Source organism: Microtus pennsylvanicus, chromosome 6 (assembly GCF_037038515.1).
Source record: "Microtus pennsylvanicus isolate mMicPen1 chromosome 6, mMicPen1.hap1, whole genome shotgun sequence".
NCBI classification, from domain to species: Eukaryota; Metazoa; Chordata; class Mammalia; order Rodentia; family Cricetidae; genus Microtus; species Microtus pennsylvanicus.
Window position 1 is genome coordinate 96181665 of NC_134584.1, and position 288358 is coordinate 96470022.

The 288358-nt window shown below is 41.8% G+C and overlaps 5 protein-coding genes and 11 pseudogenes across 6 annotated transcripts in view; 5 read left to right on the forward strand and 11 right to left on the reverse strand.

The window, feature by feature from the left end:
* The first annotated feature begins 983 nt into the window (after positions 1-983).
* Positions 984-26943, forward strand: LOC142852287 (liver carboxylesterase 1). 2 transcript variants are annotated; one of them, XM_075976918.1, is made up of 14 exons: positions 984-1316; positions 4075-4279; positions 5557-5701; positions 7362-7495; positions 8774-8927; positions 10619-10723; positions 11413-11517; positions 14149-14187; positions 15641-15781; positions 17418-17498; positions 18404-18551; positions 21568-21699; positions 22687-22759; positions 25117-26943. In XM_075976918.1, exons 1-14 carry the CDS (start codon positions 1262-1264, stop codon positions 25298-25300), a joined length of 1701 nt encoding a protein of 566 aa, XP_075833033.1. In that variant the 5' UTR covers positions 984-1261; the 3' UTR covers positions 25301-26943. The 2 variants fall into 2 exon arrangements, with proteins under 2 accessions (XP_075833033.1, XP_075833031.1); XM_075976916.1 differs by having other exon boundaries at positions 1019-1316; positions 4072-4279.
* Positions 26944-29103: 2160 nt separating this feature from the next.
* LOC142852293 (liver carboxylesterase 1-like) lies at positions 29104-60899 on the forward strand. The gene is made up of 15 exons (XM_075976925.1): positions 29104-29161; positions 29247-29402; positions 31965-32169; positions 34855-34999; positions 36602-36732; positions 38436-38589; positions 39166-39270; positions 39893-39997; positions 42329-42367; positions 44066-44206; positions 44924-45004; positions 45498-45645; positions 55497-55628; positions 57006-57078; positions 58587-60899. Exons 2-15 carry the CDS (start codon positions 29348-29350, stop codon positions 58768-58770), a joined length of 1698 nt encoding a protein of 565 aa, XP_075833040.1. The 5' UTR covers positions 29104-29161; positions 29247-29347; the 3' UTR covers positions 58771-60899.
* A 9116-nt stretch (positions 60900-70015) lies between these two features.
* Positions 70016-74243, forward strand: LOC142852292 (splicing factor 3B subunit 1 pseudogene; annotated as a pseudogene).
* Positions 74244-75796: 1553 nt separating this feature from the next.
* Positions 75797-143040, forward strand: LOC142853092 (ubiquitin carboxyl-terminal hydrolase CYLD-like). Its single transcript, XM_075978006.1, has 16 exons — positions 75797-75836; positions 77392-77891; positions 79015-79299; positions 81463-81568; positions 124650-124766; positions 126118-126497; positions 127293-127458; positions 128279-128420; positions 129715-129837; positions 131638-131729; positions 132563-132629; positions 137419-137551; positions 138357-138465; positions 139210-139328; positions 139554-139770; positions 141126-143040. Exons 1-16 carry the CDS (start codon positions 75797-75799, stop codon positions 141308-141310), a joined length of 2781 nt encoding a protein of 926 aa, XP_075834121.1. The 3' UTR covers positions 141311-143040.
* LOC142852709 (small ribosomal subunit protein eS7-like) lies at positions 88023-89025 on the reverse strand (annotated as a pseudogene).
* LOC142852710 (small ribosomal subunit protein eS7-like) lies at positions 92269-95195 on the reverse strand (annotated as a pseudogene).
* LOC142852711 (small ribosomal subunit protein eS7-like) lies at positions 96057-98985 on the reverse strand (annotated as a pseudogene).
* Positions 99846-102725, reverse strand: LOC142852712 (small ribosomal subunit protein eS7-like; annotated as a pseudogene).
* LOC142852713 (small ribosomal subunit protein eS7-like) lies at positions 102761-104075 on the reverse strand (annotated as a pseudogene).
* Positions 104143-107954, reverse strand: LOC142852714 (small ribosomal subunit protein eS7-like; annotated as a pseudogene).
* Positions 107988-111729, reverse strand: LOC142852715 (small ribosomal subunit protein eS7-like; annotated as a pseudogene).
* Positions 114733-115504, reverse strand: LOC142852716 (small ribosomal subunit protein eS7-like; annotated as a pseudogene).
* On the reverse strand, positions 117724-119274 carry LOC142852718 (small ribosomal subunit protein eS7-like; annotated as a pseudogene).
* Positions 119308-122945, reverse strand: LOC142852719 (small ribosomal subunit protein eS7-like; annotated as a pseudogene).
* A 3553-nt stretch (positions 143041-146593) lies between the features above and the next one.
* LOC142853093 (liver carboxylesterase 1-like) lies at positions 146594-160626 on the reverse strand. The gene is made up of 6 exons (XM_075978007.1): positions 160582-160626; positions 158947-159027; positions 158302-158449; positions 149874-150005; positions 148458-148530; positions 146594-146963 (listed from the first exon to the last, which is right to left on the reverse strand). Exons 1-6 carry the CDS (start codon positions 160624-160626, stop codon positions 146780-146782), a joined length of 663 nt encoding a protein of 220 aa, XP_075834122.1. The 3' UTR covers positions 146594-146779.
* Positions 160627-193283: 32657 nt separating this feature from the next.
* Positions 193284-288358, forward strand: part of Nup93 (nucleoporin 93) — a 103875-nt gene continuing 8800 nt past the window's right edge. The window contains exons 1-19 of the mRNA XM_075976940.1: positions 193284-193362; positions 209368-209560; positions 220705-220822; positions 259622-259684; positions 264624-264752; positions 272952-273026; positions 275278-275367; positions 276564-276703; positions 280022-280154; positions 280818-280975; positions 281605-281770; positions 282162-282255; positions 283507-283698; positions 284303-284429; positions 284548-284620; positions 284871-284915; positions 286457-286573; positions 287394-287512; positions 288129-288246. Of these exons, the coding sequence (XP_075833055.1) occupies positions 209382-209560; positions 220705-220822; positions 259622-259684; positions 264624-264752; positions 272952-273026; positions 275278-275367; positions 276564-276703; positions 280022-280154; positions 280818-280975; positions 281605-281770; positions 282162-282255; positions 283507-283698; positions 284303-284429; positions 284548-284620; positions 284871-284915; positions 286457-286573; positions 287394-287512; positions 288129-288246 (2136 nt within the window). The 5' untranslated portion in view covers positions 193284-193362; positions 209368-209381. The remainder of the gene's footprint in view (positions 193363-209367; positions 209561-220704; positions 220823-259621; positions 259685-264623; positions 264753-272951; positions 273027-275277; positions 275368-276563; positions 276704-280021; positions 280155-280817; positions 280976-281604; positions 281771-282161; positions 282256-283506; positions 283699-284302; positions 284430-284547; positions 284621-284870; positions 284916-286456; positions 286574-287393; positions 287513-288128; positions 288247-288358) is intronic.

A 288358-nucleotide genomic window follows, 5' to 3' on the forward strand; every position in this document is an offset into this window, starting at 1 on the left:
CATGGACTTGACCCCTTTTACTCATATTATCACCCCTTCTCTCTACAACTGAACTCTGGAAGCTCAGCCCAGAGCTTAGCTGTGGATCTGTGCACCGGCTCCCATCAGTTACTGGATGAAGGTTCTATGATGACAATTAAGGTGGTCATCAATCTGATTACAGGGGAAGGCCAGTTCAGGCATCCTCTCCACTATTGCTTAGGGTCTTCGCTGGAGTTATTGTTGGAGATTCTTGGGAATTTCTCTGGTGCCAAGTTTCACAACGGCACCACAACGGCTCCCACAATCAAGGTCTCTCTTTCCTTGCTCTCCCTCTCTATCCTTCCCCATCCTGAGCATTCCATTCCCTCACGTTCTCTACTTTCTACAGATGATTTTTAAAAAGATATTGCAGACATTTAGGCAAAACAGAAGCCTTAACAAATAGCTAAATTGGGAAGCATTGCCACCTATGTTACCTTTGTTACACGTCAGTAGTGGGGAAGAGTTCAGCCTCTCATCCCAGAAGACTAATCTCACAGGCACCTTGGGGCTCTAGGCCTTCGGGTTTTCTTTCCCAGTTTCTTTCCTGTAGAAGGAAATCCCAGACATTTTGGTAAATGTTTGAGGAATGAATGGATAATGGGTAGATGGGTAGGCAGGATTAGACTATGGAGGGATATTTACGGTGGGAAGAGCCTGTCCCCTCAAGCAGAAGAAGGCTGGCTACTTGGCAGGAATCCTGCAAAGGCAGCATTTAGATATTAGGGGGCACTGGATGAAATGTAAGTAAGGTTGTTTCCAAATAGGGACCTAGAACTTTAGGAAGCAAAAATTCAGGGATGCTGAGAAATATGTCCGAATCTTGGAGCTGAGATGCTCAGAGGCCTTGAGTTGCTCTAAAAATCTCCCATCCCTCTCTGGGGATGCAAAACCAAAGCTTCCCCTGCCTGCTAAGCTAGTCTCTGCCTCTGGAGGGCTCACAACACTAAGGTTTGGCTGTCACAGGGAAAAAGCTTATGTAAGAAGTCCTTGGGTTAGTTTATGGACCTCTGTTATCTGAGAGTTGGGCAACGATTGTGCCAATAAGAGAGAGTGAACTCTGGGTGGGTGTGGCTAAGAGGTCCCACTAGATACCCAGAGAGGGATTTTCAACTGGTTTTCTTATGTAAATTGGCAGAGTGGGCAGAACTTCAGGGGCTGGTCTATAGCTGTGGGCAGGATCAGTGATTTCCTTCCAAGCACCAGACACCTCACTGGGCTCCTGAGGTACTGTCCTTCCATGATGTGGCTCTGTGCGTTGGTCCTGATCTCTCTCACTGCTTGCCTGACTCAGGGTGAGTACTTCTGGGTGCATATTTGAAATCCTTTGTCCTGAGCCTTGGTGAGCGCAGGCTCATTCAGGGAAAAACAAAAACAAAAACAGGTCCTGTATCTTAGAGGTGTTTGCCCTCTGGATGTGGACAGAAAGAGTGAGTGAATCTAAGTTCAGTGATCTTGAACTTTGTGTCCTTGAGTGAGGAACTTAGCTTTGCAGTGCCGGCTCCTTCCCCTTTGGGCTGCAGTGGCGGTGAAATGAGGGACTGTGTCTGTGGACTCCCAGTGGTGGTCGGTCTAGAAGAGGTAGGTCTAGAAAAGCGGGGATTTAAAATAGAGTATGTCCATGGAAAGTTTCACATGTAAAATCATCCAAGAGCTGCATTTGAAAAGACGATTTTTTTTCCCTCTGAGAGTTCCCTGAAAAGGGGGTGTATGTATCAAGGAATTAGGACAGAGGGGGAATTCTTGGCTGAGATATCGGGCGCTTAAAAGAAAGCTCACACTGGCTCAGAACTGAGAGATAGACAGTTATTTATTTTAGGGGAAAACTTACAAATCCGGATTCTCTGCTTTGGATCTTGATGGAGATCAGATCCAAAAAAGCTGAAGAAGCGAACCAGGACCAGGGGGTGGGGTGTGGGGGGCGGGGGGGGGGGGGTCGGGGACGGAGAGCAGAAGGGGCCGGACGCGCTTAGGCATCCGGGTAAATAGTCAATGAGGCCACGCCCCAGTAGGCGGGTAAACCTTCCTGCAGCCAAAATCACTGGTATCAATCAGACGTCTGAGACAGAACAGAAGCTGTTAGCAAGGGTCTTTGTCATGGTTTACATGGTTTACATGGCAGAGAAGGGAGGAGTCAGGGGACAGAGGTGTAACCTTAACTAGTTTGGGCAGTTCCAGGGGACACGGGGATGAAGAGACTGTGTTTATTTTAAGTGTACTAACTCTGTGTGATCAAGATGGAGGAACAGGCTAAAGGACCCAGATAAGTAGGTGGCTAGGGGTATGGTTTTGGGGTTGTTAGACCCTTGGGGTGAAGTTTATCCCAGATGAGCAGGGCATCAGAGGTCAAAGCAACAGGTATAGAAAGCAGATCTGTGGTCAGTACAGTAGTAAAGGGACCTCAGGACCCATTTGCACCACTGAGGCTTCCTGGGGAATGTGCTCATCCAAGGCTTCCTAGAATCATCCCTCACTCTCTCTCCAGCTCCAGAATCTACAGCAGTGCTTCCCCGTTAAGGGTCATGGCCTTGTTGAAATTTCCAGACTTTCCTTCTGTTTAGCTGTGTGACACTGTGAGAGGCTGGGATAGAGTAGGAGACAGAGTGAGAAAGGGTTCGAATTCGGAGAGGATCAGATCTACGCTGCTTGTTGCCCATACACCTCGAAATGACCACCTAAATTCTCTCTTCAGGAAGTTCATCCAGTCTGCTTGCAACTCCTGCCCCTTCATCTTTGCTATGGCTTTGGTAACTCCTACTTAGCAGTGTGGTTTTTTTTGGGGGGGGGCATCTGTATGTACTTGTAGCACACCGTAGGTGATCAATATGTGCACATCCCACATTATTTAAGCAACATCTATATTTTTGTTTGAGCTTCCATCCCATCCATTCTATCTTCTACCCAGAGCCATTTAGATTCTTCCCACTTCATTTGGGTAGAAAATACTCATTGAGTTAGCATAAGCCACACCTAGCGGTTTCTTCTGCCTTCTCCCTCTCCTCAGGACTCTTACTGGTCCCTACCTCCCTTCCCCTTGGCCTTCCATCTGCCACCACCCTGGTAGGTGTTCTCACTCAGCTCCAGTTGTCCCTGGGCTTCACACTTGGTTGCTACAGTATACAAATGCACAGTGTCACCCTCATTTTCATGCAGTGAACTTGACCTATCCCTCACTGACCTCCTTCCAGCACTGCAATTCCCGTGTCTGGGGGCATCTTCCTGCTCAGAGATCCTCCAGCTGCTCCTGTCTTCCAGGAAGACAGCAGCATGCCCTAGTTCTTCTCTCTTCTTTCTCTTTAGGCCCCATATCTATTCAGGAAGTAAGTCTACCTTAAAGTTCCCTATATACATCTGCATATCTCTGCAGATCTCTTTCCCTAATTATAGAAGAACTTATTCTGGTAGAGACCTCTGGGTCATCACGCTTAAAGCTATGAAATGGATGTCCTAGAACTCTGTTGTGTTCTCGATCCCATAGCTATTTTATTTATTTTTTATTTATTTGTCTACTAAATAAAGCCCTCTGGTCAGGAATTCAGAGTCCTTCATGATATGTATCCGATAATACAAGATTACTGTCTACTCCCCTTGGATTGCACCTGGTGGTATTCATGCACCATCTTCTCTTCCCAGAAGTGGCCAGTGTTATGCTGTATCTAGGCTGCTGCACCTAATGCTCATTTGTGTTAATACCTGTCCCTTTCCATCTTCCCACCTCTGCTGCAGGGCTGAGGCTCTCTATGATAAAACCAATAAGAAGGCCTCATTCCTTCTAATCTCTCCCTCCTATCCCTCTCCCAAGTTACCACCTTTTTCTTATGTGAGTTGTCTGTGGCCCATCCTATGAGGTCAGCATCCTGAGGATATGCTCACCTTCCTCATTGCCTCATTCAGCATACAGCTCATGTCTTCTTTATTTTACATGAAGCAAAGCTGTAGCCAAGAGGATTGAGTGACTTACTCAAGGTCACATACCTAGAAAGTAACAAAGCCTACCTGGAGTCTAGGTCTGGCTTTTCTCTCCTGATGTGTCCTCTTTCTCTTGTCCAGCAGGGCACCCATCCTCACCACCCGTAGTGAACACTGTTCATGGCAAAGTCCTGGGGAAGTACATCAGCTTAGAAGGATTCTCACAGCCTGTGGCCGTCTTCTTGGGAGTCCCCTTTGCCAAGCCTCCTCTTGGATCCCTGAGGTTTGCTCCACCACAGCCTGCAGAGCCTTGGAGCTTCGTGAAGAATGCCACCTCCTACCCTCCTATGTAAGCCACTGGGGCCCTAATAGGGGACATTGTCCTTGTAAATATAAGCAATATCTTTCCAACTGTCTTAGCTCCCTCTCTATTTGCCGTGTAGACACCATGACCAAGGCAAGTATGGGAGAAAAGGTATATTGGGGGCTTACAGTTTCAGCGGATGAGTCCATGACTGTCATGGCAGGGAATATGGTATCACTCCGGCAGGAATGGTGTTGGAGCAATAGCTGAATGCTCTTATCTTAAAACAACAGTCAAGAGGCAGAGTTGGCAGAGCTAACTGGGAATGGTTTCGGCTTTTGAAACCTCAAGCCCAGCCCCAGAGATACACCTCCTCCAGCAAGGATACATCTCCTAATCCTTCCCAGCAGTTTTGCCAACTGGGTACCAAGTATTCAAATGTGTGAACCTATGGGGCCATTCTCATCTAAGCAACCATACTGGCTAATTGTCCTTGGGGTAGTTGTCTAACATCTGTGCCTTAAATTTCTATTCTATAAATGGAAATCATAACAGATGTCTGGGGTTGGTGTAGGCCTTAAATGATTTCTATTAACAAAGAGTAAGTGTTTACACGCTTGAAGGACCCATAATTACCATCAGTTCAACTCTGGATTGGACCTTTGAGCTCTCTTACCAGGGCAGCCACAGTGATTTCTGGGCTATGAAAAAAGTAGAATATTAGCAGGCCAGGGCAGCAGGACCCTTAGTGTCAATACTTTTCCATAGACCCAGAATTTTGAGTGTCTTTACCCAAGGGCACCCAGCATATTAGTGGTTGAAGCAGAACAAAGGTATAGTTTTCCTAAGCTGCTGTGTTATTCATAAAACACAGTTCCTGGCCTATACAGAGTATGCTTGTCATTAGAAATCGTACCATTGGTTGATGAAAGTGTCCCAGGGATTAGAAGATGTTTACCTGATGGAGTACTATGTCACCCTGTAGCCCACTGTATAAATCCCAGTAGGGACTTAAACATGGCATCAGTCCAGGCCATGCAGGAGATGTCATGATCATGGACAGGCCAGCATGTGAGCTCTTCTCTCCTGGGCTTAGGATATAGCCAAAGGCTCTGGGAAGGGAACAGATGTCAAGTCCTTTTTACTCTGCAGAGTTGGAAGGTGCTAGAGAATCCAGAGTTTCCTCCGGAAGCATGTAGACCTTCTTACACACTCATACTATCTTCGTTAACAAACTCAAACCTCCCGGTGCAAAGGTTGGGCCTCAGACAGCCTGCCCACCTTCCATCTGGTGTAACATGGGTGTCCTCTATCTTTCCTAGGTGCTCCCAAGACCCAGAGGCAGGGAAGATGCTCGCCAAGCTCTTCACCAACAGAAAGGAGACCATTCCTCATGAGTTTTCTGAAGACTGTCTCTACCTGAACATTTACACCCCTGCTGACTTGACAAAGAGCAGCCGGCTGCCTGTGAGCATGGGGCCACTGGTCCAGCATTGGACTCTTCTGTGCCCCTGGGAGGGAATAAGGGCATCTGGGGGCAAGGACATTACAGTCCAGGCCTGAATCCAAACCTTCTGTTTACCTCCAAAAAGACAAAGGTTTCTTTCCTGTCTGTTTGAGTGCATCAGACTCTGCAGGAGGTTGCCCTACATCCGAGAGTCCCATCTTACTCTTCCAAGCTCTCTCACCCTAACAAGGACAGTGATATCAAGTCTTACTTACAATGGAGGGAGAACATGATCCCAGAGTAGCTAAGACATAATTTCAATAAATTGAAGCTGAAAACAAAACTTTAATTTTTAAAAAAAATTCTATGTGATAGTTCACATGAAAGAAACTGATATTCTGGTGGAGGAAGCTCGAGCACACAGTTGGCAGGCAGGGCTATAGCATGGGCCTTTGGACCTTTAAAACAAAAAAACAAACAAACAAATCTGTGCTGTTTGATAAGGAGTAGGTAGCAAAGGTAGCTGGAATGTCACCTTTTGACTCACAGTACCTGTGATAACTTACATTGGCCTGTGACAGAGGTGTGAGGGGAGGAGCTGCGGGCAGCCTCTTTCGCCTTTTGTCAGTAATCCTGGGCTTTATTGCAGGTCTCTGTTATCAGTTACTGCCTTTGGCACAGGCAGAGGATGCCATGAGTCAGCGTTTCCCACAGAAATGAAGGGCCTGAGATGGGGCAGGCTGCCATTTGCTGGCCAGTGGTTGGGAAAGGGGCTTTGGGAAGAGGCAATCTCTGGGGTGTAACAAGCCAAATGCCAATGCCCTGCCAGTCTCCACGGACAGGAGTAGGCAGAAGAGACTTTGAAATTCTGGCAGACAAAGCACTTTCTTTTCTTAGCCGATGCATGGGGAATTAGTCTCTATTTCATATAGAAGCAACATATTTCATATAGAAGCAACTTAGTGCAACTAAGTCCGCTTAGTGCAACTCTGGGTTCATAGTACACATTATGAGTTCTTTTAAACAAATAGGATTTTGTACTTCTCTGCTCTGTAGGTTAAATCACACACACACAAATTGCAAACTTTTGCATCCTTTTAACTTCAAGTGTTATCGGTCTTTGGTACACAGTAGTTTCTTAAGTAATATTAGCCAGAGGAAGCAGCAGTGAGCTGGACTAAGCAAGGTGGGAGGATTCGGGCATATGGAGGAGACACTGTAGAAGCAGGACCACTAGGCTAGTGTGTTTCTCATCGTGCAATCAGTTCCCTGCAGAGAAGTTAAATTTACCACTGAAAGGTTAGTGACATTAAATGAAGTGGCAGTCCAAGCGCTGCTTCTTGCTTACGTTCAGTTGGTTGAACACCCCAGGCATGAGGTCATGGGGTTGTGGGGAGAACATGATATCCTTGGTCCGTGCTCTTTGCATGATGGTTTTCTCAACTTAAATCACTAAAGGATGGAAATGAGGAGAAAGATGGGGACATTGAGTGTCAAGGCATTTTAGGCTGAGAGGTGGAAAGGAGAGTGACTGCTTATTGCAGCCTTTCTGGACACTAGTGTGTTTGGGGTGACATCCTTGAGTCACAGCCTAGATGCAGGCGATCAAACCAGATGACTTCTGCAGTCTCTGCAGTTCTGCCAGCAATGACCAGTGTAACCGATTATGTTATTGTCTAGGTGATGGTGTGGATCCATGGAGGTGGACTGGTGATCGATGGAGCATCAACCTATGATGGACTGCCCCTTGCTGTCCACGAAAATGTGGTTGTTGTCGTTATTCAGTTTCGCCTGGGCATCTGGGGATTCTTCAGGTGATATATTTCCACAAGTCCTATTATTGCCAAATGTTAACACAGCATAGACCAGGACCCCCACACTGAACCCTTGGTGGGCAAACCATGTACAAACCCTAGGGATCAGTACAAGGCCTTCTTACAACCTTAGTCCCTTGTGTCAAGCCTGATATTGTTACGACCATCAACTGTTATAAATAGCTATTATAATGCTATCGCTGTCCTGCACAGGGCCAGAGTGTTCTGGAACACTGATTAAGTAATTGTTTCTCTCCAGCATGCTTCTGTGTCACACAGATGTCCTTGTCAAGGCCCACAGCCCCCATTCTGACTGCATCTCACACCAGCTACGTTTGCACTTTTTTCCTCCCGTGACCCTGAGGCCTTTGTATCCACTGTGCCTCCTAACTGCTGTTCTCTTCTTCAGAGGCACAAACACATGCCCTCATTTGCTCTCTGTTGCTGTGTTAGAACACTGACCAGAAGCAGCTTGGGGGAAGAAAGGACTTATTTAGTTTATGCTTTCAGGTCCTAGCTTATCCCTGAGGGAAGTCAGAGCAGGAAATGAAGCAGAAACTGAAGCAGAAGCCAGGAGGGATGCTGATTCCCGACTTTCTACATCCTCATCCTCAGCCATCTTTCTTAAGTAACCCAGACCTACCTGACTAGGGATGGTGCCATCCATTGTGGGCGGGGCTCTCCTACATTCGTCGTTTGTCACAACAACCTCACAGACATAGCCACAGGCCGATCTGATCTGGGATATTCTCATTCTTCCGTTAAGGTTTCCTCTTCCCAGGTGGTTCTGGACTGTGTTAAGTTGGCAGCAAGAACCAGTGCAACTCATTTACATGATTTATTCAGGTTTCCCATAAGTGATGCTGCCTCAATGACACCTTTCCTCGTTGTGCAATCTAAAGCGCCACCCTTTAGCCCGACTGCTATATTCTCTTTACCCGATGATGTTTTTCCACTGTCTGTCGTCATATTCTGTTTCCATCTGTTGGCCTGTGGTGTACAGTGAGAGTCGGTGTAGTCAGAGGTTTCATGGGTTTTGATCTCAGGTGAGCTGCACATTTTAAACCCTGGTTGTATGCATGGTGGCTCCTGACCACCTGGTTTCTGGACAGTGAGTGTAGATCCCCACTCTGAACGTTGCTGTAGGGATGAACAGCAGGTGAATACCCTTGTCATGATGTGGGACTGGCTTTTTCTCAGAAGCCTCACATAGAGTCCCAATCTCTCTCCTAGAGCACAACCATGACATTTCTAAATCTACCCACTATTGTCTTACAGCACAGGCGATGAACACAGTCGGGGGAACTGGGGTCACTTAGACCAGGTAGCTGCACTGCGCTGGATCCAGGATAACATTGCCAACTTTGGGGGCAACCCAGGCTCTGTGACCATCTTTGGAGAGTCAGCAGGAGGTGCGAGTGTCTCTGTTCTTGTAAGTGTCCCTGATACCAGGCCTCGTGTCCAGGCTTGATGTCTGCTGAGGAGATCTCTTACGGACCAGTCAGTCCGGCCTTGGCACTTTTGCTCTCATAACCTGGATTCAGGTTGACTCCGCTTATCAGTCAGCATCAGATAGTGGCTGGCTAAAGATTAAACTTTCCTCAGCTCCTAGGGAACTCAGAGTTCAGCTCTGTGTCATGGGCCACAAAAAGCACCAGTTGTACACTGCACCATGCCACATCTCCACTTCTGACTTATTTCGATTCTCTTTGTTAATTAGACTAACATTGGGGCTGGTTTCTCTCAAGAAGTGTTGGATGTAAACTCCAAATAGGAAAGGGGAGGGCATGAGTGTAATTATTTGGTTAAAGCCTGGGTCTGCACAGTGAAAGGACTCAGGCACCCAGCAGCCTTTGTCTACACAGTGAAGGGACCCAGGCACCTAGCAGCCTGGGTCCGCACAGTGAAGGGACCCAGGCACCCAGCAGCCTGGGTCCGCACAGTGAAGGGACCTGGGCACCCAGCAGCCTGGGTCCGCACAGTGAAGGGACCTGGGCACCCAGCAGCCTGGGTCCGCACAGTGAAGGGACCTGGGCACCCAGCAGCCTGGGTCTGCACAGTGAGGGACTCGGGAACCCAGCAGCCTTTGTCTACACAGTGAAGGGACCCAGGCATCTAGCAGCCTGGGTCCGCACAGTGAAGAGACTTGGGCACCCAGTAGCCTGGGTCTACACAGTGAAGGGACCTGGGCACCCAGCAGCATGGATCTGCACAGTGAAGGGACTCTGGCCCTCAGAAGAAGCAGGCCTGTCTTCAGATGGTCTTTCCATGCTCAGGAGGAAAGGTGGCAGTCTCTGGGACTGAATTATATGGTAGAAAGTGAGACATAAAACTGGAGGGCATTGAGGAGAGCAATGGAAAGCACTGGTGACTTCTAAGACCATCCTAGCTCACTCTGAGTTGAACAGAGAACCACCCCATCACTGCATCTTCAAATACACTAATTTCATATTTTGATTGTCAAATGATGCTGGGTGATGGTGCATATCTATAATCCTGTCACTCAGAAAGCTGAGGATTAAAGGCCACGAGATAAAGGTCAACTTTGACTAAAGAACTAATTCTTGCCCATTCTGGGCTATTTGGCAACAAGTGTTTTCTTAAGTGGGAAGCAGTCTTCTGTAGTATTATCTCTCTCTCTCTCTCTCTCTCTCTTTTTTTTAAAGAAATGTATAGTATTCCAAAGTGAATATAAAACATTATTTACCCAATCACATTATACCGTTGGACTGTTTCTAATTTTAATATTACAAATAATAGGAGCACACTTATTTTTCATGAGCCTCTGTGATCACTTTTCTTGGGATAAATTCTGAGTAATATAATTCTGAAGCAGAATTTGTGACTAAGAATTGTCCAATTGTCTTTCCAGTGGTTTGATTGTAGAGAAAGGCTCTTGCCATGTTCTTTTTGTTTGGTTCTTGTTTTGGACTCTGTCTCCACCGTGTTGTGTGTCTTTTTGGAGGAGACGGTGGTTCCAGGGTGACCCTAGGAACAGGATACTTTTATGCCTACAGAGCACCAGGGTCCCTAGATGAATGGCCATGGCAGCAGAGCCCTAAAGAGTAAGCAAATCTCAGATCACTCCTTTGTGTGCAAACCTTCTTCTCTTCTCCCTGCTAGGTGGTGTCCCCGCTGGCCAAGAACCTCTTCCACAGGGCCATCTCTCAGAGCAGTGTTGTCTTCAATCCTTGCCTGTATGGGAGGGATGCCAGGCCCATGGCTAAGGTAGGAGCTGCCTGGGACAGCTACTGCACCCTTTAGTCTATCGCCTTGGGTCATCAACAGTCTTTCTTGTTGCAAGATTCAGCTGAGGCACTCAAGGGCTGCCTGAATAAGAATGAATGAACAGGAAGGGCTGGTTTATTACCCACATCTTAAGCCACAGTCTCCACTTATTAAAAGTTCCATGTTGAGTATGTTATCCAGGCCTCCAGCAATTCTGCACACTTTTTAGTGTATTGGAGACATGATCACGTCCTGTGCATGTCACATCTAATCACCATCCTGATCTGATGGAAAGTGAAACACAGGGAGATTGAATGAACGGTCTGGCAAGTGATAGAGGTGAGGCTAAAATCAGGCAGTGAAACTCTTGATTTTAAACCTTTAACTTCCAACAGATGCTTAAGAGGCTTTTTATTCTTACAATATCCCTCATCCTTTAGTGGTCCTGGCAATAGACATTGGGCCCATTTTTGTCAGAACAAGGTAACAGAGACATAGATATTGTGTAACCAGCTCTAACCATGTCTAGTCAGCAATAGAGGTTACTCTGGTACCCAGCCCCTACACTTGTTCCTTTAGACTACTTTCAGCAACCCTCTATACCATCTTCAGAAGTCAGGCACGGGCTGAAGCCACAGTCTACATGGAGGGAGCCAAAGGATGTGCTCTTGACCCCTGTTCTCTTATAGAAAGTGGCTGCTCTTGCTGGCTGTAAAACCACCACCTCCGCTGCCATGGTTCACTGCCTGCGCCAGAAGACAGAGGATGAGCTCTTGGAAGTCACACTGAAAATGGTGGGTGTGCCCATCCTTGTGTCCCTACCCTGTGAGCTTGGCCAAAGGCTTGATTCATTCAGCTGTCTTCTGAAATAGCTTTTCCCTTCTCAGGACAGTGTCAATATTGTGATGTAAATTAGTTCTCACTGCTCCCTTAACAGAAAATAAATGTAAATAATAAATAAATAAATACATTTAAAAGTGCTCAGTAAGAACATTATAGGAAATTCCATGATCATCCTTCAGCTTATCAAAGCTTAATATCATGGTATTCTTATTTTCAGGTATATTTTAAATTATACTTCTACACCTAATTACCAAAGTGAATTAGGGGTGGTGAGGGCATGAAATACCAGGTTTCTAAGGCAAATGTCACATACAATCTAGGACTACCTGTCCTGGAAGGTATCACGCACAGTGGGCTGGTGGGCTGGGCCCTCCCACATCAATCATTAATCAAGAAAATCTCCCAAAGACATGTCCATAGGCCAATGTAACAAAGGCCATTCTATAATTGAGATTCCCCCATCTTAGATAACTCTAGTTTGTGTCAAGCTGACAAAAATTTGCCAGCACAAGATTTTCCCAGCTTTCTATTGTCTATTCATTCATCCTTTAACCAATTTTATTAATTATTTTTCATTAATCTAGTAGAGATCCATCTAAAATATTTAATTCTTTTATTTTCAATCTATCTCATCTCTATTACTCATCTGGCCAAATTGTATCTATGTGCCTTCATGCAGACCTTCAAAACCATGGTCTGTAGGATTCCTCTCGAGGCCACAGAAGCTCTCTGGCCCTGTGTTGTTTCTGCTTGTCCACGAACTGAGCCAATGCGAACATAGGGCTTTCACTGTCAGGCTTAGGTTAGGTGTTACAAGAATTAAGAGAAGGCTATTGTCTAATACTCAGAGAAAAGGCAACTATTTTAGCCACTCTCCATATGACACAGGGGACTCAGCTTGCACAGGAATGGCTGGTGATTTTGAAGAAGCCAAGAGAACCCCATATCCAAGAACACGCTACAAGTTTTAGGATCTTATAGGAGTACTTCCATGATTATCTATTGGTACCAGCATGCATACACACATACTTGTATGCATGAGCATGCACATACATACATCATACTCGTGGACTGTGGGACTCCAATGCACAATGGAGGCATTGTAGTGATTGTTTCCCCCATGCAGGTGAACCCAGTTAGCTAGAGTGTAGTGATGCAATCACTTTCAATCTTACAATAAAGAAAAACATGGGTTACAATGAGTTCCAGTAATCTTGGAAGTGTACGTTTTCTGATCCCAGATGAGAATGTTCTTCAATGTCCCTTGAACAGGAAAATGAATGCTTTGTAAGAGACTCCTTCAGCAATTGAAATGTTCTGGGACAAATGGTCTAGCCCGGGCTATGTCTAGATGTTCTGAAAATACTTAGGAATGCACCACGTCTATTACTCAGTTTTCTGTTCTTTTCTTTTCCCCAGCATTTCGGAGTCATACCCTATCTGTTTAGAAGGCATTTTTCCTTAATTTAAACAACAGACGTACTGTAAACTCTGGTGGACTGACATGGTTTATCCAAGATTTCTGACTTACATGGAAGGAAACTGTCACGGAGGGGCAGGCTAGGTACCCAGACACCTGGGAAGACATGGCGCTGCTTTAAACCACGCAAGGGACCTTGTGGATTGTACTTGAGAAATGAAGGGTTAAGATGGGGTTGTAATCTGGAATCTTCTTTACCTGTCCCTCATACTTGAGATCTTGTATAGTTGCCTGAATTTATGAAGCAGGAATGAGGAAAGGTGGACAGTGGTGGAGGGGCTTCAAGTCTATCCCAACTGTAGCCTTATCTCCACAACTCTATATGCCTCCTACCACCACCTTGACCTAATTCCACTACTCTGCAGAGGAGACATTGGAGTATTGTTGCCAGTGAGAGGAATTGAGGTGAGGAGCACAGCAATTGGAAGCAGACATCCTTTCCAGAGTTCCTAAGACCCTGAGTGGGTCCCAAAGTCTGTCCCTTTGCTGCCACTACTCCATCATTTGGATCCTCCCTGTGACCATGCCCTGAGGACCCTGACCTTGTTTCAAATCTATTTCTATGATAAAATAGCATGAGAAAGCATTTCCCCTAGGGAGAAAGGGTTTATTTTAGCTCACAATTCCTGGTTATAGTCTATCATTGCGGGGAAATCACCATGGCAGTTGATTGTAGGAGCTAGTCACATCCCATCCTCAGTCGGGAGCCGAGGTGAATGAATGCATACATGCTCTCTTGCTTGCTTGTGCTAAGTTATACAATCTTATACCCGGCTAGCTGCCTAGGAAATGGTGCCCCCTACAGTAGTCTGGATCTTCTACACCAATTAAATTTCTTAGGACAATTTCCTAAAGACAAACCCACATTCCAAGTCAATGTAGAGTCTATCCCATTGAAACTCTCCCCACGAGTGGTTTTAGGTGGTACCAAGTTGGCAATTAGAGCTGACCATTTAGAGACTTAGGATGAGGTTCTCTTGATCTTGGGCCTAGCCAAGGAAAACTCTAAAGAAAGAACCTAATACTTCTAAGGCCAAGCTCTAAATATCAGCTTTGGACAAGGAAGTTTTCTCACCCAATTTCTCTGCCTTTGTTTCCACAGAAGTTTGCTACTGTTGACTTGGTTGGAGACCCCAGAGAGGTAAGGGCCTTTGCTTTCTGAATTACAGGTACTGAATCTTATAATTAAGGACGAATACTCATTTGTAGAACAGTACTATTATCTGTGTGTGCAAGGCTGAGGCCCAGAGACTTGTGATGATAACATGATCAGGAGGACCAGGGGCAGGATCAGGATGACCTGTTTCCCAGTGCAATGTTCCCACTCAGCAACTCAGTGTCCACCAGAGTCACCTGCGCCCCTCTAAGTGACATTTCCTGCTTTTATAATGATCCTATAGAGTACGATGCACAAGAACCTTTCATGTTCCAGAGACAGATGGCTGAGGAGCTCTGGAGCCATCAATAGGGAGTACGGGTCCCCTGAAAGGACACAGGGATGATACACTGTGAAGGAGGAGACTTTAATCTCAGTGCTGAGGATCCCATACTCTTTCCACCAGCCTGGAAAATCCAACTTTGCCCTTCTTCTCATCCTTCATACTCTCCTAACCTCTAGCACTGGCCAGGAGACTAGTTCTGCAGTATCTCCAATCATGGGTAGTTGACTAGGTTTACAACTGACCTCTACAGCCATGGGTAGTTGACTAGGTACAGCTATGACCTCTAAAGCCATGGGTAGTTGACTAGGCTTACAGCTATGACCTCTATAGCCATGAGTAGTTTACTAGATTTATATCTATGACCTCTACAGCCATAGGTAGTTGACTAGGTTTACAGCTATGACTTCTACAGCTATGGGTAGTTGACCAGGTTTACAGCTATGACTTCTACAGCCATGGGTAGTTGACTAGATTTGCAGTACTAAGCGCGGTTTCCTCAAGCCATATCCAGGCTTGTGGGGTATGGAGAGATAAGATGCTGTGGTGGGGCAGTTAAAATTTTCTTAAACTAGCATACAAAACATTAAGTTTAATTATGGTATTTTCAAACAAAATAATTAATTAATATGAATTAAATTTGCTCTTAAACAATTTTGAATTCTGTACATGCGTGCAATACATACTAACCACTTTTACCTCCAACCTCTCTAAAACCTACTATCTCTCTTTGTTCCCACACATCTCTCTCTTACATTCATAAGTATTTGCTTCATTTTGCAACCCAGTTAGATTATCCAGGGCTGTCTGTGTGATCATGGGTTTGGTGGGTTCAGCAGGTTGCATACAAGACACTGGCTCCTCATCACTAGAGTCTATTAATAGTCAATAATGCAGAGCTAAAGGACAGAACCCTTCTTCCTTGACTTATTGTTGATAGGGCCTACCTCGTACAGGTCCAGTGCAGGTTATAGATTATTAATAGAAAGTGCTGTCTAGAGAAGGTGGTTTCACAGGCCTTCACTCTGTCTTCCAATATTACACACTTCCTGCCACATCTTCCAGAATGTTCCCCAAGCCTTAGCAAATGTGGTATACATATCTCACTCAGGCCTAGGAAGGACAGTCACAGACACTATATTTCCATTTTCCCAGAGCTATCCCTTCCTGCCCACCGTGATTGATGGAGTATTGCTGCCAAAGTCACCAGAAGAGATCCTGGCCGAGAAGAGTTTCAACACTGTCCCCTACATGGTGGGCATCACCAAGCATGAGTTTGGCTGGCTCATTCCAATGGTGAGAACAAATGGCCTCTTATACAGGTGTGCTCACAATCGCAGCCATGAACCCCCTGCTGCTCCAATGCCTTCTTCTTTCTTACTTCAGTGTTCTTTGAAACCAGAACATATGTCCCCATTGCCATGAGTGGGTATTTCCATGGCAGTATCACCCAGAAAGCCCAACTATCCTATGGGAACCTTAGTCCTGGAAACCCCTCTCCCCAAACACTACCTTTCCTTGACAAGTCCTGAAATTCATAAGCTGGAAGGGTCAGAAATAATACCCATGCTGATGGAGCAGCAGAGGACATCTTTGAAGGAGAAGACACTCGTGGGCAGGGGTCAGGCTGGGGCTCAACAGCTTCCACCTTAGAGTTGAACTCTCAGCCCTGGGAGATCTCCACAGGGGCTCTGAAGGGCCTCAATCGCCTAGAGTCAGAGAGAAGTCATTGAGTTAGTTCTGAAGTCCAAGCAGGATCGACTCTTTAATATGTCAAAGAAAAGGTCAGACTCAAAGAAATCCAGCTGGGTACTTTCAGCTTACTTTTGGTAGAATGACTGAAATATGAAAAAGAGAAGGTGTGGCCTGAGCAGGTCCCTGACTCTGATATCTAGAGAGGTTTCAAGGTTGGGAGCTCAAGGAGTGACGTGAGCATTGAGTCTGGCACAAGACTATTGAGTTCGGTTCATGCTCTCTCCTCAGGACTGGAAGTTGAAGTAAAACTCTCACCACAGTGAGTTCCTGTCCTCCACAGTAGCCATAAAAGAAATTGAGTATCATCTCCCCCAGATGTTTACATTTCCAAAACTTTTCAAATGTCAAGCAAATTTTTTTCTCAACTCTCAAGAAAGTAATTCTGGAAGAAATTATTAGCTTGCAGAACAGAGAAAGGACTGGTAACCACAAGAGTTTTAACTCTCCAAGAGAGGGCTCAGGGGTGAATCTGCCTATCACCAAGTGCAGGCTGAAACATAGAGTAACTTCCACTGACTGTCCTGAGCTGGTGTCATGATAGGGCACAGCTGTTAGCTGCTAGAATAGAGTCGAGTCTCTGATCGCAGATGTTTGAACAAGGTATGGACACACCACTGGTGCTATAACTGCTCTGGAGAAGAGCTTCAGGGATAATAAAAAGTGTACAGTCACAGGGCTGGCTTTGGCTTCTTCAGTCACTTGAACTGTGGGCAAACACACACACAGACAGTATTTATAAACAGACAAATATAAAATATGTTCCTTACAAAGAAGATATTCTAAATTAATATAGACATTATATAATAAATACACATAGAACATATATCATATATACAATATGTGGATATATAATATATTTAATATAAATACAAATAAAATGTTATATAATATGCATTCATGTTTATATGCATACTGTATATGATACATATTATATTTTACACAGTATATACACACAGCCACATACACCTATGCGCACACACACACACACACACACACACACAACAACACACACCTTTTCATTTCATTTGTTTCATTGGTTACTTATTCAAACATGAACTCTAATACCAATTAAGATTCAGGAGAGAAGTTTCCTTCTGTATTGATTTGACTGTTTGGCTGTTTTGATTCTTGTCATTTCCCCATAATTCATGACTGTTCATAAACATTTCTTTAACAGTTTCAGGGCTTTCCACTCTCCGAAGACAAACTGGATCAGAAGACAGCCGCTTTCCTCCTGTGGCAGGCTTACTCCATTCTAGTAAGTGTTGAGGGAATCATGGAAACTGGCTGAGAAACAAAGAAGTCTGTATATTTTCCCTGAAATGCACACTTATTCAGTGTCCGGAAAGGCCTAGGTGCGGGGCTCAGTTCCAGCTTGCTGCTTTTCCCATGTTAAAGTGAAGAAACTCACACTTGTGAGTTGCAGCTCAACCCCCCCCCCCCAAATTAAAGATAGTAAACCAAATAAGGTGAAGGCAGGGATTGGTGGCATAAGACTTACATAGGTGCTATGAGGCTCATAGAGAAGGGGACACCACTGGTGGTTGCTGAGTTTGTGTTCTCTGCACATCTGACTCATAGGGTGCTGTTATCTGCAGGCCCCTGGGTGCCCGTGAAGCTAAAGAGAAGCTATAGCTGCAAGACTTATGACTTGTATCTTTTCTATTCCATTTCCCAGGAATATTATACTTTGAAGTTAATTTATTGGATACCAAAAGTGTCTTTCTTCAGAGAACAAGGGAAGACAACAAAACTTGCAGTTGCTTAAGGACGCAGGGTGGTATACTGTGTGTAGAGAAAGGCACCCTTCATTCAGGATAGAGCTTGAGAAATCACCCACTGGATAGCAGCCCTCAAGCCATTGGGTGGCTTCAGTCACATGGACTTTACCCACTGAAGCCAGTGGGACAATGATGATATATTGCTGAGATGCCTAACCTCCAAAGTTAAAATCTATTAAAACCAAATGACTCACCTAGAGAATTCCTATTAGTCTTCTCTGGGCCACACCCCCCTCCAAAAGTTGCCTTCTTATCCACTCACCACCCAAACTAGGAGAATTTGGCCCTCAACTCAAGTGGCATAGGAGCAATGAATCCATGGCAACCACCTCCAGAGGCCCCATTGCAGCAGGTTAGGTGGTCACTTTCTGTTCCATTTCAGAACGTCTCTGAGAATCTGATTCCTGCTGCCACTGAGATGTATCTAGGAAGGACAGATGACCTGGTGGAAAAGAAGAGCCTGTTCCTGGACTTGATGGCAGATGTCATGTTTGGTGTTCCGTCTGTAATTGTGGCCCGTAGTCACAGAGGTGAGTCTGGAGAAAGGAGTAGGACCATGAACTCACCAACAGATCTCTAGCCTTTGCCTTTCATCATAAAAAGATATGATGTCTGCTGAGGGTCAGGTCTTGAAGGCCAGTTCCCTATGTGAGTTTTAGTATTGTTTCTGCCTGTAAGTGCCTGGGAGAAAAAGGTTCACATGTAATTTAATCTAAGAGATGATGCCAGCAAACACTCCAGAGAGATGAGAAAGTGACCTGGAGACCAACCGGATGAATGGGTCCCTGAGCCATCGTTATAGCCCCACGGATTATTCTTTTAATATGTTGTTGAATTATATTTGGTTAAATATCATTGGAGATTTTGAGCTCTATGATCATGAAGGATATTGAACTGTAATTTTATTTACCTGTAGTGTCTCTGCCCTATGTGAGCATCAAGCTAATGATACTCTCAGTAAAAGAATTTTACAGATATTTGGGAAGAATCTAAGGATTAGTACCACAAGCTCTTCCCTTTAATTTTGTTGTTCCGTTTATCAGTGAAATTGTAATAATATGATTTTTTTCATTGATGGGAGACTTCTAATTACAGATACGGTCTCCTTATTCCACACTGATCTGTTCAGATTGACCATTTCTTCTTGTTTCTGTCCCCATTTTGGCTTATTAGGGCAGTTGTTTACCTGTTTTAGTCATCGGTCAGCTGGTCAGGGGTGCTTTGGTCTGTCCAGATATTAATCCAGGAGAGATTCTTCAAGCACCGGTCTCTAGCAGCTCTGGTGTTTGGCAGCCTTGACTGTGGGTGTAGGCAGGTGGGGTCAAGCAGTGGGCAGCCTCTCATGTTACAGCCATGCCTGCTGGGAAACAACACAACACACATGCCGTCCTTAGTCCTGCAAGTGGTTCAGCTCCTGTTTAGGCCCAGGAAGCCCGGTCTCCCCAGTCCTTTGCTGCTGTCATTGAAGCTTCTGCAAAAGAAGAAAGCTGGTGGGTATAGGCATCTAAATTCCTCAGGTTTTAGCAGGAACCAGTGTTGCAGCTCTTGTGTGGGCCCATGAGTGTAAAGTTCCTTATCCCATAATACTGGTCAATGTCACAGCTCTGGCTCTGGACCCAGGGTCTGAAACCCTTGGCCTACAGGACTTGATGTCTTTTGTAAAAATCATCTGTCAGCCAGGGTCTGCAGTCTTCCTTTTCTAGCCCCTTACTGTCTATATCCCCCCTTGACCTAGGTTCCCTACCATCTCCTGCTAACTCTCCTTCCACTGTCTTCCTGGCCTGGCTATTCTCAAGATGCGCAGCTGCTTCCACTTCAGCAGCTCAGCCTGTCAACACCTCTACTGCTGGTGCCTTTGCTGTGGCTCTCCATTGTCACTTTCTTTGTGCTACAGCACTGCCTACATGACCGAATTAGGCAAGAGAAGAGCTCTTCAAAGTCTCACACTAGAGCTGATGTTTGAGTACTGGAGGAGGGAGTATATGCGAGCATTTCTCAGCCATATCACTAAGTAAGCATGCTAGCGTCCAGAGAAGGTATATTTGTGTCAAGAGGTCTTAGGTCTTCTCCACTAGTCACAGTGACCATCTGCTATATGGCCAAGAGAACTGCTGCTCCTCTGACCTGGGTGGACATGGCCTTAGGATCATCTAGAGTTCACTAGTGGTGTGACAGCAAAATGTCTGGGACAAGCTATTTCAAACTGCCTTGGTGATGCTGAACCCTCAGTAGCCCCTGCTCTCAGTTTTCTTCACTGTTTGTTCGTCTCAAGGAATCTGTGGAGTATTTACGTAGGTTGATGATGACTTAAGTGTTGTTTAGCTGGCCAAGTGACAGTCCTTTAGCCTAAGGACGCCAGTACCACAAAAGGGACCCCAACCGTTATATTAGAGAGTCAAGAGGTTCCCCCTTCACCATATTTGCTTATTGGCAGGAAAACTGACAGGAGGAGGGCTCACAATAGCCAACAGAACATATCATTGACACTAATGATGGTTGTAACCATCTTAAACACTTCCCCACCACACTAGTTCATGGAAGTCCCCTTAAATGACACAATTCTTTCCGTTATCCAATTCTTGTGCATCTATTTGTCTGTAGTGGTCTCTTTTGATGCTGGGATGGTTCAACAAACATATTCTACCACATCTGTTGAACATGGTTCAACAAATTAACAAACTTAATCCACCACTTAAATAGACTAAAGAATAGAAACCACATGATCATCTCATTAGACGCAAAAAAATTTTACAAAATTCACCATCCATTCATGATTCCCGGAAAGAATAGGGATACCAGGGAACATTCATCAAAATGATAAAGGCAGTTTTCAGGAAGCCCACAGCCAATATCATTCTAAATAGTGAGAAATTCAAAGCATTCCCATTATAGGCTTATATAGGGATCCTTAACTGAGAGCCACACCCTAGCTCCTGGGATTTTCAGCTGTAAAACCCACCAGAGACCACTCTCCTGACATCAGGAACTCCACGAGGGTCTCATGCTCAGAGCAGCTGCAGGCACAGGAAAACAAGTTGTTTACTCCATTCACTCCAGCAGGCAAAGGGTCAAGTCAAGGGGCCAGGGGTCTGCAGCCCCCAACAATGGTGATCTTACACTTGGGCCAAGCACACAGATGGATATGAAGCATGAAACCTCCAGTTTTTGCATAGATTTTGAAAATCTAATTATCCTAATTTTCAGAGAGGCAGCTTGGGTTTTCTTCATCCTGCTCTACAGGGCTAAGAAAACCCTAAGGATGCTCAAAGGCATCTGGAGAAAAGACAGCTGTGTGGTTCTAGACTGTCCTTGAACCAAGGCACAGCTACATTATCATTAACACACATTTGTGTATTTATTGCATTCATTGTTCATTCAATAAACACCCGTTCAAATTCTAATTCCACATCAACCAGCTGTGGGGCTCTAAACAAGTCACTCTTAAAACTATGTTTATCTCCTCTGTAGATGAGGCATGTATGCAACTGCAGAGCCTGAGAAGTGTGTCTGGAAATGTGACCTGTCCATGAATCCATGTCTCCACAGATGCTGGAGCCCCTACCTACATGTACGAGTTTCAGTATCGGCCAAGCTTTGTATCAGACACGAGACCCAAGTCTTTGATAGGAGACCACGGTGACGATCTCTTCTCAGTATGGGGGGCCCCGTTTTTAAAAGGTATCTTTGTTGGCTATGACGTTGGTGGTGTGAATTCTGGGTTTGGGTCCTGGTTTGATGGCCTTGAGTGAGTTTCTCCTTTTAAACTGACTTGCATGATACTCTGAAGCAGGGCTCAGCTATAAGACAGTTTCCACTTAACACACATGAATGATTGTGTTTGCACATCCCCATCCATAGTCATCCTCAGAATCCTGACTTGTGACACCAGAAAAGATCTGATGGTCCATATACGCCCTGCTTAGGGCAAAAATGGCGTGGTTTGATTTTCCTCCTGTGAGAACATTGGATCAGGTCAGGAAATTTGAAATTTTGCTAACCTTAACAAGGCCTATTTAGTTTCTTTCTATCTGGCTATCTATATATCTAAAACACATCGTATATTTATATAACTCATATTATATGATAAGGGACGCTTTTGCAAAGGTCTCCAATACCTTTTTCTCAGTAGCTGTGTATAACTAGTGATCTCTTACAATACACCACTGTCTCTGGGAGTGTCCAAGCTGTATGGACCCTTAGGCCCTTGGCAATTCTGATCATTTCAGAATATGTGAACAAGAGAATAAGAGTGATAACATATCTAAAGGCCACCAACCTGGCTAAGCCAGAGGTAACCAACTATCATTGACATTGTACACCAAGAGGAAAGCGCCAGGCAGCTGAACATGGAAGATAAAGGTAGATAGCTTACAGAATAAAGATATCTGAACTTTAAAAGTGTGGGCCTGCTCAAGCAAGATTGTCATAAAAGTTAGATTTGGACTCCATAAGTATGTGATAAGGGCCAAGGCTCCTCATCTCTCCCATCCAAGTACTAACCAGACTCGACCACACTTCGTTTCTCAGATCAGAAGAGATCAGATGCACTGAGGGCAGTGTGGCCAGACAAAAGATTGTATTTCTTACAGTCTCCCTGTGCTGCGCTTGCTCTGTCTTGTAATCCAAGTCTTAAATAGTTAAAGCATCTTCCTTTTTCCTCCACAGGGGGCTCCTCAGAAGAGGAGATCAACTTCAGCAAGATGGTGATGAAATTCTGGGCCAACTTTGCTCGGAATGGGTGAGTTTGGAGATACAGTGTGAAGACTCATAGCTTTTGGGAATGAGAGTTTTCTAATGCTTGAGTGATCAACCCCCTTTCAATAATCTCTTATGGATTATGAGACTGGGGTTAGTCAGTTTTGTAGGTGTGACGATATCTGTGAGATAGTTCAGTTTGAAAGATGAATTGTGAAATTTGGCTCACAGACCAGAGGTTCCAATTCTTGGGCACTTGGCTGTTCCCTCTGGTCCTGTGTCAATACAGATATTATGCTGGTAAATAGGGTAGATCAAAGATTCATACGTCCTGTTGATTAGAAAGTAAACAAAAAGGATAGAGCCAAGGTTCCAATATACTCCTCACTGCTTCCCAGTGACCAACTTCCTCCAGCTTGGGGATGCTCTTAAATTTTCCATCAACTCCCAATAGCACCATTAGATGGAAATTGAGACCCATATGTTTTTAGAGGAATATTTAAGCTCTAAATACCTAATATCATAACCTGTGACCTGCAGAGGCTCATGCCCATCACACAATCTCAATATTTCCAACACAAATTAGAAGTTCAAGTCAATGACTTCCTCAGGCTCACAGGAACTCTTAGTTTTGAGTCTCCGTTGCAATAAAGCAGTAACATTTCCAAGATCCAGTGACAATGTCCACACATTCCTGTCACATGGAAGAACAGGAACGTGCCACCGAGGGATTGTACCAAAGCAAGTCCAAACTACAAGAGGCAAATCGTAACTGCTGTAGCGTCTAGGGGTCTGTTGGTAGGTGTAGGCTCTTGCTAGGGAAACTTCTCTGTGGTCTTGCTGTCTGCACCTCCAGCACCTCTTTGGGACTGGCTGATCTTATGGTCTGAACATTTCCTAGGCAAATGTTTCTGGCCCTGCCAGTTCTAATTTGCTGGGGTCTCCATAGCAAATCAGCTTCACCCTTGAAATGTCCTGTAACATTCTCTCAGCGTTGCTAGCAGGGGCTGAAAGCCTTCCACACATTTGCTGGCCTCCCAAACCTTCATTTGAGAGCAGGTAGAAAGAAGCCTTGATTACTCTATTAGCCTCGTATTCTGCATGCTTCCAGAACAAGCACCACATAGACAATGCCGAAATGCAATTCTGAGATTTGTCAGGGATCAATGAAACAGAGCTGTAGCAGCTTCCAAGTCTCTGGATGTGGGAAAATAAATTCAGGAGAATCAGTTCCTTAGGTCACTTTGTGAGGCAGGAGGTGGGAGCAGGGATCCCTAGTGCTGTCTTCTCAAAGCAAATTCTTCAAAACTATTTTATATTGAAAGCCTGCAATGGGCTGATTTGTGGCTTCCTAAGTCATCCTTAAAGTAACTTCCCTTTCTTCTTATACAAAACAGACTTGATTCTAGAGCACGAATCCACTGAGCAACAGAACTGTCCTTGTGCACAACTTTAAGCATGCTCCTTGTTTGGAAAAAGTCAGGATTTCAAACCTTTATGCTGTGATTTCTGACCCTAAATCTTAGTGTAAACAAATTGCAATCAGCAGAAAGTACCATTGCTGCTGCCTGCAGGCTGTGCTCCCTAAAGTTCCTCCTGCTAGTTAAATAGTGCATGAACTTTGAACACAGGCCTCATAAAATTTCAGGGAGTGAACAAAATATAGATAATTTCATTTTGACAAAGGAACATGGGTGGCTTCTAATATGGTTCCTTACAAAGACCTTATTCCCACGTGAGTGATCAGAATATTGACTTCTCTGTTCTTTCTCCCATTAGCTCCCTCTGGACCACACTGTAAGCCTCACTAACTGTATTCTGGGCATTTTGCAGTACATTCACCAAACATTTCCAAACTCTTTACAAACCAACTAAAATGTCTTCTAAACTGTATCATCGGATTAATTAGATAATGTCCCACATCTCAGTAACAATTTCATGTATTAGCTTTGGACCAACTCCAAGGATGAAAGTTTATTTTGGATTCTGAGTTATGCTTGGACTTTTTATTTGGAGTCAGTGATGAGGCAGAATATCATAGTAGGGACAAGTTTGTGTAAAAAGCTCCTGTCTCTAAACAGAAAGGAAGCAGAGGGATAAAGGAATAGAGTCTGAGAACTCCTGAAGACATGGTCTTCAGGGACCTGATTCTTCCAACCAGGTTCCACTTCTTAATATTTCCACTTATGCCCAGCTTGGTGTCAGCTTGTATCACACAATGAAAATTTAGTATCCAAACCACAGTGTGAATTAAAATGAACAGGCTCTCCCAGATGGGATATAGAGACCTGTCTATCTGTGGAAGGCTACTGCTTTCTTGGCAGAGGTAAGCCATGGCAGCCTTGCACATGGGGAGAGCACAGTTGATTTGGTGACTTTCTCTTTTAATTCTGTTCACAGGAACCCCAATGGGGAAGGGCTGCCCCATTGGCCACAATATGACCAGAAGGAAGGGTACCTGCAGATTGGAGTCCCAACACAGGCAGCTCATGGGCTGAAAGACAAGGAAGTGGCCTTTTGGACTGAGCTCAGGGCCAAGGAGGCTGCAGAGAGGTCGACCCAGAGGAAGCATGTTGAGCTCTGATCAGGAGGCCCAGCCCGGTGGAGAACCTGGAGCTCAAAAAAGGGGGTATTCTAATAGACACTGCTTGTCCGTTTGTTGTTTGCTCTACAAAGCAAGGCATCTGACTGTTGAGTGTGTAAACTCTTTGATATATTGTACAAACAAAAAGAGGGAGGTGGTGGTGGTTGTGCTCTCGTTTACTTTTTTTTACAACAGTGAAAATCATAACTTTGTAAATCAAACAGAGTCTGTGTCCTTGACTCAAGATGAACGTGTGTGTCTGAGAGGGAAGGTGAAGAAGAGATCCAACGTCCTGCGATGTCATCTCCACAGGCGGTGGGTAGGGGACTGACTGTCCTGCATCACACTGAGGCACAGATGAGATGTTACTGGGCCACTTGTTCCTGGGGAAACATGAACAAAGGCCCACTCACTCCAGAGTTGGGAGGAATGGCAGGTCAAAAGAATAATTCCGCACAAGTCTAGCCTGGAGAACTAATGAGTTTATCAGCCTTCCTTGTGTGAGTGAGGGGGTCTCATACCAGTGTACTGAGAAAGTAGCTGCATCATGAAAATCCTCCCTGAGCATGGTGGACAACTACCCGGAGCTGCTGAGATGGAATCCCACCCTCAGCTAACAGTCCACTCTGTATTTCCTCTAGCACACTGGGAGATGACACAGCTGGAGCAGAATAATATGCAACAGGGATGGGATGGCAAAGGGAGTGAGCAGACTCTGCTGAGGATCACCTGTGCTGAAGCATCTCCAGCTGGATTCCATACTGGTTGTGGGGCAATTCACAGGAATATAGTCAACCTATCAGTGGCCACACACCCTAAGGGAACAGACACTCCCCACCCTAGCAATCAGAAACTTTCCAAAGGGTCTAAGCTAGTGGTGAGGGCTTGTGGCTCCTCCCCTCCATGCTGGAATGTTGATTGGCTTGATCTCCTGCAGGCAGCCACAGCTGCTGTGGTGTCTGGAATGCATTGGTCCTGTCATGGCAAGAAGACATGATTTTGCAATTCCTCCTAACCCTAGCTCTACAATCCCTCCTCCCCTCTTCCACAATGACTCCTGAGTTTTGGAAGGGGGCGGCACAGATGCCCCATTTGTGCCTGAGTACCTCACTGATGCATGCTCTCTTTACATTGCACTTGTTGCTGGGACCTGGAATTAGTTCCCAGCAGCCACACAGGGACAAGAACCTGTAACTTCAGTTCCAGAGAATCCAAGTCCTCTTCTGGCCTCCACAGGCACTGCAGACACATGATGCACAGAACAGCATTCAGACAGAAACCTTACAGACACAAAATAAAATTGAACAACACTCAAAGAAAAGATACACATTTAGAAGGCAGTTTGATATTATTTCCATTTATCAGGTATTAGTAATAGGATCACCCTCAGTGCCTATGAGCTCCTCAATCATGGGTTCTTGGTCAGATTTAGAGTAGCAGGTATGAGTTTCCTCCTGTGCAGCAGACATTAAATCTGATTAGAAGGTAGTTGGTAACTCCCATAACATTCATGCCACTGTTGACTCTATGGGTCATTATTGTAGGTCACAAGGTTCATTGATAGGTAAGACTGTCCAATACCATCAAAGCAAGCCAGTAGAGTGGCAGCTTCCTGCTTAGTACCAACTTGATTTCTCCTGCCATGTGACCAATGGATGTGTGTGGTGTTTTTAGTAACAGGGTCTTGCTGTCAATTTTTGTTGGGCTACCAGAGCAGTGGCAAGAACCTGTACTCTTTTGGGGTTCTCCCAGACACTCTTGGCTTACAACTTTAGTGGAGGAATCCTATAACTGGAATTGGATTTTTGTTTAGTAAATTATTGCTTCTAAGAGGAGTGCTAGTCTCTATGTAGGGTAAATTCAATTAATATATTTTATATGAATATAGATATATATCATAAAATATTTACTTGTCAAAAATCTTTGTTATTAATCACCACTACTGCCAATTCTTCCTTTACCCTCTCCTTTATCCTTCTCCTCACTTACTCCCCTCCCATTATCCCCCTTCCTCAACCCATATTACTTGTATTTTACTATCTCCTCTCCTACTAAGATCTTCCTTCTCTCTCCCACAAATGGTACTTTTCTGAATTCTATAGCTAGTCAAAATTAAACAAAGAAATCTAAAACATTGACACTAAGATATGTAATAAATGTAATAAGTGATAACATATGACCTTTATCTTTCTGGGTCTGGGTTACCCCACTCAGAATGATTATTTTCTGCTCCATTCACTTACCTGAATATTTCATAATTTTATTTTTATAGCTGAATAAAATTCTATCATACATAGGTATCACATTTTATTATCTATTTATCAACTGATGGACATACAATCTCTTTCCTTATCCTAGCTATTGGGAATAAAGCAGCTACAAATATAAATGAGGTTATGTCTCTATAGTAGAAAATAAAATGCTTGGGCTATTTATCAAGGAGTTGTACATTTCCAAGGGTCACGTGATAAATCTGTTGCTAATTTGGGGGAAAGTGGCACACTGATTAAGGAAGAGAACGTGGGGAGGCAGGCTGGTGGAATACATGTGGTCTGAAAGAACAAGGACGAGGTGGGGAAAATAAGAGAACTAGCAGAGATAGGGTGGAGCAAGAAGTGCAGAGTGGACAGTGGAAATAAGAGAACCTCTAATGTCACATCTAAGAAAAAGCTGTAATGAAACCCGTCATGAAGCATGATTAATAAAAACCCACAGAAGAAGCTGGGGTTCAACCAGAAGACCAGAAAAACAAAGCAGCCAGCCACTGGCCCTTACATCAACCTCAGTTCGAAAATGGTGATCCCTGCCTCCAGGAATCTCAGAACGATACTATGACTGAGAGCTGTCTCCTCCCGTTTTATAATCCTCTCTATTGCTGGGATTTAAGGCATGCACCACTGGGATAAAAGTCATGCACCGCCCGGTATTTATGGCAAACTAGTGTGGCTACTGGGATTAAAGATGTGTGTTACTATTGCCTGGTCTGTAAGGCTGATCATTGGGGCTGGTGTGCTCTCTGATCTTCAGGCAAGATTTATTTATTAAAATACAAATGAAATGCTGCAACACTGTCTCTTGAAAATAATCTTTCAAAAGACATTGAATTCTTAGTAAGAAGTTTCAAAGCTCAGAATTCTTAGTGAGAAGTTTCTATTTAAGAGCTTAGGAATTAGAAATAATGCTGTGTTTCTTGATTTATTTTAACTGCTATGTGTAGGAAGTGGAAAAGGTTCAATCTTCCACCCAAGAAGACTAAGCTCACAACCTCCTCAGCAGCTAGATGTGGCTTTTACTTCCCCAGTTTCTTTCCTGTGGAAGGAAATGTCAGACATTTTAGCAAATACTTAAGAATGAGCGAACAGAGAATTGAATGCAGTGATTAGAACAGGGAGGGATGGATCGGTTCAATGTGGGAGTAGTCCACCCTCAGATGCCTGCTCTACAAGGTAGTGTGTTCCCGCACAAGACGGTGGGCACTACCGCATAGGATCTCTTGACAGAAACACTAAAGGCAACTCAGACAGTAAAGGAGGTAGACAAGAGTTTAAGGTTGCTTCAAGCACGAGATTTTAGAACTCTAGGAAATGCACATGCAAGAATGTTAAACTGCGAATCCAAATCTTGGAGTTGAATTGTTGAGAGGCCTTGAGTTGCTCTAAAATCTCCCATCCCTCTCTGGGGATGCAAAACCAAAGCATCTTCTGCCTGCTAGGCTAGTCTCTGCCTCTGGGTGGCTCACAACACTGAGGTTTGACTGCCACAGGGAGAAAGCTTATGTAAGAAGTCCTTGGGTTAGTTTATGGACCTCTGTTATCTGAGAGTTGGGCAATGACTTTGCAAAAAAGAGAGAGTGAAATCCAGGTGGGTGTGGCTTAGAGGTCCCACTAGAGGCTCAGAGAGCTCTGGGTCAGGGATTTTCATTTGGTTGTTTTATGTAAATTGGCAGAGTGGGCAGGACTTCAGGGGCTGATATAAAGCTGTGGGCAGGACCAGTGCTTTCCCTCCAAGAACCAGGCACCTCACTGGACCCTGAGGTACTGTCCTTCCATGATGTGGCTCTGTGCTTTGGTCCTGATCTCTCTCACTGCTTGCCTGACTCAGGGTGAGTACTGTTGGATAAAAGCCCAAGGCACACATTTGAAATTCTCTTGGGCACTCGTTCATGGAGCTGCATGTGGGAAATGTGGGGAAAACAGGCCTAGTTTCTAGGAGGTGTTGCTAATTCAAACCCTCTAGATACAGAGGGGACACATATTCTAAGCCTCTTCATTCTAGATCAGGGGCAGAGGAGGTCCTGGATAACCTCCTGCCTCTGTAGCAGGAGTTAATAATTTACCTCCTATTCTTTGTCTAGGTCTCATGGGGCATGGAGAAAAAGCTAACCAAAATATTGAAAGCATAAACAACAGTAACAGAAAGCAGGGGTGCATCCTAGCTTGTGTCTGGACTCTGTGTTCTTGAGTAAGGTAATACGCTTTACAGCCCAGACTACTGTGTTTCTAACACAGGGACAACAACATCTCCTCATTTAACTGCATGAAGCCGAAATGAGCGGCTGTGCCCATAGCAGTCCAGGATGCAGCCTGCTCTAGCCGGGCGATGGTGGCGCACGCCTTTAATCCCAGCACTCGGAGAGGCAGGTGGATCTCTGTGAGTTCGAGACCAGCCTGCTCTACAAGAGTTAGTTCCAGGACAGGCTCCAAAGCCACAGAGAAACCCTGTCTCGAAAAACCATAAAAAAAAGAAAAGAAAAAAAAAGAAAAGAGAAGATGTAGAAATGCAGCAGACTCACAGAAAACTTGACATGTAAACCATCATACCAAGAGCAGCTGGCCATTGAAGAGATGATTATTACTGAGAAAAGCATACACCAATGTGGTGGAGCAGGAGGGAAACACTGGGGTCAGAAGGCCAGGGCAGAGTGGAAACTGGTGGAAAAGATCTTTGTCGTGGTTTATCCTGGAAAGAAGGAAGGAAGCAGAGGACAGTGGTGTAGCCTTGGCTGGTTAGGGCTGTTTCAAGGGGTTCAGGGATGTAAAGGCTGGACTTGTTTTTTTGGTATCTAGTTTTAAATTATCAAGTCAGGTTTGATAGCCCAGGGCAGTAGACCCAGTATGTCTCTGCAGTGGTTGGACCCCAAGAGTGACAGTTCACCCCAATAAACAGAGCTTCAAATGTCAAAGCAACAGGTATAAAGATCAGATCCATGGTCAGTGCAGGGGTCTAATGTGGGGCTTTGGCAACCAACTGTGTCACCCTGTGGAAGGGGCATGAGGTTCCCAGGGGAAAGTGCTCAACCAAGGTCTTCCGGAATCATACCCAGCTCTCTCTGGCTGTAGAATCTACTACCCATTAAGGGCAGTGGTAATACTGGCACTTCAAGACTTTGTCTTCTCCCTGGCTGTGTGGCATTTTGAGAGTCTGGGAGCAGAGTGTGAAGCACTCAGTTTTGGAGTTAAACATTCCTGCGCTGCTGTTTTCCATGGCAATGACCTCCTCATTTCCATCTTCAGGAAGGTCAGCCAGGCTGCTTGTGATTCCTCATTTCTAACAATGGCCTTGAGAGCTGCCACCATCAGGGGTTTGGTGAAAAAAAAAAACTGTGAAAAATTGTCAAGTGCATGTGCCATACGCTAGGTAGTCAAATAATCACACATTCCATACTCCATAGCTGCCAGTGTCTGTAGCCCCATTCATGCCTCTGTCTCTATGTCCACTTTTCTACTCGGAGCAATCTTACTTTCTACACACCTCAGTTGGGTGGCTAACGATCTTGAGTTGACACAGGCCACACCTAGTAATTGCAGCCCAGACTTTACCCAGCTTTTCTGAACTCTTGACAACCTCTCTCCCCTTCTCACTTGGGTCCCTAGTACTGTGTGCTTCCTTCTCCTGCTATGGTTCTCAGTCTCACATTAGCTCTTTTCAGTGTATAAACTTTTGATCTTTCTGACTCTTTCACATTGTTCTGCTCAGATGCATAAGTCATGATGTGTCATTTTCAAACAGATAACTAGCTGCCCACCACTGCCACCTTCTAGCATTGAAATGTCTCCAGATCTCTTCTTAATTCTTTCCCCTAATTATAAAATGGCATTCTAGTACAGATACAGATGTCTTGATTTCACACAAAATAGCAATGCTGATACCCATGGACATTTCAACACACACACTTGGTAAGAAAGTCATCTCAGTGGGACGGTGACCTGAAAGCAAAGGGAACAAACATGAGATTTGTCATTAGTAAATCAAGACATGGACACATTCCATTTTATTTCATTTAAAAATATTTATTTTATTTATTTTAAAAATAAATAAAAATATCCATTATATTTTCTGAGATTAAAACTATTACAAAGTTTCTCCTTTCTCTTTCCTTCCTGAAACCATACTACATAACTCTCTGTTTTTTTCAAATTCATAGTCTCTTTTTTGTTACTTGTTGCTATACATACACATACACTCCCATATACATAAATACAATGAGATCAGTCTGTATAATATTACTTGTGTGTATGTTTCCAGAGCTGGCCATTTGGTATTTGATAACAAACTGGTGTGCCCATCCTTTGGAAAGACCATTTCTCTCCCTCTGAGCGTTTCTTAGTTTCTTGTCATTCTTTGTGTGGGATTGAGGTCTCCTGGTCCTCTCTTTATCCACCAGGACACCCATCCTCACCACCCGTGGTAAACACCATACATGGCAAAGTCCTGGGGAAATATGTCCGCTTAGAAGGATTCAAACAGCCTGTGGCCGTCTTCCTGGGAGTCCCCTTTGCCAAGCCCCCTCTTGGCTCCCTGAGGTTTGCTCCACCACAGCCTGCAGATCCCTGGAATTTCGTGAAGAATGCCACCTCCTACCCTCCTATGTAAGTTACTGGGGTGAGCCTGGGTCTCTTTAAGTGGAGATGTCTGTCTCAGTGTGGTGCAGGAATGAGTCAAAGGAATCTTATGATTGGCTATACTTTCTTTTAAATTTTGATCACTTTTTTCTATTATTGAAAATAGATTTTTATATAACATATCCTGATTATGGTTTCCCTTCTTCTAACTCCTCCCAGCTCCTCCACACCTCCTTTTCCTTTGGATGCATAATCTTTCTGTCTCTTGTTAGAAAACAAACAAGCATCTAAGAAATAAATGATAAAATGCAGTAAGATAAAACAGAAACAACAAATTGGAATAGGACCAAACAAACAGAAGAAAAGGAGCAAAGAAAAAGTATGAGTAACACCTGTAGGTACAGAGAAACACATGCTCACAAACATGGGAACTCCACAAAAACAAAGCTGGAAACCCTTTTATGGCTCCATTTTAGGAGCAGTATGGAAACCTAACAGAGTAGAAGCTTCTTCATGTACATACCTATAAGGCAATCTGAGTGAAATTGCCAAATAACAGGAGAGACAGAGCCCCGACTAGACACCTCTCATAACCAAATACAGACTCCTGTTCCAGAAATGGGTTCCATCTATTCTAGCTGTTGTCTAAGGGGGTCCCTAGTGAACTGTAAAACAACCCAGGCTGGTTTTCTCTCCACACACTGACAGTAGAGCCCAGTTGCTGAAGACAACACCAGCATAACTCACTGAACGTGGAGAAGTTGAACTGGAGCCTACACAGAGCCCTCACGCCGTCAGAGTAGTGTTCCTGGGATGGAAGGTCCTCTGCATGCTCTCAAAGGAAAAAAGTAGACACCAGCCCAGCTACAAACCACCCACCTTACAATGGTAATCTGCCTGCGGGATATTTTGTTGCAGAAGTAACACAAAGCTTATGAAAGTGACGAACCAAGATCTGGTTTGATTTAAGACACACTCCATGAGGTGAAACCCATAACCAACACTGATTGGGTGGCCAAGAACCAGAGACTAGATAGCGCAGGGACTTAGGGTAAAGCCAAATAAAATAAAATAAAAGTAAAAGAAATTCCCATATTGCCACGGACCGGCTCAGGGGAGCCACTTGGACCGTGGGAGAAGCAGGGTCTTGGTAACAGGAAGGCACAAGTTCGGCGAATGACAGACAGACACAACACACAAGAGAGTGGTTGGAATCTGCTGTGATTTTACTGAATTCATGTTTTCATTATATAGTATTCAAACAAAGAACAAATCAGAAGGTCATGTGTCATTAGTTGGCACAGTATGAGAGCTTCTTTTAGTCACATCAGCAATATTTAAGAAAAGTACATTATCAGGAACAGGTGTTAGACATAAAACATCCTTAGAAGAGGAAATCTTGTCCTTCGGAATGTAAACCTCAGGCAAGTGGTTTCATCTTATGAATAGAAAGTTTCTGTCTCATTATCGCTATCATGGCCCTTCCTCTTCCTAACCCTTTATTTCATCTAGTGACCAAATATACCTAATCAGTTCTCTGCACCTGTTGAACTATACTTTTTAGTACCTTCTTATGCAACAGACATCATGGGGGTTGGGATCTAGCAAGCCTATCCATAAATTTCAAAGTATATAACAGTCTTTGTCCATCAACATTAACCCATCTATTCTTTTGCTCATCATACACCCTGTGTATGACAAAGGTTCTGCTGTAGTCTTATACATTCCCATACTGCGCTTCCCTATCTCAGAGCTATTCCTGAAGAGAATGATCTTTGTCTTGTGTGTGTGTGTGTGTGTGTGTGTGTATTACCATTATTATAAAAGAGATTGTGGGGGGGCCTGGAGAGATGGCTCAGAGGTTAAGAGCACTGGCTGCTCTTCCAGAGGTCCTGAGTTCAATTCCCAGCAACCACATGGTGGCTCACAACCATCTGTACTGAGATCTGGCGCCCTCCTCTGGCGTGCGGGCATACATGGAGGTGGAATGTTATATACATAATAAATAAATAAATCTTTAAAAAAAAGAGATTGTGCAAAGCCCATATCCCACATAGCCAGCTAATCGAGAAACCCGTCTATGCCTCAGCTGTGGCTAATACCAGGCTGTCTGCCATTGACCTCCAGGAAGCCTAGTCCCATGGGACATGTAGCTACTGTCCGGCATAATGACAAATGTTATGTCACACAGATGACACTGGAGTTGGTGTGGCACCATATATATAAAAATTTCTCTTTCCAAAAAAAATATAAAAAAGTCATCTAGCAAACCATTCCCAAATAATAAATTTACTGAAAGAATGATTTTGTCTGTTGGGCAAACAGTAACAATCACAACAATAAAAAATGCGATGTTTCAGGTCTCTAAATACCAGTGAAGCTGATGTCTTCACCCATTTTGAACTATTAATTTCTCTTCCTATTCTGAAGAATATTATGTTCCTGTTCTTGGTGGTCTTGGGAAACGTCCCAGGATGGAGATGTGGAAGTTATCCAAAGCTCTGAAACAGGAAGAAGTGCCACCTCATTCTCCCTGTTGAGAGTTAGGAGGCATTTATAGATCCATGGGATTCCCTTCAGAAGCCACAGACATGGCCTTAGTCACTGATGCTCCATCAGCAAGATCAAACCACCAACACAAGGAAGGTTGGGCCTCAGACAACATGACCAGTGTCAACCAGGTACAACTTGGGTGTCCTCTTTCCTTCCCAGGTGCTCCCAAGACCCAGCAGCAGGGAAGCTCCTCTCAACACTCTTCACCAACAGAAAGGAGAGCATCCCTCTCCAGTTTTCTGAAGACTGTCTCTACCTAAACATTTATACTCCTGCCGACCTGACAAAAAACACAAGGCTGCCGGTAAGCCCGTTCATCACTGGTCCTGACCTGTGGATTCCAGCATCGGTCTCTTCCGTGCACTGGAAGGGGGATAGGAGAAGCTGCAGGCAGGAGTACTATAGACAAGAACTGAGTCGCAAATCCAGTGACGTCAGACCTTGGTTGAGGTTGCCCTGCCTCTGAGATGCACACCTTAATCTTCCAAGTTCTCTCACACTAAAAGTAATGTGACCAGTAATAATGTCTAGCCGGAATTATTCTGGTGAGAATTTGATCCCCACAGTAGGTATAGGCTAATTTTCATGAAACTCAATATTGAATATAAGAGAAAAATGAGCGATCCAGGTGATCAACCTTTTAAGATTTGAATAGATTTGATTTAATGTAACCAGTATAGTCCCAACATATAGAACTTCAGTAAATACTGCTAGTGTGCAAATAAATTTCTTTGATTTTTAAGAATTTGCAATTTGTCAAATACGACTATTAAAAAATTATTCATAGTGACAGTCAGACTAACACAAATGTTATATTAGAAACAAAACACATTTTCTCATTAGATTTGAAGTTCTCATCGAAAGTTTCTTTAATTGGCTTATAAAATAACATCCATTTTAATATGCACAAATGATTCCTAGAAGGACCATGAGAATGAGTTGTTTTGGAGTTTGCGGTCCAAGAAAGTAGTGCAGTCTGAGAAGTACTTCAGGACCTGAGTTTGGTTCCCAGAACCCAAGAGAAAGCAGGATCTGTAATCTCTGGGCAGGGAAAAGAGATGGGTGGTTCTCTAGAGCCCAGTGGTCATTAGCTCAGCAGAGGTACCAAGTCCTAGATCCTGCCTCAAATAACATTGAGCAGGGTGCCTAAGACCGGACCTAAGGCTGACCACTGGCCTCCACATGTCCACATTTGACATGGACATACACTTGAATGTGTACATTTGCACAGAGCCGTACCCCTGCTGCAGAATGCCCTGCCTCCCTCTTCTGACTAGAGGGAGAGCACAGTGATACCACCACAAGTTCAGCTCTGAAGGAGAAAACAGGGTTCCAGACCCTCAGTTCTTTTAAGTCTCTCAGGCTTTGCTCAGGATTTTCTTTGTATGTAAATCCAAAAGTCCAGCCACGCCAGCCTGTGAGAAACATGGAAACTCTATTGCTCTTAGAAACCCACGAATTCATACATTCTCACGCTTTAAGGTCCACAGTGACATCCCAAAGCAAACTCCAGTGCAAGGTTCATGCATCCTAAGACCCCATGGATCATCTTTTTGGTGTTTTCATAAACGATCATGTAGTTCCACTCAGGATAAATCCTCAGCCCCTACAAAGCCTTAGCAGTTCATTTCCTTTTCAAACAAGTCAAATACAAGAGACCAAGTGATGATGAATTCCTCAAGGATCCAAGGTAAACTGGAGCATCCATCCTATCAGGCCCTGTCTAGATATGTCCTGAAAACCCCATAGGGCTCTTTGCTAATCAGAAGACTTACAGTTGTGTAGCACCATTGCCCATTCGCAGAGGAGCCATAGAAACGCCTTGTGCAACTCTTTCCCAGAACTCCCGAGACTGGGGCTGTAGCTTATGTAGCGATGCATGTGTAGCTATTCTCTCCTTGTCCAGGTGATGGTGTGGATCCATGGAGGTGGAGTGGTGGATGGGGCGTCCACCTACGATGGACTGCCCCTCTCGGCTCATGAAAATGTGGTTGTAGTGACCATTCAGTACCGCCTGGGCATCTGGGGTTTGTTCAGGTAAGATACCCGACATTCTTTTTTTTTTTCATTCTTTTTTTTTATTGATAAAAGAAGAATAAAGAAAAAAAACAAATTTCCACCTCCTCCCAGCCTCCCCTTTCCCTCCCCCTCCTCCCACTCTTCTCCCCCTCCTCCCACTTTTCTCCCCCTCCTCCCACCCCTCTCCCCTTCCCCCCACTCCTCTCCCCCTCTCTCTCCAGTCCAAAGAGCAGTCAGGGTTCCCTGCCCTGTGGTAAGTCCTAGGTCCTCCCCCCTCCGTCCATATCTAGGAAGGTGAACATCCAAACTGGCTAGGCTCCCACCAAGCCAGCTTCCTTAGCAATCAGGGAAATGCAAATCAAAACAACTTTGAGATACCATCTTACACCTGTCAGAATGGCTAAAGTCAAAAACACCAAGGATAGCCTTTGCTGGAGAGGCTGTGGAGGAAGGGGTACCGACATTCTTTCTTACACATTATACCCTAGGTCCATGTGCTTTCTGTTACTGCAGCAAATGGCACGGGATATGTGACTACAGAGATTCCCAACTTACTTACCTTTGAACTAGAGCTAAAAGGCCAAGATTGTGTGGTTTCATCAAATGAGTCATTGTTGGGAGACTCTGGTTGTGTCACTACATGTTATATAAATAAAAATAGAAGCTGATGGTGCAGACAGATGATATGGTGGGAGAAGTATCCCAAAGAAGGGAGTAATGTTGCTTTAAAAGATTAACTAGTTCTCTGGGGAGCAACCGGGTCACAGAGAACTGGATTCATTTCTTTCCAGGGCAGTGTCTGCAGAGATCAAAAGAACCTTCCTCTGAGTCTCAGCTTTCACAGATCCCTTCACTGCCTGATAATGCCACAAGACAGACTAGGGCATGGAACTGGACCTTTGGTGGGCAAACCTTCTGCAAACCCTAATGAACAATACAAGTCCTTGCTCCAACCCTGATCAAAGTCCCATGTGTCTAGACTGATACCGTCATAACCATCTACTGTTATAGGTCTATTACTTTAATACTACAACTTTTCTGTACGGGGATGAGCCTGCTCGGTAAGACACATTAAGTCCTGTCATTCCTCTGTACAATGGTTCTGTTTTACTTACAATGATACAGAAGTCTTTGGCAAGGCCACAGCACCCATTCCTCCTGCATCTCACACCAGCATCTCTCACGCTTCTGTTCCTGCGGTCCTTGTAACCTTGCTTCTCCTGCTGCAGCTCCCTCTTCCAATGCTTGCAAGAATCACTCGTTCATTTTATTCAGACCTCTGCTAACTGCCACTGCCTAACGAGGTCTTTTCTGGCTACGCAGTCTAAACTACCATGCTACCATGGTATTTTATGTCCCATCCTAACACCCCATTTCCTTTAGGCCCAATTTTATTTTTCCACTAGCTTTTTCTATATTCATTTCTTCTCTTGGTCTATGTACTTCATCAAGAGACAACTGTAGTTAGAGATTTTCTCTGTTTGTCTTCAGATGAGCCCTAGCATTTAGACCCTGTTGTGTGCATGCTGGGAGGTCCCTGAGTACATAGTACCTGGAGGGTGACTGTAGGGACCACAAAGACCATCACTGTAGCGATGAGTGGATAAACGAGTATTACTCTTGATAATATGGAGCCCAGCCTTAGTTCAGAGAGCACACTAAGAGCCCTAGGTCAGAACACAGCCATGGCATCTCTGTTCCAACTCACCATTGTCTTACAGCACAGGCGATGAACACAGCCGGGGGAACTGGGGTCATTTGGACCAGATAGCTGCACTGCACTGGGTCCAGGACAACATTGCCAACTTTGGAGGAGATCCAAGCTCTGTGACCATCTTTGGAGAGTCAGCAGGAGGTTTCAGTGTCTCTGTTCTTGTAAGTGTTTCTCACTCCACAGAGCACCAGATAATCCAGGTGAATGGCTGGGTTAAAAAAGAGCACCTGACAGGGGAACCCACAGAGACAGCTCACCTGAGCACATCGGAGTTCATGGACTCTGGATCAGGACCTAGGGAGCCTGTATGGGATTGACCTAGGCCCTCTGCATGTGTGTGACAGTTGTGTAGCTTGGTCTATTTTTAAGGCTCTTAAAAGTGGGATTAAACCCGTTCCTGATGCTCAGCTGGCTTCTGTGAACCTGTTCCCCATACTGGATTACATCACCTTTCTTTGGTGCAGGGGAAAGGGCATCAAGTGCTCATCAACCTTATGCGCAATGCTTTGTTCAAGCCCATGGGAGGCCTGCTCCTTTCATAATGGAGACAGGAGGAGTGGATGGGGAGGCGGTAGATGGGAATGGAGAGGGGAGGGGAGGAGAGGAGGGAGGGAAAACTGTGGTTGGTATTCAAAATAAACAAAGAAAAAATAATTTAAAAAAGAGCATGTGAACAGAGTCCTAAAGATGAGTGAGTTACTGACTTCTCCTATGAGCATAAACTTGCTTCCTTCCAGGTGTTGTCTCCCCTGGCCAAGAACCTCTTCCACAGGGCCATTTCCCAGAGCAGTGTGGCCCTTAATCCTTGCCTGTATGGGAGAGATGCCAGGCCCCTAGCAAAGGTATGTGTCACCTTGGACTGCTCCTGTGCCTCTTCCTGTGCTCTCCAGGAACCCCAAGTGTCTTTCTTGCTGTAGGATTCAGCTGAGGTGCTCCAGGGATCCCTGAGGGAGAATGGGTATGCAGAAAAGGCTACTGCTTTAAGGGCACACTACACTTCATGTGTAACCTCCAGCCATTCTGCCCACATTTCAGTGTCTCTAAGACACCATCATCTCCTGCGCATACCATCTGCGCATCACCCTTGTTTGTGAGGGGAGAAGAGAAAGAAAGACACGGAAAGAATGCCAACAGTGTGTCAGAGGTGGGATCTGAAACCAGATAGTGAAAACAGTTTCTGTAGCCACACTTGACTTTGAGAACATTAAGTTCTTCTTGTGTTTCTGGGGAAAGAAATTACATCCATTTGATCAGGCACCAGAGGCATAAGATTGTATAATAAGACCCTGTCAGTGTTCTACTCAGTAACAGGAGTTACACTCCAGGACTCGGTTGCTGGATTTGCTGGTCTAGAATTCTGTCCACAGTGATCTGTTGATTTAGAAATTAGGAAATGGTAGAATCAATCCACTCTCTTCATCGAGGAAGGGAAAGGATATACTCTTGGCCCCCAATCTCTTACAGAAAGTGGCTGCTGTTGCTGGCTGTAAAACCACCACCTCAGCCGTCATGGTTCACTGCCTGCGCCAGAAGACAGAGGATGAGCTCTTGGAGGTCGCTCAGAAAATGGTGGGTGTGTCCATCCTAGAGCCCCACCCTGTATACCTGACCCAAGGTGTCATGTGTTCAGCTATGCTCTGGCTTCATATTTCATTGAACAGTTTCCTGTCTCTCAGAACTGTCAACCTTCCATCTAAATTGAGAAATTTTTAATTTCTTTCTTGTTATGAAATACTTCAAATATCAGAAAGCCAATAATAACACGATGAAAAATTACATGACAGACCCCCACACACTTTATCGAAACACAGTATTTTAAGAAATGGCATACTGTGTAAGGAGTTCAGCAGTGAGGAAGCCCAGACTCAGGGATCCTGGAGCTGGGTTCTGTAAGGGTTGCAGTTTACAATAAAACCAGTGAGAAGTCAGGGCTCTGGAAGGTGGCAATAGTCAAATGATGAGTCTGCCCATGGGGACTGTCTGGAGCCAAGAGCACTTTTCACCAGAGAATAACTGACTCCTTGACTAAGTGTGGTCTTCAAGTCTCCCACACATAAGAAAGGAAAGTTTGAAGCACCTATTACCTGGTGATCCTTATTCTTAGCCACGCGTGTCAATGTTTGGAGATAGAGCTTGAGAATTCACTGCAGTTAAACAGAAAGCACCATAATCATTTGTTTGTGTGTGGATTTTACACTTAGAAAACCCTGCAGTAATTTAATTTAGGATCTTGCTGTACAAAGAGTTAGACCTGAAATAGTTGTAGATGAAGAATATGAATTGTACAATATTTTAACATTATCATTTTCATATTTTTAAGATATAAAATGATCCCTATTCCCACATATAACTATCAACCTGAGTTTTGGGGATGAGACATACAGCAGAAGACATTTGAGGAAAATGTCACAATTTATGCCAGTCGGTGTAGAAAACAAACACACAGCATACTGGTAGCATCGTTTTCTAGATTTCAAAGATACTCAATTAAAGTACTAGGATTGTCATCAGACTCCCTTCCAAATTATCTCTGAACTATCAATTCATTTTCATAACCAAATCCTGTTCATCACTTTTTTTCATCAGTCTAGTAGAGATGCATCTAAAACTTTGAATTAATCCTTTTCCAGTCTAATCAATCATTATCCAGGAATTATTCAGTCAATCTCAACCAACATATCTTTGTCAGACCTCCAAAACAATAGTTTGTTAAATATCTACCTCTTCCTTTTCATCTGCATTTTTAATAAATTCACATACATAAGCAATACTTGTATTGACCAGCTACATCTATACATCCATGTGATGTCTCTGTGTCTGTCCATTTATGATCCATACAGAGGGGAGCTAAAAGGGAAACCATGAGAACATACACTGAATGATTTCCTGATCACAGCCGAGAAAAGGCCAGGATGCAATGTGTTTCAGTGTGAGTGCAGGATTTGGGGTTTTCTCATCTCAGATGAGAACAATCTTCAAGATACCTTGAACGGAAAAAGAAGTGTGTTATACAGAATTTCCAACCAAATATCCTGGAACAAATAGCTTAGGATGTGGCTAGATCTAGACACTTTGTTGGGAATGTGTCTATCTCCATTCCTTTCCATTTGTACTTGAAGAAAGGTGTGGGAGTCTTCTCTCTAAACTAGTTTGCTTTCTAAGCAGGTTAAAGACCTTAGAATTCTAGACTAACACTCTCCATGCATGGAAGACAACTATACTAAAAAAAAATTGTAGCAGTAATGTTAAGGGTATACTCAGCTTCCCTGGCAGAGTTTTACCAAGATCTCTGACTTGCATGAAGCAGATTGTAGAGAAGGAAGACGTTAGGAGCAGAAAAACCAACTGGGAAGTTCCATCACTGCATTAATCCAGGCAGGACACCTGCTGGACACTGTGCTTTGGGTCACATGCAGTTGTCTGCATTCCTGCAGCAGGAGGAAAGAAGGCAAAAGGCAAGGGTGTGGTGGAGGGAAATTGGGGTTCTGTTGCCCATCCTGGCTTTAGACTTATCCTCGCTTTAGATACTGTGCACCCGTACCACTACCTTGACGTAATAACTATACTCTCCATGGGAGCCAACAGGGTGTTGTGCTGGAGAGAGCAGATGATGGTGAGAGATGAAAAAATAGAGATCACAGTCAGAGGCCCGAGACATCCTCTGCATGCCCTGGAGACCCTGCATGGGCCCCAGGCCCTGTTTCTTCACTGCTGCTGCCCCTGAACCATCCTGCTGCAGCTTATGCCCAGACCCTAAGGACACAGCATAGGGTCCTCTAATTCTGGTCCCACCAAGGAATAATCAGGAGAAAGAACCTAACATTTTAGGCTGAAACTCAAAGGATCTGCTTCTGTCTAAGGGAAGTTCCTCACCCACCTTCTCTGATGTTTTCTCCACAGAAGTTTGGTTCTCTTGATTTTGTTGGAGACCCCAGAGAGGTAAGGACCTTTGCTTTCTGTAGATGAAGGTTGAATCTTATGAATTAAATCCCAAAGAAAGGACTTTCCTTTGTAGAACTGTACTGTTCCTTATGTGTTTTCTGCTCAGACCCAGTGAGGGAAAGTCACTAGCTTGGGTAATACAGCCATGGCAACCAGGAGCAGGGTAGCCTGATTCCTGATTCAGTGCCTGTCCTTAGCAACTGTGTCCCCTAGAGTCACCTATCCCCTCCTGTGCACGTTTGCTGCCTCTAAAATGACACTGTAGGGGAAGGACGAACCAGTCCTTTTAAATGGCTGAGATGGCTCGCTAAGAGTCCATGAGCCCTCACCGAGGAGCCCAGTTCTCAAGGGACGACAAAGGGTAGATGTATGAGAGGGGCCTGACTGAGATCTCGGTGATGAGGATACTGCCCTGCTCCAGCATCCAGAACACATGAAGTGGGGGCTCTCCTCTCCCTGTCCTTCCCCCTCCTAGCTCTGACCAGGACCTGGTGATGTCAGGCATGTAGCATCTCCAGTCTTGTCCCTTCTGTTCCCTCCCTGTGGAACCCCCATTCTTACTATGTGCAAGGAAGAGTTTAGGACCTGGGGCATTAAACAGACAAGATTTCCTACGTTCTTAGAAACTGCTCTTCTGGTGGGGCGTAGTATCAGGAAAATAAATTGGTAAATTATGTTGTGATTCTGGCAGTGGCAGAGGAGAAAGCTGGTGAGGTGAGTGGTTTGTGTGAATAGCAGATTTAAGTCATGGCTAAAAGAGCCAAGTCATGCTAGAGGGAAATGAAGTCAGCTAACTAAAACCTAGCAATTTTCCCCTATAGCTGAAGAGGCCTTTTACAGGGGGACAGTGTGTTTGAAGTAGAAACAGTCAGGAGAGAAACAGGCTTGAGTCTGGGGAGCTGGAGAGTTTAAGATGGGTTAGCTATTGAAAGACAAGGGCAGTGACTCAGGATGAGAGACGGGTACCCAGGAGGGTCTGAATGGAGCACTGACACCTGTTGAATTTATAAACATCTCTTTGATGTGAAAATAGGTTATAGAGAAGGGGCAGGGGCTGTGCAGAGACTACTGCGTGACCACAGCATAAGCAAGGCATTCTGGTGCAATGTGATGGGTCATGGCAGGGTAGAAGGAACGACCAGTAGGTGTGGCATCAGGAGCCTGAAGCTGAGCATTCTTACATTGAAGTTCAAGCATGAAGTAGACAGTGTAAACTAGAAGTGATGAATTGTTAAGCTCTCCTGTGGTTGACATCCTCCCTACAGCAAGTCCACACCTTTTAAATCTCACCAAAAAGTATCACCAACTGGGGTCAAAGTGTTCAGATGAGGCCACTTAAACCACACACATGTAACTATATAAAATTTATAAATTATAATCTATTTATAATTTCAAATTATGTACAAATTTATATATGTATGTAAAATTGCATATGATCTGTTACACACATACATATATATACTTTGCTCAAGACCAATTCCCACAATACCCATTCCCTGCCAGTATTCTTTCTGGCTCCCCTGGCACAGTTCTGTTTTTAACAACTCATAGACGTTGCCCCATTTAGGACCCCGACTTCCTGTGGCACAGCCGCATGAGTCCGTGTGCTGGCTAAGCACTGAGATGGGCAGAAAGTGGAGTCTGATGGTAGCTGGGGAAGGGTAATCACAGATGTTGCATTGTTCTCCTCCCTAGAGCTACTTTTTGCTTCCCACTGTGATTGATGGAGTGGTGCTGCCAAAGGCACCAGAAGAGATCCTGGCTGAGAAGAGTTTCAACACTGTGCCCTACATGGTGGGCATCACCAAGAAAGAGTTTGGCTGGAGCATGCCTATGGTGAGAACATATAGGACTCTTCGTGGTACCCATAGAGCCTCAGTCCACACACCCCACCTCTTTGATCCTACGTGCTCTCTCTGGTCACAGTCTCCAACCAGACCGGAGAAACTGTCACCACTGTTATACTTCCATGGGAAGATTCTCCAGCATGGCCCAACTGCCCTCTGGGAAATACAGCCCTTAAAACCCTCTCCCTAGATGCTGTCCTTCCTTACAGAATCTAAAATCCCAGGCTGGGAGGGTCCATGGAGAGGACAGTGGTGCAGATGGAGTGATAAGGGGCATCTAAGGAACAGTAGTTGGAGTTCTGCAGGTCTACCTGCAAAAGGAGTGCACAGGTCATCAATGAAATTTAGTCATATGGTTGACTGGACTCTGGCTTCCATAGACACCTGAGCTGTAGGTCAGGGCTTGTATCCTCCCTGTAGTCCTAACACTGTCCTAACCTAAATACCACTCATTCTCTGAAGGATTAGTGTGTTTGTATTATGTAAACTATATCTATAATATATATGCAATATATGTGGTATGTGTATTCTCTTGTACTGCATATATTTCTAGATATAATCTCATTTTTTCATAGGTTATTTCTTCAAACATGAAATTTCACACCTAACAAGGCCTGGTAAAGGAACTTCCTTCTGTATTCGACCTTTTTTGTTTCTTCCTGTTAATTCCACACAATTCACAAACATTAATCATTGTGTTTAACAGATGATAGGCTTTCCACTTTCCGAAGACAAAATGGACGAGAAGAGGATCGCTTCCCTTCTTTGGCAGTCTTACCCGATCCTTGTAAGTGAACTGTGGGACTCAGCGCTGAGAAGCGAAGAAGTGGGGGTGCTTGTGTCCAAACACACACTAACTCCGTGGCTAAAAGTACTCATGTCTGTGTTTCAGCCCGCGTTTTCTAGTTTGCATACTTTAGTATAATGCAAAAAACTCATGTGTTGCTTGTTGTTTAAAAATTCCAGTATTTCCAGGATATATTTTTGGAAAAGCTGGCAAAAGATGGAAGCTATATTCAGCAAAACCCAGTTATCTAGGGCTTAGAGACCCATGACTTCTGTAGGTAATTTTGGGGAGCCAAAGCAGACAGGTGGGCACCACAACATTTACCAAGTTTGAGTGCTTTGTCCTTCTGACACATGGGCCCCTACTATCTGTAGGTTCCTGAATGGTCTCAGCTCTGATAAAGAAAAGGTTATAACCAGCAAGTCTCATGAGCCATGTCTTTCTCATTCCCTTTCTCAGAAATGCTTTTCTGATCACTTTCTGTTCCTTTTAGAACATCTCTGAGAGTCTGATTCCAGCTGTCATTGAGAAGTATATATCAGGGACAGACAACCCTATTAGAAAGAAAGACCTTCTCCAGGACTTAATGGGAGATGTGATGTTTGGTGCCCCATCTGTGATTGTGTCCCGCGGCCACAGAGGTGAGTCTCCATCTCATGTGTTGCATGGGAGAAGGATATAGGCTCACCACCTAGGCCTCCAACTCACCCACGTCTTGAAAGAGTCAGTTATGAAATCTGCTGAGGACCAGGTCTCAAAAGCAGGTTCCCTATGACCTGTATCTTCAGTTTCATTTTGGCCAGTAGGAGTCCATGAGAAAGTTGATCACAGGCAGTTTAGTCTAGGAGATAGTCCCACAGAACTCTGTAGAAAGGTGTAGAAGGTGTAGTGAGCTGGCTAGCATGTGACCACCTTAGATACATGCATCTTAGTGTTTTTCTTAAGACTTTTCTCTCTCAGCAGCTAAAGAGCGGTATGTATTCACCTCTCATTGGTTAAGAGAACTCCCACAGGGATTGTTAGATCTGTGCTGCCTTTATTTGCCGCAAACATAAACACAGTTGTTTCTAGTGGCCAGAAAATGGTACAGGCAAGTCCTGTTGATGTTTCATGTGCATATCAGGCTGCCCAGAAATAGGCAATTAGTAAGAAGGTGTAATTGTTACTTCTCAGTACATAACAAAAAAAATATGGCATATCAAAACTCAAGGGGAGGAGGCTTTACTAAAGTTCGGAGCCTCCGATTGTTTAGCCTGTGATGTTGGGAGAGTTGGATCAGCTCGCATCATGGGGGCATGTGAGTATTGAAGCGGTGTGGAACAGCAACAGGCATAGTCCCGGGTCATTATTGAGTATGGCCCCAGTGACCTACTTCCTACCAACAGGCCACACCTTCCCAGCCAATAGTGTGTTAGAGATTGAATGCAACACTAGATAACAACATTAGCCATAGTGACCTATTGTCTCTGGAAACATTCCCACAAATACACAAGTGTGATTTGCAAGTTTTCTAAGTGTTTCTTAATTTAACTAAGATCCTAGAACCAAGTATCAAAGGTATCAATTACATCTGCCCAAACTGTTCCTTCTGGGAGGCTAAGATGATTTCCCAGCATTCCTTTCTGAAGTTGCAGTTACCAGTGAGAAACTGTAGGCATGAAGAAAGAATGGAGAGGGGGCTGGAGAGATGGCTCAGAGGTTAAGAGCATTGCCTGCTCTTCTGAAGGTCCTGAGTTCAATTTCCAGCAACCACATGGTGGCTCACAGCCATCTGTAATGGGGTCTGGTGCCCTCTGCTGGCCTGCAGGCATACACACAGACAGAATATTGTATACATAATAAATAAATAAATATTTAAAAAAATAAAAATAAAAAGAAGAAAGAATGGAGAATAGAACACAATGACACATTTTGAAAGACAAAAACTTTCTATCATTTATTAAATTGCAAATTGATAAATTTCACCTGCCAACTATGGTGCACACATTTTCTACTTGATTATGCCATGTTTAATAAATATATCAGCATATTAACACACACATTTCTTCAAATACTTACCATTTTCTACAGTGAGAAGACTTGAAATTTTCTCTCAGCTATTCTTAAATGCATGATTTTATCATTCGTATATATGACACTGTGGGTTGGGAAAGTAAAAAGACAAAGAATTCCTTCCTGCCTGAAACTTTTATTCCTTTCTTCATTCATCTTCCTCATTCATTGACCTCCAACCTCTTTACCCCAAGTTCTGTCTGTGTGCTTGCTAGTAATCTCTATTCTACAATGAGCAGCAGCACATGAAATTTATCTTTCTATGTTCAGCTATTTAACATGGCACGATGCTCTCTGATCCACCCCACACTGTAAAAGTAGCAGTTTCTTTCTTAACGTTAAAGGGCACTCCATTGTGGTGCTATTTTGTTTGCAATCTAACAAATAAAGCTTTCCTGAGGATCAGAGTGCAGAATTAATCCACTAGTTAGCCATAGAGACCAGGCCAAGGTGACACACACCTTTAATCCCAGCACTTAGGAGACAGAGGCAGACGGATATCTGTGAGTTCAAGGCTACCCTGGTCTGCACAAGATCGAGTCAGTCTAAAAGAGAAACAGATTCAGGAGGTGATGGATCACACATTTAAACCCAAGAGTCACATACCTTTAATCCCAGCACTAGGGAGGTGGAGATGGGAAGGGATACAGCTGGACAGAGAGAGGAATATAAGGTGGGAGGAGACAGGAGCTCAGTTGCAGTCTGGAGATTCAGTCTGAGCATGCAGTCTGGAGATTCAGTTTGAGCATGTAGTCTGGAGATTCAGTCTGAGCATGCAGTCTGGGGATTCATAGAGTCAGGATTGTCCCTTCAGTCTGAGCACTGGTAGAAGTAAGAACACTATAGGAATGTTGCTCTGATTCTCTGGTCTCTCAGCTTTCACCTAATAATTGACTTCACATTTTTAGTATTAAGACCAATCAGAATTCATGCTACACTCCACTATCTACACAGCGGCATTTACCTTCTCCTCTGATGTTGATGGACGGAGTTAACTCTATAACTTGATTGTAGTGTGTGGTGCTACAGTGAGCATAGGACCCAGACATCTCAGAAAACTGTCCCCAAATATTTAAAGTAAACACCCAGTATGACACTGCTGGGCCATATTGTGACTCTGCTCTCAGTCTCTTAGGCACCCCCAAATAGTGATATTTTATTTGTGTTTAATAAATAAAGCTTGCCTGAATACCAGAGTGCAGAGCTAAGCCACTAGAGACCAGGGAGTAGTAGCACACACCTTTAGTCCCAGGACTCAAGACCACTCTGGGCTACATGAGATTGAATCTGTCTAGAAAGAGAAATAGCACTCACACAAAGGTGCTCCCTGGCCTCAGGAGTCACATGCCTTTAATCCCAGGAGACAGGAGTGGTATGACTGGATGGAGAGTGAGATATAAGGCAGGAGGAGACAGGAGCTCATTGAACTCCGAGGTTTGGTAGAGAGCATTACAGTCTACAGTCACGCTGAGGACAAATCACCCCTTTGTAGAGGTAAAAGCTCTCCAGTGGCTTGGTTGTTTGCTTTTCTGATTTTAAGCTTGAACCCCTATATCTGTTCCTTGGTTTTTATTATTTGTGCTACAGTACCACATCGCTGTTCCTTCTCCCCCAGCAGTATTTAAAGGATTCCCCTTTCTAAACATATTTACTATAATTTTCTACTTTCACTTCTCAATAAAACCGATTTGGATCATGGGGAAAGACTTTCATTATGATTTTAATTTGGATATTTTCAAATATTCAATAAGATAATAACAACTTTTCACCTATCCATGTCCCTTTTCTCTTTAGTATTTTTAATGTTTTAAATTGAAAAAGGATTGCATCACTTTCCCCCTCCCTTTTCTCCCTCTGTCTCTTCCCAGATACTCTGTCTCTAACCACCTAAGAATCATGAAAACTACCAGTATTGCATGGTACACATAAAAGTGCCCAAGGCACTCACTTATCAATGGCAGCCAACAGCCAATGGCAGCTGTCTAATTGGACTTAAAGCCCACTCATCAGGAGTGAAATCATACTTGGTACTGGAAACCTAGCCAGCTCCTAGGGTCTACTGATGTCCTGCACCTTAGAAAAACAATCTGTTATCTATTTTCATATATATATCTATATATCTATATATCTCTCTCTATATATAGTCTCCTATTGAAAGATACTACTTCAGGCCTCTGGCCTCTTTTGTTCATTTTGAATTTATTTATTTGTTTCTTGCTATTACATGTTTGAATTGTTCATATGGTCTTTGAATAGACACATATCATATAGAAGAATCATAAATATATTTCTCTTCCAATGGTTGCCTCTGCATCCTGCTATTGGTTTCTTTCTGTGAAGAATTGTTTGATTTACTATTAATCCATTTGTCTGTTTCACTTGGTGTTCAGGGTGCTGGTGCTCAGTCTAAGCTACTGTTTTCCGTGGACAGAATTATTGTTTTTCCTTTTTGACTTCTACTTGTGATTGGGGTTTCTGAACTGACATTTGTCTTCTCTCCATTTTAGTTTCATGAATGTAGAAATTTGATTTTTCTCAACAAAATTGAGTGAAGAGACCGCTTTATCTTATTTTATATTCTTGATGCCTTTGTAAAACAGCAGCCAGTACCTGCTTGTGTTGGGGTCTTTGCTATATCTCATTGTTCAATGTATGCACACGGGTAAAGCAACTACCACGCAAACTGCACACTGTTTAGTGGATACAGAACAGAATTAAAGTCAGGCTCCAGCTTTGTTCTGACTTCTCACAATCATCTTGCTGACAAATTTTTTTTAGGTAATTTTTCCTTCTATAAGGACAAATGGCATTGGAATTTGAGGACATATTTAATTAAATCAATAGATCACTGTGAGTACAATAGATATTTTTAAATTGATCCTTTCACTCCATGATCAGGAGATGTCTTTGTCTTTATTTGTGTTTTCATTTTCTTTAGCCTATGAGCTAGTTTTCAGCATTCAGTGGTAGTTCCACCTGGATTAAATTTAGGTTTATATTTCCACTGCCATCATTGTGTAGGTTTCTCAAGGCATCTGTGGAGTGTTCCAGATGTCTGTTGCTGGCACACAGGAGTCCAGCTGGCTGACTGACAGTCCTTCAGGTCAAGGAGGCCAGAGCATTAAGAGAGAATTAAGTCCACAACTGCTAAGGATGGGTAAAATCGTCCCACCAATCCCCATCTTTGCAATTTGAAAATTAACATCAGAGAAAATGTGTACAAAGGAGCTAAACAGAATGTGCCCTCAGCAGGGGCAGCGATTTTAAAGATTTAACTATTTGTCACTTGCCCAGTCGCCAAGGGAATACTGGGTCCCCTTAACTGCCTCTATTCCTTCTCAGGTCTCCTATTCTTGTGCATATACTTGTTCATAGTAGTTTCTTATGACAGGCTCTATAGCTGTGGTCTCTGTTATAGTGTTTCTTCTTTTGTTTCTGGTTGTGAGTCTTTAAATTGATTTAAATTGATAAAAATTCTTTTGTGGCTAATAGGTTTATCAATTTAGGGTATTTTTACTTTTGTTCTTTCTGAAAAAAAAAAACAAAACAAAACCGCAGTGATGTTCACCTTTCTTATTTTTTAAATTCTTAAACTTCTGACTTTATCTTTACGATTTCTTTCCTCCTTTGAGTTTTCTTAGAACTTTGGTATGTAATCTTAGGTTGTTTGAAACTTTTGCTCTCTTAATGCAGTTGTTTATTGCTATAAGCTTCCCTTATAGTTGCCCTCACTTTAACACAAAAGTGTTGGCAGGCTGCACTGTTTTCCTAATTAAATTGTCCACTTTTCATACATGTATATAATGTATTCTGATCTCTCTGCCACTTTTCTTTCCTTCTGCCTCCTGCGACTCCCCCTTAGCTATATCCATTTCTTTACTGTTTTGCTTTGTGAGCCACTGAATTTAACCGGAGCCACCTGTGTGACCATGGGTATGGAACTACCCAGTGGAGCCTGGTGGACTCACCTGAGGGTAAACTTCAGATGGTAATGGCTCCCTCTCGTCAGGAATCCATCAGTAGTCAGTGGTCCACCAGGGAGGAGTAAAGGCCTCATGAAACTCTTCCCTTCCAGGATCAGGTATCCTCTGGAGTCCTAGGCCAGGCAAGTGCAGCTGCTGTGTAACTGTGAGTTCACAATTACAATGGTTGTGTCATGCCCAGAAGACAGGATTTCACAGCCATTCTCCCTGTATCCGGGCTCTTGAGTTCTTTCTGTCACTTCGTATACTGTGCTCCTGAAACCTTAGAGGGAAAGGCACTTTATTCCCATTTGTTCCAATGGATCATCCATTTAATTTCTTCTTTGGGATAGCTGTGCTAAGGAGCATGTTTCTTATTCCTTTAATTTGAATTTTTCAAAATTATTCTTGTAGTTGATTTTTTAAATTTATTTTTAGTGTGTAAGATTAGGTACTTGGTACAATTTCAGTCTTCTCAAATTAAATGATTTTGTTGTTCTTTTTTTGTGCGACACAAGCAGTCTATGCCGAAGAATGGTCTGTGGGTGTTTTGGAAGAATTGCATTCTGTCTGCATTGGATAGAATATTTTTGTTATAGTTTGCTTCTATTATTGTGATTCTAATACCATGACCAAAAGCCCTTGAGAGGTGATTTCATTTTACATTTTCACATCATAGTTTTTTGGGGGTTGTGTTTAGAGACAGGATGTCCCCATAGCTTTGGTGCCTGTCCTGGAACTCCCTCTGTAGACCAGGCTGGCCTCAAACTCATGGAGATCCACCTGTCTCTGCCTCACAAGTGCTGAGATTAAAGGCGTGCACCACCAGCACCTGAGTCTTAGTTCATTATTCAAAGAAATCAGGGCAAACACTCAAGCAGAAACCTGGAGGCAAAAACTGAAGCAGAGACCATAGTGGGGTACTGCTTGCTTTCAATAGCTTGTTTACTTTTCTTATACAGCTCAGGATCACCAGCCAAAGTGACTATGGTTTGTGTTAAGTTGACAAACTCTTAGCTGCACAAGTCTGTATATTTCTTCTTAGTCTCATTGTCCCAATATGTTAGCAAGTCCAATGTTGCTTATGAGTTTTCTTCATGAATGATCTGTCCATTATTGTAAATATGTGCACTGCAGACACCTTATTGCTGTGGCATTCATCACATCCTGTCTTTCCCTTCATAGCCTCCACTATTCATTTTTTGTATATATTTAGGATCCCAGATGTTGGGTCTGTATTTGCCATGGCTAGGTTCTATGGGTGATTTGACGCTGTCATCAACATGATGTCTTTATCTGTTTCTTCTGAGATAAGGTCTCACACTGTAGCTCAGAATGGACTAGAAATGACTGTATATCTCTGAAAGGTCTCAGATTCACAGCAATTCTCCTGTCTCAGCTCCCAGAGTTCTGTGAGTATGGGTATGAGCCACCAGGTCCAGCTCTTTTGTCTCTTATCTCAGACGGTGTGTTCTAATACAACCATTGCTTCAATTCCTCTTATTTAGTTTTCCTTCAAATTGCATTCATTTTCATTCTTTTTCTTCCAACCTTCTTCATTTTATTTATGGTAAACCTGCTGGTAAGGCATGTTCAAACATCCATTCAATCCATCTCCTTTATTTCAGAATTCACATTAAAGATAATTTTGGTTCTTAAAGACTCAACTACTGCTCTTTTGGTGGTTCCATTATGGCTGTTGTATAATTTTTTCTTCTTCTTTTGGTGTTCTTCGTTGTGGTTTTATGCTGTTCTGAAGGAGTGTGCCTTTGGTTTTTTTCTAATTTGGGGCTATGGCTCTACTGAAGACTTCTGCTTTGTGTCTACTATAAATCCTACATCTACCATTCTGCTTTTACAGATATTTTATGTCTATTTGTACTTGTGTGTTTGCCATGTACCCACGCCATCACGTCAATGTGAAGGTCAGAGTGGGACTCAGCTCTCTTGTTCCAACACAGAAGTTCTAGGAGCTGGACGCAGGAATCCAGCTGTGAGTCATCTTGCTGACCCCTAGTGTAATTCTAATAGCACACAGTAAGCTGGTGAAAGTGTAACTTTGATAACATATAAGGGTTTATGGCCATGTGATCCTACATTCTTCCGGTCTCTTCTGATAACATTGTTACTTTATGACTCTACCCCTTAATGAATACACACTTTATGTCTCTTATGTAAAAAATCATATCATTGGATGGCAGTTTACTTTAAGTCAACTTGAGGAGTAATCTCAGATACAGTCATTAGCATAACTTTCTGTTAAAACCTTGCACTATGTAGGATAAATCTGTGTCCATATCTTCACAAAGGCGAGGTTTATTATCTTTCCAGGAAGTTCTACTTGACCATGGAGAACTGTTTCCTAAGAGCGTGGCAGAGTCAAAGGATTGCCTAAAGCTATGGTGACAGAGTTGTGAATTAATTAAAATATTCCCTATCCTGTGTTGTGATGACATGTGTTGTCCTCATCACTTCTTGCGATGGACATCTCATGGCACAAAGTAATGAGATGTAGCTGGGAGGTGGTGGCACTCAGGAGGCAGAGGCCAGGGGATCTTGTGAGTTCAAGGCCAGCCTGGTCTACAAGTGCTAGTTCCAGGACAGGCTCTGAAGCTACAGAAAAACCCTGTCTCAAAAAAATAAAAAAAATGTATTTAATGTAATATACAAAAAATTACCTCAAATACATGCATGAAGTGTATGGATGATAAAAAATTACAAATTATAAAGGTGTATATATGTATATGTATTTATAATTATAAAATATATGTGTGTGTGCATATATAATATATGACTTGTAATAGAGTAGGAATGTTTTCAGGTAAATTTATACTTTTTTAACATTTTGAATTTCCCTACTTTATCTAATATGTGAGTATCTGCTCTGATGTTAAACCATTGTCTTGAAGCTCCCAGGCTGGAGGTTTATGGGCTCATACATGAGGAGCAAAGATTGGTGCCTCCATTGACCCTATAAGAGAAATAGTGACATCTTGACCCTTGAACAGGTCTTCTTTGTGGGTAAGAGAGGAGTCAGTGGAGAGGGGGAAGAGTTTGGAGGAAACACAAGTTTGCTTGTACAGGCACTTCGATTTTACCATCACTTATAGGCCGTGGGCCTAGGGGAAACCAAATACTACTGTTCTGCTAAAGGAACGTAGCAATAAAATGACCCTTGATGACATTCTGCTGTACTCAGAGATAAGCGCCTTCCCTAGCCATCACCAGAGACACTCTCTCCTGCAGTACATGGGAGCAAATACAGAGAGCACAACAGACGATATGCAGCGAGTGAGAGCCCCTGGAACACGCAGCCCTAAATGGGATGTCTCCATCAAATTCCTCATCTCAAGGATCAGAGAAAACTGATCCTTACGGAGGAGGCAGAAAGACCATAAGAGCCAGAAGGGATGTGGGACGCCAAGGAAACAAGGCCTGCAGGACACAACAGCCTTGATGCACATGTGAACTCACGGACACTGTGGCAGCACAGGGGCTGCACAGGCCTAAGTCAGACGGGGTTCCAGTGTTGAGAGAGGATGTGGACACAGTCATGCTTCGCTAGCCCATGAGCTGTCTCTAATTCATAACCACCCACAAAAAAAAATATTAGTTTTCTCCAACAGTCTCAAAAGGTATGGAATCAACTCTTAAGAGCAGTCCCATGGCCAGCTGTAGATGAGAGAGACAAAACTAACTCAATGGTATTTGGGGAGATATTTTTCCCTCATAATGTTTTGTCTGGATATTTTTGCTGTTTCCAATTTTGTGTTTATATAGAATTTCTTTATGTGTGGAGTGTCTCTGTGTCTGTATCTGTTTCTTGTGCTTTTTCTTTTGGTTCTTCTTCTTTCCTGCTCGTTTATTTGTCCTATTCTGTTTGGGTTTGTTTATCTGATTGTTTCCTTGTTTGTTTGCTTTCTAAAGAGGTGCTGTGAATTTGGTTTGGTGGTGAGCATCAGGAAGGGGATGGAGGAGGGGAAACTGTCATCAGAATATATAGTCTAAAAAAAAAACCTTTAAAAAGAAAAAGACCTTACCCTTGGGCTACCAATGAAGTTGCAGGTATCATGAAACACAAGAGACAAATCATTCCATCTCAGCATAGAATCTTAATTATGTGTCTTCATTTCCTTATGCCTCTGAAGACCTGAGAATCTCTTCGAATGCCCAGAGCTAGGCAAGATGCAACTATGAGGTTCTAGATCTTCTAGAATTAATACACAGGTGTCATGACTGACACTCATCCCATTCAGTCGCTGCATGTGTGGATCCATTCACTGTTCATTCAGTAAGCATCTTCTTCAAATCCTAGGACTACATCAACCAGCTATGTAAACCCAAACAAATCACTGGGACTTCCTAAAGCCATTTCCTATGAAGCCAAAGAGTGATGATAACTGAAGGGCCTAAGACCTTGACACCATCCAGGTGTATATCTGGAAATGTGAACTGTGCATGAATCCATGTCTCCCCAGATGCTGGAGCCCCTACCTACATGTATGAGTTTCAATATCGGCCAAGCTTTGTATCAGAAATGAGACCCAAGACAGTGAAAGGAGACCATGGTGATGATCTCTTCTCTGTATTGGGAGCCCCCTTTTTAAAAGGTAAGATCTGTTTGCTGGTTGTGGCCTTGGTGATCTGAGAACTGGGTCTGGATTTTTGCTTGATGGCCTTGATAAAGTGTCTCCTTTTAAAATGGTGTTTCTGATGCTCTGTAATGGGGCTCAGCTATAGGACAGTCCCCAGCCTTTCTGCTTTTTTAATACACACAATGGGATTGTGTTAATGTGTCCCCAGCCACAGTCATTCTCAGAATCCTGCTGTGACACCAATATGAGAAATAGAAGGTCACTGTCTTAGTTGCTGTGGAGAGACACCATCACCACAGAAACTCTTACAAGGAAAAAAATGTATTGGGGTGGCTCACTTACTGTTTCAGAGGTTCAGTCCATTATCATCATGACCCAGAGCATGGCGGCTGGTGGGCTGGTTTGCAGGCAGACGTGGTGCTGGAGCTGAGAATGCTACGTCTTGCAGGCAACAGGAAGTCAACCTGCAGTCACACTGAGGGAAGCTTGAACCACAGAGACCTCAACGCCCATCCCCACAGAAACACACCTCCTCAAACAAGGCCACACTTCCTAGTAGTGCTTTTCTCTTTGGGGACCACTTTTATTCAGACCACCTTAGTCACCCACTGGTCCTTTAGGACAAGAATGTCAGTATTTGATTTGCCTCCCATAAGTACTAGAATATGAGTAAGGGAAGAGTTAGAAATTTTTCTAACATTGAATAAGGCTTATCATGTTCCTACCTGTCTAGCTATCTAATATATACTGTAAACTTAAATATGCTTAAAGATATGATATTTAGTGAACTTTTCACAAAGGTCTTTAATACCTTACTTTTCAACAATTGCATATAACATGTTCCCTCATGGCACACCAGTGTCTCTGGGCATCTCCCAGTTGTGATTATTTTCAGAGTCTATGAGAAAGATTATATGTAGGAGGTTGAGAACAGACCTAAGGGGCAGCAACTTATGGTGGTAAAACTGGGGAAACTGAGTCCTGTTGCCATTAGACTCCAAGGGAGATGGATGCCAGACAGGTCAGTATGAAAGAGAAAGGCATAGGGCATCTGAAACATTCCTCTTAACTTTAAATAGAAGGCGCACTCACAAAGATCTTCTTAAAAGGCAGATTTTTGGTTAATGAGTATGTGATAAAGGTCAAGAGTGCATTTCTCCCCTTCAAATATTAACCAGGCCTGACCCCATGTATCTTCAGGGATTAGGATCATAGGATCGATCGGACACATTCAGCCCGATGTGTTCATAGTCAAGATTACATTTATTAATGGGGCTCAGATTGTGATGTTGTCGCAGCTCATCAACCACATCTTAGGTTATGTAGGTTAATTTTTAGCTCATTAACTACACCTTAAGTTAAGTAGGTTAATTTTATGTCTTTTTCTCATAGATGGTGCCTCTGAAGAGGAGATCAATCTCAGCAGGATGGTGATGAAATTCTGGGCCAACTTTGCTCGGAATGGGTGAGGCTGGGGGCAATATTGCTGGATCTGAAGGTGTAGTGCCCTGTCCTACCTAAGAGGAAGGAGTAGTTTTCTAGAGTTTCAATGATCATCTTTCTGACCCTGGGACCAAAGCAGTCCAGTGAGAGCTGGGCTAACCTGCTGTGCAGGTGGATGATTTGTGTACTTCAAGATGAGGTGAGAATGTGAACTTGGGCTCAGAAGGAGAGGTTTCAAGCTTTGTTTCTTGTGCCTATGAGCTCTAGTGTCAGAAGAGAACACCCTGTGGGGATCATATGTAGGGCAAAGCACCTTTACCTCCTGATGCTTGTGAAGGGTAGCAAAAGGCCAGGATCCTAAACTGTCCTCCGGCAAGTCACCCATGATCATCCTCCTCCAGCAAGTCCCTCTTTATTACCTTTCTGTCATGTCCCAATGGCACCATCGGGTGAGGATAAAGGCTTCAATCCATGAGCTTATGGGTAGTATTGAGCTCTAAATTATAACCTGCCTATAATCCCCAGAAATTCATGTACTTCAAATAACTCATCCCCACAAATTCCTAACTTAACACTTTTAACATTGCTTTGATATCCAAGTTCAAAGACTTCCTAGGCTCAGGTAAACCTTTGCTATGAGAAACAACACAAATAAAAAAGTAACAAATTTTCAAGATACAAGGACAATAGCCAAATGTTCCTATTCTCAAAAGAGGAACGGGAAAATTCCAACCAAAGCAAGTCCAGAATCTAAGAGAGAAGCATTTAAATCCTAAATTTCCGTTTCAAACATCCAGAAATCGGTTGACAGACATGGGCTCTGAAAAGCTTGGAAATGTATTCTCTTCCTAAGGTCTTGCTAGCGGCAGACTCTGTGTCATCTCTTGTGGTCTGGGTATAAATTAATAAAATAATACCTATATTAATATATTGGTAGAAAAATGTACCCCCATAAGCTCATATAGTGGAATGCTCAGTCACCATGTGCTTAGATTAGAAGGATTTGGAGGTGTGGTCTTGTTGTAAGAAGTATGTCACTCCTCCAACAAAATCGTTGACGTTTCAAAAGTCAGATGCAGTCTCTTTGTCTGCGCATAAGGATGTATCTTTTCAGCTACCACTCTAGTGCTGTGCATGCCGACATGCTACTGCCACGATGTATTGAAGGCCCCAGTTAAATGCTTGGCCATCAGGAAGCTGTGATGTGAAGAACGGAACCCCAGCACTGTTCAAAGCCTTTTGATCTGGTTTTCCCAACTATTCCCCACCCTCTATTCCACTAGCTCCCAGATAGTATCAATCTGTAACACAGGAGGATTTACAGAAAATGTAAGATTTAAATCATAACAAGAGAGAGAGAGAGAGAGAGACAGAGAGAGAGAGAACTGTCCCAGGAGCTAGAGATCTGTCCATCTGTGGAAGGTTACTGGTTTCTTGGCAAAGATAAGCTAGCACATTCTTGCACATCTCTGAGCACCATGGGGACAGCGTAGCTGATTTGGTGACTTTCTCTTTTTATTCTATTCACAGGAACCCCAATGGGGATGGGCTGCCCCATTGGCCACAATATGACCAGAAGGAAGGGTACCTGCAGATTGGAGTCCCCACACAGGCAGCTCATGGGCTGAAAGTCAAGGAAGAGGCCTTTTGGACTGAGCTCAGGGCCAATGAGGCAGCAGAGAAGTCAACCCAGAGAAAGCACGTTGAGCTCTGATCAAGAGGCCCAACCAGATCTGAGAACCTGGAGCCAGATAAAGAAGTATTCTACAGAAGTTGTTTCCAAATAAAAGCATCCTATTTTTGAGGACATAGACACATGTGGGATGCTATATCAACACAATGGAAAAAGACAGAGAGTTGTATAGCATACTGTACAAATATAATAATGAGAAACATTTGATTTTATGTTCTCAAATTTTAATATTACAAAACCATTCCCTTGAAAATGAAACGTGAGTCTTTGGCTCAAGATGAATCTATGGGCCTTAGAGAGGGAAGTATGGAGAGAGATCCAACACCATAAGATGTGACCTCTGCAAGGTGTGGATAAATGATTGACTGCCCTACTGTCTAAAGGAAACAGGTGCACTGTGGGAGACGTGAGATTTCTCTGGTGCCACTTTGTCCAGGGTCCACACAAAGACCCACGCATCCCAGACAGGGCAGGAATGACAGAACTGAGAAATGATCCCACCCAAGAGAGCACTTATAAAACAATTTACACACAATTTAAGAATAATGAACACACCCGAAAGACAGTGTAATAAAATATATACTGCCATTCCAAAATGGTAGATTTGGGTCGCATAAAGCAGTAATGGGGATAAAAGAAGACTGAAAGATAGCAGGGCAATCATCAGGCCCTTTATATTCATGCCTACACCCATGGCATATTGCACCAGAAGGACAGAATCTACTCTACAGGCCTGGCAGTTGTGATGCATATAGCCTTTTTTAACATGTTTGAACTAGCCCTGCTTACTGTCTGTAGCTGTGCTCTGTTTTGGTGAAATATTCCTTTCCTTTCTGACCATCTCCTAGGTTCTCTGTCCCCTCTCTGGCTTCATGCTCATAGCTTCATCTCAGGCTTTCATATAGACGGCTGATGGTTATTCAGATCTTGGCACACAATGTCTGCTTTTCCTTTAAATGCATGTCAAGGCTTCCACGAACCAACAATCTGCATTCTGTGTGCCTGCAGAAGCAGCATCACGGATAATGGCAAAGTCTAACCCCAAGTGGTGGAGCAGGCAGGCTCTGAGAAGACAGTTGTAGGAGCCCCTGAGGGCCTAGGTGTCAGAATGCAGGCAAACTCTCTTGTGGCTTGTGTGATTAGAACACCATGGAGAATTCTCTTCCCAAAATGAATTTTTACATTCTTAAGAGCAATAGGTAGGAACTAATAATAATATAGTAATAACTATTATTATATAATTATTATATATTATATGTAATTTAATAATAATAATTCCTATGATGCCCTAGAAATATTTTTCCTTCCAGATGAAAATGTATGGCTTATTTTTAAAATCTTAATCCTGTCATCCACTACAATTTCCTTGTCTCCAACATCAAATGGATTTTTGCCAGTAAACTGCATGATTTCTTATTGCTGTTTGATGCTGAGTTCACTGCAGATCAAGTTACCAGCATCTACCAAAACTTAGCCAGGCATGAATACCTTTCTGTTGGTAGTTTCCACCAACAACTTTATTAAAACCCCTTTAAACTCAGTCACAAACAAGTCACAGGCTGTGAACAGTGTAGACAAGTTCCTTACTGCCCACTGTCCAATAGTCTCTCCTAGACATTTCCAATGTGTTAACACTAAAACATGGCATTATTTACGGAGGTCACACTCTAGAACTAGCCTATAGGGTTACCAAAAACCAACTTAACAAACAAACAGAAAACACCCAAAATCTCGTAATGCTTTAAATAAGTTTACACTTTTCCTGGGCCAGACTCTGACAGTTTTTCTGCCTCTCCTTCCTGATGCTCCCTGAGTCTTAGGTGTGGGAGTTGTTTTGTTATCTGTTGATTGTACATCTTGTTTTACACAGCTTCTTAGTCTCATTGTCCCAATATGTTAGCAAGTCCACTGTTGTTTATGAGTTTTCTTCCTGAACGATCTGTCCATTATTGTAAATGTGTGTATTGAAGATCCATTATTGTTATGGCATCTCCCTTTGTTTCTGTTGAAAGGCTGATCCCAGTGAACACACCATCTGGACTACTAGTCTTTTTATTGTTAACACGTGACTTTAATAAGGAGCTTTAATACAATTTCCATAAATGGAAGGGATATATTAATTACAATAAATTAGAGGTTGGCATGGAAAATGTGTTGCTGTTTCTATAACCAAAATTCTGGTATAAACAAATAAAATCATAATATAAAAATTAATGTCTTGTTCACAAAAGGGCATATCAAAAAATAATTCATTCAGTATAGGAATTGAATCAGTGATAGTCATTTATAATAGTAAAACTAGAGTGTGCCCACCCACCTTGTCTGTCACTGTGACCACCAGTTAGGTAACAAGGGACATCATCAGTGCAGTCAGCTCCATGGATTCAGAGAAAGACTGCTGCTGACATTCAGCTCTTTAGTTGGAGTTTGTGTTATGTTTATACCTCTTAGGCTTTTTGTTTTCTTTCTTTTTTTCTTTTAGATTTTTTAGTTCATTTTACATCCCAGCCACAGTTTCCCCTCTCTCCCCTCTTCCCACTGCCCTCCACATCCCCCTCAACCAACTCCCATCCACTCTTACTTAATAGTAAGATCTCACGTGAGGAGTCAACCAAACCTGATACATGAAGCTGAGTCAGGACCAAGCCCCTCCCTCCTGCATCAAGGCTGGGCAAGGCATCCATCCCACTATAGGGAAGGGACTCCAAAAAGCACCTCCTGCACCAGGGATAGACCCTGGACCTACTGCCAGGGTCTCTCAAACAGATCAAATTACACAAGTGTCACCCACAAGCAGAGGGCCTAGTTAGCTCCCTTGTTGGCTCCCCAAGCTGTGAGTCTAGAGACCTCCAAGATTGTCCATGAGCTCCAGTCAACTGTCTCTGTGGATTTTTCTTGGTTTCTGTTATAGATAGGGGGTCAGTTTCCCTGGAGTCAACCTGATCTGAAGGCTGAGTGACAGAGTCCTGTACACATGGATGAGACCCTAGGGAGAGCTGTTCGCCTCTCTGTATATGCGCTCATCTCCAGGGGCACAAAGCACTAAAACTCTGACCCAGCACACCAAGACCTCCCAAAGGATGCTCAGAAAGACACTGTTGAGGTGGATCTCTGTGAGTTCAAGACCAGCCTGGTCTACAAGAGAAAGACACTGTTGGTGGGAAGGGTACCAACAGTGCAAGGAGACCAACCCAAAGTTCCTGAAGTTTTCTAAATTCTCCAGACACAGACTGATGTACAAAGATCAGCATATTCCCTGAGAGAAACCTGGAAACAAGCTCGGTTGTGGAGTTAATAGAGAAAATCATAAACCACTCCAGAAGGGTAAGGACATGTCAGAAGTTGCAAAGACCTCCAATGCTCACAGGTAGAAAGGATTTATATTGTTTTCATGGCCACCCAATACAGAAAGAACAGCGCAGATTCAGCATACTCTCTCAAAACATCCATATGACATTATTCATGAATCTACAGAGAGAAATTCTGAAATTCATACAGAAACAGAAGAGACGCTGAATGGACAAAGTAGCGTTGGGAGGAAACAAGAATGTTAGAGACATGGCAAAGCCCGATTTTAAAACTCACCAGTGTCTTAGTAACCAAATGAGCATGACACTGATATTACATTAGATGCTAGACCCATGAAATAAAATGGGAGGATCCCGAAGCAAATCCATGCTGTTAGAGACCATCGATTCTTTTTATTTATTTTTTAAAACAATCTTTTTAAATTTTACATTCCAATCCCAGCTGCCTCTCTGACCCCTTCCTCAATTCTTCTCATATTCCCCTACCCCAACCCCATCCATTCCTCAGAGAGGGTGAGGCCTCTCATGGGGGTCAACAAAGTCTATCATATCACTTGAGGCAGAACCAGGTCCCTTCCCCTGTATCTAGGCTGAGCACAGGTAATGGGTTCCAAAACGCATGTTCATGCACTAGGGATAAGTATTGGTTCCAAGGCCCCACAAACTGCCCAAACCACATAACTGTCACTCACATTCAGTGGGTCTAGTCCATTCCTATGCAGTTTCCCTAAAAGAAGACAATCGATTTTTGACCAAGCACAAAAATAAATAAAAAAATTAAAAAAAATATTTCAAGTGGTGCTGGGATAATGACTATCTACATTAAGAAAGTAGAAACGAGTTACCTATTTCTGTCCTGAACAAACTCAACTTAAAAGGAAACATAGTCTGCTAAAATGTATAAAACAATACAATTATTTCTTAAGTAAAACTCAAGAAATAAAAGCTAGAATTGGCACCCAAGCTTGTACCAAATAGAAAAGCTGTGTAAAAGAACATGTACAATCAGCAGATAAAGAAACAACTCCCACACTTAAGGCTCAGGAAGCATCAGGAGGAGGAGGCAGAAAGACTGTCAGAGTCAGAGGACCAGAAATTACACCTATGATGCCTCAACAATATGGCTGCTAAAATAAGGCCTGAACAATGATACTAGCAAGAGATGTGCTAACTTGGAAGGGAGGAACTTTCATGGGGTTCCACCCCAGACAAAGAAATGCAGGCAACTGATGACTGCTCAAAGAGAGAGACCCAGCCTTTCCCGGGGATGAACCCCTAAGTGCTTATCCAAAGAAAGTAGTCAGCCTCGAATCGTATACACAAAAGGCACACTAAATAAACGTGTGTGTGTGTGTGTATGTGTGTGTGTGTGTGTGTGTGTGAGAGAGAGAGAGAGAGAGAGAGAGAGAGAGAGAGAGAGAGAGAGAGAGAATGAGAATGATTCAAAAAAAGGAATTCACCAATATGAAAAGGATTTGGGGAGCGAAGAGAGGTTTCAGGGGAGGGATATGGTAGGGTTTGATGGATGAAAGGAAAGAGGGAAGTGATGTAATTATATTTTAATTTAAAATTTTTTAACTAAAAAAACTTAAGAAAGATCATGAACAGAAGGGTAGAAAATGATTGCCAGTCATTCATCTGAAGGAAGACAAATAATCAAACTTGTGACAGCTGATATTGGTTATCAACTTGTTTAGCTTGAGAAGACATCAGATGAGCAAAGCGCATTTCTGGCAGTATCTGCACAGGAGATGACTCTCCCTAAATGTGCTTGGGATCATCCTGTAGGCTGGTGCCCAGGTGGAGTAAATGGGAGGAAGAAAGAGCCAGCCTGCATAGGCATCCCCTGGGGTCCTGACCACCATAGTGCTTGCTGCTTAGCAGGGCTATGCCCTCCCCACATGACGGGGTGAGAAGGCCATGCTCATCAAAATAAAAGCTCTTACTCCTAGTATCTTTATTTTATGTATTTGTCATGGTGACAGAACGTCTGGTTAAAAGCATTCATACCAGGCATAGAGTCGCTGATAGGACTATTGCATAAGGTCTGCAAGGACTTTCGACAGTTGGAGATATGGAGAAGAGGCTGTTGTAAGCAGAACCAGAAGGCAGACACGAGTGTTGAGCCTTAGGCTTTATGTGGCAAGGAGACTCTACTGGGAACTGAGCTGCCAGGCCTCTAGTAGAGGATGATATGAATGTGTCACAGGAAAAGTGTAAACTGACTTAAAGCATTACGAGATTTTTGGTGTTTTTTTTTCTTTGTTTGTTAGGTTGGTTTTTGGTAATATGGTAGGCCAGTTCTAGAGTATTAACTCTGTAAATAATGCTATTTACATCTCTGCTGAGCGGCAGAGATGGCCAGGAGTAGTGAATAGTGGTAATACTGGGGATAAACCCTTGCTGGTGGGTGGCCTTAAATGGCATTACTTTATCCTCAAGAGCACCGCAGGGTCCTGGCCACTGTCCTGGCAGTGCTGACAGTTTAGTGTCATCAGATTTTGGTCCTCATTTTCTTCCTAACGGATTTGAGGGAGAAGGGCTGTTGATGTAGGGCTGGTTCTTCCAGGCACCGTAGGCCTCTGCACAGTTCTCTTGTGCTTTTCAATACTGTCGATGTTCAATAATTATTCATTCTAAAGGGATTATGCACGAGACACAGCTGTCTTTGGTTTTATATTATGAAATAGCCTTGTATTGTGGGGTGTTAACTCTGGAGAGTCGCCCTCATACTCAAAGTATTCATTAAAAAAAAATCTCCTGAGGTGGGGGTTCCTTGGACCTCCCACAGGACAGGGAACCCTGATTGCTTTTTGGGCTGGGGGGGACTTAATTGGGGGAGGGGGGAAATTGCATTATAAAGATATATAATTAAAATCTCAACATTATAGATTCAAAGAGAACTTACATTAAAGAACATCAAATTGCTAATGATTTCAATGTTAGAGATAATTAAACTGATAAAGAAAAAAAATAAAAAAATAAAAAAAATAAAAATATCACAAGAGGGACAGATTGCAATTCTCAAAAAAAAAAAATCTCCTGATACTCCCTAGGGGTGTGTGGCTATTATCAGGCTGACCCAAAGGAACACATTTTGTATTCCATTTCCTTTACTGGTATCTTGTTAAAATTTTTTTGCCTGAAGAATATTCTTTTGTTTATGAAAACATGAATAACATTGTATAAAACAGTCCCTTTCTGTCAGAATGCTCCAATGTAGCCTTAATTTTGTTAAACGAGACGATTGAAGTGCTAATATGGAAAGAGATGTCCCATGTACTATTTCTGTATCATTAAAACACAGTTTTTATGGTTCTTTCTCTTTGATTTCTTTAGGGGAAGGGTCTTGGGTTGGGGGAACATAGAAGTTGGTTCTTCATCAAGCTTCCAGGCACACATTGTGTCTAGGGCATGTTTTAGGGTGTCGCCATTTGACTCTGGGTCATGGCATGGCCTCTACCCACTCTGGATATGTGCTGGCTATGGCTCATCACCACCATCTCTAAGCCTCCAAACACAGCTTAATCCTCCCAAGTTGCTATTTCACCTGCAGGTATGTGGCCAGAGCTGTGTGTTTCACAGGGTGCATGCTGGGCGTAAGAACTGCCAAGGACATGGCTGCTTCTCTGTAATGCCCAGGGAATGATCCCATGACATTTTCGGAACTGAATTTTTACTCCAGGCTTCTTTTAGATAATAAAATGCATGAGAAGTCCGGCTTCCTTGGAGACTAAGCCCCTCACTGCTTACAGGAAGGGACACTAGACTGATCTGAGTTTTATTGCTGCTGTAGTATGTCAAGGTTTCTGTTTAGAAAACCCACAGCTTACAACATGACCGTGCTGGTAACAGCATGCCGCAGCTCTACTTTTTCCTGCTGAATTCAGAGGTTGGCAAACACTTTCAGAGATTTTCCTCTTGCATTTGGGCCTAGTGATGTGACTGGCATTGCGCTGCCCACCTGTGTATACGAACAGTCAAGTGAAGATCCAGTCTTTGCTGAGGAAAGCTGACCTAGCCAGAGGAACTCCGATCCTACCCTTGACCCCTGGCCAGGCTCCCTGACACAGTCTGAAGGATGGGACGCACTGTCAGTAAGGGTTTTCCATCCTGGCTAGAGGCCGGGTCTGCACAAGGATGTTTTCCCATGGTGCTCACGGCTGGACGTAGGCCCATGGGAATATCCGAAGGTGACTCAGAGGTATTTGTCTCTTGTGCAGCCAAGTAGGAACCACTTATGGACAGAGTTTTTTAAGGGAAGCAATCCTCACATCATCCCTTCTGGGAACCTTCTGCTCCAGTGGAAGATAGGCTGTGGGTGAAAGTTCCAGAGGGGAAGTAGAAAAGTATGGGAAAGCTGCTGACTCAGCCTTTGAAGAAAGGTAGGGGACGTGTGTGTTGGATGTAGGAGATTGAGTTTAGATGCAAGGTGGGAGAAGGTTTGAATAAAGAATACTGATGAGGCAGGAGAGATGGTTCAGTGGTTAAGAGCACTGGCTGCTCTTCCCCAAGACCTGAGTTCAAACCCCCTACACCCACATGGTGGCTCACAGCCATTGGAAGTTCCAGTCCCAGAGGAATTTTCTGGACTCTGAAGGCCACATCGGTGCACAGAAATACATGCAGGCAAACACCTATGCACATAAAAGCAAAGATTAAAAAATTTAGAAAGAATACTAATATAGGCACTGTGAGGATGCTATGTGTTTTGTTTGGGAAACACTCCAAAGTGTGTGTGAATTCCACGTGTTGTTTCTGATGTCATTCAAAAGAACAACCCACCAGTTATGGGGAACAACAGTTGGGGACAGTTTCATGCCTGTCTTCACCTTTGGTGAACAGCAGGTCTCGGTGGCCTGCCAGCCATGGTGGGGAACAGCTTTACAGTGTTCAGTTTTGATGGTAGGGGTTGTTTCTGGGATCTGATTACAGCCGGGAGGTGATTGAAGACTGACCTGCAAATTATGGAAACTGGGTGATTTCTCTTAGCAAGGAGCTCTTGTTACAAAGAGCGACTAAAATCTGCAAGGATTTTATCATTCGACACTACCGCTTTTCAAGACTGTATGTCAGTGTGGTGGGCTCTGCTTGGTGGCCGGTTGGTCTCACCAGCCTGTGGAATAAACGCTTCCCAGCTCTGTGCTCCACTAGCCACAGAGGACCAAGGCTGCTAGGGGTTGTCATGAGGTGTGACACAGCAGGCAGACCTGCTAAGTCAGAGGTTCCCCCAGAGAAGCATTAGGGGAGGTCTTGAAGACAGCGACTGCAGGCCTGGAGGATGGGAAGCTGAGCGCAGAGTGTGGGGGACATGGGAGCAACCCTGATGGTTTCCTCTGCTTGTTTTGTGGCAGACTCCTTACCATGGCCATTGCAAGCTATCAGAGCTCAGCAGCTGGAACTGGAAAGGGGCACAGAAGTGTTCTTCAGAAAAGTGCAGAGCATGTCCACTCCAAATGCTAGAATCCAGACCAAGTCTCTGCGCACTGCCTGGGAACCTGGCCTAGCCCAATACCGTTTTCCCAAGTGGCAGTGTGGTGGGGCACAGTCATACCCACTCACCTATTCTGCGTCGGTCTGGCAACAGCCGAATTGTGGAACTGTGACAGAAAACTTGAGGCCTGCACAGCCTAAAGTATTTACTCTCTGGCTAGTTCCAGAAAAGTCTACCCGCTACTGTTATGGCTTTATAAGACAGATACGTAAAGGAAGGGTTGAGTCTCTAAAGGTTGGTCTTCTTGTACATGTAATTAATTATGTATCTCTCTCCTCTGTTCTTCCTCCTCCCTCTCTTCCTCGCTCTCTCTCTCTCTCTCTCTCTCTCTCTCTCTCTCTCTCTCTCTCTCTCTCTCGGTGAACTGGAATTTGCCATAATCCTCCTGCCTCGGTTTTCTGAGTACTGGGACTACAGGTTTGAATCAACTCTCCTGCCTCGGTTTAACTTCCATAACGGATGTGTTTAAGACGTAGCCCACTGCTGTCAATCCCTGAAGATTTAACTCTTGCTTCTCAGGGGCCCCTTGCGTGCATGCTTGTTTACCACGGACTCCTCCAATGCCCTGCACGGACCGTTCTCCCTGCCCTCTTCACCCTCCTAGAACATTTGCTCTGACCTGTTGTTTGCTGCAGTCTCAGAACTGGCAGCAGGGCCTTCTCTGGTTCTGTGGTCCCTGTCCTGCGAGCCTGACACATAGCAGGCGCTCAGAGGCTTGACTTGGGGCATGGAGCTGTTAGCCCCTTATCCAGATAAGCCGTTCTATTCACTACTGTGGACACAGTCAGAACCGGATCACTTTCAGTCCTTTTGAGAAAGTACAAGAGGCTCCCATCGCCAGCTGCCCCGTGACACATGTTCTTGGAGACATCGCAGATCTTCCCCATAATGCTTTCCGCAGATGTCGAATGAAGCCATGTTTATAAAGTTCTTGATCGCGATGCCTGGTGCTGAAGAAACTCCTCACGAGTAGCAGCCGAAGCGGCAACATAGTGGAAATACAATTCCGAACTTAGCCTTGCAAGACTATTTACCCCCCCCCCCCTTCAGCCTCCACTGCCTCAGCAAGTCTTCATGCTGCTTGGTAAAATTCGGATTCCCCAAGCATCTTGTCCGGCGGCAGCAGCACCGTCTTGTGGTTACATTAGGTTATGACAAAATACATGACCGCTCCCAAGTAGTCAGCCCCCGTCAGACTGTATGTGTGGAGGGAGCAGGTGATGTTGGAAGCAAACCTGGCCTTGGGGGCTATGTGACACATCCTAAATGACACGCAGGAGGTCTTAAGCTTCCCCCGTGTGACTTAAAGACAGATGGTGGTTCTGGCCGTTTCTGCTGCCACTGTCCTCTTTCCTAATTGGCTCTGCCCTAGTTCTGACTCCAGCTTGAGTTTTCTGGCGCCTCTAAAGCCGCACTTGAAATGAGTTAGCGCCATCTACTGGGAGAACACAGGAAGACAGGTTGGGGAGTCCCAGCCCAGGTCTGAAGAATGAATCTTGTAAAGAGATTCACGCGTGTTTCTTATATTTGGATAATACCTTAAAAAGTATTTTGTTATGTTTGCTTTGACTATTCTAGTTGTGACCTATCCCATTACTGAGTATAAACTCAGGTTCACTTGTGCAACAATTTGGCTGACTTCATCACTCTCTGCTAGTTCACTTTAAAAATGGTGTTTTAATACTTCTGTTTCCAGGAACCTTTTTACTAACCAAGAAGCTATCTTTTTCCTTTTTTTTTAAACTGTGGACTACCTCCATTAATGAGTTGCAAAAGGCAATTTTGTAAACAAATTCATTTAAAATATAATATCGTAAAACAAATAAAATGATTTGTTTTGATTTGATAATGCTTCATTTACACTTATATTTTTTATTTGAAGTTGCAGCATTAGTTGTTAAGTTAGAGAATCAATAGAACAGGCAGTTTCCAGCTTGCTATTTAAACATACCTGGTTTTAGAAAAAATTATTTTAAAAATAAAATAGCTGTGAAATGGTTTTGGCCAAAAATTTTGCATTTTAAAGAGGTCCTCAAACAATAAGTCACTGCTTTTTGACTGCCTCAACCTCTGGGACCAGTCTCAAGAATATCTTTGTAATAAGGCTTTATGCACCTTATTTTTCAAGACCCTTCTAGAATTTGTCTGTTCCTTTTGTTTTTGTTGCTTTGCTTTTTCAGACACAGAAACATACATCATCACCTCACTTCTTAGAACTGATTGGAAATAGTAAATTGGAAAGCAAGGAGGCCACAAAAAGAGTCAAAGACAGACTGCAGGAAACCACAGAAAATGGCTGATTGCGAGAGGGACAGCATAGGCCAGAGTGCGGCGCGCGCATTCTGGAGCGCGCACGTAAAGCACGCAGCTCCTCCCTCGGTGGGCAGGCCGCAGCGGCAGCGAGCGGAAGTGCCTGGGAGCGCCCGTGTGTGTGTGTGTGTGTGTGTGTGTGTGTGTGTGTGTGTGTGTTCGAGTGGACAAGATGGCGAAGATCGCCAAGACTCACGAAGATATTGAAGCACAGATTCGAGAAATTCAAGGCAAGAAGGCAGCTCTTGATGAAGCCCAAGGAGTGGGCCTTGATTCCACAGGTTATTATGACCAAGAAATTTATGGCGGAAGTGATAGCAGATTTGCTGGATATGTGACATCAATTGCTGCAACTGAACTTGAAGATGATGACGATGACTACTCATCCTCGACCAATCTGCTCGGTCAGAAGAAGCCTGGGTACCATGCCCCCGTGGCACTGCTTAACGACATACCGCAGTCGACAGAGCAGTCCGATCCATTTGCTGAGCACCGTCCTCCGAAGATCGCAGACCGGGAGGATGAGTACAAGAAGCACAGGCGGACCATGATAATCTCCCCAGAGCGTCTTGATCCCTTTGCAGATGGAGGGAAGACCCCTGACCCTAAAATGAATGCAAGAACTTACATGGATGTTATGCGGGAACAGCATTTGACTAAGGAAGAGAGAGAAATTAGGCAACAACTAGCAGAAAAAGCTAAAGCTGGGGAGCTTAAAGTCGTGAACGGAGCAGCAGCATCCCAGCCCCCCTCAAAACGAAAACGGCGCTGGCATCAAACCGCTGACCAGACTCCTGGTGCCACTCCCAAAAAGCTGTCAAGTTGGGATCAGGCAGAGACCCCTGGACATACCCCTTCTTTAAGACGGGATGAGACACCAGGTCATGCAAAAGGAAGTGGAACTCCTGGAGCAACCCCAGGCTCAAAAATATGAGATCCTACACCTAGTCACACACCTGCGGGAGCTGCTACTCCTGGACGAGGCGATACCCCAGGCCATGCAACCCCAGGCCACGGTGGTGCAACTTCTAGTGCTCGTAAGAACAGATGGGATGTGACCCCCAAAACAGAAAGAGATACTCCTGGGCATGGAAGTGGATGGGCTGAGACACCTCGAACAGATTGAGGTGGAGACTCTATCGGTGAGACACCAACTCCTGGAGCAAGCAAAAGAAAGTCTCGTTGGGATGAAACGCCAGCTAGTCAGATGGGTGGAAGCACTCCTGTTCTGCCTCCAGGAAAGACACCAATTGGCACGCCAGCCATGAACATGGCTACCCCCACGCCAGGTCACATAATGAGCATGACTCCTGAGCAGCTTCAGGCATGGCGGTGGGAGAGAGAAATTGATGAGCGGAACCGCCCACTTTCTGATGAAGAATTAGATGCTATGTTTCCAGAACGATACAAGGTCCTTCCCCCTCCAGCCGGTTATGTCCCTATCCGGACCCCAGCTCGGAAACTGACCGCAACCCCCACGCCTTTGGGCGGCATGACTGGGTTCCACATGCAGAAGGAGGATAGAACTATGAAGAGTGTGAGCGACCAGCCGTCTGGGAACCTTCCGTTTCTGAAACCCGATGACATCCAGTACTTTGATAAGCTGTTGGTTGATGTCGACGAATCAACACTTAGTCCAGAGGAGCAAAAGGAGAGAAAAATAATGAAGTTGCTTTTAAAAATTAAGAATGGTACACCTCCAATGAGAAAGGCTGCCTTACGTCAGATTACTGATAAAGCTCGAGAATTTGGGGCTGGACCTTTGTTTAACCAGATTCTTCCTTTGTTGATGTCTCCTACACTTGAGGATCAAGAGCGTCATTTACTTGTGAAAGTTATTGATAGAATATTGTATAAACTTGATGACTTAGTGTGGCCGTATGTGCACAAGATTCTTGTGGTTATTGAACCACTGCTGATTGATGAAGATTACTATGCTAGAGTGGAAGGCAGAGAAATTATTTCTAATTTGGCAAAGGCCGCTGGTCTGGCTACTATGATTTCCACCATGAGACCTGACATAGATAACATGGATGAATATGTCCGAAACACAACGGCTAGAGCTTTTTCTGTTGTAGCCTCTGCCCTGGGCATTCCTTCTCTATTGCCCTTCTTAAAAGCTGTGTGCAAAAGCAAGAAGTCTTGGCAAGCGAGGCACACTGGCATTAAGATTGTACAGCAGATAGCTATTCTTATGGGCTGTGCTATCTTGCCGCATCTCAGAAGCTTAGTTGAAATCATCGAACATGGGCTTGTGGATGAGCAGCAGAAAGTCCGGACCATCAGTGCTTTGGCCATTGCTGCTTTGGCTGAAGCAGCAACTCCTTACGGTATCGAATCTTTTGATTCTGTGCTCAAACCTCTATGGAAGGGCATCTGCCAACACAGAGGAAAGGGTTTGGCCGCTTTCTTAAAGGCTATTGGGTATCTTATTCCTCTTATGGATGCAGAATATGCCAACTACTATACTAGAGAAGTGATGTTGATCCTTATGCGAGAGTTCCAGTCTCCAGATGAAGAAATGAAGAAAATTGTATTGAAGGTGGTGAAGCAGTGCTGCGGAACGGATGGTGTGGAAGCGAACTACATTAAGACAGAGATCCTCCCTCCTTTCTTCAAACACTTCTGGCAGCACAGAATGGCTTTGGATAGAAGAAATTACCGACAGTTAGTTGATACAACTGTGGAGTTGGCAAACAAAGTAGGAGCAGCAGAGATAATATCTAGGATTGTGGATGATCTGAAAGATGAAGCTGAGCAGTACAGGAAGATGGTGATGGAAACAATTGAGAAAATTATGGGCAACCTGGGTGCAGCAGATATTGATCACAAACTCGAAGAGCAGCTGATTGATGGCATTCTCTATGCGTTCCAGGAACAGACCACAGAGGATTCGGTAATGTTGAACGGCTTTGGCACAGTAGTTAATGCTCTTGGCAAAAGAGTCAAACCGTACTTGCCTCAGATCTGTGGTACTGTTTTGTGGCGGTTAAATAACAAATCAGCAAAGGTTCGGCAACAGGCAGCTGACTTGATTTCCAGCACTGCTGTTGTAATGAAGACTTGTCAAGAGGAAAAACTGATGGGGCACTTGGGTGTGGTGCTGTATGAATACTTGGGTGAAGAATACCCTGAAGTATTGGGGTGCATTTTCGGAGCACCGAAGGCTATTGTTAACGTTATAGGTATGCACAAGATGACACCACCAATTAAAGATCTGCTGCCTAGACTCACCCCCATCTTAAAGAACAGGCATGAAAAAGTACAGGAGAATTGTATCCATCTCGTTGGACGCATTGCTGACAGGGGAGCAGAATATGTATCTGCAAGAGAGTGGATGAGGATTTGCTTTGAACATTTAGAGCTCCTAAAAGCACACAAAAAGGCCATTCGAAGAGCTACTGTCAACACTTTCGGGTACATTGCGAAGGCCATCGGCCCTCATGACGTATTGGCTACGCTTTTAAACAACCTCAAAGTTCAGGAAAGGCAGAACAGAGTTTGCACCACTGTGGCCATCGCCATTGTTGCTGAGACATGCTCCCCCTTCACAGTGCTCCCCGCCTTAATGAATGAGTACAGAGTTCCTGAACTTAACGTCCAAAACGGAGTGCTGAAATCCCTGTCCTTCTTGTTTGAGTACATCAGCGAAATGGGGAAAGACTACATGTACGCGGTAACGCCTTTACTCGAGGATGCGTTAATGGACAGGGACCTGGTGCACAGGCAGACAGCTAGCGCAGTGGTACAACACATGTCACTTGATGTCTATGGCTTTGGCTGTGAAGACTCTCTGAATCACTTACTGAACTATGTATGGCCGAATGTGTTTGAGACATCGCCCCCCGTGATCCAGGCCGTCATGGGAGCTCTGGAGGGCCTGAGAGTTGCTATTGGACCCTGCAGAATGTTGCAGTACTGCTTACAGGGTCTGTTTCACCCAGCTCGGAAAGTCAGAGATGTGTACTGGAAGATTTACAACTCCATCTACATCGGCTCCCAGGACGCTCTCATAGCACATTACCCGAGGATCTACAACGACGATAAGAACACCTATATTCGTTACGAACTTGACTTGTAATTTTATCTTGTGTCTAATGCACAGCTGTTTCACACCTTAAACTTGCTTCTGTCTGATATAAACTTGTAAAACATTGCAGATCCGTGTAGAGCTGGTCATAGAGGTAGGTAGAAATCCAGTAGCATGATTTTGAAATAACTTTTGTTTTTGATGTTAAACAGTAAACGCCAGTAGTGACCAAGGACGCAGTGATTACACACTATACTGGAGGGATTGTCATTTTTTATTCATCTTTATGAAGATTTAGAATTCATTCCTTGTGTTTAAAGGGAATGTTAAATTGAGAAATAAACATTCGTGTACAAAAAAAAGAGAGACAGTATAGTATAGAGTATGATTTGTAGAACACAGGAAAGGGACTCAGAGGCTAGGATGGAAAGCTTTTTAATGAAATAATAAACAGACATATATTTTGAGGCTCACTAATAATAATTTATATTCCTAATGATTCTTAGCGATTGAGAAAAAAGTAATTTCCTTTCTTGAAAAATGCTGACATATTAATAGCATTTTAGTCAAAAAAAAACAAAACAAAACAACAACAAAAGACCAAACACTTTATCTTGGTTCCTCAGAGGCACACAGCCACATTAAAGGGTTGTGTAGCTTCTTTGGTGCTTTTTTTGAGGGATTTTGTTTATGTGGGGCTAAGGTTGAGGTGTCCACAGGTGTGTTATGTAAGTGCCAGCTCTAGATTGATTCCGTTTCTGTTGACGTAGACAGTGCCCTCAAGTGGAGTTAAAGACACATTACAAAAGGAAGCAGAAAGAGGAGCTGCTCAAGCTGCCATGGCCTTCATCCATCTTTACCAAATATCGCACAGAGGCTTTAAGTGATGGTGGATTGGAGGAGTGCTGACTTTAGCCTGTCTCGGGTGATTTGTGTCTCTCATTTGGGCTTACAGAGGGACAGACTTGTGAAAATGTTACCATGATGGGACACTTCATCACCTAAAAGTGTTTTCTAAGAGAACTGTTACTGTGTGTTGAATTGCCAGGTTGCTTAATCATTGAGTCAAATAATACAGTTTGATGCTTTAGTTTTAAGATTATTTGATTTGAATTACAAGAATAAAATGCTTACATAGTATAATGTTATTAATTTCTGCCTATAAGCACAGGGCTGGAGAAGGATTTCTCTGTCTCCAAAGAAGGATGAAACAAACATGAACTGTATTTGGGAATCAAGTAGCTATATTCTTATGGCAGAGATACATGGAAACCATTCTTTTCATGGAGATAATTAAATAAGTCCTTAATTTTAAGGAATGAAATTGAGTTTTTAAAATTTTTCTTTGGCAGTTAGCCTCTATGCCATGGGTTTCTGAACTGGTTTATAGTACCTGGCATGGATTCCCTCTACCAGAGCAGGCCTCACACTCAATAGAGCATGGTTGACTGAGTCCATCACAGTCTTGCCTGCTTGGTTAGTATTGTAGTCCATAGGATTCCCAGCTGGCCAAGACCACTGATGTCCCACTCTGCCTACGCAGCCTGCGTAGTTAGCACCCTTCAGCACTGTGAAAGCTAGCCAGAGGAGGACGTGTCTATCCCAGCTCTAGCTTCGTTTCTTGGTTTCTCTGTATCTTACAGCTAAGGAATGTGGTGTCTTAAGTAACAGAATCTCATCATCTAGTTCTGGTGGGCAACCAAGAGGACTGTCAAGAGTCTGGACTGTCTTGGGGGCATTTGGAAGCTCCCTGCCTAACAATTCCTAAGGAGGTATTCCTACATCTGGCACTGGGTGGGATTTTCGTTTAATAACCATGACTTCCAGGGGTAGCATTATTTACTCAAGCAGGATATCTCCCTTATAAAGCTAATTTTCTTTTAACTTATATTTCTAAATTGGCTTATGAAAGAGGATATATTTGACTGGAAAAGTGGCGTAGCTGGTAAAGGTGCTTGCTGCCAAGCCTGATGACCTGAATTCAATTCCTGGAGCTTACATGGTGGACAGAGAGAACCAATCCCTCTGTTGTCCTTGTACCTTTACATATGAACTGTGGTATTTGTGTGTAACAAGAGTGGACAACTTTGCCTTGCTCCTGATTTAGTGGATAGCTTCAAACTTTTCTCCATTTAGCCTGGTGTTGACAATGGGCATGTCATTTACAGCACTTGAAGTTATGTTGTTTTAAGTCATTAGTTAAAGTTGTCTTTAAAAATGAGGCTACAAATTGTAAAATTATTTTTCTAACAGTTTTAAATGCATGTTAGAGCTGGAAAATAATCACTTGTGTGTTCAACCCTTTATACATAATTAAAATTGTGGTATAAAGCCCACAATTTATAGATAAAAGCATCTATAATTCAGTATAATTTATAGACATAAACATCAAAATCAGATTGGACTAAATATCTTAGAGCAATGTAATAGAGTCATATGTCATTATTGCATTGTCCAACCTTTGATGCTACAAATCATTTCCTAACATATATATGTGTATATATATACTCAAGATTATATTTAATGCTTGTGATGGTAAGAAATTAAATAGTAGTTATAATTAGTATAGTTAATATCTCCTTGTCTAAGCACCAAAGTTATATGAAAATGAAATTGAGGGGCTAAAGAGATTGGTCAGCAGTTAAAAGTGTGTACTGCTCTTCCAGAGGACCTGAATTCAGTTCTCTTCACCCATGGTGGGTGGCTCACAACTGCCTATAACTCCAGTTGCAGAGGATCTAACAGCCCCCTTTTGGCCTCTGGGAGTACACACATGTGCCATACAGTCACAGAGATACAACACATATATGTAAATAAAAATAAAATGTATAAAAAATAAAATTGAGGAGATAATGTTCCATTACCAGAATGAAGCATATAGATAAATGAATTGTGGATAAAGTTTCAGAATGTAATATTGTCGTATTTTTAAGTTAGAAAAGGTATTCGATACTGTAATGTGTTACTTTCTAAGTTACATGTTTAGAAATAGCCTTTTTAATTTATAAGATTATGTGCATTTTTTCAAATATTGTATCTTATTCATTCATGTTAGACAGAAATGCTACTTTGTAAAGTTTAAAAAGTCTCAGAGTCTGTATATTAGGGTAATCTTAAAGTTTTTGTTGGATTCTATCTAATTTTATAATTTTGGAAAAGTTGTTACTGTTTTTAAGGATGCCTTGTAGCTGGAGTTCTTTAAAAATGCAGTTACAGTGGACACAAGTCATATGGGTCGTTTAGCTCATTGAGATATTTATATAGTCAAATGAGATTTTAAAACATCTTTAGTTTTATTTTAAGATTGTATTGAGTAGAGTCTAAAGTTTGTTTTGCTTGTTTGCCAGGCACTTTGAATTGCTGTCTTTTTACAGCATAGACACCAGGTTGTTAACAACTTGCTTTAGGATTCCAGTAACTTCATTTTTGGGGATTTTATGACAGATTTGCTAGTGGCTCCTTTTTGTGAGTTGATGTTCTGAAGTTACTGTCACAATGAGTCCAGGCCTATGGAGCCAAAAGAAAGTTACTTCACCTTACTGGGAAGAACGGATTTTTTTATCTGCTTCTTCAAGAATGCAGTGTAACAGACAAACAGACACAGAAACTCCTAAAAGTACCCAAAGGAAGTATAGGACAGTACATCCAAGACCGTTCTGTGGGGCATTCAAGAGTTCCTTCTGCAAAAGGCAAGAAAAATCAGATTGGATTAAAAATCTTAGAGCAACCTCACGCAGTTCTATTTGTTGATGAAAAGGATGTTGTAGAAACCACTGAGAAATTTAGAGAGTTGCTGTTGGCAATTACCAACTGTGAGGAGAGGCTCAGCCTATTTAGAAACAGAATTCGACTAACTAAAGGCCTCCAGGTAGATGTGGGCAGCCCTGTGAAAGTACAGCTGCGATCTGGGGAAGAGAAATTTCCAGGAGTTGTGCGCTTCAGAGGACCATTATTAGCGGACAGGACAGTGTCGGGGATTTTCTTTGGAGTAGAATTGCTGGTAAGTTTGCTAGGCCATTTGAGAGAGAGAAGGAGAGAGAGCGAGCGTATGAGAAAGCGAGTGTGCGCGTGAGCGAGAGACCACGAGCACATATTTTCCCCTTTATAAGATTTGTGTTTTATGTTTGTTTGTTTTTAGTACAGTTCTCAGGATGGACCTCAGGACCCTCTGCCTCTGAGCTATAGTTCAGCCCCCAAATTTATTTAATGATAAATTGAGAGGATATAAAGACAATTCTTGAAAACTTTAAAAAATTATCTCTTACGGTAGAAACTTACAAGTCATTATTCTGGACGTCATATCTTAGAAGATTTTAAGCTTCCCATATTAAAAGTTAACACGGCCAATTGTAATTATAAACACTTAAAAAATTGTCAACTATCTTGTGATAGTACCCACAAGATTCCCAGTTCTTAGTGTATGCTACTAAGTATTACAGTTTAGAGGTAAAATTTTTGAAGTGTGTTGCAGCAATTTCAGTTTGCTCATGCTTATCCCGGAATGTATAAACTGCCTTGGAACTTATGTGCCGTGGCAACATAGCTAAGAATTCTATATTCCAAACTGACTATTGGTTCACATTTGGACACTCTCAGGAGTAGAGAGAGGTTGTGCTTTAGGTGCTTCTTGATTTGGCTTTTCAAGCAGTGAAATAATTAGGCTGTGACTGCCAGCTATGGTATGTACTAGCAGGGTTGCCAGCTACTTAACCTACATCAAGTTCTCCTAACGTGTTCCTCATCTGTGACGTGCTTAGAGCACACATGACTTATAGTAGTTGTACGGTGGATGGCTGTAGATGGTTACAGTTTGTTCTCAGTAAATGGAGCTGATGCTGCTGTTTGGTTAAAGTTGAATGCCTGTTCATGACAAAAGTCGTGGTAGAAGTATGTTGTAAATTTAATCCTCACTCTTTCTCAAAAGAATTATGATCTGAAATTATGAGTTAGTTTGATCATCAGATACAGCTTCTTTATTCTTTAAACACCCTAAACCCAACAGCAGCTGCTAGTCATATTTCATATTATGGATATAATTTAGAGTTTTTCCAAAGTAATTTCCTCAAATCCCTTTAATGGATAATCTTTTTTATATCTCTTTTTTAAAAAACTTTGAAAACTAGGAAGAGCGTCGTGGCCAAGGTTTCACTGATGATATAGATCAATGTGATGAAGATTGTGGCGTGTTTGTGGCATTGGACAAGCTGGAGCCCATAGACAATGATGACAACGGCTTGGGAAGTGATTTTGCAGCCCTGGGGGATATGATGGTGGCTGAACCTTCCCCTTTCGAAATAAACTCCAGAGTATCTCTGAAGGTCGGAGAAAGTATAGAATCTGGAACAGTAATATTCTGTGATGTTTTGCCAGAAATAGAGAATCTAGGATATTTTGTTGGTGTGGACATGGTAAGGATTTTTTGAGTTTTATTATTGTGAATATATATATTAATTTTATTATCAATTTAGGAATAAATTGAACACTTTGTATTCTAAATGGACTAATTTACAGTATTTTAAAGAAGATATTCCAGTTTGTCTTTGGTACAGGAACATTACAGTAGGAATATGAGCAGAAACAATACGTTTCCCACATTTTTTTGTGTTTTAATAAACTGGGATAATACTCTCAGTCTTTAAATTCTGCTTATTTTAACTGACCAGTAGACAAAAACAAAAACCAAACCAAAACAATAAAACAAACTGACATTTCTCTGCTAAGTCCAAATATATTGTATGATACTGTGTTTTCCTTTAATTTAAAAATACTTTTGATACTTTTTTGTATATTTGCTAAAGTTTAATTAATTTTCTCATAATAATGAATGTAGAAAGTTATTCATAGAAAATACTCAGGAAAAGAACCATACTGCTTTTTGAGTTGACAGAGTATTCCCACAGGATTTTCACCGTCTAAAAACTGTTTTCTTATTGCGGCAAACTGTGTATAAGAAAGGTTCCAGTGTAACCATGGTTACACTAACAGTTCAAATCATTTGGCATATTCTAATCATGGCCTCTCCACTGTCTGTCTACAGAACTTTTTCATCATCCTGTGCTGTGCTCTGTTTCTATTAAATAAATTCTGCCCAGTTTGCCCATGCCTGGTAACTACAGACTGGGTGTTTGCCTGCTGTAGGTACCTCAGAAGTGAGGTCATATGGTATAATATGACTCCTTTTGTTTGTGTCACTCATTTTATTACTGAATAACCATACTCGCTAACAATGGATGCCTTCCAGTGCACATAGTGAATTAACGTGGCCCTAAGAGAATGAGGAGAAAGAAGTTGAGAACATTTTTATCTTAGACTGAAAGTATAGGCAAAAGTTCATTATGGATAAAGGAGATTCCTTCATAATTGTTCTTACCAGGGTGTGTTGGGAGAGGATTATGAGCAGCAGACTCACACAGCGAATATTTTTAATAATCATTTTTATTTATTCATAAATGCTCTACAGAGATGGTTGGGTATGAATGTTCCAGTGTTGCCTTGTACTTAGAAATTGTGTAAGATGGCTCATTAGTTAGGTACAAAATAAGAATTTGCCAGACTCTCGCTATGTGAAATTAGAGCCAGAGTAAGACCCGTGGGTCTCTCAGAATCGTTAATAATTAAGAACAAGAATTCTCTAAATGAGAGTCTAGTGTTTCAGAGGAGTTGTAGACTGGGTAGAGAGAATGTTGGAGAAAGAAGGCCATTAGTTTTTGGACTTAGTCTCCCCTTGCTATAGGTTTCTTGGGCCAGGCTTTAGATGTTACAGGAACTGTTTGGGTCCTCTCCCTTCTTAATGGTGACCTAGGAGGTCATCTTATTTAGCCCAGGCAGGCTGTCTTGAGACTTGCCTGCCAGCTCCACACAAGTTCTGTCCATTGTTTGATTTATGTGAGCATCAGTTCCAAACAGTCCGGTTAGACTTCTTGATAAGAAAGTTCGTCGATCCCAACTTTTCTCATGGCTGTCTGTTTCCAGAGACACACTAGCATTCCACACTCGTTCTCAGGGCAGTTGTTTCATGGCCATCTGCTTGTGCCTCACGAATAACTCCTGTGGCTGGTGACACAGTAGAGAATAACTTAGAAAATCAAGACTTTCCCCATTTTTTTGAGGAAAGTCTTGTATACCCACAGATAACAAGAGAATTCTGAAGTAACTGCTCTTCTGTTTATAAAAAGACACACAATAATACAGTGAGCAAAGTGCCCAGGGGATGCAGATGTGTGATTAACTTTAAGGGTAGGTTTCTGGGTAAAATAATGCAATCCTAGTAAGTTTTCTTTTGCAGACAATGTCTCTTTAAACCTCAGCTGGTGTTATTACTGCAGACTAAAGTATGAAAAACGCTTTTGATTCATTATTTTGTGTGTTTGCTGTAAGTTGATTGTTATTATTTTTATTGTAAAATGTTGTTACTTTTGCAGATATTTCTAATATAGCCTTTCTTTTGGGCGAAATAGTTAACATTTTTCTATGAAAGATATCTTAGGTAATACTTTCGAAAGAAATGTTGGTGTTCACATTTATATTTATTGACAACGGTATATAAAGGTTTACTTTTTTGGCATTTCAAGGATAACCCTATTGGCAACTGGGATGGAAGGTTTGATGGAGTACAACTTTGTAGCCTTGCAAGTGTTGAAAGTACAATTCTTCTGCACATCAATGATATCATTCCAGGTATGTCTCCTTTATGTATTCAGAAGATAGTTTCTAACATTTATTTTGTTATGAGAATGCAAATATATACTAAAGATGGATCTTTTGAAGTTGGCTTTATATTGTAGAATTGTCGTTATATAGACTAACCTTTCTTTTCTCCTGAACCAAGGCAATAAAGGTTATTTCTAAAAGTATGTAAGTATAGTGAAGTTTATACATTATCTCTTACATTGTCTTCTCCTAGACATTCTAATAGAGAAAGAAATCCTGTCTTGTAATTGGAAGGTTCAAAAATACAAAAAATGCTGTCTCTTGGAGTAAGAGATGAAGCTAGAAGCTTTAAAAAAATTGTTTATCTCATCTAAACTCCACAGAGGATTCAGGATTCTTATTAAATAATGGCTGAAGTTCCTTTTTTGTTGTTTTTAATTATTTTTTTATTTATTTTACATCCTGATCTCAGTTTTCCCTCCCTCCTCTCCTCTTGTTCCCTCCCCCGCCCCTGGCCCTGGTTGCCTCCCCTTTGTTTCTGTTCAGAGAGGGGCAGGCCTGCCATGGGTATTAAAGGATGGCATATCCAGTTGAGGTAGGACTAAGCTCCTCCCTTTCTATTAAGACTGGGCAAGGCAACCCAATATGATGAATAGGTTCCCAAAACTTAGCTTTAGAGTTAAGGATCCCAGTGTTAGGAGTCCCACAAGTAGATCAAGCTACACAACTGTCACACATATGAAGAGGGTTTAGGTCAGTCCCATGCAGGATCCTTCACTATAGGTCCAGAGTCTTGAGCTCCTATGAGCCCAGGTTAGTTGTTTCTGTGGGTTACTCCCTTTCTTCAACAGGATACTTGGAGTTTGGCCCAGTGCTTGGGTATGGTTCTCTGCCTCTGTTTCCATCAGTTACTGGATGAAGATGCTCTAATGACAATTAAGGTAGTCATCAATCTGAATATAATAGATGTCCAGTTCAGGGACCCTCTCTACTATTGCTAGGAGTCTTCACTGGGACCATCCTTGTGAATTCTTTAATTTCCCTGACATGAGGTTTCTTCCTGACCCTGAAGTGCAACCTCATCGGGACAACTGTTTCATCATTCTCCCCCTCCAAGTTCTTTTTGTTTTAAGATGGTATTATGATTATGCTTCATAACTGTAGCCAGAAACTATTACATAGTTTTATTATATATGTTATTCTTAGTATTTTACTACATATATTATTTATTACAAAATAATAATTAGGGCCAACAAGATGGCTCAGTGGGTAAAGGCACTTGCGCGCACACACACACACACACACACACACACACACACACACTGCTGGGTATGTAACACAGAGTGTTTTACATTGTTATAATTGGTACAGTGGTAAAACACTTAACCTTTGAACTACAGCACAGCCCCTGAACTTAAAAAATAAATGAAAATAAAAACACCACCCAAAAATGAAAAACAAAAAACAACCCCCCCCCAAACTTAAGAACCTTTTGTTTTGCCTCAAATAAGTATCTTCTTTGGCTGCTATGAGGTGATTGACAATGGTAGTAACACCAGCCACTGCTGTTAAATTCCCAGTGATAGGCTAGTGCATTGAAGCCAATAGAGGAATTCAGAAATAGGGATGTCCACAAGCCATAACCAGGGATGTGCCAGGCTTGGAATGAGATGGTTTATGCTATCTCTATGTCCTGAACAGATTTATAAGATATATATATATATATATATATATATATATATATATATATATATATCTGATTAAAAATACAAAACAGGGAGGTTGGAGAGATTGCTCAGTAGTTATGACACTGACTGCTTTTCCAGAGGTCCTAAGTCCAATTCTCATGGTAACTTACAGCCATCTGTAGGGGGATCTGATGCCCTCTTTTGGCACAAAGTCATACATGCAGATAGAACACTCACATACATAAAATAAATAAATAAATAAATAAATATTAAAAATATATAAAGCAGAATAAACAGCAAAAGCAACAAAAGCAAAACAAAATAAAAAACTTGGGGCTCAAATCAGACTTAAATTATCTATGATGAAAGTGAGTGGCAGAACCAAAGTCCAAAACTCATCTGATTATGAACCTGTGTTCTCTTTAGTCCCCAACAAATCTCATATCCTACGAGTACTCTTGCATTGTGAACATCTGCATAAAAACCTGTATTTCTTAGTGTCACATACTAGGGGATATTATTTTCATGGAGATGGAGATGTATTTCATTTCTGGTTCTATAAAAGATGATTTTACTGTAACAAGAATTATAAGTGAGCAACACACTGTACTTTTTCTTCTAGTGTTTTCCCATTATTGGTAATGTTGACAACAAAATGCTTTTGAATTTATTTTTATAGCTTATTTTAGGCCCTGAATTCCTTATTTCATAGAAATGGAAGCTGAAGGCTCCTAACCTGCATTCTACCCTTCCTGTCTGCCTGTTGGTGTCAAGTCATAAATTGTTCTACAATTTGAAAATGCTTCCCACGCAGCTTTTAGTTTTGTAGCAGGAGGCATGAGGTTCATATGACAGATCTACTCTGAAAAAGTCTGACATACTTTACTTTTGATTTCTTTTAAGATATATTTGTTATTGAAAATTTTCATACATGCATATAATGTATTTTGATTATAATACCCCCCAACTCCTCCTGGGTCTCCCACTCCTAATTCCCTTTCTTACTTTTTGGAAACAAATGGTTTATATTCAGGGAAAACATATGTGTCCTTATTTTATGTAGTTGTGTTTACTTTTTATCCATGCTTTGTAGACAGCACAGTTTGGGATGTTTGTGAACTAAAATTCTTTTGTTTAATGTTACAACGAGTGCTTATTGTTTAAAATACAGCAGTGTAAAAGCACCATTCATTCAGATAGTAGAAGGCCCTCACGTAGACTTCTTTAGATGTGGATATTTAGGAGGCAAAGCACATAAGCATTCTTGGGGTTGAGACTGTAGCTCCATGGTTAGAGTACTTCAATGAAGCTGTAAGTTCCAGTCTCCACACTGAACAAAAGTAATAATTAGGGGTAGCAAGATGGCTCAGGGGTAAGGGCACTTGCCCTCAAGACTGATTCCTGGAACTCACGGGGTAGGAGGAGACAATAACTCCTGCAGATTGTCATCTGATATATGCATGCATGCTGTGGCACATGGGTGCATGTGAGGACACACACACAGAGTGATAAATTAACTAAAAATTTTTAAAATAAAGTAATTCCTATGTAGAACGTTCATTTAATAAGTTGAGATAGATAGGAAATGAACAGAATCTGTGGCCAGTAAGATGGTGATGAGGCTGGAGAATGGTCAAACAAGGGGTAAAGAGGATGGGGAGCTGTCCTGTCACATTCGTGTGCTCCCACAGACCTCTGCAGGAGACATTTGAGCAGCACACACAAGAAATTATTTGGGAGCTGAATTAAGAAGGCCTGTTCTAAAAGTTGGAGAGTTATGCTGACTTTATAATGCTAACTTGCTGAATGGCTGGGAAGAAGCCCTTGTAATTCTTTCTTTTATTTATGAGTTTTTTTTTCACAGGAGCCAATTCAGAGTAAACTGCTTCTCTATAGTCATGTCTCACTGATTTCACAATATCCCACAAATTCCACTTTAGTTAGCAAACAAGTATATTTGGGCATTTTTTTAAGGATTTTTTTCCAGGGAACTGTCCAATGGTGCTTTTGAAACCTGAAAACCTGCGACAATTTTTTTAAACATTTATTTACTTTATTATGTATACAATATTCTGTCTGTGTGTATTCCTGCAGGCCAGAAGAGGGCACCAGACCTCATTACAGATGGTTGTGAGCCACCATGTGGTTTCTGGGAATTGAACTCAGGACCTTTGGAAGAGCAGTATGTGCTCTTAACTGCTGAGCCATCTCTCCAGCCCAACCTGTGAAATTTTTTGTGTGAATGTAATTGTCAATTTTTAGCTATCTTAATTGCATTGTCTTGGGTTTTACATTTTATAGCTGAATGAAGTATGTTTTGGGATTGGGAATATCATTGTTAGTATAACCATTCAAGAAGGAAGAAGAGGGGCTGGAGAGATGGCTCAGTGATTAAGAGCACTGCCTACTGTTCTAAAGGTCCTGAGTTCAATTCCCAACAACCACATGGTGGCTCACAACCATCTGAAATGAGATCTGATGCTCTCTTCTGGCCTACAGGCAGACACACAGACAGAATATTTATACATAATAAATAAATAAAATATTAAAAAAAAGAAGGAATAAGATTCCTGAGCTGTGAAGCTCAGGGATGCAGAGTTGATTGTGTGTTTTCAGTCTTCTGTAAATTAAAGATTGATGTGTTCCCAGCTTTCTTTCTTTATATATGTATGTATATGACTAATATATGTTTATATTGCAACTCTAAATTTGTTTGAACTGTAAATTGTCTTAGATTCTGCAGTAGCACATAATAAATAGAAAAAAGAAAAGTAAAACTGTTTTGGAATTGGACTGTAACCTTACAAGGAAATTTTTTTAGCAGTACCCACCATAAAAACATTTTAATCATCTTCTATTTCAACACTGGTATAGAATTAAAATAACCAAAAACAAAACAAAACATGAGATTCATGACTTGGGAGTCCCTTGTCAAGATCTTCAAGATTCCTGCTTGTCATTGATGTTATTGCTGGTTTAGAGCAGTTGTAAGAAAGGAAGAGAATGCTTTTTCTCTTTCATAGCTATTGATATTCATAAACCTTGAATAGTATATAATTAAGAACGATACTGCTTTTATACACATAAATTACACGTAGTTGCCAACAAAATAAAACTTGCAAATAGACTTTTAAAAAGTAAAATTATTTAAATGAAAATTAATTTGGTATATTTGAATAAGCCTTCATCTATATTATGTATCATTAACATTCTTTTCTTGAGAGGAAAAAGCGTGACAGTGTCTCCTTTAGTTCCTTAGTTTATTTATTTTTTCTTGCCCAATTACATCCATTTGTGGGACAGAATTAAAATTTCTAGCACGTAGGAAAGATTGTTTTTGGAGCAGCTGAACAGTTGGTGAGATTTGGGAAGAATTCTCCCCAGTGAAATATTTCTTCCTGTTGGTATCTGAAAACCTTTGCTTCACCCTGCTGTAAAAGTGCCCCTCTTTGCACTGCTGTTTCTGATGGTCCACAGGATCAAAGCTGCTGGGACAGCACATCCAGGTTTGTAAAGTTGTAATGAAGTATGCCAATTTGTGACACTCCCAAAGTATGCATTTCTTTGAGTATCAAAGTAATGCATTGAGCTGTGTCTGTCATTGTGAAGCTTAAGAGTATAATGCAACTATCAACAACAACTCAGACTACACAGTATGTGCACATCCACAGAAATTTGAAAAGGAAGTCATTTAGTGGGACCCTTTCCTCCTGAGGCTGATCCCAAACTCATAATTTCTTTTTGTATCCTTCCCGATCAGTTTTTTGTTTGTGTTGCATGTCTTCATAGTTTATAACCTTTTAAAAAGGTAAGAGTTTTGTAGCAATATAATTGATATAATTGATAATATAGCCATAGACCAGTACATCTCAACCCTAAGAAAAGCTTCTTCCTGCAGAAGATGTCAACACATAGACCTTCAACTGGTTCAGGTGCAAGAATAAGAGACTGTGGAGTCTGCAGCCTTAAGTGGGCACGTACATTTGCACTCCTCCCACCAAGGCTCAGGGACTTTGCAGGAGAGAGGGCAGAAAGTTCTTAAGAGGCAGAGGTAGAGGTCAACTTCAAGAAAACAGAATTTTCTGGATGCAGCAGGGTAGTTGTATATATAATCTTACAGGAATTGTGATGATGTGTTCACGAGCTGTGCAGCTTCAGTCAAGACAAAATCCCAGCCTATAGGGAGTGGGGAGTAGGTATGAAACACCACCACCAGCTGAGTCTAAAAAAAAAATAAATCATTTCTTTTGTAATTTTGGGAACAAAGTCAACAGAACCCTATAAGCTAGGTAAGTACTTTTTTACTCAGATATTGTTCCAGACACTGAGATTACTTTTTTATTTTATTTTTTGGTGCTTGCATCAAATCTGGCATCTTACACAAACTAATATGGGATTCTACTCCTGAGACATATAACAAAAATTATGAATAAGGTTTTCTTTAAAGCTTCTTAAAACTTCAAATAAAATCGACTGCATCTGACTAACTTTTCAAAAATTAAAGCATTTTAATAACTGATAATTATATTTTCTTACAGGAATTATATTTTTAAGTACAGTGTTGATTTTTTCACCTGAGGAATTACCTTTCAGTACTGTGGAGTCTTTAACCTAATCTGTAAGACTATAAAGATTGTGCTTTTTTTGTTGGAAAGGATCTCTTTGTTTTTTATGCTAAACTATGTTTCTTCCATATATAGTTAAAAAGTATGTTTACTATTTCAGAGAGCATGACACCGGAAAGGAGGCCTCCGGAACTTGCCTTTATGTCAAGAGGTGTTGGTGACAACGCTTTATCTAGTCATAATGAACCGAAGGTTACAAGTATGGAGGCCATTCTTGATAGTTTACATGATAATATGATTCTCCAAGATGTTAAATAAGCTATATGTTATTGTGTGTGTGTATATATATATGTATATATATGTATACATATAATTTGTTCCTACACTTTATGTAAACTGAAATTTTATGTACATGATTTTAAGTGAGGATGTAGTAAAGAAACCACGGAAATGGCCAGCCTATGAGCGGTGGAGGGAGCTTTTTATTTGGATAAGAGAGAGAACAGCTGGCGGTGTTACATGCCTTCAATCCCAGCTCTCAGGAGGCAAAGGCAGGTGGATCTCTGTGTTTGAGGCCAGCCTTGTTGACAGAGCAAGTTCCAGCAAAAAACCCTAGAGGGGGAGAGAGAGAGGGAGGGAGGGAGCTTCTAATACACACCAGAAAAAGTTTCGACCTGTGTTCTGCTTGTTCTACTGAGCGTTGTCTAAATGAACCTTTAGGAGCTGACTGCCATGCATTCACACGGAGTATCCACAGTTTCACTTGGGAAGAACAAGTCCCCGAGGATGGTGTCATGTACAGCTGCCAGGGTGCAGCTGTTGGGTGCTTTTGCTTATTTTTTTGTACAGCTTTTCTGAGTTGGCTTGGGCAGAATCTTCTTTGAGCAGTGAAGACTGCATGGTTGCCACTAAACTTTTTCTCTAATTCATGAACCAGCCAGACTTGGATTTTCTGGAAAGATTTCTGCTGAGAAACTGGTGCTAAAATAAGGATTGCTTTCTGACCATCACCAGCTTCCTTGGCTGTGGTGGGTAATACTAAGTTTCCAAGCTGTGCCTTGAGATCTGAGTTCATCTCCAGCTCAAGCAGTGCATGAGAGATGCTAGACTCGAAGTCATGTCTTCTTGTCATCAGGCTTCCTAGTCTTGTTGCTTGAGCTGATGCTGGCCTTCTCCTGAAAGGAGGAAAGTACCACTGGTCATATGGGTCGTGGACTACATTGTCCGCCATTGACAGGCACAGGCCGAATATTCCACCACATCCCTAACGAGGGCACAGAGCCTCGGAGGTCCATCCTCCTAAACTACAAAGTGCAAAAAATTGTGTTAATAAAATTCTAAGATGTTTATATTGTAAATGTAAAAAAAATAAATTATTTCTTTTGTAATTTTGGGATCAAAGTCAACAGAACCTTATAAGCTAGGTAAGTACTTTTTTACTCAGGTATTGTTCCAGACACTGAGATTACTTTTTTATTTTTATTTCTTTTTTGGTGCTTGCATCAAGTCTGGCATCTTACACAAACTAATATAAGACTCCACTCCTGAGCCACATATCCACCCAAAACCTGAATGTTTTTTAACTTAATTAGTTCATCAGCTTGTATGATCACATTTGAAGTTTATGAAGGGAAATTATAATGATGAGCCACTTATTCCTGGGATGAGTTCTGAGAAGTGCATCATTCGGCAGTTTGTTTTTGTGTGTGACTTTTTTTTATGAGACCTTTGTTTGTTCCCAGCTGCTCAGCCCCAAAATAATCACACAGAAACCCTATTATTTGCAATACTCTTTGGCCAATAGCTTAAGCATATTTCTGGCTAACTCATCTTAAATTTACCCATCTCCATTAATCTGTGTATTGCCATGAGGCTGTGGCTTACCAGGTAAAGTTCTGGCATCTCCTGTGGGGCTATATGGCTTCTCACTGACTCTGCCCTTCTTCCTCCCAGCATTCAGTTTTCCCCACCTAGCTCTGTTCAACTCTATCAGGCCAAACCAATTTCTTTATTAACCAATGGTATTCACAGCATGCGGAGGGGAATCCCACATCATGTGACCATCATAGAATGCACTTCACAAACCTTGGTGAAAGAACTTTGTGTATGTCTAGGCTCTATAACACTGCTGGATGTTCTTTTGTTGACTGCAACGGGGTTTCATCCTGTGGATCGTGACCCCTTTGGGCTTTGAATGACCCTTTTATTGGGGTCGTTTAAGACCATTGGAAAAGAAAGATATTTATATTACAATTCATAAAGGTGGTAAAATTGCAGTTATAAAGTAACAATGAAAATAATTTTCTGGTTGGGGTTTGCCACAGTTTGAGGTATTGTATTAAAGGGTGGCAGAATTAGGAAGGTGGAAAACCACTGTTATATGGCATGAATGATAGAGGTGAAATTCGTGAGCCAGTAATTTCATCAAAGTAGAGGTGACATTGAAAAATAGACTACATGGAATGATTTTTTTTTTGTCCAGATTTCTTTAGATAGTCTGTAGTGTCCTGGAACTTGCTCAATAGACCAGGATGGCCTCAAACTCAGATGTGCCTGCCTCTACTAAGTGCTGGGATTAAAGGCTCTTGTCACCACTGACCACCAGAATGGTTTCTTAGAGCTTTAATATAAACGGCTAACTTTTATATTAATTTTGTACTCCTACTCTCTTCTGTGTTGACTAATTACCAAACTTTTAAAGCCAAAGCCAATACAATATTATGTATATGTATATTAGTTGTGTGAGCAGTTGTTATACCATACACATGTTAATTTATTTATAAAAGTCCTTTTTATAACATATTGGCTTTTTAAAAAGGAACTTTTCTTGTTCCATAGGATCTACCTCAGACCCTGGAAGTAGAAGCAGTTCTGGATTATTTCATACCTCACGTGCGTCATCTGTTGACTCAAAACAACCATCCAAATCCAAAAATTCATGGTATATCGATGAAGGTAATCTATAATTTTAGTCCTCTTTATAATGGTACCCTCTGTTTAATGTGTACGGGGAAATGACTTTTTCATCAATATTTGTTAAGTTTGGAAACAGTGAATAGATCAAAGCTCATATGACAATATTGCTTAACTAAAATATTAAACATAGTTTGATCTACACTGTTATTAGGGTTGAGGATACATTTGAAATATGTTAGTAGTCTGGGTTTTGTTTTGCTTTGTTTTTTTTTCCCAAGACAGAGTTTCTCTGTATAAAAAGTCCTTGCTGTCCTAGAACTTGGATTATTGATTTGTGTGTAATTCTCTGCTTTTCCTGTTTGCATTTGTTTGTATACATATTTGTTATTTTTAATGCATGTTATGTTTAAAGGTGGAAACATACTTAGTAGTGAGTGCATTCCTAACTCTGATTTGTCTCCTACCCAGGTTTTTATCAAGCTGTGTTCTGTGAAATACACTGATCCAGCATACTTGGGTGGCTGAGAAAGTTTTATCAAGTCAGTTTAGTGCAGCACATTGGTTAGAGGTTGTCCAGGCACGTGGGCATGTAAAGGCTCCGGTTTTTACAGTAAACAGATTGTCCATGTTTATCTTGGCGCACTCCATAAACGCTTGAGTGTAAAACGCTGTAATGTGTAGGGTTATGCTGGGCATGCTGATCTGGAAAATGGAACAAAAATTATGAATAAGGTTTTTTTTAAAGCTTTTTAAAACTTCAAATAAAATCGACTGCATCTGACTAACTTTTCAAAAATTAAAGCATTTTGATAACTGATGATTATATTTTCTTACAGAAATTATATTTTTAAGTACAGTGTTGATTTTTTTTCACCTGAGGAATTACCTTTCAGTACTGTGGAGTCTTTAAAGAGAATCTGTAAGACTATAAAGATTGTGCTTTTTTTGTTGGAAAGGATCTCTTTGTTTTTTATGCTAAACTATGTTTCTTCCATATATAGTTAAAAAGTATGTTTACTATTTCAGAGAGCATGACACCGGAAAGGAGGCCTCCGGAACTTGCCTTTATGTCAAGAGGTGTTGGTGACAACGCTTTATCTAGTCATAATGAACCGAAGGTTACAAGTATGGAGGCCATTCTTGATAGTTTACATGATAATATGATTCTCCAAGATGTTAAATAAGCTATATGTTATTGTGTGTGTGTATATATATATATGTATATATATGTATACATATAATTTGTTCCTACACTTTATGTAAACTAAAATTTTATGTACATGATTTTAAGTGAGGATGTAGTAAAGAAACCACCGAAATGGCCAGCCTATGAGCGGTGGAGGGAGCTTTTTATTTGGATAAGAGAGAGAACAGCTGGCGGTGTTACATGCCTTCAATCCCAGCTCTCAGGAGGCAAAGGCAGGTGGATCTCTGTGTTTGAGGCCAGCCTTGTTGACAGAGCAAGTTCCAGCAAAAAACCCTAGAGGGGGAGAGAGAGAGGGACAGAAGGAGCTTCTAATACACACCAGAAAAAATTTCGACCTGTGTTCTGCTTGTTCTACTGAGCTTTGTCTAAATGAACCTTTAGGAGCTGACTGCCATGCATTCACACGGAGTATCCACAGTTTCACTTGGGAAGAACAAGTCCCCGAGGATGGTGTCATGTACAGCTGCCAGGGTGCAGCTGTTGGGTGCTTTTGCTTATTTTTTTGTACAGCTTTTCTGAGTTGGCTTGGGCAGAATCTTCTTTGAGCAGTGAAGACTGCATGGTTGCCACTAAACTTTTTCTCTAATTCATGAACCAGCCAGACTTGGATTTTCTGGAAAGATTTCTGCTGAGAAACTGGTGCTAAAATAAGGATTGCTTTCTGACCATCACCAGCTTCCTTGGCTGTGGTGGGTGATACTAAGCTTCCAAGCTGTGCCTTGAGATCTGAGTTCATCTCCAGCTCAAGCAGTGCATGAGAGATGCTAGACTCGAAGTCATGTCTTCTTGTCATCAGGCTTCCTAGTCTTGTTGCTTGAGCTGATGCTGGCCTTCTCCTGAAAGGAGGAAAGTACCACTGGTCATATGGGTCGTGGACTACATTGTCCGCCATTGACAGGCACAGGCCGAATATTCCACCACATCCCTAACGAGGGCACAGAGCCTCGGAGGTCCATCCTCCTAAACTACAAAGTGCAAAAAATTGTGTTAATAAAATTCTAAGATGTTTATATTGTAAATGTAAAAAAAATAAATTATTTCTTTTGTAATTTTGGGATCAAAGTCAACAGAACCTTATAAGCTAGGTAAGTACTTTTTACTCAGGTATTGTTCCAGACACTGAGATTACTTTTTTATTTTTATTTCTTTTTTGGTGCTTGCATCAAGTCTGGCATCTTACACAAACTAATATAAGACTCTACTCCTGAGCCATATATGCACCCAAAACCTGAATGTTTTTTAACTTAAATTGTTCATCAGCTTGTATGATCACATTTGAAGTTTATGAAGGGAAATTATAATGATGAGCCACTTATTCCTGGGATGAGTTCTGAGAAGTGCATCATTCGGCAGTTTGTTTTTGTGTGTGACTTTTTTTATGAGACCTCTTGCTTGTTCCCAGCTGCTCAGCCCCAAAATAATCACACAGAAACCCTATTATTTGCAATACTCTTTGGCCAATAGCTTAAGCATATTTCTGGCTAACTCATCTTAAATTAACCCATCTCCATTAATCTGTGTATTGCCACGAGGCTGTGGCTTACCAGGTAAAGTTCTGGCATCTCCTGTGGGGCTATATGGCTTCTCACTGACTCTGCCCTTCTTCCTCCCAGCATTCAGTTTTCCCCACCTAGCTCTGTTCAACTCTATCAGGCCAAACCAATTTCTTTATTAACCAATGGTATTCACAGCATGCGGAGGGGAATCCCACATCATGTGACCATCATAGAATGCACTTCACAGTCCTTGGTGAAAGAACTTTGTGTATGTCTAGGCTTTATAACACTGCTGAATGTTCTTTTGTTGACTGCAACGGGGTTTCATCCTGTGGATCGTGACCCCTTTGGGCTTTGAATGACCCTTTTATTGGGGTCGTTTAAGACCATTGGAAAAGAAAGATATTTATATTACAATTCATAAAGGTGGTAAAATTGCAGTTATAAAGTAACAATGAAAATAATTTTCTGGTTGGGTTTGCCACAGTTTGAGGTATTGTATTAAAGGGTGGCAGAATTAGGAAGGTGGAAAACCACTGTTATATGGTATGAATGATAGAGGTGAAATTCGTGAGCCAGTAATTTCATCAAAGTAGAGGTGACGTTGAAAAATAGACTACATGGAATGATTTTTTTTGTCCAGATTTCTTTAGATAGTCTGTAGTGTCCTGGAACTTGCTCAATAGACCAGGATGGCCTCAAACTCAGATGTGCCTGCCTCTACTAAGTGCTGGGATTAAAGGCTCGTGTCACCACTGACCACCAGAATGGTTTCTTAGAGCTTTAATATAAACGGCTAACTTTTATATTAATTTTATAACTCCTACTCTCTTCTGTGTTGACTAATTACCAAACTTTTAAAGCCAAAGCCAATACAATATTATGTATATGTATATTAGTTGTGTGAGCAGTTGTTATACCATACGCATGTTAATTTATTTATAAAAGTTCTTTTTATAACATATTGGCTTTTTAAAAAGGAACTTTTCTTGTTCCATAGGATCTACCTCAGACCCCGGAAGTAGAAGCAGTTCTGGATTATTTCATACCTTACGTGCGTCATCTGTTGACTCAAAACAACCATCCAAATCCAAAAATTCATGGTATATCGATGAAGGTAATCTATAATTTTAGTCCTCTTTATAATGGTTCCCTCTGTTTAATGTGTAAGGGGAAATGACTTTTTCATCAATATTTGTTAAGTTTGGAAACAGTGAATAGATCATAGCTCATATGACAATATTGCTGAACTATAATATTAAACATCGTTTGAACTACACTCTTATTAGGGTTGAGGATACATTTGAAATATGTTAGTAGTCTGGGTTTTGTTTTGCTTTGTTTTTTTTTTCCCGAGACAGAGTTTCGAGTTTCTCTGTATAAAACGTCCTTGCTGTCCTAGAACTTGGATTATTGATTTGTGTGTAATTCTCTGCTTTTCCTGTTTGCATTTGTTTGTATACATATTTGTTATTCTTAATGCATGTTATCTTTAAAGGTGGAAACATACTTAGTAGTGAGTGCATTCCTAACTCTGATTTGTCTCCTACCCAGGTTTTTATCAAGCTGTGTTCTGTGAAATACACTGATCCAGCATACTTGGGTGGCTGAGAAAGTTTTATCAAGTCAGTTTAGTGCAGCACATTGGTTAGAGGTTGTCCAGGCACGTGGGCATGTAAAGGCTCCGGTTTTTACAGTAAACAGATTGTCCATGTTTATCTTGGCGCACTCCATAAACGCTTGAGTGTAAAACGCTGTAATGTGTAGGGTTATGCTGGGCATGCTGATCTGGAAAATGGAACAAAAATTATGAATAAGGTTTTTTTTTAAAGCTTTTTAAAACTTCAAATAAAATTGACTGCATCTGACTAACTTTTCAAAAATTAAAGCATTTTGATAACTGATGATTATATTTTCTTACAGAAATTATATTTTTAAGTACAGTGTTGATTTTTTTCACCTGAGGAATTACCTTTCAGTACTGTGGAGTCTTTAAAGAGAATCTGTAAGACTATAAAGATTGTGCTTTTTTTGTTGGAAAGGATCTCTTTGTTTTTTATGCTAAACTATGTTTCTTCCATATATAGTTAAAAAGTATGTTTACTATTTCAGAGAGCATGACACCGGAAAGGAGGCCTCCGGAACTTGCCTTTATGTCAAGAGGTGTTGGTGACAACGCTTTATCTAGTCATAATGAACCGAAGGTTACAAGTATGGAGGCCATTCTTGATAGTTTACATGATAATATGATTCTCCAAGATGTTAAATAAGCTATATGTTATTGTGTGTGTGTATATATATATGTATATATATGTATACATATAATTTGTTCCTACACTTTATGTAAACTAAAATTTTATGTACATGATTTTAAGTGAGGATGTAGTAAAGAAACCACCGAAATGGCCAGCCTATGAGCGGTGGAGGGAGCTTTTTATTTGGATAAGAGAGAGAACAGCTGGCGGTGTTACATGCCTTCAATCCCAGCTCTCAGGAGGCAAAGGCAGGTGGATCTCTGTGTTTGAGGCCAGCCTTGTTGACAGAGCAAGTTCCAGCAAAAAACCCTAGAGGGGGAGAGAGAGAGGGACAGAAGGAGCTTCTAATACACACCAGAAAAAAGTTTCGACCTGTGTTCTGCTTGTTCTACTGAGCTTTGTCTAAATGAACCTTTAGGAGCTGACTGCCATGCATTCACACGGAGTATCCACAGTTTCACTTGGGAAGAACAAGTCCCCGAGGATGGTGTCATGTACAGCTGCCAGGGTGCAGCTGTTGGGTGCTTTTGCTTATTTTTTTGTACAGCTTTTCTGAGTTGGCTTGGGCAGAATCTTCTTTGAGCAGTGAAGACTGCATGGTTGCCACTAAACTTTTTCTCTAATTCATGAACCAGCCAGACTTGGATTTTCTGGAAAGATTTCTGCTGAGAAACTGGTGCTAAAATAAGGATTGCTTTCTGACCATCACCAGCTTCCTTGGCTGTGGTGGGTGATACTAAGCTTCCAAGCTGTGCCTTGAGATCTGAGTTCATCTCCAGCTCAAGCAGTGCATGAGAGATGCTAGACTCGAAGTCATGTCTTCTTGTCATCAGGCTTCCTAGTCTTGTTGCTTGAGCTGATGCTGGCCTTCTCCTGAAAGGAGGAAAGTACCACTGGTCATATGGGTCGTGGACTACATTGTCCGCCATTGACAGGCACAGGCCGAATATTCCACCACATCCCTAACGAGGGCACAGAGCCTCGGAGGTCCATCCTCCTAAACTACAAAGTGCAAAAAATTGTGTTAATAAAATTCTAAGATGTTTATATTGTAAATGTAAAAAAAATAAATTATTTCTTTTGTAATTTTGGGATCAAAGTCAACAGAATCTTATAAGCTAGGTAAGTACTTTTTTACTCAGGTATTGTTCCAGACACTGAGATTACTTTTTTATTTTTATTTCTTTTTTGGTGCTTGCATCAAGTCTGGCATCTTACACAAACTAATATAAGACTCTACTCCTGAGCCATATATGCACCCAAAACCTGAATGTTTTTTAACTTAAATTGTTCATCAGCTTGTATGATCACATTTGAAGTTTATGAAGGGAAATTATAATGATGAGCCACTTATTCCTGGGATGAGTTCTGAGAAGTGCATCATTCGGCAGTTTGTTTTTGTGTGTGACTTTTTTTATGAGACCTCTTGTTTGTTCCCAGCTGCTCAGCCCCAAAATAATCACACAGAAACCCTATTATTTGCAATACTCTTTGGCCAATAGCTTAAGCATATTTCTGGCTAACTCATCTTAAATTAACCCATCTCCATTAATCTGTGTATTGCCACGAGGCTGTGGCTTACCAGGTAAAGTTCTGGCATCTCCTGTGGGGCTATATGGCTTCTCACTGACTCTGCCCTTCTTCCTCCCAGCATTCAGTTTTCCCCACCTAGCTCTGTTCAACTCTATCAGGCCAAACCAATTTCTTTATTAACCAATGGTATTCACAGCATGCGGAGGGGAATCCCACATCATGTGACCATCATAGAATGCACTTCACAGTCCTTGGTGAAAGAACTTTGTGTATGTCTAGGCTCTATAACACTGCTGAATGTTCTTTTGTTGACTGCAACGGGGTTTCATCCTGTGGATCGTGACCCCTTTGGGGTTTGAATGACCCTTTTATTGGGGTCGTTTAAGACCATTGGAAAAGAAAGATATTTATATTACAATTCATAAAGGTGGTAAAATTGCAGTTATAAAGTAACAATGAAAATAATTTTCTGGTTGGGTTTGCCACAGTTTGAGGTATTGTATTAAAGGGTGGCAGAATTAGGAAGGTGGAAAACCACTGTTATATGGTATGAATGATAGAGGTGAAATTCGTGAGCCAGTAATTTCATCAAAGTAGAGGTGACATTGAAAAATAGACTACATGGAATGATTTTTTTTGTCCAGATTTCTTTAGATAGTCTGTAGTGTCCTGGAACTTGCTCAATAGACCAGGATGGCCTCAAACTCAGATGTGCCTGCCTCTACTAAGTGCTGGGATTAAAGGCTCGTGTCACCACTGACCACCAGAATGGTTTCTTAGAGCTTTAATATAAACGGCTAACTTTTATATTAATTTTATAACTCCTACTCTCTTCTGTGTTGACTAATTACCAAACTTTTAAAGCCAAAGCCAATACAATATTATGTATATGTATATTAGTTGTGTGAGCAGTTGTTATACCATACGCATGTTAATTTATTTATAAAAGTTCTTTTTATAACATATTGGCTTTTTAAAAAGGAACTTTTCTTGTTCCATAGGATCTACCTCAGACCCCGGAAGTAGAAGCAGTTCTGGATTATTTCATACCTTACGTGCGTCATCTGTTGACTCAAAACAACCATCCAAATCCAAAAATTCATGGTATATCGATGAAGGTAATCTATAATTTTAGTCCTCTTTATAATGGTTCCCTCTGTTTAATGTGTAAGGGGAAATGACTTTTTCATCAATATTTGTTAAGTTTGGAAACAGTGAATAGATCATAGCTCATATGACAATATTGCTGAACTATAATATTAAACATCGTTTGAACTACACTGTTATTAGGGTTGAGGATACATTTGAAATATGTTAGTAGTCTGGGTTTTGTTTTGCTTTGTTTTTTTTTTTCCCGAGACAGAGTTTCAAGTTTCTCTGTATAAAACGTCCTTGCTGTCCTAGAACTTGGATTATTGATTTGTGTGTAATTCTCTGCTTTTCCTGTTTGCATTTGTTTGTATACATATTTGTTATTCTTAATGCATGTTATCTTTAAAGGTGGAAACATACTTAGTAGTGAGTGCATTCCTAACTCTGATTTGTCTCCTACCCAGGTTTTTATCAAGCTGTGTTCTGTGAAATACACTGATCCAGCATACTTGGGTGGCTGAGAAAGTTTTATCAAGTCAGTTTAGTGCAGCACATTGGTTAGAGGTTGTCCAGGCACGTGGGCATGTAAAGGCTCCGGTTTTTACAGTAAACAGATTGTCCATGTTTATCTTGGCGCACTCCATAAACGCTTGAGTGTAAAACGCTGTAATGTGTAGGGTTATGCTGGGCATGCTGATCTGGAAAATGGAACAAAAATTATGAATAAGGTTTTTTTTAAAGCTTTTTAAAACTTCAAATAAAATTGACTGCATCTGACTAACTTTTCAAAAATTAAAGCATTTTGATAACTGATGATTATATTTTCTTACAGAAATTATATTTTTAAGTACAGTGTTGATTTTTTTCACCTGAGGAATTACCTTTCAGTACTGTGGAGTCTTTAAAGAGAATCTGTAAGACTATAAAGATTGTGCTTTTTTTGTTGGAAAGGATCTCTTTGTTTTTTATGCTAAACTATGTTTCTTCCATATATAGTTAAAAAGTATGTTTACTATTTCAGAGAGCATGACACCGGAAAGGAGGCCTCCGGAACTTGCCTTTATGTCAAGAGGTGTTGGTGACAACGCTTTATCTAGTCATAATGAACCGAAGGTTACAAGTATGGAGGCCATTCTTGATAGTTTACATGATAATATGATTCTCCAAGATGTTAAATAAGCTATATGTTATTGTGTGTGTGTATATATATATGTATATATATGTATACATATAATTTGTTCCTACACTTTATGTAAACTAAAATTTTATGTACATGATTTTAAGTGAGGATGTAGTAAAGAAACCACCGAAATGGCCAGCCTATGAGCGGTGGAGGGAGCTTTTTATTTGGATAAGAGAGAGAACAGCTGGCGGTGTTACATGCCTTCAATCCCAGCTCTCAGGAGGCAAAGGCAGGTGGATCTCTGTGTTTGAGGCCAGCCTTGTTGACAGAGCAAGTTCCAGCAAAAAACCCTAGAGGGGGAGAGAGAGAGGGACAGAAGGAGCTTCTAATACACACCAGAAAAAAGTTTCGACCTGTGTTCTGCTTGTTCTACTGAGCTTTGTCTAAATGAACCTTTAGGAGCTGACTGCAAGGCATTCACACGGAGTATCCACAGTTTCACTTGGGAAGAATAAGTCCCCGAGGATGGTGTCATGTACAGCTGCCAGGGTGCAGCTTTTGGGTGCTTTTGCTTATTTTTTTGTACAGCTTTTCTGAGTTGGCTTGGGCAGAATCTTCTTTGAGCAGTGAAGACTGCATGGTTGCCACTAAACTTTTTCTCTAATTCATGAACCAGCCAGACTTGGATTTTCTGGAAAGATTTCTGCTGAGAAACTGGTGCTAAAATAAGGATTGCTTTCTGACCATCACCAGCTTCCTTGGCTGTGGTGGGTGATACTAAGTTTCCAAGCTGTGCCTTGAGATCTGAGTTCATCTCCAGCTCAAGCAGTGCATGAGAGATGCTAGACTCGAAGTCATGTCTTCTTGTCATCAGGCTTCCTAGTCTTGTTGCTTGAGCTGATGCTGGCCTTCTCCTGAAAGGAGGAAAGTACCACTGGTCATATGGGTCGTGGACTACATTGTCCGCCATTGACAGGCACAGGCCGAATATTCCACCACATCCCTAACGAGGGCACAGAGCCTCGGAGGTCCATCCTCCTAAACTACAAAGTGCAAAAAATTGTGTTAATAAAATTCTAAGATGTTTATATTGTAAATGTAAAAAAAATAAATTATTTCTTTTGTAATTTTGGGATCAAAGTCAACAGAACCTTATAAGCTAGGTAAGTACTTTTTACTCAGGTATTGTTCCAGACACTGAGATTACTTTTTTATTTTTATTTCTTTTTTGGTGCTTGCATCAAGTCTGGCATCTTACACAAACTAATATAAGACTCTACTCCTGAGCCATATATGCACCCAAAACCTGAATGTTTTTTAACTTAAATTGTTCATCAGCTTGTATGATCACATTTGAAGTTTATGAAGGGAAATTATAATGATGAGCCACTTATTACTGGGATGAGTTCTGAGAAGTGCATCATTCAGCAGTTTGTTTTTGTGTGTGACTTTTTTTATGAGACCTCTTGTTTGTTCCCAGCTGCTCAGCCCCAAAATAATCACACAGAAACCCTATTATTTGCAATACTCTTTGGCCAATAGCTTAAGCATATTTCTGGCTAACTCATCTTAAATTAACCCATCTCCATTAATCTGTGTATTGCCACGAGGCTGTGGCTTACCAGGTAAAGTTCTGGCATCTCCTGTGGGGCTATATGGCTTCTCACTGACTCTGCCCTTCTTCCTCCCAGCATTCAGTTTTCCCCACCTAGCTCTGTTCAACTCTATCAGGCCAAACCAATTTCTTTATTAACCAATGGTATTCACAGCATGCGGAGGGGAATCCCACATCATGTGACCATCATAGAATGCACTTCACAGTCCTTGGTGAAAGAACTTTGTGTATGTCTAGGCTCTATAACACTGCTGAATGTTCTTTTGTTGACTGCAACGGGGTTTCATCCTGTGGATCGTGACCCCTTTGGGCTTTGAATGACCCTTTTATTGGGGTCGTTTAAGACCATTGGAAAAGAAAGATATTTATATTACAATTCATAAAGGTGGTAAAATTGCAGTTATAAAGTAACAATGAAAATAATTTTCTGGTTGGGTTTGCCACAGTTTGAGGTATTGTATTAAAGGGTGGCAGAATTAGGAAGGTGGAAAACCACTGTTATATGGTATGAATGATAGAGGTGAAATTCGTGAGCCAGTAATTTCATCAAAGTAGAGGTGACATTGAAAAATAGACTACATGGAATGATTTTTTTTGTCCAGATTTCTTTAGATAGTCTGTAGTGTCCTGGAACTTGCTCAATAGACCAGGATGGCCTCAAACTCAGATGTGCCTGCCTCTACTAAGTGCTGGGATTAAAGGCTCGTGTCACCACTGACCACCAGAATGGTTTCTTAGAGCTTTAATATAAACGGCTAACTTTTATATTAATTTTATAACTCCTACTCTCTTCTGTGTTGACTAATTACCAAACTTTTAAAGCCAAAGCCAATACAATATTATGTATATGTATATTAGTTGTGTGAGCAGTTGTTATACCATACGCATGTTAATTTATTTATAAAAGTTCTTTTTATAACATATTGGCTTTTTAAAAAGGAACTTTTCTTGTTCCATAGGATCTACCTCAGACCCCGGAAGTAGAAGCAGTTCTGGATTATTTCATACCTTACGTGCGTCATCTGTTGACTCAAAACAACCATCCAAATCCAAAAATTCATGGTATATCGATGAAGGTAATCTATAATTTTAGTCCTCTTTATAATGGTTCCCTTTGTTTAATGTGTAAGGGGAAATGACTTTTTCATCAATATTTGTTAAGTTTGGAAACAGTGAATAGATCATAGCTCATATGACAATATTGCTGAACTATAATATTAAACATCGTTTGAACTACACTCTTATTAGGGTTGAGGATACATTTGAAATATGTTAGTAGTCTGGGTTTTGTTTTGCTTTGTTTTTTTTTTTCCCGAGACAGAGTTTCGAGTTTCTCTGTATAAAACGTCCTTGCTGTCCTAGAACTTGGATTATTGATTTGTGTGTAATTCTCTGCTTTTCCTGTTTGCATTTGTTTGTATACATATTTGTTATTCTTAATGCATGTTATCTTTAAAGGTGGAAACATACTTAGTAGTGAGTGCATTCCTAACTCTGATTTGTCTCCTACCCAGGTTTTTATCAAGCTGTGTTCTGTGAAATACACTGATCCAGCATACTTGGGTGGCTGAGAAAGTTTTATCAAGTCAGTTTAGTGCAGCACATTGGTTAGAGGTTGTCCAGGCACGTGGGCATGTAAAGGCTCCGGTTTTTACAGTAAACAGATTGTCCATGTTTATCTTGGCGCACTCCATAAACGCTTGAGTGTAAAACGCTGTAATGTGTAGGGTTATGCTGGGCATGCTGATCTGGAAAATGGAACAAAAATTATGAATAAGGTTTTTTTTAAAGCTTTTTAAAACTTCAAATAAAATTGACTGCATCTGACTAACTTTTCAAAAATTAAAGCATTTTGATAACTGATGATTATATTTTCTTACAGAAATTATATTTTTAAGTACAGTGTTGATTTTTTTCACCTGAGGAATTACCTTTCAGTACTGTGGAGTCTTTAAAGAGAATCTGTAAGACTATAAAGATTGTGCTTTTTTTGTTGGAAAGGATCTCTTTGTTTTTTATGCTAAACTATGTTTCTTCCATATATAGTTAAAAAGTATGTTTACTATTTCAGAGAGCATGACACCGGAAAGGAGGCCTCCGGAACTTGCCTTTATGTCAAGAGGTGTTGGTGACAACGCTTTATCTAGTCATAATGAACCGAAGGTTACAGGTATGGAGGCCATTCTTGATAGTTTACATGATAATATGATTCTCCAAGATGTTAAATAAGCTATATGTTATTGTGTGTGTGTATATATATATGTATATATATGTATACATATAATTTGTTCCTACACTTTATGTAAACTAAAATTTTATGTACATGATTTTAAGTGAGGATGTAGTAAAGAAACCACCGAAATGGCCAGCCTATGAGCGGTGGAGGGAGCTTTTTATTTGGATAAGAGAGAGAACAGCTGGCGGTGTTACATGCCTTCAATCCCAGCTCTCAGGAGGCAAAGGCAGGTGGATCTCTGTGTTTGAGGCCAGCCTTGTTGACAGAGCAAGTTCCAGCAAAAAACCCTAGAGGGGGAGAGAGAGAGGGACAGAAGGAGCTTCTAATACACACCAGAAAAAAGTTTCGACCTGTGTTCTGCTTGTTCTACTGAGCTTTGTCTAAATGAACCTTTAGGAGCTGACTGCAAGGCATTCACACGGAGTATCCACAGTTTCACTTGGGAAGAATAAGTCCCCGAGGATGGTGTCATGTACAGCTGCCAGGGTGCAGCTTTTGGGTGCTTTTGCTTATTTTTTTGTACAGCTTTTCTGAGTTGGCTTGGGCAGAATCTTCTTTGAGCAGTGAAGACTGCATGGTTGCCACTAAACTTTTTCTCTAATTCATGAACCAGCCAGACTTGGATTTTCTGGAAAGATTTCTGCTGAGAAACTGGTGCTAAAATAAGGATTGCTTTCTGACCATCACCAGCTTCCTTGGCTGTGGTGGGTGATACTAAGTTTCCAAGCTGTGCCTTGAGATCTGAGTTCATCTCCAGCTCAAGCAGTGCATGAGAGATGCTAGACTCGAAGTCATGTCTTCTTGTCATCAGGCTTCCTAGTCTTGTTGCTTGAGCTGATGCTGGCCTTCTCCTGAAAGGAGGAAAGTACCACTGGTCATATGGGTCGTGGACTACATTGTCCGCCATTGACAGGCACAGGCCGAATATTCCACCACATCCCTAACGAGGGCACAGAGCCTCGGAGGTCCATCCTCCTAAACTACAAAGTGCAAAAAATTGTGTTAATAAAATTCTAAGATGTTTATATTGTAAATGTAAAAAAAATAAATTATTTCTTTTGTAATTTTGGGATCAAAGTCAACAGAACCTTATAAGCTAGGTAAGTACTTTTTACTCAGGTATTGTTCCAGACACTGAGATTACTTTTTTATTTTTATTTCTTTTTTGGTGCTTGCATCAAGTCTGGCATCTTACACAAACTAATATAAGACTCTACTCCTGAGCCATATATGCACCCAAAACCTGAATGTTTTTTAACTTAAATTGTTCATCAGCTTGTATGATCACATTTGAAGTTTATGAAGGGAAATTATAATGATGAGCCACTTATTACTGGGATGAGTTCTGAGAAGTGCATCATTCGGCAGTTTGTTTTTGTGTGTGACTTTTTTTATGAGACCTCTTGTTTGTTCCCAGCTGCTCAGCCCCAAAATAATCACACAGAAACCCTATTATTTGCAATACTCTTTGGTCAATAGCTTAAGCATATTTCTGGCTAACTCATCTTAAATTAACCCATCTCCATTAATCTGTGTATTGCCACGAGGCTGTGGCTTACCAGGTAAAGTTCTGGCATCTCCTGTGGGGCTATATGGCTTCTCACTGACTCTGCCCTTCTTCCTCCCAGCATTCAGTTTTCCCCACCTAGCTCTGTTCAACTCTATCAGGCCAAACCAATTTCTTTATTAACCAATGGTATTCACAGCATGCGGAGGGGAATCCCACATCATGTGACCATCATAGAATGCACTTCACAGTCCTTGGTGAAAGAACTTTGTGTATGTCTAGGCTCTATAACACTGCTGAATGTTCTTTTGTTGACTGCAACGGGGTTTCATCCTGTGGATCGTGACCCCTTTGGGCTTTGAATGACCCTTTTATTGGGGTCGTTTAAGACCATTGGAAAAGAAAGATATTTATATTACAATTCATAAAGGTGGTAAAATTGCAGTTATAAAGTAACAATGAAAATAATTTTCTGGTTGGGTTTGCCACAGTTTGAGGTATTGTATTAAAGGGTGGCAGAATTAGGAAGGTGGAAAACCACTGTTATATGGTATGAATGATAGAGGTGAAATTCGTGAGCCAGTAATTTCATCAAAGTAGAGGTGACATTGAAAAATAGACTACATGGAATGATTTTTTTTTTGCCCAGATTTCTTTAGATAGTCTGTAGTGTCCTGGAACTTGCTCAATAGACCAGGATGGCCTCAAACTCAGATGTGCCTGCCTCTACTAAGTGCTGGGATTAAAGGCTCGTGTCACCACTGACCACCAGAATGGTTTCTTAGAGCTTTAATATAAACGGCTAACTTTTATATTAATTTTATAACTCCTACTCTCTTCTGTGTTGACTAATTACCAAACTTTTAAAGCCAAAGCCAATACAATATTATGTATATGTATATTAGTTGTGTGAGCAGTTGTTATACCATACGCATGTTAATTTATTTATAAAAGTTCTTTTTATAACATATTGGCTTTTTAAAAAGGAACTTTTCTTGTTCCATAGGATCTACCTCAGACCCCGGAAGTAGAAGCAGTTCTGGATTATTTCATACCTTACGTGCGTCATCTGTTGACTCAAAACAACCATCCAAATCCAAAAATTCATGGTATATCGATGAAGGTAATCTATAATTTTAGTCCTCTTTATAATGGTTCCCTCTGTTTAATGTGTAAGGGGAAATGACTTTTTCATCAATATTTGTTAAGTTTGGAAACAGTGAATAGATCATAGCTCATATGACAATATTGCTGAACTATAATATTAAACATCGTTTGAACTACACTCTTATTAGGGTTGAGGATACATTTGAAATATGTTAGTAGTCTGGGTTTTGTTTTGCTTTGTTTTTTTTTCCCGAGACAGAGTTTCCCTGTATAAAACGTCCTTGCTGTCCTAGAACTTGGATTATTGATTTGTGTGTAATTCTCTGCTTTTCCTGTTTGCATTTGTTTGTATACATATTTGTTATTCTTAATGCATGTTATGTTTAAAGGTGGAAACATACTTAGTAGTGAGTGCATTCCTAACTCTGATTTGTCTCCTACCCAGGTTTTTATCAAGCTGTGTTCTGTGAAATACACTGATCCGGCATACTTGGGTGGCTGAGAAAGTTTTATCAAGTCAGTTTAGTGCAGCACATTGGTTAGAGGTTGTCCAGGCACGTGGGCATGTAAAGGCTCCGGTTTTTACAGTAAACAGATTGTCCATGTTTATCTTGGCGCACTCCATAAACGCTTGAGTGTAAAACGCTGTAATGTGTAGGGTTATGCTGGGCATGCTGATCTGGAAAATGGAACAAAAATTATGAATAAGGTTTTTTTTTAAAGCTTTTTAAAACTTCAAATAAAATCGACTGCATCTGACTAACTTTTCAAAAATTAAAGCATTTTGATAACTGATGATTATATTTTCTTACAGAAATTATATTTTTAAGTACAGTGTTGATTTTTTTCACCTGAGGAATTACCTTTCAGTACTGTGGAGTCCTTAAAGAGAATCTGTAAGACTATAAAGAATGTGCTTTTTTTGTTGGAAAGGATCTCTTTGTTTTTCATGCTAAACTATGTTTCTTCCATATATAGTTAAAAAGTATGTTTACTATTTCAGAGAGCATGACACCGGAAAGGATGCCTCCGGAACTTGCCTTTATGTCAAGAGGTGTTGGTGACAACGCTTTATCTGGTCATAATGAACCGAAGGTTACAAGTATGGAGGCCATTCTTGATAGTTTACATGATAATATGATTCTCCAAGATGTTAAATAAGCTATATGTTATTGTGTGTGTGTATATATATATGTATATATATGTATACATATAATTTGTTCCTACAGTTTATGTAAACTAAAATTTTATGTACATGATTTTAAGTGAGGATGTAGTAAAGAAACCACCGAAATGGCCAGCCTATGAGCGGTGGAGGGAGCTTTTTATTTGGATAAGAGAGAGAACAGCTGGCGGTGTTACATGCCTTCAATCCCAGCTCTCAGGAGGCAAAGGCAGGTGGATCTCTGTGTTTGAGGCCAGCCTGGTTGACAGAGCAAGTTCCAGCAAAAACCCTAGAGGGGGAGAGAGAGAGGGAGGGAAAGAGCTTCTTATACACACCAGAAAAAGTTTCGACCTGTGTTCTGCTTGTTCTGCTGAGCTTTGTCTAAATGAACCTTTAGGAGCTGACTGCCATGCATTCACACGGAGTATCCACAGTTTCACTTGGGAAGAACAAGTCCCCAAGGATGGTGTCATGTACAGCTGCCAGGGTGCAGCTGTTGGGTGCTTTTGCTTATTTTTTTGTACAGCTTTTCTGAGTTGGCTTGGGCAGAATCTTCTTTGAGCAGTGAAGACTGCATGGTTGCCACTAAACTTTTTCTCTAATTCATGAACCAGCCAGACTTGGATTTTCTGGAAAGATTTCTGCTGAGAAACTGGTGCTAAAATAAGGATTGCTTTCTGACCATCACCAGCTTCCTTGGCTGTGGTGGGTGATACTAAGTTTCCAAGCTGTGCCTTGAGATCTGAGTTCATCTCCAGCTCAAGCAGTGCATGAGAGATGCTAGACTCGAAGTCATGTCTTCTTGTCATCAGGCTTCCTAGTCTTGTTGCTTGAGCTGATGCTGGCCTTCTCCTGAAAGGAGGAAAGTACCACTGGTCATATGGGTCGTGGACTACATTGTCCGCCATTGACAGGCACAGGCCGAATATTCCACCACATCCCTAACGAGGGCACAGAGCCTCGGAGGTCCATCCTCCTAAACTACAAAGTGCAAAAAATTGTGTTAATAAAATTCTAAGATGTTTATATTGTAAATGTAAAAAAAATAAATTATTTCTTTTGTAATTTTGGGATCAAAGTCAACAGAACCTTATAAGCTAGGTAAGTACTTTTTTACTCAGGTATTGTTCCAGACACTGAGATTACTTTTTTATTTTTATTTCTTTTTTGGTGCTTGCATCAAGTCTGGCATCTTACACAAACTAATATAAGACTCTACTCCTGAGCCATATATGCACCCAAAACCTGAATGTTTTTTAACTTAAATTGTTCATCAGCTTGTATGATCACATTTGAAGTTTATGAAGGGAAATTATAATGATGAGCCACTTATTACTGGGATGAGTTCTGAGAAGTGCATCATTCGGCAGTTTGTTTTTGTGTGTGACTTTTTTTATGAGACCTCTTGTTTGTTCCCAGCTGCTCAGCCCCAAAATAATCACACAGAAACCCTATTATTTGCAATACTCTTTGGCCAATAGCTTAAGCATATTTCTGGCTAACTCATCTTAAATTAACCCATCTCCATTAATCTGTGTATTGCCACGAGGCTGTGGCTTACCAGGTAAAGTTCTGGCATCTCCTGTGGGGCTATATGGCTTCTCACTGACTCTGCCCTTCTTCCTCCCAGCATTCAGTTTTCCCCACCTAGCTCTGTTCAACTCTATCAGGCCAAACCAATTTCTTTATTAACCAATGGTATTCACAGCATGCGGAGGGGAATCCCACATCATGTGACCATCATAGAATGCACTTCACAGCCCTTGGTGAAAGAACTTTGTGTATGTCTAGGCTCTATAACACTGCTGCATGTTCTTTTGTTGACTGCAATGGGGTGTCATCCTGTGGATCGTGACCCCTTTAGGGTTTGAATGACCCTTTTATTGGGGTCGTTTAAGACCATTGGAAAAGAAAGATATTTATATTACAACTCATAAAGGTGTTAAAATTGCAGTTATAAAGTAACAATGAAAATAATTTTCTGGTTGGGGTTTGCCACAGTTTGAGGTATTGTATTAAAGGGTGGCAGAATTAGGAAGGTGGAAAACCACTGTTATATGGTATGAATGATAGAGGTGAAATTCTTGAGCCAGTAATTTCATCAAAGTAGAGGTGACATTGAAAAATAGACTACATGGAATGATTTTTTTTTTGTCCAGATTTCTTTAGATAGTCTGTAGTGTCCTGGAACTTGCTCAATAGACCAGGATGGCCTCAAACTCAGATGTGCCTGCCTCTACTAAGTGCTGGGATTAAAGGCTCGTGTCACCACTGACCACCAGAATGGTTTCTTAGAGCTTTAATATAAAAGGCTCACTTTTATATTAATTTTATAACTCCTACTCTCTTCTGTGTTGACTAATTACCAAACTTTTAAAGCCGAAGAAAATACAATACTATGTATATTAGTTGTGTGAGCGGTTGTTATACCATACGCATGTTAATTTATTTATAAAATTTCTTTTTATAACATATTGGCTTTTTAAAAAGGAACTTTTCTTGTTCCATAGGATCTACCTCAGACCCAGGAAGTATAAGCAGTTCTGAATTATATTATACCTTAAGTGAGTCATCTGTTGACTCACAACAACAATCCAAATCCAAAAATTCATGGTATATTGATGAAGGTAATCTATAATTTTAGTCCTTTTTATAATGGTACCCTCTGTTTAATATGTAAGGGGAAATGACTTTTTCGTCAATATTTGTTAATTTTGGAAACAGTGAATAGATCATAGCTAATATGACAATATTGCTGAACTAAAATATTAAACATAGTTTGAACTACACTGTTATTAGGGTTGAGGATACATTTGAAATATGTTAGTAGTCTGGGTTTTGTTTTGCTTTTTTTTTTTTCTCGAGACAGAGTTTCTCTGTATAAAAAGTCCTTGCTGTCCTAGAACTTGCATTATTGATTTGTGTGTAATTCTCTGCTTTTCCTGTTTGCATTTGTTTGTATACATATTTGTTATTCTTAATGCATGTTATGTTTAAAGGTGGAAACATACCTAGTAGTGAGTGCATTCTTAACTCTGATTTGTCTCCTACCCAGGTTTTTATCAAGCTGTGTTCTGTGAAATACACTGATCCAGCATACTTGGGTGGCTGAGAAAGTTTTATCAAGTCAGTTTAGTGCAGCACATTGGTTAGAGGTTGTCCAGGCACGTGGGCATGCAAAGGCTCCGGTTTTTACAGTAAACAGATTGTCCATGTTTATCTTGGCACACTCCATAAACGCTTGAGTGTAAAACGCAGTAATGTGTAGGGTTGTGCTGGGCATGCTGATCTGGAAAATGTAACAAAAATTATGAATAAGGTTTTTTTTAAAGCTTTTTAAAACTTCAAATAAAATTGACTGCATCTGATTAACTTTTCAAAAATTAAAGCATTTTGATAACTGATGATTACATTTTCTTACAGAAATTATATTTTTAAGTACAGTGTTGATTTTTTTCACCTGAGGAATTACCTTTCAGTACTGTGGAGTCTTTAACGTGAATCTGTAAGACTATAAAGATTGTGCTTTTTTTGTTGGAAAGGATTTCTTTGATTTTTATGCTAAACTATGTTTCTTCCATATATAGTTAAAAAGCATGTTTACTATTTCAGAGAGCATGACACCGGAAAGGAGGTCTCCCGAACTTGCCTTTTTGTCAAGAGGTGTTGGTGACAACGCTTTATCTAGTCATAATGAACCAAACGTTACAGGTAGGGAGGCCATTCTTGATAGTTTACATGATAATATGATTCTCCAAGATGTTAAATAAGCTATATGTTATTGTGTGTGTGTATATATATATGTATATATATATACACATATAATTTGTTCCTACAGTTTATGTAAACTAAAATTTTATGTACATGATTTTAAGTGAGGATGTAGTAAAGAAACCACCGAAATGGCCAGCCTATGAGCTGTGGAGGGAGCTTTTTATCTGGATAAGAGAGAGAACAGCTGGCCGTGTTACATGCCTTTAATCCCAGCTCTCAGGAGGCAAAGGCAGGTGGATCTCTGTGTTTGAGGCCAGCCTGGTTGACAGAGCAAGTTCCAGCGAAAAACCCTAGAGGGGGAGAGAGAGAGGGAGGGAGGGAGCTTCTAATACACACCAGAAAAAGTTTCGACCTGTGTTCTGCTTGTTCTGCTGAGCTTTGTCTAAATGAACCTTTAGGAGCTGACTGCCATGCATTCACACGGAGTATCCACAGTTTCACTTGGGAAGAACAAGTCCCCGAGGATGGTGTCATGTACAGCTGCCAGGGTGCAGCTGTTGGGTGCTTTTGCTTATTTTTTTGTACAGCTTTTCTGAGTTGGCTTGGGCAGAATCTTCTTTGAGCAGTGAAGACTGCATGGTTGCCACTAAACTTTTTCTCTAATTCATGAACCAGCCAGACTTGGATTTTCTGGAAAGATTTCTGCTGAGAAACTGGTGCTAAAATAAGGATTGCTTTCTGACCATCACCAGCTTCCTTGGCTGTGGTGGGTGATACTAAGCTTCCAAGCTGTGCCTTGAGATCTGAGTTCATCTCCAGCTCAAGCAGTGCATGAGAGATGCTAGACTCGAAGTCATGTCTTCTTGTCATCAGGCTTCCTAGTCTTGTTGCTTGAGCTGATGCTGGCCTTCTCCTGAAAGGAGGAACGTACCACTGGTCATATGGGTCGTGGACTACATTGTCCGCCATTGACAGGCACAGGCCGAATATTCCACCACATCCCTAACGAGGGCACAGAGCCTCGGAGGTCCATCCTCCTAAACTACAAAGTGCAAAAAATTGTGTTAATAAAATTCTAAGATGTTTATATTGTAAATGTAAAAAAAATAAATTATTTCTTTTGTAATTTTGGGATCAAAGTCAACAGAACCTTATAAGCTAGGTAAGTACTTTTTTACTCAGGTATTGTTCCAGACACTGAGATTACTTTTTTATTTTTATTTCTTTTTTGGTGCTTGCATCAAGTCTGGCATCTTACACAAACTAATATAAGACTCTACTCCTGAGCCATATATGCACCCAAAACCTGAATGTTTTTTAACTTAAATTGTTCATCAGCTTGTATGATCACATTTGAAGTTTATGAAGGGAAATTATAATGATGAGCCACTTATTCCTGGGATGAGTTCTGAGAAGTGCATCATTCGGCAGTTTGTTTTTGTGTGTGACTTTTTTTATGAGACCTCTTGTTTGTTCCCAGCTGCTCAGCCCCAAAATAATCACACAGAAACCCTATTATTTGCAATACTCTTTGGCCAATAGCTTAAGCATATTTCTGGCTAACTCATCTTAAATTAACCCATCTCCATTAATCTGTGTATTGCCACGAGGCTGTGGCTTACCAGGTAAAGTTCTGGCATCTCCTGTGGGGCTATATGGCTTCTCACTGACTCTGCCCTTCTTCCTCCCAGCATTCAGTTTTCCCCACCTAGCTCTGTTCAACTCTATCAGGCCAAACCAATTTCTTTATTAACCAATGGTATTCACAGCATGCGGAGGGGAATCCCACATCATGTGACCATCATAGAATGCACTTCACAGCCCTTGGTGAAAGAACTTTGTGTATGTCTAGGCTCTATAACACTGCTGCATGTTCTTTTGTTGACTGCAATGGGGTGTCATCCTGTGGATCGTGACCCCTTTAGGGTTTGAATGACCCTTTTATTGGGGTCGTTTAAGACCATTGGAAAAGAAAGATATTTATATTACAACTCATAAAGGTGATAAAATTGCAGTTATAAAGTAACAATGAAAATAATTTTCTGGTTGGGGTTTGCCACAGTTTGAGGTATTGTATTAAAGGGTGGCAGAATTAGGAAGGTGGAAAACCACTGTTATATGGTATGAATGATAGAGGTGAAATTCTTGAGCCAGTAATTTCATCAAAGTAGAGGTGACATTGAAAAATAGACTACATGGAATGATTTTTTTTTTGTCCAGATTTCTTTAGATAGTCTGTAGTGTCCTGGAACTTGCTCAATAGACCAGGATGGCCTCAAACTCAGATGTGCCTGCCTCTACTAAGTGCTGGGATTAAAGGCTCGTGTCACCACTGACCACCAGAATGGTTTCTTAGAGCTTTAATATAAAAGGCTCACTTTTATATTGATTTTATAACTCCTACTCTCTTCTGTGTTGACTAATTACCAAACTTTTAAAGCCGAAGAAAATACAATACTATGTATATTAGTTGTGTGAGCAGTTGTTATACCATACGCATGTCACTTTATTTATAAAATTTCTTTTTATAACATATTGGCTTTTTAAAAAGGAACTTTTCTTGTTCCATAGGATCTACCTCAGACCCAGGAAGTATAAGCAGTTCTGAATTATATTATACCTTAAGTGAGTCATCTGTTGACTCACAACAACAATCCAAATCCAAAAATTCATGGTATATTGATGAAGGTAATCTATAATTTTAGTCCTTTTTATAATGGTACCCTCTGTTTAATATGTAAGGGGAAATGACTTTTTCGTCAATATTTGTTAAGTTTGGAAACAGTGAATAGATCATAGCTCATATGACAATATTGCTGAACTATAATATTAAACATCGTTTGAACTACACTGTTATTAGGGTTGAGGATACATTTGAAATATGTTAGTAGTCTGGGTTTTGTTTTGCTTTTTTTTTTTTCTCGAGACAGAGTTTCTCTGTATAAAAAGTCCTTGCTGTCCTAGAACTTGCATTATTGATTTGTGTGTAATTCTCTGCTTTTCCTGTTTGCATTTGTTTGTATACATATTTGTTATTCTTAATGCATGTTATGTTTAAAGGTGGAAACATACCTAGTAGTGAGTGCATTCTTAACTCTGATTTGTCTCCTACCCAGGTTTTTATCAAGCTGTGTTCTGTGAAATACACTGATCCAGCATACTTGGGTGGCTGAGAAAGTTTTATCAAGTCAGTTTAGTGCAGCACATTGGTTAGAGGTTGTCCAGGCACGTGGGCATGCAAAGGCTCCGGTTTTTACAGTAAACAGATTGTCCATGTTTATCTTGGCACACTCCATAAACGCTTGAGTGTAAAACGCAGTAATGTGTAGGGTTGTGCTGGGCATGCTGATCTGGAAAATGTAACAAAAATTATGAATAAGGTTTTCTTTAAAGCTTTTTAAAACTTCAAATAAAATTGACTGCATCTGATTAACTTTTCAAAAATTAAAGCATTTTGATAACTGATGATTACATTTTCTTACAGAAATTATATTTTTAAGTACAGTGTTGATTTTTTTCACCTGAGGAATTACCTTTCAGTACTGTGGAGTCTTTAACGTGAATCTGTAAGACTATAAAGATTGTGCTTTTTTTGTTGGAAAGGATTTCTTTGATTTTTATGCTAAACTATGTTTCTTCCATATATAGTTAAAAAGCATGTTTACTATTTCAGAGAGCATGACACCGGAAAGGAGGTCTCCCGAACTTGCCTTTTTGTCAAGAGGTGTTGGTGACAACGCTTTATCTAGTCATAATGAACCAAACGTTACAGGTATGGAGGCCATTCTTGATAGTTTACATGATAATATGATTCTCCAAGATGTTAAATAAGCTATATGTTATTGTGTGTGTGTATATATATATGTATATATATATACACATATAATTTGTTCCTACAGTTTATGTAAACTAAAATTTTATGTACATGATTTTAAGTGAGGATGTAGTAAAGAAACCACCGAAATGGCCAGCCTATGAGCGGTGGAGGGAGCTTTTTATTTGGATAAGAGAGAGAACAGCTGGCCGTGTTACATGCCTTTAATCCCAGCTCTCAGGAGGCAAAGGCAGGTGGATCTCTGTGTTTGAGGCCAGCCTGGTTGACAGAGCAAGTTCCAGCGAAAAACCCTAGAGGGGGAGAGAGAGAGGGAGGGAGGGAGCTTCTAATACACACCAGAAAAAGTTTCGACCTGTGTTCTGCTTGTTCTGCTGAGCTTTGTCTAAATGAACCTTTAGGAGCTGACTGCCATGCATTCACACGGAGTATCCACAGTTTCACTTGGGAAGAACAAGTCCCCAAGGATGGTGTCATGTACAGCTGCCAGGGTGCAGCTGTTGGGTGCTTTTGCTTATTTTTTTGTACAGCTTTTCTGAGTTGGCTTGGGCAGAATCTTCTTTGAGCAGTGAAGACTGCATGGTTGCCACTAAACTTTTTCTCTAATTCATGAACCAGCCAGACTTGGATTTTCTGGAAAGATTTCTGCTGAGAAACTGGTGCTAAAATAAGGATTGCTTTCTGACCATCACCAGCTTCCTTGGCTGTGGTGGGTGATACTAAGTTTCCAAGCTGTGCCTTGAGATCTGAGTTCATCTCCAGCTCAAGCAGTGCATGAGAGATGCTAGACTCGAAGTCATGTCTTCTTGTCATCAGGCTTCCTAGTCTTGTTGCTTGAGCTGATGCTGGCCTTCTCCTGAAAGGAGGAACGTACCACTGGTCATATGGGTCGTGGACTACATTGTCCGCCATTGACAGGCACAGGCCGAATATTCCACCACATCCCTAACGAGGGCACAGAGCCTCGGAGGTCCATCCTCCTAAACTACAAAGTGCAAAAAATTGTGTTAATAAAATTCTAAGATGTTTATATTGTAAATGTAAAAAAAATAAATTATTTCTTTTGTAATTTTGGGATCAAAGTCAACAGAACCTTATAAGCTAGGTAAGTACTTTTTTATTCAGGTATTGTTCCAGACACTGAGATTACTTTTTTATTTTTATTTCTTTTTTGGTGCTTGCATCAAGTCTGGCATCTTACACAAACTAATATAAGACTCCACACCTGAGCCACATATCCACCCAAAACCTGAATGTTTTTTAACTTAATTAGTTCATCAGCTTGTATGATCACATTTGAAGTTTATGAAGGAAAATTATAATGTTGAGCCACTTATTTTTGGGATGAGTTCTGAGAAGTGCATCATTCGGCAGTTTGTTTTTGTGTGTGACTTTTTTTATGAGACCTCTTGTTTGTTCCCAGCTGCTCAGCCCCAAAATAATCACACAGAAACCCTATTATTTGCAATACTCTTTGGCCAATAGCTTAAGCATATTTCTGGCTAACTCATCTTAAATTAACCCATCTCCATTAATCTGTGTATTGCCACGAGGCTGTGGCTTACCAGGTAAAGTTCTGGCATCTCCTGTGGGGCTATATGGCTTCTCACTGACTCTGCCCTTCTTCCTCCCAGCATTCAGTTTTCCCCACCTAGCTCTGTTCAACTCTATCAGGCCAAACCAATTTCTTTATTAACCAATGGTATTCACAGCATGCGGAGGGGAATCCCACATCATGTGACCATCATAGAATGCACTTCACAGCCCTTGGTGAAAGAACTTTGTGTATGTCTAGGCTCTATAACACTGCTGCATGTTCTTTCGTTGACTGCAATGGGGTGTCATCCTGTGGATCGGGACCCCTTTAGGGTTTGAATGACCCTTTTATTGGGGTCGTTTAAGACCATTGGAAAAGAAAGATATTTATATTACAACTCATAAAGGTGGTAAAATTGCAGTTATAAAGTAACAATGAAAATAATTTTCTGGTTGGGGTTTGCCACAGTTTGAGGTATTGTATTAAAGGGTGGCAGAATTAGGAAGGTGGAAAACCACTGTTATATGGTATGAATGATAGAGGTGAAATTCGTGAGCCAGTAATTTCATCAAAGTAGAGGTGACATTGAAAAATAGACTACATGGAATGATTTTTTTTTTGCCCAGATTTCTTTAGATAGTCTGTAGTGTCCTGGAACTTGCTCAATAGACCAGGATGGCCTCAAACTCAGATGTGCCTGCCTCTACTAAGTGCTGGGATTAAAGGCTCGTGTCACCACTGACCACCAGAATGGTTTCTTAGAGCTTTAATATAAAAGGCTCACTTTTATATTGATTTTATAACTCCTACTCTCTTCTGTGTTGACTAATTACCAAACTTTTAAAGCCGAAGAAAATACAATACTATGTATATTAGTTGTGTGAGCAGTTGTTATACCATACGCATGTCAATTTATTTATAAAATTTCTTTTTATAACATATTGGCTTTTTAAAAAGGAACTTTTCTTGTTCCATAGGATCTACCTCAGACCCAGGAAGTATAAGCAGTTCTGAATTATATTATACCTTAAGTGAGTCATCTGTTGACTCACAACAACAATCCAAATCCAAAAATTCATGGTATATTGATGAAGGTAATCTATAATTTTAGTCCTTTTTATAATGGTACCCTCTGTTTAATATGTAAGGGGAAATGACTTTTTCGTCAATATTTGTTAAGTTTGGAAACAGTGAATAGATCATAGCTCATATGACAATATTGCTGAACTATAATATTAAACATCGTTTGAACTACACTGTTATTAGGGTTGAGGATACATTTGAAATATGTTAGTAGTCTGGGTTTTGTTTTGCTTTTTTTTTTTTCTCGAGACAGAGTTTCTCTGTATAAAAAGTCCTTGCTGTCCTAGAACTTGCATTATTGATTTGTGTGTAATTCTCTGCTTTTCCTATTTGCATTTGTTTGTATACATATTTGTTATTCTTAATGCATGTTATGTTTAAAGGTGGAAACATACCTAGTAGTGAGTGCATTCTTAACTCTGATTTGTCTCCTACCCAGGTTTTTATCAAGCTGTGTTCTGTGAAATACACTGATCCAGCATACTTGGGTGGCTGAGAAAGTTTTATCAAGTCAGTTTAGTGCAGCACATTGGTTAGAGGTTGTCCAGGCACGTGGGCATGCAAAGGCTCCGGTTTTTACAGTAAACAGATTGTCCATGTTTATCTTGGCACACTCCATAAACGCTTGTGTAAAACGCAGTAATGTGTAGGGTTGTGCTTGGCATGCTGATCTGGAAAATGTAACAAAAATTATGAATAAGGTTTTCTTTAAAGCTTTTTAAAACTTCAAATAAAATTGACTGCATCTGATTAACTTTTCAAAAATTAAAGCATTTTGATAACTGATGATTACATTTTCTTACAGAAATTATATTTTTAAGTACAGTGTTGATTTTTTTCACCTGAGGAATTACCTTTCAGTACTGTGGAGTCTTTAAAGAGAATCTGTAAGACTATAAAGATTGTGCTTTTTTTGTTGGAAAGGATTTCTTTGATTTTTATGCTAAACTATGTTTCTTCCATATATAGTTAAAAAGCATGTTTACTATTTCAGAGAGCATGACACCGGAAAGGAGGTCTCCCGAACTGGCCTTTTTGTCAAGAGGTGTTGGTGACAACGCTTTATCTAGTCATAATGAACCAAACGTTACAGGTATGGAGGCCATTCTTGATAGTTTACATGATAATATGATTCTCCAAGATGTTAAATAAGCTATATGTTATTGTGTGTGTGTATATATATATGTATATATATACACATATAATTTGTTCCTACAGTTTATGTAAACTAAAATTTTATGTACATGATTTTAAGTGAGGATGTAGTAAAGAAACCACCGAAATGGCCAGCCTATGAGCGGTGGAGGGAGCTTTTTATTTGGATAAGAGAGAGAACAGCTGGCCGTGTTACATGCCTTTAATCCCAGCTCTCAGGAGGCAAAGGCAGGTGGATCTCTGTGTTTGAGGCCAGCCTGGTTGACAGAGCAAGTTCCAGCGAAAAACCCTAGAGGGGGAGAGAGAGAGGGAGGGAGGGAGCTTCTAATACACACCAGAAAAAGTTTCGACCTGTGTTCTGCTTGTTCTGCTGAGCTTTGTCTAAATGAACCTTTAGGAGCTGACTGCCATGCATTCACACGGAGTATCCACAGTTTCACTTGGGAAGAACAAGTCCCCAAGGATGGTGTCATGTACAGCTGCCAGGGTGCAGCTGTTGGGTGCTTTTGCTTATTTTTTGTACAGCTTTTCTGAGTTGGCTTGGGCAGAATCTTCTTTGAGCAGTGAAGACTGCATGGTTGCCACTAAACTTTTTCTCTAATTCATGAACCAGCCAGACTTGGATTTTCTGGAAAGATTTCTGCTGAGAAACTGGTGCTAAAATAAGGATTGCTTTCTGACCATCACCAGCTTCCTTGGCTGTGGTGGGTGATACTAAGTTTCCAAGCTGTGCCTTGAGATCTGAGTTCATCTCCAGCTCAAGCAGTGCATGAGAGATGCTAGACTCGAAGTCATGTCTTCTTGTCATCAGGCTTCCTAGTCTTGTTGCTTGAGCTGATGCTGGCCTTCTCCTGAAAGGAGGAACGTACCACTGGTCATATGGGTCGTGGACTACATTGTCCGCCATTGACAGGCACAGGCCGAATATTCCACCACATCCCTAACGAGGGCACAGAGCCTCGGAGGTCCATCCTCCTAAACTACAAAGTGCAAAAAATTGTGTTAATAAAATTCTAAGATGTTTATATTGTAAATGTAAAAAAAATAAATTATTTCTTTTGTAATTTTGGGATCAAAGTCAACAGAACCTTATAAGCTAGGTAAGTACTTTTTTATTCAGGTATTGTTCCAGACACTGAGATTACTTTTTTATTTTTATTTCTTTTTTGGTGCTTGCATCAAGTCTGGCATCTTACACAAACTAATATAAGACTCCACACCTGAGCCACATATCCACCCAAAACCTGAATGTTTTTTAACTTAATTAGTTCATCAGCTTGTATGATCACATTTGAAGTTTATGAAGGAAAATTATAATGTTGAGCCACTTATTTTTGGGATGAGTTCTGAGAAGTGCATCATTCGGCAGTTTGTTTTTGTGTGTGACTTTTTTTATGAGACCTCTTGTTTGTTCCCAGCTGCTCAGCCCCAAAATAATCACACAGAAACCCTATTATTTGCAATACTCTTTGGCCAATAGCTTAAGCATATTTCTGGCTAACTCATCTTAAATTAACCCATCTCCATTAATCTGTGTATTGCCACGAGGCTGTGGCTTACCAGGTAAAGTTCTGGCATCTCCTGTGGGGCTATATGGCTTCTCACTGACTCTGCCCTTCTTCCTCCCAGCATTCAGTTTTCCCCACCTAGCTCTGTTCAACTCTATCAGGCCAAACCAATTTCTTTATTAACCAATGGTATTCACAGCATGCGGAGGGGAATCCCACATCATGTGACCATCATAGAATGCACTTCACAGCCCTTGGTGAAAGAACTTTGTGTATGTCTAGGCTCTATAACACTGCTGCATGTTCTTTCGTTGACTGCAATGGGGTGTCATCCTGTGGATCGGGACCCCTTTAGGGTTTGAATGACCCTTTTATTGGGGTCGTTTAAGACCATTGGAAAAGAAAGATATTTATATTACAACTCATAAAGGTGGTAAAATTGCAGTTATAAAGTAACAATGAAAATAATTTTCTGGTTGGGGTTTGCCACAGTTTGAGGTATTGTATTAAAGGGTGGCAGAATTAGGAAGGTGGAAAACCACTGTTATATGGTATGAATGATAGAGGTGAAATTCGTGAGCCAGTAATTTCATCAAAGTAGAGGTGACATTGAAAAATAGACTACATGGAATGATTTTTTTTTTGCCCAGATTTCTTTAGATAGTCTGTAGTGTCCTGGAACTTGCTCAATAGACCAGGATGGCCTCAAACTCAGATGTGCCTGCCTCTACTAAGTGCTGGGATTAAAGGCTCGTGTCACCACTGACCACCAGAATGGTTTCTTAGAGCTTTAATATAAAAGGCTCACTTTTATATTAATTTTATAACTCCTACTCTCTTCTGTGTTGACAAATTACCAAATTTTAACGCCGACGATAATACAATACTATGTATATTAGTTGTGTGAGCAGTTGTTATACCATACACATGTTAATTTATTTATAAAAGTTCTTTTTATAACATATTGGCTTTTTAAAAAGGAACTTTTCTTGTTCCACAGGATCTACCTCAGACCCGGGAAGTATAAGCAGTTCTGGATTATTTCATACCTTAAATGGGTCATCTGTTGACTCACAACAACAATCCAAATCCAGAAATTCATGGTATATTGATGAAGGTAATCTATAATTTTAGTCCTTTTTATAATGGTACCCTCTGTTTGATATGTAAGGGGAAATGACTTTTTCGTCAATATTTGTTAATTTTGGAAACAGTGAATAGATCATAGCTAATATGACAATATTGCTGAACTAAAATATTAAACATAGTTTGAACTACACTGTTATTAGGGTTGAGGATACATTTGAAATATGTTAGTAGTCTGGGTTTTGTTTTGCTTTTTTTTTTTCTCGAGACAGAGTTTCTCTGTATAAAAAGTCCTTACTGTCCTAGAACTTGCATTATTGATTTGTGTGTAATTCTCTGCTTTTCCTGTTTGCATTTGTTTGTATACATATTTGTTATTCTTAATGCATGTTATGTTTAAAGGTGGAAACATACTTAGTAATGAGTGCATTCTTAACTCTGATTTGTCTCCTACCCAGGTTTTTATCAAGCTGTGTTCTGTGAAATACACTGATCCAGCATACTTGGGTGGCTGAGAATGTTTTATCAAGTCAGTTTAGTGCAGCACATTGGTTAGAGGTTGTCCATGCACGTGGGCATGCAAAGGCTCCGGTTTTTACAGTAAACAGATTGTCCATGTTTATCTTGGCACACTCCATAAACGATAGAGTGTAAAACGCAGTAATGTGTAGGGTTGTGCTGGGCATGCTGATCTGGAAAATGTAACAAAAATTATGAATAAGGTTTTCTTTAAAGCTTTTTAAAACTTCAAATAAAATTGACTGCATCTGATTAACTTTTCAGAAATTAAAGCATTTTGATAACTGATGATTACATTTTCTTACAGAAATTATATTTTTAAGTACAGTGTTGATTTTTTTCACCTGAGGAATTACCTTTCAGTACTGTGGAGTCATTAACTTGAATCTGTAAGACTATAAAGATTGTGCTTTTTTTGTTGGAAAGGATTTCTTTGTTTTTTATGCTAAACTATGTTTCTTCCATATATAGTTAAAAAGCATGTTTACTATTTCAGAGAGCATGACACCGGAAAGGAGGTCTCCCGAACTTGCCTTTTTGTCAAGAGGTGTTGGTGACAACGCTTTATCTAGTCATAATGAACCAAACGTTACATGTATGGAGGCCATTCTTGATAGTTTACATGATAATATGATTCTCCAAGATGTTAAATAAGCTATATGTTATTGTGTGTGTATATATATATGTATATATATGTATACATATAATTTGTTCCTACACTTTATGTAAACTAAAATTTTATGTACATGATTTTAAGTGAGGATGTAGTAAAGAAACCACTGAAATGGCCAGCCTATGAGCTGTGGAGGGAGCTTTTTATTTGGATAAGAGAGAGAACAGCTGGCGGTTTTACATGCCTTCAATCCCAGCTCTCAGGAGGCAAAGGCAGGTGGATCTCTGTGTTTGAGGCCAGCCTGGTTGACAGAGCAAGTTCCAGCGAAAAACCCTAGAGTGGGAGAGAGAGAGGGAGGGAGGGAGCTTCTAATACACACCAGAAAAAGTTTCGACTTGTGTTCTGCTTGTTCTACTGAGCTTTGTCTAAATGAACCTTTAGGAGCTGACTGCCATGCATTCACACGGAGTATCCACAGTTTCACTTGGGAAGAACAAGTCCCCAAGGATGGTGTTATGTACAGCTGCCAGGGTGCAGCTTTTGGGTGCTTTTGTTTATTTTTTGTACTGCTTTACTGAGTTGGCATTGGCAGAATCTTCTTTTAGCAGTGAAGACTGCATGGTTGCCACTAAACTTTTTCTCTAATTCATGAACCAGCCAGACTTGGATTTTCTGGAAAGATTTCTGCTGAGAAACTGGTGCTAAAATAAGGATTGCTTTCTGACCATCACCAGCTTCCTTGGCTGTGGTGGGTGATACTGAGTTTCCAAGCTGTGCCTTGAGATCTGAGTTCATCTCCAGCTCAAGCAGTGCATGAGAGATGCTAGACTCGAAGTCATGTCTTCTTGTCATCAGGCTTCCTAGTCTTGTTGCTTGAGCTGATGCTGGCCTTCTCCTGAAAGGAGGAAAGTACCACTGGTCATATGGGTCGTGGACTACATTGTCCGCCAATGACAGGCACAGGCCGAATATTCCACCACATCCCTAATGAGGGCACAGAGCCTCGGAGGTCCATCCTCCTAAACTACAAAGTGCAAAAAATTGTGTTAATAAAATTCTAAGATGTTTATATTGTAAATGAAAAAAAAATAAATTATTTCTTTTGTAATTTTGGGATCAAAGTCAACAGAACCTTATAAGCTAGGTAAGTACTTTTTTACTCAGGTATTGTTCCAGACACTGAGATTACTTTTTTATTTTTTATTTTTTGGTGCTTGCATCAAGTCTGGCATCTTACACAAAGTAATATAAGACTCCACTCCTGAGCGAAGTATCCACCCAAAACCTGAATGTTTTTTAACTTAATTAGTTCATCAGCTTGTATGATCACATTTGAAGTTTATGAAGGGAAATTATAATGATGAGCCACTTATTCCTGGGATGAGTTCTGAGAAGTGCATCATTCGGCAGTTTGTTTTTGTGTGTGACTTTTTTTATGAGACCTCTTGCTTGTTCCCAGCTGCTCAGCCCCAAAATAATCACACAGAAACCCTATTATTTGCAATACTCTTTGGCCAATAGCTTAAGCATATTTCTGGCTAACTCATCTTAAATTAACCCATCTCCATTAATCTGTGTATTGCCACGAGGCTGTGGCTTACCAGGTAAAGTTCTGGCATCTCCTGTGGGGCTATATGGCTTCTCACTGACTCTGCCCTTCTTCCTCCCAGCATTCAGTTTTCCCCACCTAGCTCTGTTCAACTCTATCAGGCCAAACCAATTTCTTTATTAACCAATGGTATTCACAGCATGCGGAGGGGAATCCCACATCATGTGACCATCATAGAATGCACTTCACAGCCCTTGGTGAAAGAACTTTGTGTATGTCTAGGCTCTATAACACTGCTGCATGTTCTTTTGTTGACTGCAATGGGGTGTCATCCTGTGGATCGGGACCCCTTTAGGGTTTGAATGACCCTTTTATTGGGGTCGTTTAAGACCATTGGAAAAGAAAGATATTTATATTACAACTCATAAAGGTGGTAAAATTGCAGTTATAAAGCAACAATGAAAATAATTTTCTGGTTGGGGTTTTCCACAGTTTGAGGTATTGTATTAAAGGGTGGCAGAATTAGAAAGGTGGAAAACCACTGTTATATGGTATGAATGATAGAGGTGAAATTCTTGAGCCAGTAATTTCATCAAAGTAGAGGTGACATTGAAAAATAGACTACATGGAATGATTTTTTTTTGTCCAGATTTCTTTAGATAGTCTGTAGTGTCCTGGAACTTGCTCAATAGACCAGGATGGCCTCAAACTCAGATGTGCCTGCCTCTACTAAGTGCTGGGATTAAAGGCTCGTGTCACCACTGACCACCAGAATGGTTTCTTAGAGCTTTAATATAAACGGCTAACTTTTATATTAATTTTATAACTCCTACTCTCTTCTGTGTTGACTAATTACCAAACTTTTAAAGCCAAAGCCAATACAATATTATGTATATGTATATTAGTTGTGGGAGCAGTTGTTATACCATACGCATGTTAACTTATTTATAAAATTTCTTTTTGTAACTATTGGTTTTTTTTAAAAAGGAACTTTTCTTGTTCTGTAGGATCTACCTCAGACCCTGGAAGTAGAAACAGATCTGAATTATTTTATACCTTAAATGGGTCATCTGTTGACTCACAACAACAATCCAAATCCAAAAATTCATGGTATATTGATGAAGGTAATCTATAATTTTAGTCCTCTTTATAATGGTACCCTCTGTTTAATATGTAAGGGGAAATGACTTTTTCATCAATATTTGTTAATTTTGGAAACAGTGAATAGATCATAGCTAATATGACAATATTGCTGAACTAAAATATTAAACATAGTTTGAACTACACTGTTATTAGGGTTGAGGATACATTTGAAATATGTTAGTAGTCTGGGTTTTGTTTTGCTTTGTTTTTTTTTTTTACCCGAGACTCGGTTTCTCTGTATAAAATGTCCTGGCTGTCCTAGAACTTGCTCTGTTGAGCAGACTGGCCTCGAACTCACCGAGACTCACCTGCTTCTGGTTTCTGAGTGTTGAGATTAAAAGTGTACACTACTATGCCCAGCACTTTGTTCTGATCTCTTAAAACATCTGCTTAGAATCAACTGTTTCTAGAAATGAAGTGACTCATTTAAAGACTTGCCTATCTTACTTTCTTTAAAACACACTACCTTTCCTTGTTTCCTAGATATCATTCTCCTTTCTTGTATTTATTTCCTTCATCTGTGCAGGTTAATTACCTGGAAATCCTTCTAGTTCCTCCAGTTCAATGGTCTGGCTGACTGTTCTTCACCTCTTAAACTGAAACCTTTCCTTGTGCTGTACTCACTCACTCTCTTAGGTTAGGTTAAGTGTCCCCGAAGTGGTTTTGGTTATTTGCCTGTATTTTCTGTAAGTTCCTAGTGCTTCTACACTACTTTGTATTCAGTAGATTCAGTAAACTAAATGAAAATATAGTGTTCTAAGTCTCTATGATGACTGCTTATGACATGGATTCAGTTATAAGCTAAAACACACAGTAAAATCTACAGTTGCATACTCTAGGTTACATATATACTTACACAGAAAGTGACCTGAGTGGATATTTGCGACATCTGATTCTCGCCCTGAGTGGGGTTTTGTGAGCATAGGCAGCATGACCTGCCTCTCTCTAGAATTCATTCATCCTGGGCCGGAGAGATGGCTCAGAGATTAAGAGCACTGACTGTTCTTCCAGAGGTTATTTAGAATTACTATTTAATTTTTATATCTCTTCATACTAATTTCTAATTTAATCATATTATGGGAAAGAATATAATCTATGTGATACTGACTAGACTTAGATGACCAATGCCAGATTACTGAGACAGGAAACTGTGGAGGTCAAGAAGAGGAGCAAGAACCTTTTTTCAGAGCCTATGAGTTTACAGTGCTTTCAAGCAGACTTGGAAAGGGATCATGTGATCAGTTAGACTAGAACTTTGTATTGTTTTTAGAAGATGCAGTTATATTTAATGTTCTTGAACAGCCTTTTCTAATTAAGGACAATTTTTCATAGTTGCAGAAGACCCTGCAAAGTCACTTACAGAGCTGTCTCCAGACTTTGGACATTCATCACCTCCACCACAACCTCCTTCCATGAACTCCTTATCCAGCGAGAACAGATTCCACTCTCTACCGTTCAGCCTGACCAAGATGCCCAATACTAACGGCAGCATTGCTCACAGCCCACTGTCACTGTCAGTGCAGTCTGTGACGGGCGAGCTGAACAGCACGCCTGTCCAGGAGAGTCCACCTGTGCCCATCTCTTCTGCTAATGCATATGGCCTAGAGGTGGGCTCACTGGCTGAAGTGAAAGAGAATCCCCCGTTCTATGGGGTTATCCGTTGGATTGGCCAGCCGCCTGGGCTCAGTGACGTGCTAGCTGGGCTGGAACTGGTAATTTATTTTGGCTTGAAATCTACAACTTTTCTTCATGGGTTTTAAAACTAGGTTTTCCTCTATTAGATAATTTCTTGGGAAGTTATTTTTTGTCAAAAAAAAATCCAGTAGTAGAGGAAATATAGTATTGCTTACCTTCACCCTTTGCATTGCTAAGGCTTCTCGCCCACTTATTCCTCATGTTTGTTTGTGATCAAGGAATAGATTGATTTTTAGGCTAGAACATGTAGTCTCCACATACAAACAGAATGCAGCAAAGAAAGCAGTTCAGTGACCAGTTTTCCTTCTTATTCTTTAGCCTCCTCCCATTGCAGTCAGTTCAGGGATATGACTGACTTTAAAATTAATCATGTTTGGAGTCTTTGGGAGAGGGGAAGGTTTTATTTTTGGCTCTAAAAAGTATATTGTGTGATATTTCATAACCAGGAGGGAGAACTTGAATAAATTTATCCATTACCTAAATATAGTTTTTAACTTTTTTTCACTTGTCTTCTTTCTGGTGAGGAACTAGGTAATTTATCTACTCCTGCCCATTGTTAATACTTTTGAAATGGCTCAGGGAAACTCAAGGAAGCTCTAAGCATGTATTTTGAAAGGAAATGCATCAAATACTTCCCGGAGGGCTAAAGAATTATTTTCTTAAACCACCAGCTGAGGGCCAAAGCACCAGTTAGTCAGTCCCTTTTCCTTCGTGCTGATCTGTTCAGAAAAGATTTGAAAAAGAAATTCAGAAAAAGTGAAAACTCCACAGCTCTTCCCGGTATAACACATACCAAAACCTTTCTTTTTCAGGAGGATGAATGTGCGGGCTGTACAGATGGCACGTTCAGGGGCACGCGCTATTTCACCTGCGACTTGAAGAAGGCCCTGTTCGTGAAACTTAAGAGCTGCAAACCCGACTCTAGGTTTGAGTTCCTGGAGCCTGTTTACAATCAGATTGAAAGGTGTAATTCTTTAGGTAATTGGATAGTTTTAATTTATTTACCCATCTGGAATGACTGTTTCTTGCTACTTTTTAGCATCTGAGGGTGACAGTGTTTAAATGTTTTATTTACTTGCCAGTGTTCATCAAGTTTCGAAGTTGGTAAAGATTCTTACTTGGTGCATAAGAGAGTTGTCCTAAGAGGAGATATGTTGAAAGAAGAGTTAGGAAAAGTGTTTAGGGTCTAAAGACTGAAAGACGGTGTTTTTTCTTCTCTTTTTTTGATTATAGACATTAAATTTTTGGCAGTGTGGGTGGTAGAAATGAAAATGTGGTCCCTTTAGCAATAACTTGCCCCTCCGCATCTATTTAAGTACCTCATTTCGGATGTCCTTATGAAGAAATCTGATACAGTCTGGGGATGCAGTTGGCTTGACAGATGGAGGACAATTCTTTTCATGGTCACTAGCTTGCTGATGCTGGCCTTTCCCTTAACAATAGTGAGAGTCAAGCAGGGGAAAATAGGGAAAACATCTTCATGAAAAACATTTTTCTTAATGTTGAAGAATATTTTGGAAACTTGTTTTCTTTTTATACTTGAAAATGAAACATTTTGGACAAGTAACAAAATATGCTTTGACAGATGCTTAATTGACTTAATTTTCTAAACTCTATATGACAGGAATGATGTTGAAAGTGAATAATCACATTTTTATAAGTCCAGGTAAACATCAGTTAACTAAAGTAAAAAAATGCAGAGGATGCCAAAATATACTTTAAATGATATATATGTACATGCATATGAATATATACTGTCATGATTTAAAAGAATTATTTTTATTTTTTATCTTTTCAGCATTTGGAGGCTACTTAAGTGAAGTAGTAGGCGAAAATACTCCACCAAAGATGGAAAAAGAAGGTTTAAAGATAATGATTGGAAAGAAGAAAGGCATCCAGGGCCATTACAATTCTTGTTACTTGGACTCAACTCTATTCTGGTAAGTTCCTATTTTCTGCAGTAAGTGTAAATAGTGCTGTGTGGGGGAGAGGGGAGACAGGTATGTGTGTGTGTATATGAAAGAAGGTGCCAGATGCCTTTGATGTAGAGAAACTGACAGTTAGGAAAGATCATGAGATTTGGTCCTTAGTGACTAAAGAATTTCATATCCTACTCCTAGAACCAAAGCACTAATATAAAAATACTGCAGTGAATAATGAGTGAACAGATACTTTGAGGACATCTGCCTCCAGTGTAGATGATGGCACGTGTGCCAAGTAACCTGCAGCAAGCTATTGGCATTGAGTGCTGCGTGTGTTCTGGAATATCGAGATGATCATAAAAATTCTTAATATTAAAAATTACTTTCCATGGGATCACTGTTGCCCTCCTTTGTGTAGTTTTCCCTAAAGTGGATCAAGTTGAACAGCAAGGATCATTAGGCTATGAAGATTGAATCTGGAGCCGTAAGGGTTGTGCACTGCCAGTTAAGTGGATCTGCCACTCCGTAGGCTGTGCCACAAGAGTTAGGAAGTTAGGATGGAAGTTAGAATTTTAAAGGAGAGAGCAGAATAAAGGTGGGTCTTTTCATTGGTGGAATACTTGTGATTAAACAAGCAAGCAAGCATTACTATAATATTCCTTAGATTTGCTGATAAAAATTTATTTTAACTAAATTGATTTTCTTTGATACCAGCAAATTTTTATTGCTAATCACTCACAAGTTATTATAAGGAAATGCCTGTCTTATGATAATGAGATAAATTTGTCCTGACTAGTCTGATCTGGTCTTGACCAGTCTCTGACTTTCTCCCTATGTTGTCTGTGTGTGTGTGACCAATTTCCAGGCCTCTCTTCATTTATGTAAACCAGCTTCTTTCATAATGTTCTCTGGCGTGTTTTCAACCTTCACGTGTATGGTGCAGTCTTGGTGTTTCTGGTCCTGATCTGCAGGGTCTCCGGGTACTGAGCACAGGGCCTGTGTGGTCTGTCCATGAGTTCTTAGACCAGTGGTTCCCTACACTTTATCCCTTTGCCTCTTCCTACTCCTTTGAGAATCTTTCTCAGCCGGGCGGTGGTGGTGCACGCCTTTAATCCCAGCACTAGGGAGGCAGAGGCAGGCAGATCTCTGTGAGTTCGAGGCCAGCCTGGTCTACAAGAGCTAGTTCTAGGACAGGAACCAAAAGCTACAGAGAAACCCTGTCTCTAAAAATAAATAAAAATGAAAAAAATAAGTATCTTTCTCAAATATTATTGTTTTTATAACATGAGGAAAATATTCTTTTATTTTGCAGCTTATTTGCTTTTAGTTCTGTCCTGGATACTGTGTTGCTCAGACCAAAAGAAAAAACTGATATAGAGTATTATAGTGAGACCCAGGAGCTACTGAGGACAGCAATAGTTAATCCTCTGAGAATGTAAGTAGAAGACATGTGTTTTGTCTTTAGTTGGTGTTCTGTTTACTGTTTTCTTGTATAGTAATTAATTTATGCTCTGGACTCATGTAGTAAAAAAAAAAGAAGTTAGTTCTCATGGAATACTGACTTTTTAAAACCTTTATTTTTCGTCCTCTGTTTATGTGTTGTTTATTCTGGGCAGTGCATTCTGTAAAATGATGGGACTCATTTGGAGTCATGCACTACAAGGTAGCAATGACATTGCACTAGAATCAAGTGAGGTATATTAAAGTGACATGGTATTTTGTTTGTTTAAAAGAATTTATTTGGGTCTTCTTTTACTCCTTTCCTAAGGTAGTTGTAAATGTGCAGAAGACCATGTAGGAAGACTTTGATACATGATGGTGGTGTGTGATGACTTCACAAGGCGTTTATGTGATGAAGAGTTAGGTTAGCCAGTGATCAGGAAACAGATAGCTCAGGGACATAGAGAACAAACTATGCAATTTAAAGTCCAACTGTGATCAATTTAAACTTTGTGATACACTTTTCTTAACAGTGAAAATAAAGATTAACATAATATATTTAAAAATAACAAAATATGAAACTATAAGGAGTATTCCAAATGGCGTACTGTGTCACATAGCTAAGAAAGTAAATTAAAAGTGAAACAAATTTCTCTAGATACTTGTTTGCCTTACTTTTCTAATCATCTTATCCTTTAATTATGTGCTTTGATTTTAATATTCATTATTTAGTCTTACACAAATTTTAAACTCTCTGATTTTTCTTTCCCTATGTAAATGATACTAGAACAGCACAGGTCAAATCTTAACTACAAGGCATATTATCACAACCTTCCTTCTTTTGAAAATACTGTCAATCCATCAGGAAACGTTTTTTTGCATACGATTGCCCAACTAGTCCAGAATCATAGTTATTCAAATTTTGTCACCAGTCTATAGAAAACACTTGCCGCATGGCCTATGAGACCAAGGTGCATCTTTTCAGGCATGGTGGGATATACCTGTAATCCCAGCACTTGATAGCTCAGGAGGCTAAGGCAAGATCAGTAACTCAGAAATTTGAGATATATTTCTTGTGTCTGCAAATGTCATATCTGTTGTTGGGACAGAGGTTTTGCTTTCTGTATTGGAAGCGCCCACAGGCAGAGATCCTGTTTTGTTTATTTGTTTTTTTGTTGTTGTTAGGTTTCTTTAATCTCTTTTTGTATTTTTGGTGCCCTACATATAGCATTACACAAGTGGTAGGTGTTTAGTGTTTGCTGATTGCAAAGAGCTACCAAGTAAGTGGATAGTCGCTCTAAAAAGCAGGTACACAGTATGATTAGCTGGCTCTGACTTGTTCTTGTAAGCCCATGGTCTCCTATAGTCAAACAAAGAGAATGTCATAATTATGTTGACTGTTTGATTTCAGACTCTAGATTTTTAGTATCTCATCAGTTCCCTTTTCCATGTCTCTTATCCTGTGTATAAGAAGGACTTTCTCAAATTTGGATATCCTATTTTATAAAATAAGTGTTTTAATATAATAAGCAAATGCCACTTAGAAATTGCTTTACCCAGGCTTCATAAAAAGTTCAGAATTGTATTAGTACATGGTAGTTATTTTTAAGGTGTTTACTAGTATCTGGAAATAATTCTGATTCTCAGACTTTCACTTTTCAAACTTCTGTAGAAGCCTACAGCTGTTTCTTAAAAATAAATGCCTTGTCTATTGTTTTTGTAACATGTTAGAATTGATGAAAAGTACTTGATTATTAAGATGTGCCAGTGTCAGTTAATTCATTTTTATCAACAGATATGGATATGTGTGTGCCACAAAAACTATGAAACTGAGGAAAATACTTGAAAAAGTTGATGCTTTATCAGGATTTACATGTGAAGAAAAAGGTGACTCTTTTAATTTATAATATATGCATTGAAAATAACTTGAAAGTTTATCTTCTAGTAATATGCTAAATTATTTCCTGAAATATACCTATTTAGTTTAGATGATTAAATTTAAGTTAGAATTATTTGAGAGGGCTAGGAGTATACTCAGTGGTGGAGTATGTAAGAGGCCTTGGGTTTGATTCCCAGCACTGTAAAAATATGAAAAGTTTCTTTTCTATGTGACATGCATATTTCTCCTGATTTTGTGATTCTTCTGAAGTGATGTGATGTGGAAGAAGTCTTTAAGAGGCCAGCCGGCTGGCTCTACAGAAGATGACCAAGTAAAGAGCTGTCCTTGTCCCCAGCAGTGCTGTTCGGAGCTGCTTCTCTTCCTGTGATAGGGAGCGTCCCCAGCACTCAGTTTCTCACTGTGCTCCCTGTTGAAAGGGGCTGTGGAGCAGTTGGCCAGCACTTCTGTCTGCTCACAACTGAAGAATTTGCTCAGATTCAACTCCTGAATTAGTTTGTTAACTATATATTATAACCAGCTGTGGCATTTATACACATGGCTATTACTAAAATAGAAGAAAAAATAGGGCATATACCAGGTATATTATACTGAACCTCCCAAAAGACATAAAAATGATTTCACTGTGTGTGAATGAGTATATTCTGTTAAATAGGGCATCATGACAACAAATGAAAAAGTAATGTTTTATTATAAGTTTTCCCTTGTCAGGAGAACCTGAAAGAGCTAAACTTTTAATTAATATGTCTCTCTTAAAGAATAGAATGGTTTTTAAATTTTCTCTGTGATTCACTTAGGTTTTTTTTGTTTTGTTTTCTCCTAGATCCTGAAGAATTTCTAACTATCCTGTTTCATGATATTTTAAGGGTTGAGCCATTGTTAAAAATAAGGTAGGTTTCAAGCTGTCTAGAAGCATTTCAGAAGTAGACCTTCTTTTACACTGCCATTGCCCAGTAGCTAAATGTTGCTAGCATAGATGTGGGTTTCACTAGCTGCTGTCCTCTCTCTGAGCTACACTTAACTTCCAGGGCACAAGTGAACCTGTCCTTTTAATTAGCCGTAGTGACAGATGTGCCCACAATTCAATTACTTATGAAATTGCATGTTAATATTTTTGAAAGTTCAGTTAGTGAACTTTAGAAAGGAATCTTATTCTAACTGAATTTTTAAAAAAAGAAAGAAAAAACAGGGAGAGCATTGTTTGTGGCTTCCCATAACTTATAGTTAGCCTTAAGTTAGCTCTTTCATTCTCAGTTTAGATCTTCCTTCTCCCCATGTTGAAAGAATACCTGAGTTTACTGCGATATAGTTCTTAGTGGGATGTTTGAAATGTCTGTGCTTCCCAGGTCATTTGAATGGTGGGTCCCTCTTGATTTCAGTCTTGGTTTCTCTGGTGAAAATCTTAGGATTGTGCTGCCTACTTCCTTAAGAACCCACACTGATGAGTTCTCTTTCCTCTTGTGTCTAAGCAATGCAGTTTGAACCAGGGTTAAACTGATTGTGGGAGCAAGGAAAGTATCACAGTTAAAGTTTGGTTCTCTTCAGAAATCTCTAACTAGTGAACTGGCATGATGCTTAAGCATTGGGTGTACATACTTATTAGCAAGTCCAAGTTGGGAATCGCTTTCTATGGACCTAGAAAATCCTAGAGAATTATTTACAAAGATTTAAGAAAAGAATTTATTATAGTCTAGCCATGTAAAAATTAATCATGGAAAATCAACAACATTTTTTTATTACTTCAAGCATATAGAAAAAGGAATATTTTATGTTTAAGAAAGAAAAATAAGCAATCATTGTTTTCAAAGATAGAGTTAAAAAAGATTTATGCTGAGCTACAAGGCAGATTTGATTAATTAGTGAGAAAGAGTAAATAATTAAATATGTTAATATTTTAGTTTGTTTTATTCTTTTGATGATTTTTACATTCCAACTCCAGTTTCCCCTCCTTCCTCTCTTCCTAGTCCTTTCCTCCCACCTACTCCCTCTTCCCTCATCCTCTCCTCCTTCATTTCTATTCAGAAGAGGGCAGGTTTCCCATCTCCATAAAGCAAACATGGAACATCAAGTTGCATATCAAGACTAGACACCTCCCTTGTATTAAGGCTGGAAAAGGCAATCCAATAGAGTTCCCAAAACTGGCAGAAGAGTTAGAGACAGCCCCTACTCCCACTGATAAGAATGTATATTGACAGAATCTTAATCTATTGTCTTTACTTTTTCTAAAAACTCAAAACAATGATTTTAGAGTTTTCTACAAAATGAAGTGCGTAAAAATGTTGGCGGGTTCTTTTATTTAAAAAAAGAATTCTACTGTAACTTGTAAAGGCAAAGCAATAAACATTAAAACAGTATATAATTAGAAGTATTTATCAGTAGACTTGAGTAGAAAACTCAATAGCATTGAAAGAAAAAATAGCATGATATAGGATATATGGTAGTTAGTTTGGGAAGAAAAGGTCGGGTTTTTTTGAGGTTGGTTTCTTTTTCTTTTCTTTTTTTTTCTTCTTAGTTTTGTTGTGAGATAAACCTCTAAACATATCTGTAAAAAGTTTTCTGATTGGGTTGAGGCTGAGAGTGTGAGGTGCAGTTGTAGTGGGACTGTACCTCAGCCGGTGTCCCTGCCTCTGCAAGGGAAGCAGATGGAGATGAATGCAGGTGCTCAGCTCACTTTCTCCTTCTCATTCTGGGGCCCAAACTTGTGAAATTGTGCTGCCCACATTTAGGGTGGATCTTCTCACCTCAACCCAATCAGAAAACTTTTTTACAGTTATGTTTAGAGGTTTATCTCATAGATGATCCCAGATCCTGTCAAGTTAACAATGTTAACATCACAAGACCACTTATTGTCAACTTGATACCCAAATATGTCATTTAAAAATACATTTAATTTTATTTTTAATTGTGTGTATGAGTTCAGTGCCAAAAGAGGCCAGAAGAGGATGTCAGATTTCCTTAAGCTGGAGTTACAGGCAGTTGCGAACTACCTGTTGTGGGTTCTGGGGACTGAGCTTTGGTCCTCTGTAAGGGCAGTGTCCTGTCTTAACCTCTTGATAGCTGAGACATTTCCTACCACTTTTGGTTATGAGCCTTAGTTTTTTATTTTTTTTTTAATGGCTGAACTCTCTCTCTCTCTTAGGCCCCAAGTTTTTTTAGACAGGATTTCTTTGTGTAACAGTCTTGGCTACTGGCTGTCCTGGAATTCACTTTGTAGACCAGACTGACCTCAAACTCATAGAGATCCACTTGCCTCTGTCTCCTGAGTGCTCAAATTAAGTGCATGATTCACCACACCCGAATTAAACATATGATTTTAAAGCTATTACTTTCTACTCTTTGTCCCGATAGGTTCTTGGTCATCTTTAATGCAGAATACATTCATTCTAACTTCAGAAGTTTACATAATTTTTAATGTTCCAACACTGTTCAAAAATAGTCTTTTTAACCATGAGTTCCTGAAAAACCAATAAACAAGTTTTATACTTCCAGCTTACAGTGGCACAGGGTTGGTTCTCATCCCAAAAGAAAGGAGTTGGGGGCAAAGCAAGCAAAGAATGGTCAGACCAAAGCAAGAGTAACAAGAGCATCAAGGCAGAAGTCACAAGCTTCACAAGCTCATCATGGAGCTGCAGGATTTTGGAATGAGTATAGGACCTCAGGACTCACCTATTATGGTCCAAACCACACCAATCCATGAATGTTTTTATATTCATGTTTGTAAAATGTCAATATCCACTTTTTAAAATTTATCAAATTTGTATTCTTGTGCCCTTGGATTGTCCGTGGTGGAAAATACAACCCAACTAGCATGGCTTGGTACAGTTTCATAACTTGGTTATGATTCTGTAGGTTTCCAAACTTCTAAAACACTAGCCGTGGGGGTATTTAATTATTTTTATCATTTTTTAAAATTTTTATAAACCCCATATTGTATATTGAGTATGTTTCCCCTGTACCTCCATACTTTCTATCCCTTTCCATGTCTCCCTCCTCATAGTTCCTTTGTTCCTTAGGCAGCATCATGTCTACTTTCATGTCATATACAAATTAATGCTTTTTGTCTATCTGTAGAAGATCGAGGAGCCATAAATGGGAGAAAACATACATTGTTTCTCTTTATGGAACTGGTTGAATTTGTTTAGTATGTTTATTTCCAATTGTATCCATTTTTTATACTGACATACTTTGTTCTTTATGGTTAAAAGGACTCACCTGTGCATATGATTTGAGGAGTGATTTTTGTTGTTTTGTTTTTCGTTTTAGGTTTGGTTTGATTTTTTGAGACAGGTTTCTCTATATAGCCGTGACTGTCCTGAAACTTGCTTTGTAGATCAGGCTGGCCTCGAACTTACAGAGATCCACCTGCCTCTGTCTCCTGAGTGTTGGGATTAAAAGTGTGCACCACCATGCCTGGACCTGGAAGTGAGTTTTGAGTGGCTGTTGTTCCTCCCAGTTTTCTGCTACAGTGTTAGGACACTATGTATCTCTTCCTCCATTAACTAGCTGCCATGCCTCCTCCTGGCCATCCTTGATTTTTCTGGGTGTGATTTTTTTTTTACCTCTGTTATTTTTGTTTTCCCTTCTATGCTATTTTTAACTATGAATGTTTTCTATGACTTTTTTCTATGAGTTTTTCTATGATTTTTTGTAGTCATCAACAACCAATTAAGATGTTATTCTAAAATAACTGCTAGTTTCTTGAATTATAATCTGTTCTTATTAGCTTTGAGTTCTCAAGAGCGCTGTAGCTAGTTACCAGATTTTATGTTTTGTAAATTCAGGACATAATTTGCTTGGGGCACCTGAAGATCACAATAGGCTGCTCCCTGAATTACAGAAGTTTTGTGATAAGAACTGCTGATAGTTTTTTTCTTCTAAAACTCTTGAAATCTAGACATACATTTAAATAATCTGATTCTAAACCCAGACACTTGGCTAAAAAAGATAAGCGGTAAGTTGAAAGATGAAAAACAATTTCCTCAGTAGAGTTAGTTTTAATGGTTACTAGTAAGCTGGTAAGGGAAGGGAGATGTTGGACACCTCATGTTTCACCGTGACCATTTACCTGGTGTTTGTCAAGATGGTGGGTGAGCATCTAAAGAGCTGCTGGTAGCTGAAAGCCTAGAGGATAGTTGTTAGGGTTCCTGGGAGTCACACCTTGCCCTGCTTTGACTTGCTAGAAAATTATCCCTCCCTCCCTCCCAGGGCTTTTATATTAGGAAGTAAAGAAGTTTGATTTAGAAGGTCTAAGAGTCCGTCACTGAGGCATTGTAGCATTTGCTCTAGTCAGTAAAAGCAGTGCTCACATCTGTCTGTAAGTTCAGTTCCTGGGGACCTGACATCCGTGGTAAAACACCAATGTACATAAAATAAAAATTAATTTTTTTAAAAAAGTAGCTGCTACTTTCTAGATTTGGAGGGTGAAGAACTGATTATTGTTCATATAGTGTTTCTTGTCTGGAATATTATTCTTCATTTTTCTTGTGATGGCAAGAGAACTTTCGAATAATTTATAAAGAAGGCAGGAGAAATAATTTATGAGATCTTATGCATAAGCACATTTAATTATCTCTCTGAATCATTGTCTTTCACCTGGTGTGTGGACAATCTAAAGCTGGACATACTCGATTCAGGCATTTGGTAGATGGCTTATATGCATTTCTTCCTGTGTGCTCCTAGATCAGCAGGTCAGAAAGTCCAAGACTGCAACTTCTATCAGATCTTTGTGGAAAAAAATGAGAAAATTGGTGTTCCTACAGTTCAACAGTTACTAGAATGGTCTTTTATCAACAGTAACCTTAAATTTGCAGAGGTTAGTGATTCTAACTGGACTTGTACTACTACTTTATTTTGTTTCTAATCAATGCTAGATATTAAACTCAGGCCTTTTGTACACACTACCCCAAGTGATGCCCCACTGAACCACACCTAACTGTCACTGTGCTTTAACCAAGAATAGTTTGAAGAAATAGTTAAGAAGACACTTTTTTTTTTTAAAAAAAAGAAGGTATTCTAACTTTGTTCTTTTTAAAGATAGCCGCTTAGCTGAAGTTGGAATGTTTTGGATTTGGGTTGCAAGGGGAACAAAAGCTAATTTTTAAGTTTATAGTAGCTTAATGCAAAGATATGTGTGCATACATGTTTATGTTTTCAGTTGTCATTTTTCCCATGCATAGTATCTAAACATGTCAAAGGTAATGTTATTTTTTCTCCCTCTGTTAAGAGATAAAATACCAATAAATTCTTGTGTATGGGTTTGCTAATGAATGCAATAGAAATGTCTCTTTGACTGTCAGAATGTGTGATCTCTGCAGTGCATGCCGTGGTCTGTTTTATCATGTTCGTCTCTGGGGGAGTCTGGAAAATCTGTAGCTTATTGCTGCTCTGCATCCACACTGCACATTCACAAGTGGGCTCTGCTTCATGGGCCAACAGCCCTGCTGAAACCACTACTGGGTTTGACAGCTATGACTATTGCAGTTTCACAGGGAACCTCGTTAGTACAGGGGTTAGGACTTAAGGCTTTGGACATGCTAAGTAAGCACTATATTGAGTAAGTCCCCAGCTCCTTAGGACTTTGGTTTCTAAAACGATGTGTTTTTTTTTTCTTTTTTTAGGCACCATCATGCTTGCTTATTCAGATGCCTCGTTTTGGAAGAGACTTCAAAATGTTCAAAAAAATTTTCCCTTCTCTAGAATTAAATATAACGGATTTGCTTGAAGACAGTAAGTATATAGTCCTTTCTTTGTTTTTTGTTTTGTTTTGTTTTAGAAATAGTTGGCTTGGACTTTTCATTAGTTATGGGTAATGGGTATAGTACTTCTGACAGGTAATTCAGTATTTGAAGAGCTTAGACATACTAACTCAATAATTTGACTGCTAGAATTTATTCTAAAAAAAGAGGTAAAAATAAATAATTTAAATGCAAATTTATTTACTATCTGACAAGAAATTAGAGACAAGAAATGTTAATAAGAGGGAAGTGGTTAACTGGATTATATGTCTAAACAATAGACCTATGTGAAAACAGTGTGTGGTAGTTATAGTGGAAGGGAAAGCATCGAGAGGCTAGATGAGAGAAGCTTGAGATACACATGTACCTGGGTGCACATACTTATATAAATATTCAGACATAAAATTGTTACTGAAAGTTCATAATGGCAGTGATTGTTACTCACTGACTTAAGATCATATGTGCTATTAGTCTTCAATACTTACTTTATATCTTTGAACATTTCATGACCAGAAGAACAATTCTAGAATAGGTTAACAAAAATGGCTATATGAAAAAAAAAGTCCTTAAAAATACTACAGATACAAAAAAAATCCAAATGAAATTTTAAGAGGGTCAGAAAGGACAAGGCCTTTCTTCTCCCCAACCCCTAAGCATTCTTGTTTTCAAAGTATAGCTTTTACTTTTATCGACAGAATGTCTTTTAAAAAGGCTTCTTCCTTCCCTCTTTGCGTAGCTCCCAGGGAGTGTCGCATCTGTGGAGGACTCGCAATGTTCGAGTGCAGAGACTGCTATGAAGACCCCGACATCATAGTAGGGAAGATCAAGCAGTTCTGTAAGACCTGCTGCACTCAGGTAATCCACACTCACTGCACCAGTCAGAGTCAAAGGGCATTTTAAACATTCACAGTAAATGTTATTGCTCATGTCTCTTCTGCCTGTGTGTGTGTGTGTGTGTGTGTGTGTGTGTGTGTGTGTGTGTGTGTAGAACTTGGCTGTGGTGGTCAATGAAAGTGATTAGAGTCTGCCCTTGAAACATGGCATTTCGCTCACTTGTATTTTCTTCATGGTCCATTTTAGGTTCACCTCCATCCGAAAAGAATGAATCATACCTATCACCCAGTATCACTTCCCAAAGACTTGCCTGACTGGGACTGGAGACACGGCCGCATCCCCTGCCAGAAGATGGAGTTATTTGCTGTTCTCTGCATAGAAACGAGCCACTATGTTGCTTTTGTGAAGTATGGGAAGGATGATTCAGCCTGGCTCTTCTTTGACAGCATGGCTGATCGAGATGGTATTTAAAACTTGTCTTTTGGAGGGAGATGCTTCCTAGTGAGAGCACGTGTTTGTGGTAATAGGGTATTTTGTGAGCAGATTCTTGAAAGGATACCACAGTGTGATGGACTTTATTCTTCAAAGGGTATTACTAATTCTGCTCCTCAAACTAAGGAGCGATAATGTTGTGCCATCTTGGTCCTTACGTGGGTTTGTTAAAGAATCCTAGCCATAATCCCAGACTTGGGAAGTAGAGGATTGTGAATCAGAGGTCAGTTTGTATTGCATAGTGAGAACCTGTTTCAATTTGTCCCACCTCAAAAGAAAAAAAATCCTAAAATTTATTTAGAGCTGATTTTACCTTCTTCTTCTTTGCATTTTTATATACAGTAGAGTAGCCATTTATTGAGGACATAAATGCCAAACTCTGTGGAAATCCTTTGGTCATGGAAATCATGCCTGTTTTTCTATTGTCTAAGCTAACATTAAAGGTGGTGAAGGTTGCATGGTTTGTATTTAACTCAGTCTTCCTGATCTCATGCATTTTATTTCAGAAAGAAACCTTTACTCATTGGGATGTTTTTAGGAAGCTTAGTCATTACTTAGTACACACTTGAGTGACAGGGGTCTTGGTAGTAAGGTACTTGTCACAGTACCTGCCCATACCCCATTTACTCTACAGCTCTTCTTCCAAGCCCTAGTTCCCCAGGTCTTCAGGTGTGACAGTTTAATAACCAGAGGCACCGAGTGATGGCTTCTTGACCAGAGGCCCAAGCTGTAGACCAACAGTTCTTCATTTCTGCATATCTCTGATGCCTGAGGGCACAGACCACCCCTGTGTGTGCTTCACTCAGCATTAGCAGCATGACTTTTGGGAACGCACCTGGGAGAGCAAATCTGATCATCAGAGCACATGTGTGTTCTGATGATTAGTATCTAAATCAGCCGCGCTAGAGGTATGCAAGTATGTTCTTAAAACATAGGGAAACAGTAGCGCTCACAATTGGCTTCTTGTGGAAAAGAGTCAGGCTGCTAGTGTCTGGGAAGGACAGAAAAGTCTGAGGGGCCTAGAGTAGCAGCCTGCAAATCGGGACTGCAGCTTTTCCTAAGTGTGTGTCCTTTTACCAGGTTGTTTCTTTTTTTTTTTTTCACTTTTCTCTGCTTGAGCCCTCTCAGAAGCCAATAAAAGGAGACCATAAATCTAGAAACTGAAAGTCAAACAAAGTTTTGTTTGTTTGTTTGTTTTGTTTTGTTTTTGATTCTGGGAGTCAGTCTTCACTAAATTCTAGGATAGTAAAATTGTTCTGGTGGGACAGGCTGCCAAGAGGACTTAGAAATTTGCTGCCCTAATGAGAGCTCTCTCTCTCTCCCTAGGGGGTCAGAATGGCTTCAACATTCCACAAGTGACACCCTGCCCCGAAGTGGGAGAGTACTTGAAGATGTCTCTTGAAGAGCTGCACTCTTTGGATTCCAGAAAGATTCAAGGCCGTGCACGCAGACTTCTTTGTGATGCGTACATGTGCATGTACCAGAGTCCAACCATGAGCTTGTACAAATAACATGTCATCTGAAAGGGGCAGAGGCCAAGCACAAAGCTTAATACCATGTTTGTTCCAGCTGGCACCCATTGCCGGCAATGGGTGTCTTTTGTGTTGATGGCCCTTTAGCAAAGGATTCCTGTGTTTTTAAACAAATTACTTTTATGTTCTTGAAGTATTTAATAAGCATTTTGCACTCTAGGAAGCATGTTTTGTTGGTTTTTTAAAAGTTTAAATGAAGTTTAGTTTAAATGAAGTTAAGTTTTGTTTTCTTTAAGTTTATTGAGTTTATTGCATTGATAATATAATATTTTTGGAAAGATACAATTTTAATTGTGACGTCTAAAATCTTGAAGTCCATTGAGGATGTAAGTAAATATTTCTTCTTATGGACCAATGATATCCTTCTCAGAGTAGATAGGTCATGAGACCTCTGTTTAAAAACAAGACTGCCCTCCTTGGGCTTGGTGATTCCGGCACCACTCCCAGTGCTTCACCAGGGAGATGGTTGTTTAGTTCCCTAATGCAGCTGGGATAGGCGGAGAAGATGCAATGGTGGAAACTGGTGAGCAGAAAGGGGCCGGAGGAGGCAGTGAGCCACCCATCACAGCAGAGGGCAGGACTTGTGGAGGCAAATTTCTGTGGCTTTGGGCCTTGGCCCTCTTATCAAGATGTCAAAGTGTGACTTCCTGGTAAGGAATTAGGCTCCTGTGTGAGCTGTTGTCAGTTGTGTCAGGTGGGGGACTGGCTGCAGTTGTTGAGGGTCTGTGCTTTGTCTTATTCTAGATCCTAAAGGGTTTCTCTTGGGCCCAAGCTGAGTGGCAGAGATGGCCAGGAGTAATGAATAGTGGGAATACGGGGGATAAACCCTTGCTGGTGGGTGGCCTTAAATGGCATTACTTTATCCTCAAGAGCACCGCAGGGTCCTGGCCACTGTCCTGGCAGTGCTGACAGTTTAGTGTCATCAGATTTTGGTCCTCATTTTCTTCCTAACGGATTTGAGGGAGAAGGGCTGTTGATGTAGGGCTGGTCCTTCCAGGCACCATAGGCCTCTGCACAGTTCTCTTGTGCTTTTCAATACTGTCGATGTTCAATAATTATTCATTCTAAAGGGATTATGCACGAGACGCAGCTGTCTTTGGTTTTATATTATGAAATAGCCTTGTATTGTGGGGTGTTAACTCTGGAGAGTCGCCCTCATACTCAAAGTATTCATTAAAAAAAATATCCTGAGGTGGGGGTTCCTTGGACCTCCCACAGGACAGGGAACCCTGACTGCTTTTTGGGCTGGGGGGGACTTAATTGGGGGAGGGGGAAAATTGCATTATAAAGATATATAATTAAAATCTCAACATTATAGATTCAAAGAGAACTTACATTAAAGAACATCAAATTGCTAATGATTTCAATGTTAGAGATAATTAAACTGATAAAGAAAAAAATAAAAAAAAATAAAAATATCACAAGAGGGACAGATTGCAATTCTCAAAAAAAAAAAAATCTCCTGATACTCCCTAGGGGTGTGTGGCTATTATCAGGCTGACCCAAAGGAACACATTTTGTATTCCATTTCCTTTACTGGTATCTTGTTAAAAATTTTTTGCCTGAAGAATATTCTTTAGTTTATGAAAACATGAATAACATTGTATAAAACAGTCCCTTTCTGTCAGAATGCTCCAATGTAGCCTTAATTTTGTTAAACGAGACAATTGAAGTGCTAATATGGAAAGAGATGTCCCATGTACCATTTCTGTATCATTAAAACACAGTTTTTATGGTTCTTTCTCTTTGATTTCTTTAGGGGAAGGGTCTTGGGTTGGGCGAACATAGAAGTTGGTTCTTCATCAAGTTTCCAGGCACACATTGTGTCTAGGGCATGTTTTAGGGTGTCGCCATTTGACTCTGGGTCATGGCATGGCCTCTACCCACTCTGGATATGTGCTGGCTATGGCTCATCACCACCATCTCTAAGCCTCCAAACACAGCTTAATCCTCCCAAGTTGCTATTTCACCTGCAGGTATGTGGCCAGAGCTGTGTGTTTCACAGGGTGCGTGCTGGGCCTAAGAACTGCCAAGGACGTGGCTGCTTCTCTGTAATGCCCAGGGAATGATCCCATGACATTTTAGGAACTGAATTTTTACTCCAGGCTTCTTTTAGATAATAAAATGCATGAGAAGTCCGGCTTCCTTGGAGACTAAGCCCCTCACTGCTTACAGGAAGGGACACTAGACTGATCTGAGTTTTATTGCTGCTGTAGTATGTCAAGGTTTCTGTTTAGAAAACCCACAGCTTACAACATGACCGTGCTGGTAACAGCATGCCGCAGCTCTACTTTTTCCTGCTGAATTCAGAGGTTGGCAAACACTTTCAGAGATTTTCCTCTTGCATTTGGGCCTAGTGATGTGACTGGCATTGCGCTGCCCACCTGTGTATACGAACAGTCAAGTGAAGATCCAGTCTTTGCTGAGGAAAGCTGACCTAGCCAGAGGAACTCCGATCCTACCCTTGACCCCTGGCCAGGCTCCCTGACACAGTCTGAAGGATGGGACGCACTGTCAGTAAGGGTTTTCCATCCTGGCTAGAGGTCGGGTCTGCACAAGGATGTTTTCCCATGGTGCTCACGGCTGGACGTAGGCCCATGGGAATATCCAAAGGTGACTCAGAGGTATTTGTCTCTTGGGCAGCCAAGTAGGAACCACTTATGGACAGAGTTTTTTAAGGGAAGCAATCTTCACATCATCCCTTCTGGGAACCTTCTGCTCCAGTGGAAGATAGGCTGTGGGTGAAAGTTCCAGAGGGGAAGTAGAAAAGTATGGGAAAGCTGCTGACTCAGCCTTTGAAGAAAGGTAGGGGATGTGTGTGTTGGATGTAGGAGATTGAGTTTAGATGCAAGGTGGGAGAAGGTTTGAATAAAGAATACTGATGAGGCAGGAGAGATGGTTCAGTGGTTAAGAGCACTGGCTGCTCTTCCCCAAGACCTGAGTTCAAACCCCCTACACCCACATGGTGGCTCACAGCCATTGGAAGTTCCAGTCCCAGAGGAATTTTCTGGACTCTGAAGGCCACATCGGTGCACAGAAATACATGCAGGCAAACACCTATGCACATAAAAGCAAAGATTAAAAAATTTAGAAAAATACTAATATAGGCACTGTGAGGATGCTATGTGTTTTGTTTGGGAAACACTCCAAAGTGTGTGTGAATTCCACGTGTTGTTTCTGATGTCATTCAAAAGAACAACCCACCAGTTATGGGGAACAACAGTTGGGGACAGTTTCATGCCTGTCTTCACCTTTGGTGAACAGCAGGTCTCGGTGGCCTGCCAGCCATGGTGGGGAACAGCTTTACAGTGTTCAGTTTTGATGGTAGGGGTTGTTTTTGGGATCTGATTACAGCCGGGAGGTGATTGAAGACTGACCTGCAAATTATGGAAACTGGGTGATTTCTCTTAGCAAGGAGCTCTTGTTACAAAGAGCGACTAAAATCTGCAAGGATTTTATCATTCGACACTACCGCTTCTCAAGACTGTATGTCAGTGTGGTGGGCTCTGCTTGGTGGCCGGTTGGTCTCACCAGCCTGTGGAATAAACGCTTCCCAGCTCTGTGCTCCACTAGCCACAGAAGACCAAGGCTGCTAGGGGTTGTCATGAGGGGTGACACAGCAGGCAGACCTGCTAAGTCAGAGGTTCCCCCAGAGAAGCATTACGGGAGGTCTTGAAGACAGCGACTGCAGGCCTGGAGGATGGGAAGCTGAGCGCAGAGTGTGGGGGACATGGGAGCAACCCTGATGGTTTCCTCTGCTTGTTTTGTGGCAGACTCCTTACCATGGCCATTGCAAGCTATCAGAGCTCAGCAGCTGGAACTGGAAAGGGGCACAGAAGTGTTCTTCAGAAAAGTGCAGAGCATGTCCACTCCAAATGCTAGAGTCCAGACCAAGTCTCTGCGCACTGCCTGGGAACCTGGCCTAGCCCAATACCGTTTTCCCAAGTGGCAGTGTGGTGGGGCACAGTCATACCCACTCACCTATTCTGCGTCGGTCTGGCAACAGCCGAATTGTGGAACTGTGACAGAAAACTTGAGGCCTGCACAGCCTAAAGTATTTACTCTCTGGCTAGTTCCAGAAAAGTCTACCCGCTACTGTTATGGCTTTATAAGACAGATACGTAAAGGAAGGGTTGAGTCTCTAAAGGTTGGTCTTCTTGTACATGTAATTAATTATGTATCTCTCTCCTCTGTTCTTCCTCCTCCCTCTCTTCCTTGCTCTCTCTCTCTCTCTCTCTCTCTCTCTCTCTCTCTCTCTCTCTCTCTCGGTGAACTGGAATTTGCCATAATCCTCCTGCCTCGGTTTTCTGAGTACTGGGACTACAGGTGTCAATCAACTCTTCTGCTCGGTTTAACTTCCATAACGGATGTGTTAAAGACATAGTCCACTGCTGTCCATCCCTGAAGATTTAACTCTCGCTTCTCAGGGGCCCCTTGCGTGCATGCTTGTTTACCACGGACTCCTCCAATGCCCTGCACGGACCGTTCTCCCTGCCCTCTTCACCCTCCTAGAACATTTGCTCTGACCTGTTGTTTGCTGCGGTCTCAGAACTGGCAGCAGGGCCTTCTCTGGTTCTGTGGTCCCTGTCCTGCGAGCCTGACACATAGCAGGTGCTCAGAGGCTTGACTGGGGGCACGGAGCTGTTAGCCCCTTATCCAGATAAGCCGTTCTATTCACTACTGTGGACACAGTCAGAACCGGATCACTTTCAGTCCATTCGAGAAAGTACAAGCAAAGCCCGTAGAGTAGATTCTGTCCTTCTGGTGCAATATGCCATGGGTGTAGGCATGAATATAAAGGGCCTGATGATTGCCCTGCTATCTTTCAGTCTTCTTTTATCCCCATTACTGCTTTATGTGACCCAAATCTACCATCTTGGAATGGCAGTATATATTTTATTACACTGTCTTACAGGAGTGTAAATTATTCTTAAATTGTGTGTAAATTGTTTTATAAGTGCTCTCTTGGGTGGGATCATTTCTCAGTTCTGTCATTCCTGCCCTGTCTGGGATGCGTGGGTCTTTGTGTGGACCCTGGACAAAGTGGCACCAGAGAAATTCACGTCTCCCACAGTGCACCTGTTTCCTTTAGACAGTAGGGCAGTCAATCATTTATCCACACCTTGCAGAGGTCACATCTTTTGGTGTTGGATCTCTCTCCATACTTCCCTCTCTAAGGCCCATAGATTCATCTTGAGCCAAAGACTCACGTTTCGTTTTCAAGGGAATGGTTTTGTAATCTTAAAATTTGAGAACATAAAATCAAATGTTTCTCCTTATTATATTTGTACAGTATGCTACACAACTCTCTGTCTTTTTCCATTGTGTTGATATAGCATCCCACATGTGTCTATGTCCTCAAAAATAGGATGCTTTTATTTGGAAACAACTTCTGTGGAATATCTCTTTAGCTGGCTCCAGGTTCTCAGATCTGGCTGGGCCTCCTGATCAGAGCTCAATGTGCTTCCTCTGGGTTGACCTCTCTGCTGCCTCCTTGGCTCTGAGCTCAGTCCAAAAGGCCACTTCCTTGACTTTCAGCCCATGAGCTGCCTGTGTGGGGACTCCAATCTGCAGGTACCCTTCCTTCTGGTCATATTGTGGCCAATGGGGCAGCCCTTCCCCATTGGGGTTCCTGTGAATAGAATAAAAAGAGAAAGTCACCAAATCAGCTACGCTGTCCCTATGGTGCTCAGAGATGTGCAAGAATGTCCTATGGTTTGCCAAGAAACCAATAACCTTCCACAGATAGACAGATCTCTAGCTCCTGGGACAGTTCTCTCTCTCTCTGTCTCTTTCTCTCTCCCCCACATCTCTCAAATCTTGTTATGATTTAAATCTTACATTTTCTGTAAATCCTCCTGTGTTACAGATTGATACTATCTGGGAGCTAGTGGAATAGAGGGTGGGGAATAGTTGGGAAAACCAGATCACGAAGGCTTTGAACAGTGCTGGGGTTCCATTCTTCATGTCACAGCTTCCTGATGACTAAGCATTTAACTGGTGCCCTCCTTACATTGTGGCAGTAGCATGTCAGCATGCACAGCACCAGAGTGGTAGCTGAAAAGATACATCCTGAACTGCGGAAAGAGAGACTGCATTTGACATGGACTTTTGAAACCTCAAAGATTTTGTTGAAGGAGTGACATTCTTCTTACAGCAAGACCACACCTCCAAATCCTTCTAATCTAAGCACATGGTGACTGAGCATTCAACTATATGAGCCTATGGGGGTATGTTTTTATACCCATATATTAATATGGTATTAGTTTATCCATTTATACCCAGAACCCAAGAGAAGAAACAGAGTCTGCAGGAAAAGAATGCATTTCCAAGCTTTTCATAGCCCATGTCTGTCAACAGACTTTTGGATGTTTGAAAAGGAGATTTAGGATTTAAATGCTTCTCTCTTAGATTCTGGACTTGCTTTTTGGTTTGATTTTTCCCATTCCTTCCTTTAAAATAGGAATGTGTGGTCATTGTCCTTACATCTTGGAAATTTGTTACTTTTTATTTGTGTTGTTTCTCATAGCAAAGGTTTACCTGAGCCTGGAAAGTCTTTGAACATGGATATCAAAGCAATGTTAAAAGTATTAAGTTAGGAATTTGTGGAAATGAGTTTTGTGATGGACATGAACTTCTGAGGATTGTGAGCTGGTTATAATTTAGAGCTCAATACTACCCATAAGCTCGTGGATTGAAGCCTTTATCCTCACCCGATGGTGCCATTGGGACATGACAGAAAGGTAATAAAGAGGGACTTGCTGGAGGAGGATGATCATGGGTGACTTGCCCAAGGACAGTGTTAGGATCCTGGCCTTTTGTTCCCCTTCACAAGCATCAGGAGGTAAGGTGCTATGCCCTACATATGATCCCCACACGGTGTTCTCTTCTGACACTAGAGCTCATAGGCACAAGAAACAAAGCTTGAAACCTCTCCTTCTGAGCCCAAGTTCACATTCTCACCTCATCTTGAAGTACACAAATCATCCAACTGCACAGCAGGTTAGCCCAGCTCTCACTGGACTGCTTTGGTCCCAGGGTAAGAAGGATGATCACTCAAACTCTAGAAAACTACTCCTTCCTCTTAGGTAGGATTCAGGTCTGGCAATATTGCCCCCAGCCTCACCCATTCCGAGCAAAGTTGGCCCAGAATTTCATCACCATCTTGCTGAGACTGATCTCCTCCTCTGAGGCACCATCTGTGCGGAAAAAGATAAAAAATTAACCTACTTAATTTAAGGTGTGGTTAATGAGCTGTAGTAGCAGTGCAATCTGAGCCCCTTTAATAAATGCAGTGTTGTGTACGAACACATCGGGCTGAATGTGTCCGATCGATCCTATGATCCTAATCCCTGAAGATAAATGGGGTCAGGCCTGGTTAATATTTGAAGGGGAGAAATGCACTCTTGACCTTTATCAAATACTCACTAAGCCAAAAATCTGCCTTTTAAGAAGATCTTTGTGAGTGTACCTTCTATTTAAAGTTAAGAGGAATGTTTCAGATGCCCTATGCCTTTCTCTTTCATACTGACCTGCCTGGTGTCCATCTCCATCGAAGTCCAATGGCAACAAGACTCAGTTTCCCCAGTTTTACCCCCAGAGTTGCTGCCCCTTAGGTTTGTTCTCAACCTCTTACATATATACCTCTTCATAGACTCTGAAAATATCATAACTGGGAGATGCTTTGGGACACTGGTGTGCCATGTGGGACATACCATAGGTCACACATTATATACAATTGTTGAAAAGTAAATTATTAAAGATTTTTCTAAAAGGTTCCTTAAATATCATATCTTTAAATATATTTAAATGTATGGTATATATTAGATAGCTAGACAGGTAGGAACATGATAATCCTTATTCAAATTAGAAATTTTCTAATATTTCCCTTACTCATATTCTAGTATTTATGGGAGGAAAATGAAATACTGGCATTCTTGCCCTAAAGGGCCTGTGGGTGACTATGGTGGTCTGAATAAAAGTGGTCCCCAAGGGGAATGGCACTATATGGAGGTGTGGCCTTGTGGAGGAAGTGTGTCATTGTGGGGATGGTCTTTTTACGTCTCTTTTGTTCAAACTTCCCTCAGTGAGACTGCAGGTTGACTTCCTGTTGCCTAGAAGATGTAGCACTCTCAGCTCCAGCACCACGTCTACTTGCACACCAGCCGCCATGCCTGGGTCATGATGATAATGGACTGACTGAACCTCTGTTACTGTAAGTAGGCCATTGCAATTAAATGTTTTCCTTCTACGAGTTTCTGTGGTAATGGTGTCTCTCCACAACAACTAATTCAGTGGTCTTCTATTTCTCTTATTGGTGTCTCAGCAGGATTCTGAGAATGACTGTGGTTGGGGACACATTAACACAATCCCATTGTGTGTATTAAAAAAGGAGAAAGGCTGGGGACTGTTCTATAGCTGAGCCCCATTACAGAGCATCAGAAACACCACTTTAAAAGGAGACACTTTATCAAGGCCATCAGGAAAAAATCCAAACCCAGTTCTCAGATCACCAAGGCCACAAAGAGGAAACAGACTTTACCTTTTAAAAAGGGGGCTCCCCATACAGAGAAGAGATCATCACCATGGTCTCCTTTCACTGTCTTGGGTCTCATTTCTGATACAAAGCTTGGCCCATGTTGAAACTCATACATGTAGGTAGGGGCTCCAGCATCTGGGGAGACATGGATTCATGCACAGTTCACATTTCCAGATATACACCTGGATGGTGTCAAGGTCTTAGGCCCTGCAGTTATTATCACTCTTTGGCTTCATAGGAAATGGCTTTAGGAAGTCCCAGTGATTTGTTTGGGTTTACATAGCTGGTTGATGTAGTCCTAGGATTTGAAGAAGATGCTTACTGAATGAACAGTGAATGGATCCTCACATGCAGCGACTGAATGGGATGAGTGTCAGTCATGACGCATGTGTATTGATTCCTATAAGATCTAGAACCTCATAATTGCATCTAGTCTAGCTCTGGGCTTTGAATAGATTCTCAGGTCTTCAGAGGCATAAGGAAATGAAGACACATAAATAAGATGCTGAGATAGAATGATCTGTCTCTTGTGTTTCATGAAACCACAAAACTGGAGGCTCATGTTTTATCTCCAACTTCATTAGTAGCCCAAGGATAAGGTCATTTTTTTAAGTTTTTTCAGACTATATATTCTGATGAAATTTTTCCTTCCTCCAACCCCTCCCTGTTGCTCCCCTCCAAGCCAAATGTACAGCCTCTCTTTCTGCCTCTCATTAGAAAGCAAACAATCAGACAAACAAACCAGAAACGAACAGTACAAATAAATGAGCCAGAAAAAAGAAGAGCCAAAGAAAAAGCACAAGAAACGCATACAGACACAAAGACCCTCCACGCATATAGAAATTCCATAAAAACACAAAATTGGAAACAGCAAAAATATCCAGACAAAACATTATCAGGAAAAAATATGCTCAAAAATATCATTGAGTTAGTTTTGTCTTTGTCATCTACAGCAGGCCATGGGACTGCTCTTAAGATTTGATTGTATATCCAGTGAGACTCTTTTGGAGAAACTTCAGTTTTTTTATAGGGTGGTTATGAATTAGAGACAGCTCATGGGCTAGAGAAGCGTGACTGTATCCACATCCTCTCTCAACACTGGAATCCCGTCTGACTAAGGCCTGTGTAGCCCCTGTGCTACCACAGTCTCCGTGAGTTCACATGTGCATCAAGGCTGTTGTGTCCTGCAGGCCTTGTTTCCTTGGCGTCCTCCATCCCTTCTGGCTCTTATGGTCTTTCTGCCTCCTCTGTAACAGTTTTCTCTGATCCTTGAGATGAGGAATTTGATGGAGACATCCCATTTAGGGCTGCGTGTTCCAGGGGCTCTCACTCGCTGCATATCGTCTGTTGTGCTCTCTGTATTTGCTCCCATGTACTGCAGGAGAGAGCGTCTCTGGTGATGGCTAGGGAAGGCGCTTATCTCTGAGTACAGCAGAATGTCATCAAGGGTCATTTTATTGCTACGTTCCTTTAGCAGAACAGTGGTATTTGGTTTTCCCCTAGGCCCACGGCCTTTAAGTGGAGGTAAAATTGAAGTGCCTGTGCAATCAAACTTGTGTTTCCTCCAAACTCTTTCCTCCTCTCCACTGACTCCTCTCTTACCCACAAAGAAGACCTGTTCAAGGGTCAAGATGTCACTATTTTGCTTTTAGGATCAATGGAGCCACCAATCTTTGCTCCTCGTGTATGAGCCCATAAACCTCCAGCCTGGGAGCTTCAAGACAATGGTTTAATATCAGAACAGATACCCACACATTAGATAAAGTAGGGAAATTCAAAATGTTAAAAAAAAGTATAAATTTACCTGAAAACATTTCTACTCTATTACAAGTCATATATTATATATGCACACACATATATATTTTATAATTATAAATACATATACACATATACACCTTTATAATTTGTAATTCTGTTTTATCATCCATATACTTCATAAATGTATTTGAGATAATTTTGTGTATATTACATTAAATACTATTTTGTTATCTTTTGACACAGGGTTTCTCTGGAGCTTCAGAGCCCGTCCTGGAACTAGCTCTTGTAGACCAGGCTGTTGGCCTCTGCCTCCTGAGTGCTGAGATTAAAGGCATGTGCCTTTACCACCTGGCTACATCTCATTACTTTATGCCATGAAATGTCCTTCACAAGAAGTGATGGTGACAACACATGTCTTCACAACACAGGTTGGGGACTACTTTAATTAACTCACAACGCTGTCACCATAGCTTTAGGCAATCCTGTGACTCTGCCATCCCCTTAGGAAACAGTTCTCCAAGGTCAAGTAGAACTCCCTGAAAGACAGCTAAACCTGATCTTAGTTGCGCATTCATTTTAGAAAGGGGACCCAGGCTGCAAATATGCAGAGGACTTTTTGAATGAGAACATATTTTAGACAGCATATAGCATGAGGTACTTTTGTAACTTTTTGTTTGAAACAAATACTTTTGTCTTTATTTTTATAAGTTCTCCAAAAAATTATGCAACATTTTTTCATATTCACTTCCTATTCTGAGTCCTCCTAGACCCACCCTTCCTATCCACCCAATGTCCGCATTTTTATAAACCAGTCAAATCCAATTTGTGATTCCCAAATGTTCTTAGCTGTGTGGCTGTCCACTGAAGCATGGTTGACTACCAGTGTGCTGAAGGAAATGAATGGCTAGCCTGGAGCCCTGCATTTAGGAAAGGAGTCTTTAAAATGAAGGGAGAAATAGCAGTTTTCCATGCTGAGAGAAGCTATGGGCCTTGCCACTTCTGGTCCTGCCTTACAGTAATGGCTAAAAAGAGGTCTTTAAATCGAAACTAGGAAAGCATGCCGAACATAAGACGTGACAGTCAGTATGCGGCACATGCTAGGACTGTGGTGAAGATATGGGCACAGGTTTATCCTGTGTGGTGCAAGGAGTCAACAGAAAGTTGTGCTAATAATTATAGCTGAGATTACTCCTCAACTAGAGTTAAAATAAACTGTCATCCAATGATATAATTTTTTACATAAAAGGCATAAAATGTGTGTTCATGAAGGGGTAGATTCATAAAGTAACAATGTTATCAGAAGAGACAGGGACCAAGTAGGATCACATGGCCATAAAACCTTACATGTTATCAAAGTTACACTTTTACCAGCTTACTGTGTGCTATTAGAATTAGACTAGGGGTCAGTGAGATGACTCACAGCTGGATTCCTGAGTCTAATTCCTAGGGTTTCTACGATGGAACAAGAGAACTAAGAGTGGTCTGACCTTCACATTGACGTGGTGGCATGGGTACGTGGTAATGTACAGAAAGAAAGAAATTATCTGTAAAAGTACAATGGTAGATGTAGAATTTATAGTAGACACAAAACAGAAGTCTTCAGTAGAGCCATAGCCCCAAAATAGAAAAAGAAAAAAAAAACCAAAGGCACACTCCTTCAGAACAGCAGAATTGTAAAACAACCATAATGGAACCACCAAAGAGCACTAGTGAGTCTTTAAGGACCAAAATTATATTTAATATAAATTCCGAGCTAAAGGAGAAGGATTGAATGGATTTTTAAACATGCCTTACCAACAGGTTACCTTAAATGAAATGAGGGTTGGAGAGAAAGAATAAAAATGGATACAATTTGAAAGGAAAACTAAATAAGAGGAATGGATGCAATGGTTGTATTAGAACACACAGTCTGAGATAAAAAAAAAAAATGAGCTGGACCTGGTAGCTCATAACCATACTCACAGAACTCTGGGAGCTGAGACAGGAGAATTGCTGTGAATCTGAGACCTGTCAGAGATATACAGTCATTTCTAGTCCATTCTGTGCTACAGTGTGAGACCTTATCTCAGAAGAAACAGATAAAGACATCATGTTGATGACAGTGTCAAATCACCCATAGAACCTAGCAATGGCAAATACAGACCCAACATCTGGGATCCTAAATATATACAAAAAATAAATAGTGGAGGCTATGAAGGGAGAGACAGGATGCAAAGAATGCCACAACATTAAGGGGTCTGCAATACACATATTTACAATAATGGACAGATCATTCAGGAAGAAAACTCATAAGCAACATTGGACTTGCTAACATATTGTGACAAAGAGATTAAGCAGAAATATACAGACATGGGCAGGCTAAGGGTCTTTCAACTTGACACAAACTATAGTCACTTCGGCTGGCAATAAAGAATTGAACAAGCTATTGAAAGCAAACAGTACCCCACTATGGTCTCTGCTTCGGTTTCTGCCTCAGGTTTCTACTTGAGTTTCTGCCCTGATTTCTTTGAATAATGAACTATGAGTCAACTGGTGGCGGCGTGTGCCTTTAATCCCAGCAATGAAGAGGCAGAGTCAGGTGGACCTCCATGACTTTGAGGCCACCCTGTTCTACAGAGGGAGTTCCAGGACAGGCACCAAAGCTACAGGGAAACCATGTTTCTAAAACCAAAAAAAAAAAAAAAAAAAAAAGACTATGATGTGGAAATGTAAGATGAAATCACCTCCCAAGGGCTTTTGGTCATGGTATTAGAATCACAATAATAGAGGCAAACTATGACAAGAATATCCTATCCAATGCAGACAGAATGCAATTCTTCCAAAACACTCACAGAACATTCTTTAGCATAGACTGCCTGTGTCGCACAAAAAAAGAACAACAAAATCATTTAATTTGAGAAGACTGAAATTGTACCAAGTACCTAATCTTACACACTAAAAATAAATTAAAAAATCAACTACAAGAATAATTGTGAAAATTTCAAATTAAAGGAATAAGAAAATTGCTCCTTAGCACAGATATCCCAAAGAAGAAATTAAATCGATGATCCATTGGAACAAATGGGAATAAAGTGCCTTTCCCTCTATGGTTCGGGAATACAGTATAAGAAGTGACAGAAAGAACTCAAGAGCCCGGATACAGGGAGAATGGCTGTGAAATCCTGTCTTCTGGGCATGACACAACCATTGTAATTGTGAACTCACAGTTACACAGCAGCTGCACTTGCCTGCCCTAGCACTCCAGAGGATACCTGATCCTGGAAGGAAAGAGTTTCATGAGGCCTTTACTCCTCCCTGGTGGACCACTGACTACTGATGGATTCCTGACGAGAGGGAGCCATTACCATCTGAAGTTTATCCTCAGGTGAGTCCACCAGGCTCCACTGGGTAGTTCCATACCCATGCTCACACAGGTGACTCCGGTTAAACTCAGTGGCTCACAAAGCAAAACAGAAAAGAAATGGATTTAGCTAAGGTGGGGAATGGTAGGAGTCAGAAGGAGATAAAAGGGCAGGGAGTGAGAGAGATCAGAATACATTATATACATGTATGAAAAGTGGACAATTTAATTAGGAAAACAGTGCAGCCTGCCAACACTTTTGTGTTAAAGTGAGGGCAACTATAAGGGAAGCTTATAGCAATAAACACCTTCATTAAGAGAGTAAAAGTTTCAAACAACCTAAGATTAAATACCAAAGTTCTCAGAAAACTTAAAGAAGAAAAGAAATCGTAAAGATAAAGTCAGAAGTTTGAGAATTTAAAAAATAAGAAAGGTTAACAAAACTGAGGTTTTTTCCCTCAGAAAAAAAGAAAGTAAAAACACCCTAAATTGAGCCTTCTAGTACAAAAGAATTTTTATCAATTTAAGTCAATTTAAAGACTCACAACCAGAAACTAAAGAAGAAACACTATAACAGACACCACAGCTATAGAGCCTGTCATAAGAAAGTACCGTGAACAAGTATATGCACAAGAATAGGAGAGCCGAGAAGGAACAGAGGCAGTTAAGGGGACCCAGTATTCCCTGGACCACTGCAAAAGTGACAAATAGTTAAATCTTTAAGATTGCTGCCCCTGCTGAGGGCACATTCTGTTTAGCTCCTTTGTATGCACTCTTTCTGATGTTAATTTTCAAATTGCAAAGATGGGGATTGGTGGGACCATTTTACCCCATCCTTAGCAGTTGTTGGATGCTTAATGCTCTCTTAATGCTCTGGCTTCCCTGACCTGAAGGATTGTCAGTCAGCCAGCTGGACTCCTGTGTACCAGTAACAGACATCTGGAACACTCCACAGATGCCTTGAGAAACCTACACAATGATGGCAGTGGAAATATAAACCTAAATTTAATCCAGGTGGTACTACCACTGAATGCTGAAAACTAGCTCGTACCTTAAAGAAAATGAACACACAAATAAAAACAAGGATCATGGATCCTGATCATGGAGTGAAAGGATCGGTTTAAAAATATCCATTGTACTCAGAGTGATCTATTGATTTGATTAAATATGTCCTCAAATTCCAATACCATTTGTCCTTATAGAAAGAAAAATTACCTAAAAAAGTTTGTCACCAAGATGATCGTCAGCACTCAGAACAAAGCTGGAGCTATGACACGACCTGACTTTACTCTGTTCTGTATCCACAGTTACTAAACGGTGTGGCAGCTAGTGTGGTAGTTGCTTTACCCGTGTGCATACATTGAACAATGGGATATAACAAAGACCCGAACACAGGCAGGTACTGGCTGCTGTTTTACAAAGGAATCAAGAATATAAAATAAGATAAAGCAGTCTCTTCAGTCAATTTGTTGAGAAAATCAGATTTCTACATTCTTGAGACTAAAATGGAGAGAAGACAAATATAAGTTCAAAAGCCCCCAAATCATAAGTAGATATCATGAAGGAAAACCAATAATTCTGACCACAGAAAACAGTTGCTTAGACAGAACACCAACACCATGAATAGTAAATCAAACAATTCTTCACAGAAAGAAACCAATGGCAGGATGCAAAGGGAACCGTTGGAAGAGAAAGCTCTTTCTGATCCTACTATGTGACATGTGTCTATTCAAAGACCATATGAACTAAATAGCACTGCAATGGAGTGCCCTTTAACGTTAAGAAGGAAACTGTTACTTTTACAGTGTGGGGTGAGTCAGGGAGCATCATGCCATGTTAAATAGCTGAACATAGAAAGATAAATTATGTGTGTTGCTGCTCATTGGAGAATCTAGATTTACTAGTAAACATACTGAAGAAACTTGCCGTAAAGAGGTTGGAGTTCAATGAATGAGGAAGATGAAGAAAAAAAGAAGATTAAAAATATCATTCAGGAAGGAATTCTTTATCTTATTAATTTCCCAACCCACAGCGTCATATACATGAACAATAAAATCATAAATTTAAAAATAGCTGAGAGAAAATTTCAAGTCTTCTCACTGTAGAAAATGTTAAGTATTTGAAGAAATGTGCATTTTAATCAGCTGATATATTTATTAGGCATGGCATAATCAAGCAGAAAATGTGTGCACCATAGTTGGCAGGTGAAATTTATCAATTTGCAATTTAAGAAATGAAAGAAAGTTTCTCTCTTTCAAAATATGTCATTGTGTTCTATTCTCCATTCTTTCTTCATGCCTACAGTTTCTCACAGGTAACTGAAACTTCAGAAAGGAATGCTGGGAAATCATCTTAGCCTCCCAAAAGGAACAGTTTTGGCAGATGTAATTGGTACCTTTGATAGTTGGTCCCAGCAACTTAGTTACATTAAGAAACACTTAGAAAACTTGCAAATCACACTTGTGTATTTGTGGGAGTGTTAGACAATTAGGTCACTATGGCTAATGTTGTTATCTAGTGTTGCATTCAATCTCTAACACACTATTGGCTGGGAAGGCATGGCCTGTTGGTAGGAAGTAGGTCACTGGGGCCATACTCAACAATGACACGAGACTATGCCTGTTGCTGTTCCACACAGCTTCAATACTCACATGCCCCCATGATGCGAGCTGATCCAACTCTCCCAACATCACAGGCTAAACAATGTGGGGCTCCAAACTTTAGTAAAGCCTCCTCCCCTTGAGTTTGATATGCCATATTTTTCTGTTATGTAGTGAGGAGTAACAATTATACCTTCTTACTAATTGCCTATATATGGGCAGGCCAACCTGATATGCTCATAAAACATCAACAAGACTTGCCTGAACCATTTTCTGGCCACTAGAAACAATTGTGCTCATATTTGCAGCAGATAAAGGCATGATAGACCTCACAATCCCTGTGAGAGAGCGCTTACCCAATGAGTGGTGGATACATACGGCTCTATAGCTGCTGGGAGAGAAAAGTCTTAAGAAAAACACTAAGATGTGTGTATCTAAGGTGGTCACATGCTAGGCAGCTCACTAGGTTGGCTCCTATCCCTTCTAAGTATCACCTCACCTCTCTACAGTGTTCTGTGGGACTATCTTCTAGACGAAACTGCCTGTGACCAACTTTCTCATAGGCTCCTACTGGCAGAAGTAAAACTAAAGATTGCAGGACATAGGGAACCTGCTTTTGAGGCCTGGTACTCAGCAGATTTCATATCTGACTCTTTCAAGAGGTGGGTGAGTTGGAGGCCTAGGTGGTGAGCCTGTATCCTTCTCCCAAGCAACACGTGAGACGGAGACTCACCTCTGTGGCCACAGGACACAATCACAGATGGGGCACCAAATAACACATCTCCCATTAAGTCCTGGAGAAGGTCTTTCTTTCTGATTGGGTTGTCTGTCCCTGATATATACTTCTCAATGACAGCTGGAATCAGACTCTCAGAAATGTTCTAAAAGGAACAGAAAGATCAGAAAAGGGAATGAAAAAAAAAAAACTTGGCTCATGAGATTTGCTGGTCAGTAACCTTTTCTTTATCAGAGCTGAGACCATTCAGGAACCTACAAATTGTAGGGGCCTATGTGTCAGAAGGGCAAAGCACTCTAAGTTTGTAAATATTGTTGTGCCAACCTCTCTGCTTTGCCTCCCAAAAATTACCTACAGAAGTCTTGGGTCTCTAAGCCCTAGATAACTGGGTTTTGCTGAATATAGCTTCTATGTTTTGCCAGCTTTCCAAAGGAATCTTTTACTCAACAATATATCCTGGAAATAGTGGAATTTTTAAGCAACAAGCAACACATGAGTTTTTTGAATTATACTAAAGTATGCAAACTAGAAAACGCGGGCTGAAACACAGATATGAGTACTTTTAGCCACGGAGTTAGTGTGTGTTTGGACGCAAGCACCCCCACTTCTTTGCTTCTCAGCTGAGTCCCACAGTTCACTTACAAGGATCGGGTAAGACTGCCAAAGAAGAGAAGCGATCCTCTTCTCGTCCATTTCATCTTCGGAAAGTGGAAAGCCTATCAACTGTTAAACACAATGATTAACATTTCTGAATGGTGTGGAATTAACAGGAAGAAACAAATGGGTTGAGTAACCAAACCAATACAGAAGGAAGTTCCTTTAACAGGCCTTATTAGGTGTAGAATTTCATGTTTGAAGAAATAACCTATGAAAAATTGAGATCATATCTAGAAATATATGCAGTACAAGAGAATACACATACCAGATATATTGCATATATTAGATATTATAGATAGAAATCTATAGTATATATAGTTTACATAATACAAACACACACTAATTCTTCAGAGAATGAGTGGTATTTAGGTTAGGACAGTGTTAGAAATACAGGGAGGATACAAGCCCTGACCTACATCTCCGGTGTCTATAGAAGCCAGAGTCCAGTCTACCATATGGCTGAATTTCATTGATGACCTGTGCACTCCTTTTGCAGGTAGACCTGCAGAAGGTTCTGTGTGTCTATCCCTGTGCAAATGTCTGTACTGAGAAACTTGACTCTATTCCAGTACGGCCTCCAGCAGCTGAAGGTCATCCCAGGGCCCTAGAATGACAGTCGTCTCTCTTCAGTGCCCACCTGGTCAAGCTCAGAAAACTCAACTGAAGTTACTCTACCTCTTGTCTGAACTTAGTAATGGACCCAGCGGCCCCTGAGCCCTGTCTTGTGATCACCCTTCCTTTATCTGAGCTGTAAGATACACTTTCCTCAACATTATTTTCCCAAGTACTTGAGGGAAAATTTTCTTGCAACACTTTAACCTTTTGCAAATGTGAACATTTGAGGCGATAACCCCCGATTACAATTTGGTCACCATGTAGAGTGAAGAACTCACTTTGGTGAGGTCCAAACTTCAGCTCACATCTTTGTGCCCTATCATGAGAAGATGCAAACTTGTTCCTGGGATGAGAGGATGAATTAAATTCAGCCACTGGAGACACTGACTCATTACTTAATCACAGCATCTCAGGGCTCCCTCAGCCTTGAAATCTCTATACATCCCAAATCTGAACTCACTGCAAAAGCTATGAAATTAGATACATCATACTGGTTTAGTCAGTGTCAGAGTTTTTCTCTGACAGAGGAAAGACATTCGTCCTTCTTACCTTCCAGAAGCAACTTTAATTCAGTCTGAAGTGATTTTTATGGATCTCAACAATGAAGTACCGAGAGTAGCCATGGAAAATTTACACAACCCATTGGTTCAGGTCCAATGTGGAAGCTGCAGTGCCAAATCGGATTCTTCCAAACTCTAACTCCTTCTGCTCCCTAGATGCCCCTTATCACTCCATCTGCACCACTGTCCTATCCACAGACCCTCCCATCCTGGGAATTTCAGACTCCTTAAGGAAGAACAGCATCTACAGAAAGGGATTTCCAGGGATGTAGTTCCCAGAGGGCAGTTGGGCCATGCTGGAGAATCTTCCCATGGAAGTATGACATTGGTGACAGTTTCTCCGGTCTGGTTGGAGACTGTGACCAGAGAGAGCACATAGGACAAAGAGGTGGGGTGTGTGGACTGAAGCTCTATGTGTATCACTAAGAGTCCTATATGTTCTCACCATAGGTGTCGTCCAGCCAAAGTCTTTCTTGGTGATGCCCACCATGTAGGGCAGTGTTGAAGTTCTTCTCGGCCAGGATCTCTTCTGGTGCCTTTGGCAGCACCACTCCATCAATCACAGTGGGAAGCAAAAAGTAACTCTAGGGAGGAGAACAATGCAACGTCCGTGATTACCCTTCCCCAGCTACCATCAGACTCCACTTTCTGCCCATCTCAGTGCTTAGCCAGCACACGGACTCATGTGGCTGTGCCACAGGAAGTCGGGGTCCTAAATGGGGCAACATCTATGAGTTGTTAAAAACAGAACTGTGCCAGGGAGCCAGAAAGAATACTGGCAGGGAATGGGTATTGTGGGAATTGGTCTTGAGCAAAGTATATATATGTATAAATGTGTAACAGATCATATACAATTTTATGTATGTATATAAAATTGTACGTAATTTGAAATTATAAATCTATTATAATTTATAAATTTTATACAATTGCATGTGTGTGGTTTTAGTGGACCCATTTGAACACTTTGACCCCAGTTGTTGACACTTTTAGGGGAGATTTAAACCTGAAGGGCACTTGCCTTTCTCAAATGAGGGGACATAAAAATGGGCCTCTTGCCGGGTGATGGTGGCCCATGCCTTTAATCCCAGAGTCAGGCAGGTCTCTAAGAGTTCTAGACCAACATGGTCTACAGAGAGAGAGTTCCAGGACAGCCAGGAATACACAAATAGAAACCCTGTCTAGAACTAGCCCCCCCCCCGACACACAAAAAGACAGAAAAGAAAAAAGAATGGGCCCCTTTCTCGCCTCCAAATCAGGCAGGAACTCTCAGGGTTGGTCCTGCTATATGAGGTATTCTGATATGACCTGGTGTTTCCAGCTCTCGCCTATCTTTTTCCTGCGGTTGTAGAGGGCAAAAACATGGGTGGGACTGGATAAGGTATCACAGTATATACACAGTATATATACAGCCACAGATGACACACTGACTGTGTACAATGGCCATGGATGGTGCACTAACTGTGTACAATGACCACTGATGGTGCACTGACTGTGTACAATGACCACTGATGGTGCACTGACTGTATACAATGACCACTGATGGTGCACTGACTGTGTACAATGACCACGCATGGTGCACTGACTGTGTACAATGACCACGCATGGTGCACCGACTGTGTACAATGACCACGGATGGTGCACTGACTGTGTACAATGACCACGGATGGTGCACTGACTGTGTACAATGACCACTGATGGTGCACTGACTGTGTACAATGACCACTGATGGTGCACTGACTGTATACAATGACCACTGATGGTGCACTAACTCTGTACAATGACCACTGATGGTGCACTGACTGTGTACAATGACCACGGATGGTGCACTGACTGTGTACAATGACCACGGATGGTGCACTGACTGTATACAATAACCACGGATGGTGCACTGACTGTGTACAATGACCACGGATGGTGCACTGACTGTATACAATGACCACTGATGGTGCACTAACTGTGTACAATGACCACGGATGGTGCACTGACTGTGTACAATGACCACGGATGGTGCACTGACTGTATACAATGACCACGGATGGTGCACTAACTCTGTACAATGACCACTGATGATGCACTAACTCTGTACAATGACCACTAATGATGCACTGACTGTGTACAATGACCACGGATGGTGCACTGACTCTGTACAATGACCACGGATGGTGCACTAACTCTGTACAATGACCACTAATGATGCACTGACTGTGTACAATGACCACTGATGGTGCACTGACTGTATACAATGACCACTGATGGTGCACTGACTGTGTACAATGACCACGGATGGTGCACTGACTGTATACAATGACCACTGATGGTGCACTAACTGTATACAATGACCACTGATGGTGCACTAACTCTGTACAATGACCACGGATGGTGCACTGACTGTGTACAATGACCACTGATGGTGCACTGACTGTGTACAATGACCACTGATGGTGCACTGACTGTATACAATGACCACTGATGGTGCACTAACTGTATACAATGACCACTGATGGTGCACTAACTCTGTACAATGACCACTGATGATGCACTGACTGTGTACAATGACCACTGATGGTGCACTGACTGTATACAATGACCACTGATGGTGCACTGACTCTGTACAATGACCACGCATGGTGCACTGACTGTATACAATGACCACGGATGGTGCACACACTGTATACAATGACCACTGATGGTGCACTGACTGTGTACAATGACCACGCATGGTGCACTAACTGTGTACAATGACCACTGATGGTGCACTGACTGTGTACAATGACCACTGATGGTGCACTGACTGTGTACAATGACCACTGATGGTGCACTAACTTTGTACAATGGCCACTGATGGTGCACTGACTGTGTACAATGACCATGGATGGTGCACTAACTCTGTACAATGACCACTGATGGTGCACTAACTGTATACAATGACCACTGATGGTGCACTAACTCTGTACAATGACCACTGATGCTGCACTAACTCTGTACAATGACCACTGATGGTGCACTAACTGTATACAATGACCACTGATGGTGCACTGACTGTGTACAATGACCACTGATGGTGCACTGACTCTGTACAATGACCACTGATGGTGGTCTGACTGTGTACAATGACCACTGATGGTGCACTGACTGTGTACAATGACCACTGATGATGCACTAACTCTGTACAATGACCACTGATGATGCACTGACTGTGTACAATGACCACGCATGGTGCACTAACTCTGTACAATGACCACTGATGCTGCACTAACTCTGTACAATGGCCACTGATGGTGCACTGACTGTGTACAATGACCACTGATGGTGCACTAACTCTGTACAATGACCACGGATGGTGCACTGACTGTATACAATGACAACTGATGGTGCACTAACTGTATACAATGACCACGGATGGTGCACTGACTGTGTACAATGACCACGCATGGTGCAATAACTCTGTACAATGACCACTGATGGTGCACTAACTGTATACAATGACCACTGATGGTGCACTGACTGTGTACAATGACCACTGATGGTGCACTGACTGTGTACAATGGCCACTGATGGTGCACTGACTGTGTACAATGACCACTGATGGTGCACTAACTGTGTACAATGACCACTGATGGTGCATTGACTGTGTACAATGACCACTGATGCGGCACTAACTCTGTACAATGGCCACGGATGGTGCACTAACTCTGTACAATGACCACTGATGGTGCACTAACTCTGTACAATGGCCACGGATGGTGCAAACTCTGTACAATGACCACTGATGGTGCACTGACTGTGTACAATGACCACTGATGGTGCACTAACTGTGTACAATGACCACTGATGGTGCACTGACTGTGTACAATGACCACTGATGGTGCACTAACTGTGTACAATGACCACTGATGGTGCATTGACTGTGTACAATGACCACTGATGCGGCACTAACTCTGTACAATGGCCACGGATGGTGCACTAACTCTGTACAATGACCACTGATGGTGCACTAACTCTGTACAATGACCACTGATGGCACTGACTCTGTACAATGACCACGCATGGTGCACTGACTGTATACAATGACCACTGATGGTGCACTGACTGTGTACAATGACCACTGATGGTGCACTAACTCTGTACAATGACCACTGATGGTGCACTAACTGTGTACAATGACCACTGATGGTGCACTGACTGTGTACAATGACCACTGATGGTGCACTGACTGTGTACAATGACCACTGATGGTGCACTAACTTTGTACAATGACCACTGATGGTGCACTGACTGTGTACAATGACCATGGATGGTGCACTAACTCTGTACAATGGCCACTGATGGTGCCCTGACTGTGTACAATGACCACTGATGCTGCACTAACTCTGTACAATGACCACTGATGGTGCACTAACTGTATACAATGACCACTGATGGTGCACTGACTGTGTACAATGACCACTGATGGTGCACTGACTCTGTACAATGACCACTGATGGTGGACTGACTGTGTACAATGACCACTGATGGTGCACTGACTGTGTACAATGACCACTGATGATGCACTAACTCTGTACAATGACCACTGATGATGCACTGACTGTGTACAATGACCACTGATGGTGCACTGACTGTGTACAATGACCACTGATGATGCACTAACTCTGTACAATGACCACTGATGGTGCACTGACTGTATACAATGACCACTGATGATGCACTAACTCTGTACAATGACCACGGATGGTGCACTGACTGTGTACAATGACCACTGATGGTGCACTAACTCTGGACAATGGCCACTGATGGTGCACTAACTCTGTACAATGACCACGGATCGTGCACTGACTGTGTACAATGACCACTGATGGTGCACTGACTGTGTACAATGACCATGGATGGTGCACTAACTCTGTACAATGACCACTGATGGTGCACTAACTCTGTACAATGACCACTGATGGTGCACTGACTCTGTACAATGACCACTGATGGTGCACTGACTGTGTACAATGACCATGGATGATGCACTAACTCTGTACAATGGCCACGGATGATGCACTGACTGTATACAATGACCACTGATGGTGCACTGACTGTGTACAATGACCACCGATGGTGCACTGACTGTGTACAATGACCACGGATGGTGCACTGACTGTGTACTATGATCACTGATGGTGCACTGACTGTGTACAATGACCACTGATGGTGCACTGACTGTGTACAATGACCACGGATGGTGCACTAACTGTATACAATGACCACTGAGGTGCACTAACTCCGTACAATGACCACTGATGGTGCACTGACTGTATACAATGACCACGGATGGTGCACTGACTGTATACAATGACCACGGATGGTGCACTGACTGTGTACAATGACCACTGATGGTGCACTAACTCTGTACAATGGCCACGGATGATGCACTGACTGTATACAATGACCATGGATGGTGCACTGACTGTATACAATGACCACTGATGATGCACTAACTCTGTACAATGACCACTGATGATGCACTGACTGTGTACAATGACCACTGATGGTGCACTAACTCTGGACAATGGCCACTGATGGTGCACTGACTGTGTACAATGACCACTGATGGTGCACTGACTGTATACAATGACCACTGATGATGCACTAACTCTGTACAATGACCACTACTGATGCACTGACTGTGTACAATGACCACTGATGGTGCACTAACTCTGGACAATGGCCACTGATGGTGCACTGACTGTGTACAATGACCATGGATGGTGCACTGACTGTGTACAATGACCACTGATGGTGGACTGACTGTGTACAATGACCACTGATGGTGCACTGACTGTGTACAATGACCACTGATGATGCACTAACTCTGTACAATGACCACTGATGATGCACTGACTGTGTACAATGACCACTGATGGTGCACTGACTGTGTACAATGACCACTGATGATGCACTAACTCTGTACAATGACCACTGATGATGCACTGACTGTGTACAATGACCACTGATGGTGCACTGACTGTGTACAATGACCACGGATGATGCACTGACTGTATACAATGACCACTGATGGTGCACTGACTGTGTACAATGACCACCGATGGTGCACTGACTCTGTACAATGACCACGGATGGTGCACTGACTGTGTACTATGATCACTGATGGTGCACTAACTGTATACAATGACCACTGATGGTGCACTAACTTTGTACAATGACCACTGATGGTGCACTGACTGTATACAATGACCACGGATGGTGCACTGACTGTGTACAATGACCACGGATGGTGCACTGACTGTGTACAATGACCACAGATGGTGCACTGACTGTGTACAATGACCACTGATGGTGCACTGACTGTGTACAATGACCACTGATGATGCACTGACTGTGTACAATGACCACTGATGGTGCACTAACTCTGTACAATGACCCACTGATGGTGCACTAACTCTGTACAATGGCCACTGATGGTGCACTGACTGTGTACAATGACCATTGATGGTGCACTAACTCTGTACAATGGCCACGGATGATGCACTGACTGTATACAATGACCATGGATGGTGCACTGACTGTATACAATGACCACTGATGGTGCACTAACTCTGTACAATGACCACTGATGATGCACTGACTGTGTACAATGACCACTGATGGTGCACTGACTGTGTACAATGACCACTGATGGTGCACTGACTGTGTACAATGACCACAGATGGTGCACTAACTCTGTACAATGGCCACTGATGGTGCACTGACTGTGTACAATGACCACTGATGGTGCACTAACTCTGTACAATGGCCACTGATGATGCACTGACTGTGTACAATGACCACTGATGGTGCACTGACTGTTTACAATGACCACGGATGGTGCACTGACTGTGTACAATGACCACTGATGGTGCACTGACTGTATACAATGACCACGGATGGTGCACTGACTGTATACAATGACCACAGATGGTGCACTGACTGTGTACAATGACCACGCATGGTGCACTGACTGTATACAATGACCACGGATGGTGCACTGACTGTGTACAATGGCCACTGATGGTGCACTGACTGTATACAATGACCACGGATGGTGCACTAACTGTGTGCATAGTTTTAAGTCTGAGGGTCTTGGTGGTGAGAGGAGCATGGAGCTCACAGAACACTAGAGAGGGATTGTTATGGAACAGGAAATCTTCTTTTAAAAAAAGAGGAAGAGAAAGAGGAAAAGGAGGTGAAGGGGGAGAGGAGGAAGAATCAGAAGCAAAAGTGAATGAGGCATGATGACACACACCAGTAATCCTAAATATTCTGGAGGCTCAATCAGGGTGATTATAAATTTAAGGCAGATGTTGGCTGCTGAGCAAGACCATGCCCAAACAAAAGCCAAACTCATTCTAGAGAATGGCTTTCACTGAGAATGCAGAGGCTAGCCTGAATGAGGACGCAGAGGCTAGACTGAATGAGGACGCAGAGGCTAGCCTGAATGAGGACGCAGAGGCTAGCCTGAATGAGGACGCAGAGGCTAGCCTGAATGAGGACGCAGAGGCTAGCCTGAATGAGGACGCAGAGGCTAGCCTGAATGAGAACGCAGAGGCTAGCCTGAATGAGGACGCAGAGGCTAGCCTGAATGAGGACGCAGAGGCTAGCCTGAATGAGGACGCAGAGGCTAGCCTGAATGAGAACGCAGAGGCTAGCCTGAATGAGGACGCAGAGGCTAGCCTGAATGAGGACGCAGAGGCTAGCCTGAATGAGGAACTGGCACAGACACCTAAGAGCTACAGTCCTAAGGAGGCACAGCTTGAGCAAAGGGTTGGCAGTGGGGAACAGCTTGTTGTGCTCTAGAAACAGAAGGCCAGGGGCTGGAGAGGTGGCTCACAGTTTAAGAGCACTGGCTGCTCTTCCAGAGGTCCTGAGTTCAATTCCCAGCAACCACATGGCAGCTCACAACCATCTGTAGTGAGATTTGGTGCCATCTTCTGGCCTGCAGGCATACACGCAGACAGAACACAATAAATAAATAAATATTAAAAAAGAAAAGAAACAGAAGCCTGCAACTTGGTGTAAGTGGGAGGAGTTTGTGTTCCTCTGAGGCAGGGATGGGCAGAGGTCAAATGCCTCACTCAGATGACTCCAGTCTGGCTGCTCTGCTGCAGCACTGCAGAGACTGAGAAAGTCCTCAGCCAGCACCCCACTCCCCACGCCTGGCGCTACTCAGATTTCTTAGATTAACATAGACCTGGAATCCACCTTCTTGGGACAGCAGACACTTGCGTTTATCTTAATTAATGGGTTAAGTTAATTAATTATTCACCGTGCTGGGATCTACCCATGGCCTTGCTAGGGAAGTGCTCTACCACTGGGCAGCCACGTTTCTAGCCCAGGAAACTGATTTCAGTGGAAGCACCATACCAAAAAATCATTTGGAAAAATAAAAAGGCCTCCATCATTTTCTTCTGGGTCTCAAGCCCAAGCACTATTATTATTGTTATTATTTTATAGCTGTCGTGGGTAGGTGGTGTGTGCATTTGCTCGTGTAGGTGTTTGTATGTTCAGTGTAGGTGTTTGTATGTGCAGCATAGGTCCGTGAAGGCCAGAGGTAGACATCAGCCATCTTCCCCGGATCACTCTATACCTGTATTTGTAGACACAGGGTCCCTTTGAGCCTGAAAGTTATTGATTAAGCTCGGCTAGCTGGCCAATGACCAGCGTCCACCTGTCCCCACTCCCAGTCCTGAGGTCACAGGCACTTGCCACTGTGCCCGACTTCTTACATGAGTGGCAGGGATCCAAATCCAGGTCCTCATGCTTTGGAGGCACAGTCATTGCTGACGGAGTCACCACTATTAATTTTGGGCTACACAGTGATGCTTACCTTATGGTATTTTCACATCTATGTCTCATTGTGCTTTGTTCTAGTTCATTCTGTCTCTCTTTTCTCACTCTTCCTCTATCTATGCCCAGCCTCCACTCCTGAGAGTTTTTCTACCCCAACTGGAACTACCCCACAACCATGTGACTGCCTATACTGGTGACAGAAGGAACCTGGCGGTGTTTGGTGGAGGTACCCAAGTCCCTGATATGGAGTGCCATGAAGGTGCACTGTTCTCATGGAAACCAGCTCAGGCAGATCTATACTCCTACTGGTACTGCAACTTGGTGTAAGTGGGAGGAGTCTGTGTCCCTCTGAGACATGTTGTTCCCGCTGTCATTTCCTCCCAAGAGAATCTGGGGTAGTCCTTGTGGGGCATGGCCAAGGCTGTGATGTTTTCAGTCCTGGTCTAGGAGCCATGGTGCCAATGTTTCATAAGTACCCAGCCACTGCCCTTTTACACCTCTGTTTCTGGAGTCCAGCCACCAAGCCGCTAAGGGAACAGGAACACAGTGTCTTCGCTTGGTCTGACAAACAATCCTTTAACTTGTAGCTTTCTATTTTTCAAGTCATGTGTGAAATGGCATCCTCAGTGCCCCCTGCCCTGTTCCTGAGCGTTCTCACCCATGGGGTTGTGCAGAACAGGGGTGATTGTCGACCTCTGTTGGTGAGATGTGATTATAACAAATTAAACGTTTTGATGTGGGCATTAATGAAATGGCTTACTTGCTACCAGAAATGTCAGTGCCAAGTATACCATCATAAAACAGCCTGGTGAAGTTGCTCGGAACACCGGCCATGGAGCCAGAGTGCCCTGCCAGACCCTCTCCTATGCTTAGGATGTCAAATGGCAGATTGCATCTCACGTCTCATCTGTAAAAAAGGAACAGTAACTGTGTCTCTTCCATAGGGCTGCTGTGAGCCTGAATGTGTCTAGGACAGTTCCTGGCACATATCAAGACAGTTTTCCTCTCAGCCACCCATGGATAATCCATAAATGCTCTTTAAGTTAATCCAACAAGGCTTTTTGGACTGTCTCTCATCCAGATACTAGCGAGGTCCAACCCTGCTTAGTTTCCAAGAGGAGAGGAAATATAAACACAACCCAAAGTTCTTATTAGAAATCTCCAAGTCTCTGTTTCCTACAGTAGGTCTCAACCTGTGGGTTGTGACCCATTTTGGGATCCCATGTCAGATATCCTGTGTATCAAATATTTATATTACGATTCATAACAGTAGCAGTGTTACAGTTATGAAGTAGCAATAAAAATAAATAATGTTATGGTTGAGGTCACATGACACGAGGAACTGTACTAAAGGGTCACAGCATTAGGAAGGTTGAGAACCGCCATATTAAAGCGTTGCAGCATTAGGAAGGTTGAGAACCACCGTATTAAAGGATCACAGCATTAGGAAGGTTGGGAACCGCCATATTAAAGGATGGGGGCTGGAAGGGGAAAACTCACCACCAAAGCCACTGATGTGCATAGAGGTCGGTGTTTAGGCAGATAGAATGCAGAGCTCTTGTAAAGAAACCTGGTTCTGGAGCCCAAGGTTTCACATTTCCTCAACCGGCCCACCTGCAGGCCAGAGGAAACATGGAGACAGCCTGGCCAAGTCACAGGCACCAAATTTATGGTAAAAATAAAACAGCCATTCCCCGAGTGGCTGCAGTGAGCAGCAGGTCAAGAGACCACAGTGGGCCATGAAGGCAGCTGGTCCCAGCCAGGTAGCTGCACAGCAGATGAGAGATAGAGACCTATTAGGCATGCTATGCAGGGAAAGTGAGTATTTATTTAGTGGGTTATGGAGGGGAAAGGAAAAGGGGAGAAGAGGGGAGAGCAGAGAGAGAGGCAGAGAGGGAAAGAGAAAGAGAAACAGGCGGGGGAGGAAAAGAAAGGGGAGAAGGGAAAAAAGGGAGAGAGAGATGGAAAGGAAGGAACTCAGGTTGGAAGCAGAAGGAAGATCTTCTTGCCTCAGGGGACAGGGTAGGGGGAGTAGGGGGCTTGTCTCTTAAAGGGACTGGACAGACCATTACAATACTGGCCTGGAACTCACAGAAATCCTCCTGACAGACTCCAAAGCTACAGTGAAACCCTGTCTCAAAAAAAAACCAAGCAAACAAACAAACAAAAAAGTCTTTTGTCTCCCCCCCCCCTTCTTTGGGTTGGGGTATTTAAAGTTTTTAAGAAATAAATGCAGGGCAAATCACAGTACTTCCTGGATGCCCTTCCAACTCTATCCTGTGTCTCTGTCTTTTCTTTTGTATCCTTGTTTTTCCTACCTGCCATTTCTTAATCCTCACGTTTTCCTCTAAGCACGGACCAATAAACCAGGTGGGACCCAGCTGATGCTGTAGCCCAGACACCAACAGTGATAAACTCCCTGCTCCTAAAGCCCTACTATGCTGCAGAAACTTTGTGACTGTTAGTAGCATCTGCTCTCCCATAGAAACTTTAGAACCCTATCATAAAAAGAAATCCATTTCAAAACCTTGAAATCACTGCTACATGAAGGGAGGCAGACAAGTAAGACATGCACAGAACATTAAATTTCCCCATTATATATAATATATACATAAATAAACTAATACTTGTTCAGCGCTTGCAAGGACCACTTGGGTACATGCAGATCAAGACCTGTGCTTAAAAGAGGAGATGAAGAGATGGTTCAGTGGTTAAGAGTGGTTAATTGTTCTTCCAGAGGACCTGGGTTTGATTCACAAAACCCATTTGACAGCTCATAGCTGTCTGTAACTCCAGTTCCTAAGCCCCTTTTGGCCTCCTCGGGCACCAGGCACACATGTGTACAGACATGCATTCAGACAAAACACTCACATATGTTTTCACAACAAAAAAGAAGAAAAGAAAAAGAAATACCTGTAGGGGAATACTATTAAACACTGGACAAATTGTTCTGGGGGATGATTAATAAATGTCAGTGCATATGTTTACCATAAATGTTAATGATATAAAAGACACTTTAAATATAATTTATAAAAACTAAGTATGTAATGCTAATTGTTATACAGTCCTCATGGCTGATTGCTTTTCCCTGAAAGTTACCAGCCACCTTCAGTGCATGCCTGTCTGTAGCTAACTTGTGGCCTACAGTCGATGGATGTAGCCCCAGTGTGAATCTTGCTTCATATTTTCATTTGTATTAATGAGAAAAATAAAGACAAAGCAATGGAAGGTAGACTAGAACCTTCTCACTAATGATGATTCATTTCTTTCTTTGATTTTTCTTTTTTTCTGTTTTTTTTTTTTGGCTGTTTTGTTTTGTTTTTCAAACAGGCTTTCACTGTGTAACAGCCTTGACTGTCCTGAAACTCGCTCTGTAGACCAGGCTGGCCTCAAACTCACAGAGATCCACCTGTTTCTGCTTCCCAAGTTCTGGGATTAAAGTCATGCACCACCTCCTCCTAGAGATGAGTCATTTCGTTAATGGATTGGATAATAGTTGACAAATAATCAAACAAAGATGGAAAGAGTGGCACCGGCCTGTAGTCCCAGCCAATTGTGAGGCGGAGGCAGATTCCCGGAGCCTAGGGCTTATATGCTCAGCCTGGGTATAGCATCATCTGTCTTGATCGGGGTTTCCAGCGCTGTGATAAAGCACCATGACCGAAAGCTCCTTGGGAAGGAAAGGGTTGATTTCATCTGCTATTTCTCAGGTCATGTTCCATCACTGAGTGAACTCAGGGAAGGAACGCAAGGCAGCGGTCTAGAAGAGGAGGTGAAGCAGAGCTTATACAGGGGTGCTGCTTACTGACTTGCTCGCATGGCTTGAACAGGACCACCTGCCCAGGGATAACCCTGCTCACAATGGGCTAGACCCTCCCACATCAATCATTAATCCAGAAAATGCTCCACAGGCTTGCTTACAGCCCAATCTAATGGAGGCATTTTCTTAATTAAGAGTCCCTCTTTGCTAGGTGGTGGTGGCACACGCTTTAATCCCAGCACTCAGGAGGTAGAGGCAGGCGGATCTCTGTGAGTTTGAGGCTAGCTCTGGTTTACAGAGGTCCAGGTCAGGCTCCAAAGCTACACAGAGAAATTCTGTCTTGAAAACCAAACCAAACCAAACAAAAACAAGTCCCTCTTCTTTGCCAGGTGTGGTGGTATATGCCTTTAATTAGTACCAGGACTCTGGAGGCAGACACAGGTGATCTATGAGTTACTAGTGTGCCTAGTAAATTCCAGGACAACCAGCCATACATAGTGTGGCCCTGTCTCCTCTTCCCAGATACGTCTAGGTAGTGTGCGAGACCGAAACAAAAACAATATACCTTAATTTTATATGTGTGTATATTTAATATATATAGTTAATGGAAGGCCAAAATAGGCTAAGGGTTCTGTTTGCAGATCAGACAGTGGAGAAGAAGCTCCTGTTTGTCCTTCACAAGTTAAAGTTTCTGTTTGTAGTAAAAGAATAAGTTCCTGTTTGTCCTGTGTTTAAGTCCTTGCAAATTAAGGCTTCTATTTGTAACTGAGAACAAGTTCCCGTTTCTTAGGTCTGATATAAACTGCAAAATATGCTTTTCAACCTACACTAAACCTACGACCCAAGTCACGTCCTGTATACCTTACCCTGTTCCTTCCCTTTTGTTGGACCCTAGAGTCCAATCACTGAGGAGGAGTCGCCCCCGAGAGACCATCTCTCACACCACAGCTGATGTAAAAGCATGAGGATCTCATTAATTCTGCCATGACAGGGTCCCCCAGCATTCAGGAAGCCGAGAGACCCCGAATAGCTGGTACTGGCTACTTTTAAAGGAAAAAGCCATAGAAGCAGGGAGGTGTGTGGGGGTTGTTCTTTGACTATTATGATTGGCTTATTCAAAAGGGCTATTGGCAATAATTGGCTGGAGAGCGGTTGCCAGATCAGATGAGGTAAGAGGTCACTTTGACCCCATTTCCCAGGGACTGAGTCAAAACGTATGTGTGTGGGTAATTGTTCAGGAACTGAGTCAACATCTTTTTTTCCCCCCATGGGTGTTGTATGTGCCCTGCTGAACTGAGTCAACATCTTAAAGGTTATCTTGGCCCAATTTCTGGAGAACATACGTGCATGTTTAGCTGTTAGGTCCTTGGTTCCCGGGGGGAGGGGGGAAGGAAGGGAGCATTACTGCTGAAACTGAGAGGGCTCAGAATTGTCAGAAATGGCTTCAGAATTGTCTTAAAGTTCTACGCCTTTCATTGTATCTTTCAGTTCTAACAGCTGACTCTCTTGCCACTGGGAACACTTTGTCCTGTACAGAGGACCTCAAGAGGCCAGCAGGGGCTACTCTCTCCAGTCCTGAGAGTGCACCCTAAAATACAGCTTGCTTTAACTGGACAATCGTGGATTTGGTCTTTTCTCCTCTTGATTCTCAGGTGTAAGGTGTCAAGTTGACAAAAACCCAACCAGTCTGCCATCTCAAGATAAAACAAACCCAAGTGTCACAGTATCTCCCTATGTTTGTACCATTCATAATGTGATGGTTAGATATGTTTGGTTTGATACATATCATCTGTAGTAGTACTTTCTCACTGAAACCGCCAGACCTCAAATAATGACACGGAGATTTATTGATTATGAAAGCTTGGCCTATAGCTTAGGCTTGTCTCTCTTGCTTTTATAACTTAAATTACCTGCTTTTATTAACCTGCATTTTGCCATGTGGTTTTGGTTTTTTTTTTTTTACCCTTTTTTCATTCTGTATTTCTGACTCCTCTCTCCATGTCTCATTGGTCTCTTCCCTGCACCTCGATTCCTTTTCCTCTTCCTTTCCCTTCTGGGAAATCCTGCCTATACCTCTTGCCTCACTATTGGGCATTCAGCTTTTTATTACACCAATCACAGCAAATACATCTTCACAGGATGTACAAATATCCCAAAATGATCATCGGCATTGTTCCATTTTTTTTCTGTGGTACTGGAGATGGAGCCCATAGCCTTCTGCATGCTTTGAGCAACCATTTTACCACCAAACCACACCATGGACTCTACCCCGGCTCATTTTTTGTTTTTCGAGACGGAGCTTTCCAGTAGCTATGGAGCCAGTTCTGGAGCTCCCTCTGTAGACCAGGCTGTCCGGGAAATCAGAGAGATCCGCCTACCTCTGCCTCCTAAGTGCTGGGATTAAAGGTGTGCGCCACTACCACCAGCAGCCTGGCTTTTAGGTTTGCCGGTTTATATGGCACAATTGCTACCTTATTTGTTTGTTTGTTTATTTACTTACGGTTTTTTCTCTGGTGCTGGGGATGAAACCCAAACGCTCAATCACGCAGCTCTTAACCAGCACCGCCCAGTTTCACACTACCAATGTGATGTTACTGAACATAGATGGAGAGAGATGTAAATAGCACACTGCTACATCGTTTTCCCATCAAACAGCCTGTAGACTACACCAGCACACTGGTAAGGAAGCACATGCCTGTAATCCCAGCCCTTGCGAGGTGGGGGCCGGAGAATCACAAGTTGAAGATGATCCTCAGCCATTTAGCAAGTGTGAGGTCAGCCTGGGTGGGATACATGCGATTTCATTTCAAAAGGAAATTTCAGCTGCGTAATTTAGTCCTGGTTATCCTGCAGAAGCACGCAGGTCTACGCATCTTGAATTTTGAAGCGGGATTGACTTCACTTGCTGGGCATTTGCTGCCACCTGGTGGTTGATTATTTTCACTGCAAGCTGGGGAAATTCAAATATAGAGTCACCAGCAGTCAACCAACCAGCCTTCTAAAATGCTCTCCTCGGATACTGCGCAGAAGCTCCCAAGTTTGGACAGCATTGCACATACTGCCCCGGGAAGAGGCTTTCGAGTTTTAGGCATCAGCTGCCAATTTCCCCAGGACATATCTCTGCTGAAGGGCACCTGTCTTTCCTTCCTTCAAAGATCTAATTCCTGATTGTGAGGATGTATTTTAGAATTTCCTTCACATCTGGATAGGATTTGACACATTTAGGCTGCTTTAAATTGGAAGATATTTTTATATAAAGCCGTGTTTTGTTTGGTTATTTACTTAGCTTTTACCTTTTGGTAGCAGCATCTGTCTATGTAGCCCAGGCTGGCTTTCAAAACCTAGCCTAACCTTGTATATATATATATATATATTGATTTTCGAGACAGGGTTTCTCTGTAGCTTTTGGTTCCAGTCCTGGAACTAGCTCTTGTAGACCAGGCTGGCCTCGAACTCACAGAGATCCGCCTGCCTCTGCCTCCCGAGTGCTGGGATTAAAGGCGTGCGCCACCACCGCCCGGCCCTAACCTTGTATATTATCATCTGGTGCTTTGAGCATGTATCATTTTTTTAAATTATATTTCATGTGCATTGATGTTTTGCCTGTGTGTATGTCTGTGCGAGGATGTCAGATCCTCCTGGAACCTTGAGTTACAAACAGTTGTGGGCTGTCGCGTGGGTGCTGGGACTTGAACCCAAGCCCTCTCTCTGGAAGAGCCTCCAGTGCTCGTGTAACTGCTGAGCCATCTGTCCAGGCTCCTGATGACTGAGGGAGAGGGGGAGGGTAGGCATATGCAGTAGAGTGCATACAGAGGCAGAGGATTGCTCTGGGGAGTCGGTGCTCTCCTTCCACCTTTACATGAGCTTCAGGAAGCAAACTCAAGTTACCAGGCTTGTGGAGCAAGCACCTGCACCCACCGAGGCATTTTTCCAGCCGGAATTTTTTTTTTTAATGAAGTCTTTACTCTAAATATTAAATTGCAAGGTATGGACTTAAGGAGTCAGACAAGACAAGCTTACACATTAGTCTGTCTCTGTCTCTCTGGAAATAGAGATATTCTTTGAAGGAAGCCATTTGTCCTGGGCAGTCTTTTGTCAGCTTGACACAAACTAGAGTTTTCTGGGAAAAGAAGCCTCGATGAAGTAAATGCCTCCTGCTAATATGGTGACAAACGTCATTAATCCCAGCACTTTGGAGGCTGAGGCAAGCGGATCTCTGTGAGTTCAAGGCCAGCCTGGAACAAATCGAGTTCCAGGGTTACACAGAGAAAACAAAAAAAAAAAAAAAAAGGAAGGAAGGAAGGAAGGAAGGAGGGAGGGAAGGAAGGAAAGAAAATGCTTCCATTGAATTGGTGGCAGCAATGGTGGCATGCACCTTTGATCCCAGCACTCAGATCTCTGAGTTCAAGGACAGCCTGGTCTACATAGCAAGTTCCAGGACAGCCAGGGTTACACAGAGAGACCATGTCTCAAATCCCCCCCACCCTAAAAAAATGCCTCTATCAGATGAACTTAATTTATGTGGGGGGGGGGGTCCTGGGCGATTGTATAAAAAAGTAGCTGAATGTTAACCGAGAGAAGTCAGTGAGAGTTCCTCTGACCAGCTCCTAACTCCAGGTTTCTGCCTTGAGTTCCTGCCTTGGCTTCCGTACATGATGGACTATAAACCTTAAGATGAAATATACCTTTTCCTCCCTAAATTGCTTTAGTAGTGGTGTTTATCACAGCTCTAGAAAGCAAACAAGCACAGCATTTAAAGGCCGTTTGTCTCATTGTAGCAAAAGATGCTTTGTAACTTCACGAATATATTCATTCTTTTTGAGTTAGCACGTAAAGCAATGTGCTAACTTCTTAGCTTGGTTTCTTAGGGCCAGGGATAATTTGGTTTCTATTGCCCTTGCTTTTCCCCTTCAAATTGGCAAGGAAGCAAGGTCACTGAAGGGCATTTGGAAAGTGCAGGATGTCAGGTCTGGCATGATGGCTGTTGAGGCTCTGATCAGACAGGAGTTAACCCCTTGTAGCTCTGGACCTTCTGCCAGGTGTGGCACCTACGGGCCTGGGGTCCAGGCCTGTCACCGCCACTCGCTAGGCATGCCCCTCCTTGCCTAGAACAACACTAGACACACAGTGACAGCTTACTAAATACAGCTCCAATAGAACAAGCATTGGTGGTAGAGCTCGGGGATATCGGGTGGGAGGCATGTTGGGAGACCCCAAGTGGGGAAGAAAAGATGTATTCTTTTTTTATTATTATTATTAATTTAATTTTTCAGCACTGGCTATGGAACCCAAGACCTCAAACATGCTAGGAAAGCCACCAGGTCTCATTAAATTGCCCAAAATTGCTTTGAACTGACTTTGTGGTCCAGGACGGCCTTGAACTTGTGATCTTCCTGCCTCAGCCTCCTGAGTAGCTGAGATGTCAGGCCTGTGCTATCAGGCCTGGCTTCCTCTTCTTTTCTTTCCTTTCTTTTTTTTTTTTAAAAGATTTATTTATTTCTTATGTATACAACATTCTGCCTCCATGTATGCCCGCACGCCAGAAGAGGGCGCCAAATCTCATTATAGATGGTTGTGAGCTACCATGTGGTTTCTGGGAATTGAACTCAGGACCTCTGGAAGAGCAGCCAGTGCTCTTACCCTCTGAGCCATCTCTCCAGCCCCCTTCCTCTTCTTTTCTAAAGGACTCAGCACAGTGTAAATTCTAGCAAGGATTCTCAATACCCACGGGAGAGTAGGAGGATTTCCAGGGGCCAGCTCAGCAAGGAGAGTGATTGACAGTCACAGGGCAAGGGTGCCTATGCTCCACTCCTGGGGGCCAACATCCAAACCCTCTATGGGGCTTTTCCTGAGCTTAAAGAACACCGAGAAGGAAACCACTGTCTGTGGAGGAGAACTGAGGATCAGGGAACATTGAGCGGGGCCTGGAAGAGTGGGTTCCATGGATCCCATGTGGCAAGAGTGGGAGAGTTTCATTCCTCTTTTTTAAATTTATGTATTTATTTATTTATTTGAGACGGGGCCTCACTATGGAGCCTAGCTGGCCTATATAACTTACTTGTAAACCAGGCAAGTTAGCTTCAAACTCACAGAGATCTGGCTGCCTCTGCCTCCAAGTACTGGGATGAAAAGTATGCATGACCATGTCCAGCTTAATTGTATTTATATTTTTTTATTTTTATTTATTTATGTTGTGGTGCTGGGCTCCAACCCAGAGCCCCACCCACAGTAGCATGGTCAGTAAATGCTCCACAACCAACTGAAACCATTGCCTGTTTGCTCGTCTCCCCTCCTTCCTCCCTCAGTGTTGATAGCTGAAGTCATCAGTGCTCATAGCAGGAGGCTCATAAATAATAGAAAAGAACTAAGACCATCTCAGGTCTGTGGAGATTCCTCACTAGCATCAGAGTGTATTCACAGAGTGTATTTTGGGGGTTATTAATTTTTAATTACACAGAATATATGAATACAGTCTTGTAAAAAATTAAAACGGTCCAGATAGATCTCTGCTTCTCCTAGGCAGCCGGCTCTACCCTGACTCCCCTCTTCCAGCCCTTTGCCAGATCACCACTTAGAAACACACTTAGAACTGTTGGAAACTTTTCCTTCTTTCTTCTTTCTTTCTTCTATGAAGTGCTGGGGATTCTCAGGGCCTCTTGAATGGAACACTTCTAAAAATTAGTTAGAAATACATAACAAATCCAACTTTGTGTCCGTATTTTTTTCCATCTCACTGGCGAACACTTTTTCTGTTTGGGTCTGGGCATACCTATGAAAAAGTATAGTATTTTACATGGCTTTCTTTTTTAAACATTTGTGTATGTATTTTTGGATCTGGGCATACCTATGAAAAATACAGTATTTTCGTGGCTTTTAAAAAAAACATTTCTGGCCGGGCGGTGGTGGCGCACGCCTTTAATCCCAGCACTTGGGAGGCAGAGGCAGGCGGATCTCTGTGAGTTCGAGACCAGCCTGGTCTACAAGAGCTAGTGCCAGGACAGGCTCCAAAGCCACAGAGAAACCCTGTCTCGAAAAACCAAAAAAAAATAAATAAATAAAAATAAAAAAACATTTCTGTATGTATTTATTTATGAGTTTGTGTGTGGGTGCATGAATACCATGGAACATATATGGATGTCAGAGGACAACTTTCAGGAATTGGTTCTCTCCTTCCACCACGTGGGGTCCTGGGGATCAAACTTAGATTATCAAGCTTGGCAGCAAGCACCTTTACCTACTGAGCCGTCTCGCTAGCCTTGTTTTGTTTTCTGAGTAAGGTAGTCCAGGCTGGCAGTGAGCTCAAAACAATCCATTCAGTTCAGCCTCCAAAGTCTGAGATTATATGTGGCGTGAGCCACCGTGTCTGGCTTAATTTCTTTAAACAATGTTTTTTTATTAATTCTTTGATAACCTGGCTTAATTTTTTAATTTGGGTGTGTTCATATGTGTGTATATGTGCATGGAGGCCAGCGGTGGACAGCGTGTGTTTTCCTCGATGGCTTGCGCTACCTTGTTTTTTGAGGTGGGGGGTCTCTCATGAACATGGAGCTCGCTGATAGGCTAGACTGGCTGGCTACTGAGCTCTGGGGCTCTATTTTAAAAAAGAATAATAGGTATAGAAGAAGTTCAACTCAAAAGCACAGAAAAAAATATCTTTTTAAATAAGATTTATTTATTATGTATATAGTATTCTGCCTACATATATCCTATAGGCCAGAGGGGAGACCAGATCTCATTACAGATAGCTGTGTGCCACCATGTGGTTGCTGGGAATTGAATTCAGGACCTCTGAAAGTACAGTCAGTGCTCTTAACCTCTGAGTCACCTCTCCAGCCCTCCAGAAAATATATTTAACAAAAATCACAGAAGGAAATTTTCCCAACCTAAAGAAAGATATGCCTATGAAGAAACAAGAAGCTTACAGAATACCAAATAGACTGGTTCAAAAAAAAGTCTCCTTGCCACTTAATAATCAAAACACTAAACATACAGAATAAAGAAAGACTATTAAGAGCTGCAAAGGAAAATAGACAAGTAACATATAAAGACAGTCCTATCAGAATTACACCTGACTTCTCAATGGAGACAATGAAAGCCAGAAGGTCCTGTCAAGTGTTATACAAACATTAAGAGACCACAGATGCCAGCCCAGACTACTATGCCCAGCTAAACTTTCAATCACCGTAGAAGGACAAAATAAGATATTCCATCACAAAACCAGATTTAACCAATACTATCCACAAACCCAGCCCTACACAAAGTACTAGAAGGAAAACTCCAACCCAAGGAAGTTGATTACATCAACAAAAACACAGAAAATTGATGATCTTACAGCAAAAAATCCCAAAGAAGGGGAAAACATACAAATTAACATCATCAACAATGAAAACTAAATTAACAGGAGATGGCAATCACTATTCATTAATATCCCTTAATATAAATGGACTCAACTTACATATAAAAAGACACAGGCTAACAGATTGGATAAGAAACAGAATCCATCCTTCTGCTGCATACAAGAGACACACCTCAGCCTCAAAGACAGACATAGCCTCAGAATAAAGGGTTGGGGAAAAATTCCAATCAAATGGACCCAAGAAACAAGCTGGTGTAGCTAACCTAATAGCTAACAAAATAGACTTCAAACTAAAACCAATCAAAAGAGACAAAGAAGGACACATTGCTGCATGGCTCTGATCCCAGCATACAGGAGCCTGAGGCAGGAGGATTGAGTGCAAGACCAGATGGGGTTCTATAGTAAAAACTGTCCCAAAAGAAAAACCAAACCAAACCTAAACCACCACCAAAACATCACCTTAGAATCTGTATCACCAAACTGGGTTGTCAACATTATAAGGAGGAGGAGGGGAGGAAGAAAAGAAGAAAGGGAGGGAGGGAGAGAGGGAGGGAAAGAAAAGAAAAAAGGAAAGGAAAGCAAAGCAAAGAAAAGCAAAGCAAAGAAGGGCAGGAGAGACAGTATAGAGATTAAGAATGTTTGCTGTGTGACTGTAGGGACTGGAGTTCAGATTCCAGCATCTACCCATGTAACAAGCCAGGTGTCTTAGTCACTGTTCTATTGCCATGAAAAGACACCATGACCAAGGCAACTAATACAAGAGAAAGCATTTAATCGAGGTCCTGTTTACAGTTTCTGAGGTTTAGTCCACTGTCATCATGGCAGGACTGTGGCAGCATGCAGGCAGGCATTGGAGCATTAGTCGAGAACTATATCTTAATCCACAAGCAAGAGAGAGAGACTATGGACTTGGCATGGGCTTTTAAAACCTCAAAGCTCACCCCCAAGTGACACACTTCCTCCAGCAAGGCCACACCTCTTCTCTCCTCTCCCCATACATTTCTCTGTGTAGCCCTGGCTGTCCTCAAACTTGCTCTGTAGACCAGGCTGGCCTCAAATTCAGAAATCCACCAGCCTCTACCTCCTGAGTGCTGGGATTAAAGGTGTGAGCCACCACACCTAGCCCAGATAAGGCCACACCCATTAATCCTTCTAATCTTTTCCATTAGCACCACTCCTTGGTGACTAAGCATTCAAATACATGAACCTATGGGGGCCATTCCTATTTAAACCACCACAGCCGGGGGACCATGGGATGCTCTGAGGAAGAGAGACAGAAGGATTCCTGGGGCTCCCTGGCTTCCAGTCTAGTGAGGAAATGCAAGTACCAGGCTGAGGAAGAGAGAAACAGGATAAGACACCTAGCTCCCTCTTCTGACCCCTGATCACACACCCACATATAAATACACACATCTACAGACACAAATAAAGACACTTTCTAAAAGAAATAAAGAGGTGATCCGTCCATAGTAAGCAGGTGCTGTTCTTGGGTGCTGTGATGGTTTGGATGTGAGATACCCCCACAGGCTCATGTTCTGAAGGCCCCACCTTCAACTAGTGACACCATTTTGGAGGTGGCAAATACTATAGGAAGTGGGGTCTAGCTAGAAGAAGAAGGGGTCTCTTTGAAGGTTATCCCTCAACCCTAGATCTTTATTCTCTCTGCTTCCTGTCCACCAGGAGGTGAGCAGCCTCTGCCACATGCTCCTGCTGCCACAATGCTCTCTCACCATGGACCCAGACTCAACAGGGCCGAGAACAGGGCTGGAAACCTCTGAACTGCAAACACAAATACATCTTTTGTTAGGCATGATGGGGTACACCTGTAATCCCAATACTGGGAGTCAGAGGCAGGAGGATCAAAGGTTCAGGGGCAGCTTAGACTGCATAGCTCACTCTATTTCAAACACAAAACAAAAATCAACAACAAAAGCACGATTTTGAGATGTTCCGCCAAGTTCTTGCATAACCCAAACCCTTGGAAACCCCCTACCCTTGCAGTTTTGGGGACTATATAAACCCCACTTTTTACTATGTCCAATGTTATTTTCTCAAATCCCACTTTAGAAATAAAATAAATCTAGACAGAAAATAAAGCTTTCTTAATTTGACCAAAGAATTTGGGTAATGGTCTTACTCTCGTTTAGTGGGATTAACAGGATCAATGGAATACTTGCTCGTTTTTAACCCAAGTTTGATTTCTAGCACCCATGTCAGGCAGTTTACAACTACCTGTAAGTCCAACTCCAAGAGATCCAAAGCCCTCTTCCAGTTTCCTTGGGCACCTATAGTGACATACATAAACACACACAAAGAGAAAATTTAAAATAAAATAATTTTTAAACACTGTATATAAACAACACAAACAAGGCCCTAAGAAAGGAGAGTGAAAGATGAGACACCTGGGAGCCATCACGTTCACCAGGGTCCTCTTCTTATTTGCCCTTTTGGGTTTCTAGAGAGAGAAGCATGTTTTGCTTATGTGATGGCTAGTCTCGGTTGCCAACTTGACTATAGCTGGAATAAACTACAATCCAGAAGAGGAGGGTACACATGTGAAAGATTTTCTGCTTGGTTTGAAGTTGGTGAATCTATTTCTAGTCTGGACCCCTGAGGTAGGAAAATACACACCTTTGATTCGGACTCTGTGGCAGGAAGATACACCTTTAATAAGGCCCACACTTCCTGCTGCAAGTCTATATAAGGATACAGAAGAAGGAGGCTTTTGCTCTTTGTCTGCTTGCCTTCGCCTTGCTAGCACCCCCACTCTTTCACTGGCATTGGAGCCGACTTCACTGGCATTTCAGCATACACCAAAGACCAGCTTGAGACATCCAGCCTTGCAGACTGAGAAACTGCTGGATTCTTGGACTTTTCATTCACAGCTAGTCATTGTTGGATTAGCTGGACTGCAACCTTGAAGGCATCCCAATAAACCCCATAGATTCATTCCATCTATTCTGTTACTAGAGAAACCTGCCTAATACAGTTTGTTTGTTTTGACTTGACTTTGAGGCAGAGTTTCTCTATGTAGCTCTAGCTGGCATGGACCTTGCTGTGTAGACTAGGCTAGATCCCTTGCCTCTGTCTCGAGTGCTAGGATTAAAGGCTTATGCAACTGTGCCTAGCAGAAGCTTTCTTCTCTTTCTCTTCCTCCTCCTCCTTCAAGGCAGTGTCTAATATTACAGGCCTGGAATTCACATGCAGGCCACGCTGGCCCCGAACTCATGGCAATCCTCCTGCCTCAGCCTCCTAAATGTTGGAATTACAGAATCAAGTTCACTGCTTCCTGAGCACACTCGTGACTACAAATCTATTTCTGTTTTCTCCTTTCATTCTTTGGGATGCTTTTCTTTTGTCTTTTTTCCCCCTTGAAACATTAGCTGCAAATATATTTAACAGACAACCAACCACAAGAGAGCTCTTGACAGATGGCCCTCAAAACAGATGGTTCCATTGAAAGACATCAGTTGAAAGTGGAGAGTAATTTGAGCCAATCAAGAAGACAGGGTCCCCTGGAGAAAAAGTTTCCACAAAAGCCAAAACCACATCCCCCAAGCTCCCTTGGTACGTGTTTCACCCACAAAAGAGCCTTCCTGAGTGTGGAGAAAACTTCTTTTTTAAAGATAACATCTGGAATTTTGAAAGGAAGAAAGAGGAGCTTCAGGGCCTTGTCAATCAAATCCATGTTTCTTTTGACAGTTTCAGCATCCACGACAAATTGCCCAATCTGACATAAACAAAGTTGATAGCCATCGGCAAATCTGTCTCTAAACAGCAGCAACGGAGAAATGTGTGGGATGGTTGGGTTTCGTTCTTCCTTTTCTCACCCAGCAGTCAATATATTTAATAACAAATAAAACAGCTAGATATTTGAAAAGCCCTACCACCTTCACAAAGCTGTCTGATCGTCAGCTGCCGGTGACTAACGAGCGTGTGGGCTTTCCTTCCATTTCAGTCGCAGTGGGCTGCAAAGCTTTAAGGACTTCTCTGGAACGCACCAAGGGTGCCAAGCTCACCCATGAGGCTTGGCTGGTGCAGAGAGTACTGACCTCCACCGCAGGAGTCCAGAGTGCTCCTGCTGGCCTGCCACCGCAGCCTAGGTAACTCTGGAGCTTCGGTTCCCTCACAGAGTTCAGGATGCTAAGAAACCTTCGTTGTCTTCCTGGGGTGGTTACAAGGTTATTGCATGGAATAGAAGAATACAAGCAAATCATTTTTCCTCTCATTGTATTGCCTTATTTAATAATTTTTTAAAAAGATTTATATATTTATTACATATACAGTGTTCTGTTTGCACGTATACTTGCAGGCCAGAAGAGGGCACCAGATCTCATTACAAATGGTTGTGAGCCACCATGCAATTGCTGGGAATTGAACTCAGGACCTCTGGAAGAGCAGCCAATGCTCTTAATCTCTGAGCCATCTCTCCAGCCCATTATTTGATTATTTTTGCAATGCCAGAGCACAGCCCCAGGGCCTTGGGCATGCTGGGGAAGCATACTACCATGGAGCTATGGCCCCAGTGGATCCACATTTTACTGAGAAATAATTTCCTGCCACAAAATGCCCAAGTCCTAACCCACATCTCAGTAACGTTTTGCATGTGTGTACTTCTGTGTCCACACTCAGCACAAGACCACACTCATCACATCAGCACGTCCGAGAAAGAACAGTCTCAGCTCTTTCACTGTGGATTGGCGTGGTGTGTTCTTGAGCGTGCTAGAATTGGGATCACCAACTACTTTTTATGAGACCCACTTACACAGACGCAGCAGCAGGGAGCGGTTTGCTCATTGCCAAGAAGTCGTCCATTGCACCGGCATGCCACGCTTCACACCGCCATCTATTCCTTGTTGATGGACAACGGGAAACTAGCTGTTTCTAGTTTGGAGCTATGAATAAAGATGCTATGAACACTTTTGCAGAATCACTTCTGTGTAAATGTGTTTCCATGTCTCTTAGGTAAGTGTGTAGGGGCAGAACGGCTGGGTCTTGGGTGGTGTGCTTAACCTTCTGAGAAAATGTTCATTTTCTGGAGCCGCGGTGTCTTTGGGGGTTTGTTCTTTAACAGATCCCAGTTGGAGAGAACAGCTCTATGTATTTTTTTTATCCATCAGCAAAGCTGACAGAATCCAGAGTCATTCGCTGTACAGGGGCAGAACTGTCAACATTCTTCAAGCAGAAGCCGTCTTCCTTCTTTGAGATAAGTCCACACTACGGTTGGCAAAGCAGAGAGATGGAAGGCCTGAGTCCGTCACCCAGACACTCGCCTCTCTGCTGGACTTCTAATGAGGAGAGCGAGCAAGATGCCTTGTTTCAACTGCTACCAGCAGCTCCAGCATCCCGAGCAACCTAGCCGCACCCTTAGCGTGCCTCCATTGAGCCTGGCCTTGCTCTTGGCATCCTTCACACCAGCTTCCAGGCATGCCTGCTGCATTGCCAGGAGCCGCTGTTTCAGCAGAAGCCAATTTGCCATCCTTAATAATGTCGAATCACCTTTTGTGCAGTAGAAATTAAACTCGTGCAGAGGGCAAAGTTAGAGCCGTCCCTATTAAGCTTTTAATGTCTCCTGGAGAATACTGCTGATCACTCAGCCACAGATCACAAAGCTTTATGTAATTAGCGGCCACCCACTACGAAATCATCTCCGGCAGCAGCAGCTCGAGACAGGAGAGCAATCAGTGCGGTGGGGGAGGCGTCTGTCTGTCCTTTGCAAAATATTTCTTGCTCTGTAAGGGGTGCAGTACTTGCGGGGAATAGCAAAAACGGTAAATCAGAATCCCAGACTGCAAACAGTTGGGGGAGGGGACATGCTATGAATTCTGGGTCACAAAACGATTTCAAATTCTGCAACTATTTTATTGTAGTATGATGAATAATATATGTGTGGCAAAGTGCACAGATCTTAAATGTGCAGCTTAATAAATTTTTAAAGAGTGAATACACCCATGCACTCAGCAGCCAGATTAGGAAACAGAACATTTCCAGATCCGAGAAGAGGCCTTCTTTCCCAGCCAACACCCCCTTTCCCCTCCAAAATAGACACTCTTCTGACATCCATCACCACAGATTAGCAATTAGCTTTGCCTGATTTGAACTCCATGTTAACAGAATCTTCCTTTTGGGTCTACATTCTTCTACTGCTCCTTCTATGAGACTCATGCAAGTTGTTGTTACTTCTCTTTGTCTCAGTGTGCACAGGCTTTGTGTGCATGTTCTTCTGTGCAGGTGTACATGCCCGTGTGCCTGTGGAGGTCATAGGACCTGGGTGTCAATGCCTGTGAGTCCTCCACTTTGTTCTGTACAAACGGGTCTCTCCCTGGCCTGGAGTCCCCCACTGAGCCTACGTTGACTGTCTGATGAGTCCCAGGGTCCTACCTGTCCTGGCCTCGGCTGCGCTGGGATTAACAACTACACCTGCCTTCTTTTCTCTTGTGATTTCAAGGACAAGCATTTTACTAACTGAGCTCTCTCCAAGTCCTGGTCTTTTGTTTATTCCTGATAGAGTTATCTTTATGACTGTAGAAGCTCTTTCTGTATTTTGGATATAAGCCTTATTTAGAAACATGTATGGCAAATTTCATTCAGTGGCTGGTCTAAAGGTCAATAGTTGTAAGTGTGTGTGTGTGTGTGTGTGTGTGTGTGTGTGTGTGTTTGTTTTTAAAGTCCTTCTGTCTTTCTTTCTTTCTTTCTTTCTTTCTTTCTTTCTTTCTTTCTGTTTCTCTTTGTGTGTGTATTGAAGGGACTTATACCATGGTGGATATGTCAGAGTCATTTTTCTTCTTCTACCAAGCAGGCCCAGGGATCAAACTCAGATCATCAGAACTTCATACATGCAAGCAAAACACACTACTAATTGAGCTATATGCAGCCTAAGAATATTATTTTTATGCTATCAGCCCTCATAGCAAATGTTTGACTGTATTGGAATTCTTTTAAAATGCTAATTACCTCTCTCTCTCTCTCTCTCTCTCTCTCTCTCTCTCTCTCTCTCTCTCTCTGTGCTTATGCATATACATGGGTGTATGCATCATGGTGTGCTTGCCAAAGTCAGAGGACAACCTGTGGGAGTATGTTCTCTCTCTCAGTCCCGTGGTTTCCAGGAAACAAACTTGGGTTATTAGGTGACTTTTCCTGCTGAGACACCTCAGTGCTTCTAATTGCACCGGAGTTCTTGCTTTCCAGCTGGCGAGAGGCTTCAGATTCCAGTCTGAGGGCTCTTTTCCTTTGCCAAAAGCCTTAATTTCCCCGGTCTTTTATGCTTCATCAACTGAGCCAAAAATGGATGTAGAAAGAATTTCCTTCCCACTGTGCCTGTACCCAAGCTTTTATCCTAAAAACTCTGATAACTGCTGGGGGGTCAATCCACATCTTTACGCCTGGTAGGCAAGTACTCTACAACGGAGCTATACCCCCAACCTAGAGTTGAAACTAAAATTAGCATATACAATTCTATAATACAGAAAATACTTTTTAAAAATTTAAGGAACTGCCTCCGTGATTAATTAATGCCAGCACTCTAGAGGCAGAACCTCTGTGAGTTCAAGGCCAGCCTGGTCTACAAGAGCTAGCTCCAGGACAGGCTCCAAGGCAACAGAGAAACCCTGTCTCAAAAAAAAAAAAAAAAAAGAGAAGAAGAAGAACTTACTACACTTTTTGCAGAGGACCTGAGTTTGGTTCCTAGCACCCATGCCTGGCCACTCACAGGCACCTGCATTACAAAGTCACCCATAATTAAAAAATTAACATGTTAAGCTGGTTTGATGAAAAGCTATAAAAAATATTTTATTAAGAAATAATCATGTCTAAATGCAGAAGTTTCATAAAATAGTTCAAAATATAAATCTATCTGAAGAAAATTTCCAAAGTAAAAATCTAATGTGCTGAGGTAGCAGAACCTGTTACATTTTTCCAGCCCGATAAGCCTCTCTGCCAATGCAATAATCCAAACCAGACCAAATTAAACCAAATTAGAAGAAGCCCAGGTTTAATGGATGCCAGTGCTCCTAGGTGGAAGTCTGAGAAAACACGGGGCGGGGGGGGGGGGGGGGGGGGGGGGGGGGGGGGGGGGGGGGGACTGGGGAGACCACGTGTTCATTCTCTGGGAGACAGTTTAAATAGCCTATGGGAGTGGTCTTGACCCTCCCCTCCCGGGGTAGGGGGTCACCATTTGGTGGGCTTTCTCAGAGGTGGAGTTTGAACTAAGACGACTCACTGGGGAGCTTTGAAATGGAACTTTCCACCCAACATTCCAAAATGGATTCCAGGAGCTGGGGCGAAACCCCCAACCAAACAGAACCAAAGTCTCTGTGTTTATAGGAACATGTTTTCTTAAAAATATTCTGCTACAGGCTGGGTGTGGTAATGTACACCTTTAATCCCGGCAGGGGCGGTGGGGCGGGCAGAGGCTGGAGGTTCATCTGGTCTGCATAGCAAGTTTCAGGCCAGCCGGGACTATATAGCGAGACCATGTCTAAAACAATAAAAAAAAATCCTACTCTTAGGAGCATTTGTAAAAGCTGGCTTCAAGGAAAAGATTTTCATCAAGAAAACTGAGCTTCTGCTTATTCTCTTAGGCGTTTTGGCTAATTAAGAAACAGTTTTAACAGAATGTAGGGTCACTTAAGTAACTATATTCATTTTGTTTTTGTTTTTGGAGACAGGGTTTCACTGTGTAGATCAGCTGGCCTGGGACTCTCAAAGCTTCACCGGGATTAAAAGTGTGGGTCACTCCGAGCAGCTTTATGCTCCTTTTTTGATAACCACTTTATAAGCATTTAGTTTAAGGTAATTTTAGTGCTTTTAACACACTACGTATCAATGACTAGAAATAAATATGTAGAGCCATGTATCTGAACTTTATTTAAATGTTAGGCAAAAGTTTACAGTTAATAGCATGCAAGTTTAATACACACAAAATGTTTTCTTATACAATATGCGTTGCGCCAGGACTTATATTAAATAATGAATAAAAACGGGACATTTATATCATCTGTGATCAGTACCATTCAGAGGAAGCCTTGCCATTTTGGCAGTCCTCCATTTATTTATTTATTTATTTATTTGGTTTTTCTTTTTTTTTAATTAATTTATTTATTAAGGATTTCTGCCTCCTCCCCGCAACCGCCTCCCATTTCCCTCCCCCTCCCCCATTATTTGGTTTTTCGAGACAGGGTTTCTCTGTAGTTTTGGTGCCTGACCCGGAACTAGCTGTTGTAGACCAGGCTGGCCTCGAACACCCAGAGATCCACCTGCCTCTGCCTCCCGAGTGCTGGGATTAAAGGCTTGCGCCACCACCGCCTGGCGATTTTTGTCATTTCTATAGACATCTTATAGAGCCAGGGGTTCTAAATTTTGCTTGAAGAAATAAAAGCTAAGTTAATTTATAAATAACTTATTGGTGGGGCACAAATGTAGAGTTGACTCAGTGGTAAAGTGTCCTTGTTGCTCTTGCAGAAGACCCAGGTTCTATTCCAAGCCTCCACATGCTGGCTCACAACCACCTGTAATTCCAGTCTCAGGGGATCCAACACCCTCTTCCAACCTCTGTGAGAATCTGGCACACGTTTGGAACACATACACACAGGCATGCAAAACACTCATATCCATAAAATTAAAACAAAGCAATTTCTGGGGCTAGCAAGATGGTTCAGCAGATAAAAACACTGTTGCCAAGTCTAAGACCTGCGTGTGCATGTGCACACGTGCATATGCACACACACGGCACATTAATTAGTGAAATTGATGAAAACTTTTGGGCTGGCAAGAAGACTTAATTGGTGAAGTACCTACTGCACAAATATGAGTGATGTGGAATATTAGTTGGCTGTGTTACATTCAATTTATGATGTGGAATATTTGTTTAATGATGCAAGAATGTGTTACATTCTTTTATCATGTTGCATTTGTTTAACTCTGTAAAGCTGTGTTACCTTGCCTGCCCAAAATACTTGATTGGTTTAATAAAGAGCTGAATGGCCAATTGCTAGGTAGAAGAGGGATAGGCGGGGCTGCCAGGCAGAAAGAACAAATAGGAGAGAAGAAAAGGGGAAATCAGAAAAGCAAGAGGCGGAGGATGATAGGGGACAGCCACCTAGCAACACCACCAGCCGCACAGTAAGAAAGAAAGAAAGAAAGGAATATAGGGAAGAAAGAGGTACAAGCCCAGATGCGAAAGGAAGATGGGATAACCTAAAAACTGACCAGCAACAAGTCAAGCTAAGGCAAAGCATTTAGAAGTAATAACAAGTCTCCGTGTGATTATTTGGGAGCTGGGTGGTGGGCCCCCAAAAGAGTAAAGAATAAAAACAACCCACATATATATAAGAATCTAAGTTCTGCTCCTCAGTGCCCAAGTAAAAGCCCCAGGTGGTGGCAAGCTTCTCTCACCCTAGTGCTAAGGGGAGGGAGGCAGAGATAGGTGGACCCTGGAGCTCACCAGTGAGAGACACTGTTTTAAAATAAGGTGGAGAGTGATAAAGACATCCTACACCACCCTCTGACCTCCAAACATGTGCACTTACCCGCTTACACACTCCTGGACATATGCAAATTTATACCACAAACATACACGCGCATGCAGAAAGAATTTCTGTGCAGCTATAATGCTAATTAGTGTCGGTTTCTTTGTATGTTAATTGAATTTATGTTACCTAAGTATGTAAAGCAAAGTTTAAGAAAACACTTTACCACTTTAGGTGTCTTGCAAACTAGAATTACTAATGATGACAACTTTGTCTAGGCCTGTGTTTACATGTTCCTCATTATTATATCATGACTGTGACCTTCACTGAAAGACTAGACGCGCCTAATACTGTGCACTCTGAAAAATGCCTCTTTAACACTTGTAAGGTAGTATGGGAGCTGAAGCAATGGCTCAACATACTGCTCTTGTTGGGTCTGGTACCCAGCATCTGCATCTCACAACCACTAGTAACTTCAGCTCTAGGGGATATGATGACCTCTTTTGACCTTGGGGACCAGAACACACACACACACACACACACACACACACACACACACACACACACACCGTGCTGCTAAGGGGATAGGAGGTGTAAATACACCAGAAGTCATATGGTTGGTTGATACAGTTACTTACAGATTCTCAGAGTTAAGCCTGTTCCCCTTTTGAATTCTACTCTTTTGTCTGTTTTGTTTGTTGGTTGGTTTGTTTGTTTTTATTTCGAGACAGGGTTTCTCTGTGTAGCCCTGACTGTTTTGGAACTCACTCGAAAGACCAGGCTGGTCTCAGAGTTCTATCTGCTTCTATCTCCCAAGTGCTGGGATTAAGGACATGCACCACTACTGCCCGACCTCTTTTGAATTTTGTTTTTTTAATTCTAATTCTAACTTAAACATCCTCTCATTCAGGTCTCTCCTCTCAGCAATTGCTGAGATTTATAGCTTGCATACCCTGTTATTTTTCTCTCAAATTCCCAACAAAATTGCCCTTTAGTTTCCTTCTGAGTCTGCTTTTAAATTTCTTCTGCCTACCAGACTCAGAATCTCCATTAGTGTCCTTGTATATCCCAGTGACACATTTTGTTCCTGTTCCTGTAGTGGCCACACTGAAGCAATCTCTTTTCTCTGCATTTCCCCATTGCTTTTTTCTCTAACGGGCCTATAGGCATGGGCAGCCCATGCTAGCTTGTTCAGGCTGCCAAACCACAGGCTTTTCTCCTGGAAACTCTGAAACATGCTTTCATCTTCCACCTTTTAGTCGGAATGTCACCTAGGAAAAGCCTTCCCTGGCTATTCAACCATTTTCTTCAATTAGTTTGCATTTCAGCTCCTAGCTCTCCTAGTAACTCCTGCAGTTACCTATGTTTTATTTCCCTGCCCAGGCTGAGAACTGCTTGAAGCCAAGGATATTTTGGCGGTGGAAGTCACCACGTCCTGACCGTCTAGAATAAGCCCTGGCACTTGGCTGGAACTCTACAGAGGATGGCAGATCTCTCTAGATTTGTCCAGCTAGAGGGACTGTAGAAATGCTTCTTCTAGTGCCGTCAACTCCAACCACGTGGGCGGGGAGGAGGGCGGAGCTCCCTTGACTAACTTGCAACGACAGCTCCGCCTCAGGCTCCGCCCCAGCCCCGCCCATGTCCGTGTCCGCTCTCGCTGGTGTCCATAAAGTTTATTTGGCGGCCCAACGCGCAGGGGCTTCTGGGAGCGGACCTCCTCGGCCAATCAGGAAGCGCGGGCGAGCGGCGCGAGAAGCGGCGGTGGCGTAGTGCAGCAGCCGGGAGCAGGCGGCAGAGCGGCGGCAGAGCCAGGTAAGGAGTGCGAGCCGCGGGTGGTCACGTGGCCCCGGGTTCTTGGCCTGGCCCCGAGGCTGATCGGGACCCCGTCCGGAGTTCGTAGCCACGAGGCTCGCGCTTCCTGCCTTGAGTCAGCTGGGAACGACGCCCGGCGACACCTCACCGAGTGCTGTGACTAGGCTCTTCCGAGCGTGGTCCTCCCCACTGGGGCGCGATCGCCACGCCCACCCGCGCTCACGGCTGCCAGGCGTCACCGGGCCTGGCTGCGCTCTTGGGGGGCTGGGGTCGTCCTTCCAGAGAATGGCTCTTCCGAGTAAAGGGAGACGACCCAGCGAAGCCCTGTCAACTCTTGTCCCCTCTACTGATAATCCAAAAGGATGCTAATAGTTGCCACTCCGGCTGGCTCACCTGTCTCTGGGTACCCTGCATCCTGTCTTCTGTAAGGGATCCCGAAGTATATTGGGTTTCTTTTGAAAGAACATCACAGCGTGTTGGGCTTGCTGTCGCTTGTCAAAGGGAGTTTGAAGACAGCATGGTCTATGTTAGACCCTGGCCTAGTCCTGCCCCCCCCCCCCCCCCCCCGATGGCTTTCAACACAAGCAGAGGTCAGCGCTGGAATTCCGTTTGGGGACACATTTTGTGTTGTGTCTGTACCCCAAACCTGTAACTGTACTAGGAACATTCGTTTATTTCATAAAAATACCCAAGCATCTTTTCTCCACATTTAGCCACTGTCCATGTGTTTGGGCATTTTTACTTTTATTTTTTTTAATTTATGCTGAGCTCTCCTAGCTTTAAATTCCTGTGCATTAGGCTAAGAGCCTGTATTTATATTTTCAGCCTAGGCTCCTCCTTGACCCTTATACATCTTCAGATTGTCTGATCACCTGCTGAAACAGAGCATAAAGATAGCAAACTCCCTTCTGTTTTCCTCCGCCAAACGGCTCCTCAGCCTATTGATTGATTGATTGATATTTTACTTGGGGGGGGGGTAGGTTTTCTGCTGTGCATCCCAGGCCTGCCTTAAACTTTGATCCTCCCATCTTAGTTTCCTCTGTGCTTGGGTGACATTCGTGCGAAATGAAGTCTAGCAGTATTTGCCTGCTGCTGTCCTTTCCCTCCTTTTCCCTCCCCTTCCTCCTCCTCTTCTTGTATTTGGGAGACATTCCAAGGCTTTGTTAGGCAAGTACTGTACCATTGAGCTACACCCCTAGTCCCTCGTTCCATTTTCTCTCATTAGTGATATAAAAAAGGGTCCGACCAGCAATCTTTGAGTCTTCATTGGTTGCTCCCTCTCTTCCCGCCAGTCCGTATTCAGTGTTTGCCACCAAGACACAAGTCACTATCACTTCTCAGTTGCATTGTTGAATTAGTTTTTCATCTGTGCCTCCTGCTTTTGCCTTGCTTTTTCACCAGCAGCTAAAGATCTCGTCAGATTATACCCCCACTCCCAAGCTGAATGTGCTGGTGCATGCTTGTCATCCTGGTGCTTAGGAATTTGAGGCAGGAGGATTTCAAGTTTGAGGTCAGCCTGGACTACAAGTGAGATTCTGTCTGAAGAATCCTCATTTTCCCTAACTCTCCAGTAAGTCTTCTCATACTAATAGTAATAATGATAAAAATAAGCTCCCCGTAGTGAGCTGAAGCACAATTAATAAAAACTCAGAGAGAGAAATTGAGGTTCAGCCTGAAGGTCTCAAAGGCAAAGATCCTGGAGGCAGGATCGCCATTTTGAACTTAGGTTGAGGTAAGAGCCAGTGGCAGGCTGCTTTGCTTTTTGGATCTTGAGGTTGAACCCCAATTTCTCTCTGAGTTTTTATTGATTGTGCTTCAGTAAGCTGTAAGCCTTTCAAGTAATCTGACCCACGCTCTCTTTGTCTGCTACCCTCCTGTTCAGCTGCTGGACATGTTTTGACTTCAGGGCTTTGCTCTTGCAGTTGGATGTCTGCTTTGCCTGTCTTCTTACTTGGAGTTTTTATTAGAGGTGCGTGAAGGTGTAAGATTCCTGTCTTCACTGCTTTAATTGTTCTTAGCAGTTAGCTTTTACATGTTCCATGTATTGTTTGTCTTCTCCCTGTAGAACATGAGTGGCTAGTCCCTTGGTCTGGCACACAGTAGAGTAGATAGGTGCTCAATAAATATAAAATAAACGAATGTTTTTGATATCATAGGCTTGAAGATGTGGTGAATGAGACAGGCTTGCTATTCCTTTGAAGGTATCACATAAATAAACAATAAACACGTAAATATAAAATGTAGTTCAGGACTAGTTTTAAAGGTCTAGAACTGTAAGGAGCACTTGCCTACCATGAGCAAGGCTCTGGGTTTGATCCCTTGTATTGGAGGAAGGGACAGGGATATTGAAAAAGAGACCTTAATGAAACAAAAGTAAACCATGGGAATAGCAAGAAATTTTCTGGCAGTGGGAGCAGCAAGTGTAAAAACCATGAAACGGGGACAGTTGGAGCTGTGGTGAGCTTGGACCCCAACCCCCATGTGTTGCTGTGTGTATTCTATAAGTGTATGTTTCCATGGAGGCCGGAAGAGAGTGTCATATTCCCTGGAGCTAGAGTTTCAGACAGTTGTAAATCTTTGGTGTGGGTGCTGGGAACTGAATTAGGACTCTCTAAAGAACAGTAAACCTAACTGCTGAGCCATCTCCCCAGCCCCTCAACCTACAAGGTAGCTGTATCGAGGCGGTGAGGAGGTGTCAGAGGAAAGATTAGGAAGTGAGAGGACCCAGGTCTCTTAAGATTACAGGTCATTTTAATTAGCAGATTTTGCTTCTTGGGGTTCAGAGTTAAGTACCTGTGAACCTTCTCCTACAGGAAGACATTTCTGGAAAAAGATGGTCACAGTGACTCCACTGGGGAGGAGCAGATAGAAGGTTCAGAGTAATCAGGAAGGGCCTTTGGGGTGGAAGACCTGCCCTGTGACTTGGAAGTAGGCATAGGAGCTCGCTGTGTCTGGGGTGGGGATGTGTGTCCTGACAAGTACTGGAGAGCGAAGGGGAGAACTGCATAAGGTACCCCAGGAGCGGAGAACTGCCAAGGTATGGCTGGGAGAAGTTGAAGGTTGCAGCTGTGTCGAAGCCTGAACACTTATGTAGGGGTTGAAGGTGCCCCTGATGAGTCTAAGGTGGGAGGTATTCTGGAACAGCCACTTTGGCCATGGAGAGAATGAGTTAGAAGAAATGGGAGGTTGCTGAGGTAATCAGGAGGAAGGCACAAGGTCAGAACAGTATGAGAAGTAAACTTGGAGATAGTATGGGCTCAGGTGAGAGGGAGCAGATGGTTTCTGGCTAAATTGGCTGTTACAGGGACCCAAGGTGAAGAGCTGGAATTGTTGCTGGCACCCATAGATCAGGCAGGTACCGGTATCAGGTGGACAATTAGAAATAATTGCTTTGGAGAAAGAATCATAACTCAGAGATGCAGGAGTCTTTGTTTTGCCTTCATGGTCTTTCCATAGCTGTATCTCTTCTGTCTCAAATAACCTAAAGCTTGAAATATTTGTAGCCTCATATTTTGTTTGTGTTTGAGGCATGCATGTGTGTGTATTTGTGAATGTCAGAAGTCAGGGTGCTTTAAGTAGCTGTTGGGTATTTGTCTCTATCATTCCACTGCAGTTTTTGAGATAGTGGCGCTCACTGAGCCTGGAGCCTACCGGCTGGCCAGACTGGTTGTCCAATGGATCAGCAGGATCTACCTGTCAGTGTCCACCTCCCTCAGTGCTGGGGTCAGACTGGTACCACCACACCCAGCTTTATATGTGACTGCGAGGATGCAGACTCGGATCCCCATACTTGTGCCACACACGCTCTCCCCAGTCAGCCACCTCAGGCCACTGCACACGTACTCCACCAGTGCACTCAGATAGTAGCCTAATCCCCCAAACTACCAGAAAAATCTCAGACACTACCAGAAATTTCTTTCCTAAATCCCTGTGTTGGTCTGTAAGGTCCACTAAAGGTCCCCTCTCCTAACAGTGATTTTGGAGTGTCTTTGGTGTATGAGTTCATGGCACTAGAAATTGGTGTGTGAAAACAAGCAGGACAAGTACACCAGACTCCAGGATCCTACTAGGACGTAGATGTTGGATTACCAAACAAGTAGCCATGTGCCTGGTATTGATTAGCTTCTTTAAGGGTAGAGTATAGAAGTGTGGGACTGATTTAGCTGGAGTGTCTTAGCTTCTTCATAAAGAAGACCCATGCACAGAGACCGAATGGAATAAGGGGTTAGCCTCATTGACGTTTAGGGACGAATGCACTGTAGATGCAGACGAAGTGGTGACTGTAGAAGCCAGTGACAGCCATGAGTTTAGTGTATTTGAAGAACCAACAGGAGGTCATAGAGCCAAAGCACATAGTCGTGGGGAAAAGTGTAGCAGGAGGGCAGGGGTCAGTACAGGGACAGATGGTGGAATCTCACGGCACACTCAGATCTCATGCGTGCTAAACAAGCCCTATTGCTGAGTACCACCTGCCTCAGCCTTCTGGGTAGCTGGGATTACAGGCAGGCGCCATCACATCTGGCTGGACTGTAGTTTACAGATGATGTGAGTTAGTGAAGGTTTAGTTAGCCCCCCCCCCCAAAAAAAAAGCCCACATTTTTTTTTGTAGTTCTGAAATTTGAAACTAGGGCCGTGAGCATGCTAGGCAGAAAATATACTGGGTAGCGAAGGTGTCAATGTTAGGAACAGGGAAACCAACCCTGGAGGCTACTGTGTCACCTGGATGTGATGTGTGCAAGTGGAGTAGAATGGTAGTGGTGGAATAAACAGAAGTGGGCTCATGTGTTTGTGTGTGTTAAGAATAAATGGACTCATGGTAGGTACCATCATGACACACATGGGGGAGTCACATGGTAAGGCAGGAAGCCAGGGAACAGGGAGGGTTTTCCCACTAGGCCCAACCTCCTACAGGTTCCATCACTCTAAACATTGCCACACTGGGACCAAGCTCTTAGCCCATTGATCTTAGCATACTTTGACCATAACACACATCTATCTAAACCATAGTATTAGGTTGAGACTTGAATTGACCTTACTAATGTTTATTTATTGAATGGTTATTATGTGGCAGGGGAGGGAGTGAGTTTTAAAGATGAGTCACAGAGGGAGTAATTCCCTTGCCCAGAGTCTCAAAATATAAGGCTGAACTAGCTGTTTGGAGCTTGAGTGATTGTTTTTGTTTGGTAAAAGTGTGAATAGAAGTCAGGGCAGGGCAAGTAAAGGGATGTTCATGGACAGTAAATCTGGTGATCGGATGTCAGAGTCCAAAGCAGTCTCTCTGGAATGCATCCCTGTGAGTGGGGCCCAAGAGGGTTCCTGAGCAAGAGCACTATAAGAAAAGTGATGTCAGAAAAACAGTAGGTTGACAGGAGGCAGTGCCTAGTGTCGCACAAGGGCTTGAGCTTAAGGAATGACAGCCAGGCCTTGTGAGAAGCCAGCAACTGCAGTTGGAACATCTTGTAAGAATCTAAATGTTCCATTTGGTCTTTTCAGGTAGGAGGTGAATAGAATTTGGTTTCAAAGTTTTTACTAGGCATTAGCAGTAATGTCTAATACCTACCTGTTTCTTTCAGAAAGTTTCTTTGAGGCTGATAAGATAGATCAGCGGATAAAGGTTGGGTGCTTAGCCAGAAATTTCAACTGGACTTTGTTTTTTTTTTTTTTTTTGGTGCCGTGACTCGTGGACTTCGTTTTTTGTAACCCAGCATTCTGGAGGCAGAGGTAGGATTCTGTTTTCTAGGCCAGTTTAGCTACACGACAAGATCTTGTCAGAACAAAACAAAGCACAGTTCACCCTTCTGAAAGGGTTTGTCTTTCTGCTTTGGAAATTGGAGGTTTATGCATGGTTGGGTGTTGGTGAGGGTCTTGTTAATGGCTACCATCTTGCTCTCACTGTGCACACATGGTCTCTCCTTGGCAAATGCCTGAGGGGGAGTGGGTGGGAGAAGGCTAGCTCTTTTATGATTTAATAGACAGGTACCAAGTGCATCTTATGGGCCCTACCATTTATCACTTTATTTAAACTTAATGCCTCCCAAAGGCCTCATTTCTTTATGTCATTCCATTGGCATAATTTTGAAGGGCCACAATTCAGTCCACAGTACCCAGAAGGGTCTGCTATGCTCACTCCTCATCAGTACTCCATCTGAGCCCCTGGGTAACCAGTATTCTGGTTTCTAGCACAATAGATTAGTTTTTTTCTGTTTTTAACTAGACTCATGTAGCTTGCCTCCTTCATTTTGAGAGGGAATCTTGCTGGTAGTATAGACTATAATTTGATCTTTTCCATTGCTGTATGATATACTAGGGTATATACCACCTTAAAAAACACAAAATGCAATAATTTTGTGTATACAGTGATTTTTAAATTATTTTGAGGGGGAAGGCTCTTAAGTTGTTGTTACTGCCTAATAAATCTATATTGTTTTTCTGATATTTAAAAAACATATGCATTTTTTCCAGGGGTCATAGTGTCTCTATGTGTACCTTTGAAACCTACTGTGCTTGATACTTTTATGTCACCTTGACACAGCTGGAGTCATCTGAGAGGAAGGAACCTCAAATAGCAAAATACTTCCATAAGATCAGCTGTAAAAAAGCCTGTAGGGCATTTTCTTAATTAGTGATTTATAGTGTGGGTGATGCCATCTCTGGGCTGGTGGACCTGGATTCTATAAGAAAGCAGGCTGAGCAAGCCAGTAAGCAACACCCTCCATGGCCTCTGCCTCAGCTCCTGCCTCCAGGTTCCTGCCTGCTTGAGTTCCTTTGATGATGGACTGTGATGTGGAATGGTAAGATGAATAAACCCTTTCCTCACCAAGTTGCTTTGCTCATGGTGTTTTATCGCAGCAATAGTAACCCTAACTAAGACACCTATCTTGGTTTACAGAAGGGTTTCTCAGCTTAGAAACTATTAATATTTTGGATCAATTCTTTGTGAGAGGTGTGTGTTATAGGATGTTCAGCAGAAACCCTGGCCTCCACTCTCTACATAACAATAATATGTCTTCTACTGAAATTGTGACATTCAAAAGTGTCTTAGTTAGGGTTTTATTGCTGTGAAGAGATACCATTACTATGGCAACTCATAAAGGAGAATTGGAACTGGCTTACAGTTTAGAGGGTTAGTTTATTATCGTCATGATGGGTGGCATGCAGGCAGACGTGGAATTGGAAAAGGAGACTGAGCCACAGTGGGCATATCTTGAGCATATAAGACCTCAGAGCTTGCCCCCACAGTGACACACTTCCTCTAAAAAGGCCAATAATGGTACTCCCTATAGGTCAAGCATTCAAACACATGAGTCTGTGAGGACCATTTCTATTCAACCCACCACAAAAAGTGACTCAGAACACTGACACATGGCCCCAGGAGGCAAAGTTATGTATAGATGAGAACCAGAGTCAGCGGCCTTTAGACTGCCTTGGTCACCTGTCTGTTTACGCCAGCTGGAAGATGGAGCCTGCTTTATTCCTAGGGTAAAGAATTTGTGTCACCTCTAAAGTAGGACTGCTCCTTCTGAGGAGTTTAAAGGTGAGTCTAAAGACAGACAGTGTCTATGTGGCAGTGAGGGCAGTCGCTTAGAAATTACCCTGCATAGTGCAGTTCCAGAGTGAGAGGGTGGGTGTGGGGTGGAGCTCCTGGGGTCTGCTCTTGTGCTTTCTATTTCTAGCTAGGACTTCTGCCCCAACAATCTGGAGTTCACCAGAAATGTCCTTATGTAAAGTCCTTAGAAAGTTCATTTGTGTTTTTGTGTGCTAATGGATTACTCTCTTTGCTACCTGGAGATGAACTAATACAAGTGGCATTTTCTGACACTGTACATTCCTTACTGCAAACACCAAGACTTCCTGGGCAGTGCTTACCCAGATCCTTTTCTGTGTGGGTTCCCCAGAAGACTATGTCTAGAGAATTATCCAACAACCTTGTTTTTAAGAGTACATGCACACATGTGTTCCTGTGTGTAAATATAGGCTTACATACCATGGCGACATGTATGTTGGTCAGAGGACAGCCTCTGGTGTTGGTTCTCTCCTTCCACCATGTTTAAGATGGAGTCTTTGTTCTTTTTTCTGCTGAGTATGCCAGGCTAGCTTCTGAGAATTCTGTCTCTGCTTGCTGTCTCCCCTTAGGAATGCTGGGATTCTAGATGCTTGTGCTATTACAGACACTCTTACTAAGTATCAGGGTTCTACTTGGGTTCTGGGGATTTGAACTTAGGTCTTATGCTTGTGGGACAGTGTTCTATTTCCCCAGATCCTCCTAGTTCCAATGTTTTACAGTTACACAAAATCATAATTAACATTTTTCTCAATTGCATTTTATTTTCGTATTATGTATGCACTCATTTGTGGTCACAAGTGCAAATGTGAACGTAATTGCAGCTGTGACTGCTTATGTGGAGGTTAACGAACAGCCTTCAGGAGTTGGTTCTCTCCACCATGTGATCCCAGGGACTGAACTCAGACTGTCAGGTTTAGCTGCTAGCACCATTATCCCCTGAGCCATTTTACAGGTCCTTGGCTCCTAAAAATTATTTTTATTTTTTTGAGTGTTTTGCTTACATGTATGTTTGTGTACCACATGTGTGCCCAATGCCCTCAAAGGCCAGAAGAGAGCCATGGATCCCCTGGAACTGCAGTTAGAGATGGTTGTGAGCCACCCTTGTGTGCTGGGAATCAAACTCAGGTCCTCTGGAAGAACAGCAAGTGCTCTTAACCACTGAGCTGTCTCCTTACCCCACCCCCATTAGGTTTATTATAATTCTTTTATGTGTATAAGTAGTTTTAAACTTTTTAAATTGTAATTTGTGTGTGTGTTAAGTGTTTTGACTGCATGTGCGAATGTGCACTACATGCATTTTTGGTGTCCAGTGAGGCCAGAGAGGGCTTGCATTCCCTGAAACTGGAGTTATAGGTGGTTATGAACCGCCATGTGGGTGCTGAAATCCTCTTAACCATTGAGGGAACTATCCAGCCCTTTTTTCTTTTTAACTGTTTAAAGTTTTTAAAATTAATTTTGCTATGTGGATTTGGCAGTTCATACATGTAATCCTAGCACTTGGGAGGCTGAGGCAGAAGGATCACCTTGCGTTTAAAACCACGCTGGGCCACTTAATGATTTCCAGACTAGTGGTTATAGAATTAATGAGATTCTGCACAACAAAGAAACGAAACAAAAAATACTACTGCTTTTCTTTGTGGGTCATGTCTAACCCCCCACCACACACACACACACACACACACACATTTTTTTCTCTATGTAGCTCTGACTGTCTTGGAACTCATTTTGTACACCAGGCTGGCCTTGAACTCAGAAATCTAGCTGCCTGCTATGTATAAATTTCCCATTGTGTGCATGTGTGCGCGCGCATGTGTGTGTGTGCGCGCGCGTGTGTGTGTGTGCATGGGTGTGCATGTGTGCGTGCGTGTGTGCATTGTGTGCATGCATGTTTGTGCATGTGTGTGCGCATGTGTGTGTGCTAGAAGTCAGTGTTGGTTGTCTTCTTTTTACTACTTTCCATTTTATTCTTTGAGACTTGTTTCAACTTGGATCTTATGCATTTGCCTAGACTGACTGGTAGGGCAGAGTGCTTCCTTCCCCTAATCCTTACTTCTTCATTTCCCAGTGCTGGGAATGAAGGTATATACCACTAGGCCTGGCTTTTTAAGTGGTTGTTGTGGGGGGGGGGGTCCAGAATCAGGTCCACATGTTTGCGTAGCAGGCACATTCTTTATCCACCAGTCCATCTTCCTAACTCCCAATGTCTGTCTTTGACAATATCTCCCAAAATATAGTAGTGCTAATTGCCTTTTTTTTTTTAAGGGTGGACGAGCTTTGTGGTTGAAAGAGATAGTATTTGGGTACATGGTAAAATTAGAATTATGCTGGTACTGAGTACTGTTTGATTATATAGATGTGAGTTGTGGTTTGAATGAGATGTCCCTCCATAGTTGTGAGCATTTAAATACTTGGTCCCCAATTGATGGCACTGTTTAGAAGGAAGTATGTCACTGGAGGTGGGCTTTGAGGTTTATTTTTATTTTTTGTGTGGGAATGTTTTCCTGAATGTATGTTTGTGCACCATGTGCATGCATACAGTGCTCATGGTGGCCAGAAGGGACATCAGATCTCCTGGGCTGGAGTTATAGGCTGTTGTGAGCCACCATGTGGGAACTAATAATTGAGCCCAAGTTCTCTGGAAGAACAGTGAATGTTCTTAACCTCTGAGCCATCTCTCCAGCCCCTCATTTAATCTTTTATTTAAAAGCACTGGGGATCAGAACCAGGACTGTGTGTGCTAGAGAAGTGCTCTACCCTGAGTTGCATCCCCAGCCTTCATTTGCACCTGTTTACACTATTAGAGCCTAGTGCATGTGTGACTTAGCCAGGTGCTTAGCACTAGCATCAAACCATGACTTACCAGTTTAGACACACTTCCAGGATTAGAAAAGCTGCGAAGGGTTTTCATGTCTTTAAATCATTGAAAAGACTCTAAAAAGGATAATATTTCATGTTAAAGTAATATGAAATTCAAACTGTAACATATGTTATTAAGTTTTGCTGGCAAGCAGACATGCTTATTTGCTTGCATGTTCTCTGTAGCTATTGTCAAGCTACAGTGACAATGTTGAGTAGTGACAGAGACTGGCCTACGAAGCCTGAGACAATCGTTCCCTTTCCCTTGCTTCTAGGAGACTAGCCACACTTGAGCTGGCTAGCTCTGAGGTCTTTTATGCTTCCCTTTGTTTCTTCTCAGTTTGGAGGTTCTGAAGACTCTGGTCTCTGGAATGTGTTCTGGGAAGAACAGGTTCAAAACAGAGCTACTGAATAGTAGCTATTTCTGGGATGACCCAATGGTCCTTTTTGCTTTTGAGAATGTTATGTAGTCCAGGTTGGCCACAAACTGTAGCTATATTACTTTTCTGGTTGCTGTGGCACAGTACTGTGATGAAAGCAATGTGAGGGAGAAGGTTTCTCCGGGCTCTCAGTTTGGTGGAGAAGTCATGATGGCAGGAACTGAGGGCTGGTCACTGCATCTGCAGTCAGGAAGAAGAATGAATACTGTGTTTCACTGGCTTTCTCCTTTTCACTTAGTACAGGATCTCAGGCCATGGAGATGTATCACCCATATTTAGGTTGGGTCTGGCTGCCTCAGTTAACCCACTGGAGATAGTTCGTCTCTGAAATACCCAGACACTGACCTAATCCAGACGATCCCTCACAGGTGTGTCCCGAAACTTGCATCCTAGATGACTATACGTCCTTTCAGTTGGTAATCAATAGCCAAGGGTGCTTTGGATTCCTCATCCTCCTGCCTCCAAATGCTTAGATTAGAGGCACGTGCCAGCCGTGCTCCGTGTAGTAGTCTTGAAATACCTCGGTGAACCCTCAGTTTGGGAGTTGTCATAAGGCCCGGCAGGTGAAAGGAGTATTCTGCTTGTGGATGGGACTTGCTAGTAGTACTAGAAACAGGTGAGAACGTGTTTATACAACAAGCAGAAATATCTTGAGACCAAGGTTGAGGCCACTTCGAAGACTGCTAAAGGTACCATTTTATGAGGACACTGACTTAGGATGGTTTACAAGTGCTCAGTAGTTTGAATATTTAGATTTCTGCTCTTTTCTGATTTGATTATTTAACGTGGTTACTTTGAGAAAATATGGAAATGACCATGTTGTTTCATAATTAAAACTCCACGTTTTATTGCACCTGAATTGAAATAACTGAACTATTTTCACTATCTTTATATAATGACTTCATTTTACCATATATGCATTGTATGGCAGTTTTACTTAATTTTCTGCTTGCTGTGACCAAATAACCTGGCAAGAGATAGTTTAAAGGAGAGAGTTCATTCTGTGTCTGGCTGGGTATGTCAGTTTGCCACAAGCTAGAGTCATCAGAGGGGAGGGAGTCTCAATTTGGAAAACGCCTCCATATGATAGAGCTGAAGGCCTTTTCTTTTCTTTTCTTTTTTCTTTTTACTTAACCATCAGTCTTTTATTAGATACTAGATCACTGTTAATTTTTCACACATTAAAATAAAATGATAGTGATAGTTTAGCACATAAATCTTGATGCCACTGAATATTTCTCTTTATTCTGGCTGCTGAGTATTTCTTTAACAATATATTTCTAGCTATTGCTCTGGCAAACACATAGTTTCTATTGATTACCAAGTTGACAGGATCTAAAATCATGTAGGAGACAGATTAGTGGGCATGTCTGTGAGTGATCTTCCGTATCACACTGATTCGAGGTGGCAGTTGTTTCACTCATTCCACAGAGGATCTAGATTGGATCTTCAGGTTTACATTGCAAGGGCGAGCCACCTAGCTGATGCTAAATGTCTGTATTTGAAAAAATGCATCATATACCTTAAAAACATTCATTCATTCATTCATTTTATATTTTATTTTATTTTATTTTTGGTTTTTCGAGAAAGGGTTTCTCTGTGGTTTTGGAGCCTGTCCTGGAACTAGCTCTTGTAGACCAGGCTGGTCTCGAACTACAGAGATCCGCCTGCCTCTGCCTCCCAAGTGCTGGGATTAAAGGTGTGCGCCACCACCGCCCGGCTTTATATTTTATTTTATAGATGTTTAGCTTACATGTATGTCTGTGCACCATGTGTTTGCCTGGTGCTGGTGGAGAGGTAACTAGAAGAGGGTGTTATACCCCTGGAGCTGGAGTTACAGATGGTTATGAGCTGTGTAGGCATTTTCTTAATTAGTGATGGATAGGGGATGGGGAGGGCCCAGCCCACTGTGGGTGCTACTATACCTGGACTGGTTGCTGAGTTCTATAAGAAAGCAGGATAAGCAAGCCAGAGAGAGCAAGCCAGTAAGCAGCACCCCTCCACAGCCTCTACATCAGTTCCTGCCTCCAGGTTCCTGACCTGTTTGGGTTCCTGTCCTGGCTTCCTTTAATGATGAACAGTGATGTGGAAGTGTAAGCCAAATAAACCCTTTCCTCCCCAACTTGCTTTGGTCATGGTGCTTCGTCTCTGCAGTAGAAGCCCTAACTGAGACATTGGCTGAGAGCTGCATCCCATCATGCCAGGGAAGGAGTCACAAGCCAGAGCTTGAGTGAATAGACTGAAGCTGGTCTTTACCTGCTGAAGTGCCACAATGTGCTCTAAAAAGCACCTCTACCCGCGACCAAGTGGTCAGACACATCTCTGTTGGGAGCATTTCACATTCAAACCACATGTACTTGCATCCACCTCTTTTAAGAATGTTGATGTGCCCCATGGTGCATACATTGTTTAGACATTGAATGGCAGATGAATGCAATGCAAGCCAGCATGAGAAATTATGAACTTCAGTTATTTTCTCAGCATCTGTTGACCCACCCTGTGGTCAACAAGACTAAGTCTTGAGGTTCAAAGGATCTGAGTGGGGTACTAGGAGACCCCAGACCTTTGAGCCTGGAGTAGTGCAAACAAAGCACTTCTTATTTTTATTATTAAAGAAAGCACAACATGAGGTGATGTTTACAGTTAGCTTATGCAAATACAAGTACCATGGGGGAATGTACCTGGTGTTGTGTCTTACCATCTTTGGTTATGTGAAAAGAACCAAGAACAATCCTCCCAGGCCTTTGCCTTTCCCACAGAGATAATGTGGACATGCCAGGCATTTCCTTTATGTTCCTGTTTTTTTAAAAATTAATTTAAAATTAAAGGTGTGTGCCACTACTGCCTGGCTAGTTTTAGTGTTTTTAAAGAATTATTTAGGGAGCTGGAGAGATGGCTCAGAGGTTAAGAGCATTGCTTGCTTTTCCAAAGGTCCTGAGTTCAATTCCCAGCAACCACATGGTGGCTCACAACCATCTGTAATGGAGTCTGGTGCCCTCTTCTGGCCTGCAGGCATACACACAGACAGAATATTGCATACATAATAAATAAATAAATAAATAAATAAATAAATAAATAAATATTAAAAGAATTATTTATTTTTAAATTTATGTGTGCTTTTGGTTTAAGACTTCCAGTGGATATTGTGTGCTGGCATTGCGGTGCACACCTTTAATCTCACACAGGAGGCAGAGACTGGCAGATCTCTGAGTTTGAAGCCAGCCTGGTCTACAGAGTGAGTTCCAGGAAAGACATGGCTGCACAAAGAAACCCTGTCTTGCAAAACAAAACAAAAGCAAAAAAAAAAAAAAAGAAAAAAGAAAAAGAAAAAAAAAAGAACCCCAAATACAAAATAGTTTCTTTCAGAGTATCATATTGAAAACATTTTGGTTTTCTTCATGAAGTTCTAAGTTGACTTTAATCTTTAACAAAAATCATTTACACTGTAAGTCTTTAAACTTCCTAGAAAATTATGCACACATACACACACACACACACACACACAGTACAGTTCACTGCACCTGACTATCACTGCTTGTGGGAGAATGAAGATGGCAGAACTAAAAGTTTCACAGTCTCTTCTCACCACCGCTTGGCACTATTTTTGTTTTAACCTTGCAACCTGCCTTTAAATTTAATGTCCTTTAATGCTCGTCTTAAAAACTGCTTTACCTGAGGAATCAAGTTTGAAAAATCTCAGCATGCATCTCACAACCCCTGTAACTCAATCCCCAGAGGATCCAAAGCCCTCATCTAGCCTCTGTGGGCACCCATACCCACATGGTAAACACTCACATAGATACACAAACACACACGTCAAAATAAGTCATTGTTTGTTTTTTCAAGACAGGGTGTCTCTGTGTTAACAGCCCTGGCTGTATTGAAACTCACTTTGTAGACCAGACTGGCCTTGAATTCAGAGATCCACCTGCCTCTACCTTCTGAGTGCTGGGATTAAAGGTGGGCACCATGCATGGCAAATAGCAGCACTTTCCTAAACGATTTTTTTTATGTGTATGTTTGTTTTGCCTGCATGTATGTCTGTGCACTATATGTATGCAGTTCCCTCAGGCCAGAAGAGGGTCTCGGATCCCCTGAAACTGGAGTTAGAGTTGGTTTAGAGCTGACATGTGGGTCCTGGGCAGTCAGTGCTCTTAACCAGCTGCTGATCAGCTGTATGTGTGTGTGTGTGTATGTATGTGTGGAGTCATAACATACCACGTGTGGAGGGCAGAGGAAAACTTGCAGGGGTTGTTTTTGGAGTCAGTTCCCTCTTTCCACCATGTGGGTCTCAGGAATTGAAAGCTGATCGCAATAGCAAATGCACCCCACCTGTTCAGCCACCTTCTGAAGCCGTGGAGCAACACTCTTGACAGCACTTTCCATTGGTTGTTAGAGAAGCAGGTGGCTTTGTCATTTATGCTTACTCTTAAGTTAGGTGCCATTATAAATGTAACTACTGTTAGTAGCTGCAGTAACAAGTAAGATGTCCTACGGAATGAGGCCTTCAGTCACCTTGTGAGGTTGTGTAAATGAAGACCAGGCATGAATAATAAAAGAATATCTTGTATGTTAATGAAGACATGGTTGTGTCAGAATAAAGTGAGGCTGAGTTAGAAGATACATGGCATTCCTCTGGTCTCAGGTCAGCCAAATCATTGCAGGGTGTGTGCTGGGTTTATATCTGAGTTTCCATGGTTTGGAGTTACCATGAAAATCCTATGACATAAGGCCTTAGGCTATAGCAATTCCTTCTTAATGAGGCCTTCTTCCCTCAAGATAAATGGAGAGATTGGAAGTATAGAGGGATTGTTCTTTAGGCTTTCTGGAACTTGCTGCAATGATACTCATTTCCTTACCTGCTTTGGATTTGCAGGAGGAGGCAGGAACTCTGGCCTGTGGCTTAATATGGCTTGTCTTTGACCTGCTGGTGAAATCAGCATGCACAGAAATGATCTGTCCGCAGTCCGACTCATTTTCTGTCAGGCCTGTTCTTGGGCTGTGTTCAGGAACACCTCCTGTTGTTGATGAACTGTGTCCCTTTCAGTTTACAAAAAGTCCTGGAGGTTTATTAATCTTGTAACAATTGAAGCAGCGATGGAAACCTCTCTCCTCCTTGACATAGCTCTTTTTTCTTTCATGTAGCACCTGCATCTCCAATGGATACTGAAGGGTTTGGTGAGCTCCTTCAGCAGGCTGAACAGCTTGCTGCTGAGACCGAAGGTATCTCTGAGCTTCCACACGTGGAACGGAATTTACAGGAGATCCAGCAAGCGGGTGAGCGCCTGCGTTCCCGTACCCTCACACGCACATCCCAGGAGACAGCAGATGTCAAGGCGTGAGTATTGGTGGGGAGGTGCTGTTGGCTGGGTAGTTTGGGGGCAGGAACAGTTTCTTCTATGGCAGTCACAACTGAATCTCTGAGTCAGGAACTGCCTCTCTCGGGTTTTAGAGTTCCAGCCACAAAACTGCACGAGAGCCCATATCATCTGCAGAGGTGTGAAGGTGAAGTGGGTGGAAGAGTTTTCTGTATAAAGTGCTCTCAGTAGTTCCTGCTTGGGTCCATGGCTTTTGAGCCATAAATAGCCTCTTTGAGTGTGTTAGATGTGGGCCGTGCACGGAAGTGCTGCCCAAAGTGTATTAGATGTGGGCCGTGCACAAAAGTGCTGCCTAAAGCCAGAAAGCACTCAGCTCTGAAAAGTTTTCGAGGGTGATTGGAAAAATTGATGAATGGTCAGTGAGGAGAAGCCATCAAGTGAGGAGTGATTCTGTCTGCTTGTTGCCAGTGACCCCAGGGCTGCCTCTGAAAGGCCTTCAGCTGATTGTACAGCAGGAAGGTGGGCAAGCCCCAGGAGAACAAAAGTTGGAGGAAAAATGCTGACTGGCGGGGTCATACAGCATAGCAGGATAGGATGATGGAGTGTGCAGAGGATCCTGGTTGGGCAAAACAAACACCCAATGAAAATTCAAAACCAAACGCTTTCTTTGAGAAATGTGATTTAATGGTTATTGATTGTGTTTTAGAAACTTCCTTACACATTAAGTCTTTGCATCAAGACTGATCCCTATATTATAGTTGAACAGCAAAGGTTCAGAGAGGGCTGGTAACTTGCTTAGGTTACATACACAGCAGGTGAGTGGTGAGCCAAGATTCAAACCCAGTGAGACTGAGTCCAGAATTTCTGTATTTCTGGAAGGGGCTTGGAGAGAGAAGGTTGAAGAGGGTGCTTGTAGTGAGCTTTTGGCAGGTTCAGAAAGTCGCAAAGATTATGTATAATTCAGGAAAATGTTGGTTTAGTTCTCATTCTGTGAACGTGAGAAAGACTGGTGCTAATGAGAGGCATTGTCTTAGGTATTTAGTAAATGGAAGGCTGTGTTCCTTTCCTATCTGAGAACTGAGCGTCTGGTTGCTCTTTGGAGTCAATAGTATGCTGTGTACGTTCTGCAGCCTTCTCTAGAGTATTGTTTTTTAAAATACTAGTTTTGATTCTGTTGACATTAATAAAGACAAGTCAGATGAACCGTGGCAGTTTCTTTGTGCTTGTGTTTATTTGTTTGTTGTTTTTTTGAACTATCTAGCCTTGTAGCAAAATGCTGCTCATAGCTAACCTACCCTGAACTTCCAGCAACCAACCAGCCTGTAGATATTTCTCCTAACTTGCCTTCCTGGCAGGCTCCAAACTTCTGTTCCTGACTGCTTGCAGTTGCCCTAATTTAAGCAGGCAGCCTCTGCTTGTGCAAAGATGCTACAGGAGCAAAAGCCCATGGATACCCGCTGAGTTGCTATAGTTATAATTTAATTGCATCAGCCTTACAGCCCATTAAGAGCAAAAAGGGAAAATGTTTTCTTGGTAACAATTATCACTTATATTCTCTTTCTTGTAAATTTCCATTCTTCCTTGTCTCTTCTACCTTAAATCCATTATTTTTGGGAGGAGGGAGTTGGAACATTGAAAGAATGGATATAGGGTGGGGCAGGAGCTTAAAAAGAAACCAGAGGGCTGATGACTGTATTTTTCCATCTTCTTGATAGGCAGGGATACAAAGTATGATGTGAATATTTTAGTGCCTGCTGGATGAGGGCAGAACAGAGAACTGAGTAGGATTTTTTTTTTTTGTTGTTGTTACATGAATTAAGTTTTGAAAGAAAATTCTGTCTTTAAGGTTTTAGTTGGGATTGTAGATTTAAGTCTGACCCGAGTTCTGTGATTTTTTTTTTTAATTTTTAAAAAAATTATTATATGTGTATGGGTGTTTTGCCTGCACCACACGCATTTTTATTTCTAAAGGAACAGACTTTTTTTAATTAAATCTTACAATTTCCAACTGGCCTACAACACACTACTCTCTTGCCTTGGCCTTCTGAGTAGCTGGGATTATAGGTGTGTGCCAGTACTTCCAGCTCTAAGGAACAGCTTTGGTGCCATTTTTGTATGTGTGTTCTTGATCTTTTAAAATTGTGGAGTTTTTTCACCACACAAAGAGAATATGCCTGGTGTATATAAAGCAGGGTTTGCAGACTGTGGCCCATGAGCCTGCTACCTTTTACATCTTACTGGAACATGGCCTTACTTATTTTATATATTGACTGTGTGATTTTTTTTGCATAGCAGAGCTGAATGATTGCAATAGATTAAATGGTCTGCAAACTGAAATGTTTGCTGTCTGTTTCTTACAATATAATCTTACTTACTCCACGTGAGAGTAATCGAGTAAATGAACACCCACGTGTATATTTCCATTAAAATACAGAATATTATCAGTGTCAGTGAGTGTCCTTCATCATTTGTCTCCCCACGTTTTTCAGCGGAAGTAGACCTGTAATGAGGAGGCGGTGGGCTGCGTTCCCGTCCAGACCCCGGTAGCTTATGCCCCAAAATAACAGCACACAAACTGTGGGTTTTTTTTGTTTTGTTTTTTTATTTTTTTGGTTTTTCGAGACAGGGTTTCTCTGTGGCTTTGGAGCCTGTCCTGGAACTAACTCTGTAGACCAGGCTGGTCTCGAACTCACAGAGATCCACCTGCCTCTGCCTCCCGAGTGCTGGGATTAAAGGCATGCGCCACCATCACCCGGCTACAAACTGTATTCTTTTAAACACTGCCCGACCAGTTAGTTCTAGCCTCTTATCGGCTAATTCTCACATCTTGATTAACCCGTTTCTAATAATCTTTGTAGCACCATGAGGTGGTGGCTTACCGGCAAAGTTCAGCATGTCTGATCTGGCGGCTGGCTCCATGGCATCTGACCTACTATGCTTCCTTTCTCCCAGCATTCTGTTCTATCTACTCCACCTATCTAAATCCTGCCCTATCAAAAAGCCAAGGCAGTTTCTTTATTAACCAATGAGTAACACATAGACAGATGACCCTCCTCCATCATAGACCAATGTATTTTTTTCATTAAAACTGAAGCCAAACAACCTAGAGATGTACAAAGAAAAAAAATGGTGATCACTCTTTTCCCCTAACCTTATCCTCCAAGTTATTAATTTGCCTAATCTTTTATAATGTTCTCCATATCATGCAAAGTATATGCTAACACAGTTTGGCCAAAGCTGCATAGTAAATAAAAATTTTCTTGTGATAATTCCATGAAACTTCTTTTTGGCCACTTTGTGTTTATTAGGTACAGTGTCGTCATTTAACAGGAAGTCAACCCAGTGAAAGCAGTGCCATCTCTATTCTCTTAAGGAAAGTCAGATAGTAAGTGGGCAACAGGATTCAAATTTAGCTTGATCAATAGAAATCCCTTTTGGCATTTGCTATAAGGTACTTTCTGTTCCCAGAGAATTGATGTCATTACTCTCCTGACTTTATTATCAAAGTTTGAAAAGTAGGAGAGGTAGGGATTTATGTTCATGGTTGGAAATAAATATATTTAAGATTTTTCAGTGAGTAAATTGTAGGTGAGGTTTGATACCCTGCCCCCCACTTCTTTTCCTCTTTGTTCTTTGTATGTACTGGGAACAGCTTTTGTTTCTTCTCTTTTGGGACTCTGGAGTGTGAATCCATCTTCTGTGACTTTCTGATTGTGTAGAGCTGTCCTGACTTTTATAATTGGGGCCAGTCAGAGGCAGGGGACTTTGGGACTTTTCTACCCAAATGTTGGGCTAGAGGTATAGCTTAGCGGTAGAGTTCTATCATACAAAAAGTTGCTGGTATAACCATCCCTACCTAAGTCCCCACTTCTGCCATAAATCTTTCTCTCTTCCTCCTCCTCCTCCTCCCTTATCAACATTTCTGCATATTTTAAGATGTGTTCCATTTGTTTAACGATGCAAATATGTGTTGCATCTCTTATGCTGCATTTGTTTAACTGTATAAAGCTGCGTTACTTTGCCTGCCTAAAACAGCTGACTGGTCTAAGAAAGAGCTGAACAAACAATAGGACAGTCAGAGAAACCCTGTCTCAAAAAACCAAAACCAAACCAAAACTTTTTTAAAAATCAAAGAAAAACCAACTTTTGAGACAGATGTGGCAGCTCATACTTTTAATTTCAGGACTGTAGAAGTAAGAAAGGGGACCAAGAATTCCTGGCCATTTTGAATTGCTTATATAGCTACAGGAGAGCCTGGGCAACATAAAAGGAACTGAAGAGAATGGTCATCTAAGTGGCACCTACAAGAACTATGCATCATATAGCTTATGCTCTGTCTATGCTATGCTCTTCACCATGATGACTGACCTGAAACTGTAAGAAAACCCCCAGTTAAATGCTTCCTTTTATAAGTTGCCTGGTGGTGCCTCTTCACAGCAGTAGAACTTAGTTATGACTAAGACATGCCTATAATTTTAGCACTCTAGAGGGTGGAGGCATGAGAGTCAGAAATTCAAGGTCATCCTTGTCTGCACAAGTTCAAGATCAGTCAGGGCTACCTGGGCTTCAAAAGCAAACCAACAAATATTCTTGGCCTTAGATTTGGCAGAGCCATCTAGGATATTAGGCCAATAGGATATATCAGAAGAAAAAAAAAGATCAGCTCAGTTTTATCAAAATGAAACATTTGTGCTTCAAATGCAACTGTCAAGAAAGAAATATGTTTTAGGGGAAAACATTTTCTATTAGGCTGAGTAACTTTGTGGTGGTTTTAAAGAAACAGGCCCCACAGGGAGTGGCACTATTAGGAGGTGTAGCCTTGTTGGAAGAAGTGTGTGACTGTTGGGGTGGATTCTGGGGTCTCCTTTGCTCAAGCTACTCTCAGAGCGGTAGACAGTTCCGTTTGCCTGTAGATCAAGATGTAGAACTCTCAGCTCCTCCAGCTCCATGCCTTCCTGCATGCCACCATGTTTCCCACCATGATGATAATGCACTAAACTCTGAAACTGTATGCTAGCCTTAATTAAATGTTTTCATTTGTAAGAGTTGCTATATGATGGCATGTGCCGTTAATCCCAGCACCTGGAGGCAGAGGCAAGTGGATTTCTGTGGGTTTGAGGCCAGCCTGGTCTACAGAGTGAGTTCCAGAACAGGCTCCAAAGCTGCAGCAAAATCTTGTCTCCAAAAAAACAAAAACACAACACAACAACAACAACAACAAAAAAACCAAATTGCTATGGTTATGGTGTCTCCTAAGAGCAATAGAAACCCTAGCTAAGACAAACTTGTTTTTTTAAATATTTATTTATTTATTTATTATGTATGCAATATTCTTTCTGTGTGTGTGCCTGAAGGCCAGAAGAGGGCACCAGACCTCATTACAGATGGTTGTGAGCCACCATGTGGTTGCTGGGAATTGAACTCAGGACCTTTGGAAGAGTAGGCAATGCTCTTAACCACTGAGCCTTCTCTCCAGCCCCTAAGACAAACTTGTATCAGAGCTTTTAAAAATTTATTGAGTCTGTGTGAGCGTGTGTCTGTGTTTGTGCATGTGCACGTGTATATGTATGTTTGTGTGAGCGTGTGTCTGTGTCTGTGTTTGTGCATGTGCACGTGTATATGTATGTTTGTGTGAGCGTGTGTCTGTGTCTGTGTTTGTGCATGTGCACGTGTATATGTATGTTTGTGTGAGCGTGTGTCTGTGCATGTGCACGTGTATATGTATGTTTGTGTGAGAGTTAGAGGACAGCTTGCCAGGGATCAAACTTAGGTTGAGCTCGGTGGCAAGAACAGTCAGTGGGTACACTGAACCAACTCACTGTAGTTGGGTTTTGTTGTTTTTAACCCTTTTGCACTTTTGGGGACCCGCCACCCAGTCCCCAATTTAATCACACGGAGGCTTATTGTTACTTATAAATGCCCGGCCTTGCCAAGCGGTGGTGGCGCATGCCTTTAATCCCAGCACTCGGGAGTCAGAGGCAGGCAGATCTTTGTGAGTTCGAGGCCAACCTGATCTATAAGAGCTAGTTCCAGGACAGGCTCCAAAGCTACAGAGAAACCCTGTCTTGAAAAACCAAAAAAAAAAAAAAAAAAAAAGGCCCAGCCTTAGCTTGACTTAATACTAGCCAGCTTTTCTTAACTTAAATTATCCTGTCTATCTTTTCAGTCTGGGTTTTTATCTTTCTTTATTCTGTATACCTTTCTTTACTTCTTACTCCATAGCTGGTTGTGTGGCTGGGTGGCTGGCCCCTTGAGTCCTCTTCTCTTGCTCCTCTTCTTTATTCTCTCTGCCTATCCTTTCTCCTGCCTGGCTATTGTTTGTTCAGCTCTTTCTTAGACCAGTCAGCTGTTTTAGGCAGGCAAAGTAACACAGCTTTACACAGTTAAACAAATGCAGCATAAGAGATGCAACACATATTTGCATCGTTAAACAAATGGAACACATCTTAAAATAATATTCTATAACAACTCACTGGCCCATGTTTTATTTCTTTTTAGTCTTTTAGAATTTATTCATAAAAAGACAACTTAATTTTACGATGGCATAAGATCATTGTCCAATAAGTGCCATTAGTTACCAGAGAAGTACATGTCAGATACAGTGTGATACCGCTTCATACCTACCAGGATGGTTCTAACCAAAAGTACTTGTAATAGTGTTGGTGAGAATGTGCAGAAAGTTGAAAGAATCTGGGTGAGTCTTTCTTCATGCACTGTTGGTAGGTTTGCCTCTTTGGAAGATAGTTCAGAGTTGTTACCACATAACCCAGTGATTCTGTTTTTAGGTATAAATCCAAGAGATGTAAATGTGTCTACACAAAACTTGTACATGAATTTTAATGGCAGGTGTCGGCCAACTGATAAATAGATGCACAGAATGTGGCATAACCGTGTAATGGGATCTGATTTGGCAAGAAAAGGGCATTAGGTATGCTTACACTTAATGATTTAACATATGCTCTACACGGATAACCCTAAGAGTATAAGTAAAAGAAACTGGTTACAAAAGATTACATATTGTATGATTGTGTTTGAGTGATGTCCAGAATAGGCAAATCTGCAGGAAAAGAAAAATAAATGAGGGCTGCCATATTTAGGGGGTAGTGAATGGGGAAATGGGAACTGATTACTGATGAGTAGAGATTTTCTTTTAGCAGCAATGAAAATGTTCTAAAATTAATTATAGTGATGGTTGAATAACCCTGAGTATACTTAAAAAGTTTCCACTGAATATTATACTGTTAATGGATGGATTGTATAGTAAGAAAATTATATCACAAGCTCTTTTTTAAAGAGTAAATGATACGAGCTGGTGAGATATGGCTGAGCCATTAAAGACTAGGTTCACAACCAAAAAGAGTACATATTTGCTGACTTTAAAAAAGGAAATGCTTTGAAAATACTTAAGATTTGTCTAAATTGAACATGGTTAAGACAGACAGGGAAATGACTATCACGAAGGAGGTCCCCCCCCCCCCACAGATCCCTAAAAACAGGAGACATGGTATTCCATATAGCTATACTCACCAAGTGAGTACTGGGATTGTTGGGGAGCCAGATGGGTCGGTCATACTGTTGAAGGGCTTGATCCAGAATGCTGTAATCTCAAAAGTTGAAACCTTGAAATCCTCAGTTCCCCAAACTATAATCCTGGTAGTTGGAAAAACTGCCTCACGAGAAAGGTACAAAGCCAAGCTCTTGAGAAAGATTGGGCTTGCACTACAGTGATGATGAAAGCCTCACTTAAAGATGCGTCATTCGTCAGCATTTGCATTCATTTCAGCTGATAAAATTCCAGGAGGTTTTAATAAATGAAAGCCACAATTGCCGAAAGAAGCCAGCAGCTACTAACTGCCTCAAAAATAATTATGTGTATGGTAGTCCATCCCTCTTGATGGAAGTGTGACCAGAACAAATAGCAGCAACAAAACAGTGGCTCCTGCATCTGATCAGACCTCTAGCACTTGCTTTGAATTTATCTTTATATCAGTAATTATAAGTGACAACCACACGATTTTTTTGAAGTGATTATCATCAGACTCTATCCCAGAGCTGTTGAATCAAAACCAGCATTTTAACAAATCAGGTGATTCATATGTATAATTAAATCTGAGTTACATTGTTTTACAGGACACATCCAAACTCTTCCACAAAGATATTAGAAGGGAAAAAAAATGAGATAGAGGGGAAAACCTATAAAGAAAAAAAGATTTAGAAAGCATCCCAGTCATCTACAAGGTCTTATTTGGCACTCTTTCAGATGAACACAGATTTTCAAATTATGAAACAATTGGAAAGTATCTTCAATCTACCATAATCTATTTCAAAATAATCTGAGTGGTAGAGGAAAATAGGTAGAACAAGTGGGATAGGATTGATCATATCTGTGGATTGTTGAAGCTGAGTGATAGGTACAAAGAAATTCAATATTTTAATTTTGTGTTCTAATCACTTTAAAAAAAAAACAGCCAGAAAAGAGAGACTGACTAGGACAATATAGTCTTAAAGGAAGTGTTGGTGAGGATGTGGAAATTGTGTATTCCTGGTGGGGGTACAAAATGGTGAAGCTACTTTTGAAAATGGTCCAGGTTCCTCACAAAATTCTTATTTAATCCAACAGCTCTGTTCCAAGGTCTATATCTAAGAGAAATATAAACATTCAGGCAAAACCTGTGTGTAGGTGTTCTGAGCCACATTTTTTTCACGAGAGTGAGAACCTTAGAAGCAGCCCAAATGCCCACTGATTGAATAAATTGATACATAAAATGCGGTATAGTATAAAATACAATGAATTCTTAATATATACCCTGGGTAGATGACCCTCAAAAACATTTCACTAAGAGAAAGACACCAGTCATAAAAGACTATAGTATTTTTCCATTTACATGTGTTGTCAAGGTCTCACAGGTGAAAAGGGAAGCATTTCTCATGATAGGGCCTTCTTTTGGGGATGATGAAAATATTCTAAAATTGCTGATGGTGATGGTCATATACTTCTATACGAAGATATTTAAATTACTAAATTGTACATAAACTAACTGATGAGTTTTGCGGTAAGCAAATTCGTATCAGTAGAACTGGTGCAAAAGGAGGGAGAGTATTATACTAATATTTTTCTTTGCCCAGGAGTAATCAAATTAGGTCTTTGGGAAGAAGTCTTTGTAGGTGATTCTGATGTGCCACCAGGCGAGAAGCACTGAAGAAGGACTGTGAGGAGAGAGATGTCAGATATGTCAGCTTAGAAGGGAAGCCTCAGGGATGGTGTCCTAGTTGACCCAAAGGAATTAATAGCCTACAGGGAAGAATTGTCTGAATTAGCATAATTCTATCATTTTTGCCAGAATACAGTTAGGCATAGGGAACCCCTTTTTCTTCTCGGAGAAAACTGTTAGATTGTGATTGAAAATCTTGACTTACACTCATAGGCATTATGTGTGGGCTCAGATGCCTTAGCATCAGCCTCCCTTCCTCCTCTTTCATCCCCATCATCATCATCTTGGGTCTCATTTGCTCTGACTTTCTAACTTCTTACTCAAGGTAAAAACATACTTCATTGGTGACATTTTGGGGTACCAAATCACAGTACAAAAATGGTAATCTGATAAACGTAGGCAAGGAGGCACATTTTCTGTTTCTTGAATTGAAAGGCACAAAAGCAAGACTTCCAAAAACAAAAACATACACCTGGTGCAGGCGAAGTTTTCTTGTCCTGGGAGCCTCTCCCAAATAACTGACATGAAGACTTAATATTAATTATACATGTTCAATCAACAGCTCAGGATTGTCACTAGCTAACCCTTACATTTAAATTAACCCATATTTCTTATCTATGCTTTGCCATATGGCTTGGTACCTTTGCTCAGTGTGGCATGCTCATCTTGCTTCTCCCTGCTTCTGCTGGCGACTCCTCAGACTCTGCCCTTTTTCCTCTCAGCATTCTCTCCCTGTCAGACCATCTCACCCAATTTCTTCCTGCCCAGCTATCAGCCAGTTTTTTATATTAATAATGAGAGTAGTACATGTTCACAGAATACAGAATGATTATTCGACAGTGGGCTGGAGAGATGGCTTAGAGGTTAAAAGCATAGTTGCCCCTCTAGAGGACCTGGGTTTGCTTCCCAGCAGCCATGTCAAGTGGCCTGTGAATCCAGCTCCAGGAGATCCAGCAACCTTCCTGAGCACTGGTGTATACGTGGCATTTGTGCACACATCAGTGAATAAAAATAAAAATAAATCTTAGAAAAGCTGACCTAACTTGCCCAAGTTTCTTTCTTTCAAAGAGCTTTAGATATTAGGGAAGATCTGTTGGTTTTTTGTTTTGATTTTTGAGAGAAGGGCTCTTTTTATAGCCCGGATTAGCCTCGAGCTTACAGTCCTCTGCTTTAGCCTTTCTAGCTGATGTACAGTTTTCTGGTTTATTTTATATTTTAAATTTGTTCATTGTTTTGTTGCCTAGAGAGGAGAAATGGAGTTGACTATATTCTCATTTCTCTTCAGAAGCTTTTATTGTTCAGAAAAAAGCTGTATTCTTGGCTAAGCAAAAGAGAGGGGATTTGAAGGTGCAGTGGCATGGTACCTGGATTTTGAAGACAAGCCATGCAGAACTAGCCTTTGATTCTGTTTTGACTGCCCCTGAGTAAGTTATCTGCTACTCCAGAGAGTTAGTTTCCTCAGTGAGCATTTGGACCTGCTACTCCTGAAGTTAAAATGTGCTTTACTGACTTTCTCTTCAGAAGCTGTTAAACATGGAGAGGTGATGAAGGGTTTGTATTCTAGATCTAGGGCTGAATAATTGCATTTATCTCAAGGGGTTTCTAAAAGTGTTTGGAGCTGACTGTGGTGTTGGTATTATTCTATTCTATAACGAGGTTCTCCCTCTAATTCAGTCATTACTAGAACTTGGATATCTTACTCCCAAATGCAGTGTGTGTCTGCTGTTTCAGTTCCTAGACCTTTATGGGCAGGTAAGAAATCAGCCGTACAACAGGACCTGGCCAGAATATGGAAGTGTTCTAGTTAGGTGCTCTACCATTTGCTCTGGCCTCTTCCTCTTACTCCAAGATAAGAGGTTTTGAATGAAAACAGGTCTAGTATTTTATGGCATATATTACAGACCCTAATACTACTTCCCCTCTTTGTCTTTCTGTCCTACATCCCCATATAGATCAGTTCTTCTTGGGTCACGGGGACTTGACATATCCCACATCTCCCAGAGATTGGAGAGTCTGAGTGCAGCGACCACTTTTGAACCTCTTGAGCCTGTGAAGGACACAGACATTCAGGTAAGAGCTGCCAGCTGCAAGAGCAGCCTGGAGCATGTACCCAGGCCATAGTCCTTGGCCCTTTCTTCACCACTGAATTAAGACTGCCACTTTCTTTATCAGTTTTCTTCTTACTCAGATACTAAAAGAACAGGAGACTCAGGTTTGGAGATCAGAGGGGGAATCATTGGGTTGTTTTCAGAGTGCTCTTTGTGGGTAAATTTAAGAAAGCAATTCCATCCTGTACTTTTTAGATAATTCTGGTTTGAAAACGGATTTTACTGACTTACTTGGGCTTAATCCAAGGTACAGAGACAGGAGTCATTCAGTTTCTCTTGCTTGATTTACTAGATTCAGATAATTTTACTATTTGTTGTTCACATTTCTTTTTACATCTTACTTGTATTGGAGCTTAAAGTACTATTTACTGCAATCAGCTCAGTGATTTCCAGGAAGTATTTGGCTGCATTAGTGATACCAGGAAATGGCCTAATAGAGCACCCCAGTCTCATCGAGCCTGACATGCCCCTAGCTGCTGATTGCTATTTTATCTAGTCAGAAACTGCTATAAGCTTGTTAAGGCGAAGCCTCGTGATTTGATTGTTTTGTGTAGGAATGAAAGCACTCCATGGAGTGCATGCTGTACTGCTTGCATTGGTTTACCTGTTCTGTTTTTATTTGTTTGCTTGAGATGAGGTCCACTCTTGTAGGGTCTGACCTCAGGTGATCTTGGTCCTCCAATTCTTGAGTAGTGGGAATTTTATGCCACCACCTGCCTTGATTTCCTAAGATTTCCTTTGAAATAAAAAGGCAAGTTCAGGAAGAAATGGGTGATAATTGTGTTCTCTATAGCTGGGCCTAAATTGATATTGTATTCCAAAATCTTTTTAAGACCCATGATAGTGCATCTGGTGACTACATTTCAGAATTTTTCTAATTTGGAAACCTATTCTTTTGAGGGGAGACTAGAAATTACTAATGTTCATGATTTCTTTGGTTATTGCTATGTTCCCAAAATACAAAAATCCAGAAGTTTTTATTTTTATTTTGCTTTTATAACAAACATTACCTAATCTGAAGTGCAACTGCTGGTGCTCTATGATAATACTTTAATACTGATGATATGGCATGAATGGGATAGAACTCAAATACTATGAATAATCAACATATCTAGTCATTTGCTTAATGTAAGAACATCCTCCTTCAGCACTGTTAGATGGTTTCCCAGTAGTGTATGCTCAGTCACATCAGAAACAATTTCTTAATTTGAAATGATTATTGCTGTGAATTTTAGTCTTGTGTAGGGAAATCTTTGAACTTTAAAACTAAAGTTGCTTTAGTTTTTAGATTTTTCTCTCTTACTTGGGTTTTGCCAGAATAGCTTTAAAAATGCAAAATGTTGGGCTGGAGAGATGGCTCAGAGGTTAAGAGCACTGGCTGCTCTTCCAGATGTCCTGAGTTTAATTCCCAGCAACCACAGGTTGGCTCACATCTGTAATAAGATCTGGTGCCCTCTTCTGGTCTGCAGGCATACAAGCAGGCAGAACATTGTATACATAATAAATAAATAATGAAAAATATTTAATCCAGTACAATTATGTGTATGTTCCAGTGTGTTTGCCCACATGTATGTGAATTTGGAAGTTACAAATATGTGAAGACTGAGGACAGCTTTAGGTATTTTTTAAGGCACTTTTTATCTTTTGTTTGAGAAAGAATCTGTCATTGGCCTGGACATTGACCACATAAAATAGACTGTCTGGCCTGTGAGCTTCTGGGGACCCACCTTTCTTTGCCTCCCTGATCATATGTCTATACTCTCCCATTGCTGAGTATGGGCATACCCACCTTTGCAACTTTTTATGTGGGTTATGGAGATCTGAAGTCAGGTCGTTGTGTTTGCAAGGCAGGTGCTTCACTGACTGGGTTTTCGTCTTACCCTCCACCCCAAAAATAACTGGGAATTCATCAATTAGACCTGAAAAAAAGCCTAGACTTGGTAGTGTTAGGCTACTGTAAACTTCATCTTCTTGCCAAGAAAGAAGAAAGATATAGCTTTGGCCTGAGAAGATTTTGAACTGGGCTTCTGACTCAAGTTTATCAGTAGTAAGTTGATGGTTTTAATTACAATATGTCGCTCAGTTGATCTATGCCAATGGTTCTCAGTCTATGGGTTGCACCCCCTTTGGGGTGTTGTCAAACAACTCTTTCACAGGGGTCCCATGTCAGATATCTTGCATATCAGATATTTACATTATGATTCATAACAGTAGCAAACTTACAGTTATGATGTAGAAAAAAATAATTTTATGTTTGGGGGTTACCACAACATGAGGAACTGTACTAAACGATTATAGCGTTAGGAAGGTTGAGACCACTGATATGCTCACTTGTTAGTCTAGCAGTATCATGTTGGAGCCTGATTAATGTAGCGCCACTCTTAGCACTGAGTGCTCGTCCTTTCTCTTTCTTCTGGTGAGGGTAACAGTAAAATTGGACATCTTCAGTTGCTTGGTGGTCTGTCTTTCATCTGTCATACACCTGATAGAATTACAAGTGAGTCACTAAATTCTGCTTGATTGACTTTTGTATAATATATGAATTTTTTGTTTTTAAAATAGTGAACTTTTTTGGACATGAATGTACTATACCATAACCCCGCATGCCAGGTATTAGAGTAGAACTGTCATGTCTGTTTATAAGATCCTGAACACATTGTCATGAAAGGAAAGGCTGGCACACTGTCTTGACAGATGCTGGTCAGGACCTCGCTGCTCATAGCTTTATAAGCTATGAGCTTATAAGCTCTCAAGACATTTTTCTGTGGGCATACTTTCTCTTTTTATTTGGTAAACATTGATTACATTCCCTTCTGTTTCTAATGGAGCTTGAAATTAATATGGGTTTTGTTTTTACTGTTTTGTTTGTTCTAATCAGTGATGCTGGCATGCATTGAGAATACATTTTTAAAAAGTTGCTATGGCCAGCAATGGTAATATGTCTTGGAAACCACTTAAAATATACATATGAATGATACTTAATAGAATTTTTGAAGATGTTTATTGATTTTATTTTTTGGAAACAATCATAAAGAAGGTCTACAAATTTATGTGAGAGCAATAATGTAATAGGACATACTGCTGAATTGACTGTACTGAACTAATCAAAGTAACTATGTAGTACATGGGCACAAGGTTTACGGAGATCCACTTGACCAGAAAAAGAAAGAGAGAAAAAACAAACAAACAAAAAACCATTAAGGGCAGATTGCATGTCTTCACCATGATCTGAACAGATCTCATGGATTATGTAATAACATACTATGGTTTCAGTTGTGTTCTGGACTTTCCATTATATTGCATGTATATTTGAATAAGGCTATATAGAGATAGTCTGTTTAGGCCATAAAAATGGGAATTGCATTATTTCTAAATGGCATTAGATCAACATTTCAATATTTGCACCTATTTACCAGAAACTAGTATTAATAGGTACCCTAAAACAATGGGGATTTATTCTTTGACATTTTTGAGTTCTGAAATTTGAAGTCAAATTATTGGCACCATTGTGTGCCCTCCTCAGCTCTAGGGGAGAATCTCCTTCAGGTTTTGGTGGGTTCTCATTCTTGGTTTGTGGTAGTGTCTCTCACACTCTGTCTTCATAGAGTCTTCCTGGTGTCCAGTCTACCTTTCCTTTCTCTTGTTAGTGAAATTACCATGTCAGTTCATAAGACCTATCTTAAAGCCTTGTTGAAAACAGGAAAGGCGGGTGCATTCATTGGATGACTTCATCTTGAGATCCTTAGTTTAGTCACATCTACAAAGACCCTATTTCCAAGGAAGATGATGGTTACAAGTTCACAGGGTTAGGATTTGAACATTTCTTTTTGGGGAGCACTCTTCACCTCAGTACACTTATAGTGCCAGAAAGGCTGAACCTTTCACTTAGAATCACGAAACATCTTCAGCTGACCTCCATGGAGAGTACCGGAGCTGGGCAGTTTAGTGCTAACTGTCCTCATGACGAGGCCAACAAGGCCAGCACATCGTCAGTTTTCTCTTGGGGGCTTTAGGAAGTGAGACTACACACACATCTTGATTCCCGAGTTCAGTGCCATGCCTTCTGTCCAAACAGGTCAGCAAACAATTATGTGTTGGAAAGCCTTCAGCCCAGACCTTTTCAGTTGCTAATAGTCTGCTGCTTATAAAGCATGAAACCCAGAAAGCATTCCCCATTTCTTTATTTTGTAGGGGTTTGCAGGGTAGCCTTTGGTCTCCTGGTACTACTTTGTAGTCCATGCTGGCCTCCAACTTCATAATCCGCCTTAATTAGCAGGTTATGTTTTACAAGAGTAAAGAGAAAAGCAAGTATTCAATAAAGGATACATTATCATGAGAAAATTAAATCAGGAAAGCTAATATGTCACATGTACAGCATTGGTGGAGATGCTTGTTAAGCCATTTGCTTACCACACTGTATTTATGATAAAATATTCACTGTTTTCTTTCTTTTTTCTGTTCTTGGAAATGTAGAGTGTGCTCAGACCACTCAGTTTATTTTTTAAACAGTGAGAAGAAAAACTAAATGTCTTTGTGAGTTTAAAAATGAATCAGTGCTGTAACCCCTTATCATCCAAATTGTTGTTTTCGGTTTGTCTTTTGACTTCCTGTCTTAAGAAAGAGACATTACCATTTAAACACAGCTATATAAACATGACAGAGGAAAGAAGCTGTGGTGCTCGCTAATTGTGTGTTTGGAACAGGTTGCCGAAATTCTGTGCAGTTTGCTGGAGAAAGTGTTGGATTTGCCAGAGTGATTGGCATGATGAGTAGCAGCTCTTTGGGAACATTACAGGGTAAATATTAATTCTGCAATGAAGTACATCTGGAAACTCCTCTAGTCTGAATTAGTTAAGGGGAAGTACAGTCAGAGTGGGCAAGCCATGTCTTAGCACTAGGACTGATTGTTTTTTGTGTGTGAGTGTGTGGTTGCTATTGTTTGTAGGTACAGACCTGCTCTGTACTCCAGGCTGGCCTTAAGATCCTCCTTCCTCTGTTTCCCGTGGGTTGGAGCTAAGTTGCCAGGCTCTAGGATTCTTGATTTTTTGTGAAAGTCTCAACTGTGTATAGCATTGGCTGGCCTGGAGCTTACCGTGTACAACAGGCCAGCCTCTGCCTCTCAGTGCTGGGTTTAAGGCATGTGTCACCACACCCAGTTCTAGAACTATTTTTAAAGAAATGAGTTTCTTTGCTTTTCATCTGTATCTAGAAGCTGAGGTCTAGCAGAGTTGCAGTAGGAAGTTTACAGACAGGTGAGGTTCATTCATAAGATTTACATCTGTTTGCATTCTGACCATTTGTTCTACAATTCTGAGGGATGGTTTGAGTAGACAAAACACACCTGACTTCTGTCTTGCTCTGCCGTGCTTCATATGCTTGAACAGCAGGTTTTTCTGCACCAAATGGTAATCTAAGCTGGACTAAGTGTTTGGAAAATTTGAATTGAAGGACTGTGGACTGAAGAAATAGGACTTTTTTGTTCTCTACATATTTTCATGTAATAGGAAAACGTAAGACTATTTCATGTACTCTGTGGTTGAAAGTTTTTAGGTAAGATTTGTGTTTATTAATCTTTTTTACTGCATTTCTCCCACTATAACTTTCCATGAGTCTATGGAAAGTTCATGGTAACCTTTCTTTTAAGGTTGTAGAGGTTTAAAACAATTTTTTAAAATGTTATATATGAGTATTTTGCCTATATGTATGTTTGTGCATCATGTACACAGAGCCAAAAGAGTGCATCAGGTCGCTTGGAATAGGAGTTAAGGATGGTTGTGAGCTGCCACGTGGGTGCTGGGAACTGACCACTGATCCTCTGCAAGAGCAGTCAGTGCTCTTAACCACTGAGCCACCTCCCAGCTCTGATCATAGAGGACTTTAGTGAACATTTGAACCTTGTCTTGGCCTAGCTTAAAGCAGCTTCCTCTCCTGCTCCTGATGTAGCCTGTGGTTAGTGCTTTTAGTCTCACTAGCAGATGAGTCTGAGTGTAGCAGTATCCAGGGTCTATTTGAACTCTTTTCTGGAATACCAGGTACATTTTAGACCAAGATGTGAGCATGGCATTTGCGCTGCTTTTAGCCAAGCTTACATCTCTTCTATCCCAGCTCTGCTTCAGGGACAGAAGTTAGGCAAGGCTTTGTTCCTTGTGTGAACATAGTGGCTTCCAAGCTCACATGGAATAATACACGTTCAATAATATTTGCTGTCCTTGACACCAAACCTTGACCTAGTGTCAATCTCACAGTTAGCAAAACCCAGTAAACTATAAGAATAAAGTGTCTTCACAGAGGCAGGCCCGTGTCCATCCTGTTCTGTGTTATAGTTGAGTGTATTAATACGAGCTGGCAGAGAACTGAAATGATTATGTTGTTCTGCCCGCTTGTGATCAGAGAAATGACAGCCATTGCGGTTTGGTGGCAGAGTACAATTACATTATTCAGTGAATGGAATTAAAGACTGTAACTTTTGGAGTCAAATTGGGTTTGTGGAAAATGTGAAAACTGCTTTTCTGTAAGCCAGGAGTATAAAATTTCAGTCCTTTTATTTATCCATTCACAGTAGCTTCTGAATGCTAGGCTTTCAGAACAAGCAAGCAAATGGCTGCTGAATGTGTTCTGAACAAGCAGGAAATGACAGGCTGTTTTGTCTTCGCAGGGTTTTCTTATATCCTGTAGTGAGCAGGAGAATATCAATTACCACCTTAAAGAAGAACGAATTTGGAATAGTTCTGTAAGAATATCTTGGAACAAGCCCACAGCTAAAATATTTATCTGGCATCTGAATAGAGCAGGGCAGATACTGGCTAGGCTGTACCTTTGAACTGGCACTGAAGCATCCCTTCCTTCATTAGCCCTCTTAACCTGCCAATATCCCTTGATGTGTCAGCTTCCTGGAGCTGGGGAGCGCAGGTTGTCATCTTTGGCCTAGAATCTTAAAATGGCTTGGTTCAGAAATCAGAAATGAGCATGTCCTTTTATCTTCTCAACATTTGACACTAGAGTGGATATGATTTGAATTAAAACCTTTTCAAGCATTGGTAGCCCTTCTCAGATGGCAGCCCTTGACCCTGTGTACCACATTGGTTTACCACTGTGCTCTGTGATCGATCTTATTTCCATTTGGGGATGTTCGATTCAGAGCTTTTCAGGTTGTAGCCTGATGTGGTGCCTTTGTTTGGCTGACGGCAGTTGCAAAGTATGGCTCTGTAATTACAAACCTTGGGGCCTAGGTCTCTGGTGTCCCCACCTGCCTACCGTGTGAAGAGTGGAGAGGAGCTCCGACTGCAGAGGCTTTTCCTTCTTGTTAGTTTGGTGTGAAGCTGAAGCTGAGAGTGGAAGGGCAGCATGCTCTGACACAGAAGCAGGTGCTTTGCTGTTGCTTAAAGCGTTTCTCTCCTTCACAGATGCCCAGCTTCCATTCTGGGCTTAAGTGTGGAGAATCTCAACATTGTTTAAGGGCAAGTTGCTGCTGTCATCCTGGACAAGATAGGCACAGGCCCACAAGCCACTTTGGTTATCTTAGGGGACAGAAGGGCCAGACCTGAGTGATTGTGAGACAGAAAAGCCTGCCGCTGCTTTTCAGAAACCTGGGGCGCTTAATGCAATGCGGCAGCTACCAAGACATTTCACAAAAAGAATCTTTGTCTCCTAAAACATTTTTACAATCAGAACTGGACTGTTTGTTTAATATCTAAAACGAGGGGGTGGTGTTCAGGTCAACAGATTCTAAAGTGGACTGTGGATTTGCTAACTATTATTATTATTGTATAATTTGACTTATTAGTTAGAATGGCATGAGCAGAAGGATATGAGGGATGTGTTCCTCTATTGCTTCTAAAAATGCAGTTGCTATCTTAAAGCAGGCAGACTACCATATGCTTATGATATACTTAATTTATGAGTTTATGATATACTTAATTTCCTCAGGAAGCAGAGTACATGGCTGTGCTATTCTCTGAGCATTCTCCTCTGCTGGACACTCCCATACTCAGTGTCTGTCAAGCTGTCACAGCAGGCCTGGCCTCTAAATGAGCAGGGCCTGGTGGACCTTGAAGGTTTATGATCATTTATAATGGCAGTTGGTTTTGTGATGAGGCCCCTATCCTAGATGTCTTAGCGTTGAAGAAATGTGGTAGCCATTAGTCATTCAAAGCTACGGGTCATCCCTTCCCCACACTCCTGATTCATCTCAGATCTAGAAGTTTGTTTGTTTGTTTGTTCTGAGACAGGATCTCACTGTGAAGCTCCTGCTGATCTGGAACTCTCTACAGGCTACCCTTGAACTCATACAGATTTACCTGTCTTACCTCCTAAGTGCTGGTATTAAAGTACCACCACACTCAGCTGATACTTTTATAAAATACAATAAAAATGAATTATTAGAAAAAATAAAGACATACAAAATACAAGCTCTGCTTTAAAACATTAGGTTCAGTAGTGATAAAATTTATGTTAGTTACTATAAAAGTTTCTAACTGTATTCATGGTTTATTTATTTTATTTTACATATAGGAGTGTTTTCCTTAGTTTATGTCTGTGCACCACATGTATGCCTGGTACCCGTGGAGGCCAGAAGAGGATTTTTAATCCCCTGAAACAGGAGTTAGAGACAGTGTGAACTGCCATGTGTTGGGAACCAGGTCTTCTGCCAGAGTAGCCAGTGCTTTTAACTGCTGAGCCAGTTTTTCAGCCTCTATTCTCAGGTTTTGCACTTACTTTCTACAGACTAGGAGTAAGACATTAGCAGAGGAATACTCCTTTGCTTGTACTTTGAGTAATGTTCTGCCTACCTCTCTCTTGCCCTCCTTCTTGTATAGGAAAGTACAGGTCAAAGGCAAGTTTAAATTCCTGTGTTGTTTTACTGTAGCTAATGTCAGAGTAGCAAAGCTGATCATTTATTTAGCGATCATTTATTTTGTCCACATGGCAGCGCTTTCTGGGCTTTCTCCCTTAATCTTCCTACCCACCCACTGAGGCAGATGGGTGTTTGCTGTCAACTCCCTTCTTCAGATAGGAATCTAAAGTCTTCAGAGGCTAGATTTTCACTCCAGTTCTGTTGACTGTACTATGGTCTTAGCTCCCTAGGTTTTGAATTTCCTTTATAGACCAGGATAATTAAAAAAGTAGATATTCAAGGTGTGTTTGAAGGAGGAAAAACTAGGCGTGTGCACTTGCCTTTGCTCATTAACTTATATCCATTCTTTCTTAATAAACTATTTTCACACCTTAAATATTTTGAGAAAGATATACCATCTTATTTTCTTTTTTAAAACTGTAAATGTATATAGGCACATACATCTGTACAGGCATGAGCCAGAGGACATTGGATGTCCTCCCCTATTACTCTCAGCCTTACTCCCCTGACACAGGATCTCACTGAACTGGGGCCAGGGTGTTGGCCAGTAAGCCCCCGGGATCCACTTGTCTTTGTCCTAACAGTGGTGGGGCGGGCTTACAGGTGTGTTCATGGCTAAAACCAGATTTTTGTGTGGGTCCTGGGGATCTGAATTTAGGTCCTCAAGCTTGCACAGCAAGCACTGTTAGGTCCTGCTTTTTTTTTTCCCCCAAGAAACTAAACTGTAAAATAATGTTGCCTGAGTAAAAAGCTGGACAACAAACCATGATGCACAGCCCTGCTGGGTTTGGGCAGAGTTATATTCCAGGTGCTGCCTCCTTGGTGTTTTTTTCTGCTTGCTGAGCTGTCAGTTTAATTTATTGTGCAAAGCACAGCCTATTATTTCCCAGATTGCTGCCCTATAGGTGCACAGTTAGATTTGTGTGTGAACCAGGAGCAGCTTTTAGTTCAAAATGACAAGTTTTGCACTTGTGCAGAATAGGTTGTGTACAACTTCTTGTTTGATCATCTTTCTTTGTTTCGGAAGCAGAGCTTGAGTTAGAAGGATGATGCTAGAAGCAATTTAAAGGGCACATCATATTTTTCCTGTAATACCAGATTATTGATTGTTGACTTATTTGTAGGTTTAATGCAGACCCATTTCCTCACTTTGTGTCTGACTGGCCATTAAGCTCTGGCAGTGTGCCGGAATATTGAAATCTTGTATCGTATAATATGGTTTGGCTGCCTAAGGGTATTATGTGTGTTTGAATTTTAAAGACACAGACAAAACTCTCAAATTTGCATGTATTCTAGAATATAGGAAAAATTTATCTACAGCATGATTGTTCACTTCTAGCAGACAGAAGTTGACATTCAGCAGAATAGTAATGCCTGACATCATACATGTCATCATTCTCTGGACTAACTGTCCCTTACTACACTGAGTCATGAAGGAAACACTAAACAGAACTGAAAGGGTGGTGACCAGTGCACGCGGAATGTTCATAGTTAAACACTGTGACAAAAACAAGAGAAAAAGAATTTATTTAGCTCACAATTCCAGGTTACAGACCATCCTGGCAGGGAATTGAAATCAGCAGGAGCTTGGGAGAACTGGTCGCATTACATCCATAGTCAGAACCCGAGAGCAGAGAATTGATGCATGTATGCGAATGCTCAGCATGCTCCTCGGTTCTTAAATAATGTAACTCCCTTCCTAGGAGACAGTACACAACGGTGGGCACACTTTTCCAGATCAGTTACTGCAGTCAAGGCAGCAGTCCCAGACATGCCTGCAGACCATCATAATCTAGTTTCTCATTGAGTCTCCTTCCGCAGGTGATCTCACATGGTATCAAGTTGACAGTTTACTTTAGCTATCACAGTAAGCCTGGGAAATGGCTCCACAGCAACGGTCTTGACTGACATGCTACCTCATAAAGTGGTTGGAACAGCCACCATTTTGAAAGTATTTATCTGGACAATATACCAGATCTTAGGACTGTGGGATGTTCTGTTTGAAATGACAAAAGAAGACTACTAAATCAATAGAATGTTTGCCTTCCATGTGTGAGGCTCTGGGTTTGATCCCTAGTACCACAACTGGATGCGGTGGTGCACACCTGTAATCACAGCACTCAAGAGGTGGAGGTATGAGGATCAGAAGTTCAAGATCATCCTCTCCTACATTCTGAAGTTGAGTCTCAGCTGGGCTATATGAAACCCAGGAGAGAGAGAGAGAGAGAGAGAGAGAGAGAGAGAGAGAGAGAGAGAGAGAGAGAGAGAGAAGACATTCGCCACCACCACCCAGTGGCATATTTGTAAATGAAGTGAGGAATTAGTATGTGACACATACATTAGAGATTATCTGAAATAACTATGACTACTCAGAATAATTAAGTGCCTATAAAACGATATGTGGTGTTTTATTTTGTTCTATAATTGAGAAGCATTCCATTATGTGAAAAAGGACCCAAAACACATTGATTTCATTGAATCATTTTTGTTATCCTCCTCAGACCATTCGGAATGCTATTCCGAAAATCTGCACCTTTGCCCTGGTTTGGAAGATTTTGGGGGAAGAAATTAGCCAGAATCTTATCTGAACTATTAGTGGTATATCAGAACACTCCTGCTATCTGTGTAATACTTGTCCATTACTCACTCACTTTTACTGTAGTACTTGAGATGGTCCAGTGATGTAGGCCTCACTCATCTTTATTTAGGAATTATGATGGTTAATGTTAATTGTCAGCTTGACAGGATCTAGAGACACCAGGGAAATAGGCCTCTGGACACACCTGTAGGGGATTGTCTTGATCATGTTAGTGGATGTGGAAGACCTATCTTAACTGTGGGCAGAGACATTCTTGCATGTGCGCATTCATCCTTCTGTTTTCTGATTGTGATGAAATAGGATCAGCTATTTCAAGCTTCTGCTGCCCTGTCGCCTCTGCCGTGATGAACTGTACTGTCTTAGTGAGTCTTCAATTGCTGTGAAGAGACACCATGACCACAGCAACTCTTATAGAGGAAAGCATTTAATTAGGCTGGCTTACAGTTCAGAGGTTTAGTCCATTGTCATCATGGTGGGGAATATGGCAGCACACAGGCTGACATGGTGCTGGAGAAGTTGCTGAGAGTTCTATATCCAGATCTGCAGGCAGCAGGAAGAGAGAGACTCTGGGCTTGGAATGGGCTTTCTGAAACCTCAAAGCCCACTCCCATTGACACGTTTTTCCCAACAAGGCCACACCCCCTAATCTTTTCAAATATTGCCACTCTCTGGTGACCAAGTATTCTAATCTATGCGCCTGTCAAGCCTTTCTCATTGAAACCACCACATGTAACTTGAGCTATGAGCTAAGATAAACCCTTTCTTTCTCAAGTTATTTTTGTCAGAATATTTTATTACAGCAAAACCAGAAGACACTAAGACAGAAGTAGAAGAAATTGACATCAGAAGAGATTAGTTACCGTCAAGTGTGAGACATGCATCCAGGTGACAGCGTAGCTTGCTTTTGCTGAAGAGAGAGTCAAGTAGTAGTCTGGTAGAGTGCCTTTCGTGCGGCTGTGTTCTTCAAGCACTCTAAGCCAGTTTTTGCTGCTTTTTGGTGGGCTTTGTTGTTTTAAAAAGATGGTCTCATGTAGCCCAGTCTGCTTTCCACCTTATCTAGATAGCTGAGGATAACCTTCTGCTCTTCTTCCTATGCTGGGATTACAACTGTGGGCCACCATGTCTGACTTGATTTTGTTGTATGTTTGTGGGCACATATGTGTGCATGGTCATTTGTTTGTTTTGTTGTTGTTTTGAGGCAGGGTCTTGCTTTCTAGCCCAGGCTGCCCCAGATTCACAGTCCTCCTGCTTCAGGCTCTGAATGCTGAGCTCACAGGTATAGGTCAGCATGCTGCACTGGTTCTTTCACTGGTGGCTTTATTTGTGTTTGCTCTTGAATAGCTTCTTGTCTGTTTTATTTGAAATGATGCGTCTATCTATTTCTTCCTAGGTGAAAGATTTGGGGGGCTGGTGAGGTAGCTCAGCAGTTAATTAAGAGCACTGGCTGCTCTTCCAGAGGTCCTGCCTGAGTTCATTCCCAGCAACCATATGGTGGCTCACAACCATTCAACCATTTGTAAGGAGATGTGGTGCCCTCTTCTGGCCTGCAGGCAGACATATAAGCAGAACACTCTATACATAATAAATAAAAAAGAAAATCCCTTAAAAAAAATGGAAAACTTCGGGGGTCAACCATCTGGCTTATAAGGATGTATAAGGTGCTACTTAGGAAAACAATTTGTACTCATAGCTCTTGTGAGCTTTATGATAAATAATGGCAAGCCCCATTTTTTCCTCTTGAAGAAATACTTTGGAACAAAAAGTCACACAGATGTTTGCTGTTGCTGTTAACACATCACTGTTTGTGTGAAGGACTTACTTGACATGTTTTAAGTCTTGTCATACTAGAGCCCATCAGCCACATTAAGGCTACATGAATAAGTTCTCGACGCCAAGTAAATGCAAACTGGCGTATGAAAACAACTTTGGATCTGTAGGTGGACCAGAATGTCAGGGTTTAGAGTAGACCAGAAGACTCCGATTGTTGTTACTTGATCCTTCTCCCACTTCCCTCCCTTTCATTCTTGCTCTCCACCTCTCCTCTGTATCCTCCCTACCGCCTACTCCATTTGCCTGAGCCTTTGCAGACAAGCTGACAGCAGATGCCGACACCAATAATGAAAATGGACCAAACCAGATCTGAGTGCCCGGACCACAGTGAGGTGGAGGATATTTTCAGGGTTAGCCCATCCCTCTGTCCTGCCTGCTGAGAAAGGTCTGCTGTTCCCAAGGCTTCTGTTGTAGCCTCACTGTAGGCACTGGCCACAGCGGACAGACAGCAGGGGTGGAATGAGCTGGGCCTTGTAACTGGCAAGTGCCCCTTGACTTCCCCTTCTGGTTAGCCTGCTGCCGTGTATATTCTCTCAGTACCAGTTCTTATTTTCTGTTTGCATTCTCATAAAAAAAATTGAACTGTATTTTAGCAACATTCAGCTAATTTGCTCATATCTTATCCTTTTCTCTTGTTTTCTGAGACAAGGTCTTACTATATAGCTCAAGCTGGCCTTGAACTCAGGAACCTAATGTCACAGCCTCCCAAGTGCTGGGATTACAGGTTTATTCTGTTCTTTTAATAAGTATCCTGAAAATTATTTCTTTACTTTTAGATCATTGCTTAAATTCTCTGCTAATTTTCTACTTTTGGCTTCAGCTTGGTGTTGAAGATGTGTAAAAATTTTTTGTTATCTGTAGAGGTTGGAGTGAGATTGTTAGAACTATTGGTTCTTTAATGAGAATTGCACGGAACAGCAGACTAAGTAAGAGGGTGGGAGAGAGCAGTGAGAACAAGAATTCCCCTCGCACTTTGGGAATGAAGTTGGGAGTTAATCTACTGTTTGGCTTCATGCATGCCAGTTCTTAGCTTTGCAAGCTCCTGTGTCTTTTTATGTTTCTCTGGGAGGTTTACCAGAGCAGCACATGTGTTGCAGAGCCTGCCAGGGAGGTCTGGGGCCACACGCTTCAACTCTGTCTTTTGTATTCGCTTTCTGCCTGATGTCGACTTTAGTTTCCTTCCATACAACTCTCATGCTTTCTGCACATTTTATAGCTGGAAGCAGACTTTTGGTTAGTGGTTAAAGTGTGGCGCCCAGACCAGTAGCATTTACATCACTTTTGGATTTCTTAGACATAGGTATGCTTAGCCCTCACAGAGTGATTAGCCCTAGGATGAAGCCTCTATCATGTATGCCTTAATAAGTGAATCTTATATGTGAACACAGAAGTCACTTTTCTAGATGTTCTCATGGTTTCTGGATTTACTCTACCTGTAAATAACCCCAGAAAATATTTTTATTAAATAAATTTTAGCACCAACCTATGGAGCAGTTTATCGTGAGTCCCTAAGAGATACCTAACCATTTGTAATGGATTTTGTTTGTTTGGTTTTTATTTTTTGAGACAGGACCTCAAGTAGCCCATGCTAGTGTCAAACTTCCTATGTCACCAAGGCTGGCCTACAACTCTGGATCCTCGTGCTGAGATTATAGGTGTAGCCAATACGTCCTTTTTAGAACCATCCTTGTTTTTAGCTCTGTGTCGTCAAGGACACAGTGGTCAAGAAAATGTATGCTTGACATGCCTGTTATGACTTAAGATTTGTCAATTATAATTTTTTCATTATGGGAATATTGAATATAAAATTGAAGCTGTAGCTCAGAATTTACACTCTTGTCTTGTAGAGGAAAATGAAAAGGAGAGGGAGTCATAGGAAAGAGTGTGGGATTAATAATCCCATTTTGTTGATCATTACTGTCCTCTCTGATGCTGTGAGTGGATGTTCAATTGCTTCTGCGAGCATTAATAATTCATGGGTGGACTATGCCAAAGGAAGCCTTAAATTTGGTCTCTCAGCAGATTAAATAGATCGTCTGCCATCAGTAGGAGCCAGAAGAGATGAAAGATGGACTTGTTTTTATTCATTAACTTGATTCCCTTGCATTTCTCCCAGCCTCCTTTCCGCATTCTGTTTGCCTTTGCACCCCACTGCAATTAGCTGAATGCTGGAGATCTTGGTTTACCGTTAATGTCATTAGATTTTGCTTTTCCTTAACTGCAACTAACAACAGATGTCATGAGAGAAAGCAAAGGAGCAGAATAGAGTATCTCCTTGGAAATGTCTGAATCAGTCTGCATACTTAAAATGTATTAAATGTGCAGCCCATGTTTTAGAAATCATTTAAAATGACTTCACTTTACTTTGAGGAATAATCCTGTTACATCCTATAGGTCTGGGGGAAGGTTCCCATTTTACAGACAAGGAAACCTGGGCATAGAGAAAATGACTTGTGTGTAGTTACCTAGACCCCATTTCCTTTGGAACTAACTTCACCTTCAGTGTGTGTTTCATGAGATGTCTCTATTGCTTAATTTCAGAGTTTGTATGTGAGTACTTTAATGAGGTTCTTCAGTTTTAATAATTTGCCAAAGTGCATGGTAGTCTGAGAAACTATGAGTATACAGTGTGGTGTTCACAGCTGTAGTGTCCTACATCTTCAGAACTTCCAGATAACACCTTGCCAGGCAGGGACTTACTTAAGTACACATCCTGAGAAGGATGCTTGTGAAGTGGATGTCGAGTCCCTGTGTGCATGACATTGTCAGTGTTTAGGGTTTGTGACAGGATGTGGCTGTTTGAAATGCACAGTAGTGAGAAGGTGCGAGGTGACAGAACTGGAGGTATTTCGTCTCCTCAGTTGTTTGCTGTGGACTGGTGTGAAGAAGCAAGATGATAAAGCAAGACACTTGTTTTTAGAGTCATGTGCATCATGGCCTTTGGCTGGTGGAGAGAGCAGTGCGGGGAAAACAGACTTCCAGATCACCCTATTTAAAAAAAAAAGATTTAAAATTGCAGATTCCAGTGTTCCTAATTTAGAGGTGAGAAACTGACAGTGTTTTATAGGGTAGCATAAAGCATGTAGGACTAAACAGGGTGCTCTGAAGTGGCAAGTGAGGACAGGCCAGGGGTGTCATCTAGAGCCACTATCCCTTGGGTCATCAGTTTTTACTCTGATTATTTTCTTTTACTTCTTTTTCTTTTTGGTTTTTTGAGACCGGGTTTCTCTGTGTATCCCTGAATATTCTTAATCTCACTCTGTAGACCAGGCTGGCCTCACTCAGAGATCCACCTGCCTCTGCCTCCTGAGTGCTGGGACCAAAGGCGTACCATGCCCAGCCTCTGATTATTTTCTTAAGACTTAATCCTTGAGCATAGTTTTAGTATATTTGGTACTAAATACTTAAGGAATGATATTAATTTTATAATAGGCATGAAAAATAAAAGTCCCATGTATAAGTCTCCTTCATAGAGTAACCTTTACAGCTATATTTATGTACACACGTGTGTGCCACAGTGCACATGTGTAGGTCACAAGACAGCTTGCAGAGTTGTTCCCTCTTTTCTACCCTGTAGGTTCTGGGGATGGGACTCAGGTCATCAATCTTGGCAACAAGTGCCTTTGCCCCCTGAGCCATCTCACTGGTCAAGAAAAAAAATTAAGAATGTATATTTTGTATGCAGGAATATGAAATTATGACCCCAGAATGACTTAGTTTTTTGTCCCATATTTAAATTGTTGAGGACTGGGTAAATTTAGTAATCCTTTTCTTTTACTTTAAAAAGCCCTTTGTTTTTATCTACAATTTTTCAGATAGAATCTCACTATGTAGATTTGGGTGGCTTGGAACTCAGACTCATTGAGCTCACCTACTTCTGCCTCCCAGTTGCTGGTACTAAAGGTGTGTGCCACCACGCCCTATCAAATAGTCTTTTGTTTTTAACTAGTAACCTAAAAGTAGAAAGAATAAAGATGTGCAGCAAAAGCTTGCATGGGAATCAAGATCTATTTTCCTTCTAAGATAATAGTAATAACATACTCTATCTTACATTAATAAACAAATCCATGCTCTGCATATGTGGATTTATAAGACAGATCTTGGGATATTTCATTTTAGTATTTCTTCACATAACAGCTTATCTACCAAATGTAAAATAGATTTTAAGAGGATTCTGTTTGCAGTCAACCTGGCAGAAGCACATCTGTTGTGTAAAGAACACTGGCAACAAGATTTAGCAAGCTAAAGGCCCTTCTTTTGAAACCACAATTGTCCTCCATATCGTAATGTCAGATTCCCAGAAGTCTGGGGCTCAGGCCCCTTGCCTGGCTGTTTCTCTCAGTGCACTGTCACTAGACAGTGAGCTCAGCAAGGAGCAATAACATCATGTCCTGGACTGAAGTAAGAACCCAGGCCAGGTGACTGACTGTAGGACCCTGGCCAGAACCTCAGTTTCCTGCACCTCATTTCCTTAACTTCTCCTACAAAGGAAATGAGTTTTCTCAGTACTTTTATAGCTATGAATTTTGTGAGTCTTTATGTACTTTTATTATATTTTTTTGTCCTTCTCACCCCCTCATTTGTTTGTTTTTCCAGACAGGGTTTCTCTGTGCAACCTTGGCTGTCCTGGGACTTGTTCTGTATACCAGGCTGGCCTTGAATTCAGAGATTTGCTTGTCTCTACCTCCATAGTGCTGGGATTAAAGAGTGTGCCACCTCTGCCTGACCTGTCCCATGTCTCTCAATACTGATGTCTGTTAATGGGAGAGCAGAGAGACAGAGAGAGACAGGACAGTTGGCTGATAAGAAAGGAGCTATTATTTTGAGTTTCTCAAACCCTGGAGACTCCTTCAAGCTATAGTAAATGTCTGTAATCTGAGCACCCAGAAGGCAGAAGCAGGAGGATCACCAGTGCTAGTTTGAGGCCAGTCTGGACTACATAATGAATCTGTCACAAACTATAGTGGATTTCCTGATGGAATGTTTGTGGAGGATCTTTCTTCATCCTATTTCAACTCATTGGTTACTGCCTTTGCCAGGGAGCTGCTGCAGTTTTCCTCTCAAATTCCTTGGGGTTTGAATATATCATATCATATCATATCATATCCTAGCTCACTGTTAATCCCCTCCCCACTACTATATTTACTCAAAGGAGAAGAAGACAGAAAGAGCCTTGCCTCCAGGTGGCAGGAACACCCCTGGCAGGGAGTGCTCATTTTTCCTTTCCATGTTTCTTGGCCCCTGGGCCAACTGGGCTAGAATGTGAACAAGAGATAATGAACCTTGACTTGTTTTACTACACAATAAAGATATAACCGAGTCATCTTTTTAATTGACTAATTCAATACAGTAGTGGTAGTGTTCCTCATACAGTATTCTGGATAAAATGTATGTCGCGACTGAGGATTCCTGTTGGTTTTCAGCTGAATTGTAAGGATAGGTGAGCCGTGAGTGCCTTCTCACCGACATTGGCTGAGAGCCTCCTCTTTCTCCATCCTCCTTGGCTGTGAGAAGGCAGCTGACTCTGAGAAGTGAGTGCTGTTGATAACGGTGCTTAGTCACAGGAAGTTTGGCTGGTGCCTTTCTGATGTTGGCTGAGAACCACCTCAGCATCAGCCTCATTACCTAAGATTGGAATTATCTCAGGAAGCTGAAGAAATTTGAAAGAACCAACAACAACCAAAAATACTATCTGCTTCCCTTTTCAGCAGTCATCTGTCTGCATCTTCTACTTAGGTGAGGCATAGTGGACTGGAGTGGTTTTGTTGAGTACTTATAAAAATCATATGGTAGCCACCAAAGATAATTAGAATTATTCTAAGTTCTAGGCACTGCCTTCCAGAACCACCTCCCTGTCTTCATCTAGAAAGTCAAGGCTAATGGTCCTACAACAGGACCAAACTGAGCAGCTGAGTGGGGATGCCCTGAGTACTGAGGCAGTGATGAGTTCTGGGGAGGCTAGAGAAGACTCCTTAGAGAGTGGGAACCTGACTGGACCTTGAGAGATGAAATGGGTTTAGCTTGCAGAAAGTGAAAGAGAAGGATATGAGGTCACAACCTGACCAAAACCAGGACGGTACGTGAAAGTGATGTGCTAGAAAGTGATTCTTTCTGCCTGCACAAGAGGGCATGATGTGTTGTGGACGAAATGACTGCCAGCCGTGGTGTGGGCAGCAGGTGCTCCTGCAAGTTTGAGAGCAGGTACATATTCAGAAGAAAGGAAGGATCTCAGCTATCCAGAATAGTTGAGGGAGGAAAATAGTGTTTGTAGTCAGCTTAGCCTTCATGATGAATGAGACCCTGCCATTAAAAAAACAAACAAACACAATAGAGTGAACACACTAGTAATACTACTTGATCTTCTCAGCAGCCCAGGGGACCTGGCAAAACAGAGCCCACTCATAGATTGTGAAAGTTTGATTTCTTAGTCTCCTATGTGTGGTCATTTTACTTATAGAACTGTACAGTTGCTTACATGAGTATGATTTTTATCTGACAATAGCTATAATTCTGTGTGAACTATAGAATTTCGGTGGCCTTCTTTTCTGTTCTATAAACTTACATTTATATTATTTCATTTTAATAGCTATTAGACATGTAAGATTTTAATTTACTTGAGCTAATCTTTTAAAAAAGATTTATTGATTTTTATTTGTGTATATGTGTGTGTGCCTGCATGAATTTATCCCTACCACATGAGTGCAGGTACACATGGAGGTTAGAGGGTGTCTGAGCCCCTGAAACTGGAGTTACAGTTGTGAGTTGCCTGCTGTGGGTGCTGGGAACTGAACCTGGGTCCTCTAAGTGCATTAAGGGCTCTTAACCACTGAGTCATCTTTCCAGCCTCTAAGATGGGGTCCTACTATATAGCCTAAACTGACTTTGAGCTCACTATATAGCTCAGACTGTCTTTTGGATTTGAAATCCTTCTGTTTCTGCTTCCCTAGTACTGAGATTACAAATATGAACCGGCATTCCCAGTTTTGCTTGTTTTTAGTGTCTAGGGCTAAATTGGAAAACTGATTGCCATTTAAGAGTGGGTGGGTTTGTGTTTGGCTAGTGATACAAGTAGAAACACCACTTTTGTAAATGCACCTTCCTAGTGTTTTTCTAATCTCTACGTCCAGGCACTAGGTGAAGGAAAATTAGCTACCACCTCTGTGTTCTCTGCCTTTTCTGCCAGAGTGTTCTGCAATTCGGAGCCAAACTTCTTACATGGTTTCCTTAAAAATGGTCATTGAACTGGGGGGAAAGGACTCTGAGCTGCTTTTAGAATTTTCTCTGACACAAAGAAATATCCACTTAGTTTATATTTGGGGTTAGTAAAGAATAAAAAAAAGTCTTACAGACTCAGTGCAGTGAGAATTTGCTTTTACATAAACAAAGAGGGTTTTCTCACTCCCCTGTGTATGACCCTCAGATTCTACATCAGTGAGGTATTTTGACTTTTACCACACTTGGGCCTTGTTCTTTTTTTTTTTCTTGCACCTCCAATCTCAGACAGAATTCTTATTGCTGCATGTCTGCTATGCTCAATACAGTATTTATTTGATCAAAAACAAACAGTTTGCTTCTTGTACTGGTCCAGAGAGAGGTCCCCCAGGATTGTCTTTTGTCCAGTAATTGGAACATAAGCTGAGCCTGGCTAATTTCAAAGCTACCCTCAGCACATGCTCCCGCTGTCCTCCCTATGCAGTGCTGAGCTATTGGTGATACCTTGTATTGGGTATGGAACAAAAACTTGAATGTTGAATGTTAGAAGCAACCGTTGTGACCTCTGCTGTGCCACTGAATAGCACTGTGAGTGTAGTTCATTTTAAGTTAGGGTAAGAAGACTGAAAAGCTCTTCAGCTTTATAGGCTCGTTAGCAATATACATCTCCAAGTTAGGAATTTGCTGCTGTCGCAGAGAAAAATGGGCAAACGTGGGTTTTCTGTGTCAGTGATGTAGGTTCTCTCATTGTTGGACTCAGTGTTCCAGTACCGGTGTGTAGTGTGATCCTGTGTTTATTCTTGTTGTTGAGGGCTTTGATTTGTTTTTATGAGACAGAAATGTCGGAAGCGTCTCAATTTTGGGTATTTGATAGAAGTTTTGATGTAAGAAATGTTAATTAGATTGCTTTTCTTTAAAGCACCAAAGTCTGTAACCTGGTTCTGTTTCTTAAAAGATAAATGATGGTGGTAGATTAAACAACCTTAAGTAGCCAAACTCTGAATACTAAAAAGCCAGATCAATATTTATGTAAAAGTACATTATGACATTGGCAAATGTCCTAGATCACTCAGGTTCTGTAAGTGTAGGTGTCGGGTTTGCAGCCAACAGATTGCACTCTTAGGCTCTGTGATGTCCCTCCCGTTGGAGAGGGAATGGTCTTTTAGTTCTTTGCAGCCTGTGCCATAACCATGGCCCTCTCCCTAACTGACCTGACTTTAACCATCTGGGCAGAGGTCTTGGGCAATTTCATCTTTGCTCTTACACAGAAACGTTTCTGCACTTGCATACTTATTTGCTGCATTGAATTTCCTTTTGTTAAAAAGGGAAACGTTAGTATTTTGATCTTTAATTTTCAAGTTATATGTTAAACATATGGAGGAAAAAATACCCCTTTCTGACAAGCACCTTAAAAATCATTACAGTAAAATGGGAACATTCATTACATACACATCGTATGTTTTCCTCTAAATGTTGTGCTAAGAAGTGACAGTTGAGCTGAACATATGTTAATAAAAGGCCTGCATTCACTGTGTCACTGACAGTTTCATTGGCTGTATATTCCTGAAATGCAAATAACCTCTGTTCTTTTCAAAGATATAATTAACTCGAATAGTTATTTAGTATAATCTTTTAACTACTAAGAGACCAAGCGTTTAAGACGGTGAATTTACTGTTCTCTCTGAAGGGCAGTGCAGTTGACAAGGGCACAGTGAGCTGAGATATTCCTGCATGTTGAAGCCACATATTCCGTAGACTAAAATGGCAGAATCTGCCTGCTGCTGTATAAAGTCTTTTAACTACCATTTATTTTAGCATCATGACATGTGCAGATTCCTGCTGCTCAGTTAAGGGACCAGCTTTGCACAACTGGTGTTGCAATCTGTGGCCACAGCACTGCATCACAATGCAGCAAATGTATTTTCCACCTGAACTGAACATGACAGAGAAGTGATTATTAACCATGCAAGATGTAGGAAGTCATCAAAAATTCACATCAGAGGAATTGTGGTGGCTTGGGTTGTAGGAAAAAAGTATCATAGCATTCCTTGCCTACATGTTGTCTCTCCCCCTCTTTAATCTTAACTTGGTACAGTCCGTTAACAATAAAATACCCTTCTGTAACCTATAAACTGTTCTCCCATCAGTTTATGCTTGCAAACTGATAGCTGACTTCTCTGAATCCGTGTGGAACACTTCTGATGGTGATGCTCTGCTCAGGGAGTCTGCCATGCCCCTCCTGTTAAGGGGGTGCTACAGTCTCATTGTCTAATTGGACTCTAGGGCTCCAGTCATATCAGCACTTGCAAAGAGGTTGGGTTTTTCTCCTTCTTTCCTCTCTCTTTCCTCCTCCCACCGGACTCTTCAATTGAGGCAATTTAGGGTGGGAAACCTTAAGCACTGGTGCCGGCCGCGTTCACTCCACTAGAAGGGTACGGAAGAGCTGCAGTGATTGGCAGCATCAGCTGGGCTGCAACTCCTTACATTTTTGAGAGTGGCAGGTAGGATTTCTTGTTTCATAAAGATATTAAGATAAATGTGCCCTGATAAATGTAGCATGTTGCAGTGTCTTTGAAAGATAAGATCTTGGTTTGTGTGAAATTTTGAGATAAATTTGGTAGCAGTTAAGTAATTTGATAGAAAAAGTGTTTGATTCTTCTGAGAATCTCTCAGATTTGTGCCTTGTCATGTTAATATTTTTCTTTAAAAAAATTGGGTGGGGCAGAGGTTCACTTAAAGATTCAAAGAGTTGGCTTATTTATTTATTTATTTGTGGATTTCATCTTTAAGTAGCAAGTAGTGTGGACTTTCTACAAGATTTTTAAGAGACAGGTGAAGTACAGAGTTCTTGTATGATGTAAAATATGAAGATAAAATTTTTCTTTGATAAAACCAGTTCCTTTAGAATTGAAGAACGTGTGTGTGTGTGTTAAAGAATCCTGTAACTTATGATTTCTGTCTAAGAAAAAATTACTGTCAAAGATATTTGGAATTGTCTCACAGGGAATGTTTTAGCATAAGATTTTAAATGAGAAAATTAAATATTAGCTTCTAATATATAAATCTTATTATCAGTTATTGGCAATTTAGATTAAGAAAGCTGTTTTTAATTTCTTAAACCTCAACTGAGAAGAATATGGGTTTTTTACATATATTGTGCATATATTTCAGTTTCTTCAGGGAGAAGTAAAATGAAAATTTCCTAGTTGTATGAACATTGTCTTGGAGAAAAATGAGATAATAATGTTTCTATAGGTAATATTTAATAGCTTGATTAATATCAGAAATAAATTGTTTTTAATTCAACATTTAACCAGTTCATTGTCACACCTTAAAAACCAGCAAAACAAGAAAGATGATATATATGCCTTATCTATCTCAAAACTATTTTATTGTGGGAGCGGTAGGGGCTAGAGCCCTTTTTGAAGCTCGGACTTGGAAATCGCTCACCTGGTAGAGGGCTTTGGCCCCTTCAGAGGTGGGACTTTCCTTTACTAACAATAGAAGCTGGGGAAGCTGTCAAGTGGGAAATGGAGAGACCTGCTCAGGGAGGGGAGCTGTCAGAATTTGGCTTCACTCAGCCCTGGGGGGTCTGGTTACCAACTAAGATTCCTTTAAAACTCTGACCTGGTGCAGCGCTGCACAGAATTGATTTCTGAGATGAGACAATAGCCGTGGTGGTTTGCATTTTGTAAAAGATGGAGGAACCTCTAACACTGACCCTGTTCAGGGAAATGACTCAGTTAGCTGTGCCTTGGTACAGTTACACATTATTTCCTTTGTTTGAAGTGGGTGGATGCCAGTGCCTTCATCAGAGCTCCTTCATGTAATGTATGGAAAATGTCTCATCCACCATTTTTAACAATTAGCTGTACCATGGGCGAGGCAAGCTGGATGGATTCTGAAGACAACTGCGGGGCCATTCCATTTGCATTAGCTGCTGTGGCCCAGGACCTTTGTTACTGTAAAGAATGTCAACCAGAACATATTCCGTACAGAAGAGTTGGTTTTAGGAAAGGGAGAATATTCCAGAAAGAAAATGGAATCCTTTTGTCTATAGTAGGTATTTCTCGTGTAGCTGTAAAAGGTTGAAAATTTGTCTTTGGTTGAATGGGCAAAATATACTTTCAAGCTAATGCTGCCAGTGTGAAGAGTGTAACAGAGATTCTGGGTCAAAAATCAGATGAGCAGTCATCTTAAAATGCGAGATTTCTGAGCGATTTTAGCAAATGACTTTAAGTAGTTATTCATTAATTATTGTAAATGTGAATTTATCACTGATCACAGATGGAAATGATTCTTGAGGGAAAAAAGCAAAGAGCAGTAACTTTCAGAGTTTCTTTTATTGTCTTTAAAAAATGTTTTCTATTTCTGAAAAGGATGGTTAAATTTTAGAGCTTTTTATTAAAAATATAATGACTTAAAAATACATGATTAAAAGTTATAAAAAAAAGTGTTTTTAACAAAACAAGATTTTGTTCTCAAAAAAATAATAGATTGAGGTTTTTCCATCTCACTCATGGGGACCATAGGGACCATTCTAGTGCTTTTGCTTACTTAATAATTGTAGCTTAAAAACTACTCATATAAACCTCAGTTTTGCAGCTCTAAGCTTATAAACCTTGATTCTTAAATGTAGTTGGATTTGACTTGATTCAGACCTTTGTTTTGTTATGCTGCTGCTGAGAGGAATTTTAACTTTGACTTGTGTGTTTATTTTTAAAGGCTGAAGGATGTTTCTGTCTTTAAACCTGAAGACTGTATAGTAGGTCTGGCCCTGAATTATGCTTGAAGAGTGAGTCACACACTGAAAGGCTGTGTGGCCATTTCAGTTCATCCTTCACAGAATTGAGTTCACAGAATTCTTCTGGCTTGTAGCATGCTTAGAAAGCTGCCTCCTGTAGGTTGTTGGGGCTGACGTTCGTCATGGTCACTGCGTACCATATCTGTTTAATAGATGTTGGAGATTCAGGAGAGAGCAGTTTCCTTCACAGCAACTTTACATTGACATAGAAGAGTCAGTAAGCCCTGACCCCTAGAGAGATTTTCTTAAGTCCCCAGTGCTTGTAAAACTCATATGAAAGCCTGGCTATCAGTGTGATTTTTTTTTTCAATCCTAAGGAGCCTGCATTGAATGCATTAATTGTTCATATATATACTAGAAAGCAAAGGGCCCTTTCCCTTTGATATCCACAAGGATTATACGTTGAAATGAAAGTATCTTTGGGCAGTGAATTAGAACTGCAGCCATACTTACATAGAATGTGTGGTGTAGGTGGTTTAAGGAGCTTTACAAAGCCTTTCTTTGAAAATTTTTAAGTACTATTTGGTTGAAGATTCTGTGGGTCCTCCCCTCTTTTTTCCTGTTATAGACTTTATTAAAAGCTCTATGCCAAGTGCTCTTTTAGATCAGATGGGAGGTGGCAGAGGTCTAGTGCATTGTATTTTCTTTCTTCCATCCTGGTCTACTTAAGTTTGGCTGCTGGAAGAGGCTCTTCTTGATACTTCTAGGGCATTCGTGATTCTCTGCAGTTTCGAAGCTTTTTGGTTTTTCACACAAAATTTTAGCCTTTTCTTATAGTGAAGAATCGGGTTGGCTCTTTCCATGACAGCAAATACATTCCTATCACACTTTTGACTGCTCTGGCAGTACTGTAGTGCAGACAAGCAGACGTGCCAGCCAGCCTGCTAGGAAGCATTTGGTGGCACTAAGATGGCAGTGAGGAAGGAGTAAAATGGCGTCACCCCGAGCACTGTGAAGAGAGCTGGACTGCGGTTATTTTCTTAGTCCTGGAGACATCCTTAGAAGCACTGCTTCTCGCTCATGGATGCTCATTATTACCAGGAGAGAGAAATTCGGAGATTTTCCTAAATGCTTGTTAGCGCTTGTATCTAGACTTCACATACCACCTTTAAGAAATTGTATTAACACTTTGGAAAGACCTCTGATGTGTATTTTTTTTAGTGTATAAACTTGCTTGTTATATGGGATACATTTTCTAAAAATGTAGAACTGTACGTATCATTCTTGTGAGAATTTTTTTTGTCTTATTCTAGTTTTTCATGGACTTTTGTTATTTTACATACGAAATACGCCAGTCTCGCGTATTCTGCAGGGGAAGTGTGGTCAGAGTGGCGATGACAATGCTGCTTTTTCCATCCCCATCTCTTACAGGTTTGGAATTTTTGGAGCTGACCATGAAGTTTATCTAGCGTAGTCAGCTCATCCAGGTTAAGTAAAAGTAAGGTTTGCTGCAGTAAATAACTTCTCAAGGTCAGGGAACCAGAGGGTGGATCTCTGAGAAGCAACTGATACTGTTCTACATCCACAGCACCCAACTCCTGACCTGCATGCTGTCGGCATCAATTCCATTTTTATTTCCTCTTTGTTGACTGGCTGGTCAATTGAGCTTCCAGCAAAGTCAGTCTGTCTGTGCTGGAACATCCTGACTCACAGAGGTGTCTGTTTTCAGAAATGACTTTCTGAGCTGTGCTTGCAGTCTTTCTGGGTTTGTGTTGAAGTTGATATATACTTATCAGTTTGTCTTTCGTAAACACACATTTAAAAATATGATCTTTCCCGCAAGTAGAGCTCTTAGGCTCATAGTGATGGTTGAACATGAAGAGTAAGGCACTCAGAGCTAGGATAGACCTGTACTCTCTGAAGGCATCCCCAGCAGCTAACTCCTACTCCAGCTATGAGAGACTGTTCAGGGGTGCCACTTCTGCCGGAGAAGGGAATTAGTAAAAGGCATTTAGCTGCCTTTCATTTGGGGCAGTTGTGCTTGAAAAAATAGCCTTGCCCCATGTTCTCCATTGCTTATATTTTTCAGTCCTGCTGACTGTATCTATGGTGACAGTACTAAGTGGTGCTTTCTGCAGTATTCCTCTGCTCTAACAGTAAAGTCAAAAGGTTTCCAGCCTTAAAACAGGTTTAGGAGAGAGCAAAGCTCCAAGCACGCTTAACAAAGGAATGCCTGACCAAATTACACTTAAAACAATTGGAAATCAGAGAAACTCTCTTCTGATGGTTGTTTCCACATGTTTAAAAAAATGAATTTTTGAGCTTCAAGAAGGAGCTGCAGTGAAATTAGGCCTCTTTTCTGTGACAGTCATCCTGGCTGATGCTCAGATGCCATCAGCATAAGCACTGCTGCAGAGCAGAAGAACCTAGGATTCTTGACTATGGTGTGAATGACCGACACTGTGTACCAGCAGGAATGAATATAAGTGTGGCATGTAAACTTTGTCCTAACAGCATTCCTTTTGCTTGCTAAGAGCTCACACTTAATCCTGTGGAAAACAAGTTGCTGGCTCTCACTTGGCTGACTGAGATACACCCTCTGCTAAACCCCTACCCTCAACCCCTGGCTCAGTGTCTAACGCCTGCTTCCCCTCCACCCCCAGAAGAGTAGAAGGCACAAGATCAGATAAAGCTCAGAAATATACTCCTAGCCCTGTTTCTTGTTACTGGTAGAGATTACTTCTGTGGGTTCTTTCAGAGGGTTTTGAGGGCCATAGAAAGGCATGCTTATAAGTGAGGCCATCGTTGATGTAAGGACAGGTTTAGAATCTGAAGTCCAAGATGAACTTGAAATGTTTTTTTTTTTAATCCCCTAATGCACCCACCTTATTCCTCCCCTAGAGTGACCGTGGGTTCAGTTTTTAGATCTATTCATGTCTTTGGCTGAGGGCTCTGCTGCTGTTCTTTGAAGCCAGGCATACAGTGAACTATTAATATTCATTCCATTTGCAAAGCTAGATTGAAAAAGTTCTTTCTGCAGAATGTTTCACTTTCTTGTGTCTCCACAGTTTAGCCCAGCAATGTTCTGACTTTAGGGGGCAAGTGGATGCTCACAATTGTATTTTCTCTTTGGTGCTACCTCAGTGTTGGAGCAGCTGGCTGGCCCCCTTCCTTGCCTGATGTCTTCCAGTGTGATATCCTCATTTCTCCCAGCAAAAGGGGAGACAGGATGGCCAGCAGAGGCTCTGCTACCACAGTCAGGCACCCGTGTACATCATGGCCCCTCTCAACTGGGCGCAGGCCTGGGCATAGTTTTTAAGTGTGATAGCACTACTGATGAGGTTGTTTCTCTCTTCAGCCCCTTACACAGGCATGAAGGGGATGGCAGAACTTTGGGATTTGGAGGAAAGAAGAATCTCCAGAAAAGCATCATCATCATTATCATTAGTAGTAGTAGTAGTAGTAGTATTTTATTGCCACCAATATCAAGATAATTGTTCAGTATTGTACTCATTTATATGATGTCATCCTTGTACCCTCTGTATGATGGCTCCAAAGCCTTTCAATAGCTGAGATGTGTGAACTGTTTCTCTTTCTTGAATATCTAGACATGGCTGGTAGGCAGGTAATAAGAATGCCCAGTACCCTTAAAAGGGGCAGAACTGGCTTTATTATAACACCAGTAGCATATGATTTAAGTAGCCCTCACTGGGTTGCAGTCCCTGTCATGGTATTCCTCAAGGTAGCAGCAACTCGATGTGCTAGCCATCCTCAGTCTGACACCTCGATGTAGAACTGGGAAGACGCACCCGGTACTTTGTGCCCACATTTTTTTTTTTTAGACAGGGTTTCTCTGTAGCTGTGGTACCCATCCTGGAACTAGCTTTTGTAGACCAGACTGGCCTTGAACTCACAGAGTTCACCTGCCTCTGCCTCCCAAGTACTGGATTAAATACATGCACCACCACCGCTCGGCTTTGTGCCCACATTGTTTTTTGGTATCTCTGTAGCCTATACCACACCACTGTGCTGCTGCTTTGCTCACAGCTTTACTTGCCTCTGAAGTCTTTCTTGGTTCGATACAGGGTTTCTCTGTGTAACCTTAACTGTCCTGGAACTCGCTTTGTAGACCAGGCTGACTTCAAACTCACTGAGATCTGCCTACCTCTGCCTCTGAAGTCTTACAAGATGGGTTTTTGTCCTGGGGTTTTGTTTGTTTATTTTCTTTGGGGGGCATACAAATGGGTAGTAGGGAGGAATATGCACAGTGTAGGGGCTTTCAGTACCGCGCCTCCTACTGTGGGCGCTCTTAGAAGGCGGTGGTACAGATGCAGGTCAGCACACTGTGGCCAGAATGTTGCCTCTGTGCCCCTTTGCTGGTCTGGGAGAAGAAATGCCCAGTGCTGAGCATTCTTCCATTTATTAGAGCCTCCTTATGACACTGAGTTATTTTTCCTGTGAAAATTAGAAGACTGTCTTATAAACCAGTTTGAATTATGGTTTTTGAATTGAAAAAAAAAATCCCAGGGGCTGATCTCTGGACAAGACTGATTCTCCCTCTCTGAGCAGTCATTGTCTTCCAACATAAATGGGAAAAATGTCTCATGGTTTTTATTGAATCCAATGTTTCTGTAGCACTAACCAAAGTTCTAGAGTCTTTAGCCATGCTCACTATATTTCTTGTTTCATCTTGAAAGAAGAATTATTCTATTTTTAAAAATTTATTTATATCCCCTGTCTCCTACCACCTTGAAGACAGGATCTCAATATGCAGCCCTGACTGTCTTTGTGTAGATCAGGCTGGCCTCAAACTGCCTCCCAAGTGTTGGGATTAAAGATGTACACAACCATGCCCAGCCTCGTTGCTTATTTTGTCTTTACACCTTTGTTTCTGTCTCGGCAGTTCATTCAGTCACAGCATTTATTCCTAATACCACTGTTGACTTTGTGTTAATATTTTGATTTGGGGCTGGTAAGGTGACTCAGCGGGTAAAAGCATTTGTTGCCAAGTTTAATGACTTGAGCTTAGTCTCTGGAACCCATGGGGTGGAAGGAGAGGACCAGCTCCACAGATTGCCCAAATAAGTAAATGTGAAATGAAGACTTTAAGTATTTTGACTTTGAATATTGATTACAGATTTCCTATTAATTTGTATATATCACACATATTAAATGAGAGGAAACATACAGATTTTTGTAGTGCCCACATTTTTGCATTGTGTCTGATACCTTTTCATAAGTGTCCCACCTGCCGCAGTGCCTCATTCTCGGTTTTGACAGCATGGGTTGCTGGTTAGTCTGTTGAAGGAGAAAGATAGGGAATAGTGTTTTGTCTTTTGAGGGCCGTATAAAATATGGCTATTGCTTCGTTCAGTCAGCCTCTGGTTGTGTGTGTGCATATGTATGTACAGCAGTGGCCAGCAGATCATTTATTAGTGTAGATATGAGTAAAAACTCTAAAAGAAGCAGTGCAGTTTTGTGGGGGGGGGGGTTGGTTTAGTTTTTCAAGGCGTGGTTTCTTTATGTAGCCTTAGCTGTTCTAGAACTTGCTCTGTAGACCAGGCTGGCCTCAAACTCACAGAGATCCACCTGCCTCTGCCTCCCATGTGCTGGAATTAAAGGTGTGCGCCATCACTGCCCACCTTTTTTTATTTTTTCTTTCTTTTTTTAATGCCATTTTTCTTTTCTGACTAAACTGAACAATGGAAATTTTTCTCCTTAGAGATTTTTTTTTTTAAGTTCAGTCTCTGTGAGCATAGTTAATTGATTCTGTGGGTTTTCTTGTGATGTCCTTGACTCCTCTGGCTCCTACAATTATTCCTCCTTCTCTCTGAGCTTAACCTCTCTGTTCGCCTGTGGTTCTCTGCATCTGTTTCCATCAGTCACTGGATGACAATCAGGATAGGTACCCGATACTCAGTATAGTAGAATATCCTTAGGCATCATTGCATTGGTTCTATCCTTGGTCTCTGGGCCATCCATTCTCTGGGTCCTGGTAGTGACACTCCAGGCAGTGTCAGGGGTGGACTCACTCTCATGGCATGGGTCTGGCCATTCCCACAAACTCTGTGCCACCCTGACCCTAGCATATCCCATAGGAGGACAGACTGACTGTAGCTCAAAGGTTATGTGGCTGCCTTGGTGTTCCAGAATCTTCACTGGAAGTGTTGCTTGGTCACAGGAGAACTGCCATTGCCAGTTCTGGGTATGTTGGAGACGTTTTCTTAATTGTGGTTCCCTCTTTTCAGATGACTTTAGCTTGTGCTGAGTTGACATAAAACTAGCCAGGACAGCTAGTAAATGGATATAGTTAAAAGTAACACCTTTTTTTTTCCTGCCCCTGGAGAGCAAGCCCAGAGCCTCACTTGTGGCACAAATATACATAGTTGGAACAAAAGTTTCACAAAACAGTGTCCATCCAGACCATCTAACAATTTCTGTTGCATTTTGTTTAATTTAAAATGTTGTTTGAGAGCCAGGTGTGGTAGCACACAACCTCTAATCCCAGCAGAGCCAGGAGGATCTTGAGTTTAAGGCCACTGGGTTACTTAACACAATTTTTCTAAAAATAAATTTTAAAAAATTCTTCTTTAATTATAGGTTCTGACCTATGTCTCTAAAGCTGTTGTCTTAAAGGTATCCCAAACATCAGCGTTTATTGCCATCCCTCTGTGAGGTAGAGGGCATAGCAAGCAAGCGCAAGACTGCTTCTCTCACCTTGATTTGATTGTTTGAGAGATAGTGAAGTAGTGTTAGGTGTAAAAGAATCCTTTTAAAAAGCCAATAAACAGAGAAACAAACAAACCACCCTAGTCTCCCTCAGAACCTGTGCTCCTCCTAGCACTTCTTACCCTTCCCCTACCCTGAACCCCTCCCCCCAGGGCCTGGACTTTGCTTCCCTTCCCCCAGCTTCTGGTCCCTATGGAACTCAGCCACGTTGGACACATGGTCTCTGGGCTCCTTGCTGTCTATACTCCTGCATCTCTGTGGGTTGCTTGCCCCCCTTCTCCTCTCTCACTCTCCACCTTCTCCCCTCTCTCATGGTCTGGTAGAGTCTGCTGGCCATATTTAGCCTGAACTGTTCCAGATGCCTCCGACTGTTTTCTCCCTCATGACTGCCATCGGCATTCTCAACTATACATTGGAGTAGTCATGTCCTCATTTTCCATTCAGAAAGCAGCCAGAAAATGTGAGTTATAAGTCTGAACTTTGCTGTTGTAAACTAGGTCTGTGGCCCCCAACCACATTTTGTTTGTTTTTGAGACAAGGTTTCACTTCGAAGCCTGTATCTTAACTATTGGCTAGCCTTAAACTCAAAAAAAAAAAATCACTTAACTGTGCTTTCTGATTGCTGAAATTAAAAGTGTGTGCCACCACACGTGGTGAACTAGGTCTTCTTATGTGGAGCTACTGTCGCTTCTAAGTGGATAGGAACGAGAAAAAATATGTGACTGCTTGACTTTTAAACCTTTATGTGGAGCCAGGCAATGATGGCGTATGCACATCTTTAATCCCAGCACTCGGGAGGCAGAAGCAGGCGGATCTCTGTGAGTTCGAGGCCAGCCTGGTCTACAAGAACTAGTTCCAGGACAGGCTCCAAAGCTACACAGAGAAACCCTGTCTCGAAAAAACAAAACAAAATAAAAACTGAACAAACAAAAACCCCTTTATTTATCTTTATTTATCTAAATAAACTTTTGTTTATCTCTTTTTTAAAGATTTATTAATTGATTAATAAATTGGATTTTACCTGCATCTATATCTGTATGAGGATGTCAGATCCCCTGGAACTGGACCTACAGACAGTTGTGAACTGCTTGTTTGGATGCTGGAATTGAACCCCTGTCCCCTGAAAGAGCAGCTCTTAACCCTTGAGCCATCTCTCCAGCCTCCCTTTGTTTATTTATTTATACATACCGAGGATTGAACACTGACTTTTGTGCTTAGCAAGCAGTTCTACCACTGAGCTATATCTTCAAAGTATGTATATTAAAGTATGATATAGATAAGTATTAAAGAGACAGTTTAACATTGGGTTAAAAGTGAGAGCCAGATTTGGGCATATGTAACACATACCTATAATAAAGTAATCACCCTGTAAATATTATTCTTAGTACAGGTTCACTGTTCCTAATCAAACACCTGAATTCACACTGCTTAGAAATCTGAAATGTTTTTGACATCTTGCCACAAGTAGAAAACTTTGTACCTACCTCATGGAATAAGGCCAGAATCCATATACACTAGTTTGTTGTCAGGGGCCATGAGAGTTACAGCAGTTGGCAGCTAATGTTCAACTGTCAACCCAGCAGAGGCATGGTTATCTGATGGAGGATTAATCCTATCCATACAAGGTCTGCAGGACCATCGACTCTGGAAACTGTTACTCACTTTTGCTAAAGCAGCTTGGTGTCTTCCCAGTATTTGCATTGTAGTGTGTAATCTCATGTGATGTGTATATGTAATCTCATGATTGCATCTCAATCTTACAGGCACATATATCTGTGGATAATCAGGAAGATGATTTTCACTTAAGCTATATAGTTTTGATATATAGTATGTGTGTGTGTATATATACACATATATACACATATATATATATTGCATGCTTCATAACTGAATCTATTTGTCCCACCAAGGACTGTGAACATTTAAAAACCTGCCTTGTTCTTTTACTTACTGAATGGGTTCCCCCACCTCATGAAACCTCCAGTGAGAGAATTTAGTCAAGTAGCCAGAAACCTTGGTTCACACAGCCTCATCTCCACTATCTTCCATTTGGCAGGACATGCAGTCAGGAAAGAGGAGTCTTTCATATAGATCACATTTGGGACCTTCAAAGATAAAGCTCATTTGAGATTGAGTGCCCTAATTCTCCTATAGTGGATTTAGGAAAGTGCTGGCCTCAGCAATTAACCCTCTACACCTACCCATTTTTCCTTTTACATATATTTTTCACTAACCCCTAGTTAATCAAAGCCCACCTAGAAGTGTGGTATTTTGTACAACCCCCCTTTAGAATTTAGAACCTATTGAATAAACCTTTCTGCCTCCTAGTGCTGTTCCCGTGGCTTCCTAGCCAGGCCTCCACGAACCATAAACTGCTGACTACATCACCCAGGACAGTGCTCATCCCCCCTTATGACCCCAAGAGAAGCTGCCTTTGTTGTGTGTGTGTGTGTGTGTGTGTGTGTGTGTGTGTGTGTGTAAACTGAAACCTTTGCAGAATGAGAAAAGAATGGGGAAAGAAGAATAAAGAACATGATCTGAGCAGCACATATCTGAACTCGTTCCATACTTCTTAGGCTAGTAATTTTCTAAGTCTTTTCACTACACCAAGGCATCTGACCTGAACCTTGGCAGGAAGTCAGTAGAGCTGGACTCTTCTGGCCCCGTTATTTTGTAAAATTGTCTTACAGAGTAGGACTCTCTGGGCCCCAACCTCATGGAAAAGTGTAGCTCCTGTGCTATAGGACTGTATTCATGCCCTAGCTCTGGGGATCTTTCAGCTTGCAGGCCTCACCAGAACCCACTCCCCTGCCCTCAGGGTCTCATGCTCAGAGCAGCTACAGGCACAGGTAAACAAGTTGTTTCTCTCAGTTCACTCTAGGGTCTGAGGCAGGTATAGAAAGTCAAGGGGCCAGAGGTCTGCAGCCCCAAACAGGAAAGGACAGATGTATTAAGGATGTTTTTGCCTTCTTTGGGGCTCCACCCTTTTAAAGAGGGAATGAGATTTTAATTTTCATTGGGAGAGCCAGAGCTTCCTGCACTTCTTCCTAATTGGGGATTCTTGCTGAGGTAAATGTTGACATTTCAGTTTCTCAGCTGTAAATAGGGTGGGAGGAGTCTAGGGGTGGAGTGGTGGTATTTAGCTTCTTTATTTTTAAAGAATTGGTCCCTTCTTTGGATGGCTTAAGTCCTTTCTGAATGGGACTATTCTGTGTTACAGAAAACTGGAAACCAAAACCCATTCCAAAAGCCAGTACAGTGTCTGTTTCTGGAAAGGAGGGGCAAATGGAAAAGTTAGGAATAGGCATATTACTCTGAGTGGGAGGGGGCTGATGTGCCTTCTCTGCTCAGAGGCTTCCCCTTGTTCTCCAGAGGCCTTTCAGATGAGAAAAGCACTTCTCCAGGATGAGGAGAGCCTCACAGAGTCCAGAGAGAAAGAAGCACATAGACAATGTCTGACTAATCCCACCAGGCGAGAATAATAACACTATCAAAAATTTGAAACAAGCTTTATTAAATACTGGTCAGAATGGTGGACACTGGCCAGATCCATACCCGGGATTCCCAGATATGGAAATGAATTACATTAGGCGGGGGTTTATAAAGACCCACAAGTCTGTATATTAACCATCTTTATTCAGTTAGAGGCAAGCTTACATCTTGACCTACTTCCTGCCCATGTACCTCCTGCCTAATTCTTTTTATTACAGTTCCTCAAATTCCTTTTTAAATTAGCATAACAGAAGCATTACAGGTTGCCCCTTTGACTGGCACTAGGCTTCAGCCCATTTTCTCCCATCATGAGGTAGCTGGGGAAATTTGAATCTCTTTGAGGGTGGGGTGGGAGAGTCTATTGTCTAATAGTTTGCTAGCCAGAGGGAGAGAAACTGTGTCTTTAGAATGTCTTTTTCATTTTTCATTATTTTTTTTCCTTAAGAGATGTGTTCTTGAATAGAAATTAATCACCACTAGATGGCACAAGACCCCCTCACTACTCTGTACTTGTTAATTTTTTTAAGATTCTTTTCAAGATAGGCTGCTAATGTATACTTTTTAAAAATATAATATGTATAACCTATTCTAATGTTTCCTTTTAGAAAGGAATAAAGGATAAAAATCTAAGATCAGAATAAATATAATTGGCCATATATATAACCAAAACTAACTTTCTAGAATAAGCGTTTTGTCTGACTTGCACAATATGGTGGTTCAGACTTGTAATACTTGTGGCCCTAGCTTGGCAGGCTGAAGCAGGAAAATTGGAAGTTTAGGGCAGCCTGGGAGAGAGAAGTGGACGGACCTGTCGGGGGTAGAGATTGAATACATACATATTGTCGTTTTTGCCTAAATAATATGGTATATAAACTATTCATACAGCATTTATGTTGTGTGAATAACCTATGCTTTAAATTGTGCATAGGTTACATGTGAATACTGTGGTATCTTGGAAAGGGGTCTGGAACCAGTCTTCTAGCATTCTGAGGGATGGTTGTGCTGTGAGCTGTGTGCATCACAGAGAACAGGCAGCTTTTGAGGTACATAAAGGTGTGGTCTTTGTTCATATGTGGGTCATATCTGAAATCTGAGTCTCATGCACAAATACTTTAGTTAATTTGTTGATATTTAAAAACATAGCTTTTAAAAGACAAATAGCTTGCTCTGACCCCAAATGATGTCTATTCTCTTTTTTCTATAATAATCTTTTATCTTTGAAATTATAATATGATTGTCTCATTTACCCCCTTCCCTTTTCCTCCCTCCAGCCTCTCCTATGTAAAAGCTCCATCCCTAATTTTTCTTAAATTCCTAGCCCTTTTTTTCTGCCTGTTATTGCTGGTGTGTGTGTGTGTGTGTGTGTGTGTGTGTGTGTGTGTGTGTGAGAGAGAGAGAGAGAGAGAGAGAGAGAGAGAGAGAGAGAGAGAGAGAGAGAGAGAGAGAGAGAGAGAAAGAGAGAGACAGACAGACAGACAGACAGACAGATAGAGAGGGATGTCGTCTTCAAATTTCATTCTTAGAAATTGAGGGCTCTGTTTCACGGTGAGAAGTATTTTGCTTTGCATTTGTTAGTACGTATGTATGTAAGAGAAGTCTGAGTGTAGGCACAGTTACAAGCAGTTAAGTGCTGATCAGAGAAGCAGAGATGGAATATCAGACTCAACACACATATTGCTCTCTGCCTCAGCTAAAACAAAATTAAATTAAAATTAAAAATTAAGCTAAGCCTTGACAAATAGCAGCTTCTCCTCCCACCCTGCTTTGTTCAATCAGCTTTCTGTTGTAGCAGAGCATGGTCCCTGCCTACCTATCGTTTGTAATATCAATCCACGGTAATAGATGTATAGTTTTGTTTATGAATGGTGACACTGTGTACCTTTAATTTAGCTTTGGCTATTAAAGCCCTTAAAAGAAAGATAGTGAGTGGTCCCAACACAGTGGGACCCTGACTCAAAAACAGAGAATTCGTAATAAAAGTTTACTGACTTTTCCCCCATGGACAATGTATGTATATATTATAACTATGTCTTTTACCCCCCTTTCTTATACATGGAGTCCATTACATTTTAAAAAGGGGACTGAAGCTTCTCCCTACCCTTACCCACAGTCCTGTTATCAGTATAGATACAGTCTGCATTGAGTCCTAAGAGCTGCCCCGGGGTGGTCTTTCTGAAGGACTGTTTGCTGGGAGCTGGCTGCTCTTCGCCCATCCCAGTCCATCCTGCAGTTTGGAGTGTGAGCACAGGTATAGGAATCATGGGCCAATAGATAGAAATCTTGGAAATCTGTGAACATTAATAATATCTTACCCAAATTATAGTCCTATATTGCCCTCCATCCACATTTGTTAACCAGAAGCTTAAGAACCAGGACTATTTGGTTGCTAAAATGTAAGTAATCAAAACTAACATGTAGAAAATTATCAAATACCTTTAAATTGAGCTTGTCATTTAAAACCTTTTGCACAATTCTTTTTATTACAGTTCCTCAAATTCCTTTTTAAATAAAGCATAACAAGCATTACAAGGAAAGCAGGTCATTTTAGAAACATACTAATGCATGAATTGTGGACTTTGCCATACATTAACTGTGTCTTACATTGTAGGTGGAACTGGGGTGGATCTTAACTTGGAGTCTTCCATATTACAGCTAAATCTTTGATCTCAACACCAGAATATGTAATACTAATATTAGTTTTCTGTGTTCATATTTGGTCCCTGAGCTCCAAGCCTTGGAAAAGAAGTTTTCCATTTGTGTGGAAGGTGGGGCATTGACCTCAAGTCTGCCTGCATGCATTTGTGGCTATTGCTGCAATCTCTTGTTGCCTCCCTCACCTGGCCTCATCTCAGGCAAATAAGGACAGAGCAAGAACAAGGAAGACTTCCTGGCTACCTTTTCTTAATGCCACCAACATATCTAGACTTAATCAGTATTAATGATAGAGCTGTGTATCGAGCCTTGAAGCCAAAAACTTGATTATATTATCTCGTTATTATACATAAGTCAACTGAGATTTAAGTTTCGCTAAATTAGTAAATGGTAGTAAATGGAGGCGCTCGGATTTGGCAGGGACAGAGAGGGCGGGGAGGACATGGTTCCTAGTCTTCCAGTTTGACCTACAACTTCCTGTGTTGCTGAGAATGCCCTTGAACTGATACTCCTTTTCCTGCCTCCTTGGAGGTGGAAATTATAGCCGTGCGTGCACACCGTGTCAGATTCTTCTGATGATCTTTGTTCTGCAGTGTACTTCTGCTATTTGAAGATAACCTTGGTTGTGTCATTTTACCTCCTTTCCCAGGGCTTCCTGAAGAATGAGAAAGATAATGCCCTGTTATCTGCCATTGAAGAGTCCCGGAAGAGGGTAAGAAAACAACTAAAGTGCAGTGCTCACCAGTGGAGTGCAGGTCCAAGCTTTCTTTGTCACAGCATGATGGCAACATCTTTTTTTTATTATTTTATTTTGTTTTATGCTGTCATTTCTTTTTAGTTGGGGGGACATGTAGGAGTCAAAAGACAACTTTTGCAGGTCGATTATTTCTTTTTACTGTGTGGGTTTGGGGGTCAAACTTGGGTTTCCAGGTTGGCAGCAAGCACCTTTACCCATTAAGCTATCTTGCTAGCCCAATAACACCATGCTAACATTTTCTCAAATGCTTTTAAAATATATTTGGCACACTAAATGATGGCAAGTATATCAGCCAGAGCAGCCATTGTACATTTTTGCCTACCTCCACCCCTGCAAAATGCTCTCAATAGGTGTTTCTGGATGCTTTCATTCTGGGAGCGTATAGTAATTGTTAGGTGAGACTCCGAGGTACAGTAGGATAGATAAATGTGCATATTGTGCAAAAGTCTTCCTGGTTCCATTTCCTTTACTAACGAGAGTTATCTCCTTTGTTTCTGACAAGGATTACAGCCTTTCAGTAGCATCCCAGTTCAGTTTTGAAACTCCTGAGAGGTCTTTAGGGAGGAAGGAAAACAGGTTAGCTGTCAAGTTTGACCTGACTCTGAGAAGGTGGCTTTTCTTGGAAGCACCTGTCAGTCTGGCTGTTGTACCTCTCTGCTAAGGGAATCAGATGAGGAGTGCCTATTCTCTGTCTCAGTGTTTATTTAGCTCGGATGTCAAGTGAATGTGTTTGTGTATTATTTGTGTCATCTGAAAACCAAAAAGTAAGAAATGTTCCTACTCAGTATGCTGTGTTAGAGCCCTCTCCAAAGCTGAGCATCCTCAACAGGCTCACAGGAGTCTTGCCTTCTCTAGTGTGCAAGAAATGTTCCAAAGGCGGCAAGTGACCAATAAGAAAATTCTAAATTTCATTAATTACATTGTTGGAGGCAGTACTTAGTCTTGAAAATAGGGAAATTTATTTGATTTATATTTGAAGACATTTAAAAATGTTCACACTTTTGAATTTCTCACCAAAATTGATTGTCCTGCTATAAAAGACCAATGAAATTAAATTAGGATTCTTGAATGCCTCCAAACCATATTAATCCATTCACCCTGAGAATGTGTTTCTGAAATTGGCAGTCTCTAAATATTGTGCCATACTGAGACTAAATGTGCAGCAAGCCAAAACGTTTAGGTGACATGCCACAGCGCAAAATGTGTGCATATGTTTTTATGAGGGAGACATTCCAGTGTTGGGAGCCAGCCTGCGAGGACACCTCTGACTTGGCTGGACCCTAGAAGGTTGTTACTGAGCAAAAATCATTTTCAATAAAAAAATGATTTAAAAAATCAGCAGCTTCTTGGCATTTTGGTGGCAGTTTTATATCTGAATAACTTGCCAGTGTCCCACTGAAATACCAGGAAAACAGGCTAGAAAACCACAAATATGTCCTTGTCACTCCCGTTTGGTGCATCTCAGCGAGCCAAAATGACACTCTCAGAGCACATGCAGTGTTTCTAAAAGCTGCAACAGCTCAGTAATAATCAGATATGAAGCCAAAGCTATTGCGCCCTTCCTTTTAGTAAAATAGGTGAGGAGCTCCCAACCTCTTCTTAATTCAGTCATCCAGTTTGATCCCTTCTTATCTTTACTGTGTTCTACAGGTAATGCTTTGCACACATAACAATAATAGTGATTCAAAATTAATTTGAATAGTTTCCTCCACTGCTTTGTTATTTTTTTTTCTGTGGTTGGTCTTGCCTTCCTTTTGATTTTCAGGTCTTCACATTCTCTTTCAACTTACCCCATACTCTTTTCTGTCTACTTCCTACCTTGCCTCAGGCCCTCGCTATGCTTTTCTCTAGGTTTTTATTTCTCTGTTGATTTCTCTTTGGTCAACATTCTTTTTTTAAAATCTAGTTTAGTAGTTTGGACTCTGCTATAAACCCAGTCGGCCACTGGTGGACCGTGGGTGGCTAGCTATCCATCCCTGAGTGGCGCACAGATTGGATCTTTCATTATCTCCGGTGTAATTAAGATAAGCTGGGGTGGTGTGGAAGAGAAGAGAATTTAATGTTGGGCCTTTGTTTTTATTTTATGCTCTATATCACACCACCGATGAATAGACTGACAGTGTTTAGGCTGCTGGCTGTTTGTAAATAAGTAGCCTGGCATCCTCCTTCAGACATATGAGCACTTGAGTCCCTAGAGTGTCCAGTTTTCAAAGCTGACCAGGATAGCTGAAGGGCTGGGAGTGGGTGTAGTTAATCCCCGCTGTTGTCACTTTAACTCTTACCTGATACTGGAATTCTGACCCCACTGTCCCCATCAGCTGAGCTGCCTCTACGGCTTTGCTGTTGGTTATTAGCCAGAGACACGTCTCCGAGAGAAACCTGCTGACGCTGAATCCTTGGCCAGTGCCACAGCTTTGCCTTTGTCTTATTTGCTCTTGCAAACGCTTTATTCCACCTGCCCTGGTCCTCCTGCCGCTTGTACCCTGTACTTTGCTGTGCTGGGAGAGTCTCAGGGATAAAGAGGCAGTTGGTGTGCCACTAAGAAGAACTTGAAAAATAGTATGACTTCCTTGTGTGCACATTCTAGAGGGTCACATCTAGTGATAGCTTCTTTCCCCATTTTGACTCCACCTTCCTGATTCATCACATTTCTCTGTTAGAATGTAAACGGAGACTGGCTGCCCAGACCCAAATAATCACACAGAAACTGTATTAATTACAATACTATTTGGCCAATGACTCAGGTATATTTCTAACTAGCTCTTACATCTTAAATTAACCCATTTCTATTATTTTATATTTTACCACGAGGAGGCTTGTGGTTTACTGGTAAGGTTCTGGCGTCCTTTTCTTTCGGCAGCCACATGGCGTCTCTTTGACTCTGCTTACTCTCTCTGTTCAACTTCCCGCTTGGCTGTACTCTGCCAAACCATTGGCTAAAACAGCTTTTTTGTCAACCAGTAAAAGGAACACATACAGAAGGAAATCCCACATCAGTCAGAATGTACAGCCACTATGTTTATGTTTACATGTATGTACAGGAGACAAAGGTTTTCCCTGTGTATATTTCAACTCTGGCAAACTGGCTGGTCTACTTCATACCCGACACTCATGTTGTGTGATTCTCAGTACAAAGAACAAAGCGGGGGAAAACTGTTTAAACTAATATTTATTTCTCCCGTGTCTCCAGAGTACACTGTAGAAAGGGTACAGAATGTGCTGCCCTTCTTCCTAGTTATTTTCTGTTTGCATGTGTATTGTATCCGTTGTTCTTTTAGCCTATATTGTAACAAACTTAGTACATTGTAGAAAGAGTATATTTAAGAGTATATTTATTTCTCTAATAGTTCTCCACAGTTTATGTGCATAACTATTACCATTATAATTATCTACATTGCCTAAAATAAAACAGGCCTTACTAATATGCCCTCAGTGCTCCTTAATTAGATGCCAGTCTCACTGTAGGTGAGATGACCTTTTGAAAAGTGGGCTTTAGCTGGGGGAAATGTGCCCTCCAGTTAAAGAGTTACAGGCTGAGAACAGCTTTACTTCAGTCTCTCTCTCTCTCTCAGTGCCTTTGTTCAGGTAGCTTCCTGTCTTGTCTCTGTCAGTTGACAGTAGTGTAGTCAGCAGAATTTTTGTGATGTTGAATAGACTGTTAGGAAATCAATACCAGAAGGCTATTTTTTATTTTACTACTTTCTTCCTATTACCAAAAAAAAAAAATCAATGTTTTAAAATACATAAACAAATAAGGAGAATCTGTGGGGTTTTTTTGGTCTTTGTTAAATTTATGTCCTACCCAAAAAAAAAGGGAACTACTGTAGTTTATTATAGGTAGCTTAATTCCAAAAATCTAGTAAAGCACAGAAATGCTCATCATTACTAATTATTAGGAAAACAAATCTAAATCGGCTACTCTTATTAAAAACAACAACAGATAATAAGTGGTTGTGATATTTATAGAAATGGTAACCCTGATTCGCTATCAGTGGTGATGTAAAGTATGTAGCCTCAGAAAAGTAAAAAGATTACTAATGTGATGCCAGCCAGCAATACTGTGTCTGAGTCTGTCCCCAAATCGAAGGCTGGGACTTGAGGAGATCTGTATGTGTTTACCAGTGTTGTGCACAAGTGGAAAGAAATTTTGGCACATTCTTCAATATGATGGACCCTAAGAACTGCTAAATAAACTAAGTTATTAATAAAAATACACAGTGTATGGTTTCACTTCTGTGCAATAACTACAGTGGCTGCTCTCAGGGACAAAGCAGGCTGATGGTGGCCAGGGTCTGGGTAGAGAAAGGAATGGCCTGTTACTGGTGAACAGCTGCAGAGCTTCAGTTTTGCATTAGATTATAAGGATGGAAGGTGATGGCCATTTCACCTGTACTTTATGCCACTGAACTGTCCACTTAAAGAATGGTAAACCTCGAGTTGGAGATGGCTCAGTAGTTAAGAGCACTGGCTCTTCCAGAGGGCTTGGGATTCATTCCCAGCACCCACGTGGTGGCTCACAGCCATCTGTAACTCAGCCCCAAGGATCCGATATCCCCTTCTGGCCTCCATGAGCACCGAATGTGCATGTGGTGTGCGGACATGCATTCAGGCAAAGCAGCTATATACATAAAATAGTAAAATAATTTTAAACAGCAAATCTTATGTATATTTTCTCACAATTTAATAAGAGTTTTAAAAAATATGAAGTATGTTAGAAATAGTTGTTAGCAAAATTTTTAAATGATAAATTTTAAAATAGATTTGTTTTTTCTGGATCTGATTCTAGGAAAGTGGTTGATGGGTGGGGGCCCCTGTTCTGTAGTTCCACCTGGTTTTAAAGGGAACCAGTCCGCGTTTCCTCACTGGGCCTGCACTCTCCGTCCCTCTCTGACAGACCTTTGGTATGGCTGAAGAGTATCATCGAGAGTCAATGCTGGTCGAGTGGGAACAAGTGAAACAAAGAATCCTGCACACACTGCTGGCATCAGGAGAGGATGCCCTTGACTTCACCCAAGAAAGTGAGGTAGGTTGAACCAGATAAACATTAGTTAAAATATGAAGTCCCAGGGTTTGACTTACCACTGTTGATTAGTAGTTTTACTAAGTTGCAAATTTTCTTCTCTTTTAAAAATTTAATTTAAAGCTGGGCAGTGGTGGTGCACGCCTTTAATCCCAGCACTTGGGAGGCAGAGCCAGGTGGATCTCTGTGAGTTCGAGGCCAGCCTGGTCTAGAAGAGCTAGTTCCAGGACAGGAACCAGAAGCTACGGAGAAACCCTGTCTCGGGAAAAAAAAATTAATTTAAAAAATAAAAACAGTGTAGAAATGTGGTTCCAAAATTAAAACACCCTATCTGCAGATACCCCTGTCCAGCCTCCCTAAGCTGTCACTGTTACTTCTTCCATACATATTTCTAGCCTTGCTTTATACAAATGTACGTGTCTGACGTATATTTTAATTTTGTGTGCTTTACACAAAATTAGCTGTGTATTCTCTTCTGCATCCTTCTTTGTCTCGCTGCATGTTGGAGATCTTTCCTGCAAGGAACTTTGGGAGGGTGCATCTAGGCCTAACAGACCTGTCTGCCTTTGTGCCTGCCATGTGTTCACCATTAAGGAGGGGTGGAGCAACCCTGACCTGAGATCCTGAGTCATAGAGTCCAGTGAGGCCTTGTACGAGCTGTTTGACCCTCAGACAGACCTTCAGGGTCTGCTGAAGTAGCATTGTTGGCGCAAATCCTTGATGATAGAGAATCTGACTCACGCTGACTGTTTCTTCCTTACTACTTTTTTTCTTTTTTAAGCCCTGGCTAGCCTGGAACTCAGGTATCTGCCTGCCTTTGCCTTCTGCGTGCTGGGAATAAAGGCATGTGCTGTGTTGTCTTTTCTAACCCAATTTCAGAGTTGGGAATGTAGCTCAATTAGTATAACATGTGCAAAGCTCTGTTCAATCCACAGTACTAAGGAGGAGAAAGATTAGAAGTTCACAGTTGAGGTCAGTCTATCTCTCTCGTTTTTAAATATCTAAAACTAATTTCAGGTAATTTAGAAGTAGATATTTCAAATTTTAATGTTTTAAGAGTAAGTGTTAATTTTACCAGTGCTTCGTGTTCAGCTTTTTTCCTTTTTCCTAGAACTTGTTTGACAAGTACTTAGCACTTTTTTTTTTGACAAGACTTTACTATGTAGCACCACCTGTCCTCCCAAGTACTGGATTAACAGGTATATGCCCCACATCCAGTGCAGGTACCTACGCTCCTGCTGTAGAGAGAAGAGGTCATACTCAGAGCTGTAACATGATGGCAAAACCTAGAACTGTTGCCTTCTGTGTCTTGGCTATACTGAAGTGTGGGTCAAGGATTGGGTGGATTTTAGTTTGTGGGACCAGCAAGGTGACTTCTGATCCTTTGTACCTCCACATGCTCTTGATTTAAAGACTAGTCTTTCTAGTCAATTAGTCTCCAAATAAATAGCTGCTAATGTCTGATTATTTTGGGAAACCGTTCCTCAAGGACCCTGTCCTATATTTCTTAGACTCAGAGACTTCAGGTAGAAACATCTTTGCAGAGAAAAAACTAACACTCCAGACCCTTGGCTAATCTAGGGTTTCCATTCGCTTCTTTCTGAGACTGAGCAAATAATTAGAACAACTCCTGGTTTTATAAACTTTATTTTTAAAAATGGTGTTAATAGGTTGTGCTCTGTATAGGGATTTGAAAGTAATTATAAATTATAAATGAAATGTTCTTCCTTAATTGCTCTTCTCTCAAAAATAGACCAGTGTGTTCAGTGGGCTCTTGTTCCGTGACCTCCGGCCCCTGAAGAGTTGCCCATGCTTGTGCTGTTCTCTGTTGGGAGCTTTGGTGGGGTCATGATGCTGCTATGGAAGGCGTCAGATGTTACACACAGTCCACTCCATTTATCCAGAGAATTGCATTTTCTGGAAACTCATGGGAGGTTTTTGTTTCTTTGTTTTGATTTGAGATAGGATTAGGGTTTTAAAATATAGCCCTGACTAGTCTGGTATTCACTGTGTTGCCTGACCTCATTCATGGTGATTCTTATGTCTCATTCTCCATAGTGTTAGAATTACAGGCCTGAGCTTACATATGAATCTTTAGCTTTTGTTATTTTTAACTTTTTACTTAAAGTGTAAGGTTTATACAGAAAAGGATAAAAGTCTTAAGCATATGATTCAGTGGATTATTAAAAATGAAGTACCCAAACAACCCAAGCTCCTCAGTGGTAGCCTCCCACCTCTGCCACACTCCTAAAGGTCTCCGTGAACTTTGTACTACCTACTACCTGAGCCATGAAATGTGCTTATTTGTAGTGGTAAGCCTTTCATTTTATGGCTGAACTGTATCAGTAATTTTGTTTGCCCATTCTGATGTTGATAGATAGTGCTGATGATATTTGGGTAGTCTCCAGTTTTTGGCTTTTATAAACAATACTATTATGAGCATTTCTTTATCTTTTGATAAGAATATATATTTGTATCTCTTTTGGGTACTCCTAAAAGGAAGTTGCTAGGTCAGAGTACATGTATATGTTCTGCTTTGGTACTAGAGTTGGGGTTCTCTGGAAGAGCACTTTGGCTTGTACCTGGTCCTGGATTCAATCTCTGGCGCACACACACACACCCTCCCTAGAAAAAGAAAAGTTCAGCATTTTTATTGTTTTTATTTGTTTTGTTTTTTGAGATAAAGTCTTACTCTATAGTCTAATCTGGCCCAAAACTCACTGTGTAGCCCCTGCTGGCCTCAAACCCATGGTGATCCTCTTGTCTTAGTCTCTGGGCAGGGGTTGGGATTAGGACATGAACCACCACATCTTGTGAAAGTTCATATTTAAAGATACTGCCCCTAAATATCAACAGTATATCCTCCAATAGCAGTGGTAATTCCATTTGTCTCATGTCTGTGTCACACATGGTTTTATCTTTCAGCATTTAGTCATTCTTGTGGTATGTGTTTTTATAGACTCTTTGCATGTAATTTTCTTCAAAATGGTGGAAAAGTGCATTATCTCCACTTTGTTCTTCCTGTAGAGGAGACTATATAGTTTGAAGGGCAGAGGACAGGCCTCAGAATTAAGGTTGAGCCTGGTTTTCTATCTGAAATACCTTTTTTCTGTTGTAAGGATTGAGAGCAGGTACAAAGCTCAGTCCAGTGCCTAACATGGGGTGCATGCTCCAGGTCTGTACAATGTGTAACAGGAGGGGGTCTGCTTGTTGGGGTTTATGTCCTGCCCAGTTCCTCACAGCCAGCAAGCCCCAAAGAAAATCACACAGAGATCTCCGTAAGTTATAAAACTGATTGGCCCATTAGCTCAGTCTTCTTATTAGCTCTTGTGGCTTGTATTAGCTCATTATTCTTATCTATGCTAGCCACGTGGCTCGGTACCTTTCAGCCGGACAGGTTACATCTTGTTTCTCTGTGGTCTGGGCTGGAATGGGAGGAATGGGCTTCCTCCTTCCCAGAATTCTGTTCTCATTGCCCCGCCTCTACTTCCTGTCTGGTTGACCCACCTATACTTCCTGCCTGGCCAATTAGCGTTTATTTAAAACATGATTGACAGAATACAGACAATTCTCCTGCACCACTTCCCCCCCCCCTTTTTTTTTAAACAAAGGAAAATATCCATAGTCCATTTTTTTGGGAATGTGGGCATAGTATTCCAGGCTACTTCCTGCTGATGATCTTATAAGGACCTAAAGAAAATTTAGATTTATAATAAAGTCCTGACTGGAGTATCCTGTGAGTCTTGATCATCTCAGGCAACAGTCTTGAATCTGTTCTGGATGTAGAACTCAGACATACGGGCCATCTTTTCCTACCGGAGATTTCTCAGGTGGTCTTCCTTGACCAAACTGAATTTTTCTTAACTCAGAATGAATCCACAGCCTCTCATTTTCTGTGGAGACAAAAGCAAAATCTCTTCTCCAAAGTAATATACCTTTTGACTTCAATTTTGAAGCCAAGGTATTTTCAAAATACCTATTTTGGATTAATTCAGCAGCATTTATAAGCAAATATCTTTTTAGCAGCTGTTGCTACTTCCTCAGCATTCAAACAATTCAAAGAGAGCGTGATAGCATACAGTATCAAGATTCTCTGTGTATTTTCCATCTTTATGCGGCTTTATTTTAACCTCTATTTCTTTTATTTTTACTTTTACTTTTTGAGGCAGGTTCTCTGTATATCTTTGTCTGTCCTGGAACTCTCTGTAAACCAGGCTGTCTTTGAACTCACAGAGATCCGCCTGTCTCTGCCTCCCCCAGTGCTGGGGTTAAAGGTGTGTGCTACCATGCCATGAGCTCACAGAGATCTGTCTGTCCCTGCCTCCCAGGTATTGGGATTAAAGGCACGTGCTACCACACCTTGAAGTCACAGAGGTCAATCTACCTCTGCCTCCCAAGTGTTGGGATTAAAGGTGTGTTCCACCACACCCAACTTCTCTTTCTTTCCTTTTTAAGAATTTTAACCTTTTTTTTTCTTTTAAGCCTGCATATATTTTTAACACACTATAAACCATTTAGAGGTTTTTCCTCCTCTTTGAATCTCTCATTATAGATGGCTGTGAGCCACCATGTAGTTGCTGGGAATTGAACTCAGAACCTCTGGAAGAGCAGTCAGTGCTCTTAACCTCTGAGCCATCTCTCCAGCCCCATAAACAACACTCAAAAGCTCTGTAGTCAGAACTGCCTGCTTGAAAGAGTCACAGTTTGCCCTGGCAGGACGGCCCAGAAAGCTGGCATTTTAAAATGGCACAGCTTTTTTTCCTACTAAGGCTGAAAACCGAAAAGCATGCAGTCAGCTTTTTATCAACACTATGTGTTTTGTGGCAGGACCTCTTAAAAGAGCTGCAAGGTTTTACAGCTAAAGCTGAGTCAGGAATCCTCTCTTAAATGAGAGCACTTGCTTGCCTCTAGCAAGCAGAGCAGACCCGAGAAATTGCTGCCACCAAGAAACCATACTTTACTCTATTCTTTCCCAAGCTTTCTCAGGCTTTTTGTGGATGTAGTTATCCACATTGGGCACCATTTATAACATGAGGGCTGGGCTCGTTGGGGTTTCTGTCCCGCCCTGTCCCCTAGCTCTTTAGTCCCAGAGAAAATCACACAGAGATCTCCATAAGTTATAAAACTGATTAGCCCATTAGCTCAGTCTTCTTATTAGCCCTTGTAGCTTATATTAACCCATTATTCTTATCTATGCTAGCCACGTGGCTCTGTGGTCTGGGCTGGAATGGGAGGAATGGGCTTCCTCCTTCCCTTGACAGAATACAGACAGTTCTCCTGCACCAACAGTGTTGTGGTTCTGTCAGCATTGGGTAAACTGCACATTATTAAGGTCAGTTGAAGTATGACTTGGTGGCTATAGCATTCTTTTCTGGACACCTTATTGTCAAGAATTGCAGAATTCAAAGAGTCATTAGAGGGGAGGCCTCGGATCCTGTTGAGTTGACCTTATATTTGAAGGAAAATGTTCAGATTTGGATAATTTAATATAAAGCTGAGCCCGAGGCTTTCGGAGAAAATATTTTTTAAGGCAGAAATGAACTGAAATATGGTAGTCCCTAGAACGTTTGTTGTCCCCTGGAGCCTTTCAATAACAGAAGAGCAAAAACATAATGTTAATATCTATGCCTGGCAAATTTTAATAAAGGAAGTGACACTCTAATATCATGCAGTTATTTGGAAAATTAATGTCCTTAGGATGTTATTGAAGAAAGAGATACAGCTTTTTAAAGGAAGGCAGGAATTGATGGGATTGTTAACTTTTCAAGTATTTCCTGGGTAAAAATAATGTGCTTCACTGAGAGTCTCTTGCCTGTTCGCCCTGATATGCATCCTGTGTCACAGCTCTTACATCTGTTCACATGACAAGATGGAGTTGACAGTGCTGGAATTCCTAGATGTAGCTTAGCCGACATTTAAAACTGTATTTTGGAGCTGGTGAGCGAGCTCAGTGGGTAAAAGCACTTGCCAGGCAAGCCTGCTGGCCTGAATTTGGTTCCCAGAGCCCATGTAAAGGTAGAAGAGGAGAGTCGACCTATCTATGCATGCCTATTCTCTCCCTCTCTGTCTCTGAGACACTTTTTAAAAAGCAGTATTTAAAGGTGGATTTAACTTAGGTGGGTTGGATGTGTTGGCCATGGTCAGTGGGCAGATCCCTGGATGAGGTGTCTGGAAAGTGACTTGGCAAGCAGCAGGCTCCCGCAGAGGCAGAGCTGAAGCTTCATTGCAGATGAGGCGGCTGCTGCTCTTCACTTGGTACATAAAACTCAGCGAATATTGAGCAGCCACTAATTTTGATAAGAGACTTAAGACCTTATTTCAAATGTCAATCTTATAGCTTTCCTATATTTTAACACCTCTGAAATCACAATGCCTTATTTAGTGTAGTTTGGCAGCATTTTTTCTCTTTCCAACATATAGTGGCATGTATGACATGTCTTAAATGAGTGACTGACAGTTTGAATTTGACAGCTCACACTAAGTTGTATATTGTGCCGCCTGGCAGATTCCTAAGGGATGGGCCTAGTTCATATGTCGGGATTTGAGTAGGATTCCAAGCACAGAAAGTGCTCCACTACTCTCTGCAGAAATTGTTCAAATCTCTCTGTTCACCAGGTCCTTCATTTTACTGCTGTGATGTACCACAAAGAGCTCCTCTCATGGTGGCTGTTCTTACCCTGCACAGACAGAACTTCTGTCAGTCTGTGTACTTTTCTTAGGAATATTCTATGTGTATGCCATATCATTTTCTTGTCAACTCTAAACTGTGTATTTGAGGTTCTACAATTTGGCTTTGCCTTATGTTTACTCAATTTAGAGTTGTTTTATGTAGGCCTGTGTTGTTTTTTGGTGGCTGTAATAGCATGCTTTCGTAGGAATGGCTCAAGTATTCTGCTCAAGTTTCTGTTTGCTTGTTTTTTGTTTTTTTCAAGACAGGGTTTCTCTGTGTAGCTTTACAGCCTGTTCTGGAACTCACTCTGTAGACCATGCTGGTCTCAAATCCACAGAGATCCGAGTGCTGGGATAAAGACATGCGCCACCACCGCCCAGGTCTGCTTGTTTTATGCATACAGCTCTACACAGCGAAGTTGCATTTAGAGCTCTGCTGTGCTGGTCCTGGCTTTTGTTTGCTTTTTGTTTTTGTTGCTGTTTTTTCCTAACAGTAGTGGCTTTATTACCAAATATTGTAAATTGATTGGTTTGATTTCTCTTTGTGTTCATGAAGGTAAGACCGTCTATCTCTCCGTGTGTGGTATCACTGGATTTTTTCACCCTAGGCTTGTTTTGTGAGAGTGTTGTCACAGTATTTCCTTCTCCCTGTCTGGAGTGAACCCTCCTTGAGAAAGAGTTTTACACACCTTGGGTACACTTTTCACAGTCATGGGTGCTAATAGTTTGCAGCTCCCTTCTGCCACGTTCTTTTCTGTCCCAGAATGTCTGTTTTCTGAACGCTCTCTGCTCTGAGAAGCCCATTCCCAGTCTTGTGTGTAAGCGATACCTGCTCTCTCTCTCTCTACCTACCTCCAGACCCCTGGAGAGCCGCGCTCTTCCCTGACCTCGTTAGTCTGGCTGCCTTGCCTTTCTGATCTCTGGTGTTCGCTGCCCCTGTTATCCACTTCTATATTGTGTCCTGTCCTGTCATACCCAGGGTGGCTTAGTATATTGACTACATTTTCCAGTGCAGAGACCTGATTGGACGTAGGAAGTGGAGGGAGCATTCTCCCATCCTTATGCCAGCATCTATGTTCTTACACAGCCCTGCCTGTGGAATTCCAGTCGAATATTTGCCAGCCACTTCTATTCAGGAATCACAGTGCACACACCCTGTTGATGGATAATTGACTTTATATGTGGTAAAATAATGGCTTGGCCAAGGGCAACTGAAGGAGAAGTGCTTTTGAAAACAAGAGCATTAGGCAAAAGTCATTTAAATGGAAATTCAGAGGTGGCAATCAACTACTCTTTAAATGGATAATTTTTAAAATTAGGGTTTTAGTACTGGAACCTGTTTCCTGAGGCTATGAAAGGATAGCTGAGCCCGTGTCCTTGTAGCAGAGCCTTGCTGCTGTGCTTCTTTCTTTTCCCTCATTCCCCACACTAGGTTCCCCCACTTAACAGTATGCAGACAAGGGTGAGTTTGTGGGTTTTATGCCTTGGGTGAGTACTGTTCTTAACCAATCCTGGGTGTCTCTTTCTCTATAGCCAAGTTACATCAGTGATGTGGGTCCTCCTGGTCGAAGTTCTCTGGATAGCATTGAGATGGCCTATGCCCGGCAGGTGAGTATAGTTTTTAGGAAGAGATAATCCTGGAGAAATGCTGTGATCCTCAGGAGAGTCAGAGGGAATAGTGACTTCACATGAAAGTCAGCCCTGAAAGCAAGTGGGCTTCTTGCTCACAGGGTCAGTTAATATTTTACCGTGAATGCCGCTGTTCTCCATTTGGTTAAATAGGGTAATCAAATGACTCAGAGAATGCAGCGAAATTGAAATCTACCCTCTCTGCTGACCAGGTGTTTCTTTTTGCTCTGTTGGCAATAGCTTCCTTGAGTAACTATAATGCGTGGCAAATGGAATTCTGTATGAACTGAATTACTTGGCTGGCTAATGAATGATATGTTAAATTCTTTTACCCTTGCTGAGTGGGATTTTCAAAATGCTTTCTGCCTTAATAAGCACAGTGTGTTGATCCTGTTAGTGCTGAGTGGAGATAAGGATGCTCCTGGTGTGTTGGGGACCATGCTCCTGGTTGCTGATCATGAGCTTGCATCAGTAAGCACGAATCAAGATGGTTCATGTGCAACTGTGTGCAGGACTTACCTGCGGTTGACTCGGAATAAAACAATGCGAGTCAAGCCTGTATTTCAAAGTAATCGTCACTTTCCTCCACAAAGTTCCAAGATGTTATGCCCTGCATCACTTAGCTGTGACCTTGAGAGGACACACTGATACATTTCCTACTCCCCTCCTGCCACCTTGGAACTGGGTTTGGGTAAGAAACAGATGACAGCTACATAAATGGAAGAAAGAACTATTAACCCAGTAGAGGACTCCCTCTTCAGTTACCAGTTAATTAATTAATGGAATTCTACATTAACTGATTCATGTATCACTAGAAGTCTTAGTTAGCACTTTGTCGAGAGAAATATCCTAGCTATTTCTTTGTGTAAATGTCGATTTGTTTTAAGTAAGAGTAAAAGCAGAGAATGTACTCCGCAGGTTGGGAGCAGAGTTCTTCATACAGTGCTGCTTCAAACTCCAGGTAGCTGAAGCCTACGTCCATCCTCCTCCTTTCTCTGCTTTTTAGATCACTTTCCCTCTTCTTCCTACATTCGGTCCACACCCTTATCCTTTAAGTTTCCATTGGCTGATTCCCTCCGTTGCTTTGGCCACCATCATCTCAGACCCAACAAAATTACAAATGAATGAAGAAACAATGTAGCTTCTTCATCTGAAAAGCTAAACTCTGTAGAACTTGACTCCTGCAGCACTTAGGATCCAATACTAGCTGTCTGTTTACTTGGCTTGCCCACAGAAAGTGAATGCTTGTATGCTGTGTCTAATATAGCCTTGGTTCTCGGACATACTTATTGAGTGCCTAAGTACTACTTATGGTTAAGAACCTGTTAAATCTTTGTAACAACCCTGGAAGCTATATGATGTCAGCATCCTCCATTTAAAATAGAAGAAGCAAAGGTTCCATGGGTCCATGAATTGTTATTAGCTCAGTCCTCTGTAGAACAAGGACTTCAAATTGTAAAAGAAAACCTTACACACAGGAGTAGAACTTAGTTTGTAACCATGATTTTAATATTTTTAGACCAAATCTGAAGTAGTGTATTCTCTTAAACCTTAATAAACATTGCATCAAATCATAGTTGTGGGGTTGTTTGTTTGTTTGTTTGTTTGGTTGTGTTTGTTTATTTGTTTTGAGAGAGATTTTACCTGAAGAGCAGAGATTATTTATTACTACATCTATTTATTTACTTATTTGTTGGTTTGTTGTGGGGGCAGTGGTCAGGACAACAAGTAGCAATCAGCGCTCCTTCTACCATGTAGTTAATCTCAGAGATTTAATTCAGCTTGTCCGGCCTGGAAGCAAACACTACTTGGCCTAGAGATGCTTTCTAGAAGTAGGTATTCCAGATGTGTAGCAGACACTGTTCTGACAAACCTACCCCAGTCCATGAACCCTGGCCCCACAACCATTCAGTCCTCTGACCTGAATTTTAGCAGACTTTGACATGGATTTTAGCCAGACCATGGTTCCTCAGTCCCACCTTCATTTTTGGTCCTAAACTTTCTCCTTGAACTACCTTGGTCCCTTGTTTGATGGGTGTTTGTAAGACTGAGCTAGTGATTAGCTTTAAGGTGCTAGCCACAGCTGGAGATTTGGTCTTGTTAATGATTAGGTACTTTGGGGAAGGGAAGGTGAGCATCAGCCTCTATTGGCCACTTGCCAGCTTCATAACGACTTCAGATCGTAAAAGGAAGTGAAATAGATCATACCACTTGGTTCCCTTTATTTCAGATTTATATCTACAATGAGAAGATTGTGAGTGGACACCTTCAGCCCAACCTGGTGGACCTGTGTTCATCTGTCGCAGAGCTGGATGACAAGGTAGTGCCCAGCGCCAGCCTGGGTAGAAACACAAGTTCAGTGTTCATCTGGGGTCAGTAGCTTACTGACTTGGCTGCAGTATAGTAAGAAAGAATGTTTTATGAAATAACATTCTTTTTTCTAGTGTTTTATATATATTTGGAGTGATTGTTTTCATGGTGGCTTTTAAAAATACATCGTCAAAAGGCCAGACTGGGATTAGCTAGTGGTGAGAGGTTCTCCTCAGGTCTCAGCCGAGGACACCGTTTGTGTGACCTCCTTGGACTTAACTCATCCTTTCTTTCTGGAATCCCTTCTCCCAGTTTTTATTATGTCCACACTCTTAATTCCTGGCCTGCTTTCTCTTTAGAAAGGGGCAGCAGTGATGGGTGGGACAGAATCAGAAGGTGCGAGCAGAGGCTAAAAGAAGCCAAGGCTGCTACTGCAGCAGAAGCAGCTATACAGTGATTTGTTTTTCAAAAAATGTGGGGTTTTTCCAGAAGTAAAATATAAGGCAATGTAAGGCTTTATAGACAAAAGTGAGAATTCACTCCTCACGTCTGCCTGGTGTTTACAGCTCTCCCTTGAGGGCACCATAAGAACCAACTTCTCTCCACTGTGTTGCATTTCCCTGGTTCTGTCTTTAGGGTGCCGGAGACACATTTTGAAGGAGAATTTCACAGCCTGGGGAGAGGAGGCCCACTGGGTAGGGTGACACAAAGAAAAGCCTCCTTCCTGGAGGCTCTTCTGAGGGAGGCTGTGGCATTTATTTATAAGCCCAGATCGCCTCTGGGAAGACAAAACATTTATTATTTAGGTTAAACTCTTATTTTAAGCCTTAAAAACTTAAATAACCTTGTAAGAACTTGTGTTTAAACTCCTAGTGCTGGTTGACTAGAAGTGCACTCAGACACTCTTAAGGGATGACCTGCTGAGATTCAGCTCTTGTTACACTCACATTCCTGCAGTGATGGAGCTGGTTCTGTCAGGCCTGGCATGGTAATTGATTTGAAGACCAACTCCAAGGAAGGAAGGGGTGCTCATCAGTGGTCATAGCTCACGTGTTTGGCAAGGCAAAGGCCCATCTTCTGCACTGAGTTCAAGCCAGGATGGTCTCAGACAGAAAGCCTCAGTCCTCTTCATTCCGCCTGCCATTGCAGTTATCGCCACATCTCCATCCTTACAGCTTTGTCACATGCAATCTCATTTACATGCAGAGCATTTCTGACATGTGGGCCATGGTCAAACAAATGACAGATGTGGTATTGACACCAGCAACTGATGCCCTGAAGAGCCGAAGCAGTGTAGAAGTGCGCATGGAGTTTGTCAGGCAGGCCTTGGGATACCTTGAGCAGAGGTAAGTCAGTCTCTCTGTGTGTGTGTGTGTGTGTGTGTGTGTGTGTGTGTGTGTGTGTTTCTGGGGCTGGTGCTATACCTGGAGTCCTGTAGACTGACTGGAGCTGAGTTAGTTCTGTTGTCAGAACACTTACCTACCAGGACTGTATCTGCAGCTGATAAAATCGTACATGGGAGCCCGGCGGTGGTGGCGCATGCCTTTAATCCCAGCACTCGGGAGGCAGAGGCAGGTGGATCTCTGTGAGTTCGAGACCAGCCTGGTCTACAAGAGCTAGTTCCAGAACAGGCTCCAAAACCACAGAGAAACCCTGTCTCGAAAAACCAAAAAAAAAAAAAAAATCGTACATGGGAATGGTGGTAAATGGGAACACTATCGACATCTCTTATTTCTTCGCTTGTCATGATTTAATGTAAAGACATATTGCTTAGATAATGACTTGGGTCGTAATCTGTTTTCCTAATATGGTTCATCATTTGTTCCCCAGGTTCCTTCATTTCCTTACAGCATTTTAACTCACCCTTGCAATTTGAAACCTCAAGAAGACCTGCTCTAATTTTATGCTCCTGGCTCTACCCAGTTAATCATTGAGTCAGGGGTCTGCATAGCTGCTGAGGCCAGTGCTTTGTATCTGGGCTTGGTTGCTGAAGGGTTTGTGGTTGTATCCTCAAACCCTATGTCTGCTTTATTATTAGGGTGTGTGCCGTTAGTCCCTCTTTGTGGAACTCTGTGGAATCCTAGCAGGAATGGTCAGGACTGTGCAGCAGACTCTATTTTAGGGACAGGGCACTGGGCATCAGCCTATTGTCAACAAAATAATACTCGGTTAGGAAGTTCCTTGAGGAAATTCAGATTGATGCTGCAGGAGATTGGTCTTCATATCAAATACTATGCTAATTGCACCTTAGCTACATAAAATGAGTACCCTCTGATGTATACTCACTAACTTCCATTCCTTTGTTACAAGAAATCTGGAACTTAAAAAGGTTTTGGGTTCTGTGTTTTTAATTTCTGTAGATTATGTGTATGTGAAAGTTTTATAAAGTAATTCTTCAGACTTTAGCTAAATTTTTTTTTCCACTTCAGTTTATACTTTTATTTGTGTGGTTGTTTTGCCTGCATGTATGTCTGTATAGTGTCCATGGGGGCCAGGAGAAGGTGTTGGATAACTGGGACTGAGTTGTGGTTGTGGGCCATCATGTGAATCTGGAATTCCAGGTCTCTGAAAGAGAAGCCAGTACTCTCAGCTGATAAGGCATCTCTCCAGCCCCTTTGGCTAAACCTTTGAGATGGAGGTTTGGTTGTATTGATCGTCAACCATAAAGAATCTAATGTAGCAACATTTATTCATTTTAGCTGGCAAACTATGAGGAAAATTTTTTTATCCCATATAAAAATCTTAAGAAATTTTAAAAAAAAGAAAAAGAAATTTTTAAAATGCTTTTTCTGATAAACTTAATCTTTAAACTGGTGCTTCAGCCACCAGACTACATTCCTAAATATGTATCCCATTTTATTATTTGTTGCCATTAGTTTTTTAAAAATTCTTTAATTTTTTTAGATGTATTTTATCGGTATGAGTGTTTTTCCTCCAAGTACATGTGTGAGCCATGTGTGTGCCTGGTACCAGTGAGATCAGAAAAGGGAACTGAATCTCCTGGAACTGGGCTTACAGACGGTTGTAAGCCTCCTTGTAGGTACTGGGAATCGAACCCAGGTTCTCTTAACTGCTGAGCCATCTCTCCAGATCCTAATTTAATGATTCTTTTCTTTGCCCATTCTCTAGCTCTTTGAAGCTCTTGCCTAGCTAGCAAAGCCTGTCTTCATCTTTGGAGCAGCATCTCTCTCTGACAGCATTTTCTGAAAGCTTCCTTATCACCTGTTTGAATATCTGTACTCCGTGTTACAGTATTTCTGCAGATGCTATTCTGCTGACAGTATAACTGTTTCAAGTTACATAATCTACCAGATGGTAAAAGAGACTTAGTTTCAAATATGTTTTTTGATATAAGGCCAAAAATGTTGAAAATATAGGCTTGGCCTGTCCCTTCCATGTTCCAAAGCTTGCAGTGGATATATTTGTCTTGGTTCTCAAGGAGTTTGGGCTCCTTTGATTTAGGATCTTGTCTTATTGCAAGTTGAAGGAGGTGGTAGTGGGCATCTGCTTGTCCTGGTTACTACAGGGCACTCTGTTCTCTCATCTTGTGCTTTTAAATGCGTGTAGTGGTGAGGAGAATGCATTGGTTAATTACCTTATGCTTCTTTTCCATTGTAGAACAATGTACACTTTTATAGGGATTTAGGAAGGTGCTGAGAAGAGCTGCAAGAAAGGGGGATGCCATTCCTCACACCCAGAGGCTCCTGTTGCTTTGTTGTAGTTTCCACCCTCTTTTGCCATGAGTATTTAGTTTAGCTTATTTTTCTACAGTTATGGTCCAGGGGTGGGTGTGTGTGTGTGTGTGTGTGTGTGTGTGTGTGCGTAATATGTAGCTTTGTTTGTTTATCTTTTGGTTTTTCAAGACAAGGTTTCTATATATTCTTGGAGCCTGTCCTGGAACTCCCTCTGTAGACCACGGTGGCCTTGAACTCACAGAGATCCCCCTGTCTTGGCCTCCCCAAGTGCTGGGATTAAAGGCATGCACCACTACTGCCCGGCCTATAATAGTAGTTTTACATAGCTCAACTTCTAATTCTTTAACATCATTTTTATTAGCTGCATCAGATTCCACAATTTGTTCTCTGTAATTGGCCTTTAGGTTCATTCCTGAGTCTTAGGTACACGGCTGAAATGATCGTAGGTTAGGTAGCCATGATTTTTGTAGCATATTTTTAAATGCTTCTGGGAATAAACAAAATCATGTTCCTATGTGCATTTGGGTGTCAGGTAGGACATGTAGAGATGGGAAACACATACAAATGTCAATACTGGTCATCGAAGTAAAGGATGTGTTGCTATTCACTGGACTGTTTTGACTTCATGGAATTTATTTCAGATTTTTCAAGTTTGTTGTTTTTTGTTGTCGTTTGTTGTTTTGTTGGGTTTTTTTCTAGCAAACCCATTAGAACATGAGGGCTCCACCCTTAAAGTATTTGAAGCCTCGGTTATAGTCCCCTCAGAATTCTTTGGGGTAGCCGTAGTATAAATCTGTACAGTAATAAGAATGGAATTTGCTTCTTTAAGCATGTACTGTTTGATCTTCTGTATGAGACTTAAAATCCAGGCCTTGACCATAGAGTTCATAGTTGAGCATTCTGGATGTGGACATAGATGTGTGAAATACATGTTGCCAACCCTCACCATTTTTCTTTAAAATTTTTCAGTTATAAAAATTATACCCTTGTGACTGTGTTTGGAAATCTGCATCAGGCCCAACTGGGCGGTGTGCCAGGGACTTACCAGCTGGTTCGAAGTTTCCTAAACATTAAACTGCCAGCTCCCTCCCCAGGACTTCAGGTACTAGAAGCATCTTATGGGTAAACAAATTCTGAAACTGTCAGTTATTCTCAGGTGTTCTCAGTTAAAAGGGGGTTCAAGCCGGGCAGTGGGGACTCACACCTTTAATACCAGTACTTGGGAGGCAGAGGCAGGCGGATCTCTGTGAGTTTGAGGTCAGCCTGGTCTACAGCGAGGTCCAGGACAGGCTCCAGAGCTACACAGAGAAACCCTGTCTTAAAAAAAAAAAAAAGACGGGGTAAGGGAGGATTCTGCTTGGTGAAGAGGCCACGGATGAGCAGGTGGGGCTGTTTCCCAGGGACCCATTGAAAACTAGTCATGCAGGAATCCTGAGTAAAAGCAGGAAAGGGAAGCAGTTGAGCTCTAAGAACTCTTAGAAACTTACATGTGGGTATGAGAGACAAAGCAAGGGATCTGTCAGAAAGCGTGGCTGTTGTGGGTCAGATGGGCTCTGTTCGCTTCAGAGTTACTCCAGATATGCACTACATTGCTCTTCCAGATTTCTCTGGACAAATTAGTGTTTGCAAAATACAGGGAGTAGGATGCTGTCCGTGGCTTTTAACTCCTGGGTTCTGGTGAGAATTAAGTGCTTTAGCTTATCGTCAGCACATCAGAAAGTGGTTGATTAACATTTATTTGACTGACTGGTTTTTTTTCTTTTAGGATGGAGAGGTAGAAGGCCATCCTGTCTGGGCGTTAATTTATTACTGCATGCGCTGTGGAGACCTGCTTGCTGCATCACAAGTTGTCAGTCGAGCCCAGCATCAGCTGGGGGAATTTAAAACCTGGTTCCAGGAGTACATGAATAGCAAAGATAGAAGGTACGATGCTATGCTCTGCCTGAGCCAAAGATTTTGGTGCAAGTAGCCCATGTGAATAAGGGAATGTGGAGGCCAAGGGATGAAGACAGTTGGAGGAAGAGGTTGGAGAGCTATTTTAGTAGGTTAAGTGCTTGCTGTACAAGCCCGAGTTTAATTCCCAGAACCCTTGTTAGGCATGGTAGCACATGCTTGTGATCCCAGCACTGGGAAGGCAAAGAAAGAAGGGTTAAAGATTTCTGGGACTCTGGCCAGTCATCGTAGACTAATTGGCAAGGTCCAGACCATTGAGAGATACTATATAAAAAGACACCACCTAAAGAATGGCATGAAAGGTTGACTCTGGCCTCTATAGTCTACTGTACACAAATGTGCATTCAGACATACATTTGACAACAGTCCAGTTAAGGGAAGAACCCACTCTGTCACTACTTGAGGGATGCTCGAGTGGAATAATGATCTCTGGCATTTCTGACCTTCCTCCGGAAGTCTTAGGACTGGAGAAAGCTGATGAGCCAAAGAACATGGTGCTGGTAGTTACAAGTCAGGTCATTGATGGAGAGCTTCCTGTTACATGGATGCTTTTACTTGGCCTTTGAGGATGTTTGCTGAATCTGTGTCTCTGTCTTCAGATTGTCTCCAGCTACTGAAAACAAGCTCCGGCTTCACTACCGCAGAGCCCTCAGGAACAACACAGACCCCTATAAGCGTGCTGTGTACTGTATCATTGGCAGATGCGACATCACCGACAATCAGAGCGAAGTAGCCGACAAGACTGAGGACTACCTATGGTTAAAAGTAGGCACGGCTTCACTTGCTAACTCAAGTTCTTCAGTCTCTTTACCTGCTTAATGCATGATGTTTGTGTGCCAATCAGGACAGGGCCATGGGATTTCTGTCTGTCAGCCTGCTTTCTATTGTACAATTCCCACTAATGTCTACACAGTTAGCTTTCTTTTCCTTTCCTTCCCTTTCCCTTTCCCCCTTGCCCCTTCCCCCTTTTTCTTCCCTTATGCATTGCTAGGGATAGAACGGGCCTCAGGCATGCTCTACCGTGGAGCTACAACCCAGCCCCAGGTTCTCATGCAAGTCCAGCTCATACGGAGCATGGCTGTGGACAGTCACAGCTGGACGTATGGCTGCAGATGTAGTTTGTATCAATGTGTGTGTGTTTCCTTTGGGGATCTAGTTGAACCAGGTGTGTTTTGATGATGACGGCACCAGCTCGCCACAAGACAGGCTCACTCTCTCACAATTCCAGAAACAGCTGCTAGAAGACTATGGTAAGATCCTGGACAGTCACCTTCTCTCCTTATTGGACACATGGCTCACCTGTGGGGAAGTCCTTCACACATAAACTCCTCTATTGAGTTTTAACCATTTTCAATCAGATAGAGACTTATGCATTAAGAAATATGTATCAGTTGGGCAGTGGTGCACACTTTTAATCCCAGCACCTAGGAGGCAGAGGCAGGCGAATCTCTTGAATCTCTGTGAGTTCACGGCCAGCCTGGTCTACTGGTCTACAAGAGCTAATTCCAGGACAGGCTCTTCAAAGCTACAGAGAAACCCTGTCTCGAGGGAAAAAAAGAAAAGAAAAGAAAAAATATGTATCACCTGTATACAATACTTGGGAGACTGAGGCAGAAAGATCATGAGTTCAAGGCCAGCGTGGGCTTCAGAGTGAAGCAATTTAGAGAGATTTTTGTCTCAGAATAAGAATTAAAGGGTCTGGGACTGTAGCTCCTTAGTGAAGTACTTACTGATATTCCAGAAGCCTTCAGATTGATCCATCTCTGACACCACCAAAAGAAAAAATGGGGGGAAAAATCTATGGCTTCTATGGTCATAGACTATACACGTTTTCTAGTTCTTGCTTGGGAGGGATGTGAATGAGGCCTTAGTTGTTACTCCCTTAGGTCTTGCTAGTGGTCATATCTGGCTACAAAGGAGAGACCTGTAGCTTTTCCCTTTGACCTCATTGGTGAGCAGCTCTGGGAAGTAACGGATCAGCAGCTACAGCTAGTGCTGCTGAGTTCAGAGTTCTGTGAATCAAATACTCTCTTCATTCAATGTCTCTGTGGTTTCCATGTCTGTTCATACTGAAGACAAACTCACTTTGGAGAATTCAAACACCTTCAGTGCAAATAGCTTAAATCTTACAATGGGACTGCTGCTTGCCAGTCATGTAGTGAGGCCTAGAGAAAGTAGAGGAACTGGGTCTTTTTTTTATTTTGTTTAAGTCAAGGTCTCCCTTTGGCTGTCCTAGAACTCATTTTGTAGACCAGACTGATCTTAAACTCAGAGAGATTCACCTCTCTGCCTTTCTATTGCTATGACTTAAAATATTAGAGGCATGTGCCACCTTGCCTGGCTCCAGTCATATTTCATGTAGTTTACTGTGTCCAGAGTTGCTTCAGCTAGTTAAAGATCATGTTGGTATTTTCTTCCCACCCAACAAGACCAGTAGATACCCAGGGTTTCGTCACTGGTGGCAGCTTCCTTCTGAGTTGGTTTCATCTCCTCTCCTCCAGGCGAGTCCCACTTCACAGTGAACCAGCAGCCCTTCCTCTACTTCCAAGTTCTGTTCCTGACTGCACAGTTTGAGGCTGCCATTGCCTTTCTCTTCCGTATGGAGCGGCTGCGCTGCCATGCTGTCCATGTGGCCCTGGTGCTGTTTGAGCTAAAGCTGCTTTTAAAATCCTCAGGGCAGAGTGCTCAGCTCCGTGAGTATTTAGTTCTTAGCTGGTAGTGGTGTGCAGAGCACATCTTCCCATTGATCATAGTGGCTGTGGAACGGCAAACCCTCAGGATTAGGTCATTTTAGAGCATTGTAGCCATTGAGCTTTTATATTAGTGTTACAAGTGCTTGTTTGTAACCCCTCAGCATTTCCTGGAATGTTAAAGGGTGATGCCAGGCACTAGGTTTGTGCCAGACAAAGTCTTCCAAGAGTCACGAATATCATGCCCACTTGGGATTTGATTTTAAAGACTTTGGAAACCCCAGCTAGCCTACCCAGGTGGGAGAGGCAGGTGGAGAGTCAGGCAGATGTGAGTGGGTGGGTCCTTAGTGGGTCAGTATATGAACCATGATGGTCAGGTACTAAGACATTTCCTGTAAAGGCTATCATGCTGGCCATTTATCATGGGAGACATTTTCCTCTACTGTCTGTACAGAGGAAAGTGAATGACAGTGGTGAGCTCCCATTGGGGATTGTGGAGTGAGTGGGCTGCAGAAATGCACACTTCTAGCCCTGCACATCCAACTTCCGTGGGTTCTGGGGCTCAGAGGAGCTGTCAGAATGTGAGCCCTTCTGTTCTCATGTGCAGTCAGCCACGAGCCTGGTGACCCTCCCTGCATGCGGCGGCTGAACTTCGTGCGTCTGCTCATGCTCTACACCCGCAAGTTTGAGTCCACGGATCCAAGGGAAGCGCTCCAGTACTTTTACTTCCTCAGGTGAAACCTGCTTTTGCCTTTTTACTTGGCTCCCTTTTATTTCTCCATTCTGAGAATGACTCTAAGAGACTCTGAGTGCATACCACAACCCACCCAAGCTGTCCCTGTGCTTTTGTAGGGACGAGAAAGACAGTCAAGGAGAAAACATGTTTCTGCGCTGTGTGAGTGAGCTTGTGATAGAAAGTCGAGAGGTAGGTCAGCTTTCTGCTCACTCTGGCGGGAATTTTCAATGTGTTCTCATGCAGTGCTCCTTTTGTATGTTGTGCATGGCCTAGAGTTAGAGGTGGGCGGAGCTTTCCTTGGTTTCTAACAGTGACAGTACTGATCCCAGTCTCACTGTGGTCTAGTTTGTGCCCCTTGTCCTCCATGTTTTTCCCTAAGGAATTGTGTGTTATGTTTATTTCCTTGATCAGTAAGCTAAATAAATCTTTTCCTCCACAGTTTGATATGATCCTTGGGAAACTAGAGAACGACGGAAGTAGAAAGGTGGGTTAATGTGCCCCTAACTGCAGAGGACGAGTTACACTGTGGGGTTCACATTGGACACAGTCATTCTAACAAAGAAAGATGAAATTACAACCCAGCCAATGGACTTGGCTTTACACACATTTTTCTTTTCTTTAAAATTTCTAAATTTGTGATTAGTGATTAGCTTTTTTATATGTTCAAAGCATGCCTGCCATTTTTTAAAAGCTAAGATGGCTAAATTTTTGCCATTTTTGACTCAGAAAACATAAAGAAAAATAAGTTGATTGCTATGCATGCTGTCTCCAGATGGAAGAGTTAGAAATGCCGTTCCCTCTCTCAGGACCACTTCCTAAGTACTCAGACCCCTGCCACCCCAGAGATGCCGTCCCTCTCTCAGGACCACTTCCTAAGTACTCAGAACCCCTGCCACCCCGGAGATGCCGTCCCCTCTCTCAGGACCACTTCCTAAGTACTCAGACCCCTGCCACCCCGGAGATGCCGTCCCCTCTCTCAGGACCACTTCCTAAGTACTCAGAACCCCTGCCACCCCGGAGATGCCGTCCCCTCTCTCAGGACCACTTCCTAAGTACTCAGAACCCCTGCCACCCCGGAGATGTCGTCCCCTCTCTCAGGACCACTTCCTAAGTACTCAGACCCCTGCCACCCCGGAGATGCCGTCCCCTCTCAGGACCACTTCCTAAGTACTCAGAACCCCTGCCACCCTGGAGATACCATTTCCCAGGGTCCTAACCAGTTCTCAGGGACTTGCTATGACCCGCTTTCCCTTTGTGCCCCGCAGGTACTCACTTCTCTTTGTAAGATTGCATGGTTGGGCCTAGCAGCCCAGGTGAGAGGCCTGATGGTCCTGATGATGAGAGTCCATCTTCTTGGGCATTGTGCCAAGTGTTTTATGGGTACTTTCTTAGTTAGAACAATTACCAACAAAGTGAGAACCATTATCTTCTGTTTCCCAAGTATGAAAGCAGAAATAAGACAGGTTAATTAATTGTTTTCTTCAATCCCACACAACTGGAATCTGAACATATATATTTTATTGATCCAGGGCAAATCACCCCAACTTGGTCCAGCCCCAATGGAGCATTAGCCTGGATAAGCACAGGTGTTGCGTAGTCCATAGCCCCTCCCCTATCCCAGGGCCTCAGACTCTCCTGATCACAGGCCTGCTGTTGGTTGGTGATGGAGACTTTTTTTCAAAGTACTCACCACCACTTCGTGTCTGCTTTAGTATCTATCTTAGAAAGCAAATTGAAAGTCTTGAAAATAATTTTCTCATAACTTCCTGATTAAGAATCACTAATAATTTTACCTGCTTTTAGTCGTTTTAGAAAGTCTTTCAGAAGCCATGAATGTGCCATAGCCAGCTCCACAGTGCTTCCAGTAAATGTGCCCCGTCTTTCTTTCCGTGGTCTTGGTTGGAGTCTGTCTGGCAGATGAAAACGTGTTGAGTAGGGCAAGCACTTCCAGTTCAAGTGCTTCTGTGTCACAGTTGCAGCTGGGTGATGAGTCTCTTCCTCCCCTTTGATAATTTGTCTCCGCAGCCTGGAGTCATTGATAAGTTTACCAATGACACAAAGCCAATTATCAACAAAGTTGCTTCTGTGGCAGAAAATAAAGGACTATTTGAAGAAGCAGCCAAGCTTTATGATCTTGCCAAGGTAAATGTACCCCTTTCATGCCTCTTCTCTTCTCTGTGCTGATAGCTCCGCCGGCCTCTTAGCATTAATTCTCAAGCTTCAGCGCTATCTTGTTTATCACTGTCCCTGCTGGAATACTGTTTCTAGCGTGTTAAATGTTCAGTTGGGATAAAATTCCCTTTTTACAGACGTTTTATTGCCCCAAAGGTATCTCTGACCAAAGAAGATAGCATACTGAACGGCTTTCCTACAGACATTGTCAAAGCCACCGTGGTTTCCTGTGGTAGCCTTCTACAGTAGCCAACAGTGCATAGTCCAAGAGCCTGGGTTAATGCATCTCCCTAAGAATATGTGATGACTGCTGATGATTTAGGTGACCTAAAAAGGCAGGTTTCCTGAGATTGGAGCAATCGCTCACTGGTTAAAAGCACATGTTACTCTTCTTGAGAATCCAGGTTGGTTCCCAGAATCCACTTGTGGCTCACAACTATCCATAACTACCAGTTGCAGAGAATCTGATGCCCTTTCTGGCCTCCATAGGCAACAGATATATGCAACATGGTGCATATACATATGTGTAGACAAAACACACACACATAAAAATAAATAAATCTTCTTTAAGTAAAGGAAGATTTTTCTAAATTTAAAAATGCTGTGATTGGTGTATAATTAGGGCATAGGAGAATATGCATGTGGTAGTCCATTAGTCAGACTGTCCTGGGCTGTCTCCAGTCTCAGTACACAGAATTCCGTTCATCACCCCAGAAAGTTGCTGTTTTTATTTTGCTTATTTAATTTGTTCTTTTGTTGATTGTTTTCTTAATCTTAAAAACTCGAACAGAACGCTGACAAGGTGTTGGAGCTGATGAACAAACTCCTGAGCCCTGTGGTCCCACAGATCAGTGCCCCACAGTCCAACAAGGAAAGACTGAAGAACATGGCCCTCTCCATTGCCGAGAGGTAAGGCCAGGGCCAGTGGGCCTGGTCACAGGTCACTATGCCACACTGCTGCATGTTCAGCTTCACTAAGTACTGGCAGACAGCTTCACAGAGGTTAATCTAATGCACCTTCTTCTAGAACACCCCGTGATCTTAGGGGTTTTGTGAGCACTGTTGGAGAATCCACCTTCCTCCCCAGGAAAGTCACTGAGTTCTCAGACTGTAACCAGCTTAACTCCAGAGGAGACTTGATTTGAGTTGCTTTCCTGCAGCAACACACACATACACAAACCTTTGGCAAGTGAGGCCTCTCCACTTAGGCAGTAATCCCCAGCATTGGTTTTCGGGATTTTAACACATGGAGTCCTCATCTCCTTCCTAAAGACTTGGCTGCAGAGTTACTAGTATACACTAGAGAAGCATGCTTCACTCAGAATGTGAGTTAGAGTATTGCCAAATCTACATTACTCAGCCCTTTACAACGTCAGAAGTGAACACTGTTCACCTTTCCCTAGTGCCCGTCATCCAGAGAGCTTAGGAGGTTGATGCGTTTGAAATGCTGTCCCGAGGTTAGGGTTCTGTGGCCATCCATGCTCCACCATTGCTTCCCTCAGCGCCCCTCTTTTTTGTCTTTCAGGTACAGGGCTCAGGGAATAAGTGCAAATAAGTTTGTGGACTCTACATTCTACCTCCTCTTGGACTTGATAACGTTTTTTGACGAGTATCACAGTGGTCATGTTGACAGAGCTTTTGACGTGAGTTTCTGCAAGGAGCTTTGAAGTGCAGGGTATCACCACCGTGCCTGTCCCGTGTGGAGGACAAGTGTGAGCCCAGGATGTGAAGATGCTGTGCCCCGCTGCCCCACTC

Excerpts from the sequence above, each read along its gene's own strand:
- LOC142853093 (XM_075978007.1), bottom strand. The coding sequence starts at position 160,626 with ATGGTGGGCATCACCAAGAAAGACTTTGGCTGGACGACACCTATG. Across the intron at positions 158,450-158,946 it reads GGCAGTCTTACCCGATCCTT|AACATTTCTGAGAGTCTGAT; the intron begins GTAAGTGAACTG and ends TGTTCCTTTTAG. Across the intron at positions 148,531-149,873 it reads GGGAGCCCCCTTTTTAAAAG|ATGGTGCCTCAGAGGAGGAG; the intron begins GTAAAGTCTGTT and ends TTTTCCGCACAG.
- LOC142852287 (XM_075976916.1), top strand. The coding sequence starts at position 1,262 with ATGATGTGGCTCTGTGCGTTGGTCCTGATCTCTCTCACTGCTTGCCTG. Across the intron at positions 4,280-5,556 it reads GCCACCTCCTACCCTCCTAT|GTGCTCCCAAGACCCAGAGG; the intron begins GTAAGCCACTGG and ends TATCTTTCCTAG. Across the intron at positions 7,496-8,773 it reads GGCATCTGGGGATTCTTCAG|CACAGGCGATGAACACAGTC; the intron begins GTGATATATTTC and ends ATTGTCTTACAG.
- LOC142853092 (XM_075978006.1), top strand. The coding sequence starts at position 75,797 with ATGAAAGAGGATATATTTGACTGGAAAAGTGGCGTAGCTG. Across the intron at positions 81,569-124,649 it reads CATCAATGATATCATTCCAG|GATCTACCTCAGACCCTGGA; the intron begins GTATGTCTCCTT and ends CTTGTTCTGTAG. Across the intron at positions 138,466-139,209 it reads AACGGATTTGCTTGAAGACA|CTCCCAGGGAGTGTCGCATC; the intron begins GTAAGTATATAG and ends CTCTTTGCGTAG.
- LOC142852293 (XM_075976925.1), top strand. The coding sequence starts at position 29,348 with ATGATGTGGCTCTGTGCTTTGGTCCTGATCTCTCTCACTGCTTGCCTG. Across the intron at positions 39,271-39,892 it reads ATGCCAGGCCCCTAGCAAAG|AAAGTGGCTGCTGTTGCTGG; the intron begins GTATGTGTCACC and ends AATCTCTTACAG. Across the intron at positions 39,998-42,328 it reads TGGAGGTCGCTCAGAAAATG|AAGTTTGGTTCTCTTGATTT; the intron begins GTGGGTGTGTCC and ends TTTTCTCCACAG.